A 246,079-nucleotide genomic window follows, 5' to 3' on the forward strand; every position below is an offset into this window, starting at 1 on the left:
GTTGTTAGAATGTATTTAATATTTCTTTCTACTCGAGGATCTTTTTCTACGTAGCTGACGCTGGTAACTGTGCAGGGGCGGATCTAGCAAAGTTTAGCCAGGGGGGCCGATAGGGCATGAACAGGGAAAAGGGGCACAAAGACACACTTTTCTTTCTTATTCTCATTTAAGATGTCTCGCTTTTAATTATTTAATATTTATCTGAATCTTACACCCAAAGTTTTAATCTGATGTAAAATGTATAGAAGTCCATTACTGTATATAGTGACTATTAAGTCTAATATATATACCCTAGTAAGCTATAGTACTTTTTCCTTTGGGAAGGTACCATCTGTGCAGTCTGCAATTTTGTTGAAGAAAGATGTTGAATCTATTTAATATTTCTTGAAAAATAATTGATTTCCGTGCATTTTTTTTCACACTGCATCAAATTAAGGTTGATTACGTCGATTAAGCATCATGAGGTGGAGCGTGAGGGGTGGTTCCCTATTTTTTATTTATTTATTTTTGTTGTTGCTGGGAGTTGGAACCCTGTTAGTTAGGTTGCTTAATATTTATGCTAAGTACTCTTTAAAATACCAGAATAGGGAGGATGGTGTAGGTTTAAGTTTATTAGATTGATCAGTATTGCTGAACTATGAAATATTTTTTTTTGCATACAGGTATAACAGAATAGCTTTAGTGTAGTTGTTGTTTTAAACTTGAGTATGAACTTATACAAAATGCAGCAAGATATTTAAAAAACAGTTTTGTTGATTAAAAAACACTATATCGGATTCATATCGGTATCGGCAGATATCCAAATTTATGATATCGGTATCGGTATCGGACATAAAAAAGTGGTATCGTGCCATCTCTAGTTTGACACAGACACATGAGCTTGTGTCACTCACACTAGCTCCTCACTTCCAGCAGCTCACTGAGATTCATCCATCCATCCATCCATCCATCCATCCATCCATCCATCCATCCATCCATTCTCTATTACTTTTCCATGTTTGAGTCGCAAAGACAGCAGTCTAAGCAGAGAACCCTCTCACCCCAGCCATCTTTTCCAGCTCATCCGTTGAGTGACATTGAGTTGTTCCCAACCCAGTCAAGAGATATAATTGCTCCAGCGAGGTCTTGGTCTGCCCTGAGACAACCTCCCAGTAGGACATGCCCCAAACACCTCGCCTAGGAGGTAAATGGACTGGCATTAGTAAATGTTTTTCCAGTCAGTTTAAGCCCTCAGAGCTGTTTCTTACTAAAAATCTCATTCTGCGTTCACACACACATTCATGTAAGCAAATCTTTTTTTATTGTTACACACTTTTAACCTAACAATCTCACACAGTCTCAGTCCGATGATGTGTTAGGGTCAACTCGGGGTTCAGTATAAGTCCAAGGATACTTTGACATGTGAACTAGGGGAGCTAAGGGATCGGCCTTCGGGTTAGTAGACAAGCCACTCTTCCTCCTGAGCCACAGCCACTTTCTGTTCATACATAAAGTGCACAAAGTATCTGCTTTCTGCTAGGAAGACTGCCTGCTCATCCATGCAGACACAGACAATATGTTACACATAACCTGACACATGCAAAGTTGGGCTAGCCTGCATGCTTTCTGAGCATTCAGCGAAATCAACCTGAATTCAATTCTGAAAAGGATAAGCAGCAGAGACGGGTTGATGGTTTTACCACATTGTTTAGAGACAGAAACTAATCACATATTTTAATAGTAATATTTTACCGTGTAACAGACCCATTGATGCTCATTCCCACATCAAAGGAAACTATAATAATACATGAATACAAAATAATTTAATCACTTTATTGACAAAGCAAGAAGCAGACTCGACAACCTTCCAATTTATTTGGGTTATGGGTACAGTAAATCACTGTAGGAAGCAAACACAGTATATGCGGTAATCAGTCATTAGCAAATAACAACCCAGAGCAACCTCTCTCTGTTTTGCATGTTGGGTATTATTGCTAGAAACCACATAACACATCAAACGAGATGCTTCACGGTGCCCTGAAAATGCTTCTGTAAGTCGGAAAATCAACCAGGAGTCACCACAAAGACCTGGAAGAGTAAAACTGACAGAGATGCTGCTGTCATGTGACCGATATGAGGATTAGAGTCACATGAGTGTTTTGAAAGATGGAAGAAGTTCTCTGCGGATGTGTGCAGATCATTACCGTTTGTTTGCATGATGTGAGATATAGTATGCTATGCTCTGAGGCAGTGAAGATTTTGTTGAAAGAAAGACATCTTCGTTAGGCGTCGCACCGTTTGTCTTTGTGCTAATTTCAGTGGTGGGCCTCTTTGGCTCATTAGCGTTTTCCCTCAAGGCAGACAAACAAGTCGTCAGTCTCTGAGTTGTAAGAACTGTAGCAAAGATGCGTACAGCAGCCAGTATTTTGATGTTACATAAAAAGCATGGATCATCTGCTGTGAAATCTATTAAACTGATGATTACAGGTGGATGGAGAGTTGAATCTACCTGGATAGGAGGTGCAGTGATTAACTCATGGAGTCTAACAGTCTAAAGCTCAGTTTTCCCTGTCAGAGAAACTGTTTTGGACAAGACAGCTTTGCACTTATATCACCGACTATCTCATAAAACTTGAGGAAGAATAGTGCACACGGTCATGCTAATGGCTTCCCAGCTAAGAGGTGAATGGAAACCCTTGTCATGTTCGCATTTCTTTGCTAAAAAACAAAACAAAAGAAAACAAAAGAAAGAAAAAGTGTACTTCACTCAGGTTGCATCCAGACCTTTTCAGGTGGCATAAGAATATGCCGATTTACTCACCGCTGCGTCACGTGCAACATATCATTGAATCCCTTAACATTTAGCGTAGCAACTCATCTCATAAAGAGTCAGTGACAAAACTTTAAAATGGAACAATCCATCGGACAGTTCAGAAAAAAAATAAAGCGAAAACACTGTGAGCTGAAAAATTACAAAGATAGAAACTCTTTTCACGCCTCAAATGTCCTTACACCAGCTGACCTCACCTACTCATAATATATAAATATACAATATATATTGCTTTATTAATAATAGTCCTACAAACATGATGCTAAGCCGCTAACCGGTGGCTTAGGAGTGAAAGAAAATCCTTACAATCAAATTCAGTCTTACAGGAAGACTCGCATCAAGCTGCGGTTACTCAGTTAGGTTATGGCTCAAGGAAAGCATTGAAGAAAAACTGTGATCTGACTTATATGCAAACCCCAACCAGAGTTGTATAAAAGGAAACCATCCGTTAAGTAAAGACTTGTAGTTTCCTTTGAGTCCGCGTGCACGTTTATTACATCACGACTCCTCTTATATATTATAAGGCAGTAGTTGCAGTGTATATGATGGTAAAGTCATAAACGGGCGCCGTTAATGCAAGCCGTAGCATAAAAGGTTGATTTCACCTGCTTGCTTCATGCTGTTTGCTCATTGTTTCACTAGGGGCCACCATATGCATGTGTTTTGATAACAGAGGGTAACAGCCACTGCATCCGTGTGCACTCACAAGGCTAGTTTGGGAATTTGTTAAATGTGTTTTTAAAAAAATGTGAAAGGAAATTCCATCAAAACAATCATCCGGCTCTTCAGTGTAAGACACATCATCAGACACATCATCAGACACATCATCAGACACATCATCAGACACATCAAGAAATCTAATTTTTTTTCCTGAGGTAAAAAAAAAGAAAAAAAGAAAAAAAAGTGAAACAAAACAACACAAGACCCTCAAACACAAATATGCCGAAGAAGGCGTCGTACGTGTGTGTTTTCTGTACACAGCCCACACCTGAGTAAAGTGCACAGTCCAGTGAGTCAGAACTGATTATCACCAGCATGTGGCCTGTTTACACGCAAAGCAGGCCCTGCAAAGGAAAGGCAGCACACCACCCCAATCCATCACTTCTTAAAACATACAGACTGAAGTTTCATGTGGCTGACCGCTCCTCCTTTAGAGACAGGCACTGATAAAATATACTGTGTACCTTAAAGGAATTAAGTTAGTTATTTTCACATTGTATCTCTACCGCTATTTAAAAATGAATGACAAGTTGTGATGCTTTCTTAGTAATGTAGTGATACTATTTTGTCTTTTTCTAATGTTTTTTTAACCTGTTGGCTGAGATTGATGTAGACAAACAAAAGTCTAATGACCTTTAGTACCTTTCAGGACTTCAGATTTGCACGATTCACAGTTCAAAATAATTCTTCTTCATCTTACACTTGCCCTCATCCACTGACTGAAACAAGCTGTTGTAGCTCCTTACCCTTTAAGCCAGCCTTCTTCTGATTGGTTGCCTCTCATAAGCAGAAGGTTTGGACGATAGGTGGGTGGAGCCTGAGAGGACCACATAAGGATATCTCCTCCCTTCATCATGCAGAGGCAGTAGACTGAGCTTTTGCCTTACATACAGTACTTAAGAAATGTATTAGACCACCGCCCAGTGTAAGGTTTATGCCTCAGCTGCCCTAAGCGAACAGTATCTGTAACTAATTTTTTTTTAATGTTTCTGTAATGGTTAATATTCTGTATGCACATTTTTAATGCTAAAATATAATTATTGTCGTCAATTATTACTTTCAAATCAGCTGCTGTAGAAAAAAAAAGGTATAAAAACAATATTAAAGCACATTATATTTTTTTGGTTGAGATGCCAAATTGTATTAATTTACTTGCATTCCTGAACAGAATTTTTGGTGATCTAATAAATTTGCTTAGAACTGTATTTACAACAAAAATAATTAAAAAAAAAGCATAATAGGTCCACTCTAAAACAGCGGTCCCCAACCTTTTTTGCGCCACGGATTTGTGTCCGGTTTATGTCCGACAATATTTTCACAGACCGGCCTTTAAGGTGTCGCGGATAAATACAACAAAATAAAACCTGTACAAAAAAAGACGATTTATTCATAACACACGGGAAAAGACACAGGGAAACCAAGTTAACGATAAAACGATAAAAAAATAATGATAAAAACCGATAACAACCCTGAAAACCGGGTTAGGGTTAGCCTCGACTGTCGCGGCCCTGTACCAAACGACTCTTGGACCTGTACTGGTCTGTGGCCCGGGGGTTGGGAATCGCTGCTCTAAAGTGTATCATGATCTGGTCACTAACCAGAACAGTGAAGGCGGGCTGTGGGAAAACGCTTTGTTGTTAGTTGAAACACTGATTGGCTGCTTTGCACATGGCAACAGTTTGCCTTCAGGCTTTCTGTGATGTGGGTGACATTGTTAAACAGGTGTACTCTGACTCAAACCAGCCTTGTAGCTTTGTTGCCCAAACGTAACCAGGCTGCTGTTAGGGAGTGTTTCTCAAACAGGCATTCTGCTGGTTACAGAGAAGAGTTTAGGGCCAGATTTATTAAAAAGGGCAAAATAGCGTGCTTTACAAAAGTTGCGCTGCTTTTTGAACGGTCAATTTCAGCATCAAGTTAAAAAAAATAAGACCTGCTTTTATTCTGTGTTAAATATCGGCACAATTAAAAGTAAATTGCATTATTAAATTAGTGTGCGTGCTTGATTTAAACATTCTCCTTCTTATATTTTGCACCTTGAGAAGGGAACTCCCAAAATTACATATTTAATATCAACATATCACAGGCAATCTTGTCACTGTGATCTCTTTCTGGATGCTGATAGTACTTTTTACTGTGCCGGGCAACATTTTAGTAACTCTGGCAGTTAGTGCCTGTTGAGTGAGCATGATATTCATTTTAGACACGGCCTTGATGCCAGGTAAAACTGACAGAGATATCTAAAGTCTGCTGTGAAAATGTGATTTGTACCGTGCAGTTATTTAAAGCAAGTTTCCTTAAAAATCGTTGCCTGGACTGATTACTTCTGTTTTTCAGATTACACCGGGGACTTTGATGCATGGCTATGGATTTTTTCCAAAAAGAAGTAAAAAAAACAACCCAAAAAACCCAACAACAACAACAAACTATGTATGTTTCTATTCAAAGTGAGGAATTTCCTGGGGATCAATCGTTTTTTCATGTGCCTACCACCTCAGATATATTCAGCTGTGCCGCACGCAAACACTCAGCCACCTAGGGTGATTTATGAAGGGCCTTTAAAGGTCACAGCTGCCTGGGTAACACAACTACCACAGCAGCTTCTAGTCCACTCTAAATGACTGCTACCACGGTCAAACTCAAACCAAGAAGGGGGGGCTACCATAAAATAAGGCCCCGCAGTATGCAGAGAGTATCTGACAGCAGTGTAAACAATTCCTTCTAGTTTAAAAGACTGACCTAAAGTGACACTTACTGACTTTTGCGAGTTATTTAAGGTTACTTCAAAGTTCATATTTTAAAAAGAGCGTATAGTGAGTGTGATATAATAAAATGGCTAAAACCAGTCTCAGTGTGGATTCAGTCAAGGTGCAGAACAACAGTTATCACCATTAACAGTCTGACAGATGATACAGTGGTTGAAATGCACATGTCACAGTAGTTACTAATCTGCTTGCGTCTCCGCAGCGGGAGGCGCTGCTGCTGAAGACACCAGTCTAGCAGCTTCATCTTGGGGCTCCACTGGCCCTTCCCCACCCCCTGCCCCTTCATCGTCCTCCTCTTCTTCCTTCTCCATGCCCAGTGGAGGCTGTCTTTGTGCCGCACTGTGCCTGGAGCGGGCCCTGTGCCTTCGAGGGTGGAGGAAGAGAGCAGGGTCCGGCATGGCTGTGGGCTCTGCAGGGCCCGTCACTTTCTCTGTCGGCACACACTCTCGGGAACGCTCAACTCTCGAGGAAGCCCTAGCGCTCTTACGTTTTGGTTTAACCACAGGAGAAGAAGGCGAAGCTCCTGAAAGCATCTGTGGAGAAACTGTGGAGTTATACTCAGCACCGTACTGGAGCCCCTGGTTGTTGGCCCTGGAAAGCAGGCCCTGCCTCTGCTGCATCCGCTGCTGGTGCAGTTTCTGCCTCGCAGCGTGCAGCTGGAAGGAGAGGTATGCCGCAGCCTCGGTTTGTTTCTGCAGCTCCGTGTTAAGGACGGTCGAACAGTGGCTGCGGCTTTTCAGCTCCTCCAGAAAATGGCGCTCTTTTTGCTTGAGATTGGCTCTGAGAACTCCCACCAAAGCCCCTTTCTGAGTGAGCTCCTTCCTAAGCTCTCCCAAGACGCACTCCTTTTCTGCCAGGCGGTTTTCAACCTCCAGACTGCGAGCTTCCAAGAGCTCCTCTTCCTCCTGCAATTCTGATGCAGACCAGAAATGCAAATTATAAACATGTAGAGTTTCAGAATAAAGTTTGTTTCACATTTATGGAAACCTCTCTGGTATGCAACATACTCTCCTCTGTTTTACCATCCATCAATCCATCTTCTGTTGTAGCGACACCCAGACCTCCCATGTCCCACCCATCTCAACTGTTGAGGTGCTCCCTCATAACATCATTATCCATTTTTTCCTACCACAGGGCCTCCTCCCAGTTTACCATGCCCAAAATACTTCATTTAGGAGGCGCCAAAACAGCTCCTTTAAATCTGGAGGAGCAGCATTAACTCTGAGCCACTCCTAAGTGACCGAGCTCCTCAGTCAATCTCTAAGGAGCCCAGACACCCTTCAGAGGAATCTCATTTTCTGCCGCTTGCATCAGCAATCGAATTATTTTGGTCACTACCCACAGCTGATGGCCATAACAGCGCAGATCGACCAGTAAATCGTCAGATTTGCTGTGAAGCTCAGCTGCGTCATCACCATGAAGACAGAGCTGAGCTGAGACCGGTACAGCATCCACATTACTGCAGACGCTGCACCGATCCATCTGTCAATCTCCTGCTCTCATTTCCATCCTGGGGTGGGCATCCCACCATTTTTCTTTATGTGATAAAATAATCAGAATGATTTTTTTCTGGAGAAATATAAACATTTTCTCCTGACCTAAAAAATGAAAAGATAAATATTTTCTGATTGATAAATAATCAAAATTCTCGATCAATCACTTTTTTTTGGTCAGTGGATCAAACTAATATTGTCCTCGTTTCCATTCTGATGTTTGATAATGAAGGGTCGTTTTTTGTGAGGCCGTTCGGTCCATATTATGGGAAGATCTGTGTGTTACTGTGATATTTGATATCTTTAATATGTCCTGCCCACTGCAGGCCGACTGATGCTCACATGCCGAATTTGTGGATCAGAGAAAAACAGAAGCTACAGCTTGATTCATGTGTTTCACTTCTTATCACCAAAGCAGAGCTAATGCTGCTCCATAAGCATTTATATTCTGTACAGTATGCAAAGCTTGTCCTCACAACACAGTCCCACATTTAAACAGACTGCACAGACACAGACTTTCATTCAGGCTACTACTAAACGCCTTCTCTGCCAAGGTCGTGTTCAACACAGCAAACTGCTCATTGCTTTTTCTCCTTTTTGCCTCTGTAGACGAGCTTTCATCTCTTTTTATTCCAGTAAAATTCCCCACAGGGATGAGAGGCAGGTATGGGTGAAAAGCCCTGAGTCAGTGCGGTTACCTCAGGGCTTACTGAGCAGGAGAAGCTGCTGGAGGAGCAGGAGGAGCAGGGGATTATAACCACAGAGGCCGGCATTGACCCTTCTGCCCAGAGGGAAACCGACCTGAAAAATCCTAATAAGCTGCTTCATATACTGACAAAAGCTTTGAAATTGGGGGTCCAAACTGTAACATCTTGCAGCTTATGGTATCCCATTCATGTAATTTCTCTGTCCATGACAGGCCTTTTATTGGGTTTCATCTCTGTTACTCATTTATTTCTTTATTTTCTCCATTTTTCTTACAGGATCGATCCTCTGAAGGCCGACCGGCTTCTCTTTCGCCCATCACCACACCCCACCTAAACTCATACGCCTGCTATAGAACTACCTAATGTGAACTTTACGTCCATCCATACGCCTCCATGTCTGCAGCTGACTGCACTCTGCCGCCTTTCCTTTTGCCTTAATTGCCCTCCTCTCTCCCCCTTGTTACTTCTCTCCTTTCTTTTCCTCTCTTGTTTGCTACATCTCCTTCTCTCTCGCTCTCAGCAAAATCTGTAAGTGGACACCCCCACCGGGACCTCGAGGAAAAAAGGAGAGCAGAAGACGAAAAAAAGAGGATGGATCAATTTGCCGGGGTGAGGAGGAGAACACAGGGCTGTGCTGCATGATGTATCGTGAGTGGGGGGATAACCTGCCCTGGATAAAGTAGATGGGATCTAATGGCTGAGTAATGCAGCCAGGCACAACTCCTCCCCCCTGCCTCCCGCACTCTTTACAAGCACACGCACATTTATACAGCCTTTTGACTGCTCTTTCTGGAGTCTGTCTCCAATTCGCTGAGACAAAATGGTGCCTCTTTCTGCACTGAGCCACCTTCACGAGGTACGCTTTAGCCGCTGAGACAGTTTCTTCATCTTACGTGTGAAGCTGTAGCATCTTTTTACACACGTGGCTTTACCAGAGACTCCTCCCTCCTGAAGAGAGAGGCAGCGGTGGCCGACAAAGATCTGTCCCCTGGAGGATGCAAGGGTGGAAGCATGGCGAGAGACAGGGGTCATCTGGGGGTTAAAGCTGAGTATGGGGAGGGTGAGTGAAAACTAGCTCGGGGAGATGTAAACATGTGGCTGTCTTTGTGTCCTCAAAGCCAAAAAAAGATGACAAAAATCCAAGAGGCACGAACACAGTCAGGCACGGCAGAGAGAGGAGAACTAGGAAGAGCCTGTGAAGGGAGCGTATGTGAACTCAAACATACCTATTTGACTCCTGCCCGGAGGCTTCATCTTCAACTCGCTTGTCAACTCTGAAAAATGCAAGAGACACACAAAGACAGCGGGAAGAGAGAGAAATCAAAAAAATCAGAGATTAAACGCAGGCGATCAGAGTCTTATTAAAGCTGTATGCTGACAGTTTGTGTTTGCTGCTGCTGGTGGTTAACATAACAGATGCTCGATGCAGTACATCCTCGGCGAGCTCATGCATAATTTATGAAACAAAATCTGAAACTTTACATCAAAGACTGAGTGCTAGAGACTGCCACAGTCTGGATCTGTAAGGACACATTTGTCATATTAGCATTTTATTTTATTATCCTTATTTTTGGGATATAGGAGTGAAATCAGCATGGTGGAAAAAGCTGCTTTTGACTGCTTTTCTGATGTATATTTTGTTTTACCAGCTATCTCTCTGCAAGTTTGATTTGGCAAATCCAACCCCAAAAGTTTTTCGTGCCACCGCCGGGGATCTTTTGCTTCTTAAACAAACGTGTAAACCACTACACTGTGGAGCCACTCTCAGTGTAATCAGAATATATTTAAATAAAAATGCAATCCCCGTGAGCTGTGCCACATTTAATAAAACATCCGATGAAGCTAAACATCCTGTCGTGCTTTGTACGAGAGAATCATTTCAACTTAAAGCCACAGCTTACAATCATATCATTAAAAGTACCTTTACATTATTTTAATAGTTCTTTTTTCCCCCCCTTGTATAGCACTTGAGTGAAGATGTGCATCTCTCTGTTGTATCTGTGTCTGCTGTATGCTTTGTCTGGCTTTTATGTCTCACATTAGGCGCTCGCCTTTGAGTCCATTTCACTTGAGCCATAAAAGCAAAGCAAGCAGATTAGAGGCACTAGAAACTCAGCAGCTTTTCTGGACAATAAAACGCATCTGATCAAAAGATCAAGCCATTAATGCCTTTTTTAGGGGTATATCAGGCAGGAGCAACAGTCTTAAATAGTGGCAGTGATGTTAAAAGATGCTCAGTGTGATATGCAGCATATTTTTAGATGGATAAAATAAAGCATTTCTGATATGTTAAGATAATGTGTCAGACTGAAGTATTCAGTCGTTCAGTGATTTTTGGACTATATTTCTGCATATAAGTGAGTGCAGAGGGGCAGACTGCTGGTTGTGTCTGTCCTGTCAGTCATCTCGACGGTCATCCACAGCAGCCTGACTGCAGCAGGAAAATCTCCACATTCAGCCTTTTTCTGCACACACCACAACACAGAGAGCGGTGCTTCATTTAATTCCCCCGTGACCAGAAAAACTCTTATTCTCTTGAGATATTCGAGTTTATTTAAGTCAGAAATTATGAGCAGTGAACTTCAGGCTTTTTTTTTGATGGAAGAATTTGCAGTGTATACAGAACAGGCTGTACCATCATGTGCGTGTGGCTTGGTTATCCCTAGCCTTTCTTCTCCTCTTGCTCTCTCTGTCACACCCTCTCTCCTTCCCTCTGCAGTCAGCATACTGTAGCACACCCACCCATGCAGCTGGCATGAAGAGAGAAAGACAGATGGGGGGTGTGAGGGTGGAGGGTTGGGAGTTAAAGAAGGAAGGAAGGTAGGCGTGAAAAAGAAAAGGGGAGCTCCAGAAAGGCACACTCAGTGATTGCACCCAAATGTGAGTGACTTCGAAAGCATCTTATTTTCTAGTTATCACCCTCATTCACAGCTTCCATGAGCCTTGAAACTCCGTGAAATTCATTTAGCAGCGGGGGAGCACAGAATAAGCGTAACTCTAAGAATTATTCCTGACACAATGAAAATCAGTCACTCAGCACATTGCAATATCCAGCGTGTGCAACACTTTGTAGGTCAGTCTTATCTCCTGCAGCCTGACTGAGCGTTCAAGGCTTTTGTTTAGTCGATTCAACCTTGAACATTGGAAAGATATCTGGAAGGACAAATGCAACTCGTTTCTGGGATGCACAAAAAACGCATTAGACCAGACAGGAAGACCTCATTTACAAACAGTGATGCAGCTTGTAGCTCATGAAGAGAGAAGCGCCTTTATGTGCTGATTAGGAAACTCTTGGAGTTGAGAACAGTGAAAAAAAAAGAAAAAAGGCAGAACTAACGTGCACAACAACACTGTCAGCCCAACCTTGCAGTAACCTTCCACGCTTTATTAGTGAGCTGGCAGGGTACACCTCTGAGTCCTGCAAACTGCATTAGCCTATCTGTTCTTCACTGCCTCAAGTTACAAATAAAAACGTTCAGCAAAGAAAACTAACTAATCCGTGACAAGCAAATATTCAAAGACCACGGACAAAAAAAGCGACATCTCTCCTCCTTTCCTTTTCCTCGCTTGTTCAGATACATACGACTGTTTGATCTTTGCCTTAAAAAGACATTTGCATGGAAAACCTTTTAACAGCTTTTCCACTCTGGCCCGACGGCATCGTGAGAAGCTTTAAAGATGTTCAGCAGCAACAGCTGCTGAGTATTGTTTTTAGTGAGTGCAATCCCACAGAAACCTCTGAGGAATGTGGAAATTAAAGGCAACAGCAAACTGGAGTGAGGAGAGCAGGCCGATGCCACCAACTGCTGAGGAAAGATGATTTATTTGTGTACACGTACTTCTGGGGGCAGAAATGCACTGTACTGTCTTTACGCAGGTTTGGCCTCGTTTCCTTGCAGCTGACAGAAATATGACTGAAGCTCCATGTGGACCAAAAAAAAAACAAAACCCACTGCTATAAACAATCTGTAAGAGCCCCACATTACAGTGGGAGAGCCCACAGAAACAAAAGGAAAGGAAGAGGAGGAGATGGCAAAGAGCAGGCCAGCTCTCTCTCTGTTGGTGGTGTCATTGCCACACGCAGCTGCACTGAGCAGATGTGACATGTGTGCGGGAGAAACACAAAATAATGGACCCAGCCCTTCCCCCATCCTCCTCCACCCCCTGCAATCCTCTTCGTATGGATTACTAAAGCTATAGGACCCATGGACTCATTACAAAGCACGTGTATTTCTGTGTCTGTCAATTAACTAATGTGTGTGCTGCTGGTTGTGCACTGGGGACAAAAAACTGTTCACATAACAGGATTCACGTCCCAACCAATGATGATCTATTTTAGGCTTTTAAGCTAGAATTATTATAACAGGGTTGATGGTTAGCCAGAAATAAACAAAAACATCTCCACAAGAAGGCTAATACCAGACTGTGTGTGTGTGTGTGTGTGTGTGTGTGTGTGTGTGTGTGTGTGTGTGTGTGTGTGTGTTTTCATGTGCATCTGGATGCTTGATTAAATGGAAGAAGGCACCATCCATTAGGCACCAAACAGGAAATGATGCAATCTACAGGAATTGTAGCATGACATCATCATGTAAGCATTGTCTGGCACTGAGTGGTGCTGCAGACACACATTAGAAGAACAATGAGGACACACACACACACACACACACACACACACACACACACACACACACACACACACACACACTGGCTTTAGCTCAGTGGATGTGTCTCCTTAAAAAAATTAAATGTTATAATTCAGTGAAATCAGGGAAATGACAGGATCAAAATATCAGAGTGTCTGATGGTTTATTGTGAGGTTAAAACCCCATTCAAAGAAGGCTGTTTTCCAAAATCTCAGTAAATCCTTTCTCTGAGGGTAAAAGGTCAATTAGATTGGTCTTAGCTGATTAATAAAGAGCTGCAGAACACCAGCAATGCCTAAAGAGGATTAGCCAAAAGGATTCTTCAATTAAATATGAACTCATAAGACCGCAAACGATTAAAAATTAAAATGTACATTACAAATGTACCTTCCAGTGTCCACTCGGTACTTTTTTTGGGAGGGGTTTAAAATTTTTTTTAAACACATCTTGGACACTCAGACATTGTGTATCCTCACATCTTATATTCTATAAAGTAACAGAAGTCATTTAAAATAAACATATAGCAGAAACCCAAGAGGAAAACTGATTTAACCTCGTAGGACCTGGCTTCCACATATGTGGTCATCACATTTTGGGTTGTCTAGACCAAAATACTAAATCTTGCTCTACAAGGGCCTGATATCCACTTACGAGGACATTATACTGCCACTGTTCTGTCGAAATTTAAAACAAATGTCCTGATATGTGGATCTCATTTTTCTCAGAAGCAAAAATCATGTAAAAAAAAAAAAAATCAAAAAAAAAAAAAATCTGGTAATTCTTTGTTTTTGCATTCATCAGGTCCCAATCAGTCCAAATAGCAAAGAGAATTTAAAAATGCATGCCATGAAAGAGTTCGGGTCTTAGGAGGTTAAAGAAGCCAGGAAGTACTCCTGCTGATTCTCTAAAGGCCATGTGGTTAAATATATTTTTAGCGTCAGTAGAAGTAGGGGGTCAGGTAGAGTTTTTTAGGGCTTTACTTTCAAAAACAGCAGCAACAGCAGCTGAGAACCCCTCACCTGTGCATCGTTTCTGCAGGGAAAGGATCTCCAGGTGAAGACCATGGAGCATGGAGAGGTGCTCCTTCCTGAGGAACACCATGCTCCTCTCCACACCCTCTATCTGCTGAGACAAACTCCTCTCATCGCCCATGGCTGAGTCTAAAGAGACGAGAGAAGGGGAGAGAATCTGCGTTTACTCCTGCCAGACACTAACTTAGAAATTCAGATTACAACCTAGGAGCTCCAGCGGCTCCACGTAACTTTGTCTTCAGTGGGAAGTGCCCGCTCGGAATTGAGGTCATGCTGGAGCTATAAATAAGGCATTGATAACCAAAAAAAAAAAAATCAAGCCTGACCGATAACCTCGACTTATATTTCATTAGATAATATAAGTGTCCCTGCTTACCTTAAATTGACGTTAAGTACCAAAATGTGAAGAAATGTGATTTGCTAGCGTTATAAATACGTCCTCCGGTCCGAGCATGCTGGCCTCCGGCGTCGGTCCAAATCCTGCGGGCTGCCGCATTCACCCAGACATTTTATCTGGAGCGTTTAAGTGCTTTTCAGCAGCATGTGACGCTGTTTGATCAGAGGAAGAGCAGGAGGAGGAGGCTGGATGGGTGCGTAAAAATGCAAAACGACGCATGGCACCGCGATCCGCCGACACCAAAAACAATCCCTGCTGAAACATCTGCAGGGTCGATCATCAGCAGCAGGAACATGAAGCTGCTTTGAAAACCGACGAGCAAAGTGCGCAGTCCATTTTTTTTCTTAACGTGCGCACCTTTCCTCCGCTCCCACCAACTGAGGCGTCATCGAGCTGCTGGATGAGCAGCGAGTTGAAGACGGTGATGAAAACAAGCCATCGTGACCAGAACACGCGAGAACATCGTACGACGGGGTCAGTCCGCCAGCTGATTGGCTGAGCGGCACATCACCGCTCCGAGTCGACTCTGTGGAGCAGCGGTCCCCAACCCCCGGTCCTCGGACCGGTACCGGTCCGTGAGTCGTTTGGTACCGGGCCGCGAGAGCTGAGGCTCAGGTGTGAAATGTATAGTTTTCAGGGTTTTATCGGTTTTCAGCGTTATTTTGTTATCGTTTACTCGGTTTTCCTGGGTCTTTTCACGTGTGTTATGAATAAATTTTCTTTTTTTCGGTACCGGTACTAGTTTTATTTTGTTGAATTTATCCGCGACACCTTAAACGCCGGTCCATGAAAATATTGTCGGGCATAAACCGGTCCGTGGCGCAAAAAAGGTTGCCCGCTGCTGTGGAGGATCAAGGCGCAGCTCGTGCGTGTGAAGACGCGAAACTTTAAAGCCTCGCGTGCACGAAGCGTGTTTGCTTTGTGCACTTTAATAAAAGGATGCGCGTGATTCCAGCACCGTGGACAGCGAGACACTGCTGCAGTGGTTCTCAACATGAGGCATGACCTTGAACAGATTTTCACCAAAATTAAATCAGCCCCGGTATCTACCGTCACAAAAATTTAACACAAACTCAAAAACTGTGGATGCCAGAGTGCTAACAAAGAGACAGACAAACACATAGATCCAATTACATACTCCCTCCTTCAGGCGAGAGAATAAAAAACAAAAACTCGACTGTCACTCCCCCTCAGCCTCCTGGTAGATGCACATATAGCCTAAATTTGAAAATCGTAGCTGATCATCAGAAAAGTTGATTTTTCTGATTTTGACCTTGAGGACAAGGTCGCTAAAATTCGAACTCGTCCAACATTTTTACTCTTCTCGAGTTCTGGGTAGTGGTTGCACAGCTGGAGCCTATCCCAGCAGCACACCGGGTCAGGTCTCCAGTCCCCTGTAGGACTAAGTGAAGAACATACAACATGAATGTAGGTCTGTGTAAAGTTAGTTTGGGCTATAAAGAAGTAAACGCTGTTTGCATTTCTTTCTAAAACTTGTTAACATATCTAACCTTTAGTGCTTTTCGTAGATTCACTGTGATCTGTACATTTTAATGCACTTATAATAGCAGAAGATGGAGTTTGGACAAAATAATCCCTGTTAAAATAGTTCTGGTTTTTCAAAATAAAAGAAGATAGTTTTAAGAGGTCACCACAGTGATGAGTGTCACATGTTTTATTTGACAGGACGTCCTTCCTGACCCCAAAAGCATTTGTGTCACCTCCGCGGACCTTTTGTTTCTTTAATACGAACAATACCTTTGATTGGTTGGGTCCACCTGAGTCTGGGTCACGTCACCCATGACTAATAGTGAGTCGGACGCCCCAGATCTGGACCTCGAACTGGCTTCTTCTTTTATAACCCCGATGCTAATCCAAAAATCTGCAGAGAAACTAAAACAGAACGCTCATTCCTTTGATTTTATTCACTTATTTTAATCGACACATTAAAACAAATAGCGTTGTTAGATAAACATACATATCACAATTTTAATTACAAAACAATTTTGACAAAACTTGAAAAAATAAAACTGTTATATTTACATGCGACAGTCTGATGACAGGATAATTTTTGCTTTCAGAAAGAAAGAAAAAAGTGAACTTCATGAATGAATAAACAAGGGCACACTGATGGAGTAATTATAATTTGTGGGTTTTGATAAAGTTGGTGGACTTTAGAATGCCTCTTGGCCTAAATATTTTCTCGTTATGCCGACAAGTCACAAATATTGAATCTCAATATTTAATATTTTTGACCTCATAAGATCTGGGGACAGTCGCATTTGGAAATCAAAGCCATACAGGTGATCAGAGCTACTACGAATGCTTTAAAAATAAAATAAAATCATCAGGTCATTAATATGACTTGGCTGCTAAGGCGTGTCACAATTCATTAAAGCACACAGCAACATGATGAACAAATGATGTCATACAAGCACAATTTCAATAACATTACAGTCGTATTCATAACAGGTTCATGAGTAAAAGCTTGTTTGTTAGAAAGAACTTCAATTACCAACAACAAAGCTGCCCTAAAAAAGCAAATTTAACATTCAAAAGAAAATTAATTAAAAACAAAAACAATAACTCAAACTTTTGTCTTCTCCCAAATAGTGTTTTTGTTTTTTGCTGTGCGCTGTGATTGTTACTGGGGCTGGAAGGCCTGCTTTTCACGGCTTGAACATAAACCTATTCAAGCATGCACACTGTGAGGAAACTGCACGTGAAGAAAGGAGGAAAAAAAAAAATTGCTAAAAAAATGCCCTCCCACCCTCTAACAACATGTCTTAACACAATCATGTCAGCGACAGGAAAACTCAGTGAACACTGTGTCACCTTAAACTCGTCTTTTATAGCACAAATAAATTACAAAGATATACAACAAATCAAACACTGATTATACACAAAGGCAAAACATCAAAAATATCAAAAGCAAAAAACTAAATCACATCAATTATATTTCCATGCCATAGAAGAGCTATAATGCTGTGAGCTGAGCTGGAAGGAGAGGCCGTGTGAGGCTGTGTAAATAACGGTCTGCTGTATTCACAGCTCTCAGACCAGTTTGTTCCCGCCCACCTCGGGGTTTTCTCTGCTTTCTGTCGCGCTCATCTGCGACTTTAAAACTAAATGCAGGATGGCAAAGATCTACAAAAGCCCTTCAAAGTAAAAGCATCTCTGGTGGTCTTGGCTGAGCTGAGGTCACTGAGGTGAGGTGTAGGGATGTGCTGATACTTCCTGCCTGTCTGAAAGCTCCTACTGCAGACGCACATGCCACGGCGCACTGTTGAAATATTAATTGCTATTCTAATTATTGAGTTTACTCAACTAATCTACATCATTTAGGTTTTCCTTTCACTTCACAGGGTTCAAGTTTAAAGCGCAGCTGCCCGCTCATGGACAGTGATGCCATCAGTGGAGATTTCGCCTCGTTCCTCTGAGGTTTACCGACGCAAAGATCCCGCCGCGTGAAGGGCACGAGCTGTGTTAAGCATCAGGGTTAAATGTAAAAGGACAAAACAGACACACGTTGTTGCCTCCCAGTTGTCATTATTCTTTCGTTAAGCAAAGATTTGCATTTGCTTGATTTTCTTTATTCAACAAGCAGACATTACTTTTGTTCCTTTTTTTTTTGCTGCCAATCACCGGCAGCATTGCGAGTGTTGGAAAGAGGCAAAGAACTGGTGTGAGCCCTGAGGTAGCAGGCGGTTTTTAGCTGAGGAGATTTGGTGGGAAAGGCATTCACCTCTGACGTCACCCCCACCGAAGAAATAAAACTCACAGCAGCATAACGTGTATATATCCTATGTATAGAGATATATGTCTATATATGAATAAGAGATTATTGTTCCAAAGTAAAGAGAGATATTTTATATTTATGTTTCTGTTTCCGCTGGCTGCATACATGGACGTTTGAGGGGCTCAGTGCATTGTCACTCATCGCGAGCTACATTTTAGGATCGATTGAGCTGAAACGCCGTGTGACAATAAGGCGTTTGGTGTCTCACAAGGCCTCGATTTGTTTATATGAAGCACTGAAATATGGGAGAAAAACTGCAGCTGATTGGTAGATGGGTCTGAGGTGAGGCTGTTTGATTACACTTGGAGTACTTGTACCTGTAATGTAAGGGAGGTGCAGATCTCTCTGTCTTTACAGCTATGAGTATTTAAACGCTTGCAGTACAGACAGTACAGAACCTCAGCCACGGCGTGTTAATGTACAGTAACGTGTGCCCCTCTGAATCCTTCACCTTCCTCCCCCTCCTCTCTACATCTCCTTTTCTTTCTTGGCCTCCCGGGTGCTGCTCTTTAAGAAGTCGCTCCTGAGCAGGCGGCAGAAGAGGACGATGTTCATGGCCGTCATGATGGCCATGCCCACGCTGCCCAGCGTGTAGGCCAGGAGGGGCACCTTGTCCCTGTTGAGCACCAGCCACCGGGTCATCCAGGCCAGCGTGTTGATACGGAACACCACGTACGTGCCCAGGTTGATCATGCTGTTGACGCGGTACAGCGTGCTCGCGGCCATGTTGGCCATGCGCAGGATCTGCCTGATGTGGAGGAACACTGAGTTTATCTCCACCAGCAAGGCAACCACGGCGAAGCCCACGTAGCGGCACGACACCACAGCGAGGCCGAAGCAGGTGATCACCTACAGAAGAAGACAAGGAGAGAAAACGGCACAGAGGAACATTACAGCAGGTGAAAAAACAAAAACAGTATTATCCACTACTACTAGTTCTACCATAACTACCACTAGGATTATAAATATTACTCTCTTCTCGTCTGTGAGTGCATCACTTTTTCATTGTGATGCACTCACCAGCAGATTCATTAGATACTCATCTGCTCTTTAATGCAAACATCTAATCAGCAAATCACGCGGTAGCAACTTAATGCATTTAGACACAATCAAGTGAGGTTCAACGCGAGACTCAGAATGAGCACGAAAATGGGTCTCAGTGAGTTTGAATGTGGCATGGTTGCTGGTGTGAGACGGTCTGGTCTGACTGCTTCAGAAACTGCTGATCTGCTGGGAGTTTCCCACATGACCATCTCCCGGGCTGAAAAAGAGCAAATTCGCAGTGCAGTTCTCTGTGTGTGGTGTCGATCCCACAGGTCAGAGGAGAATGACAGGCTGTCCTGAGCTGATCGGAAGGCAACAGTAACCAGATATACACTTTTTATGCTGGTGTAATGCTGTGGAGAATATTTTTTGTTGTTGGTGCACTTCAAAAACTAGCCAGTGTTCACACATCACACCCATTTTTGCAGGAGATCCTTTAACCAGGGTCTCCTGACTCTCCCACATGTTGATATTAAAACCAGAGGCCATCGTGCTTTTGAGGTTGTGGCACCCTTATTTTGGAACAGCCTTCCTGATGACTCTGTTATTTGTTTTAAATGACTCCTGAAAACACATTTTTATAGGTTAGCTTTCCTTTAATCTTTTATTTGCATGTATGGAAGTGCCAGTGAGTGTAGAGAGCATATACATATCTTAAAAGCTTTTACGCTCGTCATCATTGAATAAGTTTTACAAGATAATGTTTAACCAGACACTATGTGCTTAATGGAGTTTGATAACTGATATGATAAAAGAAAAAAAAAAATCATAGCACTGTAACTTAATCTAAAAACATGGCAGTGAGATTTGAAGCAGTCGCTTTCTCTTATCTTCTCAGCCTATCAGGAGGAGGCGGATGTGTGAACATCTGAACTTCTGCCCTGAAAACGCACCGCCACTTATGTCAGGATTTTACTTAACGACCACGTGAAGCTCCGCCACTCCCACACAGTGCTTATGAAAGTCTGTGATGTAACTGACACGGACGCGCCACAAGGTGGCAGCATCATCATTCAAACAACTCAAACCCTGGAGGAGTCATACTGCAAAAATTATGGGATGTTGTGAAAGAAAGAAAACAAAAAGCTGCTGTGCAACATTTTCCCAGCAGTCTCAGGTATAAAATCTGGATGACAGGAGAGCGTCTATACTCCGTTCGGCCAACTCTCCACAGGAGCCGTGCACATTCATCAGGCTTCATTCACACTCAGTCACTGCACCGCTTAAACTGGCTTGTTTATGCATTAGGAGTGGAAGCTGGAAATAAAGGTGGACTTAAGGAAAAGCAGAAAACAGCTGCTACAGGTCACGGGGTGCTGTGATGTGTGAAGTGACAAAATGACCCTTTCAAACAGGGCTGGCTCTGTTGGAGAAACATGTTGTGTTTCATGTGATGACTGTAATGTAGCAAAATGTCATGTGACGCGTTCCTGTAGATTAGGCAACAAGCCATGTGAGGGTCACACCATCCCCAGAGTTGCACATGTTACAATATAGCGGATCCATTAGTGCCAAGAGGTAAAGTTCGACGTCTTCTTCTTTGCTGGATGTGTTTCATTTCCTCCTAAACTCCTAAAAGCAAGTGCACACTGTGACCGCAGCACAGAGGAGTTACCTCACTAAATTTCATTTTAACTGTAAAAGACTATTTTTGAATTCCACCTCACTCACAACAAAACACACACTCAGAGCACAAATCACACCATTTACCTGCCTTTAGCTCATAATGACAGTAATAACTAGGAACTGCATTTGGCAACCAACCTATGCCTCATAATTTGAAAGGCATACAGCACCAAACATTCACACACAGGTGAGATCACACACCCAGCAGTGGCCCGGTCACCCTTCTCTGACATTCCTCTGTGGCAGCACAGGTGCTGACTCCAAACCCCTCAAAATAACAAGGTGACGTGTCATGTCATGACATTTTGTCACAGGTTGCCAACAACATATGAATGGATTAAGCAACTTAGTAATTAGTAACTTAGTAAGAACAAAAACCCTGTGTTACACTTAAGGACAGTGCGCTCCGTTTCCACCACTGAAAACCAAAAGGATGAATGAAAAGTCCAGACTGTTATCATTTAGACACACAACATGCACCAGAAAACACTCTCACGGGTACCAACAGAGGACCGGACACCTGCGAATCATCACACACACGCTCCAGTTAGCAAACCCACAATCTCACAGTGAATTCAAATCTAAGTGACAATTGTCAACTCAAAAACTGCAGCTTCTCTGGAGGCCACACGAGGTTGGTTACAAAAGCAAGTCAATCCCCATGCCCAACTTTAAAGGCTGCTACAAAAACCTGTTTGGCCTCCAAACAACTGAATGTGAGTGAAAGCCGTTGTTGCTTCCTTCACAAAACAGAGTTTCCATGAATAGCTACCACATCAAACTGAGAGCTCTGAATCAACTCCTCTGGTGCTTTGATGAGGGCACTCACTGCCTTCAGGTTAATTTACTACAGTAAGGACAGCACAGTGGAGGGTCTTTTTTGACTGAAAAACACATCCAAGCTCTATCCCTGTTGCTAAGCGCATCAATAACCCTTAGTGCCCTTCTCTGTCATCTCCCAAGCACTCAAGAAGAAGAGCAGTCTGCTTAACCTGTGTAATCACCCACATATCCACACGCCCCCATAAGCAGCCAGACTACAGTTACAAAATCTAGCAGTGGTCTTTATACAAGCTCATCTGAAGTCTAATCTGATGTGGGTGAATAAACCACGTCAGAACACGGGTCCTTATACAATCCGGTGATAAGGTGACACAGATGGATTTAGTCTTTGTTCATTGTGTCATAAAGGAAAAAAAACAACTACATTTACTACAACAACACCACCCGCCCCTCTCCATGGTTACTTAAAGAGAAAAATCACGTGTGTCCACTTTGGCAGTTCGCTCTTTTATTGGTGTTTGTTCATGTCCTTTCAGCCGTTAACCTAATCTTTATGTGAACGCTGATAGGAGAATGCCACGCAGGGCCAGAAAACATCTTCGGTAATACTTTTCAAGGCTGCTGAGAGTGTCGTTAAACGGTTAACGGTAATGGGTCGTTAAAAAAAGAAAAGAAAAAGAATGTAAGAAAAAAGGGATGTGCACAAAAGTCCTGCTAAAAAAAAGAAGATCTGAATTTATTTATTCCAATGATATAATGGAGTGTGAGCACAGTGCATGTGACGCAGGTGTGCAAACGCTCCACTTTCAGGAGTTTTAACATTGCTGTTTTGCAATAAACAGCTCTAAGAAAATCATTCTTATGGATTGGATTCCTCCAGCTCCCCTTGTGGCCGAGCAGCCACCAGATACCAGAAAGTAGCCAAAGCTGATCCTGGTGTCTCCCATCTGTTTGTCATTTCTAAGCAATGGTGGCCAACCCCGATTATCAGTTCTGTGGTCAGCACTCTGCACTTATAGAGGGACTCCCAGTAATCCCACTCCCCCCTACACCACCGGTCTCTGCGTCTGTTGTGATGGAATTAATTCAGGATTAACTGGATTTGCCACACTGAAGCACATCTTTCACACAGAGGAGCACAGGAACACCACATATGACCCCCATCAGGTAACTGCACAACCCACAGCAAAATGGAATTTAAAAAACAAAACCCCATCATACCACATTTAGCTGTTAGAGTAAGATTTTTTTTTAAACACATTAACATGAAAATATACTGGTTGAAAAGCTTGTTTTATATATGGGAGTGGTTAAAAAGTTAAAGGAAGCTTATCTGAGGAAGATTTTGTGGCATGATTGAGTTTTTTATGTCAAGAATGAACTTTAAGTTTAATTCTTTGGAAAAACATGTTAATGCTTCATCTGCAGGAGATGATTGCAACATATAAAAGAAAAGAAAAAAAAATCTAAAAAGGCTTTAAATTTACCGTGGGGAGCCACTTCACTAAAATCACCAAGCTCAAACATAACCTTGAAATTTTTTAACTTGATTGAAAAATAGTCTCATACAACATGTCTATAATAAGTTAGTAATGAACCTATATTACACACACCTGTATGAAAACAAAGCAGCACGAGTGTTTGTTGCTGCATTCTTTTCCCTGTGGGCTCAATTAGACAGACAGGTGAGGGACCATCACCTCTGCCCTATTTCAGGGGGAAAACACTGGGCGCTGAGATAGTGAAGATGACAGAGGTTGTCACTAATCCCAAGTTTTCCCAAGCTTTAAAGGAAAGGGACCAACCCAAAAGTGGGGCAAAGTTCACGTGATAGATGTGCAAAGACTTATATTTGTGCTGAAAATCGGTCCGTGCAGGCTGAACTGACTAGAAGTACCAGAGCGGATAAACCTGATGAAAGAGGAAGTTATTTCTTCCTTTTTCAGAAATCTTCAATCAAACATTGTTGCAAAGAGAGGTAACACCTGTTAAAAAAAAAAAAGAAAAAAAAAAGGGACGAAAGTTAGTGAAAAGATTCCCGTGACAAACCAGTTCTTTCAGTACTTCGTACTCTGACTCAGTCGGAGAAGAATTTCAGGTTTCGGTGACGTGCCGTTTGCACAAACTGAACGCTGAATAATAACTAAAGAAGGCAGGGAGGTTATTAACAAGGGAGGTGCAACGCTGTGTTTGCAGTTTACGTGTGTGCACATGTGTGGGAGATATATCACAGACATGGGAGACTGAGGAGGTGCTTCATCAATCAAACAAACCCGTCTGAGTACAGCACAGTACAGCTGTGCAACACAGTGTGCCATATAATAATAAGCCTGATAAACGGATGTAGGTGCATGTTCTATTATTGATTATTTACTGCTCTACACATATAATATATAAGCACATAAGATAGTCACAGCTCATAAAAAAAATCTGTTAATGGATAGGCCGAGTGTGTCTAAAGAAGAGGGCAGGAAATGCTTAGCTGATGGAGAGGAAACTACAAAGAAGCTCAATGCATAGGATGCTGGAAAGTTGTTAGTAGGTACAACAGCAGTGGAGCGATGGGGAGATGGGACCATAGCATGCTAACAATCATGTGCACAATCCAAAGTTTGAAGGTTCACGCAGGCCTGTCTACAAGAATGAGGCATGGGGCCCATAACTGTTATCATGAGACCTGTGTTAACTCTGCTCAGCTGACAGCAGCACAACATCTGGTGAGTAACTGCACAAATATTTGTTCGTGCATCTCCGTGATCAGTTTAAATTGTGTGTATGGCTTTCATTTGTAGCCGGGTATGTCTCATTTCAAATACAGGCTATGGAGCAGGGCTCAGTGATTGGTCAGTTTTGGTGAAGCTTGAGCTATTTTCACACGTGCACAGCAGCTCTATGGCGTCCCAGCCTTTTTGACTACTACTTATTTTCCCTTTGCTTCATAGCACAAAGTCTACTGTTCTTTGGATAGTATGCAAAGATAATAAGAGGTAATCCTGTAATAGGTAACTCCTGCACACATTACCCAGGTGGCACCCTTGCCTAAAAATCAGTAAATCACACACATTTCCAGGAGCGACAGCTGGGCTAAAGCAAGCGACCTCATCTTTGGACAACGTTTGGATTATCCCGACATCTCTGACGTTCCTGTGTGAAAACAGCTTTGGTCACTCGAGGTTTTCAGGCACTGGCTGTGCAGAGACAGGTAGTGGTTATTTCCAGTGGACTGCATGCCTCATCAATGACCTAACTTCTGTCCGCAGTGGCCAAGGATTTGAGAAGAGCGCTGATGATAGGATTTGCAGTTGTGCATGTTTTGGTCATCTTTAACCGTAAAATAAGACAGAAGAATCCTTAAAGTACCACAACACGGCTGTATCCATAATCCTCCATTAAAGACAGCGTAGGCTCAACAGACCGTTTTGTTAATAAAGAGAATATAAACCTTTTTGGATGCAAAGATAAACATAGCTTCCAGATCTGACCCACTGACACCTTTATCCTGTAACGCTGTAATCTTAATAACACACATGATAGAAAAGCTGGGACAATGTCTCACAAAGGATTCGTACTCGTATAAGATTTTTAGGGGATGCGCCTATAGTTTTAAGTTGTCTCGTTCTTGAGTTCTTGTGTTCACGCCGCCCACTGGACAGCCATCCGGTGGGTTACAGCAATACTCCAGCTGTCTTTCTTGGCTGTGGGGTAAAAAGACGATGAAGAGGAGCGTGCTTTAGGGTCAGTGCACCTTCAGTTTATCGTGACGGGTGTGCTACCTTACGAGCGTCCATCTGCGTTTCAAAACAACAGTGAAAATGCTCAAATGTGTCACACCTCAGCTGTTTGTCACCATCCTGCAATCTTTGTTATGTGCGTCACTACTGTGTTGCATTGTGTTATATTCATGTTCTTGTCCTGTTCACTGCTTGCAAAGTAAGATCATAAGATTTTAGTTGGTAAAATGCTTTAAAATCTTAACTAGCATGTTAGTTTGGAATATCAGATACAGACCATCACTGTGTTCACCTTAATGATAAATGATTGTTGCCTTTCTTAATGAGAGGTTGAGGCCAAAATTAGCTCTGAGGTTGGAAAGACATTTCTGCCACTCAAGAAACCCACAATTTGTCAAGTTAGAACTATAGTTAGCGCGTGCACTGGTGAAATCCCGATGACTACAGTAGGACAGGTGAGACTAACGACATGGAAATGAAATGGTTAACTGCATTTACTACAAAGGTTAAACATAAGGTTGTTCCTCCGCTGTGCTCTCACATGCTTTCACACCCACCCACACCCAATCACACGCAAGAACCTCTGGTGTTCCCACAGTAACTATCTTTTTTTTTTTTTTTTAATTATTATTAATTTTTTAAGCTTTCGTTTGAGGCTATGAGGTGTGGCACTAGTGGAGAACAAACACACAGTTGTTATGTGCCCCACCTCGCTTTTTCTGACGTGACCTGCAGCTTACCGACATCTACTCCTTCCTTTGTAAACCCACTGATAGATGAATGCCTCTACAAACAGCATTCCTGGTTGTTATGCCAACAAGAACAAGCGCCATTTCGCTTTTTCAAAGCCAGCCTCTTTGGGAAGCATGGCATGTGTGCTCTTTCCTGCTGTAGGCGGAAGCCACTGTAACAGAAAAGCCTCACTGACACTTAAGACTGATGCACCGTGATGGGCTTCACATTGTTCTGGCTGCTGTGCTCGCTATGGTTTTGTCTTAAAAACATTTTAAAATCCAAGAATCAATGATAATATTTTTCCCCCAACTTCTCAGGCACTACAGATGAATCGGTAACTAATTCTTGTAAGAGAAGCATGAGCAAATTTGCCAGTGTTTTTTGTTGTCACTTTACATTAGTAAGCACCAACTATGCAGGCACCCTATGCACCCTAGGTGTAGACTTCAAAGAAATATAACAGGAATGACTATTTGGCCGATGTGCTTCCAGCAATCTGTGACGTTGTCTGCAAGACAGTGTACAAAATAACAAAACTATGTGACCCGGACCCCAGCAGACTTGCAAGCACGTAAGGTATGATCGAGGCATGGAGCCGTACCAGCCTTTACACTCTGTCACTTAACAAGGTCTCCGTCGGATGTTGGGGAACAAGGACATTACCTCCATTTTAGTGACATGTCAGTGTAGGAGCTCAGAGAGTCACAGATTATACACAGGGGATGTTGCAGCAGTTTGAAAAAGCATTAGAAAAATGTCTCTCCACCTACACCAGCGCTGATGTGGAGGTTTTCGTCAGCTCTCCCACTGGTATAAATGGTGCAAAGCTGTGGGAATATCACCAATATGGCGTGCATGAAGGCATTCTTATCCCGAACTGTGAATTATGCAAAGTTACTCTAGTAAGCCCTAAGCAAAACATATGAAACAGGAAATGAGCAGTAAACAAGATAAACAGATAAAAACTAGCCACTATCTGGTGCTGGACCGGTAAAACGTGTGAGACCCGGTGGGATAAGATGCTACTGCAACAGGCATAACAAACAAAGTCAAATGCCTCTACAGCAGGCAAAAAGCTCTGTATAAACAAACAAATACAAAGTCCAAAGCATCTCTGTCATCCAAGACAAGAAGCTGCGGTCACTGAAATTGTTGTTTTATTTTCCTACTTTGTATTTGTTGCATCATGAGTATAAACTGTGCCTGTCTCAAAAACAACGGACAAGGAAGTTCTTCAGACATACCATGAGGGTGGAGAAAAAAGAAAAAACCTCAACAAAAACCAGATATTATACTACCAGTGTGGAGAATCTCATTGGTATGTAGCCATGTGAGTGGGTGGTACAAGCTGCGGAGAGTAGGTGGACGAGTGGGGACGGGGGAGATGTTTGGCAGTCACACAAGGATGGAGGGGTGGAGAACAAGGCAGAGTGTGTGATATATGATGTATGGCTCCAGAACAGAAATGTGTGGAGAACGAGCGCACATTTGCAGAAGCCCACTCAGGAAGTTAGAGGTTTTCTGCTCCATGTTGCTCATGGGAGCCTGAGGTTCATGTGGAGACCAGATGTCTGCCCTCCTGTCTGGATATACACACAATCTGGGGATTTGCGGGGTTCCCCCACCAAAGAAAAAAAAATTGACCAACATACACATGGATAAACCATATTTCATGGCCAAAATAAATATATGCCCACATTCCAGTCTCTGCCATCTCATTGGCCTACTTTACTCTCAGCGTGTTGTCTTTGTATTTCTCAGGCTGAAATACGACTACTAGCAAAGACAAAAACAAAAACACGTCATATGCGCTTAAAAAACAGCTGATGTTAAACTTCCAGTGGCAGAGGAGGTAAAGGCTCAACAAATTTCTGCATGTGCAATCAGGAAATATTTAAGTTCTGCGGTGGAGTCAGGGTTCCTTAGAACGAATACTGGAAGGAGTAGCTGATAAAGCTACAAATGTGCAGGTTAATCAGGTTTCAGTGTCGAATGATGCAGAGGATATGCGGCAGGCAAGGCATTCCAGTAAACATGCGTCCCGACACCAGTAACAGCCAAATAAAATATGTTCAAGCCTCTAAATGTGGCATTCCCCACTGGGTATTTGAGACAGCTGAGCTCTCCTCCCACAAATATCTGTTTTCATTCCTGGTAAACTGACACAAGGTCCATTAATATCTGATGTTTGCACAACATGAAGCAAGAAGGACTGAGACTATCCCAGACTGAATTTGAAAACCTGGCTAAAAGGATTTTTGTGGAACACCGATAGAAATGAAATGGACACAGCAGAAGTTTTATCCAGGATTTGTCAACATCTAGAAGAACAAGAGCAACTATCTAGGTGTAGATTTGTCCAATTCTTTGGTTTATTTACTTCAACATAATCAGGACATTAGTCATTTTAACCAAAGATAAGGCTGATGCAGCTCTCTGACCTATATTTAGGAGTTTACTGAGTCAGTTTTACTCATGAAATCTATTGGAACGGTGTGCTTTAAAGCAAAAGAACCCAACTGCACTTTGTTTACAGCACTATAATAACACAATAATAGTGTTGCAATAATTTAGAACTAGGTAACCATGTAAAACTATTTAATTACATATATCTTACTTTTACATATAAGCTAAAAGTAAGAAACAGCCTAGTATTAACAATGTTTTTAGCCAAGTAATGTATAGGGTTATCATAACAGATTAAACTGAATGTAAGAAACTAACAGTTTAATATATTTTCTGGTTATTACACAAAAGCTAATACAAATGTTTCCAGGTACTAAACTATGGCAGACATGTGCCCTAGTACTAATGACAACAACATAAAATATGTTAAAGCCAATAAACAAAGGACAATTTTTAGGATATAAGGTTGACTTAATTTCAGCATTACACATCGTCATCATTATATCATTATACTAAAAATATTTAGTTCCAAATAGTGCTCAGAAAGTACCTCTTTTGTTTGCGAGTCATTATATTACAATACTACTATTGCCAACTGGTTTTACCTCATAGGTATTGTTACATTAGAATCTACATTATTACCCCTAGTTAGTTTAACATTACCCAGCAGGGTTATTACTTGGTTTTACCTTGTAATTAAATGGTAAAAGCTATTACATAGTTATGTCTTAATCTAATTGTTTCCCCCCAAATTACTGAGTTGTTGTAATAAATTATTGGTGAACCCGTTTTAGAAGTAATGTGACAGATGATTAATAGCTCCATATTTCACTGTATGTGTGATCTGGGCTTTTTATTGCAATATTGGAAATAACAGAGCAGCTGAGAAGTTAATGGCTTCCTCATTAACAATCCTATAATTCTGCATTTGTGTTTAAAACACCAACTTGAGCATTCGAAGTATTACATGGGACTAATGAGAGCATACATGATGAGGAGGAAAAATAGTAGAATCATCATCAGCAATACTATACTTAGATTTGGGTTTTTAAAGGGCTACAGCAGTCAGGAAGCAGTCAGTTAACCTGTGAAGCCCTGATCTGCTTCAGAGAAGTGTCTGCTATGGTACGGCTCACTGAAGATAACTCAATTTTGCCTAATGAGAGAGGGATGACAGACATTTATGAAAGAAAACATGCCGCAAAACATAAAATCCCCTGTGAAGGAGCTGTGAGTTTATCTGTGCTTCTACTGTGTATCATCATTAAAACCTCAAACGAGAACATTCAATATATACTGTTACTCACATGCTTTCAGGCTTCATGGAAAAAAAAAAAAAGTCTGTCCTACTGCGTCTGGCTGGCGTCCTTCTGCTTTTTAATTATGTGCTCACAGTTTCCGAGAGTCATGAATAAATATGGCTGAAACATACTCATCGTAGGGGTGGGTGTTTTCTTTAGGCGATCACTTTGGTACAGTTTAGCTCAAACAAAGGGAAAAAAATTGACATTATTTAACTATGCCCTACTCTAGAAAGCTCTGCACAATATTTTTATCACACATTAAATATACCATTGTAGGTACATATCTTTGACCCTTAGAAGAAGCCACCCGACTCCTGTCAGAGTGATCAGGCCTTCCTGTTTTGCAAAGGAAGCTTGAGTTTACGGCAGACAGGATCTCATCAGGCCCGAGTGAGTGTGGCAGGGCCCACATTTTTCTGAGACCGAAATAAGAAGCTGTATTCTGCATAGCAGTCAATAAGGAGGAGGGGGGAAAAAAACTTTCCATGGAGAGTTTGACTTATTATTTCTCCTGGACCGCGAGAACAGATCAGCAAAACTGCACTGAAGTTAGTGTGCACTTCACATTTACAAGACCTAGCAACAGGTGTGACCACAACTGACATTCAAAATGTATTTTTACACGCGTTTCCACCTGTAAAGTCAACAATATTTAGTCAGAGGGTTTGTTTTGAGCATTTTATTTTATGGCCTACATTAATCAGCAGTCAACATATAAGGATAAACTTTTTTAAACACATGTTCAAAACTTTTCTCTAAAGACACACCCTCCCATATTTTCCAATAACTTGTGGACAATATGGGAGGGTGTGTCTTCCAGTCACACAATTGCTCTACATGCAGCATGGCATATGCACATTTTAGTTTGCATGTGTCACTGCTCAGGCAAAGCCAGATTGTACACTAGGTCTGCAGCAATGGGGAGATGAAATGCAGGGGGAATATGAATCAGCTGGCTGCCCATATGAGCTGAAGATTAACTAGAGAGCAGCCTTCTGTTCTAGGACTGCATGGCCAGCTGGTCTTACTGGGTTCAGGTCTTAGCACACTGGGAAAACTCCTTGGACTTCAGGTGACTGGTATGTGAACACCTGACACAGTAACCTTCTGTATACCATATGCATTTGAAAGAAACAAGGAAAAGAGCAACAAAAGTAGAAAAGAAATGAGTCAAGATGATGTCAATATAGCGAAAGAGTTGAGGGAGGATTGCTTAACGCTGAAATGAAGCGGAGGACGTCACAGAAAAGGATGAATGGTACAATCGGGAAACGAAGGGTGTAAAGAGATTTAGTTTGCTGAGAAGCACAGAGAGCTGTGTGAATGGCCTCCCACGCTCTAATGACAATCCGAAGCCAGCTGGCCTGGCCAAAGCACCCATTCACTAAACCTCCAGGAAGTGAAAGAGGAAAAGACGAGACTTTCAGGAAAAAAGGGAAAACAAATATCTCCTCCCAGTTAGTCCTTTGTCACCTACAGACAAGTGATGCTGGAGCCGTTTCTCACAAATAATCCAAAACATTTGAGAATTTCTAGCAAAGCTCATTTCTAGCTCCATCTTGACACTGTTTTACTCCACAAGAGTATCTTTGCATAATAATCCATCTTTACCTTACACCTGCCCTCTCTATATGACAGCCTTCTTCCGATTGGCTGCCCTTCGGAAACAGCAGCTTTGAACTGCAGGTTGGTGAGGTGGTAAGGACAGTGATGTCTGAGTTGAATAAGAACTAAAAACCAATTTTGCCAAAGTTTTATTAGCAAAATAATGCTGGAAAATAATACTTTTAGTGTTACCCGGCACCTATAAAGCCAGACAAAGACGCACACTGAGAATCCCCAGAAAAATCAATCAATAGCAGCCCTCCATTCCAATATTTCCAATGTTTGTTATCTTAGTTGTATGCAGTGAAGTTCTCTTAAAACTATGTCCACAAACACATTTAGTGAACAGTTTCTGATACCTAAACACCAAATAATGTATTATTTTGCCCCAAATCCTGTTCCAGCAAAACTATTGGATATGAGCACAGCCATAAAGATGGTGTTGCTGGGAACTTTTCTTTTTTAATGCTGTGCAGACTGAGATTGACCAGTGGTTTCTTGTAAACCTTCCAAAGTTTAATTAACTGCAAATTTGCTAGATGCAAGTATTTCTCCAAGTGCAAGTGTTTGCATCATTACTAATAATTCAAAGAACACACATGGTTTGACATTGGCAAGTTAGAAGAAAAAGAGATTAATAAAGTCTTTTTTTTGCATGTTAATCTAGAGCTTTTGAAATTTTAGGAAACACACACACACACACACACACACACACACACACACACACACACACACACACACACAAATTGCACTCTAGCCACTGAGTACAAACAGAATTGCTCCTGCCGGGTCAAGTGCTCAGTGACCACTTTGATAATGACAGTGTCCTTCCAGCAACCCACAAAGAAAATCTCAAATATTTGTTGTATTTTTTGCTTATGCACACTTTCTGTAATTGATCGGACATTCTGGTGCCATTTCAGGGAAAACTTTTGAATCCATCAACTCCTCTGAGCAGGCTTTTGTTGTGGCATCATGTAAAATAACTAATAATTCACAACTAAAGAAGTTTTCTTAAATTTAAAATGAGGGATTGGATTAACTACCGAAGATGGAGAAGAAAAGTTCGACTGAAACGTGAGGTGGAAAATACAATAACAACGCGAACACTACTGACCAGCCGTCAGCTACAGTATCAAGTGATGGGATTGGTTGAAACGGGGCCTTAACATGGCTGTCAAGCTGTGTGGCAGAACAAAGGAAGCGCACTAACAAAGGGGACCATATTTATCTTCATGTGCTCTCAGTGTCGCCTCACACCGGAGACTGTTTTTCCTTTGCTCAGCTTCACTCTCAAAAACCCACCAAAACCAGCATGCTGGCCTGGATGCATGTCGGGCGTTGTCCTAAAACAACACTTGATTCAGGCAGATTCATTGCTCTTTGGCGATTGGTTAAAGGAAAAACAAAAAACCCAAATCCTCACAGAAGAGTGGAGACAATACCAGATCGATGATGCATGTCAGATATCAGAGAAATGACGTGTATAAGGAATTTCCATATACTATCTTGGAATCATTTGCATTAAAAAAAAAAAACATAACGGATGAGCCAAAAACATTCCTGTATCTTTCTAGCGATAGCATTTATTTATAGCATTTCCGAAATACAAAGAGTTGTTTTTTTAACACATACTTTACATCTACAAATATGCAACTGGAAGATCAGTGTGATAATTTCCGGTGACCTGCTTTTTAAAGTCTGCAGAAAAATACTTCCACACAGTTTATTAACACCCAAACAGAGGCTTAAATTGTGACTGCTGCACAGTACAAATCTGCTCCAGCCCTGGCAGCAACCTGCACCTGATAAAAATTTCAACAAAGCTCTTGCCAGTAATACACTTACACTAACAAGAGAAAGAGCTTGGCAACAGAAAGCAATACACAACACCTGCATGGTCCTGGATGTAGGTCATGCAGTCAGAAGCGTGGAGAGAAAATAATCAGTGCTCCTTTCCCTCTTTAGAGCAAAGCCGGAGGAAGGGTCAGATCCTCTGACCTCCACTTCCCCTCAGGAAAATATGCCAGCATGCTAGGGGTCAACATGCCACTAAGATGCCCCGCTTTCACAGGAATGTGATAGAAACAAATGAGTGGTTGAACAGTGAGTGTGAGGGGGGAAGTCAGGAGGACTTCAAAGTTCACAAAAAAGCAGGTTGAAGTGAAGTGGAGGGAGGCTGTCGCACTGGTATGATCATCCCTTTAGTCCTCGCTCTATGTTACTTGACAAGAAAGACCGGTATTTTGTCTTTCTCGCAGGTGCACCAGTACTCTGAGCTGAGATCACTCTGGAAGAGGCCTCTCTTATAATGTGAAACAGCTTTAGCCAAGATACAGTGGGGCAAAAAAGTATTTAGTCAGCCACCGATTGTGCAAGTTCCCCCACTTAAAATGATGACAGAGGTCAGTAATTTGCACCAGAGGTACACTTCAACTGTGAGAGACAGAATGTGAAAAGAAATCCATGAATTCACATGATAGGATTTGTAAAGAATTTATTCGTAAATTAGGGTGGAAAATAAGTATTTGGTCACCTCAAACAAGGAAAATCTCTGGCTCTCACAGACCTGTAACGTCTTCTGTAAGAAGCTTTTCTGTCCCCCACTCGTTACCTGTATGAATGGCACCTGTTTGAACCCATCATCTGTATAAAAGACACCTGTCCACAGCCTCAAACAGTCAGACTCCAAACTCCGCCATGGCCAAGACCAAAGAGCTTTCGAAAGACACCAGGAAAAGTATTGTAGACCTGCACCAGACTGGGAAGAGTGAATCTACAATAGGCAAGCAGCTTGGTGTGAAAAAATCAACTGTGGGAGCAATCATCAGAAAATGGAAGACATACAAGACCACTGATAATCTCCCTCGATCTGGGGCTCCACGCAAGATCTCATCCCGTGGGGTCAAAATGATCATGAGAACGGTGAGCAAAGATCCCAGAACCACACGGGGGGACCTGGTGAATGACCTGCAGAGAGCTGGGACCAAAGTAACAAAGGTCACCATCAGTAACACACTACAACGGCAGGGAATCAAATCCCGCAGTGCCAGACGTGTTCCGCTGCTGAAGCCAGTGCATGTCCAGGCCCGTCTGAAGTTTGCCAGAGAGCACATGGATGATACAGCAGAGGATTGGGAGAATGTCATGTGGTCAGATGAAACCAAAGTAGAACTTTTTGGTATAAAGTCAACTCGTCGTGTTTGGAGGAAGAAGAATACTGAGTTGCATCCCAAGAACACCATACCTACTGTGAAGCATGGGGGTGGAAACATCATGCTATGGGGCTGTTTTTCTGCCAAGGGGACAGGGTGACTGATCCGTGTTAAGGACAGAATGAATGGGGCCATGTATCGTGAGATTTTGAGCCAAAACCTCCTTCCATCAGTGAGAACTTTGAAGATGAAACGAGGCTGGGTCTTCCAACATGACAATGATCCAAAACACACCGCCCGGGCAACAAAGGAGTGGCTCCGTAAGAAGCATTTGAAAGTCCTGGAGTGGCCTAGCCAGTCTCCAGACCTCAACCCCATAGAAAATCTGTGGCGGGAGTTGAAAGTCCGTGTTGCTCGGCAACAGCCCCAAAACATCACTGCTCTCGAGAAGATCTGCATGGAGGAATGGGCCAAAATACCAGCTACTGTGTGTGCAAACCTGGTAAAGACCTATAGTAAACGTTTGACCTCTGTTATTGCCAACAAAGGTTATGTTACAAAGTATTGAGTTGTTTTTTTGTTATTGACCAAATACTTATTTTCCACCCTGATTTACGAATAAATTCTTTACAAATCCTACCATGTGGATTCATGGATTTTTTTTTTTCACATTCTGTCTCTCACAGTTGAAGTGTACCTCTGGTGCAAATTACTGACCTCTGTCATCATTTTAAGTGGGGGAACTTGCACAATCGGTGGCTGACTAAATACTTTTTTGCCCCACTGTATGACATCATTTGTCTTTTATTTTTGAACACGTACCACGATGTGATGAAAGAGCAGCTCCCAGGACTGGCTCAGCTTCTGGCTCCTCAACATGTCAAAGAAGTCATAGATGAAGTAACCTGTGGACACAGAGAGCATTTCGTTAATCACTCGATCAATCAAGCCAAACGCACCAGATTCCTCTGACGACATCAGACTCGAGCTCATCCAAGCGTGTCTGCTTCCGTGACGGCAGCGAAGGCAACCAAGATGCCTCTTAGAGAGAGCCTATTCATATCCTCCACTGCTATGCGCCCCTGGCTGCTATTAGCCGTATCCATGGTGATGGCTTTTTAAAATGCTGAAAACATAATGAAGGCTTGAGGATGGGGACGGATGGGGTGCGAGGGGCATTCATCGAGGCTGGATTTAACTCCATTATGTTGGAAATTTGACACCAGGACCCTTCTGTCAAGCTTGGGTTCCACTCGCCATAAACAAATTAGAGCCCACCACAGATTAAATAATCCATGCAGACTGACATCAAGCTTTTAATTTACGCGTTGCTATTATCTGATCACCAGTGTAGTCTTTTAGACACCAGCTTTTTCAGCTTCAAAGGTTATTTTCAGTCAAAGTCATGACATGCCAACCGGAACACATGACTTGCTGTGTTTTCATAATGATTCATTCAGTATTGTCTGACACACAGGTGTGAAAAAGAGGAGTGACAAAAAAAAAAGAAGAACAAAAACAAAAAAGGAGGGTGTGTGTGTGTTTTTTTTTAAATGATGGGCACATCTCCAGTGTAAAGCTGACACAGAACAATCACCAAAGCTCAGAGAGGCAGAGAAGATGAGTTTCTACTGGATTCTTCCAAATGAGCTTGATTGTCATGCTTACATTAGAGGAGGGGAATTGCTTACTTAAGCAGGGGCAGTCAAACGGTGTGATTTTAGGGCCGATACGTGACTTCAGTGACTTTGTTGAAAGACTTTCATAAGTACGAATCTGAAAACTGCTGTTCACAAACGCTGTCGATCTAATCTGACTGAGCTGGAGCTGTTTTGCAAAGAAGAATGGGCAAAGCTGGTAGAGACATACCCTAAAAGACTGGCAGCTGTAATTGCAGCAAAAGGTGGTTCTACAAAGGATTGACTCAGGGGGCTGAATATTTACGCACACCCCACTTTTCAGTTATTTGTTTGTAAAAAAAATGTTTGGAATCATGTCTGATTTCCGTTCCACTTCTCACGTGTACACCACTTTGTATTGGTCTTTCACGTGGAATTCCAATAAAATTGATTCATGTTTGTGACTGTACTGTGACAAAATGTGGGAAAGTTCAAGGGGGCTGAATACTTTTGCAAGCCACTGTAAATCAGTACAAATGTTGCAGAAGGACCAGAGCTGTCCTGTAAGGAAACCCACCAACATTGAACACTTGAAGTTGTTATAGGCACGGGAATGAGCCGGAGTACTTGAACGGCAAGTATAAAAGATTGACGCAACAATTTCTCCATCTGAAACTCAAATTTTTGGTCATTCTCTCAAAATGCCAACTTACTGACTTCTGAGAAATTAACCCGACATTTGGAGTTATTAACTCAAAGTTACAACTTCGCTCTGTTTTGGGAAAATGTTTTGTTTTTTTTCCAGTGGCAGAAAAACACCTTCATAGATGGGTGAAGCCTTAAACCTACATCCTCTTAACTCCTAACGAGAGAGCTGCATACAGATTTGGGATCATACAGAGGTTTATGGGAAAACTCCACAATATCCTGACCTCTATAAACATTTTCCTGAGCAGTTTATGGGCTCAGGTCAGACCGAATAAAACATCAAGTCCATTTTATAACTTGTGCTCATTTTAAGTGTCTGAGCAGAGGATCATCCAGGCTCATTGGCTAATAACTCGCAAGTGGTTAGCCAGGGAGGATGCAGCACTTACAGTCAGTAAGACCCGCCCCTTATTAGTCATGGTTTCAAAACACCAACATGGCTAACAGAACTTCATGAATGGGTGAAGTCATAGAAGCTACGGCCATCTTTTATACTGTACTTACGCACATGTGCTCACAAACTTTCAAACAACAGGGAATAACAGCATTTTTTAAGTAAAAGTATACACAAAAAATCTCCCAATTTAAACTAGGTTTGACAGGCAGTTGGAAGGAGATGCACAACAGTACTTAAAAAGTAAAATAAAATATATATGGCATGAATCTTATTATGCTTATCACTGTATAATGAGAAAGCAGGATATTGTGTTAAATTTTTTTATCTCAGAGACAGCTTTATGTACTGGATAAAAGTGGGGAACCACTGATGTCATGTTACTGTGAGGTCTGCAGCGTGGTAACACAGCGAGGAACAGCGCACAAATCTGCTGCCCTAAAGTCTCTGAAAACCTGCTGAGGGCCCAGAATCACTCCACATTTCTGCCTTTCTGTGGTATCTGATGTGGACAGCTTGCACACATCAAGTGACTTTCTTTGCACAGTTGCCGTCTTGGTCAAGTCACATGACTGTAACAGGGGTTACACCCAGTGCTTGGGACCGATGATAATGGCCCTCATTGATCTTCAGATCCCAACACTGCTCCTCGTTTTCGTCCCCTCCAAAGCAGCGTTTCCTGAAGGAATGTCAAATATCCCGGGAATCCTCTGTTAGCCCTCGCTGGCCCGGCACAGATCCAATAAATGTGCAGAGTTAAGAGAGCTCACGTGCCAAAGGCTGCTCCAGAATACTCAAAGCATTAATGAGGAAAAAGTAAAAACAGAGCAAAGTTGCTATTTTAAGAAATCGGGGTAGCAAGAGCACCTTGGTTTGAAAGATCTTAATGAAATCAGGGAAAATCGAATTTTTGCAAGTTTCTAATCTGGTTTAGAGAGCTGATGGTAAAATTCAACGTAGCCCACTTGATACACAGTATGTGAACTTCAGCCGAGCTTAATTGATTCAGTCAAACGCAGTTTTAGGTTTAAACACATCCTGGTAGCTGCTACGATGATATTGATTAATTTAACGGTAAAAAAGAAAGCAGGTTAAACCTGTGGTTTAGCTTATTCACTATTTCAAGGCTCTAGGGTGTAAAAATGCTCATTTTAATGTCCACACCATTCTGATTTGGTCCGGTGTGATTCAGATTATCTGATAATATAAACTTTATCTCAAAAACTGAGAAATATCTCAAGTTTACAAATTAACCTAAATAAAGTTGAAAGTATATGTGCAGCAGGTAAACAAACATTACAGAGGAATCCCTCACATGGGGGATAAAAGTGAGAAAAATAAAAATAAAAAGTAAATTTTTTATAAACTCAATAATTGCTGTTGAATATATTTACGAATATATTTTTTTCAGATAAAGTAAAGTGGACTTGCCCTTTTTGAGCAATCTTTGAGTCAAACCATGCACGTTCCACCATGTAAAAGTTGACTTTAAACCTTTTTAATCATTTGCTAACAGAACTGTAGCAATACAAACAATACTATTTGTTTCAGTCACATTTCCAGCATGGACTCTTTACCCTCCTCACCGGTTACCCAGTTCTCACCTATGACCCTCAAAATTCGTGTTTTTTTTGTTTTTTGTTTTTAAAAAAAAGGTGGCTCACGATCTAACAAATCTGTTAGATGACTCAGGTGAATTAACCAGCGTAACAAACAGCAGGGCCGCACAGTGGCTCATCAGCGAGTGTAGGTTTGAAGCTGTCCCAAAGACCTGCTTGTCGGGTTATCTGGTGATTCTGAAGTGGCTGCTGGAGTGGCGGTAAATGGTTATCTGCTTCTCAGTCTGTTAAGAAAAACGGTGACTGGGTGTGCCAGCGAGAGACACGTGTGCAGAGGGTAAAAGTAATAAATCAGCCATGGATGAAGGTTACATGTCTGAACCTATGGGTGATAGTGCTATATAAAAAAAAGGGGGTAAAAAGGTAAACCTGCACAGCTCGTGCAGCAGCTGCACCTGTTACTGGACCTCTGGGGCAACATGTAACATATGTGTGGCATTACAGTTATTTTGTTTGAAGCTCTGAAGAAGTTTGACTTACTCATAACCACAAGCATAAAAAAAAAAATCAGTAGTGGTTTAATTCTGTAGCAAAACAACAGCTGTTTCCTAAGATGGAGATATGGCCAAACTGGAAATTTTTAAAACTCAAGTGGTTCAAACTGATGTCTCCAGAGGTTGAACATGCACATTCTGACACTCCTACCCACATCTGCTGCACTAAGGGAACAATGAAATTAAAAAAAATGCATATAAAGTACATAAAAGAACTGAATTAAATAGATAAAAATCAAGAAAACAAATATCTAAATAATAAAAAATGAAAATGTAACTAAAATATCAAATCATGATTAGTTTTATTTAAAAGAAATAAAGAACAGTAAGCTAAGCTCTGTTAAATCACTTTTTTTTTTCATTTGTTGAGATGAAATTCAGTTAAAAAGGGGCCCAATTGGTTAATCTAATATAGATAACTGCCATATGGCTCGGATTTGCCCGTTAAAATAAAAGGTTTTACATAAACGACGTAAGCCCTTTAGTCTGGAGCTACTTTGGCGCCATCCAGGAATTAGATTTCACACTTCCCCTCAGGATGGTTGCACTCAGTAAAACCGTACACATAGCGTCACAACTACGAGATAACTAAGTAGGAGACTACTCACCGATTGAGAAAGACACCAAGGCGTGAGAAAACACGGAATGAGTCTCTATGAGATCCTCGGCCATCTGCGGGTGCAGGAAAAAGCTGGAAAAACGGATTGACAGCGGTTCAGATAAAGCTTTTCCAAATGCCTGGGTCAGTAAGTGCGCTTCTTTTAACACATGGGGTCATAGGGATAAGCAGAATAAACCATAAGCTATGTAAACAGTGACTAAAGAAGTCAAACAGCATTAAAAATAAAATCAAATACAGCCGTGTTTAAAACCACATTATGGACCCATCCCTGCGCATCCATCTATGCGCACAACCAAACCAAAACCAAATCCCAACATTTTCCTTTCCTCCAAGCAGATCTACACTGAATTAAAAACTTCTTAACGTCTTACCAAAGCACTGCCCACGTCGCGGTGATCATACTGTGCACACACGACGTGGAGATGTTTCTCCATTTCCAAACGTTCCTGCAGGCAGACTCGGGTGCGGGGAGTTTTCCGACCCCGCTGTTCACGAACTTGAAAAATCCCACAGAACCCCCGATCGTCAAAATCACTGACCCCAACTCCATCGCGAAAAGGTTTGGTCCACGAGGTGAAGACTTCAAAAGCCACAAGTGCCTCCCCCCTTAGTCTCCACAAAGTGAGCACTGATATATATAGACGCGACGGTGGTGGTTGTGGCTGTGCTGCTGGCGACCGTGGCCCAGACAAACACACGACAGCGGGCTTACTTGTTTGCGACGACCCAGACAGTCACGTTAACACACTGGAGAGCCCCCGATCAGCTCAGGTCACCAGGCGCTCCGTTAGGGTCGTGAAACGCACGGCTTGGCGCTTATTGTCCACAGAGAGAAGGCGTGGACGCGTCTGGTGAATGATTTCCCGCTGACATGCACTGAACGTGGAGTGATTTCTCTCTTTTTTCTTTCTTCTCCCTCTGCCTATAATAATCCCGTAAAGAACAGGTCCGCGATCACAGGAAGAACCGGTAGGTGTGAATGGAAGCTATCGGAGTGATGCCCTGTTTCCAGTTGTGAAACCACCCTGTTGTAAAACCTCATCCGTGCTTGTGTAACTTTTTGACATCAACACACCAAACAGCAGCTTCTCCCCGCCCTACTATGAAGGGGCGCGGCCAAGCGCGTTTTCACGTGTTGTGTTGAGTTCACGTGCTGTCCGAAAAGCCTCACATAACTTCTCTCGTAACATTTACGGGGTTCATAACGACTATAAACATTATAGGTATGTGTACTTTAGACTTTGCTGCTCTGAGAGGCTCTGCGGGACAGTGTTTCAGTGAATACAACACTGCCTATTTTACGCACTGTTATACTCTCATTTACAATTTATAACTTTATAAAAATAAAGAAATATCTTCTTTATTTGGCTGTTTCCTTTGATGGTTGCCACAGTCAATCATTTGCCTCCATCCTACCCTATCATCATGCACGTTCTCCTTCACTACATCCATGAACTTGCTCCTGTCCATTTTTGACATCCTTTGGTCCACCATTCCTCCAATGCGCATGTCCAACCCATCTCAGTCTTGGGTCTCTACCTTTGTCTCCAAACTGCTCCACCTGAGCTGTCCCTCTGGAGTAATCATTTCTCATCATGTCCATCCTCTTCAATCTTAACACCTTCATCTTGGCCTCTGGTCTTTATCTTCAAACTGTGCATCAGAGCAGGCTTCACTATTGTCTTGGAAACCTTTCCATTCACTCCTGATGTTATCTTTCTGTAACAAATCACCCATGACACTTGTCTCCACCCACTCCACCCTGCCTGATCTATCTTCTCACTTCTCTTGTGCACTCTCTGTTGCTTCGGATGGTTGACTCCAGGTATTTAAACTACCTGTACTCCCTGCAGCTTCACTGCTACACCTGTCCGCATCACACGGATGTATTCTGTCCTCCTTCCACTGACTTTTCCCCCACTCCTCTCCACAGCATGCCTCCACCTTTCCAGACTCTCTTCCAAGCTGATCCTTGATGTAATCCCACCCCCACTTTTAACGCATCGGTCACTCCGACCACACACCTCCCCACTGCCTCACTGCCCTGCACCACCCTCACATACTTCTCTGCCGCTCCAAACCTCCTCATGCAGTCCCACAGCTCCTACCTTGGCACCCTGTCACATGCCCTCTCATATCAACAAAGGCAAAGTGAAGCTCCTTCCGACCTTCTCTACCAACTGTTAAAGACAGCAGTTGAATGTGCAAACAGATATTAATTGCTGGACCATCATGTGCAGTTTTTATAACAGCTTGTTATTGTTGCTTTATTCAAAGAACAACAAAAACAAACAAACAAACAAACAAACAAACAAACAAACAAATCCTCCAGAATTCACTCGAACCTCCCATAAACAAAGTTGTAAATTACAAACAGCCTTTAAAGCATCACCGCCTCTAACGCAAATCATTGGCTCAGAAACCACCGCGGATTCATGGGAGTAGTAGTTTATTTGTATATGTGACTACAGCTCATATAAGGGAAAGCGTGGTGCTTTGATTCTGACATATTTATGATATATGAGTGCAAAATAAATAATAGTGGTATGATCCACTCTTTTCTGAATTTACATGGAAGCCAAATTAATGTTTTGTTTCCCACTCATGTTTTTTTCCCCTGTGGTAGAGACCAAACGAGCGCCGCTTTCATTCACGTCCGGACCTGAACATGCACACAATGATTGCTGTGATCTTTAATGACACAGCGACATCACGCGGCTAAAAGCAAAAACGCACACAACCATAAAGCGTACTGAGCTACAAAGAAGAGCAAAATGATTTGTAGGATGAGTGTTTTATTCCAGTATAACAACCAAAGACTAATGCAGCATAGATTAAAAAACAATACACTTTGGGTTAAAGTAAGATTCAATAAGCTTCTCAGCTGTATAAGAGGTGAATGAGCTCTACCACCTCCTCCATATGGGGTAGCTCAAAAGTGGGACGGCCAATATCAGAAGGTTCTGATTGATAATCAATCTCTGTCTCCCCAGTCCTTGTGTCAAAGTGTCTTTGGGCAGCCAAAGTTATTGCATAAATTCAAGTTGACAGTGTGTGTGTGTGTGTGTGTGTGTGTGTGTGTGTGTGTGTGTGTGTGTGTGTGTGTGTGTGTGTGTGTGTGTGTGTGTGTGTGTGTGTGTGAGAATGTTATATAAATACCATTCCCAGATCAGGGCATTAATATACCCACTTCCATATTCTAAGGGCCAGCTGGAGGGCCAGCTCTGTTCTAGGATGCCCTCTGGTCCCAGTGGAGGTGGTGGGTGAAAGGAGAACGGTGGCTGAGCTGTCATCCTTGTTGGACAACATCTCCCACCCCATGTAGGAGACTCTGACAGCACTGAACAGCTCCTTCAGTGTCAGGCTGCGGCCTGTGGAATGGAGAGATTTCGCAGGTCTTTCCTCCCCACTGTTGTCAGACTCTACAACACACACACACACACACACACACATACACACACACACACACACACACACACACACACACACACACACACACACACACACACACACACACACACACACACACACACACACACACTCTTGCCCTTTCTCCTTGATGTGTAATTTCCCGATATAACAAAGTATTTTATTCTATTTGTATAGTACTTATTCTATTGTATATAGCATTCTTTCTATTTTGTATAGTATGTTATTCTCTTTAACTTATTCTATTCTATTGTTTTTATGCTTTTCTCTTATTTCGCTTAATTTTTTACTGCTCTTATACTTTCTGCTGTGACCAAAAATTTCCCACGTGTGGGACTAATAAAGGTTTATCTTGTCTTATCTACTTTACTTACTATTTAAATAAAAGTTCTTTGAATGCACAAAATACACTTGAATATTTTTGGCCAATATATCTTATTGCATATAATTTCCCCCCATTTAGATCATAATATATTACCATTGGTAAGGTGACTAACACCGACTGGTTTAACCTATTTCGTGTATGTTTGGTCAGAGATTATAAGAGACTGGCTGACAAATGCACCTCACATTCAGGTTACGGCATGTTTATGTTAAAACTATAGACACAAGGGAGATGTTTCTCAGAATTGTGGTTATGGCTCATGGGGTTATAGCAGTGTGTGTCTGTTTCCCAACACAGGAAAGGACCTCTTTGTTTAAAATCCAAACATACAGCCAAAGATAGACTATAAGGGCCACATTTTTTTCACTAAAGCAAAATCCTTCTGAACGTGTTTCTGTGCTATGATACTTTATACTTCTACTACTGTCATGGTCCATGGGAGTGTCTGGGGTTTTTCCACCTGTGGTTGCCAGTCTCCTGTCCATCCCTTTGGGGTGGAGCTTCCTGCGTCTCTCCTGGGCCTTTACAAGTAATCAGCAGGAGGGTTTCTTAAAACAGGGCAACCTGCCACTCCTCACCAGTTCGTTGTGCACTCTTCGGTGGTAACTAGGCAGCTCTTTTTGGAAACTGTTTTACCTGTTTTCCTCGTGTAATGTTGTCTTCCCTGTGTACAGAGGGTGTGGCTTCCTGTGATTGGTCTCACCTGGAGTTGACTTCTCACTCCTCCGTTCTGTAAACATCTGACTCTCCTCCTTGCCTGCTTGGCTGCCCCCGGCCTGACCTGCACCCCTCTCTCGTTCCTACGTTTATCGCTGCAGTCTCCCCCGCCCTATAGTTCCCATCGTGATTGTTCCCGTTGCCATCCCTACCCAGATCCTCACTTCCCTGTAGCCTTCACGGTTCAATAAAGACTCTTGTAAAAAGTTCCCTGGTGTGTTGTGTCGGGATTTGGGTCCATTCCTTGTGCGAACCTTTGGTTCATGGCAACTATACTTTATTTTGGATGCAAATACTGTGTACTCCATGTCATTTATGTTAAAAGGTTCATTTAATTATTATTCATTATTCATGCATCCGAACAGTATTTAGTAACAGAATGGTGGTGTCTTTTCCCCCCGCCTTTCAGCTCTGGCTGTACACTATGCACACTACACTATACATCTATTAATATTACTAATGATAATAAATAAATAAACACTAAAGTAAAAACCTTTTCCCACATAAAAAAATAAATTGGCTAACAAGAGTAGACTATAGAGAGTTTATAGAGCTCGTCTTGGCTAAGTAAATGTTTTTGGCACAACAGTGGATTCATATCATGACAGGGCAGGTTTTCATGTCTTCATATAAGTTGATGGTTTTGCCACAGTAAAGTACATGTCACTGCTCAATCTTGCTGAGTCATGTAACAGGACAAATAAACGGTGCACCATTAAAGGCTTTCAACTGTCTTACAGATTTATTGTCAAAATGTTATCTTTTAGCACCTCTTTATTTGGCCTGAGAAATGAGCTTAACCATTTCTTCTCCCCACAGTAATTCTTAATTCCAAAAAGAACCTTCACACCTAAAATCCCAGGACCAGACCTGTTCCACCTATTCAAGTCCTACTTACTCATTTTTCAAACTTCACTGAGAGTTTTTACTGAGAACAAGAGGTGTAAATACACATCTTAATACTGCAAAAAAAACCATGGAAAGCTCAAAAACGAAAGTCCAAAAGCTGCTACAGGTGTTTTATATTTAATAAGTTTTCTGTGGGTGTGTGCAGCTTCCCTCACTAGTGATTTGCGATACCACTGATTTCCTTTCCGATCCGATACCGAGTAAAATTCACGGTAGTATCGACGATACTGATCCAATACCGATACTCTGTACAAAAACTTAATGTTTCATTGTATTTCATAATACAATATATAATTGTATTATGGTAAATGGCCTCTATTTGTATAGCGCTTTACTTAGTCCCTAAGGACCCCAAAGTGCTTTACAATACATTCAGTCATCCACACATTCACACATAGGTGATGGCAAGCTACATTGTAGCCACAGCTGCCCTGGGGCGCACTGACAGAGGCGAGGTTGCCGGACACTGACCACCACCAGTAGGCAACAGGTAAAGTGTCTTGCCCAAGGCCACAATGGCTGAGACTGTCCGATCTGACCGGCAACCTTCCGATTACAAGACGAACTGCCAACTCTTGAGCCACGATCGCTGTATTATGTACATATTATCTAATTGTAGTTCCTTCCAATTTAGATGATCCGAATGATATAGTTTCTTTCCACGGTGTTCCTGTTAATGAAAAACTACAAATTTACCCCAAAGTACTAAAATATCGATATTTTAATATGAGAATCGATTCTAGAACATAAATTACTGGCATCAGAAGAATCGATATTTCAGTATCGATCCGCACACCACTATCCCTCACAGTTGTACTGACGTGTGGGAAGTGGAAGAGGAGGACAGTAGCATTGAATTTCTCGAAACCTGTCACCCCACCTCGAACACATATGATAGGCTGCTTTTGTCTTTGCAAACAACAGGCACCATTAGAGTGTCCAGCTTCAGAGGGCTAGGAAATAAATGAGTCTGTTTTTTGCTAAATCATCATTGCTGTCGTCTCTGTCCTACCCTTTTCTGATTACATCACAGGAACATTTAGTTTTTGTTGTTTTATTTCCCACAGAGTAGGACTCTAAGTTAGGAGAGAAAGATGCCTTTACAACAACAGCGGTTAGTTTCGAGCTTAGTTTAGTTTAGAAGTCACATGAATCATCAGGCATAAACCACGCTTCTTTTATAAATTTCACAATCAACAGAGATAAGAGAGAAAAGCATCCAGAGGCAAAGCGTCACCGCCTTGGATCCTGATTGTGCATTGCCTGTTATGTTGAGAAGATGAGGGTGAGAAGCTTTAAGGTTTTCATGCATTTATTCAACAGTCTGCACAGGAATATTCATTCTTTCTATTGGACCGAGGTGAGAAACAACCCATACTTATGTCAAGCAGCATCATGATCCAATAAAAGAATGATTCACATAAATCCATGAGTATGGGTTATAGGTAACAGTTTTCAGGGGTTTCACTATCACGCACGCTATGATATGGTACTACATTATTGAAGGTCACATTGCCTCATGATTGGTAATTTGGTGATGGGAATGGTCATTTGAGGGCTTTTAATGATATGTTTGAACTGTTCTCTTTCTAGAGTGGAATGATTGTCCAGTGTACATATTCAATGATTTTGACAAACAGACAATTAAAAAGATAAGACACACTAGCAAAAGATAAGAAGAGAACATGAGCAGATTTCAGTCTCATGTTTTAACTGTATTTTTTCACAGCAAGGCTAATGACATTTGAATGATTGTTTCTTGAGCTCTGATAACCTTGTGTATTGTTGTTAATGAACTCTTCTTCCTTTGGCAGCTTCCTTTAGGGGTTGTATGGCTCCATCCCACCATATCCACACCATCCTTTGTGATCATTTTCATGTGCTAAGAGCTTTGTGTTCATCCATTCAAACCATCCAGCCTCATCTCTCTTAACTTTGTTTCCAAATTCACTCCACCTGAACTGCTCCTCTGATACATTCATTTCTCCTTTCTTATTCTAATCATAAAATATTACAGAGCATTAACATAAATTCCTCAAAACCCCCTAAAACATTGAACAGAAAACTAAAAACCAAGGGTCCAAGACTCAGGGAGCAATTCTTTGCCTCCCTCTCTTCTCTCGTTTTCTGTTAATAATGACACGCCTGAAGTATCATTTGACCTCTAAACGAAGCTGATTATCCACAACAAGTGTGTTCTTAACCACTGTTGTTGTAAAAGCATCTATCTGTTCTGACTGTGAGTCCTACCATGGAGAAAAAAAACCCTATATGTTCCTTATAAAGTGGTCAAAAAGGGTAGGACAGAGACTTCAGCAATGGTGATTTAGCAAAAACCTACTTGTAACTGTCATTGTCATGATGACCCTGAAACCCGACACTCCTAGCACTGCTTATTGTTTGCAAAGACAAAAGCAACCCATTGTATGTGCGAGAGGTGAGGTGATAGGTTTGGACAAATTCAACGCTAGTGTCCTCCTCCTCTCACATGCCTGTACACCTGTGAGGAAAACTTCACGGGCAAGTACGCACACTTTTTCATTTTGTTTGATTTATTTTTTTGCTTTAAATTCAGTTTCAGTTAGTTTCCAGATGCGATTCTCTTATTTCACTTTTGTTTTTAATAGTCTGAAACTGTTTGGTATTATTTTAGTTTTTATTGGTCTTAATCTTTTTAATTATTATTATATGGAGGGAGTAAGTCAGTGGCAATATTTAGGAAAATGTGTACAGGTGTTATAATAAAAAAGCAGTAAACTCCCAGTGGTGTGGACACCCAGAATCTCAAAAAAGTTCTGATAACATTTTTTTTTTTTTTACCAAACTAACATAAACTATATTATAGCTCATTGTTATTTATAGCTAATCTTAGAAAGACTGTTCAGTACAGAAATTAAGCCCAACAATCATGTTTTACAGTCCTGTGGTCTCAGCCTCAGATACTTACCAAATCAAAGCTCATATGAAAACAAACAAATGAACGAAAGATTTCTCCTTCATTTCTGTCAAACGAAGCTGTATGAAACATTTCCAGCGGTTGGTGTCATGGTTGCTAGGCAACCTGGGCAGCATGATGGAGGCCAGACTGTCCCATTTCACAAGCCTCAAACTTCTGGCCTTAGCTTTCTTTGAGTACGCGGCCCTTGTGGACCGTTAAGGCTGCGTACTTTAAGGCTGCAGACCCTGAATTGGGATACAGCCATATAATACTGATGACCAGTGGCGGTTTGGCGCGCACACACACACGCGCGCATACATAAAACATATTAAGGATTGTACATTAACATAAAACTGTTGTCGGAACTAATTAATATTAAAATCTGTAACATAATGTATTGTTTGGAGTTTTGTCTGTTACTGTTACTATTTTTACCATTTCTTTTTGGAGCAACTGTAATCCACATTATTTCCTTAGGGATTAATAAAGTATTCTGATTCTGATTGTTTCAGGTTACATGACCTGCCATTATCCAATGACACATCTGCTTACCTGTATCTTTTGCTCGTTTCTCCTCCTCTTCTTTTCTATTTTTTTCTAAAACTAAGCACCTGATGGCTTTGAACTTTTCTTGTCCACCTTCCATTGGTTTTAATTTTGCACTCCAGTATGAAGATCCCCCATATCGAGGATTGCCACAACATAACCTAATAGACCTACACCTTAGTTCACAGATTCACTTTGTTTAAGGTGTATTTCTGGGATTTCGCACAACCCAGGATTCAAATCATGAATACATAATAGGCTTGGATTTCAAACATTATGAATGAAATGTGCTCTATTTGGAAGCAGCCGGCCTCCCTCCCGTTTCGATGGGTTGTGTGTGAGACTTTAAATCATCAAACTGTAAATTATAAATTTTAAATTGTTATTGATCCCTTTACCCCGAGTCCTAAAGTGTATATTTATTTTCTTACTCTTCTTATATTTATTGTTTGTTTACTTGCACTGCTGTAACTGGAGCCTCGTCGTGTCGTCTCTCTATATACTGGACTGTATGTAGCGGAGATGACAATAAAGTTTACTTCAGCGGCAAACAGGCGCACAGAGGACTCTCGCGCTCACTTTTCGCATATAGAATTTATAGAAAAAACATCGGTGCAAATTATAAGTCTGTATTATAATGTCTGGTGTTTTCGTGTTTGTTGTTTTGTTTTTATTTTGTTTTATTTTGCGAGTTGGTTATTAGATGCCGGCGTTTTAGGCTAATAGTTAGGCTAACAGACTTACCTCTCATCTTTTCTTTCCTCACAAAACCGATAGATCCTCCACTTCTTTTAAGTGTCACCCAGCGCAATTCTTAGCATATTTTGGTTCCTGCAAATGGTCTGTCGGGTTATTGTCTCCCCAGGAACACTTCCCTTGTGCTTTTGGGAATCTGTTCTTTCCTATTTCTGTTTTCGTTTTTCCTATTTGTGTTTTGTTTTTCCTATTTCCATTGTGTTTTGTGCCTTTGCAGTGTTTTTCTTATCGCTGGTGTTTTCTTAAGTTGCAGTCTGTTTGGCCTCTCAGGGCCACCGTATCATCATCATCATCAACTCTCACCACATGACAGCTGTGATTGAACTAAAACTGGGTTATGACTTTTACATTTAAGGAATAGAAACTAATTTTCAAACCTTTATGCTTTGCCTCTTTCCATGTAGCTAATAATAGGGCACATGGCTGTACACAAGCCTGAAAACCATGCACAGAATCAGAATCAGAAACTTTATTGTCATTGTCACAGCATGCTGCAGATCATTTATGATTAAATGCCCTCTCTCCCCCCACCCTGGTGTGCCACCCCACTGACGACAGCCCAGTAACGCCCCTGCTCCTTGCTATTCTACCGAGTAAAACCTGCAAAAGCGGTTCTGCAGGTATCTATCCTCTGGTACACAGGTGTTCGTACTGATCCTTCGTTAGTCAGCGCTAATCTTTTTTTTTCATGGCGTAACTGTACGGTCTGTTCCTCCCGTATACGGACTGTATACGCTATACGTGCTGTGCAGCCCATTGTCAATCCCTTTATTGTTCCTCCTCGGTTACGGTTGGCTGAGGGAGGAGCTCGCGGGACCGGCTGGCTGTCACGCGGGGGGTGTTTATCTGACAGTCTGGCATTCTCCTCCGTGCTGCTCAGCTGCAAGGAAACAAGTGAGTGCAGCCTCACGGGGCTCGCTGTTTGTCTCTTTAAACCAGCTAGCTGTATTTTTATTGTATACGTAGAAATAATGCGTAGTTTCTGCACGCGGAGATTTCGATATCGCTGTAAGCTAGATGTAAATCACAGTCTATAGCGGGGGTGTCAAACATAGGGCACGGGGGCCAAAATCTAACGGCAAAGACTCCGATGTCATACCAAAAAGTGATTTTTGCTATTTACATGTTTGTTATTTGTTTTGTTTTTTCGTTGTTTAAATATTGTTTATACAGCTAAACAGGTATTGTGATATATGAAATAAAGAGGTGGCCAGTTTTTGCAAGCATCATTATGACTCTGCTTTATTGTCCCCACTCCGTGTTTGACATTGTTATCAGCCCAGTCCATTTTATTTCTTAAAATATCTCTAACTTTTATGTTTTGCCGCCAGCTTGTCCAAGTCTCTCTTGAGACTGTTTACCTGGATAAATAAAGATGTATAAAAGTCACAACAGGCAACAACTGATTGCAGCTTCTGAATTTTTGATCTCATTGTGTCTTGACATCATTTATGTTTAACAGATTATCAACAAATCGTATACAAAAGTTTTTTTGTATAAGTTTTACAGCTTTTCCTGCTGATAAAGACTGTTCCCCCTTGGCTGTTCATTATGGCGCCATTAATAAAAATAATACTAATAATAATTATAATGACAAATAATAAGTTAATAAGTGCTAGTTAAACAATTAAATGACAGCAAAATTCCTGTTTTTTTCTCTCTCTCTACAGCAGGATTTCATTGTCATGTAGAAAACCTGAGATGTACTGTTGGAATTGCACTTCTTTTCCTCAATTTATTTCAGGAATTAAACAGGTAGTTAAACTTTGTTACACTAAAAAAAAAAAGGGCGATAAACCCTTAATTCTGATTTATACAGGCTGATAGACTACTTCAGTCATTTTGGCTGTAAAACTAAAAAAAAAAAAATCACTGAGGAGTTACTATAATGTGAAGTGCACATGGTAAAATCTATGCAGCGCTGATTTCACCATGTGCTGATCAGGCAGCAGTGCCTTGCGACTGTCTTGTGTTACAATGACACACCGAATGTCCCCGTAAAGCTCGTCTTTTTTCTGAAATGGTTTGAATTTTGTCTGTAGCATGAAGGGTAATAAGGTTAAAGAGAGCATGTAAAGAAAAGGTTAAGATGTGGGCCATGATGTAAAATTAGTTTGACATCATTGACCTATTGTGTGTGTGAATGTGTGTGTGAATGGGTGGATGACTGGATATGTAAAGCGCTTTGGGGTCCTTAGGGACTAGTAAAGCGCTATATAAATACAGGCCATTTACCATTTACCATTTATTGGTCTTAGTGTTAGCCTAAAGTTTTGGCCTTCTTATATATAAATAATGATGCTTGTTTACTTCATTTGAACCCTTGTTATACTAATAGGCTGCTGTACAGCTCAGTCTGTATATGATCTTCATCGATTCTGCAGAACGAGGCAGAAAGTGTTTTCTGTACCCAACATATTTTTTTTTCTGCATTTGCTCTCTTACCTTCTGTTAATTAGAAACATAGGTGAGCTGTGATTAATGTTTAATATTTAATTACCAAGAAGCGTTTCAGTTGAAATGTAGAAGTATTTGCAATGAAAATGTTTCACAGCAGCTAAATCCATTCATGTGTGGTTATTCTGGCCATATCCTGCATGTTGTCTGTTTTCTACTAAGCTGGTTTGTAGCTGACTTTGGTCTAGACACGCATTATCATAAATCTTGGCAGTCTGCGGGCCCACCCAGTCATTCTAACAGCAAACATGTTTACTTAGGGTGGTTAACGTATTGCAGGATGAATCAGTGCCAAGAAACCGGTCAAACGGAGACCCAGGAGGAGGTGACGGAACTGGTGTGTCAGGAGGCTGATCTCAAAGATGGACAGTAAGTCACAATGCAATTCACCACATCTGCTTGTGATACCTTTGCAAACAGGAAACCAGGTCAAAAGTTCAAAATCAGTGCAGAGGGATCAGAGAAGCAACGGTCATATACGACACAGCGAAAAATCTAAGAAAAACAAACACCGGGAGCAAAGACCTGATCTGTCACCCAGGGAAGCATGGTATCTTATTCCAACGTTTCTTAACGAAACGGTGAATTGAAAGGATATATTTGAACCCAAGATGTTATATTTTCCTAAACCAAACCAAGTGGCCGAAGTAAATGAAATAGTTTAAAGGATAAGAAAGCTCTTTGGTAGAAAGCCCTGAAGCCAGGCCTTTGCTGCTAATCTTAAAAGATGTGCAGATCAACCTTCGGGTGGCACAGTAATTGTGTGATCCATTACTTAGCAAATTAATTAGCGATATGTGATATTTACAAGCTGTTGGGAAAGAGCACAAAGACAGGGAGTTTAAAAAAAACAGAGGGACGTTAGATACAACATCAAAATAAAAGAGGAAAATGGTAAAAAACAAAGGTTTTTATAATGATTTCTTCTTTTGCTCCTTTTGTGTTCATGCAGAATGAAAGAAGTAACTGTGGGGGATCAGAAGGTGCTGCTAGTCCACAGCGAGGGTCAGTACAGCGCTGTTGGAGGCAGGTGCTCTCATTACGGTGCACCTCTGATCAAGGGTAAGGACTTAAGTTACGTCTCGGCTATTTATCTTTCTCGCTTTCTTTCACTTTCTAAGTTGCATGCTCTGTGTTAATTCAGGGACGCTGGTTGGTGACAGAGTGAGATGTCCTTTTCATGGTGCGTGCTTCAATGTCAGGAATGGAGATATTGAGGATTATCCAGGTCTCGACAGTCTGCCCTGCTACAAGGTGAAATGGCACTTATCACAAGTTCATCCAGGGTTTTCTTTGTCATGATTCTGGTTTTCTGCTCAGTCACTTCCTGTATTGTGAAATATTTTCTGTTGGCTTTTTTTTTTCTCTTGAAAGCCCTCCTTCTGCCACACCTGTATTCAAGTCGTCTCTGCAGTGTATATATACAAACACCTCCTGCCTAACACTGCCATGTTGTCAGATATTCTTGGTCAAAGGCTTTAAAGAAGTTTGCGAGTGGTATTGTTTGTTTCATCCCTCACTTTTTGTTTACACCTACCTCAATTCAACAGCTGGATTTTTGGATTTGACCTCTGATTCTGTGGCTTCCTGCATTTGGGTCATTTTCTCCATTGTTTATTACATTTTCTCACAAATTGATGGATTCATTTTGTAGCTCACCTGCCCAAAGAGTCGATCAGCTTATGCCATGGTGAGGTGTCCCTCATTCATCTGTCCCATCTCGCTTCACCAGAATCACTACACCTACAGTTTTGGTCAAAAATTGGATCACTGTGATCACCTAATGCGTCTTCACTCAGATTGTGTTCAAGTTCAAGGTCATACATGTTACTTTTACAGGCAGTAACGTGTGTATTGTGATCGCTCATGAGACGATTTGACTAATATACCGTTGAAGTTCTGGTTCCAGTTTAATGTAATTGTATAAAGAATAAAGATATATTAAAGGAGTTTAAATTAATTAAGGGCTCAGATCATTTTAACAATATTTATATTTATATTTGAGCTTATGAAAAACATTTAGGAGATAGGCTGTGGTTTTTTTTGCATCTGAGCTTCTCAAACAGGGAACGTTTGATCAAAAAAAGGCAAAAATAATGTATGAAAAGGGCTTTTCTTTCTAAACCTATACACGTCTGGTTCTGTTATCCTATCTCATTATGGTTCAGCAAACTTTCTGCCTATTAAAAATGTTTTCAGGGAAACTATTCTGTTCACCTACAGTCAGGCAACAATCATAAATGTGGTTTCATTTAACAGGTCAAAGTTGAAGAAGGCAAGGTGTACGTTTCAATCAACAAAAAAGTAAGGCAGATCAGGTATAAGACGATTAAAATGAACCAAAGTGCACTTTTATGTTGTGTTACAATGCACTGTGTGTTTGTCTCAGTCTCTGACCGCAACCAAACGGGTAAAAGAGATGTGCAGTGTGGTGCCGGACGTCAAACATACTATTCTGCTCATAGGAGGAGGTGAGAACTTTGTAATGAATATGAGATGGAAATATTCATCAGTCCGTTTTAACCGACAGGCAGGTTTAAGGCATGGCAGCTTTTTGTACTATTTAAAGTATTCAGGCAAAAGTGAAGACAGAGACTAGGAGGTATAAAAAAAAAAAAAAATAAATCACAGTCCTGAACATAGAAACTGTAATTTCAGGCCCCGCCTCTCTGGTCTGCGCTGAGACGCTTCGGCAAAATTGCTACCAGGGTCGCATCATCATCATAACTAAGGACTCCGTGCCTCCATTTGATAAACCCAAACTGAGCAAGGTAAGCACCAGGATAAGGGGGTAGATGCCCCATGTGTTTGTATTTCTGTCTTTTGATTTGTGTTTTTCTCTCTGAGTGGTTTTAGTGAGTGGCATTCCTTCTTTCAGGCTCTGAATGTGGAGAGCAGCAGCATCCTTCTCCGGCCAGATGACTTTTATCAACGATACGGGATGGAGATGTGGACAAAGAAAGAGGTTAGAATATATTTTTGATGCACTCTCGCCAAGTTTTGGAAATCAATCTTCTCTTGGGGAATAGTAAGATCTGCGGGCCTTAAGAGGGTCTGCTGTTTGGTAATCGGTGTAGTATTAATAGCAGTTTTATTTATTTAGTATATTTAATTATGCTCAGACTCAACGTGCTTAGCACAGAAGATAAAAACATAAATGCCTGTGTAGGTTTACAATAAAAACAGCAAAATAAAACTAAAATACAAGCGAACATACACATGCACACCCACACACACTTAGTCCAGTTTCTTGGCCTGTGAGAGAAGAAAGGTTTTTAAGTCTGTTTCTGATTGTAGACACAGCTGGAACTGACCTCGGGTCAGTAACTGAAAGTACCCTCAGCACGCTTGGATCTAATTCTGGAGATGGTAAAATGGTAAATGGACAAGTTCTTGTATAGCACTTTTCTACTTGAGCAGGATTTTAAATGTAATTGTGTTTTGAGCTGGGAGCCAGCGAAGTGACTTGACTACAAGGGTATGTTTTTGTGTATGTGTAAGGTTTGTGCGTTGCTTTGCAGGTGGTGTCAGTAAATCCAGCCAAGAAGGAAGTGAAAATGAGTGATGGCACTCTGCAGCGTTACGACCAGCTCCTCATCGCAACAGGCTGCAGGTGAGACCGTCTTTAATGAGCAAAAGCAAACGTACATTGTATGTGTCACAACATGTCACAAGTTGTGGTCCCTTTTTAAAATTTTATTTTTTTTGTTCACAGGGCACGGCCGCTCACCTGTCCTGGTTCAGACCTGGAAGGAGTAAAGTTACTGCAGAGTTACGAAGACGCCAAAGACATTTACAGCTCCAGCCTTGGCCAGAAAGTAGTTGTTACCGGAGCGTCTTTCATAGGTTATTAAATAAGGTTTCTTTTTTTATGTTAAAGAATGAGACATCTTTCATCTTTTTGCCCATCGGGGTTGACGTGACGCTCTTTGCTCATAGATATCTGACAGCTATGGCACACAAATGTGCACGTCGCTGATGTGTTTTTCATTTGCATATTAGGTATGGAGGTGGCGTCCTACTTTTCAGACAAAGCTGCCAGTGTGGCTATGGTTGGCACTACTCAATACCCGTTTGAGCGCACTCTGGGGTCAGAGATCGGCCAGCTGAGTATGCAAGTGCGCGACTATGATGACAACAGTTTTCAGTGCTACTCTTTTGGATTTTTTTTAATTAACATAATTAAAACACAGTTTTTCACTTTCAGATGTTGGAAGAAAAAAATGTGAAGTTCCACATGAACGATCGAGTCACCGAGATCAGAGGAGAGAATGGGAAGGTATCTCTGCCTGCCATTATTTTCATGACGGACGGTTTGGTTAATGATTGTAGAACAGGAATACATGTCACCCGCAGCATTAGTAACAAAGATCAAACATCAACCCTCATGGTATCGCTTGTAAAATAACCCATTATCTCTGAAGTCTAATATATTCTGCTTAAACAGCCATAACTGATGTTTTTTTTTTGGGGGGGGGGGGGGATTTTCAGGTGAAGCAGGTGGTGTTGAAGAGTGGTGTAGTCCTGGAGGCTGATGTTGTGATTGCTGGCATTGGTAGTTATTTTTCTACTTCAGTGTTTAGGTCTGCCTGAAATGCAAATCAAGTTTGGGAGTGTTTGAGTGTGGAGACGTTTGGATGTGTGGTGTTTGCTAACATTGCTTTATGAGTGATGACTGTTTTAAACAAAGTCAGACAGAAACTTCCTGTGTAGTTCCACCAATATCAGAGTCAATTATATGTTTTTCAGGTGTAATCCCCAATTCAGACTTATTGGCAGGAAGCGAGGTGGAAGTGGATTCAAGGAAAGCTGTGATTGTTGACAAGGTAACGCAGCCTGTAGAGGGCACAGCCGAACTTATGCTGATATAACTAAAGCATAAAGCATGGCACCCAGAGGTGTCTACGTTTCTTTAACTGTTACCGTAAGCTTTGATGGTGAGCCAGCATCATCAATATGAGTACACTTTTGCTTTTCCTACGTTAAAATTAAAACTTTTGCTTCAAAAAGGTCTCTTTCTTACATTATCTGCACATCTGATGACCGCTAACCAAAATAAACCTGTCAAATCAAGAGTCTGGTTCATGACCATAGTAATGTTTCCTCAGTTTAAAATAAATAAATAAAACAGCTTCACAGCATCTAACAGAGTTATAAACACTCTCAAGGAGGCGAAAGTGTTATTTTCAAAGTCTACAATCAAGAGACAGCGTCATGAATGTAAATGGAGAGAGTTTACATCAAGGTGCAAACTACTGATTTCACTCAAGGACATGGAAGGCCAGATTAGACGTTGCCTGAAAACATACAGAGGCAAAAACTTAAAAAAAATATAGCCCTAACTGTGTGCCCTGATGAATGGAGGGAATAGCTGCATGTATGTATTTTACACGTCTTATGTTGAGGTTCTTGCTGTAGCCTTTATTCATCTATTCTAACAGTTCATGAGGACGAACGTACCAGATATTTTTGCCGCTGGAGATGTTACCTCTTTCCCTCTGACCATTCGAGGCGACCAGAGGGTCAGCATTGGTCACTGGCAAATGTCACACGCTCACGGTGAGAGGCTAAAGGACTGTGTTTTTCATTCAGTTGAAAACTTATAATGGGTGATTTAATGCCGAGTTAAACCTTATCATTGTCTTTTGTACCAGGAAGAGTAGCAGCTCTGAACATGCTGAAGAAATCCACAAAAATCGAGTCTGTTCCTTTCTTCTGGACTGTTTTGCTTGGGAAGAGTATCCGATACGCCGGTGGAGTGTTGACTTCTAAATGTCACCTTTAAAATGTAATTTTTTTTTTTAAGATGAGGCTGTGTTAAATCGTTGTTCCTCCTCTCATTTCCTCTTTCTAGGCTATGGGGAAGGATACACAGAAATTATATTCAAAGGCAAAATGGAAGAAAGGAAATTTCTGGCTTTCTACATAAAGTGAGTGCAGAGTTAGCCCCGAACAGCTGACCATAAGCTCGTCCTCTGTGTGTAAAGTTTCTCACGTTACCCTTTTTTTTTTTTTTTAACAGGGATGATGTGGTGGTGGCAGCGGCCAGCCTGATGTTCGATCCTGCCGTGGCTTGCATCGCAGAGCTGATGGCTAGAGGCCAAATCTTAACAAAAGCACAGGCTCAGTGAGTGCTGTCCTGCATTTATACAAGTTAGACTGTAAAATATACAAAAATGTTTAGTTCCTCAACTGTAATAGCAGTTACATTTGTTGTTGGTTTCTTCCTGTTAAAAGGGAGTTTTTCCTTCCCACAGTTACCAAGTGCTTGCTTGTCGGGAGTTGTCTGACTGTTGGGGTTTTCTCTGTATGATTGTAGGGTCTTACCAAAAAAAGCACCTTTAGGTGATTGAGATATATATATATATATATATATATATATGCTGTGATTTGGCACCATATAAATAAAATTGAATTGAACCATGCTGCTTTCCAGTTACCTTTAAAATTAACTGTTCGAACATCTAATCTCCCATCTAACTGATGGGAGTGACATTGACTTCTGTATGATCAGAAGCCATATGCATTGCCCCCTGCTGGTCACTAGAAAAACTGCAGCTTCTGCATTGGCGTCACTTTTTAGCCTTGGAAGTTATATCCTTTTCTTTACAGACTAAAGACAAACCCTATGCAGGACATACGGGACAACATTGTCTGTCATTTATGTGTCATGTTGAAATCCACTGGTGCCTCTGTTTGCTTTCCACTAAATTCTCAGAGGAACATCTGGTCCTTCAGATGCTAAATTCTTCAGTATGATTTATAGGTTAGCTGCTTATGGCATCTGTCTGCCACATGGTGCTATGCAGGAAGTGAGAAGTGTATTATTGGAGTGTTTATGCTAAAACAACCTGCAATCTAAAACATGAAAAATACTTAAAGTAAAATTTGATGACAACTATTATTTATAGCAGTTTTAACCACTACTGTATGCTACCGAAACCAACCTTAGTTCATGTTTTAAAAAATAATAAACCAAGCCACTAGCTTATAACGTGAAAGCTGCTCAGTGTTTAATTTTTGTTTTCTCCTCTTCTCTTCTGTTCAGAGCTGAAGACCTGAGCTGGCTGCAGATATAACCAGGATTTACGCCTCTCAGCGATGAGTGATGTCATCTCTTGCTTTGGTTTTCTCTCCTTCTGTCTGACATGACATCAATTAATCCACTTTCTGCCTCAGGCTGCCTGGAAACCAGCCGGCCTCTCTTATCTGCTCTTATTAAAGAGCCATGTTACTATAGTAGCAGTCACAGCTTTATTGAATTCTCTCTTTGTGCACACTGATCTCTTTAATGAGTTTATTTTTATGTTTTTCTGGTTGCTTTACTAAAGGTGTGATGTCTTAGGAAGGTACAGTCTGTAGTTAAGGTTAGCAGGCAACATTAAATTGTGACAAGAAAAATCCCCCACACATCTACTCCACCAGCAGCCTGAATCCCTGGGACAAGACATGAGGGATCTGCGCTTTCATGTTGTTTACGCTAAATTCTGATGTTGAACTTCTACAACTGTGCCATCAGCAGCGTTCTGACGTATGGATTTCTAGTGTGGTTCCCCAGCTGCACCAAGGCCGATCAGCAAGCACTCCAGCGGGTGGTGAAAGAAGCTGGCAGAATTATTGGAACAAGTCTGCCAGAGATCAGTAATATCTTCCCCACTCGCTGTCTGAGGAGGGTGCACAGTATCCTGCGGGACCAACATCACCCTGCGCGCCACCTTTTCCATCTGCTGCCCTCAGGGAGAAGGTACAGGTCTATATAGGCCAGAACATCCAGACTGGCCAACAGCCTGTATCCACAGGCTGTGAGGCTCCTGAACTCTCTGCCCCCCTCTCACGGACAATAACCATATCCAACTTCTTAATAGCAATGAACTGGTCTGCATTGGTGCATCATATCTTTATTCTCTTCCCCCTCCTGCCCCCCCCCTCTTTCTTAAATAGATAACTATCATATCTGATATCATATCTCACAGTACAATAATATTGAATGGGTTGCATTGTTGTATTTTGTCATGTTTCTCAGGTCTTCGTCTGAATTTCTACGAACATTATTGCTAAGGATTGTCTTATTGCATTGGAGTCACACTGGGTTAAATATGTACACTTGGGTTTTAAGGGGTATTCATTATTTTCTTCTTTTTTTGGGTTGTATGGAAGCCCCAAATGCAATTTCATTGTTCTTGACAATGACAATAAATAAATAAATACTAAATACTAAATTCTGACCCATCTAAACCTCGCAACAGAAATCATCAGACCAGGTAACATTTTACATTCTCTTGTCCATTTTTGATGAGCCGTGTAAACTGAAGCTTCAGTTTCCTTTTCTCAGCTGACAGGAGTGCCACCCAGTGTGGTCAGGGCTCTAGACTAACTTTTTGCCATGGGCACAAAAGTTAGGCGCACACAAATTTTATAATAATTTATATAATATAATGTGTTTTTCTGGATACACTGTGCTTTTTCACCAATCAAAGATTAATGACACCGTGTCAGAGCACTGGCTATGAATTTCAGAAGGATCAGGCCTTAACTTAACAGAAAAGTTAGCAATAGTTCTTTTCCTATTACAGCTACATCCACTTCTGTCGTGCCTAGGCTGCTCACTAGGGCTGGGTATCATCACTGATTTCTATAATCCACTCGATTCCGGTTTTCAAAGTCCCGATTCGATTCAACTTAGCCTCAGACAGTCAGAAATATTATAATTCTGATCATTTATCAGTACTGACTTCATCAGAATTGTGAACATCACAGCAGATGCCTTTGTGTGAATGTAACTGAGAATAAAACACAGAAAAACATGAAGGAGATTTTCCTGGTCTGGCTTTTTATAGCAGATAACCTTAAAAATATTCTACAATGTTCTGCATATAAAGTTTAAATTTCTTCAGTATTGAATAACAGAAAAAATAGGCTTTCTTATCCGAGGTCATTTAAGTGAAAAAAGAAAAAGACAGCAGCCAACAGCGCTATAAACAACGGTAGACTGGTGGGTAATAAGCGAATGAATAAAACTGTTCTTGAAGTAAAGAGAGATAGAGAGATAGCCAGCTGTGCATGAAGTGTGATTTTAATAGTCGTGGAAGCAAAACAGCAAAATTCATGACGACATTGATCAAATGTGAAGCGCAGTTTGCTGCTTCTTTTGCTGCTGGCTCGGTGAATTTTGGTTGGAGAGAGACAAAACCTGCAGCTCAGAATCAGCGCAAAAAGACGTAATCACAGCACGGACCGGACGCATCAGGATCGTTAAGCTCCGACAGCGTGTCCGTCTACGGGCCGTCGGGTGAGAAAGCCGAGAAAGACAAAATTGATTCTGATGCGTTGGTCCGTTCTGTGTTTACGTCTTTGTGTGGAATCCGTGTACCTGCTCTCATCTGCTGTATGGTTGTTGTTGAAATGGTTTTGTGAGCTTTAATCTGAGAATCTGGCGTTTCTGGCCAAACACAGTTATATTTAAAAGTCGATTCAGGATTTAATGAATTGATATCGCTTTATTCAAGCTACTCACCTCCCACTTCTACCTGCACTTTCAACTGGACCACGGCCAATCAGAGAGGTCCCGCCCCTGACTATCTCTGATTGGTTTAGTCCACGATAGGGGCATAATGTGTGTCTGTTGTTGACCACAGGGAAGGTTGCAGATTTTTTTTTTTTTTTTGCTACCCGAACAGTTGGTCGCACAGGTGCAACCGAATATTTTTTTTTAGTCGCACCACTGAAAAATTTGGTCGCATAGCCCTGGTGGTCCTCTGCTGCTGTAGCCCATCTGCATCAGGGTTTGAGATACTGTGCTCCCAGAGATGCTTTTCTAGATATCTTGATTGTAACCAATGGTTATTTGTTACCTTCAGCTTCAGATTGAAGCTGTCTGGTCATTCTCTTCCAACATGAACGAGGCATTTTTACGCTGAGTACTCACTGGATATGTTCTCTTTTTTTAGACCGTTCTCTGTAAACCCTCGAGATTTCTATGTGGGAAAATCCCAGCAGATCAGCAGCTTCTGAAATACTCAGACCAGCCAGTTTGGCACCAACAATCTCATCACATTCAAAGTCACTTAAAGCAGCTTTCTTTCACATTCAGACACTAAGTTTGAACATCAAGAGATAACCAGCTGCTGTGATGTGATTGGATGATTCAATATTTGTACAGTTGAGCAGGTGTACCTAACAAAGTGGCCACTGAGTGCATTTGGATGTTTTTATGAGCTGAAAATGTTAAGACTTTATCAACTTTCTCAGTTACTTAAATGTCTTTCATTTCATACTATACACTCAAAACTTCTTAAACACACACGTCACTACACTTCACATGAGAATACAACATTTACATTTACAACATTTACAAAACACTTTAAAATACTGCCCATGAAAGATAAATAAGATAAAAAGTTTGTTTTTGACCTCTTTTTTTATGTGTACTGTAGTGCCTTAATACATTATACAACAGAGTTGTAGCTCATGTATTCCTTATGATATGAGAAAGTGTGCGGCATCTTTAAACATGTTTTAGTTCCTTAAAATAAACAACTCCTTTATGGTGGTAAAGATGTTAAACATGTGCGACACTTTTCTGTTTCAACACCCCTGAATGTTTACATCATTTCGTATTTAACACTGTCAGCCTGTCGGCAGCTGCTCATCATGCATCCACTTCAGTACCTGAATGTTGCTGTTTAAATCCCCTATAATGCAGTCGTTTTATTATGCTGTTGTAAAATTCCATGTCAAATATTAAACACGGGTTATTATGTCATTAAGTATTTCTATTTCCACTTCTGTAAATGTTGTTGTTCACATGGTAATTATGACATCAGCATAAAGAAGCTCAAACTCTGAGTTGATAGTGTTACAGAGAAACATACTTGTTTTCTACAAAAATACATTTTATGTCTAAATATGAAATATGGAGACACGTCACTGGCCACGATCTGTGAGATTATCTACAAGATTCCCCATTAGTTAGTAAAATTATGTCTTTATAAAGCCGAAATTCAAAAATAACATTTCTGTTAAGCCTTCAGATCAGTCACTTGCCTCTTCATTTGCTTGTTTTAGAGCACTGCTTCACGGAGGATCCCAGTTTGTCAGCCAGCAGAAATGGGTTGAGGTGGCAATACTGAGAAGATAAAACTATGTTAATATCATAACTTAAGCACGCTGAAGCGTTAACTCTTTCCCATATCAAAACACCAATTAACGACCTGTACCTTTAATAATGAGTTCTGACATCTCAGTCAATATCACTAAAAACGTGATTTGACGACCGCTCAGCTCAGAAAAGAGCTTCAAGAGTTTTTCTTAGTTCGCTCTCAAGGGGTAAAAAGTTAAAATTTAAAAGCATTTTAGCCACAGTGAACTTGTGGTGTTGGATACCTCTGGCGTTGTCTCCGACTTGGACTCCTGTTTATCCAACATCTGGATTTTAAAGTCGGAGGAGAAACGGGAACTCTGGAGGACTGCTGCCATCTCTCCGTTTACCTGCACTGCTACGTCTTTCTGTGTAAGAGGAAAAGAGTTTAATTGGATATACATGTCGTTTTTCTGAAATTAAAAACCATAACACTTCCAGACTAATTATCACCTGTGTTTTTAGAATAAAAGCAGGTTAATAAATGTCTCTGCGTACATGCTGATAAGAGAAAGGGTGCCTTTTATACCTTGAAGCAGTGGGAGGAATCAAAGTCCAGCTGATCTGGGAATTCTGCCAACGTCCCTTTATAGGTCACAGTAGCGTTTGACATCGCTGGACTTCTGGGCAGCTTAAAGAGCCTGTAAGTGCCTGAAGCATAACTGATGTCGCCTACAAAATGAAGAGCTTGCTCAGTTGTGAAATCAGAGTGAATGCTGTCTGAAAATGTGCCTCTTTGTTACCTGCTTTTGCTTTGAGCTCACTGTTGTAGACCACAATGTGGCTCGCTGAGATGAGGTGTGGAGAGCTGAAACCCATGCTGCGGGCCAATGAGATTAGATCGGGCCAAAACAGAGAGCCGCCCATCCCCTCACCTAAGTCAGAGGAGACGGGGACTGAAGAGTTATCGGTGACGGCAGAGATGGTTGGCTTTGAATTAACTGGATTTAGAAGTAGTGTTTGTTTTACCCCACAGGACTGCGTCTTGCTTCATGTGATCAGGGATGATCTTACTGGCAAACATATCACTGAAGTAAAGCTCACCTCCCTCCTGTATGAAATAAGTGAGTGCACCTTGTATTCCTATATTTCTTTGTGTGTGTGTGACAACATGTTAACATTTATTTGTGTTAATGATGATTCGTCAGGGTAACCTTCAAGACGTTGTAGGCTTGCTGCAGCACCGCTCTTTTATCAGCACATAGACAGATCACACAGTTGGATCTGAAGAGATTACAAAGAGGGGAAAAAACTTTAACAACCAAATTAAAGCTCCTTTTTTTCACCTGACACCCAACACAACTACATCATTTAAACCTACATCACTACATCCATGGAGTCACTCTGAATGCCAGCTTCGTTGAGGTTCTCCATGTAGCCCTGGACAAATGTAACGTTGGGCTCCTTATAGCCAAACTTATCTTGATGATACTGAACATACTGACGAGCTGCTGTGATCTAAAAGAACATGAATTAACTACATCAGGAAGGGGCAGACATCAAAGTGCCATCTGTGCAGAAACCTGTAATTACCAGCTCCTGTGTCATGTCGATCCCAGTCACGTGTCCATTCGGCCCAACCAGTTTACTAAAAGCATAGCAGTCTCTGCCGGAGCCACTGCCGAGATCCAGGACTCTGCAGCCCTCGAGCTTTGCTGGAAATGGAAGACCACAGCCGAAGAACCTGAAGAGAGCCAATAACACCAGTCATTACAGGAAAACCTGTTGTCTCTAATCAGGCAGTACAGAATGATCCCATAAGTGGGAATCTCAAAAATCTGATTGTCTGGGTCTATTCCATGTCAGCTGACCAAATGCTTCCAGCCTGAGCAAAAGTGAAAAGATCAGGATAAGTGGAAGAAAATCTATGGAAAGATGTGGTGTCTGGTAGTAAGATGTCTAAAGTTTGTGATTGTGATGGTGTTTGGCCTTGCTTTTCTTAAATGAAGTTTGGAAAAATTCATATTTGTGTTTTTTTCACTGCTGATATCTGGTAAGAATAAAAACACCTTTAATTGCTTATGATTACAAAGCGAGATTTCACCTTTTGGTCACCTCAGGGTGAACCTCACTCAGAGCTTCGGTAACACTTCTGGGCGCTGGTCTGCAGGACGATCCGCAGGAGGCGGCACCTGTCTGCAGATCACCCGAGGACTCCAGCCGCTTGCCGTAGTATTTCTGCACAGCCACATTAACAGCTGTCCTCATGCACGTTTATTAAGACAACGTACAGCAAAGTTGACACCGCAAACCTTTCTTTTGCAGAATACATAAAATAACCTGAAAAGAAACTTATTAAAATCAAAAGAAATTCCACTGGTTATAAATTAATGGCGCCCGAGCAACTATTCTGCAATGCTCGAATAACTGTGGACAAAATAAAAAAAATGTCCATAAACTGTGAATGAACAGAAAGCTGAGCAGTGTCTGGGCGACACTCAGGACTAGAGTACCTTCACATTTTCCCGCACGTCCTCACTGGTCGCCATTTCTTCCGAGAAGCTGTCAAAATTACAAAAACTAAATTCAAATGGTGTGAAAGACGACAGTGGGGTCACGTCTGGCCGTTCTTCCGGTGTGGTCTTTTCACAATAAAGGCATCATTGTTTGTCTGTCGTGACCGGCTTTTTTTTGGCGGGGGGTGGCGGCAAAGCAATCTACATTTGTCTTGATGCATTCTCAATCATCCAGGAAAGTAAATCTCCAAAAGTTGATTCTGTTCACCTGGACGTAGCGTTTTGTGGGAGAAACGTTTCCTCACTCATTCAAGTGACTTCTTCAGTCTCCAGACTGTCCTCGGGTGAGACTGAAGAAGTCACTTGGATGAGTGAGGAAACGTTTCTCCCACAAAACGCTACGTCCAGGTGAACAGAATCAACTTTTGGAGATTTACATTTGTGTTTGTAGTCCCTAGAGAGGAGTACAAAGGACGAAAGAGAAATGACGAAAGAAATAAATGACTTCAGGTCAGAAATAAAACAAGAAGCAAATAACTAATGAAATATTTGGAATGTGATTAAATAATACAACAAATCAGCAAATCATGCTTTTGTTTAAGCAACAAACTTTACAGGATCGCACTCCAACACTGCAGGGGGCAGTAGTGCGCCGGAAACGGGATCATACGGGTATTCGCAAAAATTGCGCTTGTTTAACTTCTACGCATATTTACTGACGTAAAGCAGATTCTTTACCGGGGGTTGAGAAATATCGGACGTAACCGCCGTCTGTGAATACTACTGAAGCTCGTTCATCGTGTGTCCGCCGTCGTGCGTCTATGCAGTTTTGTGTTAGCGCACATCAACCCAACACTGAGGCGGAAAACACGGAGAATAAGAAAGAAATGTTGTGCTAGCTGACTGTGTGCGGGTTAAGGCTTTATCCAACGATAAGAAACACTGGGAGTGAAGTAAGCGAGGTACGTGTTGTTGAATGCATTCTGTTATTGCTTAGTTTTACCTCTCACCCAATCGTTAGCCACCGTGCTAGCTTTAGCAGTTGGCGAAGTTGCCGCTTCCTCCACGCTTGGCCTAATTAATAACAGGTGCTGCGGCGTGAAGTACAATGTGTTACATGTAACATAATGTAGCCATTTATGAATGATATCCCGAGTTTACGCCGTTTCTGGACGAGCTAACAACAGTTAAACGCGGGCAAAGTTCGCCTTGCTGTTGCAGTTTTGTGCCATCCGGGAGGCCATGTTAGGCTAACCTAGCTAGCTCATCAACTGTGAGCACGAAGATGTTGAAGCTACACAGATGAGTTAATGTGAAATAAATGCATTTTCTACCGAATTAAGAAGCTAGTTTTTATTTTTGAAAGGCGTTTATGTCAAAGGCCATTCTATTTTCTAGACTTTGCAAGGCATTAAGCACACGCGTTCACTTTGTGGCTTCTGTTATTTAATCTGTGGGTTGCAGGAGCCAGACAAGGAATTCATGTGCCAGTGTAATATGTTTCTGATCAGTTTTTTGTTTCAGTTAAATTAAATGTAATTTGGGTTTTTTGACATGTAACGCCTCTCTCCTCAGGGTTTAGATTATATACAGTTATAATCAAAAACCTCACTTATTTTAATACCTTGGTTTTTGTCTTTGTTTTGGATAGTGAGGCACCATGGCAGCTGCCTTTCCTTACAGAGGGGTCCCTGCAGCGATGCCACCCGGTGTGCCACCAGGGGTACCAACTGCTGTACCGCCTGGTGTGCCCCCTCCTGCACCTGTCCCAGACTACATGTCTGAGGAGAAATTACAAGAGAAGGGTATGTTGTTTGTATCCACTAAAGCGGGACTTCCATGTTTTGAGCTTTTAGCAAAGATGTTGTCACAAATGGACAAGATTAACTTTGCGATTATTAAATGTCTTTCAACTCTACAGCAAGAAAATGGCAGCAGTTACAGGCAAAGCGCTACTCAGAAAAGAGAAAGTTTGGCTTTGTGGATGCTCAGAAGGAAGATATGCCACCTGAACATGTCCGCAAGATCATCAGGGACCATGGAGACATGACCAATAGAAAGTTTCGCCATGACAAGAGGGTCTACCTTGGGTAAAGATGACTCCTTTATCCCTTTTTAAAAGTCTTAACAAAAGTCGGTGTTTTTTTTACTTCTTGATAACATCTTCATATGCTTGTTCTGTGTCTGTTTGTTGAACAGTGCCCTCAAGTACATGCCCCATGCAGTGCTGAAGCTGTTGGAAAACATGCCGATGCCTTGGGAACAGATTCGAGATGTGCCCGTGCTTTATCACATCACTGGAGCCATTTCATTTGTCAATGAAATCCCTTGGGTCATTGAGCCAGTCTACATTTCACAGTGGGGGTAAGGGAGAGTTTCTATTGCTGAAAACTTTCAAGCCAACTGTGATCATTTCCATTCAATAAAATGTAAATTTGTCTCTTTCCCGATTTTAATCCCAGCACCATGTGGATCATGATGCGTCGTGAGAAAAGAGATCGTCGGCACTTCAAAAGAATGCGCTTTCCACCCTTTGATGATGAGGAGCCGCCACTGGACTACGCTGACAATATTCTTGATGTGGAACCCTTGGAGGCCATTCAGATGGAGCTTGATCCAGAGGAAGATGCTTCAGTTGTGGACTGGTTCTATGAACATCAGCCCCTCAAGGACACAGCCAAGTAAGCAGCCATGGCTCTCTTCACAGACAGGTTTACATATTCAACTGATAAGTTGCTTAAAACATTAATTGATGATTTATCTTTGTCTTGCTCAGGTTTGTGAATGGAACCACCTATCGTCGTTGGCAGTTCACACTGCCTATGATGTCCACACTGTACCGTCTGGCCAATCAGCTTCTGACAGATCTGGTTGATAGAAACTACTTTTACCTCTTTGACCTGAAGGCTTTCTTCACGTCCAAGGCTTTAAACATGGCCATCCCTGGAGGACCAAAGTTTGAGCCGTTGGTCAGAGACATCAACCTCCAGTATGTTCTTTTGCCCTTTTATAAAATGAATATTCTAAAGACTTATTGTTATTAATGTTAATAAAGTGCAGAATTTAAATGTTTCTTGTAATTGTTTGATATTGCTGTTTGATTCCAAACATAATGTGAAAATAGAAGCTGGCGTTTTTGTGTCCTAACTGGTTCCTCTGTATCCTCTGTAGGGATGAAGACTGGAACGAGTTCAACGACATCAACAAAATCATCATCCGACAGCCCATCAGGACAGAGTACAAAATCGGCTTCCCCTACCTGTACAACAATTTGCCCCACCACGTCCACCTCACCTGGTGAGAACTTGAAATACCGGCTGACTGAAAAATCCTTTTTCATTCAAGACAGGAGAGACATTCATCGCTTATAAACGTCATAGATTTGTTTTATTTTTCATAATGGCTATATAAAAGCAACATTTGTGACGTTTTTGTTTTTTTTTCCTAGGTACCACACACCAAATGTGGTTTTTATCAAAACAGAAGACCCCGATCTTCCTGCATTTTACTTTGACCCACTGATCAACCCCATTTCACACAGACATTCTGTTAAGGTAAGTGTTGCACATTATCTACTTGTCTCCCTTTGGTGAATAACACCCCGCATCAAAGTCCTCTTACAAAGGCGCACTTGCATTGGACTGCTTGCCTGTGCGTAAGAACTGGAGGAATAGTAAAATGAATGGTGACTTGTTATTATTGGCTGCAGCTGCAGATCACCTTTCACCATTCAGATAACTCTTCTAGTTATTTTATAGTCTGTTGAATTCCAGCCCTTCTGCCCTTAAAAGTGATTCATTGTTTTTCCTGTGACCTCTCAGAGTCAGGAGCCTCTGCCAGATGATGATGAGGAGTTTGAGCTTGCTGAGTTTGTGGAACCCTTCCTCAAAGAAACCCCACTCTACACAGACAACACAGCCAATGGCATTGCTCTCCTGTGGGCGCCGAGACCCTTCAACCTCAGATCTGGCCGAACAAGACGTGCCATCGATATCCCCCTGATCAAGAACTGGTGAGCAAACTGTGAAGCTGTTAGGACAGGAGTAAATCTGAAGTACTTTACTGTTTGAAGAGATGTTGGCTGTGTGGAAGATTTTGTTTTGCATTAGGGTTAAAATAAAATAAAAAAAGTCTGATAAGTATTAAACATATGTTGCTAAAATATTTTATAGGTACCGCGAGCATTGCCCTGCTGGACAGCCAGTGAAAGTACGTGTGTCATACCAGAAACTGCTGAAGTACTACGTGCTCAATGCTCTCAAACACAGACCACCCAAGGCCCAGAAGAAGAGGTGTGCATCCTTGGATTTATTTTGATATCCTGCTTTCACGCATTTTTAATTAAACCTTTATTTATTTTGCTCATTATCCAAGTTCATCTGTAAAAGTTATCCCTCTGTTGTCTTGTAGATACCTATTCCGCTCCTTTAAGGCCACAAAGTTCTTCCAGTCCACAAAGCTGGATTGGGTGGAGGTTGGCCTGCAGGTTTGCAGACAGGGCTACAACATGCTCAATCTGCTCATCCATCGTAAGAACCTCAACTACCTGCATCTGGACTACAACTTCAACCTGAAGCCTGTCAAGACACTGACCACAAAGGTACAATCTGCAGAGCAGGATCTAACTTCACATTTTGTTTTTGTTAAGTCTCTGACTGTATTCTAGTATGAAGTGCACTTCGTTTGACCATTGCTGACCTATGACTGTTTTTTGCCTCCTTCAGGAGAGAAAGAAGTCGCGATTCGGCAATGCCTTTCATCTGTGCAGAGAGGTTCTCCGTCTAAGCAAGCTGGTGGTTGACAGCCACGTGCAGTACAGACTGGGAAATGTTGATGCCTTCCAGGTTAGTTGTGAAGTGGAAATTGGCCAAGCTTTGCTTTCATAGGGTAGCGGTAAAAGCGCTCTTTAATGAAAAGCAGTATAAAATGCAAGGATGTATCTTTTGTATTGATAAAGGATTTTGGGAAATCTTTTTCATGTTCATAAGATTTTATTTGAATTTTTTTTTCAGTAGTTATTTTTATGTATTGATTTGCACATGTGACCAAAGGTGTGTTTCTGTGTTGCAGTTGGCTGACGGACTGCAGTACATCTTCGCTCATGTGGGTCAGCTCACAGGCATGTACCGGTACAAGTACAAGCTGATGAGACAAATCCGGATGTGCAAAGACCTGAAGCATCTCATCTACTACCGTTTCAATACCGTGAGTAATTGCCCCATGTTAACAATTTGCACACTTAAGGTGAAGCTGTTTTCTGTATAAATATTTTTCCACAATCACATTTAAGTTTTAATCTTGTCTGTGTTTTCAGGGTCCTGTGGGCAAGGGACCAGGTTGTGGCTTCTGGGCCCCTGGTTGGAGGGTGTGGCTGTTCTTCATGAGGGGCATCACCCCCCTGTTGGAGCGGTGGCTCGGAAATCTGCTGGCCAGACAGTTTGAAGGTCTGAACATACATATTTTACTTGTGTGATTCTCTGACACGGTCAGTTATTCTCTGAGGGAAACCGTAGCAGTTTCAGCAGCAGCGGCGGTTTTGCTTTGATTTCCTCTGCAGGACGTCACTCGAAGGGTGTTGCAAAGACTGTGACCAAACAGCGTGTGGAGTCTCACTTTGACCTGGAGTTGCGTGCGGCTGTGATGCATGACATCTTGGACATGATGCCTGAGGGGATCAAACAGAACAAGGCCAGAACCATCCTGCAGCACCTCAGCGAGTCCTGGAGGTGCTGGAAAGCAAACATCCCATGGAAGGTCAGGTCTCCTCAGGAATCTTTTTGACATTTGAGTGTCTTGTTACGTTTGAATGGATGGCCTGTGGTTTGAAAAATAAGGATTTGTGAAATTCTTGATAACATGAATAAAATATCAGGTAATTGGATAATAAAGGGAACAGTATTGAAAGCACTGATTAGATATTGGAACAACTTCACAAAGATACTACAAACATTGTTAAAAATTAGAATTTAAGTGAGAAGAAAATATCTAATGTTATCTTTTTCTTTCACTTTAGGTACCTGGATTGCCTACTCCTATTGAGAACATGATTCTGCGATACGTGAAGGCCAAAGCTGACTGGTGGACCAACACAGCCCACTACAACCGTGAGCGAATCCGTCGCGGAGCCACTGTGGATAAGACGGTGTGCAAGAAAAACCTGGGCAGACTGACCCGTCTGTACCTGAAAGCTGAACAGGAGAGACAGCACAACTACCTGAAGGTAATACTCTAAGAAGAAATCTTAAAAAAAGAACTCTAGTAAAGTCCCTGCATTGTCAACGCATTTAAGGTGAAATGATGATTGTTGTCCTCCTACAAAGGCGCACTTGCATTGGACTGCCTGCCTGTGCGTAAGAACTGGAGGAATATTAAAGTGAATAGTGGTTCTTTGATTGCTGGTTGCGTTTGCCACTGGCCCTTTACTATTCAGACACTTTTCTGATTATTACATGATGTTATAATATACGAAAACAGGTCTCATTGTATCTCTGTATCAAAGGTAAAAATGGCTGCATCCTTTAGTTTTCTGCCATATAATTGAAAGTGTGTGTATTCTGTTTACAGGATGGTCCCTACATCACTGCAGAAGAGGCCGTGGCCATTTACACCACCACTGTGCACTGGCTGGAGAGTCGGCGCTTCTCACCAATCCCGTTCCCCCCACTGTCTTACAAACATGACACCAAGCTGCTCATCCTGGCGCTGGAGAGGCTCAAAGAAGCATACAGGTAAGCAAGCTGAGAACATTGCCTTTAACTTTAGCGATGCATATCTCACATCAGGCAGCAGAATTGCCAGAGTATGTTTTGCTTATTATTAATTTGTTTCCATGTCCACTCTAAATCCTTCCAGCGTGAAGTCTCGTCTGAACCAGAGTCAGAGGGAGGAGCTCGGGCTCATAGAGCAGGCCTACGACAACCCTCACGAGGCTCTTTCCAGGATCAAGCGTCACCTGCTAACACAGAGAGCCTTCAAAGAGGTCAGGGAGAAGATGTGTGGATACTTTCTAAGAGTTTCATTTAGTTAACAGGGATGTTTCTGGCTTTAAACAGTAGACAAGAACACTAGAAGAAAATGTATTGCTCTAATTTATTTTTTGTTTCACTGGTCAGTTTACAAACATAAGTAACATAAATGTGAGGCAGTATTTCCTAGCTTCTGTGTAGATACATAGTTACTGGGATGTCGTTTTGGGAAACCACCAGAAGAATTGATTTCTGTTACAGCCTTGAGTTTCTCTGTTGTAAAAGTCTTTCTTCTCATCACATCCGTTTGTTAGTTTCTAAGTGACTACTTCTTTTGCAGGTGGGTATCGAGTTCATGGACTTGTACAGCCACCTGGTGCCAGTGTATGATGTGGAGCCCCTGGAGAAGATAACTGATGCCTACCTGGACCAGTACCTGTGGTATGAAGCAGACAAGAGACGCCTGTTCCCACCCTGGATCAAACCTGCTGATACAGAACCACCACCGCTGCTGGTCTACAAGTGGTGCCAAGGTAAGACTCGAATATAGCTGATTGTGTTGTGTAGTATCTCAGAAAGGATCCAGAATACAATATAATCTCAGTTTGAATAACATTGTGGGCAAATGTGATGACATTTTCAGCTTTATTTAAATACTCCTTTATTCTATTCAGGCATCAACAACTTGCAGGACGTGTGGGAGACTGGAGAAGGAGAGTGCAACGTGATGCTCGAGTCCCGCTATGAGAAGATGTACGAGAAGATTGATCTGACATTGCTCAACAGGCTGCTGCGTCTTATCGTTGACCACAACATTGCTGATTACATGACAGCCAAGAACAACGTGGTCATCAACTACAAGGTAAGGGTGCTTATTTCTTTTCATATAGGAGTTTTAAAGATAACTGATTAGATTTATTTATTTTTTGAGTGTTTCTCCACATCTTTATTCCTCTCACATAGGACATGAACCACACCAACTCTTACGGCATCATCAGGGGTCTCCAGTTTGCCTCGTTCATCGTGCAGTACTACGGTCTGGTGATGGACCTCCTGGTTCTCGGCCTGCACCGTGCCAGTGAGATGGCTGGTCCCCCTCAGATGCCCAACGACTTCCTCAGTTTTCAAGACACTGCCACGGAGAGCGCTCACCCAATCCGACTGTACTGCCGCTACATCGACCGCATCCACATCTTCTTCAGGTAGGATTGCACTAAGTGATAAGATGACATTTTCTCACTTGTTTGTTTGTTTTTACACATTTAAGTGATGTCACTGTTTTTGTGGCTCTAGATTCTCTGCTGATGAGGCCAGGGACCTGATTCAGAGGTATCTGACAGAGCACCCGGACCCCAACAACGAGAACATTGTGGGTTACAACAATAAGAAGTGCTGGCCTCGTGATGCCCGGATGAGGCTGATGAAGCATGATGTGAATCTGTGAGTTTTTCTTTCAACCTTTCACTCTTAAGCTTGTAGATTATTGTTATGTAGATCTAATCTTTGTTGAATATTGCACATAACGAAAATTAGACTTTATGAAAAATGGCTTGAACTTGCCAAATAATCTTCCCAGTGGACGCGCAGTGTTCTGGGACATCAAGAATCGCCTGCCCAGGTCTGTGACCACAGTCCAGTGGGAGAACAGCTTTGTGTCCGTGTACAGCAAAGACAACCCCAACCTGCTCTTCAACATGTGTGGGTTTGAGTGCCGCATCCTTCCCAAGTGTCGCACCAGCTATGAGGAGTTCACTCACAAGGATGGTGTCTGGAACCTGCAGAATGAGGTGAAATTTATAATGCTAACAAACCTGCTGCTATAGTGTCTGGAAAACAAATTAAAGAGACTAAAGAGACTTTCCCTTTTTTGATTAAATGGGCTTGAAGTTCACATTTGTATTTATTTGTTCAGGTGACCAAAGAGAGGACAGCACAGTGTTTCCTGCGGGTGGATGATGAGTCAATGCAGCGTTTTCACAACAGAGTGCGTCAGATCCTGATGGCCTCTGGATCCACCACATTCACCAAGGTTAACAGAGATCTTGCTTTTTATAAACTAGAGTATTATTGTTACATTCATTGATCCTTTTATAGCTGCATTTAGATCAAGGAAAACTTACTACTTTCTCTATTTTTAATCTTCAGATTGTGAATAAGTGGAACACAGCTCTGATTGGTCTGATGACCTACTTCCGTGAGGCTGTGGTAAATACACAGGAGCTACTGGACCTGCTGGTGAAGTGTGAGAACAAGATTCAGACACGTATTAAGATTGGTCTCAACTCCAAAATGCCTAGCCGCTTCCCTCCCGTGGTCTTCTACACTCCCAAAGAGTTGGGTGGTCTCGGCATGTTGTCCATGGGCCACGTGCTTATCCCGCAGTCAGACCTGAGGTAGGTCTCCTTGCAGATCTGTGTGAACTTCTAGTCTGTAAATTCATTCAGCTGTGGTGTCTTGACCAATCACACACTCATTTGTCTCACTCTTTAACAGGTGGTCCAAGCAGACAGATGTGGGCATCACCCACTTCAGGTCTGGAATGAGCCACGAAGAAGACCAGCTGATCCCTAACTTGTATCGTTACATTCAGCCATGGGAGAGCGAGTTTATCGACTCTCAGAGGGTCTGGGCTGAGTATGCGCTCAAGAGACAGGAGGCCATTGCCCAGAACAGGTAGAGCAGATTACTCTCTTATCTGATTTGGACTCACTGCAGCTAGTTTAGACACCATAATAACCGGTGTTTCATCTTTATTCCAGGCGTCTAACTCTGGAGGATTTGGAGGACTCCTGGGACAGAGGAATCCCCAGGATCAACACTCTTTTCCAGAAGGACAGACACACACTGGCCTATGACAAAGGCTGGAGAGTCAGAACTGACTTTAAACAGTACCAGGTATGATGGAGACAGCGATGTGCAAAGAGCAGAAGTGTTAAGATTCTACATAAAAACATGAAGTGCCTTTTAATAATTCAGGCATTCTAAGTAAACTCAAGCAGATTAAAAATAGTTGGGACTCTTGGTCTCAGTTGCACTCTGCAGCAGTTGTGTTGACTTTAATGGTTTACCGATCAACAAGACTGTTTACAGTTTTATTTGTAATGCACGTGTCTGTATGCTATTACATGATGTTTATCATTTAGCTATTTCCAGCTATTAATTGTATTTTCTTCCTTGGTTGGTTGCAGGTGCTGAAGCAGAATCCGTTCTGGTGGACACACCAGAGACACGATGGCAAACTGTGGAACCTGAACAACTACCGCACAGACATGATCCAGGCGCTCGGTGGCGTGGAGGGCATTCTGGAGCACACACTCTTCAAAGGCACTTATTTCCCCACCTGGGAGGGTCTCTTCTGGTGAGAGCACTTTAAATGTTTACAGGAATTAATTATATTGCAAGCATCACACAATAGACTTTACACTTGGATCACTTTGTGTGCTTTTCTCGATACACTTGGCGAGTGTATAACTGCCAGGAAACTAATTTGTCATAAATTTAATTAATTGCCTTTAAAAACAGATTCTCTCTCTGTGCGTTTTAGGGAAAAGGCCAGTGGCTTTGAGGAGTCCATGAAATGGAAGAAGCTGACTAATGCCCAGAGATCTGGTCTCAACCAAATCCCCAACCGTCGTTTCACTCTTTGGTGGTCACCCACCATCAACAGAGCCAATGTAAGTACAACCAGGAACCAGAGAGGAAAAGAAACATCTTACAGAACATATGAGTCTTTGTTGTGTAGGAAAACTAAAGATTGTCTGTAGTGGCTTAGTTTGTATGTTTTTATTTCTAGGTGTATGTGGGTTTCCAAGTGCAGCTTGACCTGACAGGAATCTTCATGCACGGCAAGATCCCAACGCTGAAGATCTCCCTCATTCAGATCTTCAGGGCTCACTTGTGGCAGAAGATCCATGAGAGCATTGTCATGGATCTCTGTCAGGTAGGTTCTGTTCATTTACCAAACTTTTTCCTCAGCACAGGAATTATTGTGCAAGTCAGAACGTAAATTTGTATGTTTTTTCTGATTCTGGTTTTCAGGTGTTTGACCAGGAGTTGGATGCTCTGGAAATTGAGACTGTGCAGAAGGAGACCATCCACCCCAGGAAGTCCTACAAGATGAACTCATCTTGTGCTGACATACTTCTCTTTGCATCATACAAGTGGAACGTCTCCCGGCCTTCTCTGCTTGCTGACTCAAAGTATGACTTTTAGCATGATTTTAAGTTTTTTAGGGGATGAAACATTAGTTTATAATAGAATAATGAGGTCCAAAACAGAAAAGTGAAAATCTTGTTTAAATTGAAATGTTCACTTCCTCCTGCAGGGACGTGATGGACAGCACCACCACACAGAAGTACTGGATTGACATTCAGCTCCGATGGGGTGACTATGACTCCCATGACATCGAGCGCTATGCCAGGGCCAAGTTCCTCGACTACACCACAGACAACATGAGCATCTACCCCTCTCCCACTGGGGTGCTCATTGCTATTGATCTGGCCTACAACCTCCACAGGTTAGTATTGTCTAAGGGCCAGGTTTTGAGCACTGTCTTGTTTGAAGATAGGAAACAAGATTCTTATCTTCAATCTTTAAGCATCTACTTAAACCCAGCATTTTATGTGTTCTTGTTTTGTAGTGCGTATGGTAACTGGTTCCCTGGAGGCAAGCCTTTGATCCAGCAGGCCATGGCTAAGATCATGAAGGCCAACCCTGCCCTGTATGTGCTCAGGGAACGCATCCGCAAAGGTCTGCAGCTGTACTCCTCTGAGCCCACTGAGCCGTACCTGTCCTCACAGAACTACGGTGAACTGTTCTCCAACCAGATCATCTGGTTTGTGGATGACACGAATGTCTACAGAGTCACTATCCACAAGGTAAAAGGGTGTTTTTGTAATTCTAGGAAAGTAAAGTGTATTTTGCTTTTGAATAATAATAATAATAATAATAATAATATAAAAAAAAATGCAAAAAATGTAGTCGCATGTATTCTCCACCTATTTCAACAGACCTTTGAGGGTAACTTGACCACGAAGCCCATCAATGGAGCCATTTTCATCTTCAACCCGAGGACCGGTCAGCTCTTCCTCAAAATCATTCACACCTCTGTGTGGGCTGGGCAGAAACGTCTGGGACAGGTACATCCCTTACACTCAGAAATACAGCATAGCTTGTGGCAGAGATATGAAATATAAGGCTTTAGTTAGTAAGTTAATTATTTTTTTTTATTTTTTATTTTTTTATCAAAGGTGTTTAACTTGATTTTTTTTTTTTTTTTTTATCTCTGTAGCTGGCCAAGTGGAAAACAGCTGAGGAAGTGGCTGCTCTGATTCGTTCCCTCCCAGTGGAGGAGCAGCCAAAACAGATCATTGTGACCAGGAAGGGCATGCTCGACCCTCTGGAGGTGAGACTCTTTATGCTAATAAAACTTTAGAAGATTAGCTCAGTGTAATATTTCAAAGGTGAAACCAGACTGCAGCACTTTTCCAGTTTGTGATGCATTGTTCTCCCTGTGCAGGTCCACTTGCTCGACTTCCCCAACATTGTGATCAAAGGCTCGGAGTTGCAGCTGCCCTTCCAGGCCTGTCTGAAAGTGGAGAAGTTTGGAGACCTGATCCTGAAGGCTACAGAACCACAGATGGTGCTGTTCAACCTTTATGATGACTGGCTGAAGACCATCTCGTCCTACACAGTGAGTTTCACACCAGGGTTGTAATTGTTTTACAATGATGGTGGTTTTTTGTTAATTTTTTGTTAAAGCCCCCTTACTCTCTTCCCTGTGTAAGTAGTTTGTGTTTGGTTGTCTGCTCCGTAGGCCTTCTCTCGACTTATCCTGATCCTCAGAGCGCTCCACGTCAACAATGACCGTGCCAAGGTGATCCTTAAACCTGACAAAACAACTATCACCGAGCCCCATCACATTTGGCCCACGCTCACTGATGAGGAGTGGATCAAGGTGGAAGTGCAACTCAAAGATCTAATTTTGGCTGATTATGGCAAAAAGAACAAGTAAGTCTTCAGTTTGAGTTCCCAAGTTTTGCACAAACTAATTGCTGTATGTACCTCAAATAGCTGCTTGTTTTCTGTAACTTGGAGCTAAATATAACCAGTTTTGTGGTCAATACTTCCTGTGTCTCCTTTCAGTGTGAACGTAGCTTCACTGACCCAGTCTGAGATCCGTGACATCATCCTGGGAATGGAGATCTCAGCTCCGTCTCAACAGCGCCAGCAAATTGCTGAGATCGAGAAACAGACCAAAGAACAGTCGCAGCTTACCGCCACACAGACCCGCACGGTCAACAAGCATGGAGACGAGATCATCACCTCCACCACCTCCAACTACGAGACCCAGACGTTCTCATCCAAGACTGAATGGAGAGTCAGGTATGAATGCAGCTTCTGTGGGGTTCAGACTTTGTTTTAAGAGCTCACTCGTGATTGAGTAAAATATGAAGTAGGGCTGCACGATTAATCGCTAGAAAATCGCGATTCATACTTATGTGAGATCTCATTTCCAAATGACAACGATTTAAAAAAAAAAAAAAAAAAAAGACGACGACAACTGTACCGCATTTTGATCCGGGACGTACTCTGTATGAAAACAAGCGCTCACTCTTCCTGCTCAACAAATGACAAGGGCGGAGTCTTATACCACGTGATACAGAAGCTGTGCCATGTGATGCTAAAATTAGCAGGGAAAAAACAGCGGAGAGCACGTCAGGGATGACGAGAAAGTGACAGGAGAAAATCCGTCCCGGTCAACCACCCAAACATCAATAACGGGAACCTTATACAGCGCTTCCCTATACACGTCGAACTCCCGCAGGCACAAAGAAATTACGGAGGCTATTACTTATCACCTGACCAAAGATATGGCTCCCATCAACACTGTGCAAAACGAGGGATTTAGGAAAATGATCAACACCCTAGACAAATGCTACACAGTGCCGTCCCGCAACTATTTTTCTATTGTTGCACTACCTGCTCTATACACGCAGCGTCGAGCAACGGTGGAGACGGAATTTCAAGCAGTACAACATTTTGCGGCAACAACAAAACGTGAGACATTTGTTGTTTTTATGTTTATTTGTTTTTATGTTCAGTCTCAACTGTTACGAAGTTGATGTGCAGTTAATAAGTGCAATAAATATTACACTGGAAAAGAAAATCGTGAGAGAATCGTGATCTCAATTCTAAGCCAAAAAATCGTGATTCTCATTTTATGCAAAATCGTGCAGCCCTAATAGGAAGACCAGTGTGTGAATGTGAGAGTGAATGAATAGTGGTATTGTAAAGCGCTTTGGGTGCCTTGAAAAGCGCTGTATAAATCCAATCCATTATTATTATAAATCATGTTTGTTTGTTGTTGTTTTTTTCCCCCCCATGTCAGGGCCATATCTGCTGCGAACCTTCATCTCCGAACCAACCACATCTACGTCTCATCTGATGACATCAAGGAGACGGGTTACACCTACATCCTGCCCAAAAATGTCCTCAAGAAATTCATCTGCATCTCAGATCTGCGAGCACAGGTATGTATTCATCATATTACACATCACTTCATCAACTGAGCCCATTGTAACAACATGCTCAGGTATATATGCTGACCATATTATTTTGTTCCAGATTGCAGGCTACCTGTATGGCACCAGCCCACCTGACAACCCCCAGGTGAAGGAGATCCGTTGTATTGTCATGGTGCCCCAGTGGGGGACTCACCAGACTGTCCACCTGCCCAACCAGCTGCCTGGTCATGAATACCTGAAAGTAAGTTCTGGTTTATTCTTAGCAATTGATACATGATAGCGTTGCTGGTTGCTTTGTTCCAGCTTTAAAGCTTTATTTTTATTTTCCCTAAACAGGAAATGGAACCCCTTGGCTGGATTCACACGCAGCCCAATGAATCGCCGCAGCTGTCCCCACAGGATGTCACTACCCACGCCAAGATCATGGCTGATAACCCTTCATGGGATGGAGAAAAGACCATCATCATTACTTGCAGGTAGGCTTTATTACTTTGCTATGAAAAGAGTGTAGGAAGGTAAAATCTGTAGCAGTTTAAAAGAAACTAACTTGAATGGAGTTTAAAGTATTGCAAGTTCAATACGCAGTATAGTGATTCTATTGGAAATCCATTTATTTATATTATAATTTTAAAAATGCACCAGACTCTTTAAAAGAAATTGTAGTTATAACTGTATTTTCAGACATAGTTGACTTGTACTTAAGAGTGTCTTGTCTGTGCTTTTCAGCTTCACCCCAGGTTCATGCACGCTCACAGCCTACAAGCTGACACCCAGCGGGTACGAATGGGGTCGCCAGAACACGGACAAGGGCAACAACCCCAAAGGTTACCTACCGTCTCACTATGAAAGAGTGCAGATGCTGCTGTCTGATCGTTTCCTGGGCTTCTTCATGGTACCTGGCCAGTGCTCCTGGAACTACAACTTCATGGGTCAGTATTCAAAGCTCTTGTATTTATATTAGTATTGCTTGCTATATATCTGTTGCCAAATCTGCCCTGAGTGCAACGTTTTGTTTTCTTGTTTTTTTTTATTTTTTTTTTTTGAATGATCAGTAGGATACATTGATGTTTCCACTGCCCCAGTGTCTGTTTCATTGATTTTAGTGTGCAGATTTGCTTCACAATTACTTAGATTCAGGGATGTGAAACTCATTTTGCACTTTAACCTTAAATTGGCTGGACATTTAGGCAAAATGTGAAGACATTTAGCTAAACGTTTAATCCCTGACATATTCTAATGTAAGATATACAACAGTATGCCTTCTTTTTCTACATGATAAATGTGTAAAATGACAAAATTAGTTCTGGTCGCTCGCCTTATGGCACCCCTGCTCTAGTTATTTATATATGCTAATAATAAACCTGTCAATTCCCTTTACCACAGGCGTGCGCCACGATCCAAACATGAAGTACGACCTCCAGCTGGCCAACCCGAAGGAGTTCTACCACGAAGTCCACCGGCCCTCGCACTTCTTAAACTTTGCCTCTCTGCAGGAGGGCGAGATCTACAATGCCGACCGCGAGGACATGTACGCCTGAGGGCAGACGCGCTGCACTTGACCTGTTTCGTTGAAAGCTCTGCCAGAATTATGTGGCGCTCAGATTTCAGAACCTGTAATATTGCTATTGAAAAAGATGTAACTGTGATGATGGAATTCTTGTTTTGTTTTTTAATGTAAAGGCTTTAGGATCCTTTTTGATATTTGATATTACTCTACCCTCCCCTCTATTACAGTAAGGCTACTTCAGTCTTTGTGGCATCTCACATGTGCATTTGTGTAGTTTTCAGTACACAGTAATTTGGTATAATATTTGATCAGACCTCTGTTTAGGAAGGGGAAATGACATGCTTACTGTTCACTCTTTTGAGAATTGAAACTGAAAGTTGTTCTTTCATGCCAGTAACGCCCCATTATTACTGTGTTGTATGTGTACTGTACATCCTGTCACACCATAGCTTGAGTTTAAATAAAGATCTCAATTTTTATGAACAGTGTGGTGTTAATGTCAGGTTTGGGGTTTTTTTGGCCCCCAGAGGGGAAGTAAGGCTGGACAGGGACTTTCTGGCTCACTTCCCCTGTTTTGAGAGGTCAAATTGCTTTCTCTTGAACCACTCATATTGGTTGCGCTTGCCTAAGCATATTGGTATCCCCATAATAAGCCAGGACTTTACTTTCTGTTTTAGTCTTGGTTAATGAAGCTATATTTCCAGGTTTATGTGCAGTTCTGCCGTTATTTTATTTCCCTAGACAGTTCTAGGCCAGCATTTCTGACTGCAGATCTGCAGAGGAAATTAAGTTTACGCTTTGCTGCATGCATCAGTAAGCTCGACCTAGCAGGCATACTTGTGCATGTTTCTCTGTACTCGCACTACATTGGTCAGAAAAGTAGGAGGACCCAGCAGCGAGTACACAGCAGCCTACTGTCCACTGTTGTGCTCGGTGTCTATTTTTTTTTTTTTTTTGGGTAGGCTGATGTAATGTGACCACACATTAAATAAATGAAGTGGCATCGTCGTGAGCGGAGCAGGTCAAGTTTAGACGTGTCGGCAGAGGGTGAGGTTTAAAGTTTGCACGCTGATTTGGTTGACGGTTTGCCGTCACGTCTCCTGTCGGTTTCGATAGTCTGTGAAGAGCATGTGAAGCGAGCTGCTCGGACATGGAGACGCTCTCGGAGACCAAAAACTTGGAGGACTGCTTCGGCAGGACGTTTTCCGCTCTCACCGTCGATGATGTGTACAAGATAGCCAAAGTGATCGGCACCGATGTGGAGAAACTCATCGACGGTTACGGCAAAGAGAGCGCTGAGGGTCTAGTACCGAAGATAGTGAAAGTGCTGGAGCTGCTGGAGAGCTTCGCGTCGAGGAACCACGCTCACAAACTGAGGGAAGAGGAGCTTCTGAAGACCTTCGAGACCATACAGCTGCAACAGCAGAAGAAACGCGGGGGGAAGGAAAACGACGAGGCCAACGATAAAAACGAGATACGGGTGAGAGACGTGGGGGATTTTCAGTCACACCACCATTTTGTAAATAATACAACGGCGCCTGTGCGTGTTACTCACCGAGTGTGCGTCTCTGTGTTATAACAGCAGGTTAATGGAGCTGTTTGACAACGAGTCTGATGTATTTCGAGGTGATTTTGCGCCGTTTGGGTAACCTACATGCTACTGCTCCCAACTGTAGTGAAAACGTAGCTCCATAACTCTTTTTTTCTGTGATACTATGTCACTGTGAAACTAAAATTACTCTTGCATATATATTTGCATGACCTCGCGTGATATAAACCTTATAACTGCCTGTTTGATATCAATCCACCGCCACCTTTAAATACCTGAAGTTCCGCCCCGTGTCGTCAAGGCAACCACGTAGACCGACAGTTATTCTTAGACTCTGTAATTTAACAGTTTTCAGTGAGAATATTTAACATTGGCATAGTTTAACTTTAATTGTTATGTCCCCTGTTATATATTGTAAAATGTATTTTATAAATCACATGATGACACAGCAGTGATTTTAGCTTTAGCACTGGGAGTGTTACCACCCACACTAGAAAGAAGCTAGCTAATTAGCAGTCAGCCACTTAAGTAGCATCTTACCAGTAATCACTTGGTGTAAAGTACCACATTTAAAAGGGACTTTTCGTTAATTATAACTGTAGCTATAGAGTTATAAATGTTGAAGAACCACGTTAATACGTTCATGAGGTCATAGCATCATTTAGGAGCTTCTGCAGTACTGTACACAAGTTTTGTGCCACCTCATTTATTTATATTTTGCTTGGAAAATGCAACGATTTATTGAAACTATGTGCATACATACATGGGAATACAGTTTATAAGGTAAAAACAGAACATGTCAAATTCTAAGGAGCTCCAAAGTCAGTATTTGGATTGGCCACCTTTAGCCAACACCCAAAGCTCTGCTTTGGATCTCACACTGCTTCATGGATGTTGAGGTCCTGTGTTTGTGATCATTGTCATGCTGAAGAGTGAAGCTATGCTGGTATTGCATGATGGATCAAATTCAGATTCAACACTCTATAGGGCCTGTTGCCACTGATTTTCAGCCCAGTTCTTCTTTGTCAGTCTTTTCTCCTGTTTTCCTTCTTTAAGAATGGCCTCTTGGCAGCCACCCTTCCACTGAGAGCATATCTGATGAAGCAGCAGATTGTAGATCAAACGAAGGTTTAGATGCATCTCTCAGGTCCTGTGTCATGTCTTTTGTCAGACTATTTCTCTCTTTATTTAGTGTTTGTGCTGCCATTATATGGAAAAGCTCTGCTGTCGTGGGAAGTCAGACTTTGCTGTTTAGATGTCTCATAGCCATTAGAGAAACATCTGCAATTTATGCTTATGTGTATGGGTCTTGAGATATTTTTTATGTGCAGAGACTGGATCTCTGTGGTGTCTTGTCTAGTGTGGACCTTGAAGGGGGAGAATTCGGGATGGGGGGTTGGAGGGTGTAATGGACATACAATTGTTCTGAAATCAAGATCGACTTTGCTGTTGTCATGATGTCATGTATGTCATGGTTGAAATCAATAAAACAAAGTTGGAAAAGAAAAACATCTGCAATGACTTAACACTACACACCTGCTTGGACGCAACTGGTTAACTTGAATCCAGATTTTGAATGCTTTAGAGATTTTCTACAGCTTACATCAGATCTTTTTCCCCCTTCTAAAAATGCAATACAACCTGCTTTTGAGGTTTTAGTTTCACAGTCTGACTCCTGTCATCTCATCCAGGAACTTCAGCAGAAGGAGCAGCAGTGGAAGACGAGGTGCGAAGAGCTGCAGGTCCAGATACAGCAGCTCCAGGAAGACAGGGAGGTGCTGGAGAGCAGGCTGAGAGGCAGCCATGCACAGGAAGGTATGTATGAGGAATTATTTTTGTTGAAGTGAACTGTAATGTAAGGTATATCATAGGCTTCTAAAATCGGAACTATGTGAAAATCAGTCCCCCCCCCCCCCCATCCAAAAAAAACAAAACAAAACAAAACAAAAAAAATTCAACATGTTATAGAAGTGCAGTAAGTGCGTGCTCTTCAAACAGGTAAATCAACCTCGAGGTCTTGTGGTTATGTTGGTTTTTTTACTTCATTCTAGTCTGTAAATGTGACATCAACCAGTTCCAGTAAATATTTAAAGCAGTGGGTTAACCATCATACTCTCTGAGGCTGAAACCAGTCCAACTGGCCATCGCTGTGTGTATAGTGCAGTTATTTTTGCTGGCTGAAGTTCATAGTTGTGAAAGTGTTCAGAAAAAGCAAACATCAAAATTAAACCCTGACAACAACCTGAACAATTACTCTGTACACTATAAAAATTAAACAGCAGAGAGATACGATCAATAGTCTTTTAAACATAATATACAGTAAGGCTCCAGTTTTTGCGTACTGGCAGATAAACTCATGCCGTCTTAACTTTGTGATTTATTTGACAGGACGCCCTGAGGCAGGTGAACGTGACTATTCATTTCATGTAGTAAAAGTGAAATGGCTGTTTGGCCACTGAGGTTCACCGCAAATATGCTTTCAGTTATTTCAGTTTTGATGAAAGGTCACAGAGTGTAAGGGTTAAAAAGAAATGTTATTATTATCTGCTCATTTTTACTGCTGGGTGAACTACATGAAACTCATTTGCTGAATTGTTGGCATCATTTGAGAGATGCACTTCTCAGAATCTGTTAATGTGAAAGCAAAACTATTTGCAAAGCAAGATAACAGTAGATGCAAGCAAGAGATACTGTCTGTGCTCTGAAATCTCAAGTCTCTGTAGAATGAATCAAGATTACGTGCAGCGTGCTGTCCTCGTGCACATTGACACAAATGGGATCAAGGTATTAAGCTCGTGTAATGTTGAGGTCTTGTGGTAATTACTTATGCTGACTTTTGTCTTTCGATATTATTTAGTGCAGATTTTCTTAGAAAGAGTTTGGGCTCATGAGTTTATTACATTTTAGATGACACGAGTAAGCTATTATGAGCATTAGCAACAATAAAACACAGGTTAAATGTTAAATCCAATTTGAATGAGCGTAAGCTATGAAATTATGAAGACAAAGAGGGACAAAAGTAGTTAAAAAAGTAGCTACACAAAGTTGATACACTTTGTGAATTTGTGTGTGTGTGTGTGTTAGACCGTGTTCAGCGGCAGGAGCGTGAGGTGATGCTAAAGCTGAAGGAGGTGGTGGATAAACAAAGAGATGACCTGAGGGCCAAAAGCCAGGAGATAACTACCATCACCAAAGAGGTGGAGGCGGTAAGGAGACATACGATATAATTCACTCTTAACCTTTTTTCATTCTTTCTTTTTAGGAGGCTGATAGATTAACTTTCTTAGATATTTTCTCGTTTTCGGACCACTCTGTGTAAACTCTATAGAGATGGTTGTGTGGGAAAATCCCAGCGGATCAGCAGTTTCCGAGAAACTCAGTGCAGCCCATCTGGCACCAACAACCATGCCCGTTCAAAGTCACTTAAATAACCTTTCTTTCACATTCTGCCGCTCAGTTTGAACTTCAGTTTTTGCCATGTGATCAGCTGATTCGATCTTTGTTTAAACAAGCAGTGCTTAAAAGGTATACCTTATAAAGTGGCTAGTGTGTCTATCTATTTTTGATAACATTATAAGCTTTGACATTTCTGTTGTGATGTTCCACTTACAAATATTTTAGTGACCTAGAGTAACAAGTTTGACTGCTGCAGAGGCCTTGAGGCAGATGATTCCCATGGTGACAATGGAAACTAATCTAAAGATGGAGCTGGGTCGGGTTAACTCTTCACTGAAGAATAACGACTGAAAACATCTTTAATTTAATCAAAACATTTTATCATTTCTTTTAAAGGGAAAGGAAATAGTAGAAGTATAAATAAACAAACATTAAAATATATTGGCTCGGTCACTTGAGAATTAAGATGAAAACATGTATGAAGTGCAGCCCTTAAATAATAAAAAGTGTTCTTTGTCCATGTGGATCACAAGGTTACACTCAATCAGATTTATGGCTGCAAGTTGTGTTTCCTTACAAACTTTCTGACTTTTCTCATGGAAACAGTAGCATTTTTTTCATTATTCTCAAACCCTGTTTTATGTATTGTGTTATTTCTATATATATCATACATACTCACATACACAGTCGTGGAGTCATGTGTCGCACAGCAACACAAGAGAACTTGCATCATATAAACCGCTCTAACGGAGCCACTGGAAGGCAGAAAGTGTGCTAACTGTCAGGAAAAGAGGGCAGGGATTATCCGCACAGTTACTGCTTGATGATTTAAGCTGCACTTTAGACAAGTCAGGGCACTGTTTTCATCTTGGTACAGCCACAGTGTGGGTGTGTGCTATTGTGTGAGTGTTTGCACGTGGCTGTATGTGTGTCAGGGCATGTATACCACATGATTTAAATAGCGGCCATAACTGGGTGTGTTTGTTAATGCTTGGCGTTTTGCACCCAATCAGCTGACTTTTAAACAGAAAGAAAAACTCACTTCATGGTCAACTGGGGGAAGTAAAAGAGTTGGCTTTGATTTGGTTAACCAAGGAGTATTTTTTATTTTATTTTAAATAATGCCTATTTTTTAATCCTTTATATTAAGGCAGAGTAATCTTATATACCACATTTCCAATTTCCATTTTTGTGGGTCAGCCTTGGTTCATTGATTTAGCCATAAGCTGTGTTTATAACTGTCTGCAGTACTGCTCATGATGCAAATTTGTAAATCATATATATATGTGTATGTTTATGTGTGTGTGTGTGTGTAGCTTCAGGAGCAGCTGGAGCGCTTTATGAAAATGAATGCAGAGTTGCGACACAAGCAGAATGTTTTGCAGGCCCAGCTGAAGAGCACCGTGGAGAGGAAGGCCGACATGGAGGCCGACCTGAAGGAGAAAAACAAAGAAATAGAAAACCTCCAAGCACAGCTCGACAGAACCAACAGCAACACGCCGGTATGCACACCTTTCACACTGGATACGACAGATATGTTTCTTTACTTTCCCGCATATTGAATAAGATGCTTCTTAGAGATACCTTAATATTTACTTAAGGCCTTAAAAGGGAAATCTGTGAACTTTGGACTCCAACGTCACTCTAGAGTGTTTAGAGAGTTTAAGCTTGCACTGTTGATCAAATAACTGCTGCTCTTTGCTGAATCAGCTTTGTGGTTGAATTAATCTGTTGATCACTGTTTGTTGTCCCGTCAGTCCCGACCAAGTCAAACAGCACAGGAGCCAAAGAAAAAGCCAACATCCGATCAGAAGGATCCCGATCAGCCGTGCTTCACCAAGAAGGAGGTGCGCGACATCCTTTTCGAGAGGAACGAGCTAAAAACCAACCTCTTCCTGGTGCAGGAGGAGCTCAGCTACTATCAGAGGTGGGTTTTCTTGTTTGGGTGCGTGTGTTCTTGTTTTAGTTGATGGTCATGGTGCCAGTGAAGTTGTCTACACGCTGAAAGGACTGTATGTGTCTGCAGGGAAATACTGAACGAGGAGAGGTGTCCAGGTTTTCTCTTAGAAGCTGTGCGCTCTGCCATCAAGAAAAAAAGAAAGCTCATTAAAGCCAAGATGCTTGGGATTCCTAACAACGAATGCAGCAGCAGGTATTTCTTACAGACATGATTTCTAGAACAACAATAGGAAACAATGCGCAGATTTAAAAAGATGTTCAGAAAGCGAAAGGGGTTTGAGTGACTCTGTTTTTTCCTCGGCAGTGATGAGGAAGACAGGAGTTCTCTGTTTGGCCAAACAGAAGTGGATGGAACAGTGAAACCGGCTGAGTCACGTATTCGAAACCTGTGAGTACGATGTTGGACAATCACTCCGCACTGGTCAGACTGGAAGCCAGAGTCCTGGTTTGTAAAAAGCAGCAGAACCTGGTGGTGTTTTATATTTATGTTTCGGCTTATATTAGTGCTCTTTTCGTTCCTACATGAGGTCACAGTGCTGATTAAAGCTGTCATTCGTCTCATTTCCACATCTGCTGCACATTTACTGAAACAGAATGCTGGCAAAATGAACCATAAATTAATTTTCAACAGCTTCAGCGCTTTGCACTGTTCCTGTCAATAAACATAGAGCAAATGCAATAAGAAAGTGAACCACTCAGAAAGAAAGAATAAAAGCAGAAACACTGCAGACATCACTCCATCTCCCTCGCTCTGTTAACAATGTCACCCTCCTCAGATTTTGTCAATCCCAGTCTATATTTAGCAGTAATCCCTGACTGCAGATCTGATCTCAGGCCTGTCCCTTCTGCTCTGTCGCCTGCAGCTTTGGCTTCCTGACGAGGTCAAGCAGCGGCCCGGGTCCCACCGACGTGAACAACTCCTCCTGGGAGATCATCAGAGACTCCGAGGCCAATGAGGAGGCGGAGCAGCTGAGGTCTTCCTGAACGCGTTACTGAGCACAGAGATTGAACTGAGAGATTTCTCCAAGTTTGACACTCAGACAACACTTTCTCCTCACCTCAGTCACAACTTCTCTGCGGTTTTTGCTCAGGGCAAAGGTTATGAGGACATTTGAATGCAGACCCAGAGCACCGCTGGAAGATAAAGAAGCGCTTTTAAACAATCCCCTCTTATTTCCTGAAATTAAGTTTCAACCATGATTAGTTCATGTCTGATGCCTTCCCCTTTATCATGGAAGGAGAAAACAAGAGGAACATTGTGTAACTACAGTACGATATAAGAAATACTGCTATGATATTTTGTACAGGAAGACAATCATGATTTTTTTCATTCTTAGAAAAAAAATGTATTTTTGGTAATTCAGTAAAATCAGATTCAGTGTTTATATGTATTTTAAAAAAAACCAAAGACATAGTTTGAGTTTTAAATAGATATAATTATCTACTTTAATAGTACATAAAGCAGTAAATTAAGTTCTGCTCATTTTATAACTCATACAAATATTTTCACAAACAATTACAATCTAACTCATACCTCAGTGAGGGAATTTTAAAGCCATGTGGTTACTCTATGTTTAACCTCCTAGGACCTGGCGTCCACATATGTGGACATCACATTTTGGGTTATTTAGACCAAAATACTCAATTTTGCTCTACAAGGGCCTGATATCCACTCACGAGGACATTATACTGCTACTGTTCTATCAAAATTTTAAATGAATATCCTCATATGTGGCTCTTATTTTTCTTAAAAACAAAAATAAAGAAAAAAAAATCTGGTAATTCTTTGTTTTTACATTCATCGGGCCCCAATATGTCCAAATATCAAAGAGAAACTAAAAATGCATGCCGTGGAAGAGTTCAGGTCTTAGGAGGTTAAATGATCTGAAGCACTTCTATGCACAAGGAAACAGAAAAGTGAGTGCAGTGCAGGTTAGGAGAGTGCATCTTAACCCCATAAGCCTTATTTTAGTGCTCGTAGTGTAAAAATCAATCAATCATGTATCAGTATTCGGGTATTTGATGGTGGTGCCCTAAACGTGTGCTTTCAGCACCACCACTTTAAATGAACCCCTCTGTTCCCTCTAAATGTAGTAGAAACTACTCAGGCAGGCCAGTGGCATGTGTAAAGGGAGAATGAATGAACATTGAGTAAAGCCACCTTCTCCTGACATCCTTTGTGGGCAATTTATTTTTGTAAGCATCTTTGTAATGGAGCATTTTCTTTGTTTGTTTTTATGATGTAAACACATTTAAGGTGTTATTTGCCATCTGAGTGAATTTTATTATAAAACAACTGAAAAATGTGTGACATTGAGATTTCAATAAAAACATCTATTAAACAGAGAATATATTTACAAAAGTGAAACAATCTCAGTTCATTTTTTTTACCCTCATAAGAAAAGGAACAAAGAATGCTGAATAAGCTTTCACTGGATCTCAAATTGATCACATGGGCATCTTTTCACCGACTTTCACGACTTATAAGGAAGACAAAGGCTTCCTTCATCATCTCCTGTAAGACCTACTGCAATAGATTCTGACAAAAGGGTGACCATCAGTACGTGTGTGCTTGTTCGTACGCGCCCCATCGTTGTGTACGGCGAGTTTTGTGTGTTAGTGTTCGACCATCTTTAAAAAGCTCTTGTGTCTGGCTGAATAGAAGGAAGTGGCTCTGACTTCCCCAGGAAATGGGAAGAGGAAACCCGGGGGCTTCGACCTCTCTGGCTATGCTGGAGCCACAAGACGACTCACCGGACAGAAAGAGAGAGGGAAGGGTGGAGGGAAGGGTGGAGGGAGGCTGAGAGATAGGTACTGCCCCTCGTTTTTCTCCCCTCGAGTTGAGACAAAGACAAGTTGGGAGCAGAAATAAAGACGGGAATATATTTGTCCCTGGTTGTGCTTTCAGATTGGAGATGAAGCTTCTCCTCAGAGCTCTCAGTGCTCTGCTCTGCTTCTCGCTGGCCTGCGCTCACACTCTGGATCCTGCTGGGAAGAACGTCTGCCAGAATATAAGGTATATTCCAGCTTTTCCTTCACTCGCACATACTGGCTTTTGAGTCTTAAGTGGCAACAGCGGGTTACCGAATTAACATTTTTGGCGGCCTTCGTCTGGCTTTGAGTTCTTGTGATGAATATTAGTGCCATGAGATTGTACTGTTGGCTTGTGGGTTGTGTGGCCCGTCCTTCTTTAGGATGACATGGCTGAATGCAGGCACTGGAGTGTTTTTTCTACTAAGGTTTCAGATTTATCAAGCTGATTTGATGATGTCTGTAATTCTTAGGGATCCCTCTAACCTGTTCTGTTGCCTTGGATGGCGCCAGGAGGGAAAAGAGTGCACAATACGTAAGTTCTAGTATTCTAATGATTATTATTCCTATGCTGTTACCACTTCTACATTGGCTTTGTTTTCTCTTTGTGTTTGTGTGCAGCTGTATGTGAGGGTGAGCAGGCCTGTTTGAAGGGTGAGATCTGTTTATATCCTGGATTATGTCGCTGCCCACCTGGCTACTATGGTGCTGAGTGCAAAACCAGTGAGTTAAAACGTCCATTCGTTGTAGAAGAAATAAGAAAAATAACAATATAAAAACATTATAGTGTTGATAATTACTATATTTTAGTCTAGTAATAGCTCTTTATGTACTCACTGGTGTGTTGTTTCTAGACTGTCCTCTTGAGTTCTGGGGTCCAGACTGCCGTCAGATATGTAAGTGCTATCCTAACGGGCGCTGTCATCCAGCCACTGGCGAGTGCACCTGCCACCCACTCCGTTGGGGCCCACTATGCAAGCAAACCTGCAGGTGTTCCCGGCACGGGCGCTGCCACCCCATCCACGGAAACTGCACCTGCGACACCAGCTATTCAGGTTCAACCTGTGCCAAACCGTGCCAGTGTGATATCGGTGGGTCTGTAGGCCCCAGCTGTGACCAGCAGACAGGCAAGTGTCAGTGCCACAAGGGGCACTGGGGGATGAGGTGTACAAACCCGTGCGACTGTAACCAGTCCCCGTGTAATCAGCGCAATGGTGTGTGCGAGTGCAAGCCTGGCATGTGGGGAACCAGCTGTGACCTGAGTTGTAAATGTGACCTCAAACACAGCAGCTGTGACGTAATGAGTGGGACGTGTCTGTGCCACCCAGGATACATGGGCCTCTTCTGCAACCAGCCCTGTGAAGCAGGAAAGTATGGCATTGACTGTAAAAGGAGGTAGGTTTCTATGTGTGTGTGTCTGTGTCTCTGTTTGTTTGTGTGTATATCATGTTTACATATCTTTGTGGGGACCAAAAATTGAAAGCTTGCTATACTTGTGGGGACCAACAACCCCTATGAGGACGAAAAACCCGTCCCCATGTGTTCGAAGGCATTTGTGAGACTTAAAATGTGGATTTAGTGTCAGGGTTAGGGGTAGACATTCATTTTTGATGGTTAGGGTAAGTAGCTAGGGAAAGGATCATATCAATTAGATGTCCCCACAAGGATATAAAAACACGACTGTGTGTGTGTGGAAAGAAAGGTGGATACACGTGAATGTGTGTGTTCTCACTGCTGAACTTTATCCCTTGTCTTCAGTTGTGGTCACTGTAAAGACAACCAGCTTTGCTCTCTGATCGATGGCACATGTGCAGCCTGTGAGCCGGGCTGGAACGGTACGCGATGCGACCGCCCATGTTCATCTGGTTTCCATGGTGATGGCTGCAAAGAAGGGTGTCCACGATGCAGGAACAATGAACCCTGTGACCCAAAAACTGGGTTGTGTCAGAGTTGTGATCCCGGATGGACTGGACCCAGGTGCGCGCGCATATTTTGGGGAAACATTAGCAACAATACATAAAAATTTACACTATTTACAACTAACTGCTTTACAAAGTACATTACGAGTCATTATTTTTCACCTTTTTTTGGTGCGTTTTTACACTTTGACATAATCAAAGCAATTAATAGGTAAAAGGAAAGAATTAGCTTTCAAATTAAAACCTTATTTCCAAAAAAGTAGGACGCGTGATGATTTGCAGATCTCATAAACTCACATTTTAGTCACAGTAGAACATAGAAAATGCAATTTAAAGAAAAATATTTACACATTTTTGATTTGATGGTAGCAACACATCTCAAAAATGTTGTGAAAGGGTCATGTTTACGGCTTTGCAGCATCCCTCATGTCTGTTTTTAATGCAGTGCTGTCTGAAGGCTCGAAGATCACGGGTTTTGATTTTTGGTAGTGTCCCTTGCACACAGAGATTTCTCCAGATTCTGTATTGTAGATAAAAAATTAGTCAAAGCTGAAGTTGTTCCACAAGTTAATGGCTCAATTTTTTTGAACCTCTGTCCATCTTTACTTCTGAGTTTTTTGGGAATTGGGGTTCTAAATATACAGAAATGCTAAAATGTAATAACTGGCTACTTAATCACTGTGTTATTTTAAAAAAAAGAATAAAAATGATCAGCGGCCTGCACCTCACTGGTCTTAGGAAGCATCCTGTGATCAGTGTGGTTCATATGCTTTAGCTCAAACTGAAAAATCAATCAATCAGTAAATTGTCTGTCTGTCACAGATTATAGTTATTTTTGTCAGAAGCTCCATTGTCATCCTGTGGTGTGATCTGGGGACTGAAAACACTTCCGTACTTGTGCATACAGCTGTTCGTGGGAGGCTCTGACGTCCGTGAGTTGGCTATCAAAGCGCATTTCACTGACTAGAGACATAATCAGAAAGTCAGACCCAGAAGACAAGAGATGATTTGAGTTTAACAAAAAGAGATGAATCTGCTAAAAAGTCCAAGTTATTCACTGCTTACAACTGTACTGCAGTCTCTTGAACATGACGGATTCAAAGAGTTGCTTGGAAGAGTTAAAACTTATGGATTAAGTTGCCTAAAGATGCAAAATTAATAAAATGATCCATGTGGTAAAACATGAGCACTGCTTATGACACTTAAGCTCAAAAACAGTCTGCTTATAGAGGATGGAAAGTTTGTACCGCCAACAGTGTAAGTGTTAGTAATCTCTGTCCTCGTTTTTCTGTCCTCGTCCAGGTGTCAGGAGCGCTGCCTTAACGGGAGGTTTGGAGACGCCTGCCTCTTGACGTGTAGTCCTTGTTTTCATGGCAACTGCCATCATGTGACAGGAAAATGTGTCTGTGCGCCAGGCTTCCAGGGAGAGAGGTGAGAAAATTAAAGCATTGCTTACTGTTGGATAGACTTACTGTTGCAGATGCAGCTTTTATCAAAGGTTAAGATTTTAAATAGTTAAACTGCACTCCCAGATCAGTTAAAGACTGTGTTTAACTGACAATCCAGCAATTTAGAAACTTACAATTAACCTAATTAGTTGTGGGATGTTCCAAAAGGTGGTAGCATTGCAGAAGTTTTCTAGTCACACCAACCATGGTAAAAAAATGAAACTAACTACCTTCATGACTTGGATGTCCTTTACATTATCCAACCATATATTGCCCACTGGTGTAATCGCAGTCAAGGTTTCAATTAATAAAACTACATTGAACTCTTTTCAAGAAGCCTTCAAATTTAAATTTTTTCTGATTTCACTCTTTCTCTTGCCCTGAGTGTACGATCTGAGGTTAGTAGGTTAAAACATGGAAAACGTGGCCCCTTTAACTTTCTTCTCTGTGATGCTTGTACGTCATCGTTATGTGTTCACCCAGTACTAAAATAAAATCTTGATTTAACTTTCTTACTCACTGTGACTCATGGATGTTTCCAGCTGTAACAACAGCTGCCCTGCCCTCCGGTTTGGCTTCAACTGTTCTTCTGTCTGCGACTGCGGTGAGGGGGTGGCCTGCGACTCTGTGACCGGAGCCTGTCCTAACAGTACGTCCATCCATCCACTCAGTTATCTGTCAGTTTTGTGTATAAATGTGTACATTAGTGTGTCTTGTACTTTCCCTTACATGTTTGTGTTTGTGTGTGTGTTTGAATGACAGGTTACAGAGGTGCTGTGCTTGCGGGTGTGCTGGTTCCTTTGCTCCTGTTGCTTCTTGCTGTAGTTTGCTGCTGCTTGTGTTGTGGAGGACGCCCGGCTGGTGACAGAGACAAAGACAGGTCAGCAGCTACCTTTCTTTTAGGCATTTTATCTTCACTTTGCATAGACGGTAAAACATGGAAAGCAGGCTACGTTTATCATTCTATATACCGGTAACTTTACATGATTTCTTTTGGTCGTAGTACAACTGTTGCTGATGGCGGCTTCTTGGTTCGGATGAAGTATCACGTTTATAGCGTCCTGGCAAACATTGGCGCTGCCCTGCCGTGTATCTCTGCCTGGTCCTCTGGCCTGCCTCGTGTCACCGGTCAGTCTTGCCACTCACAGTGCTCACAGTGTAATGCAACTATTGTATACAAACTTCATAAAAGTACAAAAAAGACTATTTTAATCATCATTAAGATTTGAATTCTTTTAAAATGTCTACTGTGTGCATGAATTATGACCAGAAGCTGTGATATTTAGTTCTATTATTATTATTATTCTTTTTAAATTAATCTGCTTTCTATGTCTCATGTAAACACACACAGTGTCACACCATGACCCTGAGCTGACCTTCAACCACAGCTTCATTGAGCCTCCTTCCTCTGGCTGGGTGACGGAGGGATCGTCCTTCGACAGCGATGAGGAGACGGGAGAGGCTCTTTACTGCGTCCCTCCAATGGAAGGTAGAGGCAAAAATAAAGTTCACCAGTTAACAAAGTTTATAGTGCCCTCTTTTGGTGCAAGGTAGAACTGCCACTTTTAAAAACTCTTTCTGGCACTGGTTGATGTTTTGCTCTGTTTCTGTTAGACATCCCGGCTGTGGCGGGCGGTGAGTTCCAGGAGATGAGCTCAAAGTGTAACATGTTCTTAGACCCATCGGGCTTCAGCAGCGAGGACATCTCCTCACCCTTTAACATCCCTCGCACCTCCAGCATTGCCAAGGCCAAGCGGCCATCCGTCTCATTTGCTGAAGGCACCCGCTTCAGCCCCAAAGAGAGGCGTGGCTCTGCTCAGGACCCTTGTGCTCTCCCTCGCAGCAAACCCAAATCATCCTGGGGGGTTTTGATGCTATCGGCCCTGCAAAGTCAGGGAAGCACAGCTAGAACTGGGGAGGGGAACGGACTTGAGGGCGAGAAGGAGAAAGATGGAGTGGATGTGACCGACAGTCAGGAGTTAAACTGTGAGGAGGCTGACCAGGAAGTAGACAGAACCCCATCAAGGTCCACCCTGCAGGTTCCTGGAGCATCAGGACGGAGACGGACTATGTCTAACACAGCTGCTCATAAAGGGACATCGTCCGCCTCTGATGCTCAAGAAGGGGGCTCTCATAAGGTCACCACTGTGTATGTGACGGTGGGTAAGGCGGGTAAGCCCATCACAAAAACAGAGCCGAGCTCTGAGGGCCCCGTTCAGGCGATGCTGCGAAGACTGGGCAGCCTCCAGAGGCAAAAAGAGCAGGAGTCTGGCAGGCCTAAGCCGAAGGGGAGTGAAGGCATCATCAAACCACCCAGGAAGAAGCTGGGAGCTCGGGCGGCTGTTTGGGAGCAGGGAGGACCGTCTACAAGGGAGGCTGGAGTTTGTAAGCCAATCAGGAGGAAGCACTCCTCCCACAACTGCTCTGATGCAGCTGGATCGAATGGCACACTGCCAACAGAGAGTGGCACTCCAAAACGGCCGCTGTCGTCCATTTTAAAGAGCGTGCCTGAAGTGGCGTCAGCCGACTCGGGGTCTAATCTGCGGGCCGAAGGAGACGAAAGGCAGCACGCTGCCTCGCATCATGAAGAACAAATTGAGAGCTCCTACCGGACTCTGAGACCCGTGGGAGATGGCACAAGCCCCATTGAAATCATCACCAACGAAGGAGCGGCGGTCAGTATGACTGATGAACCCTGGTACGAAAATGTCCAGATCAAAAACTCGTGACCTCTGAGAAAACGGGTCAGCAGGACTGATCGAAAAACAGCCGCATGTTTGTTATCCTGCAGTTATAACTGAACAATGGGGAAAGCTTCTCTGAGAGATTTGTGCAGCTGCAGCTCACATGACTGAAATAACAGAGAAATTGTGATTTTAAAAATAGCAACCGTTAATGCAATTTCAAACAACAGATGGAACAAGAAAATAGGGTGTTTTCTAACAAGAACGCTACACAGTCCGTTGTTGCCTTGGTGTTGTTCCCACACTGTAACCCATGTTTCCCCAGTACCATGACCCTGAACTGACCGATCATGCTGTTATGAATTTTTATCTTTGTAACTTAGTTTTTCTTCAGGCCTTTTCAATACTCACTAAACATATTTTCCCTAAACCTATAACCAAGTGTTTCTGGCTTAACCTAAAAACAACTGCAACTGAAAACTGAAACTACTCTTTTTAGTATTATTTTAATCTAAGCCTAAAAATCTAAATATTTACTTTTACATTAGCACAAACTTACAGTCTTGTGGGTGAAAGTCCTGCATTTAGACTTTCATTAGCCAACAGCTTTAGGAGCAACATCAGCTGGGTCCTGGGTTTGAATCCATTGGCTGTTTTGGGGCCTTTCTGTTCTCTCTGGGTACTCTGAGTCCCTCCTGCAGCCCAAAGACATGTATGTTAGATTAATTAGTGAATCTAAATAGGCTGAAAGTGTGAATGTGTGACGATCGATGGGATTGGCTCCAGCACCCCCATGATGGATGGATGGACAGATGTAATATCTGCACCTATTGTGCTTATATAGTCAGAAAGGATAAATGGAAGTAAAGAGTGGAAGTTTGTGGAAAAAGAAGCAGTGATGAACATCTGGGTGGGTTCCCAGAAGATAATAAAATGAGTGTGATGAACTTTTTGATTGATTTGATTGATTCAGTTAAGTGTGAGGAAAGGATCTGAGTCTGCTGCTCTGTGGATATTTTATTAGTCTTGGATGAAACTCAGGTAAGAACAGGCTGTAACAGATTGTAGTCGCGATTCACTCAGAATCAGTACATGCTTTACACATGAGGGAAAAGCCCGGCAGGGTTGTTTATTCTATCGTATAAATCAGTCAGAGAACTGGAATTGTAAAAATGTTTGTACTTCTGTGACCCGATGTTAAGTCCACAGCGCACGAACACTGCTGTGGGGTTAGAAACACATTGCTGCCCTGCTTGTGACCACTGGTGAATTAAACCTCCCCTGAAGTCTGTGTTAATATTTTATAGTATTATTATTTCACTGTATAAACATGACCGTGATTAATAAAAAGACAATAAACACTTTGGCTTTTGTAGATACATTATTCAAAATACACGATAAGTAATGAATACAGTAATAATTGCAGATTAATTATCATTAACAGAGTTTAGCTTTCAGACGGATAAACGTTGCTGTCTCTGGGTCTCTCTGTTAAATGTGTTTTTCACTTTAGCTGCGTTTAATAAAGCTGACTGAAAGTCAGCCAGCTGAACTTTGGCCCTAAGCTGCATGTGGACTCTCACCGATACACCAATATTTGCTGAAGTCAGCTAGCTGTGTGTTACACTGCGCATGTTCGACACTTTTAACCCCTACCACTGCCTACTGCAGTAAAAACAACAGCTCTATTACACGCTAACTGGGTTACACTGATCAAAATAACAAACTAAAATTCTGGAAACTACTTCTTCTCTGCTCCAGGGGTGTCCGAACAGCCGAGCCAGTACTTGGCGATGGATCTGGGGTACGGAGGAACAGCAGGATCAACTCTCTTAGTCCTGATATCCACTCTGTAGTATTTATCTAGAAAACACAAAAACTCACTCAACACATGCTTACCAGTCACAGTTAGTATTCATATTGTCTGCTTTGTACACATACTATACTATTATTATAGTGTGTGGAGTAGTGGTTAAACATAAACCAGAATGACACTGAATATGACGTAAAGATTACAAACAGAAATGCACTTGGAGTAAAGTATAAAACAGAAACAATGTTAGGCATCTGTTTTTTGCTGTATGAACTATATACAGCATTAAAATGTAATGAAACTAGTGTGTGGTGAGAGAGAGCCGAGCAAGTTAGTTCCTGTTGCCTCCCCCAGCTGTCTGCCGTCTACAGCTGTGACTCAGCTCTTAGTTTATGTGCCAGCAGTGTGAAGACCAAACACACAATATTTGAACAATGATAAAATCATCATTGTTATTTAGTCATTTAACCATTATTGTACTAGCCTTCATAAGCATTGCTGTTAATAACGGCCCTGCTTTTGCTGTGAGCGTGAGATATTCTTTTTCTTTAACATCCTCATCTTCCTTAAAATAGATTTGATTTGATTACAGTTCCCAGGAAACCTTGAAATAAAGACAATAACTCATGGGATATGCCTTTTCTCTTTCCTTCTGCTCTAGCTGACTTTGTAATGATTAATGTACACTCACTGATAACTTCATTAGTTAGGGGTAGAATGGTGAAGAAAGGTGATTTAGGTTCTTTTTGACTGTCGCATGGTTGTTAGTCACCTCAAGGTGCTTTAAATTGTACAGACCCTACAGCAAAACACAGAAAACCCCCAAAATTAGACAGCCCCCAGTGAGGAAGCATTTGGTAACAGTGGGAAGGAAAAACTCAATTTTAACAGGAAGAAACCTCTGGCAGAACCAGGCTCAGGGAGGGGCAGCCCTCTGCCACAAACAGATGGAGTGTTGGAGTGTGGAAGTGGCATTTTCTGTGTGAAATGCTTTGATAATGCCAGCGGAAAGAGGAGAATAGCCAAAGTGCTTCGAGCTGATTGGAAGACAACAGTAACTCAAAAAAGGCACTCTTTACAGCCAAGGTATGCAGAAGAGCATCACTGAACGCTCAGCCCTTTGAAGCAGATGAACTACTGCAGCAGAAAACCGCACTGGATGCCACTTCAGCCAGCTAAAAACAGGAAACTGAGGCTAATAGAAGCTTGGGTAAACGTTGCCTAGTCTGAAACATTCAGATAGCCGGGTCAGAATTTGTTGTAAAAAAAAACATGGATCCATCCTGCCTTTTCCCAGCAGTTCAGGGTGGTGGTGGTGTCTTTGCTTACTTCAGGCCTCTCAAACACCGCCTACCTGAGTATTAATGCTGACCATGTCCATCCCTTTATGGCCACAGCAAACCCATCTTCTGATTGCTGGTTCCAGCAGGATAGCAGACCATGCCACAAAGCTCAGATCATTTCAAACTTGTTCCTTAAATATAACAACGAGTTCACTGCACTCAAATGACCACAGCCACGAGATCTCCAGGAGAACCTTTGGGATGTGGTGGATGTGCAGCCGATAAAACTGCAGCAACTGTGTGATGCTATCATGTCAATATGGACTGAAATCTACAAACTGTTGCTTAATTTAACAAAGAAAATGTTAAACTGTTCTTTTTAAATGCAATGCTTTGCTGCTTTTCTAATTTATATTACTATGAATTACAAAATAACCAATTAACCACATGTTGTAAGGCAGTGGAAATGAATGATTGAATACATTTTCAGAAACATTGTTTGATACGGTGCGTCCCATTCTGAATCTGTTACCTTCTTTGAAGAAGTAGACGGTCTGTATGGGCATCTCCCTTTGGAAGTCGTAGCCGTATCGGTCATCTCTGGAGTCATAGTTGCCTCTGTTGTTCTGGCCATAACGATCTCTCCGTCTGTCCTGGTCCCAGTCTTGATCCCACCGTCTGTCCCAGCCTTGTCCCAGCCTCTCTGCCATTTCCATCCTCCTCTCTGCCAGTCTCATACCCATTTCCATCCCTCTTTCAGCAAATTCCCGCCCCATGTTCATTCCCTGCTCAGCAAAGGAGCCCCAGGAGGGTGAACGATTTTGTCTCCGCCGACCCCACTGCTGGTTCCACTGCTGGTTCCACTGCTGGTCCCACTGCTGGTCTTGCTGGCTGTTGTAGCGGCGTCGCGTCGACCTCCAAGGACTGATGTAGATTCTGCCCGCCATGGCAGCATCCACTGGAGACCTGAGGCCCTTCCAGTCCTTGTTAATAAAGTGGTGCTTACTATGATGCTGAGGCACTGCAGAAGATTAAAAATAAGTTAAACCACACACACGTGTGACTCCTGTCTGCACAAATAGGTCTATAACTGCACAACTCACGGTCAGAGAAGAGCTCGCCGAAGAAACGCTCATAGTTGTTGTAGTACACATCAGTGTAGCGCCTGAAGGGAGTGGACGGAGAGCTCTCAGACATTTTGATGCACTCCTCATGAGACGGCTGGTGCAAAAACTCATACACATAATACTGGTCACCTGCAGAAAGGATGGTATGATGAGCCACTGATGTTCAGTACTACAGGAACAGCTGGAGATGTATGCAAACCAAAACGTCTGGTTGTACCTTTGAAAAAATAGACCTTCTCTTTTCCGTGGTGGCTGTGGGCAGGAAGGGCAAACGCTGCGTCCACATGATCGGGAATCCGGTCAAAGCCAACGTTTATGTATCGGGGATAGTCATCATCCAGCACGCCATTGTCAAACCTCCAGTACTTGTTTCCCTACATGGGTAAACATCAAATTTGTAGTAGATTAGCTTTTTAAAATACTTTTAAACCTAAACTATGACATAATGTTTCCAATATTGGCTTTGCCCTTTATAAGGCAATCATTGAAATACATGGAAATGGAAAATTTGAGTGTTATTGGAGGACATTAAAAAAGCAAACTTTTTTCAAAGTTTTTTTTACTTTTTTATAGTGCAAAGTCACTGAAGTTATCATATATGGTTCCTCACACATTTAGAGCATTTTTTTCTACAAAAGACTATAAGAATAAAATACATATTTAAAGGAGGATTTATTTTTGAACATTTTCCTGGTTTCACACTGTCAATTTTCATAAATATAACACACATATCAGAGTGCAGCCCTGCCAACCCCTGTTAGTTTTAATGCTTTAACCACAAGTGTGGGAGTAGGTACGGGGGAAAAGCCAATTTCCTAAATTCAGGAAGAATTTGATTGGAAGTTTAAAATGTTCCAGGCCTTTAATGATTGGTCAGATGCAATAATGTCACATAAGCTGATCTTTGCTGATTAGCTGGGAGAAATCCATGTGTTTCTACAACCTCCCAGTGAGTCACGAGGAGGCCAATTTTCATGTCCACTTAAGTCACCAAATATGGCTCCTCGCCCAACAGTACTTTATTGTTGTGTTGAATTATCTTTTTTTTTCTATTGTTGAATTATTATTTTTATTCTCTTAGAGCTTTTGATTTCTTTGGAGAGTTGCAAACAATTAAAGTGATCAAAATTATTAAGATAATTGGATTTGATTTGTTTTGGTTCCACCTTAAAGATGTAGGTCTTCCCCTGACAGTTGATGCGGGTGAACGCAGCATCAATGGACCCGCTGATGCCCCACACATCCTTAATGAGCTTTGGATAACCAGGGAGCACTGCCTTCTGGTCAAGTTCAAAGAAGTACTCCCCTGGAAAACAAAGCCAGAGCGATCATGCTGTTTTATTTGTTACTTTCAAACATGAGCGAGACCATGACAGAGCCTGAAAGGTTGTCTTGTAACAGATGAATTCACTCACTGACCTCTGAAAGCATAGATGGAGCCATTTTTGATCTGCATGAAGGCGTCAAAAGGTCTGCCACTGCAGACCTCAGCATCTGGGTCAGGGGCCACGGTGGTGGCTGTTGTGGCAGGAACTGTGGTCACCTCGGTTGCTGCGCTGGTCGTGATGGAGTCCTCCAATGTGTGGGTGTCTGGGTGTGTCGCACGTGTCGGCGGGATGTTAGAGACTCTCAGTCTGGTCGGTCTGGTCATTTCCAGCGTGGTCTCGGGGCGTTCTTGCGCTCTGGGATTGAAGTCCGGCGGTTGTGTAGGCCTCAGCTGGTTGCGTGCTGAACGACGTGTGGGCTGAGGCGTGCTCTCAGATTGCCCATCGTAATAATCGTCTTCAGCAAACTGAAATGTGTCTCCGCGAGCTGAGGGGGGTGTGAGAGAAATGTCAACATCCATTTTTGACCTGTGAGTTCTTAACAGAATGAATGAACCAATGAGCAGGGAGGTTTCTTACTCATCATATTGCAGGTGGATTCAAAGTCAGAGCAGCAGCTTTTGTAGTACTTGCACATGGAGTCACACTGGCACTTCTTCCGGGCGTCAAAGCCATTTTCGCAGCGGTCCAAACATGACTCTGGAGATAAAACAACATGCTTCAGTCATTCCCTCTCTCCGCTGTTTGTACCTCAGAACAAAATTCATTTCCTCCTTTGGATAATAAACGTAAATTTGATTACAGCTCCCATGAGGCTTTGACTGTATGCCAGCGGCACAGACTCATGGGATATCAAAAACTCAATCTTACAGTGAATTAGGCAATATATTAAAAGACAGTTGTAATAATTCAAAATGATTACAGTTTTGTAGATTTAACAAAGTGCTCTAAAGACTTTACTCATTTTTCCACACATTTAACAACATTTTGGAAACAAAATAATTAATTTATTATGAAAATAATCAAATGAATTGTTTTTTATTAGCTGTACTGACAATAATAAATATGTCTACTTGTTAAGCAAATTGTTTGCTAGTGCCTCAAAGTTTATGCATCAGACATTTTAATACAACAGTTAATGAACATAATTCAACTTTTACCACCCAAATTTGTACGCAATAGGTCCCAAATCAGATCTGAAGCAGGGTCCTGAACAGAGCACAAAGCTACTCTATGAAGTCAAAAGTAGATTTTGTTAGACTCACCGTCTGAAGCCAAAGTGTCGGCGAGCAGAGCGAGCAGCAGCACAGCCCACAGGTCCATGTTGCCTCCTCTGTGTCCGAGGACAGACTGAGGAAATAATGAAGGCCTGTGTGCTCCCTATCATTGGAAGCATGTGCCAGTCACCCCACCTCCTCATTCACTTGAACCTTATTTGCAGACTTCTGTCTACTCGGACAAATAAACACAGACTGAGAGGGGGAAAAGATCAATGGGGTGGGTGTGTGGATTACTGTTTGACCTCTGACCAAAGATGTTTGTACATTTTAAGTAGTTTGTGGTCATTTTTACAGATTTCAATTATTGAAATCAACATTGACTCTAAATATTCTAAAGACAGATATTCTACTCTGGCTGATAATAACTTTAAAGGCCTTTTCTGATGAAAAAATGGTGAAAAGCATCTTTCAGGATTCCTTGTAACTTTTAAAAAAAAAATGAAAAATGTATCAATAATCTGGTCTCTTGCTAAATAGGAATTTTTGGCATTATGAACAGCAATATATTAATTAGAGATATTTTCACTGTAAGCAACTATTGTACACTGTGAAATGCACTATACACAGGTACACACACACACAGGTCTTTATCACCAGCTTCCACATTTATTTATAGTTTTCCCAGGTTATGATATGAACACAGTCTGACAGCTGTCGGTCCCAGCTGATTTCCCTCTCCCTCCGCTCCTCTCCATCTCACTATAAAAAGGGAAGGAAACCATTATCAGTCCAAATCGCCATCAGCTGTTCTCACCGGCATTTCCAGCACCGCCCCGTTGAGCCCACTGCACCACTCCTCCCCTGCAGCCGCGCCCGGGACCACACCTCCGCCACATACACATATCATTTTAACACTTTTATACACCACTCTGCATTTGGTTATTAGCTATTATTAATCTCTGGCTCTCATTCACAGTGTGTCTTTTGTCTTGTCTTCCTCCCTTCACCCCCAGCTGGTCATGGCAGATGTTTGCCCCTTCTTGACCCTGGTTCTGCCGGAGGTTTCTTCCTCTTTAAAGGGAGTTTTTCCTTCTCCAAAGTTCTTGTTCATAAGGGGTTGTCTGATTGTTTGGGTTTCTCTGTATTATTGTAGCCCTTACCTTACAATACTGTTGCTGAGATTCGGTGCTAAATAAATAAAATTCAATTGAACTGAAATATTACCTTTAATTGTCAAAAGCTTGTTAGAAACTATAAAACACGTCACAGACTTCTGGATGTTAGAAGACAATTAATAATGCTCATGAATGAGACTAAAGGCAAGGAGGTGTGTTTTATAACTAAACATGTTAACAGCACCTCCACATTTATATCACAGTTTATTATATTGCACGTGTATTTCAGTAATAGGCTGTTTATTTCAGTATAGTGGTGTACACGAATTCAAATTTCCGAGGCCACAGGTGGCCACGTGGGCGTTATCCATAACCATAATCTATGTGATATTTCTAAACTATAATTTATCCAAGTACACATCAGTTAACCAAGTCAGTCGGTTCTTTTGCAATGAAAGACATAAACACTCATATCACCGGTTAGTTACCGCAGTGCCGGCTGTTTAATTCACAGGAGCGTATGCAAGTAACCATGGTAACCACGGACTCTGAGCGGCTGGCTCGACGCAGGTCAGACAACTTTTACATATATGATCTTAAAACAGGACACAGACACTGTAATTGCTGACCTCATATCAAGTGTGTATGTAGACTGAGTTTATGTTTGACGTTTGTTTTTATATCCAATCTTAACTCTCAAACATTTAAACAGCAGCTAGTCTGCTGCTGAGAGAATACAGACTCAAACCGATTGATCATTTCTTTTTAAAGTCATCTGGAAGCGCCACATTTTCACTCAGTCTTTTATTTACAGCACGATTTAAGTGTTTAAAACGGGGGAATGATGGAGGAATGTGTTGTAAATTAGCATGGTGCCTGGCATTGTCACGGGAGCATGCAGGTATTAATTTGGTGATTTATTAAATGTAGCCTATAAATGTTATTATACTTTATTCTAATCTGCTGCTAATTAGCAGTCTTAATTAGCAAGTCTTACGCTGATGGAAATGCAGATACCACAGAACACACAGCGTGAATCTGATCTGCGACAAATTGAAGCCTTCATCTCTTTTACAACAGTGTGGTCTCAGACTGGTATATTTTTATATTCTTTATGCTTTAGATTTTCGAGTCTCTGGAATAGTTGATAGTAATGAGGATAATTTTCTGTAAAAGAATATTGATATGACCTGTGAATTAGAGTCATAGATGACCGTTAGGTTAGTTTGATGCCAACACTTTCATGTCAGCTAGGAAACTCTGGGTTATGACAGTTGTGTACCAGGACCTGAGCTTTGTCGGTGGTATAACAGCTCAAGCGCTTATGAGGGGAACAGGTCTATCACATGCTTTGCTGTGAGTCTGGGCTGGGCAGACATCTCCGAAATCATCGAAGAACTTTTGCAAATAGGCTCTATCATGACAAACCGACCAGATATCTGAAGATTAAACCACTACATTCTCGGCTAAAAAAAATAAATAACAGTGCATTTGGTGAGACAAAAACAGGGTATTTCAAAGTACAGTTTAGTTAGTTTCCATATGCTGGTTGTTGGTGTGGAGAAATGCCCAAAAGAATGGCCACCAGGCCAAAGCAATGGCTTTGACTTGAACAGCGTTAACTCCGCCCCCTGAGTTTGATGGGTGAGGCTGACAGGTAAAACGAATTCATCAAGACAGCCACAGGGTCAGGACTGCCAAAATGAATTAAATAAATACATCATTAAGTAATTAATTAAGCGGTTCAATAATTAATTAAAATAAGAAATAAATAAATAATTCATCAAATTTGTCAAAAATTAATTAATCAAATATACAATTAAGCAATTGTTAATTAATGTGTCATTAATTAAATAAAATTTGAAATAAATAAAAAGTATGTATTTAATGTTTTAAATGAAATGAATGGGCATTTTATTAATTATTTAAATATTTCTTTAATTAATTACTTCAAATTTCAATTAATTATCGACATATTTAATTAATTATTTAATGGCGTATTTAATTCATTCATTTCGCCACTCCTGGCCCTCTATATACAGAGGGCCTGCAGTGTTTACAAACGCCCTTGCCACTATACGCATGCTCTGACCGGCTGTGATGCAGGGAGTTGAGAGATGACGAGGAGCGGTGCTGCTTCTTTCACTGTACATCACTGATAACATATCCGGCGCCGGTGGGCGGTGCGAAGCCTTGAAGATGCAGGCAGCCTGCGGATGCTGACCAAAGGATGTCAGGCGAGGAACTTCCGCAGGGTACGAGCGTTACTTTTGATATTTTTGGAGAAAACAATCCGCGGCAGCGCGCTGGATGCGTTGGAAGGGAAACTATGAGAACTAAAAGTCTCCTTTGTTAGCCAAGCCTCAGTGAATGAATGCGAGCGAGAATACAGACAACAATAGTTTATTGTTATTCTTCTTAGCAAAACGAGCAGGCCGTGCCTCCCAGCGTTTCGGTTCGAGGTCTTGTGCGCTTTAAGGACACTTCTACAAATTGTGCCCACTAACACATCTACTGAGAGAGACAAAGCAGCAACTGTGAAGCGTAAATACCCGCTGATCTGCTCAAGATCTGCTCAGACGTCTTTAATGGCTTACTGGCGCGTATGACACCCAGAGAGAGGTGATGTGCGATTTGGTGAAAGGTGTCACTTTTGATTAATAACCGAGGCCTTGCTTTTTCTGCAGGAGTCGGCTTTGTTTACAGGGCGGCCAGTAGGCTGAACACGGATCACAGGCCTTAAGTGAACACAGCAGTGCTGCTTCTAGCAGTGCGCATCCAGATCGATCACATTGTTTGTGCCGGTAGATGCTTTTCTCCCTGACGCTCTTCTTGTGGAGGCTCTACCGACATTTCTACATCATGTTCAGCTCTGACCGGCTCACAGTCCCGGATTACGTCAGCCGGCTGCAGAGAGGGAGGAGCGGCTCCGCATGCGACCCCAGGGCCATCTCTCCGGGGATCAATGCCGACGTCCAGGCGGTTTTGGACACGTCACTTCCCGCCCTGCGCTCCGCCATCAGTAGGCTGAAGTCATCCAGGGAAACATCGAATTCAGATGAGACCCGCAGAGCTATCGCGGAGATCTTCCAGCTGGTGGAGGAGGCCTGGGTTTTACCTACCGTGGGTCGTCAAGTGGCCGAGGAGATCTGCAACAGGATCCGGCTGCATGGAGGCCTGGAGCTGCTGCTTCAGCTCCAGCAGTCGCCTGCTGTGGAGATAACTTACGAGTCTGCAAAACTGCTGGAGCAGATACTGATCTCAGAGAACAGGTATGGTGTAACGGTGTGATGCGGTGCAGGACCGCAGTAGACTGTACTACATTGCAGTCTGTTTTTGTACTTAGACATAAAGTTTAAACACTGCTGCGGGTAGTGCAGTATTTGTGTTTGTGTGTCTCCATATTTGTCTGAGTATTCTAGTAATCACTTAGTAAATGATTATAAAATGTGATCTTTATTTACTGAATCTTTATTTAATGGGGTTAATGTGACTCTTGAGATTATTACTCTCCTTTCCACAAGCAAGCTGGCCAAGACTGGCAGCAGTACAGTTTCAGAAATGAGTGCTCAGCAAAAATACACAAAATAAGTGTAGTACATTTCCAAGTCATCAATTTAAACGTCAGCGTCTGGGGCCAGAACACAGGGGTGGTCAAATATTTGCAGCATGAAGAAGGTGAAGCTCAACACTTGTAGCATAAAGAACAACTTTACTGCTTGGCATCCACGATCCAGATGATTACTCTCCAGATCCAGATGAAGACTACAAGCCGAAACGCGTCAGTCAAGCGATAAAGTTCATTTTTATAGTACAAGTGTTGCTGGAGCGTCTCCATGCAGTTCGAAAGTAGATGAAGCTGTGCCAGACACCTCTGCTCTGTTTCTACAGCCTGAAGTAACTGATCAGTTATATTCACCTGGAATCGTATGAAGTTTTAGTTGAAGGAACTTCCTTGCAGGCATTATACAAATGCATATAACAACTCTGATATGACGAGGGAGCAACAAGTCTCTTTGTTGCCTCAATATACAGACAGCTGCTGAAAGTGAGGTGTAAAAGAGAGTGAGTCATCTATTATAATTCTTAAGCACTTATACTGAGATACTGATTCACAGCCCAGGACTGCAGTGATACGGTTCAGTGGTTTTGAGTTTGCATTTGAGAAGATCATCAGTTCGGTGTCGTCAGGATTTCAAACATGTTGTGCTGTAATGTACTAGCAGCTGATTGCAGCTGAAGGAGAGGCTGGGTCAGAGTATGTGCAGAGCAGTCCATCCACCTTGTTATCATCATTACAGTGAAAGGGTTCTTTCAACTGAACCCCAGGGCACACTTTTAGTTGCATTAACCAAGTTGTAAGTGATTCCCTTCTACCTGCATGTACTGAGATCTGTCTGCTGAATACTTTTAAAACCATGCAGCGTTTCTTATGTACACCTGTCACAGAAATAACATGTAATGTTGCAGTTTGAAACAACAAATTTTACTTAAACAGACGTCAAAAGCTATAATAGACTGAATTCACACTGACGTACACTACCAGTCAAAAGTTTGGACACAACTTCTCATTTTATTGTTTTTTCTTTGTTTTCATGACTATTTACATTGTAGATTCTCACTGAAGGAATCAAAACAATGAATGAATGAACACATATGGAATTATGTAGTAAACAAAAAAGTGTAAAATAACTGAAATCATGCTTTATAGTCTAGATTCTTCAAAATAGCCACCCTTTGCTTTGATTACTGCTTTGCACACTCTTGGCACTCTATTGATGAGCTTCATGAGGTAGTCACCTGAAATGATTTTCCAACAGTTGTGAAGGAGTTCCCAGAGATGCGGAGGATTTGTTGGCACTTTTGCCTTCTGTCTCATCCCTTTTGCTAGTCCATCTCATCCCAAACCATCTCGATTGGGTTTAGGTCAGGTGACTGTGGAGGCCAGGCCATCACTCTCCTTCTTGGTCAAATAGCCCTTACACAGCTTGGAGGTGTGTTTGAGGTCATTGGTCCAACTAAATGCAAACCGGATTGAATGGCATGTCACTACAGGATGCTGTGGAAGCCATGCTGGTTCGAATCCCCAACAGTGTCACCAGCAAAGCACCCCCACGCCATCACACCTCCTCCTCCTTGCTCCATGGTTTGAACCACGCATGTAGAAACCATCTGTTCACCTTTTCTGTGCCGCACAGAGACATGGCAGGTGGAACCAAAAATCTCAAAATTTGGACTCATCATATCAAAGCACAGATTTCCCCTGGTCTATTGTCCATTCATTGTGTTTCTTGCCTCAAACAAATCTCTTCTGCTTGTTGCTTTCCTTAGTAGTGGTTTCTTAGCAGCTATTTGATCGAAAAGGCCTGATTTCTGGCGGAACAGTTGATGTAGAGATGTGTCTGCTACTGGAACTCTGTCTGGAATTTATCTGGACTCTAATCTGAGGTGCTGTTAACTTTTTGAGGCTGGCGATGATGATGAATTTATCCTCAGCAGCAGAGGTGACTCTTGTTCTTCCTTTCCTTCATGTGAGCCAGTTTCGTTGTAGTGCTTGATGGTTTTTGCGACTGTACTTTGGGACACATTCAAAATTTTAGCAATTTTTCAGACTGGCTGACATTCAGTTCTTTAAACAATGAGAGACTGTCGTTTCTCTTTAGTTAACCGATTGGTTCATGCCATAATATAAATTCTAACAGTTGTCAAATATGGGTGTTAGCTGTGTAAATAAACTCTGATCAATTTTTCTGTTAATTAGTGATAAAGAATGTGGGATGGTGGGTATGAACTTCAATTTCTTGGCTGCTGAAGTGCTGTCACTCAGTCTCCCAGACCGTATGAAGTCTGTATTTAGTGTTTGTTACCATCTTCCAAATTTGTCTACAGGGATTACGTGGCTCGCATAGGTCTGGGGGTCATCCTCAACCTGACTCGTCAGCAGGAAGATGCTCAGCTGGCTCGGAGCGTCTCGGGCATCCTCGAGCACATGTTCAAACACACCGAGGAGACGTCTATCCACCTCATCACCAACGGCGCCCTGGACACCCTCCTCTTCTGGTGCCGAGGTACGGACCCCACTGTTCTGCGTCACTGTGCCGTGGCACTGGCTAACTGTGCGATGTATGGAGGCCACTGCTGCCAGCGCTGGATGATCGAGAAACGGGCAGCTGAGTGGCTCTTCCCACTGGCCTTTTCCAAAGAGGATGAACTCATTCGTTTCTATGCCTGTTTGGCTGTAACTGTGTTAGCTGCAAACAGAGAAATTGAGAAAGAGGTGGTGAAATCAGGGACCTTGGAGCTAGTGGAGCCATTCATCGCATCTCTGGATCCAGAGGACTTTGCCCGCAGTTTACTGGACAGTGCAGACAGCATGCAGGGAAGGACCGCATCTGACCTGCAGCAACTTTTGCCGTTACTGGATGGCACGAGAGTGGAGGGAAAGTGCATTGCAGCCTTTTACCTGTGTGTTGAGGCCAGCATCAAGTCCCGTCAGCGCAACACAAAGGTAAAACTGTCTCTCTTATTTAATGAGTTGGAAAGACATCAGATGCATAAAATAATAAATAATACTTCCAGTGGCTGACACATAGTATTTATTTTTTAGATTAATGAAGTGCATGGATTTTATAGATATTTGAATCAAAACTGATTATAAATTAATAAAATAAATTAACAATTCAACATATTCATTAAAACATTACTTAACAAATATTACTAACATCTAAATCCTCTACAGAGTTATCGTATCAAGGTCCCAAAATGTCTCAGACACAGCACCACTCAAGCCAAAGGGAAGATCCCAGCACTGCTCACCTGGGTGTATTTATAGCCCTCAGAAAAGCTTTAGAACATTTATGCAAGAAGAAACAAGACCTGAAGATCAGGATTAAACAAATGAAAGAGGAAAAATGCAACAAATTACAGAAATGTTGAAAGAAAATGAAGAGCAGAGAAAATGCAAGTTCCAAGACATGGAGAAAAAATGAAGGCCTGAAGTGATGTTCGACGAAGTTCTGAGAAGAAACACACAACTTTTAAGAGAGAAGGAGCAGAAGGAGCTTTTATGGAAGCAGCACATGAAGAGATGCAATCCAAGCTCCAAGCCACAGAGAAAGATAGACAAAGCACTGAGAAGAAATGCACCATTGCTGAACGAGAAGGAACAAAAGGAAGCAGTATACCAACAAATCGTGTGCAAGCTTCAAGTATCGGAGAAAAACAATGAAGATTTGCGTGTAATGTTTGAGGAGGACAAATCTCAGAAAGACATGAAGTCTTTACTTCAAGAACTACAGCAGAGACATGAGGCCTTACAAACAATCCATTAAAAAAAGAAGAACAAAAAAGGACGTGGAAGAGGAAAACAAAGAACTGCGAGAAAAACGTGAACAAAAGCAGGAAACCTTAGAAGAACTGGAGAGAAGGTGTAAGAAGGTGTAAGTGCAGCATGAAGAACTTTTCAGAGAGAAGACAGACCTCATAAAACAGAACAAAGATCTGCAGGAAGTGTGCCTGAAAAAGCAGAGAAAGCAGTTTAGGTTTTTCCACAAGAAGGGCTCTGCTGCTTCTTCAGTTCAGCCTGGACAAGAGTAGCCTCATCTTCCTCCTACAGAGGCAAAACCTGCAAACAAATTCAGTGTGCTTCAGGGTCTTATGCAATTTTAATGTTGTTAAGAAACATTACTGATTGAAATCACCATTTAGCAGTACTTAAGAAAAGCTGAATAACTGAGCTTTATTTAGCATGACTCCTTGTATTTAGCATGAGTCGACAGGTATAAGTTGAATAACAGTTCAAAACAACCTCACCTTAATTGGAAAGTAAAATTTGAGAAAATTCTCACGTTAATTATTTGCCTTTATTTTATGAAGAGATGTATGTTTTAGCGTTGACTGATTCTTTTAAGCCTTGTTGTTGTGGCAGGTGGCTATTTCACTTAAAATTGAAATATATTGTGGCTGATCCCCAATTTCTCCTTCCTTTTCAGATATTTCAAGAGATTGGTGCTGTGCAGAGCCTCAAAAGAATCGTCATGTACTCCAGCAATGCCACAGTCTGTGCCCTCGCTAAGCGGGCGCTGAGCATGATGGGAGAGGAAGTACCGAAACGAATCCTGTCAAGCGTGCCCAACTGGAAAACCTGTGAGGTGCAGACGTGGCTGCAGCAGATCGGCTTCAGCGCTTGCTGTGATCGTTTTCAGGTGAGCGACACATTATTCCTACAGAAAGATGAAATATCTATCCACACGTTCATCTCACAGCTCAGTTTAACAGCTGAACTGACATGGATGTGGTTTGGGTCTTAGGAGTGGTTTAGTGGAGAGAACGTTTTTAGGGTCAGTTTTGCCTTTTGCACCGAAGAATATCATTGGACTGCCAATTAGACTGCCCCCCACCTTGTACATTTTTAAAGTAAGGCTTAAAACTCATTTTCATTTCTTGGCTTTTATCCTAGAGTGAAAATTGTAGGTATTTAGGTACTTTATTGCCTCTAGTATATTTGTGATTCTTCAGATATACTTATTGAGGTGTGTGGGCAATGGTGTGTGCGTGTGGTGTATCTTTTATTATGTTGTGTAACCCTCATTTTCACGTACAGTGTGCTGGCCGACTTTGTTGTTGTAAACATGCTTTATAAATAAAATCAGACTAAACTGGCCTGATGTGTTTGGTGATGTTATTACGTAGGAACTCCAGGTGGATGGAGACCTTCTTCTGAACATCACAGATGAAGATTTGAGCTGTGATTTGAGCATGACTACCAACCTTACTCGCAAGAGGCAAGTGGTGAATAATATTTGAACCCGCGTTTATTTGTCTTGAAAAAAAAACAAACCCTCTAATTTGTCTGATCATCCAGGTTTTTGAGAGACTTGCGTGTGCTGAAGACTTACGCCAATTACTCCACATGTGACCCCAACAACATGGCCGACTGGTTAAGCGAGGTGGACCCCCGTTTTCGTCAGTACACCTACGGCCTAGTCCAGTCAGGCGTGGACCGTCACAACATCCAGAGCCTGACCGATAAGCAGCTCCAGCACGACTGCCACATTGAGAACGGCGTCCACAGAGCAAAGATACTGTCTGCCAGCCGCGGGCCCTTAAAACTGAGCCACACCGATGCACAGCCTTCAGGGCCTGACGTCTTCATCAGCTACAGACGAACCACGGGCTCACAGCTGGCCAGGTTAGAACTGGAGAAGATTTTGTGCAGAAGGTCATTTAGGATGAAGAGTGAGATCAGATAAGGTTAAAATTAAATCCTGCTCATCTTGTTTTGCTCCCAGCCTATTGAAGGTGCACCTGCAGGTTCGAGGATACAGCGTCTTCATAGATGTGGAGAAGCTGGAGGCTGGTAAATTTGAGGACAAACTCATTCAGAGTGTGCAGAGAGCACGTAACTTCATCCTGGTCCTGTCTGCCAGTGCACTCGACAAGTGTATGGGAGACACAGCCATGAAGGACTGGGTGCATAAGGTCAGTTTTCCATTTCCTGCACACGATGGTTGAAATGTCAGGGCTAATTATGTCTAATTTCTGCTGAAAAATGTCAGATCACTGCACCTCGAACTCTTCTCGAGATGTTCCACAGTAGTTCTGTTCATGAGGCAATTGGATTACATCAGATCAGATTTGTGAGCTTGCATTTAAAGTTTGTTCTGTGGAGTCATTTTTGGAGTGTTTTTGTATTTTCAGTGGAACACAACTCTCTTAAAACTCATGAATAGGTTTATAGTTCCATTTACACCCACTTAAATTCATGATGGCGGGTTTTAATAAAATATCATGACTAAAAACTGAATTAACGGAAATCCCACTCTGCCTAATATTATGCCATTAAATACCTCTGATTCAACAGGACATGGGACCCTTGGAGGGGTCCTGTGGTGTCTGCTCCCTGTGATTTGTGGGGTTGGACTTGCTCTAGGACATCCTATCCTTGGTTAGAGGTTAACCAAGCGTACATAGAGGTTCATAATAACATGGTTAGGATGTATGTTATTATGAGAACGCATGATTCTTGTGTCGGGCTCTTTGCCGTGTTGCTCACACTGTTCCTGAGCAGTGTTTGTGTTGTGGTAGGCAGTTTTACCCTTATGAGGGAAGCTGCTGCCATTGGGGAGTGAAATTCAGATAGATTATCTCCAATTCATTTGTTTCATCTTGCAGGAGATCGTCACGGCCCTGGCTGGTAAGAAGAACATAGTTCCTGTCACAGATAACTTTGCATGGCCTGACCCCATGTCCCTGCCAGAAGACATGAGAGCCATTCTCAACTTCAACGGCATCAAGTGAGTCCCTGCATACTGTGCTCCGATTGGACAGTGGACACAGTCCTGTTGTGATGTGCGGGGAAACTGTTTTCCCACCAGGTCTAAACCACAGCTGTTTGTTCCATTTGTACTGCATTTATTACAATCTCCCAATAGCACTCATATTTCTCTCATTAATATTTCAGTCACTTTAGTGCAGATGTGTAAAAATTCCAATTAGAGGGAACTGTTTTCCCTGAATCGACATCATCTAATGCCTGCTGACGTCTCTTCACATAGGTGGTCCCACGAATATCAGGAGGCTACGATCGAGAAGATCCTGCGCTTTCTGAAAGGACCCCAAGACCAAGTCGACCGCTCAGACGGCTCCAAAGAGCAGAAGAAATAAACTGAGATAAACACAGTCCGATTTCAGCTATAATAACTATCCATGATGCCAAAATTCCACATAACCTACAGTGAATAGTCTGGCAGCTTTCCCTGCTCTGACCTAATGCATGTGAAATGAATCCGGATGTTTAGATTACTTGCTGACCGGAATACCTGATATGCACACACTTAATTATTAACAATAAATAGAACTGATAAGGGGATTGTATATAAAAACTCTAAGCCTTTAATGTTAGTCAGTGCTGTATATGTGTAATCAGGTACAGTAAGCGCCTTCTGTATCTCAGGAAAATAACTGTGATAGACCAGCTGACATGGACACCCAGCAACATTATCACTGCTAACACATCAGTGTTCATCAAAGCTCCTCTATATGCAGTCGTCGTTTTTTTTAACCTGTGTACATCAAATGGACCAAAGCAGGTCTCTGACTTTACCAACATTTCTCCCGTTTTCATGTTTGTGTTGTGATAGAAGAAATCTTCCTCGGCAGACTTGATGATTTGTTTAGGATGAGTGACTACTGTGAGTTTAATCTAAGCCCCAAATTTAACCATAAACAAGTGAAATATGTGTAGCGGGAATAACTCCATGTAGCGTTAAACATACTGTTCTGTAATAAAAGTGGGTAAAAAGTACCTCAATATCTGTTCTGTTTTACGGTGTAATTGTGAATTACCACACTGTGTAATCCATTATTACTGCTGACATAAGACTTACTTCACCACAGTCTGTCCAATAGTTATATGTCTGCTTTTGAACTGAAAATGTATCATCCATCCATCTTCTGCTTATCCAGTCAGGGTTTTGGGAGTGGGTGGGCTGTTTCACCCAGCTGTCACAGGGTGAGAGGTACACCCTGGACAGGTGGCCAGGCTATCGCAGGTCTGACACACAGAGACAGATGATCATACCTACAGCCAGTTTAGAATGACCCATTAACCTAACCCCATGCGTGCCTTTGGACTGTGGGAGGAAGCTATAGTACCGGAGGGAATCCCCACAGACATTGGAGAACAGAGAGGCCCCAAACAGCCGGTGGATTCAAACCCAGGACAATCTTGCTGTGAGGCAACAGTGCTAACCACCACACCACTGTACTGCCCCAAAGTGTATCCTTGTTCAGAAAATAAATAAATAATTAAACACAGCAATCTGACACACCTGTCCTGTATTCATGAAGCATAAATGTACACCTGTAAAAACCAACAAAAGCAGTCATCCAGATGTGTTAATCAAGTTTATTAAATAAAATTGTGTAACTCGATTAACAAGATTTTTGGGGTTTGAAATCATTAAATTATCACACTTTATATTATAACAGATCACTCTGTTGACAGAACTGGAAGTGCAAAACCATAATTTAATTGCATTTTGTAATTTTAGAAAAAACATAAAATGTTAAAAGTTAAAACACAAACATCACTTATTTTATCACTTAAAAAATGTACTCTAAAATGTATTCAGATTGCTAAATATTGGAAATTATAGAAGAACAGACAGGTTTCTCAGACAGTTGTAGCACACTGTATGTTTTCTAAGGATGGCTTTGGTCACATGATCACGCGAATCTTGCTAATCAGTTAATGGTAGGTCAGTGGAAACTTCACTCAGCCAAGTAACTTCCCTTTGTGCATTTAAAGCTGATTCGACAGCTCCTGTTCCTTCATTGTGCAACTAGGACGTGACACTGTGTGCACGGCTTCTGCATTACTTCACAGATCAGCGTGTAATGCAGAAGCAGTCATTTAGATAAAAATGATTAACATTCATACAATGGAAAACATTCCTGATTGATTCTACATATGGCTTAAATCAGTGACACCTGGAGATATACAACAATTACATACATTCACGGTTTTAACTAACAGGAGTTAGTTAACAGGAGTGTGTGTGGTCTTCTGCTGCTGTAGCACATCCGCTTCAAGGTTCCACTTATTATGCACGAGGTACCGCCATGTGATCAGCTGATCAGATATTTGTATTAGTGAGCACTTGGACGAAATCAGAAAGCAGCAATTTACAAAATAACTTCTTTGTTTTTGTTGACGCGTTACATAGAATCTGTGACGACACTGCAGTGTCATGATCTCCGGTGCTCTACAATAGCTCATGATATTAAAAAATTACATCAAATTTTAATTATAAAGACACATTTTTGGGTTTGGCAGAACTGTCAGTCAGGATGTCGTTTCTTCATCGCTTACTTATTCTTTCTGGTGTAACAAGATGGAAATATCCCATCCCTGGGTGAGCGAATAAAACTGCAGACACAACGGATGCCTCTGCTCACCTTTCAGACTAACACCAGGATGAACCTGCACTCTCTTTTGTGATCCTGCCCTCCACCTCTCTGCAGGTCAGGACACTGTGGCATCTCTCTGGTCTCTCCTTTGTTCCAAACACTGCAGAGTCCTAGAAATACAGACATGAAGATGGTCAGTAATGACATTTGTCTGGTTGTTTACAGCCCATAAGACTAAAGCCAGTCACACAGGCATGAACAGACTCACCCTATTATCCCAGCTGGGATGAAGAGGATGATAGCAGCAAAGAGGAAAGGGAATCCCTTCATGAAGTGCAGGGTTGCTGGGTAGAGGGAGTTGAAAACGCCACTGCCCACCAGATAACACAAGCTCTCCACACAGGCAACAGATGCAAACAGGGCACCTAAGAAAAAGCACACACACACCCAGTAACACAATTACACATACAACCTGCAGAGCACAAGCTGTCCCGCGTGACAAGGGAACATGTGCTTCAACTGTGCTGCTGATCTAATTAGTTCACTGGCTCCACCACTGCACAGCTGACACACTGAGCTCTCTCTCTCACACAATCCGCACAACTTTGGTTTTAAATGTGTAACACTTGTACACGATCACGGGCTGACCCTGCTCTGACGGCTCCACCAACTTGGACAGCTTGGACCTCAGCACAGGTGTCGATGTCATGAAGAGCAAACACAGACCATAACCTGGGGAGAAAAAAACCCAAAACCAAAACAGATTTTTATGTTTATATGCGTGTAATTGTTTAATATCCATGAAATAATCCAGAGCGGGTGAATAAACTGTGTTAATTATTTCTAGAGGTTACAATCAGAGACAGTTTATTGTAGCCTTGTACTCAGGGCTGACAACCCTGAGTACAAGGCTACAATCAGTGGCCTTTTGTTCACTGACGTGTCATTATGTTTAACATTTGCTTTAAAAATAACAATAACATGGGGTAAAAGGATTTGAAAAGCACAAATACAGGAAGATAATCAAAGTAACAAGCAGACATTCATCCATTCACTTATCCTTGAAAAGGTCTAAAGGGAGGCTGGAGCTTATCCCAACTAACATAGGGCGACATGCAGGGTGCACCCTGGACAGGTTCCCAGCCTAAGATAGGGAGATAGACAGCCATTCACACCTATGGGCAATTTAGATTCACCAATTAACCCAACTGCATGTCTTTGGACTGTGGGAGGAAGCCAGAGCACCGGAGAGTACCCATACAGACACGGGGAGAACATGCAAACTGCAAACTCCACACAGAAAGCCCCCGGCCAGGTAGCCAAGTTGAACTTCTTGCTGTGAAGCAACAGTGCTAACCACTGTGCCACCATGCTGCAGTGACATTTAACTCCAAATTAAATTGACACCAATATATATTGTAAGTCTTAACACAGACAAAACTTTTTCTTGGGCAGAGGCCGCATTCCATTACACATAATAGAAGAGAGAAAACACCTAATCATGGTAAAGTACTACAATAGTAAAAGTCATCTTCACTTAATTTATCCTACCTCACATTTTTCCTCACATAGTACATTCAGATTGACTTTTTACAATCGGTTTATAAACCATCTGGAGGTTATGAATGTGCTCCGACACCTCTCACCTGTAAACATGAGCTGAGTGCTGTTAGCCACAGAAAAGACCACCAGACCAACAATGTTGGAGGCAAGACCCACAAGAGCCACCCAGGAGTCCTCCATGCAGCGCTGCATGATCTTTATCCCCGCCAGACTGCTCAGGTAGCCCAGGTGGTGAGCTGCTGATCCGTAGCCAATAAAGTCTGGGCCCCAGCACAGAGGCGAGCTCAGCTCGTACAACACGTACAGTTCTCTGGAGCCAAAGTGAACAGTCACCACCAGAAAGAAGCACAGCGTGTAAAGCCACAGCTTGCATCTGTGAAATTGTCCTCCAGCCTCACTGCTGCTGCCTCCTGATGAGTAGAGGTGCCAGACAGCTTTATGGTGTCGAGTAGTGAGGAGCTTAGCACTCGGGTCTGGCACCACAGACTCACGGACAAAGAGGAAGGCATACAGAGCTGACACCAAGTTGGTGGCCAGCACGAGCCAGAACGGGTTGATGTAACTAAACAAAGCACAGAAATAGAGAGGTAAAGCTTATATGGTTGATTTAGATATATATTAGAGCAGTGTGAACAAACCTTTTAACACACATTCCTTACCCTTGAGCCCGCCGCCACTGTCCTCCAATGATGCTGGCTAGCATCCCTGACAGGCCCAGACACGCCTCTAGGATTGCCACCCTGAAGGTGCGAGAGCGCCTGTCACTGATATCTGCCACATAGGCAAAGCAGCCTGCCAGGACGGCATTAAAATCACCCGACAGGCCGCTAAGCAGCCGTCCCACTAGAAAGTAGACCACGGGCAGCTTGAGATACATCACCACAAGGTACACGATCGTCTGCAGGGCCAGGCCAAGGTTAGGGAGGATGAGGACTCGTCTGCGACCAGCGAGGTCACTCCAAGAGCCCAGGAGAGGCACAACCAAGAGCCCGACAGAAAAGCCCCCCAGACTGATGTACAGGTTCCAGTGTGCTGTCAAGGTTTCCACCTCCTGAAAAAGACACATTTAACAACAATCAATCTCAGTGATCAGCGAAGAGGTGGAGAAGATTTTTTAATAGATGCTGTGTTTCTACTTTTTGTTTCTTAGCTGCATCCCAGGTGTAACTCTGTCTGTGCACCAGCGTAATTAGACCCATACATCATTGCGTCTGATCTGCCCAAACACTAGTTTTGCTTCACCTTTTTTAGCAGAGCGTGTAGATTGTATTCCTTTTTCCCATTTTCAGCATGTGACTGCTGTTCCTCATTGTTGAACTGCTTGTAGGTTCAAGGCTTACGACTCCTTTTTTCCTTAAATGACTACACATGCAGCCATTCAGGTGCTGATGATCAATTTACTTAGAAAAAAAAGCCTTTAAAACACATCTGCATGTCTTTATGTGTGTATTAGTTTGTGCATTGCTTTTGTTTTCTCCAAATTGTAAGCACTTGACAGGAGGTCTTGCATATCTTTAAAGGGCTTGCGTGATAAAAAATGGCCCTTTTGGTGATGCTTATAACTATATGAGCGTGCTTTACTTGTTAGAACAGGTAAAAAAAATATGATACAGGAATGGCTTATTTTTAGGATTGCTTTGCATGCAGTTTCTTCAATAAGTGTTTTCATTTTGTTGTTTGTTAAGGGTAACTATGTAACCTGAAGAAATCAACAAAGTGGGATGGCCTCTCCTACTGAACCAGTTAGTTTAACTGTAAATCTAGCATGTTAGCATTACTTTGTGTCTCACTTGTGATGAATAATAAATAATGCTGCAGGTTTGCTGGCTGTTCAACAGAATATTGGATTAGTGAGTCATGATATGAGATGAGAGTCAAAGTCAGATTTATTGTCCATTCTGCAATATGTCCCGGGTATACACAGGATTGAAATGCCGTGTTTCCCTGACCCATGGTGTGCAGCGAAATTAAATAAATATAATAAATTAAGTGAGAAGTTTTTCAGCTTTTTTATATACAAGATATTAAGTATAAATGTTTTTTAAAGCCTGCATAAATATTCCAAGTAGCAAAAAAAATGAGGGTAAACAGGGTACCACAGTCCTTCTGTGGACTAAATCACACATTTCTCCGTGGTCTTTGTCAGGTTACTTCGTTAGTGCTTGTAAGCTGTGGTGCTACTTGGGACTAGTCTAAACCTATTGGGGGTGGGCATATTGTTTTATGCATGGCTTCATTAATAAAATCAATCAACAGTGTTATAGTGTCTACAACCCCTTTAAGTTTTCCGCCATTATAGAGCCTGAAGAAAAGGGTTAAAATACATTGAATTTTTAAGGTTATAAACATGTAACGTAATATTAATGAAAGATGTTTTTGTGCTTTTCCTGTTATAAAAATACTTCACAATGTATTAAACTCACGTTGAAAAGCCTTTATTTGTAACGGCATACATGGTTTTTAAATTAAAGGGTAATTCAAATGCTTTTCCCACGCAGAAAAGACGTGGACAGCAGCAGCAGTACATTTCAGGGTGACCGGACTACCTTCTGAAGCGGGTCGGGGGGCGCTGAGCTGTTGCCGCACTCCGACCTCTTGGAGCCGTTGTAGCCGAGGTCTTCGCTTATGCGGTCCCACAGGTACTGGGTCGACAGAGGTGCCTGCAGGGCCAGGGAGAACATGGACAGGAACAACACCGGCTCCACAGACACCGGCAGCGAGCATGTAACAGGCGGTCGTACGACGTCGGTGGACGGTACACCAGGCTCCTCTTTGTTTACGTCGAGCTGTGGTTCCTCCGCTGTGTCACTGAGGACATCTCCGTGTAGGATCGCCGCAGTGTCCTGCTCGTCCATGTTGGATCCACTCAACTGTAAACATTAAGTGTGTTGACTAGTTTAAGCTGCCTGTTAACGGAGTATACAGTGAAAACGAGAGCGTGTGCGGCTGGCTAACAACGGTTACGCTAATGAGAGTGAAGGTAACTTTACTGCAAGCTCAGCCAAAATCAATGAAACAATAACATGAACCGTAAAAGCGCGGGCTTTGCGGCCTCTGCTGGACGAAGAGGTGAACTACATTCCGAAATGATAACTGCGGTGGGTCACGAGTGCCAAAATGAATTAACGAACTATTTCTTTAAATAATTAATTTACCCCCCCCCCCCCCCATAACAAACACAGCTCTCATATTTAGTAGGGGTGCAACGATACACAAAATTCACGTTTCGGTTCGATACTTTGGTGTCACGGTTCGATATTTTTTCGATACAAAAAAATATTCATGCCTTTTTAATTTGTCATTTATTAAAATTATAAATATATATTTTAACTCAAAAGTACAGTTTTTAAATTTAATGTTGCTGAAACAAAAGTAATTAAAAAAATAAATATATCTCAGGGCTCTCAAAATTTCAAAATCCCTGGTAGCCCTTCGGGCAGGGACTCTTCAGTTTTTGGTAGCCCAAAATAAATGTAAGTAGCCCGAATAAAAAAGAGAGCAATTTTTTGATTGATGTTTTGTTTCCTTTACAATATTATACATTAAAGTATAATATTGTAAAGGAAACAAAACATTAATCAAAAAATTGTTGAAAAACAAATTACAACATTGTATAAAAATTACAATCATCAACTCAAATACTTGGTTCTAATTGAACAGAAATTTCTATGAACTTGTAAGAACTGTGTAGGACATGAATCAGTCTGTGTCAGATCCTGAATTTGAAATTTCCACTGAAGTCACGGGTAAGAGGAAAGTGGAACCAAGATCGAGGCCATTTGCTTTTTGAAGTTTGCAAAGACTGCTAAATTTTGCCAGTGGTAGTTCACTCTTTGCAACATAGTACGCTGTTCTAAACAGATTTTTCAAGTTTATTTTTAGTATGTTATTTGCAATTGGTGTTTGTTCTGGGAAAGCTATTGCAGACTGAGCAATAATGCATTTCTTGCATTTCTCATGGGTTCTAATGGGGGCCTTTCTTAAAATGACTGGTCCCAGTAACAAAGGCGCTTGTCGACTCATAAATCGAGAGAAAACCACCAACACACCCGGCAGAACATTATGTTATTTACATGGGTGCACATAAGTGGTCCGCATGTGCGCATTCGCTGTCAAAATAAAAGACGCGCACCAGATAAGAAGTTGCAACGCGCGTTTGTGTCCATATAAAAAGCGCTGTTTTTGTCCGCTAGAGTGGGATTTTCACGGCACATTCCGCACCACATCTCTGTGCGTTCATCATTTGTTTGAAGCCAACTCACCTCCTGCAACCACTTTTCCGAGAATACGTGCTTCTTTTGTGGTTCGGACTCCTTCTGACATTTGTTTGGAGGTGGAGGAACACCAAAGTAATTGCTTAAAGGAGCTTGCTTCTTCGACATCTTTAAGAGTTCTAAACAAATGTCTGTCCTCCTCCAGAAAATCTTATGTATGCAAACACGCGTTGCAACTTCATATCTTGTGCGCGTTTTTTTTGTTTTTATTTTGACAGCGAATGCGCACCTGCGGACCACTTATGTGCAGCCCCGGTTATATAGCTCGTCATATTGCAGCCACAGAAATTCTTTTGTCCATGAAACCATAAAGCTGCACTTTCTTTTTGCCTTATAGTCTGATTTGTCGTAACTTTTCCGTTTTGTGGTAAGCTTTTCTTTGGCTGTCACTTCTTCACCCTGACCTGTCTTATTTGGCTCAGCAGAACTAAAATATATATCCTGCTGCTTTTACACACACACACACATAACGGTCAGCGATTCTCTGCGCGATCAACCTCTCATATGTTTAAGCTTGCTGCGGGAGATTTCACTTGTCATGTTTGCATAGTAAGCTAACGATTGATAAGACGATGTCAGAGGAATTGGTGCGCAAATTATCATCACTCACCAATCAGTACTATCACTCTCTATACACAGTTTGGGCGATTGCAAAGTGAAACCAAAAAACAAGCGCAAATTCAAACGCGATTTCAATATGTCACATATTGACAGTGGCTCACCGATGCCAATGACATAATTACCCAGCTACATTTCCAAAAGAATGCAAAAGCATTGACATATTTTTCCTTCCTACGATAGCCCGACGGGCAGGGCAGAGATAGATTTTGGTAGCCCAACTGGAAAAATCGCTAGCCCAGGGACGTCGGGCTAGCGATTTTTCAAGCCCTTTATCTGATTGAGGAATCACTCATCTTTGGAAAAGAGAGTTTATTACAGAGAAAGGGCTCTTTCCAAAATAAAAGCAATACTATACGCTTCTTCTGGGCTATATTCTCAGCAGCATATTGTAGCGGGTCAGGGCTGTTCGGGGTTCTGTTTGTACAGTTATGTTTTGTTTATGTTGCCATAGTGACGGGTGACACCCACTCGCCGCGACGGTGTGTCCTTCCGGGATCAGAGGGCGCCCTGTGTGTTGTTGTTGCTGTGCGGTTGCCACGCTGAGCAGTTAGCTAGCGGCAGTGTTCTTCTGCAGATGTCAATAAACGGCTGTGCTCCCTGGCTAGTTCACGGGAAGCTAGACCAAACGACACCTCCATCTCCTCCTTGTCTGAGCTCGCCACATTGGTGTCAGAAGTGGGATGATGGTGGCACCCCATGTTCTGACCCGAGTGACTTTTCCCCCGCCGGTCGGGACCGGCCGGTGCACCAAAAGAAGGCACCTGGACATTTGCAGGACTTTGTGTGCGGTAATGGGGTCGTCGGGGACGACTGACCCCTTAGGTGGGGGCTATGTAGCGGGTCAGGGCTGTTCGGGGTTCTGTTTGTACAGTTATGTTTTGTTTATGTTGCCATAGTGACGGGTGACGCCCTCTCGGTGCGACGATGTGTCCTTCCGGGGTCAGAGGGCGCCCGTGTGTTGTTGTTGCTGTGCGGTTGCCGCGCTGAGCAGTTAGCTAGCGGCAGTGTTCTTCTGCAGATGTCAATAAACGGCTGTGCTCCCTGGCTAGCTCACGGGAAGCAAGACCAAACGACACCTCCGTCTCCTCCTTGTCTGAGCTCGCCACAATATTAAACATATCAGGTCCCCATAAGGAGAATCATGTGCTAACGGCTGTCTAAATGACTTGGGTTTGTAGCATGTATGCTTGTTGTTTTTGTCTGCTTCCACTTGTCTTTGCACTAGGATGATGTCGGCGTAAATGTGCAGTCATATTCGTTGTGTTCCCACTAGTGCTGTCAGCGTTAATCTCGTTGAAATGACCTTAACGCCACAACACGGCAAATCTCCGTTAACGAGCTACCCCTGATCACCCCGTGCATGGGGCTAGACGGCTAACACATTAACGAGCTAACTGCGCTAACACACTAGTTCCCACCCATGTAATTGAGCATTGCGTGGCACATCCAACATACTGTTTTACTTTAGTCCATGACTCGCTTACCTTCAGGGTCATATGTCACATGAAAACCAAAATAATTCCAAACGCCAGATCTGAATGAGGGTGGGGGAGGTTCAATTTGCCATGTTGCAAGAGGAGCTTAACTTCTGTCTCGCTAGCTTGCCCTGCGCTCTTCCTTCTGACAATGCTGTCTGTGTTGAACGCTCAGTGGATCTGCGCTCGACAGTGCAGCCTAGATGGAATAGTCGAACGCAGATTCACTGAGCGCTCAACGCAGACAGCATCGTCAGAAGGAAAGTTGATAAAATAAATTACAAATTTTGTATTGTTCGATACATATGCGTACCGAACCGAAAGCCCTGTATCGAACGGTTCAATATCGATACGAGTATCGTTGCACCCCTAATATTTAGATTGTACTCTTACAGCCTTTCTTTCATTTTTTTCATGACAATGATGATGACATAAGAGTTTATTTAAAAAATTAAAATGTTGAAATGATACAAACACGTAAACGAAACATAAGGAAAATATTAACGAAACATTTATTTTTCTTATTATTATTTGTGTGTTTGTATAACTATATATCTAGATATTTACATACACTCACTGGCCACTTCAATACTTACACCTTGCTAGCAGCTGTGTTTTGCAAAAAAAAATATTTATATTATGTGTAAGTATATTTGCCTGAATTGATAAATAGCCTACAGTAAACAGGCATTATGAAGGGGTTATATGTAAAATAAAGAAATGACCTATTTTGGAAGAATTTTTATTCCATGAACTGTGTGGAAGGCAAACTATGGACCCGGATGCAGGACTTGGGAGACACAAAAAGCTTTAATGCTCATAATAATATAAAGAAGTCCAGAACAATCGCAGGACAGACAGAGAATCCAAATATCAGGAATCTTTAGGGAATGACAGGGCAAGACAGTGCATGAATACAATAATAGGGTAAGAACATGGTGATTTTGGTAATTTGATAAGTGTTATTAATATAATTATGAGTAATTCATTCATCTAAACCCCTGGGGCTGATCTGGCTGGTAAATCAAACTAAATGTGGCTGGATTCATGCAGTATAGATAAGTTACACCTAGTTGGTTAACCTTAGTGTGCTTGCTTGTTAACATCATTGCACGAAGTACTTTCTCAGACTCAGAAAAAGTATTGATGCTTACTTGCCTACTTTCTACATAACTTGATTCTGTAATTGTAGTTTTTAAAAAGAGGTCTAAAATTAAGACTCAAACGAGAAGCCAACTTTAGAGCACTTATTTACAGCCTTGCAAAAATACTGCACTATCAGTTGAAAAATCCTTCCTGATTTTAACATGATTCGAGTCATGTGGGCACACATGTTTTTTTCTTCTTTTTCTTCTGCTCAAAGTCAGTATAAAAGGCACAGAGAACATCTGTATTTGCTGGCCTGATGAGATAATCTGCTAAAAAGAGAATAAAACAGAGGAGTCAAGGACAGACATGAAGAGAACATTAAAAGACACTGGCTGTAAAAGTTTGGCACTTCTCTTAGAAATCTACCCTCAAGCAGCAATAAAATAGAACACTAATAATAAAACATTTCCTCACCCCTGAATAACTGAGCATTAATAAATATAAGATCTAAGTTCTTTTAAATAATTGCACGATTAGGCTGCTAAAATGGTTCTGAGTTATTTTGAGACCAAATAAAATCTAATTTCACTTCTGTTTGCTGAATCACAAGCGGCGGTTCAGGTCAGTTGGCAGAAATGGTGACAGAGCAATGCTGAAAATGAAAGCACACATCAGTACTCTGTGATTCTAGGCAGATTTTATTTCATTCAGATGGGTGCTTTCCTTTTTTAAGCTCCACTCCTTCAGGTAGTGATCAACAGCAGCATGCAGATCTTTCTTCTTCACAAGCAAATTTCAGTTTCTTTATGCTGCACAGAGGACATTTAAGATACTTAAAATAATTACACATCTACCAAAATACATTGCTGTCACTATTATTTTTGCCATTGTTAGTTTTAATTGATGGTAAAATTTATATAGCGCTTAATAATGCGCAAACTATAATATGGATTTTTATATTAGCCCTCAGGTTCCTATCAACATCTATCTGACAGTAATTTAAAAGTCACAGTAAGAAAAGCTTGGGGGCTGGAACAACATGCTTTTCTGATTAATTTTAATGTAATTTCTTTTTGTTATTACATACAGTGACAGTAGGTTATTTAAAGTTTCGACCACATGCCAATAAAAACACCTGTAAAATGTTTGCTGGCTTTCATTTCACCCACACACTAATGTGTAGGTGCAATTGGGTGTGGAAAAAACAAAAAGGTGCCGCCCTTGCTGTCGTTTTCTCTGTCATTCAATTGTTTAATTAAAAAACTGACAAGGTTCAGTGGGTGGTTATTAAGGTTGGCAGCCTGTAGCCATGGCACTACAAGAAAGAAAGCAAGAGCTGTTATTTATAGTGTATTCAATACAGAAACTCGCACCAGGTACTTTATTACCAACCACTGGATAACGCAAATATCTAACCAGACAGTCATATAGCAGCAACTCAATGCATTTATGCATGTAGACATGGTCAAGACGACCTGCCAAAGTTGATTCTGAGGATCAGAATGAGGAAAAAAGATAATTTAAGTGAGTTTGAACGTGGCGCGGTTGTTGGTGCCAGAAGGGCTGGTTTGAGTATTTCAGGTATTTTGCCACACAACCTTCTTAAAGGTTTACAGAGAACAGTCTGAAAAAGAGAAAATGTCCAGTGAGCTACCTACCTGAGTATCGTGTCCATCCCTTTATGACCACAGTGTACCATGTTCTGGTGGCTGCTTCCAGAAGGATGTTTTATGTACTCACATGGCCTCCACAGTCATCAGATCTCAATCCAATAGAACACCTTTGGGATGAACGGGTAGAAGAGATTCACATCAAGGATGTGCAGCTGTCAAATCTGCAGCAACTATCCGAGGAATGTTTCCAGCATCTAGTTGAATTTATGCCACAAAGAATTAAAGCAGCTCTGACTATGAAAGGGGCCCAACTCAGTACTTGCAAGGTGTGTCCACTGAAGTCGACAGTGAGTGTACGTAATTGTGTTTTTATCATTTATCTAAAATATATTTCTCATTAATCTGAAATGTAAAGTTTTTTTTTCCGAGTTTGTGTTTGTATCAGGCTTTCTGATTTTCTGACATATGCACAAACTCTCTGTATGCTATTCCTGAGCAATGGCCTTATAGGAATCTCACCACCCATCAGCACAATGCCAGTAAAACCGAAATGTCATCACAACCTAAGATATTATCTCTAAAGCAAAAGTTTACTCACTGATATCCTTTTTTTTTAAAAACTTTGAAAATACCTTTATCTTTGCAGATATCAGAGGCTTTTATTTTTTACACAACTCATGTTTGCCTCAGGCAATAACACTGATCGCTCTTTTCTGCAGAACTGATTTGACTTTATGTACTCACACACGCACACACGCACACACGCACACGCACACGCACACGCACACACACGGGAGAATGCTCTGGATTGTCAACATTTTAATTTCATGAAAGGTTTTACACTGGAATCATAACATTGGTCTTCTTGGTAAGTTACACCCATCGGCGACTAAAACCTGTTTTTACAGATGATCCTGCTGCAGCATTGAGACATAACCAATCTTTCAACTTTTTTAATCAACCACATTCAGGGATTTATTCTTGGGCTATTTTGGGGTTAGGTGGGATGACGTCCAACATTCATGCTGTTACATGAATACCTGCTTACAATGTGGCTGAAAATCAGAACAGTCTACATCTGTATCCAAACTTTGCAACCTAATATATATCAGATTGAGAGGTAATCAAAAAAGACATTTGTCTGGATTTATATTATTGTTCTATGTTGTCTTCTTTGTTATAACATGTTCAGGCCTACATCACTGACCCTTGGCATCGTGTAATCTCTGACCAAACTGACATGTGGGATCATATTCAGGTAATAAAGCATGCATGAAGCAATGTCCTTATTTACCTTCACAGGAGACAAAGTGGTGTTGTGTCAGTTGTGCTGTACTGGGATACAGTGCATACCTTTGCTTGTGAGTACCCCACTGCATGTTATCCTTTTCCCATTGATGGGCATCATGGAATATAGCAGTGCCATATAGCAGGCATGTTTTTAGCTGCTATATATTTAAACTGTTGTAATGTCTGTGTGCATTTATATGTATTTGTCAGAGACTGATAATTGTTTCTCCCGAAATCCTTTTACTGCTCGCCCTTTCTTTGTTATGCCTGCAGTTCATTATACTGGGTTCTGTGGATTGTACTCTGTGGAACTCTGAAAGAACAGAAAGGATTATGAAGGCAACAAGACATACCAAACAATCAACGGAGCGATCAAGGCAAGGCAAGGCAAGGCAAGTTTATTTGTATAGCACAATTCAACAACAAGGTGATTCAAAGTGCTTTACAGAGACATTAGAAACAAGAACAAATAAAAAGCATGATTTAAAATTGAATGAAAGATGAATATAAAAGCATGGAGCATGAGCTTCGCAGAGGGCTGTGCGCTTGTTATAGTCACATTTCTGGTTTTGTCTGAGTTCATACTTGGCTGAAACCACTGTGCTCCTTTTAACAAAGACAAACTCTTGGTACAGTAGTTGTTTATTACACAGCTTTGGATGTGTACCGATCACCAAATAGTGACATCTTGTATCAGTGCGGGCTGTTATTGTATTAACCTGGTAATAATTGCTTCTCTAATCTTTTGGGTTTATTAACACGTTTCTAGGAGCTTTATTTTTAGACCCATTTGCTGAAATAGAATCGTGATTTTTTAATTTAATATAGGAAATTAGGCATATGATGTTCTGTGGCCAGAATAAGACCATCATTGTTGCTCTGCACCGTCTCCACTTTACCCCTGATGCTGTGGGAAGTCCAGAGGTCACCTAATGAGATCAGTATAGTTGTTTATAACAGGTATAAAGTTATTAACACTTTTATGATAAAAAGATGACTGGCACTTTTTCAGGATCAGATTTTGAAGGTATGAAATCTGACACTGAAGGTTTATCGGCTCTATTTTATATGAGTCTTCCTGTTCACTTGAAATGGAACCATCTTTACATTTGTGCTTTCATTTGCAGAGTCACACTGACACGGTCATGATGAAGAAACAAAAGCACAAGTCAGCTTGTTTTAGGAGGATAAGAGGAGGGATGCTAAAGTAAAAAGACTTTTCATACTGTGATTATACATGCAGCACAAAGGAAAGTGTGCTTTTCACTGTTGCGTCACAGTTTAACCTCTGTAACTTCTCTCTTAAAGATAAAAACACAGCTTTTTTACGATTTTATGCTGTTTTCTGTAACAGCCAAAGATACAGTCAGTTACTTTTACCGCCTGTGACAACTCATCTCGCTGATTCAGTGGTTTCTAATTAACTTTATACCAACTCCTTGCAGAGATGTAGCCTGATAGCCTCAAGGTCAAGCCTGTGCAGCAGTTCCTGCTGTGCTGTTCATCAGTCAAACTACTTCAGTGTCAAAGATTAATTTTTCTTCCTTGGTAACTTAAGTTGAGCATGTCTTGCTCCTGCTTATGAGCAACAAGGCCGTGGTGCTCCTCAAAAAGCTGAAACATCAGTGTGTTTTGCACACAGAAGGGTGACATAATGATTAACACACACTTGGTTTAAAAGGTGTGATGCAGACTTTCGGGTGCCAATAGTCCATTAGTCACTTTGGGAAAGTGGAAAAACCTGTTGAAGTACAAACCAAGTTACAACAACACATTAAAGCATTCTTGTGTTTCATCTTTGCGAAATACATTCATTATCTGGAGACAATATAGAGGAAGGCTTTCGGACAGAAAATAAACAGCTATCGAGGTGCTTTTGATGTTATTGTATTTCTTTGTCTCCTTGTTCTTGTCGTGGTTCCACGGAGCATCCTTTATGCTCCGCTGAAGATGATTTGCATTTGCCAGATGTTCAGCAAGACCATATTTTTATAAAGATAATGCAGTCTATTAATATTTGGATGTTGGGATCAAGAAGTCTGAAATTCCACTGTGGATTGAAGAAAGAAGAAAAAGAAAGAGATTAATCGCTTTGGCATTTCTACATTGCTGTGTGTGTGCTGGTGGCCACATTCACTGAACGTTCCAGCAGTGTTGTTTCCACCAAGGTCTTTGTACTAATACTGGCCTTCATGGTGAGACACAACATGACACTAACAAGAACAATAAGAAGAAGAATATCATGAAAACCTTTCAAACAAGCCCACAACATGGTGAATATCACCCTCAGAGGCAGAGATACAAATCTCTTATATCTTTAACCTTTAAATGTATTAAAACTTCAATAAGTTCATCTTGGTTTTGGTCATTTGTGACTTAAAAAAAATGTATTGCAAAACAAAAAGCTTTACAGCCTGGCCATGCACATCATTTGGCTGTGATAGTATTTTAATGTTTGTATAGATTTACATACAAAGCTCTATAAGTGAGCATGTTGATATGCACACAGGGTTTTGGATAAAGATTATATCCAATTTTTTGATAAGCAGCTTATATTAATCCTCATATATCTGATCTTTATTATCTAATTGCATGGCCATAATATCCTGAATATTACCATGGAAACTGATCTCAGGAAGCTTAAGCAGCAAATGCAATGTGAACGTGCCTCCGTGGTTTGATAAATTGCCATCGATCTTATTAGAAAGCTGATGGTGTTAACAAAACATTGCATTGTCTCGGGTCAAGCACTAGACATAATTTGTTTTCTTTGAGCGAAGGCAGCAATCATCCCGCTGGAGTCATAACAGCCATCATAACCACTAACGCGGGGAACATAGCCACGTTTCAGCTGAGTGTATTTCCAAGCTGGGCTAATAGCAGTACTAATTATTTGAAAAACATCTCCTACTTTTGCAGGACTGCAACAACGAGGCTTGCAGCTGTCTTTGTAGTTCTAATAAAAGCTCCTTCATGTGGCCTGATAGCCACTGAGGCCTCTTACTGAGTGACAACACTCAATCAATTTTCAAATTTTCTGTTTTACAACAAGCAGGTTACAAACTTACAAAGTAAATAACAAACAGTTCTTTACTTGTATTTCTGAGCAGAAAAAATAGTTTTAGTTGTGCAGGTATAAAACTGCATTCAGTTTGTTATTTGCCTAACCTGGTAAACATGGTTTTGATATAGTTGATATATATATGAAAATGAAGTAGATTGTTAATTTTAATGTTTTTGATTTTAGATATAGGGGATTTGTATAATCTTTATTACTCATATTATGAACAATCCCCCTTTTTTTGCAATATAGATAATGATTTTAGGGTTAGCCCCAATTTAAGCACGGTGAAATCAGTGAAAAATAGAGAACATGGAGCAAAATGTGGCCCGTAAAATATCTTAATTCACTCAATATTGAAATGCTTTTTGAAATGTTATGTTGGCTGTATTTTAGATTGGCTCTTTCAATGTCCACAACATCGATATGATTTTGCACTTGATTCCCAAGCAGCATCGTTTTAGTTTATTTTGATTTAATGATACTTTATTGACCCTTAATTGGATGAGCAGAACAGAATGAATAGATGGATGGATATTTTATTGTGTTTGCATTTTATACATCTTACATAATGGTTCACATTAGGTCTACTGACAGGATATCTACATAAAAATGGCTTCGTGGGGATTGCTGTTCCTCTGTTCAACCTCAGTACAAATTGTGTTTTTGGTATTAAGCATACATGTGAAACTGCAATTCTGTCAGTATGGTTAGATTGTGCACATGGTAGTGCACAGAAATGTGATAATCAAACTTTTGATTATTTGATCAAAGGTAGAATATTTAACTTACTTAAAGAAAGCACATCTTTACAATAGCGACACTGCAGATCCAAGAGTTGTAGTTACTTTTAAATCTAATGATGGGCTCAAATCTCATTGCCATCTATAGGATTATGACCACTGACCCCTCGGCTGATTTAAGGAGAGCCATGGGAACAGGAGGCAAATCCTTTCAAGGGGTCAAGTGGGAGAAATTCAAAATGATTGAATGTCAGAAAAATCTATTATATGACGCTGATTGAAAACATTTCATTGAACCTCTTGGCAGGGGGCCGTATATCTGCTGTATGTGAAGGCATGGGGCAAAAAGGACTATAAAATGGTGGAAGCAGAAAACTCAAAGGGTCAAAGGAGTAAGCAGGTATGAAGCCCAGAAGATTTTTATTTAATCTACAGACCATGCTCCTGGTAAAGGCTGGACGACAGCATCACACAAAGGAAAATCTATCACTCGCTCTCAGGGATTTGATTCTCACAGTTATGGAGGTTCAAGAAAGTCCAACTGATGTCAGCTATCAGAGGTAAGACTCAACATTTATGCCTTTATATAGGATGTGAGGGGTTATTACACCACTCACATCCCAGTGTTGTGTTTTGTGCCCTGTAATGCTGCAGTACAGCTGGGTTATCCCAAGACTCAAGCTACTGATCATGTAATAATAAGTGAGAAGAGAATCAATATGATGCATAATGATCTGAAATGCAAGTGGAAAGCTTTACTGCTTTAATGCACCTCTGATTTTTAATAACTGGTCATGAAATGGTAATTTCTTTCAAATGGGATACCAAGAACAGTCATTTGGAGAAACAGCTGCACATTTTATTATTCAATATCCCTGGGATACCAACTGTAATTACTGAATTCATTTAAGTGCACACTGAGCCATAAATGTGAAGTACTCTGTGATAAAGCTCGCTGCCTCAGGCACTCTGAATGAATGTTTTCCTGAGTTTTTAAAGGCCATTCATAAATCATTATTTCTAATGTGGAATTTCAGCTCTATTCTCACTTTATCGCACACACCCCTGTGTGCGATAAAGTGCTGTGTACTGTGTACTGACACGTGTGTAGCTTCAAATGCTTAAATTAAACAGGATGGCTAAGCTGTGGATCTGAGGAAGAAAATATAGTCGATGGCCTGGTGTCATAACGTCCACTTTGGGAAGAGCACGTGCAGCCACACCATTAAAGGTCCACCCTATAATAGTCCTGATTTGTTAATGATCACACATATTTCATGCTTACTGTAATAAAGGAGGTCTGCTATCAGGTAAAGTTCTGCTTAGATTTAGCTGTATACATTGTTCTTGTAGCTTTAAGGATTACTCTCAGCACATGTAGATACACTATGGTTTTCACGTTTCAGCCACTTTCCCCCAACATTCCTTATCTCTCTTTATCGTTTGTGAATAAAGAGTCAAATGCCCAATTTGTCAGTTTGAGGCCATGCAAAACAAAACAAATCAATGTTTAATTTAACCAGCTGGTTTAAAAAAAAAGCATGTTTGCCTTCAGGTGATATTTGATTGACAATTTATGTGATCTGATGGCCACAGGAAATCCATCCCTCTTAAAAAGGTTTACATTTTGTCATATGTATACAAAGAAGAGACAAAAAAAAAGAAAAAGAAAAATTGAAAAAGATGGGCCGTCAAACGCTGCATACAGTGTAAATAAAAACAGAATGCAGTGATTGGCAAATCTCAGATGCTCATATTTTATTCACAATAGAACAAACATGTTGAAAATTGATCATTTTAAGAAACATTAACTCATTTTAAATTGGATGACAGGATTATGTCTCACAAAAGAAGGGAGATGACAACAAAATCCTGTAAAAGAACAAAGAAACCATTTTTACCTACTTGTTATATTGGCAACAGGTCAGTAACATGGTTTGGTATTAAAAACAATCTTAGAGAGGCAGAGTTTCTCCCAATTAAAAATGGGCAGAGATTCACCAGTCTGTAGAGACAGTGCCCAATATTATCATAAAATGAAAAGATTCAGTGGAATCGGGAGAAATCTGTGTGCAAGGGATAAAGATGAAGATTACATCTATGTAATTTTCAGGTCCTCGGACCGCACTGAATTAAAAACCGACATGATTCTGTCATGGAAATCACCTGATGGACACATGAACACGTTCAGAAATGACTGTCGATATGTAAACGTGATCCAGAAATGCTGCTGTCTTCTCTGAACCACAGCAGCAAAATATTTTGGGAAAACTTGAAAGCTTTAATACTAAACTGGACAAACTTTTTGAGATGTGTTTTTGCCATTGATTTCAAAATAAATGAGCATTTTTCTTAAAATGATACATTTCCCCAGTGTAAACATTTGATATGAGTAAAATAAGGGTTTATGAGATCAGCCAATCATTGCAACCCCCCCCCCCCCAAAAGAAACCAAACACCCCCCCCCAAAAGAAACCCCCAAACAAACCCCCCCCCCCCCCCCCCCAAAAAAAAAAAAAACAAAAAACAAAAAAAAAACCTGCTTCATTTATTAGCTGGTACCTAGTCTTATTACTCCAGCTTTAAACACCATTAAAATTTTATTGAACGGAAAGGTAGACATATACATGCGTGACTTTTAATCAATAACTAACACAATGAGAGACCCGCTAGTTAACCAGGGTGAATGCCAGTTTTTGCCCATTGAGCGCTAGGATAGGCTCCAGACACTCAGACGACCCTAAACTAGTTAAATTAACATAATGGATGGATAACTGTCGACTGGACTAGTGATGATGGTAGAATTTGTTAGTGATGTTTTGGGTAACAACACATAAAACTAATATCTTTAAAGAACAAGAAAACAACACCAGGTCAAAATTCAAATATTAGCCAACAAATCACAAACATGACGTCTGTTTCACATTGTAAAGTATGTCATGAAGCAGGTACTGCATATGAGTGGTGTGCTAACATATTACAGCACAGCTCTGCTTTGAGCTGAAAAGCAAAGTTAGCAGGCTAATAATGCTAACACGTTTAGCAAATTTCCATTTTTATGTTGATCATTTTGGGGTCTTTTTTTAATTTCCAGGAATGACTTTAGTTTTTGCGGATAAAAGATAAAAAAGAAAGTTTAAAAAAAAAATTATGAGGGAGTAATCCAGCCGACAGCTGCTAAATAAAGATCAGGAAGCAATTTAACAAGTACATGCCCGTCGACAGCGTGTCAGCAGAGATATTTATCTATTTAAGGTACATACCATTTTGCCATATCTGCTATTAGCGAGTCTGTGGTGACATGGAGGGGACGGTCAGAGAAGAAACAGACATGAAAATGTCATCCTTTTAATTTATTGTTTAACCCATTCATTTTCATAATGGCTTACAATGTAGGTTAGAGGCTGATCACTGACCTGATCAAACAACTAAACTGGATGTGCAAGTTAGTGTGCATTTGTTTTTCTGCAGGATTTTTATTTGTATATAGCAGAGAGTAAATTATATGCAAAAGCCCTCAAAGAAAACAACATTCACTCTAAACATTCACTCACCTGTCATGATTTTAGATCTGGCTTACGTGTTATGTAATTCTAAAGATATGTCAAGTTCAAAACCGTACAAACTGTGCTCTGACTTGCTGTCAGAGGCATTGTTTTGTTGCTCCAGCTCTAGAAAACATGATATTGCAACTGAGAACAGCACCAGAGCAATTATTTTCCAGAAGACATTGAGACTTTGACTAAAGAGCCCCCCAGATTCTGTTCCCACATTACTCCCTCCTCAAGATCTTCATCTTTGGCAGAAAAGGCCTTGGGCACCATCTTCACTCTGCAGAGGCCTTGCATTGTAACACAAGAGTTTATTCAGTCTGTAACTAATCCTCAGTCTTTCTCTGTCATTCGGCCTCACCCTCTCATTGAGGACAGGGTTTGTTCAAGGTATAGCTACGAGCTAAGGCTGCTGTTGTTCCTGGTTCATTGGGAGGATAGGATAGGAATCTACCTGTATTGACATACCTTTACTCCCTCTCTCACATTCTTCGGTAAATATCTACCTCAGTTTCTTTTCAAGCTTAACAGCTGATTTTTAAACACTAGTTCCTAAAAATATCAGGGATCTTAAAATGTACGTGGGAGCTGCCTGGTGGTCCTAAGATCAGTTTGACTTCAGATTCTGCAGCCCGTAAGAAACAACTGGTGGATATGTCCACGAGGTATGACATTTACTGTTACTGGTTACATCAGAAACTAACATTTCCAGAATGACTGCTTCTGTTCACTAGCAACAGCAGCAGTGGCGCGTTTGTATTCTTGCAGGCTTCAAATGCACAAACGGTGTTGCCTGCATTCACCTGTGCACATGCTTGTTTGAACACTCAATAGTTAAATGAAAACAGATCATAGTGAAGGCAGCCTTTGCCATGGGCAAGCTCAGAAAGCAGGGCAAGATGCCCGTTCTGTGCTGTGAGCGGTGCTGTATTTTATGTCCCGTACAGACAGCCAAACATTCAGAGAAAAGACTGATGGAAGGAGGAAGAGAGGGCTGCCAGCTGCCAGTGACTGCACCAAGTAGATCTTTCGAAACCTGTTCCAGCAGGTTTTTCTTTCTTATTGCTGGGCTAGCTTGGACGAGTGCCACACACACACACACACACACTCAAAACATGAGGATGATATTCCGAGCTGCCAAAATCTGAAACCAACCCATCAACCATTTCCATACACATTTAAACAGTCAATCTAATCGAAGTACCTCACTATCAGGTATAAGGAAGTGGGAGGTGCACAGGTCCACAGGAGAAATAGACTTAAGCTGTCAACAGAGGTTAGAGGGCTGAGTGAGAGAACCTAACTGGGACAAGAAAGAGCAGCCACTGAATCCAAAAACTAGGTGAGTTGATTTACTAGTTGTTGTATCATTGTAGGATCTTTACCTTACAATATAAAGTGCCTTGAGGAGAGTGTTCTTGTGATTTGGTGCTATGTAAATAAAAGTGAAATGAATAGTTGTGGTAAATTTTTGTAAGCTTTCTTTGATATTTTCTGACATTGTTATTTTTATGCTTACCATGAGTGAGTTAGTTTATTATCCTTCTATTAATGGCAAAGTTGCAGCACTGCAGTATTGCTGCTGGCATGGGTGCAGGAGAGGAATCCTCATTAACCTCTGAACTTTGAGTGGCAACGTTCTCATGCCAACACAACTGTCATCGGTATCATCCAGGCCATTAACAGATCTGCCTGCTCTTTTTTTTTTCCCATAACAACAGACTTCGAAGTGAATTACCCACCTTCACAATCGTGTGCGTAAAACTTAGCTTGTGGGGAGAAACAGTAATAATTTAGCTTTGCTTATTCTGACAGTTGACTGCTGACATATGCATCAAGCTTCCTCATTTTTTGTAGAAAATGTTGGCGTAAGGAGGCATCTATTCCAAACAAATTGCATGATAGCAAGCAGTTAGAAAGAACCCCTATACATTATGTAAGCCTCACAACATCACCCAGAGAGAATTTCAGCCTGCAGCAAGAGAAGCATTCATGAGAAAATGAACAAATTTTACTTGATACCTTATAGTTAGTGACAGCCACCAGATTTGTTTCCATTAAAACAACTGACATGTGATCTAAAGGGTTTAAAGTAGTTGACTAAAATGAAAACAGTAAATAGTCCAGCTGGATGTGGATGTCTTGGAACATTACCTTAATTTGCACACCCCCATGGAATGCAAATACAAATGACACATTATGCAGCAGTCAAATCCCACATGAATTCAGGCCAGATACTGATTCAATACAACAACCATAAATGTACCACCCACTTCCTGCTCACCAGACCACAAACTTTAAAATCATCCGGTCTGTGAAGACGTAACTGAAAAGCAACTCAGCTAGCCAGACAATTGGTATCTCGTCTTCAGCTTACCTGTCATTTAGCTGTTTGCGGTTACTGGCACTGCCTCAGATCATGAGATTTGCATATTAGGATTTCACAATGGGCTGAGAAATATGTGAAGAGTGGAATGGGAGTTCTTGAAATGCTGAATCACTGAGACTGAGTTTAGAGGGAATAATTATTCAACTTGACAAATGAAAATTTATCTGCCTTCTACTAACACAAAAATAAATACTACTGACCTACATACCACATCTTCCACATTAATTTCTGGGCGTGTCCTGTATGATCCTGTGAAACTGGCAGCAGACCCTTTGGATCCTGTGGGTTGAGGGGTGGCACCTGCATGGCTAGTCCTTGTTGTCTACATCATTGGTTATGTGTCAAAGAAGCATCCATATGGATCCCAAAACCTAAGGTTTCCCATCATAGGGTTTTATTGTTAATACAACTGCCCATGTTTTAAATGTGATAGCTGGCCAGTGTAAGTGATTTAAAATAAGTCCATCATCTTCTGAAATTCTTGCCCATTCTTTGCAAAACAGCTCCAGCTCAGTCAGATTAGATGGACAGCGTTTGTGAACAGCAGTTTTCAGATCTTGCCACAGATTCTCGATTGGATTAAGATCTGGACTTTGACTGGGCCATTCTAACACATGGATATGGCTTTATGTTTAGGGTCGTTGTCCTGCTGGAAGGCGAACCTCCGCCCCAGTCTCAAGTCTTTTGCAGACTCCAAGAGGTTTTCTTCCAAGACTGCCCTGTATGTGGCTCCATCCATCTTCCCATCAACTCTGACCAGCTTCCCTGCCCCTGCTTAAGAGAAGCACCCCCAGAGCATGATGCTGCCACCACCATATTTGACAGTGGGGATGGTGTATTCAGAGTGATGTGCAGTGTTAGTTTTCAGCCACACATAGCGTTTTGCATTTTGGCCAAAAAGTTCCATTTTGGTCTCATCTGACCAGAGCACCTTCTTCCACATGTTTGCTGTGTCCCCTTCTAGTTTGTGGCAAACTGCAAACGGGACTTCTTATGGTTTTCTGTTAACAATGGCTTTCTTCTTGCCACTCTTCCATAAAGGACTACTTTGTGCAGTGCACGACTAATAGTTGTCCTATGGACAGATTCCCCCACCTGAGCTGTAGATCTCTGCAGCTTGTCCAGAGTCACCATGGGCCTCTTGGCTGCATTTCTGATCAGTGCTCTCCTTGTTCAGCCTGTGAGTTTAGGTGGACGGCTTCGTCTTGGTAGGTTTACAGTTGTGCCATACTCCTTCCATTTCTGAATGATCGCTTGAACAGTGCTCTGTGGGATGTTCAAGGCTTGGGAAATCTTTTTGTAGCCTAAGCCTGCTTTACATTTCTCAATAACTTTATCCCCGACGTGTCTGGTGTGTTCTTTGGACTTCATGGTGTTGTTGCTCCCAATATTCTCTTAGACAACCTCTGAGGCCGTCACAGGGCAGCTGTATTTGTACTGACATTAGATTACACACAGGTGCACTCTATTTAGTCATTAGCACTCATCAGGCAATGTCTATGGGCAACTGACTGCACTCAGACCAAAGGGGGCTGAATAATTACGCACACCCCACTTTTCAGTTATTTATTTATAAAAAAAAATGTTTGGAATCATGTCTGATTTTCGTTCCACTTCTCACGTGTACACCACTTTGTGTTGGTCTTTCACGTGAAATTCCAATAAAATTGATTCATGTTTGTGGCTGTAATGTGACAAAATGTGGGAAAGTACAAGTGGGCCGAATACTTTTGCAAGCCACTGTAGCTGGAAATGTGCCGCGGGCACATTCATACATTTGAATCAGCTACAGCGTCTTGTCCACAGCTTGTCAGCTTTCACATGCGATTTATTTATTATTCATTCCACTGACAGCCATCGGTGTTGTTTCTGTGACACAATCATTAGAGAAGAATTTGCATATTATAAGCTCAATTTGTCACCATAGGGCAGGGCAGAATCTGACATGTTACTGTTGAAGGTTCTTTAAGTCAAAATGTTTTCATTAGCATTGCATAAAGGTAAGGGTAAAGTTTATTTATTAAGCGCTTTTCATAGACAGGTAGTCACAAAGTGCTGCACACAGATTAAAATAAACAGTACAATAAATAGACAATAAATAGCAAAATGCACAATATACACAATATAGAGTTTAAATGTAAATTAAAAAATCTAAAAATATGAAAAGCATTGGTCAACAGAAAGCTTGTTTAAACAGTAAAGTTTTTAACTGTTTTTTAAAGGATTCCACAGAGTCAACCAAACGTAGTTGTAGAGGCAGACTGTTCCACAGCCTTGGTGCCACAGACTGAAAGGCTCTGTCCCCTTTCATCTTCAGACGTGTTCTGGGAGCAACCAACAAACTCTGAGTCTGTGAGTGGAGACAGCGAGCAGTAGTGTATTTTGTGAGAAGCTTGGATAAATAATCTGGGGCTTGGCCATTTAGTGCTCTGTACGTTAAAACGATAATTTTAAAACGAATTCTAAAATCTATTGGGAGCCAATGTAAAGAACATAAAATAGGAGTGATGTGAGCTCGCTTGTTAGAGCGAGTTAGTAGTCTGGCTGCTGCGTTTTGTATAGCATATATTACTGCAATTAAGTCATTGAGTGTGATTGGAGAAAAATAAGTAAATGACCCGGGACAACAAGGGGCATCTTCATAGGGGGAGGCACTCGAGGAGATTTTGGATCTCAAGTCCATCACCTTATTTACAAAGTAATTGAGGAAAGTGCTACAATCTTCGTCAGAAAGTAACACAGCATGCTGAGTTGGAGGAGAAACAATACTGTTGATAGTATCAAATAGAATTAATAGAATAAAATGGTCACTTTCATTCTTATTGTTTCACAGTACATTAAAAATAATTGCAATTGCAAGACTCATATAATGATAAAGAATAGATGTTAAATGCTCATAAAATTTCATCATCTTTGTCCAGTTCCACTGAAGCACATACAAACCGAACCGCCTGACTGAATTTATCAAATATAACAAAATAATAGCACAACAAAACCCATTTTAATATTCACATTAAAAAGTACACAAATTGAATTTTTTCATGCATAACATCCACCATCCTACATCTACTGCTGCTTGCAGAGGTCAAAAAGTATATTATACAATATTTTCTATATCATGATTAAAACTTATGTGTAGATGCAACCACAGAAATTGTGACACTTTGTGGTAAAATCTACACCCATAAAAAAATAATTTCCAATAATTTAAAACAAGATTATTTAGCTTGAATAATTTACATAACAAATAACCCCGAACTGAAGATCAAAGGGTTGCAGCATTCACTCTTAGCACAAAACTCTGATCTTGTGTTTAATTTGGACTATTCTGCCTCTATGTATTAAACATAAGAAGCCAAGTGGTCATAATCTAACAATAAATGACACAAACTATCTCAGTAGTTAAAAGCCTGGTTTACAGTTAAATGCTAGTTAAAAGAGGCTAACTGTGTAAAATCCAGGAAAGTGTCAAAAATGGAAATGCATACATGCAATACATTATTTGTTCATGTAGAGTATTACAAGTATCACATGCTCTGTTAAGTTTAAAGAATTATTTTCTAAAATAAAATAGAAAACTCACTAGATTGCTGATTGTTAAAAGGGAATGTGAGTTGGAACATTTAGAAAGCATAAGAAATAGAAAGGAATAGAATAAAATAGCAGACATGAGAGTCATGAAGCTCCTTGAAACTATTAGCGCACAATTTTATCCTGACTTGCTGATGAATCCTCACAGCTGACCTATTTACAGATTTAATACTTACACAAGATTAGTCACTTAAATTTCTGTCTCTTGTGCATTAATAGTCATCCAAAAGTACCATAAAAAGCATGGACAAAATAAAAAATCCTTTTCATATATGAGAAAGATTTTTAAGACTGAACAGGTATGCGTTTTTTCATTTTGGGTAAATTTCACATCAAAGTCTTGGTAGTGTCATGTCAAGTGTAGGAGCCTCTCAACCGCCCTAATACATGTATACTTTCATGTTTAAATAAAATGGAAATCATGAACACTGATCTTTGTAACATTACAAAACTTTTTTTGTTTTTTTGTGCAAAATGAGCAAAGAGATAGAGGAACAACCTCTCTTTTTAAGATAGATGCAGTTTTTAAAAACTACACAACTTTTAGGTATTGATTTATGGAAACACAGATAAGCACACATACACACACATTATGGCCACCGCTACAGCTCCTTCTTTTCTTACTAAAAGTGCATCCGTTCTAGCTGGTGACAGTGTCTGTCAAGCAGATGAGAGGATTTGTTGCCACAGTGATGAAAACGTCAATCTCTCAGCTTTCACCTCGACACTTTAGCCTCCTTTGATGTGAACAGAAAGAGCTACGATTGCTACTTCTCTCTTTTCCACACACAAACTTTCTAAGAGAGGCACTTTGTCCGCCTCAGCATTACTTTACTTTACGTGACCCAGCGCCACGGTTTGTTGGCAGTTTTAATGAGCTTGGTTTATGTGGAGGCTGAGGTTACCTTTACTGGAACCAGGGCCACGTGTCTCACACCTCTGATGGGATCACATAACACTTTCAGATAACCCTCCTGACCCACATACGTCCACCAGCACTTTGGAGTTTTAATGCTCTGGTGGTGAAAATGAACTCAGCTGTTCCCACGCCTGCATTCGTGCTGTCAGATTTACAGTAGAGAAATGACTCACACGATATTATCACAAAGGATCAGTGAACAGAAGTGCTTTCCCCAAACATGTCAGAGTTGATTCCTCTTATGTGGCAACAGCAATATGAATCAGATTTCACCACCGTCCACTTGAGTTTTCTTGTCATGTTTTACTCCAGAATGAAGGGAATTGTGTTGGTCTCTAGCAGAGAGTTGAGTGAGTGCAGTAAGCAGCCACTTAGCTTAGCTTAGCTTAGCATGATACTGGACACAGGTAAAACACAAAACCCAATGCAAAACAACAACTTCAAATTACAGTCCTGTGCAAAAGTCTTGAGCCACCCCCTCATTTCTTTAAGCCAGATTTTTTAGTAGTAGTTGAACAATTGGTTTTATCTTTGGACATTGGCTGCTTTTTCACTTAATTTAGCCCTGTCCTTGTACCCGGTCATTTTCAGAGGAATGTTTAGTTTGTTTGTTAAGCCATTTAACAATGTGAATCATTTGAGGTCAAAAGGGGCACCCACCCCAAGGAATAAACCAGTGTTGTGTCAAAACATAACAGACAACTTAGCAAAGAACTGATTTTAAATCGCATGTTTAGGCAATTTGTTACTTATAACCTGTTGTTCCAAGTAGTTGATTGTTGTTGTTTTCAATCTTTAGTTTTATGTATGAGAAATGCCAAAGATAATACAGTTTGACAGACATGAAATGTTATTTTAGCACCATCAAGGTGGATCCAAAAGAGTTATTACAGTAGCTGAAAACTTGGCATTTCTCAGTATAGTGTTCAGTGTGTCTTTAAAAGACTTAGGAAACCGGATCGGTAGGGGGGAAAAGGAGAATTCACAGGCCTAGAAAACTCTATAGCAGATGAACAGTATCAGTATCATGTCATTTAAATGTATGAAAATTTACCAACTACCTCAGACATGTAGTTGGCTCTTCAGTTCTGTTTACTCAAGTGTCATTGGAAATGTTCTCAGTGAAAGGATGGCTGTCGAGAAACAATTCTTAAAAGATGGGAAACAGGGAGAAGAATGGAAAAAGCTGGACAACTGGACTGAAAATCAGTGTCAACAGATATTATTAATTGATGTATACAAATCCATTATGAATGTCAAAAGAGAGGTACACGGTGAGTATCTGTAGAAGTCCAGTCCTTGAGAGCTACTGTCCTGCAGCGTTTAGATGCATCCTTGTTCCAACACATCGGAATCAAATTAATGGCTTGTTACCAATCCTTTGCCAAACTTGATGGCAAGTTGAAGAGGTAATTCAGCTATTTAATTCAGCTGTGTTGGAGTATAGATGGCTGTCTCGATGGAGTTTAATAAATTCAGCCACCTGCTCCTTGCTATGTAAAATATAACAGGACACTGGCGTAAATGCTTGATCATCTCACACTTCTGTTTAATCAGTTTTCTTTTTGACGTTTATTCAGCTGTGTGAAAACTATAACTTTAATCTCAACCAAACCGATTTACTCACGAACTAATAAAACACTGAAAAAAGCCAAACAAAAACATTAAATGCATTTGGACAGCATTTGTCGCGTCGCTGTGACGTAATCGGCCTACAAACGCGGCATCAGGAGGGTGCAGCCTATGAATTTGGACACCCCCTGTATCTTGAGGACTGGAGTTGGAGACCCCTGGTCTACAGCCATCTTTAAAACACAGTGGAACACTATGAGCCTTGGATTGGCCTCCCCAAAGATCAACATTATCGACAGTGTGGACTAATCTTGACAGAGAACAGGACAAAATGCAGCCAAGATCCAAAGAAGAGCTTTAAATGTCTTAAAGACTAATTGAAGAAATTACAAGAAAGCTTGCCTAAGGCTGCGTTAAAGATGCTTTTGCGTTGCACTGCATCAATTTCCTATTTTCCTAGCAAAATATAAACAAATGTGAGCTTTAACTGCACAGCTTTTGCCAATTTTGTCACATCCTAGCAAGCAGTGCAGTCTTTAAGCTGTGCACTGCTAGCTTAAACTAAGATAAGCTAAGCAGCTGCCAGATACAACATCATTATATTTAGCATACAAAAATGACACCAGAGTCAGTCTCGTTGTCTTATTTTGGTCCAGCAGCATTTAAGTTTTTACTAAATTACTTTCACAGCTTTTTTTAACGTTCAATTTGACTAAAGCCCCTGACAACAACCCAAACGTTTCTCATTTAGCTTGTTTTCACAAATGTCTTCACAGCAGCAGGTTTTGGTGCAGGATGTCACAGTCACTGACATTTTCCCCGAGCAGCAAATCTCATCATCAAACATCACCCCCTCAGGTGAGTCTACACACCTGTGAACCCTTTGGAGCCTCACATCAACAGATGGTAGAAACAGAGGCAGCCGCCTCTGGCATTGCTATTTTAACCCAAAATGACCTTCTTTTTTTTTTTTAATGTAACACTGCAAATAAACCAGTTCTGAATCTGCTTTGAGTCACATCTAGCTGCTATCTGCATTTCTGTGTAGTGTTTCTGAATTAAACTGAGTGAGTTTTTCAAAAATAACAAGAACAAAGTATATGAGGGCGGGGATTGTACAGCTACCCACTTGCAGACAGATACAACTTATGCCACTTTAATGCTTATTAAATAGAACTTAAACTACTGTCAGGATAAATAAACCCGTCTTAAATCCTTCAAAAAGACTTCTGACACATTTTATTTTGTGGCCACACTCTAAATAACAATAAAATAAATAAGAATAGTAATAAATAAAGATGGCACACTTCTCTGTTTACCTTAGGGGATTCCCTGGAAAAACTGTTATTGAATTCTTTGTTTAAAATTAAAGTGGAGAGATGGGTGCCACCTGTTTTGCAGCAGTTAGCATATTTGTATTTCCAAGTAAATCCAGCCTGTGTCAAATCACTGTGATGATGGTTTTCACACCACAGACCAAAGAAGGCAGCTGCTTCACCCAGGAAAAGAGCAACACCTTGAGTCTGAGAACTGCAGCAGTGAGCAGGAGGCACAGCGCTGATGGAATGATCAGTTCACGGTCAGGGCGAGGGGACCTGGACGCTGACCGTTTCCACCCGTATCAGCGACAGTTCAGTGACGGAGCAGTGACAGAGTGCCTACAACAGTGCTCTTCTTCCTTTAGCAGTCTGCATGAGGTGTGCAGTCCTGGCAGTCATTCGCACAGCAGCGATATGCCACCATCCTGGGACCAGTACAATGGCAGCATTCAGGTTTCTATCCTTATGATACTCTCATTTTATCCTTCCATATTAATAAAGTTTTGTACAGCCAAAAGCAGCCTGATTGATTTGACACAGGAAGATAGACAGGCCCAAAAAAAAAAAGATCCACCACATCACAGCAAAAAACACTGTCTTGAAAGCTTCTCCAAACATTTTTCCTTCATTTACTTACATTTGCAGAACTCATATCCAGAGCTACCAGGCATACCTGTGGATCCTCCCTGTTTTCTATCTCAGAGCTATCCATCCTACAGCTCAGCAAGTCCTCAACAACAGGTGAGTGTCCTGCTTCAGGCACTCAGAAATGCTTTAGAGGACATGACGTTTAGGACACGAGTAATATCTAATATTTGCATTTATGATATGGTGTGCACATTGGACTATAACACAGTGGTCAGATCATGATTTCTTCTCTGTTCTCAAAAGGTCTCTTCTAGACTGTATCCTAACAAGGACCAGTCCAGCACCTCAAAATATAGTCTCTCCAGCCAGTCACACCAGGACGACACCACACAGTCCATCTTTCCTAAGCCCATTTACTCATACAGGTCTGAAGCTAAATCTTTTGTCTACCTTTTTTTACTTACTAATATTTAATACTGTCCGTGCTATCACAAGCAGGGTAGCTTTTTAAAATATATAATTATAAATAAAATTCTTTATTGTGGCAGCATTTTGATTTTCATGGCTCTGAAGAACAGCAAAACAGGAAGTCTCCCAGTCAGCGAGATCTACAGCTTCATGACTGAACACTTCCCATATTTCAAGGTACCACAACGTTATTATTAAATACTTTACTTAAGCATGTTGGCTCACTGAGACCAAGGTTTCTTTTCAAGAGACATTTGTGTGCTAAAGACATTTTTGTTTTAAGGGTAAACATACAGACACGTGATATAGAAACAAAGCATGTGACATAGTCACTATGACCCAGTGCTTTGAGTTTATTTTTGACTTTTGATTCTCTTTCTTGGATTTAAGTTTTAGCTTTGTATTAGTTAGTCCTGAGTTTTGTATTTTCTAGTGCATCATAGTTTATTATTTCTAGTTCCTGATTCTTGTTTTGTTACATTAGCTCCCTTTCGTGACCAGTCTGTTTCTAATCTCGTCTCTGTGTCTTGTCATCAAGAGCTCCTGTTGTAGTCTGTCTAGTCTCTATGGTTTGTCTCTTCAGTCAGTCATATTTCCATGTTTGTTTATTTCCAGTCCCTGTGTCAAATTCATGTGTCTCAATTTTGGTCTCAGTGTTTGTTACTTCCTGTTTTATTTTGATAAATATATAGTACTTTTTCCTTTGGGAAGGTACCATCTGTGCAGTCTGCAATTTTGTTGAAGAAAGATGTTGAATCTATTTAATATTTCTTGAAAAATAATTGATTTCTGTGCATTTTTTTCACACTGCATCAAATTAAGGTTGATTACGTCGATTAAGCATCATGAGGTGGAGCGTGAGGGGTGGTTCCCTATTTTTTATTTATTTATTTTTGTTGTTGCTGGGAGTTGGAATCCTATTAGTTAGGTTGCTTAATATTTATGCTAAGTACTCTTTAAAAAACCAGAATAGGGAGGATGGTGTAGGTTTAAGTTTATTAGATTGATCAGTATTGCTGAACTATGAAATTTTTTTTTTGCATACAGGTATAACAGAATAGCTTTAGTGTAGTTGTTGTTTTAAACTTGAGTATGAACTTATACAAAATGCAGCAAGATATTAAAAAAAAACAGTTGTTGATTAAAAAACACTATATCGGATTCATATCGGTATCGGCAGATATCCAAATTTATGATATCGTATCGGACATAAAAAAGTAGTATCCTGCCATCTCTAGTCCTTACTCCAGATTAGTCGCTGCTGTGTTCACAGCTGTCTCAACTTCCTGTGTCTGTCCCAGTCTTCCCTTGCTCTTTGTTGTGTTCTTGAGTATACAAGTGTCTCTTGACACTGAACTGACATGTGGGACTTCATTGTAATGGGCTTCCTAAATGTTATTCTGTGTGTTTAATTGAAGTGGAACCATGAGTGTACACTCAAAAAAATCTTTATGCCCAAAATGCTGATTAACGAACTGATTTGGTTTTTCTTTTTGCGAATTTAAAGTGTAAAAGATTCAATATAATAAATTACCATTAAAACTTGATTGATATGTGTGCAGTTTATACCAAGCGTATTTTCCTTAGTGATTAATTAATTAATAGTAGTTTAAATAAACAAACTTTTCAGTACTTCAGAAACGTTTTTTAAGGGCAATTTTGTAACAGCTGTTCCAGGGTAAAGGACAGAAAAATACAATTGTTAACAAACGTAACAGAAAATAGTTGTAAGACAGTAGCTCATATATTTAAATGGAGCATTTTTCATTATTAAGCGATTTTAAGTGTTTTACTGATATTGCAATTTTTTTCTGGGAGCCATGGAAATCACTTCATGGGCTTGGGAACATTTCTGAAAACCCATGCCTCCTTTCCAAAGCTGTTCAGTGGGCTGAATTGGGGACTTTGCTGGCCCATTTCTTATGTTTAACACCCCTGCTATACATCATTTGCTCTCAGTTCTCACGCACGGTATTAATTTACAAATAAAACAGTGATGCACTTTTTTGTTGGAGGGAGGTATACATATCAATGCATTGCATCCTTTTTTTGGTGAGGAGTTCTAAGTAACAGATTAGATTAGATTAGTTACGCTCATAAAATACTCCACATCTAAAGGAGCCAGCTGAGGTGGTTCGGGCATCTGACAAGGATGCCTCCTAGGCGCCTCCTGGGTGAGGTGTTCCGGGCATGTCCCACCGGAAGGAGGCCCCGGGGCAGACCCAGGACACGCTGGAGAGATTATATCTCTCGGCTGGCCTGGGAACGCCTTGGTGTTCCCCCGGATAAGCTGGAGGAAGTGGCTGGGGAGAGGGAGGTCTGGGCTTCTCTGCTTAGGCTGCTGCCCCTGCGACCCGGCCCCGGATAAAGCGGAAGAAAATGGATGGATAAAATACCTTTATACTTTTTTAGTGGATAAAGCCGCATTGTGTCAGAGCTGATGTAAAAACAGAGATATATAAATAATAAATTTTTGTATAGCAGTTGACAGATGTGATCATGTTAAAAATGAATGCCTTTATTCATTAATTTTGATAAATGAGGCAGCTGCAGGGTTGGACTTGAACCCTGCAAACGACAAATATTTTACATTTTCCAGCCATCTATGAATCAGTTCAATAGGTTCAGAGTAACTTCTGGAGGGAGCTGAAAGACTTGCTGCCATTCATATTAAAGATGGCTTATAGATGGCTGTTTTCCAAACAGCTGCCTAAAAAAAAAAAGAATGAAAAAAAAAGTTAAACATATGCTGCAGGGCTCGAATATACATGAGACAGATGAAATGATATTTGAAGAAAAGTTGGGTTCACTTTGTAAAAGCTGTTTCTAGATACGTCTAAATGCTTCAATCAACACATCACTTATGTGCAGTTCAGTGGACACTTGTTATGGCATGCAGATACCATTTACTGGCAGAGCAGATGGTGGCAATATTAATATACTGTGTGTTGTAATATTCCCTGCAGGGTGGACTGAGTACCCTGATTTTATTAGATGGTTCACAATTAATTTATAGTTGCTCTCAAGATATTTTAACAAGAATGTAACACATGCAGCGGAAGACAATCAGGCAAGTGAGGTCGAGTTTCTTTCAAAGTCATACTCAAGATGTGGAAAAAAAAAACTGTGGAAACTATGGAAAAATGTTCTGTTTGGAATTCTGTATAGGGTGTTCCCCGAAACAATGAATCATAATAACATTCATGAGCCAGCAGGAGAATTTGTCCAGTTTGTTTAAAGTAAAATGAGGTGTCCCGGCAGCCAAGTGGTTCACTTTTAACATAAATGTTCTTCATTTATCTTTTTCTTCCTGTGTTCAGACGGCTCCTGATGGATGGAAGAACTCTGTGCGGCACAATCTGTCCCTGAATAAGTGCTTTGAGAAGGTGGAGAACAAGAATGGCAGCACGTCTCGTAAAGGCTGCCTGTGGGCGCTCAATCCAGCCAAGGTGGAGAAAATGCAGGAGGAGCTGCACAAGTGGCGCCGGAAAGACCCCGTTACTATTCGCAGGAGCATGGCAAAGCCAGGTCAGTCCCGTAGGTATCCAACCTGAGAAATTGCAGAGTAGAAATTAAGGTATACAGAAGATTCTTTTCTACTACTTATTTTGCTTGTTTTACTTTTCCTGTAGAAGATCTTGATCGACTACTGGGAGAAAGACCGGAAAGACTCAGGTCTGTGCCACCGAACCCCAAATCAGGCACATTAACCAGAGCGACCCCCGTCTACAACCCCTCCGCTTTTACTTGTACTCCAGCTGAGCTTCGCCCAGCATGCCAGCCCATTTGCCAGTCACTTTATGCTCACCTTCAGCCTCAGCAGCCCTTCTACCTCCCCCCTGCTGTCACACACCCCAGCAACTCATTCGCCCTCTTCTCACCCTGTGGACAGCAGCCTGCAGCCGGTATCCCATCATCCACTGGAAGCCTCAACTCACCGGTAGCTGGGAAGATACCACCTGTTTATAACAATGCTCTCCAGTGTGATTACAGTGTTGAGCCAAGGACCACCATGCAGGAGTTTCTGCTGGAGGGAGACACCACTTATGACATTGACATGCTCAACCCCAGTCTGACTGACCTTCAGCTGCAAGGTATGAAAGACAGGGACAATACGGAGGGAAAATGAGTGCACCAAGATTTGCTTGTGCAAGCTTCAGCAGATATTTATTACTGATACTGACAAACTGGTTTAAAAGCTGATAGGAAAGAAAAGGGAATTTAGGAGCTGTGTCTTAGTTGCATAGTTTGCCCACCAGAGAGCACTGAAGAGTTGAGTTCCTTGCTTGGTAGACAAAGCCCATCATAATCTTTTACACAACTTTAGATCAGTCTGCATTTCTGCAGGCTGCTTTAACTGTAAAAATAACAAAATAGCAAACTGTTGTGTGAGTGTAGCATCCCTGCTAAATAATGATTGGTGTTGCTCTCTAAAATATGACCTGTGGTTCCTTTTTTGCAGGTAACCTGTGGGAGGAGCTGAGAGTCGACAGTCTGGTGGCAGAACCACAAGTTAGCACAAGCTCGTCCGCTACCTTTGTCCCTCAGAACCACCACATCCAGAGCAGCGGCCTGCATGTCGTGCCTCCCATCAGTCAGACATCAGCTGTGGTTGCCAGCGGTCGTTGTGAAGCGGAGTACGAGGACGGGGACGAAGGGCGAAATGTGGAGCAGCATGGCTGTTTTAACGGACTAAATCCCGTATTATATTCAGGAGTGGAAAGCTTGGCTGGGTATCTGACCTCCTGCACTGCATCCGTCTCTTTAATGTAAACCTTCGCTCTATGGATTTGATGTACCATGTGAGTCTGAACGAGGAATATAGTTTCAAGCAGTTTCACACTACAGTGTATGATTGGTGGTAATTTAAGCCCCGTGGCGTGTCCAGCGGGGTGGCCTTGGGGGGCCCCCCCCAAACCAGACTGGCCACCCCGAAGCTAAAACAATAAAATTCAATGAAATATCAAATGTATGATTATGTTTCATAGTGAAGCTCAGATATCCGAGTGTAACTGAATGCAGCTTCTGCACTATGAGCATCATGTTAGCAAAGGTAGGAGAGCCAAGCACGAAAGACGGCACCACAGAAAACAATTTTTCTGCGAAAGATTAGCAGGTTAACATAGCTGGACTGGCCATCGGGCATACCGGGCATTTGCCCAGTGGCTGATGACTTATTTATTTATTTATTTTGTAACGGCATGAACAATGAGAGGTGGTGGATTGGCCAGATGCTGGCCGATGTGTAAAAATAACTCAGTTGTTTGGTGGTGGCTATGGCGGAGCTTCCACAGAGGCAACAGGTGGATGCAGGAGGAGGAGAGACCCGAGGCGGCCGCCAGTCCGAGTGTCAGGTGAACTGAACTTCAGATAAGAAGTTATCACCTGCAGTCTCTCTGGGTCATATATAAACCAAGTTTAGGTGGAGTTTATTTTCGTTGTGCTGACTTTTTACAGTCAGTTACAATAACTCGTACTGCGTGAGCTAGCATGACAGAGTTTCTATACAGCTGTGTGGGTGCTATGATGTTACTGATAGTGAACTTTATTGTATTCATAAGGTCAGTTAGTAGAGTTGCCAACGGCTCCTTAAAAATGGAATGGTCCCTCATTCAGAGAAAATATTATGCGTCTCGTATTGAGCTGAGAAGAGACGCAGTTTGTCCCGTACTTCAGCTAGAATGAAAAAAAGACACAAAGCTGGAGTTATTCTGTGTCTTTGCTGCACAGCTGCCTCTTCTTCTCTCATCCTCTCACCCTCCCTCTCCTGTTTCTACTTCAATCATGAAACTGATCAATGATCAGCTGATCGGCTTTTCTCTCTTGTTTGTTTATCGCCCACTTTGCGCCAGAAAGAGGAAACCAGCGGATGTCGCCCTAAACAACAGCAGCATGTTTAAGCTTGATCAGCTGTTGTTAGAATTTATTTAATATTAATTTCTAGTATCAGCTGATGTTTGCTGGAGCCACAGCTGTAAACCTGCTGGTCATGATATCAGTTTGTATATCTGGTGAGAGGGAAACATGAAGATGAAACCAGGAGATGTCCTTACTGAAGCATCAGAGCTGTGATGGAGAAACAGGTTTACCTTTTAGGTGACATGAATGAGTTGAAGTTATGAACTGTTTCTGAGAGACTAATAACACCAGGCTCCTTTTTTAAGCAGCTGACAGCTGGTAACTGCAGGGGCGGGTCTAGGAAAGTTTTGCCAGGGGGGCCAGGTAGGGCATTAACAGGGAAAGGGGGGCACAAAGAAATATTTTTATTTCTTATTCTCATTTAAAATATCTCGCTTTTATTAAATAATTATCTGAATCTTGCGAACAAAGTTTTTATCTGACGTAAAATGTATAGAAATCATACATATACCAAAAAGACTATACATCACTGTCACAACAGCGTTTGTTTTCATTCAAAGGCTTTATGGCTTTAATTCCTGGTGGGCTGGTCTGTAGTCAAAATGCCCAATTTTTTGTCCCAGTCCAGCCCTGCAGGTTAATACTGGCAGTGTCACCATGCCAGCTGACTGTATTTCATCATCAGCCAGTGTTGTTCTTTATACATCAATATTACCAAAGTTTACCATAAGGCAGCATAGAAAGTATTTACTTGCTTTCAGGTTTTATTCAAATGTTAGTCTTTTCAGTTGTTTCCTCACTTTTTTCCTGTTTCAAAATCAAACACCAGTTTGTGAGAAGATTATCTTCTTTTTTTAATAGGCAGAAAAAGTTTTGCATTGGCTAATTTCCCAATTGTATGTTAAAAATGTTCGTATTTTAATATTCAAAAATATTTTTGCCCAAAACATATGTGCACTATATGTCAGTAAAAATACTATGCAAATATTGCTGTCCTTGAATGCTGAATAAGCACTGACAAAGCACTGATTGTATCTCTTGTACTTTATCAACAGAGTATCTAAAAACTTTGCACCGTAGTGGTTAAAATCTCATTCTAATAAGAGTTAAAAGTGCATTTGGTTATTAGGTTTATAGGGTTACTGAATTATGGTTAACGGTTGGTAGAATTTTTTTTAACATTATCTGCCAATTACATCTGCCACCCTTCTCCAAATCTGTGCCCCTACCTGGCCCCCCAACAAAAATTTTCTAGACACGCCACTGTTGAAGCCATCGCTGCAACAGACTCTGATGAAATTGGTTGTTGAGATTTTCACTGCATGCAGTCACAGTTCAGCTGATAGGACAGAAGAGCTCGTGTATAGTTATTGTCTGAAACATTTTTCCGCCTCCATTTCTTCTTATAGCTCCTGATGAATTAGACTATTCAGTATTAGAGGTTTACAAAGTGCATGGAGGATAAACTCAGATGGATCAAAACCCCAGTAACACCTTAATCAGGTCATCGCAAAGAAAGAGGTTAACAAACCCCCCCCCCCCCCCCCCCCCCCATGAAAACCAGAAATATATCAGTCAAGCGATATTGTTGTTGCTGGAGTTTTTTTGAATCGCTTCATAATTAGCCAAAAAAGTTTGATACACAGAGGATAAAAAGAGAAATGGCTGAATTAAAACTGTAATTAAAGTACTTAATAAGCATAAAGCTCTCTTGCAAAACTATATATATATATTTTTTTGAATGTATCTATTTATTTACACCTCCCAGAGTGTGCTGTCACATTGGTATTTTTGTGTATCCCAGTATTTTTAGGTAGTTTAAGGAATTATCAGTTTTTTTACTGTTTGTAAAATAAATAAATAAATCCAGTACAAAAATAAATGTGAATAAATCAACTGCTCCTGTGTGAATCTGTGCACACTTATGAGCTCTTCTACGTGGTTAATAAAATGAATAAAACAAAATAGCTGTAAACGATCGTGTTAATAACATTTTCTATTATTAGAATTTTTCTCAACCAGCTATGATTATGCAATAACAACTGTAACTAAAATTTGAAGAAAAGCAAAGCAGCTCCTCTCAGGTTTATAAAGCCTGTCTATAAAGAGAGTTTCGCTGAACTGTTAAAGATTTCCTGTTTTGGTTCATTGTTTCTTCCTGCGGCTCACTCCCTGATCAGCAACAAGCAGCAAACAAACACAACAAACCTTCTTCACAGCAGCTGTTTTTGACTTGAACTAGTCAGCAAGATAAGGCAGGTGTTACTAATCACGTTAATGAAGGCTTAGTTTCTAAGCAGAACAGCACCAAGCTTCATTAATGTGATTAGTTACACCTGCTTTTACCTGCTATTAGAAGAAAACAGTTGGAAACCGTTAGAATATTCTGTCGATGATAGATATTTGGATGAAACCAGGTGGTTGGAAATATGACCTTACATGGTTGCTAATTTTGCTCTGAAAGGTTTCCACTGCCTCTGGGTGTCCAAAAAACCCCTTGTTGTTTCATGTTTATACACCATTGACCAGAGTCTGTGTATCATGTACTCACTGGCTCAAACCATGCACAGTATGTGCTGAGAGGGAAAAAAAGAAAGAAAAGATGCTGATGATTGATGAGTGATACAGTGGGAGATGCAATAATAACGGTGCAGTAAGACTGTTGCTACAGAAGATGGCGACAAAAACACGTTTTGCTTGTTGCGTGTTAGGAATAATCTTTGGACATGCTTTACTTTCTGTGTGCATTTGACTGTTTTCTACATCAAATAAGTCAAAGGAAGAAGAATTCCAAGTAAAAGCACACAAACGACCTGCGGATCTTAAAGTGTAGAGGATGTTAAATGGAAAGTCTGCAGTCTAGGGAATTTATAAACCACTGCAGTCCATTTAAAGGTAATCAAGTTCAGTCAATAGTATCGTCTGTACCTCAACTTTAGGTCTTTTTTCTTTTTTAGTGGGTGTATTTGGAGTGAACCTCACTGTTAATGAAAAAAAACCAGCAAATATCAAGGTCCCACAAAAATCCCACATTTATTGCAGTTATGGAATTTTGGTTGTCAAAACTTTTTTACATACTTTTATTTATTTTTTTGCTTAAAACATTTATTGTAATTAAAGTATACACAGTGCTCAGTACTACAGAGATCGTACTGGATATCAAAATTGGTATCTGACTTTGGGCTAGTGTAACTCTCTGACACTTTTTCCAAAATGGCTATTTATTTAAAAAATACTCCTCACGCACTACAGTAGTAGTAGTACTACGGACATGAAAATATATGACAACAAGTGACACATTCACAAAGACAGAGTACACAGTGCCGTCATTCAACTGAACGATGGCAGATCACAGGAGGAGGACCGAATCATTCAGATGTGTGTGCCACTACAAAGACTTTGCTGAACCTCTGCAGTACAAATACAGTGAGACTCCTATACAAACTATATACTGTAAATATACATCTGATTTTTTTTATTCTTACTGCTTTTAGGGCAATTTCATTTCCTCCTTTGTCTCATTCTGTGTTTCCGCCTTGTCTGTTTGACTTCGGTTTCTCTTCCAAAACACACAAAATAAAATAAAAAAGTTTTCCTGATGAGAAACTGGAACCCACATATACAGACAGAAAGCAACACTATGTACAGACACCGCATGTGTTTGCTGCCCACACACTCACTCACGCACGCTGATGCAAACTGAGGATAAAACTTGCAGAATTCAGTGTTTCTGCAAAAAAAAAAAAAAAAAAGAGGCAAAGGGAGAAATCTGATTGGCCGGGCAGCTCAGTACCTGAATGGAAATGCATGGAGCTTAACAGGGAAGGAGACATGAGTATTTAATGCCAGTGATTTGTCCATCAGTTCATCTGTTTCTGGTCCTGAAGTGATAGCTGGATTATCGAAAATGTCTAAAACAGGGAAGGAGAAAGAGAGAAATGGTGGAGGGTTGCAGGATGGAGGCTTTCCTACGGCCCTCCGCTGTAGGAATAATCTGCCTTGTTGTGCATCACCAGCTTGTTGTCCACAAAGTAGAAGCTGTCAGACTGTGTCTCGTAAGGGTGCAGGATCATCTCACGCACTGAGAGAGGGAGAGAGACAGCACACAGCGTTCTAAAACATCAAATCCATCTAAACATGGGGCGGGGGTATTTGTCTCGAGTGCGTCGGAGTGTGTGACACTCACTCATTTCCTCGGACAGCGTGGGGAACTCATAAATGTGCTCGCACGTGTTCTTGCTGCTGGGCATGCAGAAGCCAAACTCGAAATCAAAACTCTTTAGCAGCTGATCGCGGAAGTAGTGTCTCTCAATCATACGGAAGTTGTTGATGGGGGTGTCACCAACCGTGAACTCCACTCTGCAGAGACACAAAGTGGACAAAATACACCCACCAACGAGTAAGGGAATGGAAATACAAACTGCTGTCGCTGCTTTTGACACTTATGATAACAGTTGTAAGAACGCAACAAGGGAAAAGCCTAGTAACAATCAATCTAGATTATCTGCAAACCCAATTCCAAAAGGGTGGCTGCTTAAAACGTGAATAAAACTGAATGCAATTATTTGCAAATCTCAGAAATTCCATATTTTACTCACAGCAGAACACAGAAAACATATCAAGTACTTAACCTGAGAAAATGTAACATCTTAAGAAAAAGCTTGTTTTGAATTTGATGGCAGCAGCACCTCTGGAAAAATTTGGGACAGGGTTTGTGTTCACCACCGTGTAAGATCACCTCTTCTTATAACGGTTTGTAAAATGTAGGAACTGAGGAGAGCAGCTGCTGGACTTTTAGGAGAAGAATATGGTGGTGTTTCTAGATTATGGATGGATATGTCTTTTTTGACTGATTTGTGGAATTCACAACAAACTGTGATCAAAGAAAACGATTTCTGGAAGAGTTCCTGATTCCTGACAGAATCATGTCTGTTTTTAATGCAGCACAGTCTGAGGGCCTGAAGTTCACAGACATCCGATAAGCAGCACCTGGCTGCTACTAAAGCCTCTTAATTCCTATGGAAGCAGAAAGGATGCAAGTCTCCTTTATTAGGTTATGGGAGAGTGTCAGATCTGAACACGCTGAGTAGCCTTTAGTGTTTAATTGCATTGGTTGCTTCAGAGCTCTAACAAGTAGCTTTCACATTAGAAATAAATAGCAGTGAAAAAATAAACACATTAGCTTTATTATTTTTATGCGGTTGTGACGAGCAAATCACTTTACTTACAACACACTGCACTGCTCTCTTGTCTTAATTATTCTTTACTGTTATATTTTTACATTCTGCTTACATCTCCATCACCTGTTCCTCTGATAATGTCTCTGATTGGAGCAGACCATGTGCCATCGATCCCCTTTTTGCTTGGAAGAAGAGCGAAACAACACGTCAAACTTTTATGTGAGCCTGAAGCAGAAAGTCTGAGTTAAATAAGAGAGTCGATAATCATAGTCGTGATACCTGTTATCTCTGACTGAGGTTTCACATTTTGTTAAGCCCGGTAATGCAAAGAAGGCCTGGTTTTGTTTAGCTTGCTCTGGAGCACACCCATAAAGGAGGCTTAAAAAAAACATAGTTTGGTGAATTAAATGTGATTAGAAATGATAAAAAGGATAAATCGAAGTTATAAAATTAAAAAATGAAGACTGTCAGGGGTTTTGAGTTTTGGGGAGTTTTGGGTTTTCTATAATTTTGTATTCTTATCTTGTTTTATGTTTCTATACTCTATAATATTGATATTTAGCTTGCTGTATTTCTTAGTGTTTATGGGACCTTTTTTTCAATCTTGGTTGTTGTTTTCACGACTTTAGTTCTGACCCTTTGTTGCAAAGACCTTTAGGTTTGGTCTGTGTTTTGTGGGTTTATGACTTCCTTTTGGTTTTCAGATAGGAGCTCTCTGTTTATGTTGTTAGTTTTACTTTCCTTGTGTTTATGATTTCTTATCTGTGCCTTTAGTTCCCTGCTTGTTTTAGCTGACGATAGGTTTTTAAATTCCCTTTTGTATTCCAAATTCTGTTCCTTCCATCTTATGTTTTGACCTCTTTTCAATTCAATTTCATTTATATAGAACAGCAATTACAACAGCAGCCACCTCAAGGTGCTTTATATATACCTACAAAAAGACTACCTCCATGAGCAAGTACTTGGCGAAAGTGGGAAGGAAAAACTCCCTTTTAACAGGAAGAAACTTCAGGCTCAGGGAAGGGAAGCCATCTGCTGCGACCAATTGAGGACGAGGGGGAGAAGACAGGACAAAAGGCACATTGTAGGAAACACAGAGATGAATAACTAATGATTAAATGCGGAGTGAAAAAAGGTGAATGAAGAAGAAAAACCCAGTGCATCATGGTCCTAAGTCCCCAGCAGCCTAAGCATATTGCACACTAACAAAGGGATCCAGCCCTAACTATATAATTGTATATTTGAGTCTTGGTCTCAGTGTTAGTTATTTCTTGTCTTATTTTGATAGTCTCCTGTCACTAGTGCTTTGCATTTAATTCTACTTCCCCTGTCGCGCCATCTCTGATTGGTTTCAGCTGTCCTCCCACCTGTTTCCTCTCCGGTGTATATCTATTGTCTCAGTCTTTCCTCCTTGCGTGTTTTCTTAGAAGAGTTGTAGTTTTGGCAAGTTTGTTCTTGACCTGCATTATTTTGTATTTTAGTAAAAACACAGCATTAAAGCTGATTTTGAGTTTACTTTCCATTTTCTCAGGCCTACATTTTGGGTCCATCCATCCAGCTGTCAAATGCACTAAAACCATTTACTCTACAGGTTAACACACACATAATCCAAATAATAATAATAATGATGATGATAATACTACTACCAATAATAATGATACAAATTTAGGGCTAATCCCAGTTTAGATTAGTCAGTTGATGTGTTGGTTTGAAATCTGCACTCAGTCTCATGATGAGCAGTTTTGGCTACTTGGTGCCCGACTCAGCAGATGGGCTGGGCCACTCTGTTCACACTCATCGCTGTCAGCCTGCTGCCTGTGACACCAGAGCCTACACATATCCTACTTCCGGTACGTTCCCTCAGTCGGAGCAGCAGGGTTGACCGGATATTACACCACATGGGGACTTACGTGGCTCCAACCTGCCGCAGCTGTAGGAAAGCCGGGGTGAACTGGTATCGGACAAAACGGCCGGCATTGGGGTCACACTGCTTTTTACCACCAGCTGAAGACAAGATGAATAAAAACAACAAAAAGCAGTCAGCTTTTTGAGTTCCAGCCCTTGCTCGGCTTATTTGAGCTATGCACATATGCGTGCAGGTTTTTCCTATTAAACTGATGAACCAATAAACCATCTGACATACTGGAAGGTTTTTGGACCTGCCATATAATGTGTTATCTAGTTTCTGCACGTTGGAGCTCACCTGGTGTCGGAGGTTTGGTGATCTCAAAGAGGACAGTCCCCGTTTCCATGTCACGGATCTTAAATCTGGTGAAGTCGATCATGTGGACGTTTTCTTCTGGAGAGCAGAGGTAATCTGAAGACAGAAAAAAAGAAAAAAATGTGTCTTAGGTTCTTCTGTTGTTTTGTACATGATACAAAACCAACTGTCAGTTAACCACAGACTTCTGTTACACTCCAAGAAACAGTCATATCTGTTGTTACAGGCAGGCCCGAACCGGTCTCACATTCATAAAAGCCAGCTCTGCGCTGAAGAATAGTCACCGGTGTAACATCACAGCGGTGCCAGGAAAGCCATTTTTGCACGTTTTTATCTTCCTCTGCGCCGAGAGAAGTCACAATACAAAACTCCCTACTTCAGCTACTTCAGTGAAAGCCAAGACAGACGTTCAGGTCACGCTGAGCTCAGGGAATTGTCTGAGTCGCTCAAAAGGATAGACACACAAAGCAGAAGCTAAACACGTTACTCAAAGTTTCTAACTTTCAAAGCAACTCACTAATCTCTCATATGTTTGTACTTATGTGCACCGGAAGATACGCCCAGAGTCAGGTTTGACAGCGGCAGTTATGTAGTCTCATTTCTGGCGAGTGATTGAATTGTTTTTGTGATTGGTTTGAGTATGCATATACTTACCTTCAGATAAAGAAATCTTACAAAACAATACAGAAAACAATATGGTGATCCTATTATTGTATGCATGAGTTGTATGTTAGGGTTGTTTAGAAATAGCTTTTCTTTATTTAACTTTTAACTAAAGTTGAAGTTTAATGGCTTAAACATAGTTTTGCTCTGGTTCTATGCAGAGCCTACAGACAGCTTTGCAGATCAACTTCTACATGCATTTATATAGAGAAGCAAAGGTGCTTTGTGTTGTAAGATAAGGATCCTACAATCACCTGGGAGCGGTGTTACAAACAAAAATAATTTCCCACAGTCACCCAATTCAGTTCAATTTAATTAATTTCAGTTGTATTTAGTTTTCATATTGGCAGCTAACAATAACAGTTGCTTCAGGTTTTATACCTTGAAAGCCCCAAACAATCTGACAGTCCCCTATGAGCAGCACAGACAATGTCGCCTAATCATTCAAGCCTTTGTATGTGAAGAGAAGGATTCAATTCTGGATTACACTGGGAAATAATAAAGAGAAGCGCATATATGAGAAATATGATCTCGCTTTCTCTCTCTAGTTGTTCCTCTCTAGACTTTTCAGGGGCCTTTTAGAGCCAACCAAAGGTTTTCTCTTTCATGGGGAACACATCTGCCTTCCACTTTCCTGCTCTGGACTGCACTTTTCAACTATTCTGTATTTGACCTATGCAGGGCATCATCAACAACAAAGCTACATGTTATTGTTTGGAGAACTGCATCAGTTGCATACCTGCTTAGGATCTACAACCGGACACCAAAGCAGCACTGTAAATCTTGCCTCGTTGTGGCTGTTTTTGAAGCTTATGGATGGCTCTGGACCACAACTTGGTTTTTCCTGCTGTAAATTCAGGCTGGTGGGAGACCTCCCATGGTGCAAAAAGCAATTCTCCTCTCTTCCTGTGCCTTTATATGCCACATTACATTAACATGTCTTCAGTTTCTCCTTTTTGTTGTGTGTTGTTGATTTTTATTTTATTGTTATTTTTTTTAAAGAAACATTGTATTGGGTCAAAGCAAACATTCTCATTCTCATATAATTTCGGATGCTGTTACCTCTCATTTGCTGCTCTCATGTGCTGAAAATCTAAATTACGATAAAGAATTTTTGTCCACTTTTAAAACACGTCTTAACCCCAATTTTATCCTTTGATTTTCAGCCTCAGCGAGACTTAGCTTTTCTTGTAATTAAATTAGCTACTAACTAATTCATTAATTACTTTGCTTTTTGCTTTCATTTGTTTTTTTATTAATGTATTATATAATTTTATTATTTTGTTCCAATGTTCAGCACTTTGCATCACCTGTGGTTGTTTTAGAATGCTTAATGAATAAAGATGATGATGATGATGATGATGACTTTTTTACTGTCCTGTAATATTGTTGACCAAACAGGTTGCTTTCCGACAATAACAATAAATGTTTTTTTTTTATCACTTTTCTCTTTCAGGATTTTGATGGCATTAAACCAAAGAACTGTCAGATTTGGCCACGTTGGCGCTATGTGTGCACGTATGTGTGCACGTATGTGTGCGTGGCATGTGTGAGACACTGCCTTCCCAACGGGGCAGGATTAGATCTAAGAGGCTTATTGTGTTTTACCATCACATGGACTGACTGTTTGAGAAGCGCAGACACAAATGCACACACTGTATCTCATTAGGGTATGGTAAGGGCAAGTATTATTAGCTGTTTACGTTGCGTAAGTGTTGAAGGGTCTTTCTCTCTGAGCCTTTCATATGATACATTAAGAAAGACAAACATAAGTTACACTAAATGCGTTATCACCTGACTTGAACGGATCTATGTATTTGTACACACACACACACACACACACACACACACACACACACACACACACACACACACACACACACACACACACACACACACACACCTGCACAGTTACATCTTTGACTCCTTCCTTCTGAGGGTTAAGGAGCAGATGGGCCACACAGGCTTTAGCCACCTGCTCTGAGGTATTTATAGACTTCTTCATAAAGGTTAACACACAACACTTAATGTGAAATTTACTGAACACCAATAATAATCATAATCAATCAATCAATTTATTGATAAAGTAATAATAATCTTAAAAAAGAAGAAATCTGAATGCTGTTATGCCGGAGTTAAAGAAAATCCCTTATTTTGCACGGTTTTAATGGAGATTTACACAGGTGGTGAAGTGAGACCCATTACTTAACAGACCTTATTATTTTTTCTAAGGACAGTCTCTTTGGTTCTTTAGAGTTTCTTTCACACTCCAACCAATGCTAACATCTGACATGTATTTTAACTCACAATTTGCATAGAGTTAAAAACTTTATGAGCTTTGATATTTAGGTGAATGAGATCGTGTCATCTTTCTACGGTGGCCCTGTGAAGTCAAACAAACTGCAACACCACAAAAAGCAGACAAAACAAAACGGAAGTGTTTTTGGGAGACAATTATGTGACGGACCAGCTTCAGACGTGAACTGCACTGTAAAAAAAGAAAAGAAAAAAAAACTTAGAAGAAGAAGACAGCTGTAAAAACTTGATGCTGGGAACCCAGTTGTGTATTCTGTAAATCATCATTTGTTTTTCGGTTGGGAATCTGTGCAAGCTTTCTGGAATGTCATGCGGAGTTAGCTACAGTCCAGGGGGATTCAGTTACCACATTAAACATTAAGTGTAATTCAATTTGGGATATTTGATCATTAAAAAAATGAATTTGCTATTAATAGATTAATGTGGATACTTTGACACTAAACCATGAACAGAATGGCTGAATGAACGCAACCCCCTGGTTTAGTCACTAAAACAGTTACCGTTAGCTTGTCACTTCCGCAGCTGGTCCGTCATGGTAATGCTTCCCCTTTCTATGAGGTTTTTTTTTCTATGTCTGTTGTTCTTTTGTGTGTTTTTGCAGCATTTTTATATTGCTTGTGTTTTCTGAAACTGGAGTGACTTTCCATTTTCATAGTGAATAACGGCGTGATCAAGAGATTTTTGCCTTTAAAAAAATTTTTTTTTCGGTTACTTTCTGAAACAGTGAGAGTATAGATAGCGTGTGTTTATTTGCAGCGCCCTCTAGTGCTGTGGTTTTTTAATGTGAGGGGCTTATATGCACTGGGAACATTACTATAAGCCTAATGTTACTGCTGCAAATGCAACTTTCACATAGGATTTAAAGAGTGCCTGCATGCTATGTGGCCTAGACGCGATTAGCATGGAGTCGTTTTGAAATAAACCCAAGAACTGAAATCGTCGTCTTGGCTGAAAGCTGAATCAAATACTGTTATCTAACACAGTGCAAAACTACGCTCTTCATGCTGCAGAGATTAGATGCTTGTTTGGGTTACTCACACTAATAACATAAGTATCTACAACCTCTCTCACCTCCCCCAAACCATTCACAGCTCATGTTTAATATGACAGCATGTCAGGGTCCTGAGCTAAATGACTGTTTCAGGGATGCAGCAGAGTCAGAGAGGAAAGTGTTTACACTCAGGATCCAAAGCTTAAAATAGCTACTGTAATTGCAGCTTTGACATTATTTTCAAAGTGAAGGATGTATTGGGTATGTTACACTGAAGTCCATCGGTGTGTTACCCTGCTCCCACGGTTAAACCATCAACTTAAAAAGGAAACTCTCGCATGCGTACTGCACTATTCAAAAGTCTTGAGCTACCTTTGATTTCTTTATATTCTGCTATGAAAACAGGAAATAGGTGTAATGACTTATTGAAACATCAGCATACATATATGGAAATACTGCATATAAGGCACAGATAGTTACCATGCTAATAGGCCTGAATGTCAGTATTTGGTAAGGCCGCCTTTATTCTTTAGCACAGTCTGAACTCTCCTGTTAAACTTTCTTGTAATTTCTTTAAGGAATAGTTCTCCAGGCTTCCTAAAGGATATTCAAAGCTCTTCTCTGGATGTTGTCTGCCTTTTGTTCTGTTCTTTGTCAAGATGATCTCATACTACTTCAATAATGTTCAGGTCTGGGCTCTGGGGAGGCCAATCCATGACTGATAGTGTTCATCTATGTGTTATTCTGACAGGTATGCTTTTACTGCACTGGCAGTGTGTTTAGGATGTTTGTGATGCTGAATAATTAAGCTATTGGCCATCAGATGATTTCCAAATGATACTGGACCGTGGATCAAAATTTGATGATACTTTTCTGCTTTTATAGTCACATCGATATTTACAAGATCTCTAACACCACTGGCTGAAATGCAGCTCCAAACCATAACAGCCTTTACCGTGTTTTACAGATGGCCTCTCTCCTTCCTTGATTTGAACCAAAACTTTTCATAAGACATTCTTCTGAAAATGGTCAGGTACAAGGACTGGACTGAAATTATGTGAAAAAGCAGCCAATGTCCAAAGAAACGCTGAAAGGACTTCAGAAAACCTGGAGAACTATATCTCGCTCCTCGGAAGCAAAATATATAAGAAATGACGGGTGGTTCAAAACGTTTGCACAGTACTGTACATACAAAATCAAAGATTAGGTCAGAACTATTCCCACAGTTTACTCACAGTATATTATAACATTGCTAGAACGCCTTTGGCTGTTTTGATCGAACGAACATTGACTGAAAACTCAAAGTCAGTGCTCTTTCCCTCTGTCCAGTAAGAATCTTTTATGTTACAACCTCAAGGAAAACTGAACTCATCATTTTTGGTGAAATAGCCCTTCCTTTTCTCACAATCTGTCTGACGAGTGCTCTAAGTCTATTTTCTGTAACAGCTACTAAACTTGCTGTCTTTGTGGACAGATGACTGATAGATGTACTTGGTGAATCAGAGACGGCTTCTTGCCAAACCTGATGAAAAAGACAGATGGAGCGTTTCATCTGATAGCAAAGCCAATGAAATCACTTTCATCCAGTGCAGTGCAAGAATTTGCACACTTCTGTGTGCTCCTGCGGTCGCATGAAGCCCAGACTACACACTACAAAACACACTTTGATTTCACAGCCTCTGCACATGGAGCAGCTTGACTGATGATGGGTGACTGCCTTTCAGAGATTTGTAGTAGTCATAAAATATACCCCTTTCACATGCTCGGTGTTTAGAGAACACAAAATTTGGTGTGAGGGGAAAAACACACAAACTGAAGGAAAAATGTCATTTTCAGTTTGTGAAACATATTTAGAACACCAAAAAAGAAAGAAAGAAAAAGAAAGAAAAAAAGACAGAGAAGTACAGTATAAACAAATAGGTCTCAGACTGGTTTCTGAAAACATGTAGCTGGGGCAAATCTACCTACTATAGCACATTTGGAATTATTTATATATCGTCTGTGAAAGCAATTAAGTTAGGAGTTAACTCTGCTCTAGATGGTTTTCATCCTGCTCGGGGGCTACTCCACCAGTTGTATCTTTGGAAGATATTTAAGGGTGTGTGGGAGTTTACCCAACCAGTCTAAAGGCATTGGACTGCTTTCTTTAAGGTGTCCTGTGAGGGGTGTTTCAGGAGTCTGTTGTAAGTTACGTAACTGCTGATTAATGGGAAGAAAAATACTACTGCTGAAGCCAGCATCTTAACATATTCCAGCCATGAAGATTACCCCTGCACATTTAAAAAATTATGCTCTGTGTCAATGTGACACAGAGGTCTAGAGCAAGCATCCATATGTGAGGATTGGGAAGTGACCGTCGTCTAACTATTGTTTCAATCAGCGCATCACAAATACACAGTGCTAAAGGGCACTGTATGTACCTCTAAGTGACTTTCAGAAAACAGCATTATTTAACACCTGGGGAATAAGAATAAGCTTAAAATAGAACATTTTAGGCTTTACACACAGTAAGTTTTGTCCAGAGAGTAAAACTTGTTGAACGCGTAGCTTCACTGGTGCTGTAAAAAGGAAACCTGTACACAGCATCTCACTAACAAGGAAAAAAGTACAAGAAAATAACCGTCCATCATTGTAAAGACAGGACATCCATAAAAATGTGGTTAAAATGATGGTTCTATTCGTCAGTTTGCTCTTCTTTCCTTTTTGCACACACACACACACACACACACACACACACACACACACACACACACACACACACACACACACACACACACACACACACACACACACAAAGTGCTGCACTTCACTTCCTTCAACACTGTCACCTAGCAACGCTCCTTGTGATAGAGCACTAGCTCGATTAGCCAGTCTTTTTCCTTCTCCTGTTCCACCTGCCTGCTCCACAACAACAAGGTGCAGCAGCAAATCAAAGGAAAGCATCTCGGATTTGACATCAGTCGTATGCAAACGAAATGCACCACGTCTGGGATCCAATGGAGGTATGCCTGAGGCCTCCTCCTATGGAGGTTTGTGCAGGATGTGCCTGAAGTGCAGGAGAAATTAGACATCCTGTGGCAGTGAAAACAGTGACTCCACTTGTGACATGAGATCTTACTGTACTTGTCATTTTGCTGAAACATGTCATTATCTTCCAGCTCAGGTAGGCTGCCTTTAATTCTGCCTTTGCCTTTTGGATCTTACTCTAACCTCGACACATCTAATTTCTTGGATAACAATCAGACTCATGCTATTAGACTAACATCAGGCTTTTGTTAAATACATGAATTTTCAGTTGTCAACAGAGTCCTGAAAAGAGGCAGCAGCACCTCTACAGAGAGTAAAATTAGCACCAAGTCAAGAGTCATGCTGTGCTCCTGCGTTCAGACTCCCAGAGCCTGTCTGACGGGTGCCACTTATAGCTCCCTAATCCCTGAGATTAGCCCGGAGTTACAGACTTTCAGCCACAGGGATTGACTCCACATGGCTCATTCTTTGACTGCGTGGCCTTTGATTAGTTTTAAGACCTTGTTTTGAATAAATCTAAGAACACAAGTAAGGAAAATGCAAAACATGTTTGCATGTTTTCACCTTAAATCCATAGCCTTTGGCTGCTTGTGGCATTAGCATTACACGTTGGAGTTCACGTAATGATGTATGGTGCACCTGAGTGCGGCGGGTTGTTTCATGTCTCTCAGTTAACAGAACCTGCAGGCAAACTGACAAATGGTGAGGTTCATGGAGAGGTTGCATTCTGAGCAGCTGAATGCAGATGAGATTTTTCTCCTCTTATTTTTCTCCAACCAGAAAAAAGAGGGGGGAAAAGATCCGGGGCTTCCTGTATCTTATGATCAGTGCTGGTGGTAATTCTTTACATTCGTCTGCAATGCACTATGGTTCCTAAATTAAGTAATCACATTAGTTACTAATCAAATATTTATGTCAATTTTGTTACGCAAGTTCTTTAATTACCTGCATAATTTTTGCTTGTGCACTAATCACTTGACTTTGGTTCACGTGGCGGATTTGGATAAAAATAGCAGAGTCGTCTGTAGCTTCTCAGGGGTGGATATAACAAATAATCTTGTGGACATTTGTTTTCATATCTTAGTGAGGACAAACAATTGACATAATGCCTTCCCTAGCCACTTGCCCTAACCATCAGAAATGAATGCCTAACTCTAACCTAACCATAAACTAGTTGTAACCCTGACACAAAACCCACATTTTGAGTCTCAAAAATACCTTTAAACTCGTGGGGACGGGCATTTTGCCCCCACAAATATATTAGCATTCCAGTTTTTGGCATATTGAAAAATGGCACTTTATGTATGTTGATTGCACTTTATGTACGCACACACACACACACACACACACACACACACACACACACACACACACACACACACACACACACACACACACATAAAAGCACACAAGGCAATGAAAATTTGAGAATTTTTTTCCCTTTGTTTTCTTTTTAAGATGTTGGAGTGAAAACAGATGATAGCATTCACCTAGCTTACTACAAGGAGTGATTGTTGTTACCTCTGCCAGCTGTTTTCCTTTTCCACCCTTTATGCCTAGCTATGGTGCAGTGGTTAAAAATTTGCTTGGCAATTGCAAGCATGCTGGTTTGGTTCCAGCTGGAGGCACAAATCCCTTCTGGGGTTGCCTCAGGAAGGGAATCTGGCATAAAACTCTGCCAATGCAGAGCAAACATGCGGTGCTACCCAATGGAACGACCCCTTGTGGTAACAGAACAGCTGAGAGTAGCTTTTATGCCTAAACTAGCCTTCAGAGAATAAAAAAGTAAAATCCCTACAAAAACTGCAAATGCTGAAATTAAACATATTATTTCTCTTTTTTGCTAGCAAGGCAAGTTTATTTATATAGCACAATTCAACAACAAGGTGATTCAAAGTGCTTTACAGAGACATTAAAAAATCAAAAACAAATAAAAAGCATGATTTAAAATTGATTTAAAAAAACAGTAGATAAAATCTGTAGTTAAAATGTAAGTTTTGAAATTTAAGCTTAAAAGTGTGGATTTGATGCTTTATTCAAATGCAGCTAAGAATAGGTGAGTCTTCAACCTGCATTTAAATAAACTGAGTGTTTCAGCTGATAGCAGGCAAAGATCCTCAAAGATCAGCAGGTTTGATTTGTAGGGTAGTGCACACATGTATACTGAATGTAGGTCATCTGTTCTTCAGGTGGAACCACTTCAGTATGGAGTATGATATAACCTCTGCCTGGTAGTAAACACACACACTCCACCTCTCTTCATGGACATCATCCATTTTAAAAAGTGCATAAAATAGCTCAAATTAAACTGCAGAACAAAACAGCTCAAAATATAAAAACATATTTAAAAAAACTACTGATGTTTTTATTGTAACTTGTAAAACTGCACCTTGCAAATAGATAGAGACTGCTTAAAGCAGCAGATTCAGCAGCACACTGATATGAATATTTGAACTCTTATAGTATGGGCCTCCAACCTGTGGCTTTGGATCCATATGTGGCCCTTCCACCTGTCTCCAGTGGCCCCCTTTGGCTCTGATAAGAAAACTAGATTAAGAAAATGATCCTCTTAAATTCTCTAGACCTCCGTATCAGTGGCTAGCATGGATGCACATCTATACACGTCCTGTTTTAGTGTCCTTAGCTATGAACTGAAAATAAAAGTGTCATAAGAAACTTAACAGTGATGGTCAGATTTGTTTGCTTTAATCTCCGATGCTGCTGGTATACTTTACCTGTGGCTGGACTTCTGTCAGAATTAATTTGAAATGTGTCTTTTACTATTTTCCTATATTTCAGCAAATACTTTTATCTGTTTCTCAAACTTATTATCATTACTTATAATTTAATTCCTTAGCACAAGCATGGGAAGAACTCATAATGGCTCAACTCTGTTTTAAAGTGGGTCTATACGGTTTGTTTTTCTTTAAAATTGTTCTGTTTTGTTGATAATAAAACATAAGCAAACTAAACGCTTTTAGTTATTTTAGGTCTCGAATTTCATGAATGCAACAAAATCTTGGTAACACTGAAAGAGAAATGCAACGTCAGAGTACCAAATAATCACTATAACTAGTCTACTGCAGAGTAATTACATGTGGTGAAAGATTTTAACTATTTAAACCTGTTAGCAATGTTACTGTAGGTTAATTTATATGTAACAAGCCGTGTCCCTCCGTTAAGATAACATTAGAAAAAATTTATTTATTTATTTTTTATCTCAAAGCTGGGAAATTCTTTCGTTATAATAGGTAAAAAGTGAAGTTCAGCACAGCAAACATCTAACAAATAGCCTGCATAAGTCAACACTGTGGGGCTCTAGTTTCTCCCAATATACACAGCGTGTAAATTTAACACTACTTTAATGTAAATACTTTTATTTTTCCTTTAGTTGAAGAAGATTTACAAGATGGTAGTGAGGCCTGCTGCAAATGAAACCAGATATTTACATACACTTAAAAAAACACAAAAACATTTTCTTTACCCTCAAAGATGAAATCGGGTCTTGTTTTAGATCAATAAATATTAACGTATTTGTTGTATTTATGAAATGTCTGAATGAAGAAAGAGAAAATTGTTATGTATTTTTTTTATTACTTTCATCAAAGTCAGAAGTATACATATACTTCCTTTGTGTTTGGTTTGCCCTGAAACTGTTTCACTTGGTCAAACGTTTTTGGTATCCTTCCACAAGCTTTCTACAATAGCTTGCTGGAATCTCGTCCCACTCCTCTTGACAGAACTGGTGTAACTGGTACAGGTTTGTAGGCCTTCTTGCTCGCACTCGCCTTTTCAGTGCCACCCACAAATTTTCAATGGGATTGAGCTTTATGATGGCCACTCCAATACCTTGACTTTGTTGTCCTTAAGGCACTTTGTAACTAATTTGGAGGTAGTGCTTGGGGTCATTGTCCATTTGGAAGACCCAAGCTCTAAATTCCTGGCTGATGTCTTCAGATGTTGCTTTAATATGTCCACATAATTTTCTTTTCTCATGATGCCCTCTATTTTGTGAAGTGCACCAGTCCCTTCTGCAGCAAAACAGCCCCACAACATGATGCTGCCACCTCCATACTTCACAGTTGGGATGGTGTTTTGAGGCTTCGAAGCTTCCCCCTTTTTCATCATTACGGCCGAACAGTTCAATTTTGATTCGTCAGACCAGAGGACATGTCTCAAGAAATTAAGATTTTTGTCCCCATGTGCAGTTACAAACTGTAGTCTGGCTTTTTTAATGGTGGTTTTGAAGTAATGGCTTTTATCCTCCCAGAGTAACCGTTCAGCTTTTGGTATTACGGGACTTGTTTTGTTATGGATAGTGACACTGACGTATCAGTTTCAGCCAGCATCTTCACAAGGTCTTTTGCTGTTGTCCTGGGGGTGATTCGCACATTTCGCATCAAAGAAACATTCCTCTCTTGGACTCAGAATCCGTCTCCCTCCAGATGATTGGTTGTACGTTCCCATGCTTTTTATATATCTTAACAGATGAACGTTGGACCTTCAGGCATCTGGAAATTGCACCTAAAGATGAGCCACACTTGTGGACCTGTTTTCCCATGATGTCAAAGAAAGGCTCTGTGATTGGGGTATGCCTTTATATGCATCCACAGATGTGCCACCAACTCAAATGGACTCAATTAACCTATCAGGAACTTCTCAAGCTCAGAATGGAATCATCTGGAGTTTTCATTTTCTTTAAAGACACAATAAACTTAGTGTATGTATACTTCTGGCTTTAAAGAAAGTAAAAAATACATAACAATTTTCTCTCTTTTTATTTTGACGTTTCACAAATACAGGAAATATGTTAATATTTATTGATCTAAAACAAAAAAGTTTACTCTCATTCGATTGTTGATGGTAAAGAAAAAAATGTTTTTGTGTTTTTTTCTGAAGTGTATGTGAATATCTGGTTTGAGCTGTGTGTTGTTGTATGGTTTGGAGATGGAGGCACTGACAACAAGACAGGAGGCTGAGCTGAAGATGTGAAGATTTTCATTGGGATCAACCAGGATGGATAAAATTAGAAATGAGTGTATCAAAAGGACAGTAACTTCTTCAGTTTAAAAGTTAAAAGCTCTTGTTGTTGATATTAATGTGATTGTGTTGAAAGTAGTGCAGTGTCCTATTTTAGTGATGGTGTAAAAAGAAGAAAACGCCCATTTTTTTTACTAGTATTGGACAACGAATGTTAAAGATGGAGGAGAAAAAAAGGAAGACCACAGAAGAAGTTTGTGGATGAAGGAGGACACGCACCTCTGTGGCGAGCCCTAAAGGGAACAGATGAAAGAAGGTTTCATCTGTAAAGGACGTCCAGCTCAGCAGAAAAGCAAAGAGTAAAGTTGACTACATCCTGTTTAGGATCACCCATTTTTAATCTGATGTAGCTCTTTCAGAAAATTCTTCCTATCAGGAGGAGAAAATGAGCAGAGATCCAGCATGAATGGCTACAAGCATATGTTTAGTCTCTTGAAGCCACAGTAAATTTTCTAGACTGCTGATTGCAATTTGTAAGGGGCATGAAAAAATATTAATGTTACTGAATAAGCAGAATATTTTCCAATTACTTATTCAGATGCTCCACTGATGATTGTCATTTAGCTTAGCTATGCTGGGGAGTCTAAATTCATCTTCAAGTAAAACTAAAGGTTTATTACACTACGAGGGTTCTGGTGGCATCTTCGCATACACAACTGAACTAAAATTATTCAGCACCAAACCCTGACCTGTGGTAATTTTTCTATTTCAGCTCTCACGGTTTGTCATCCACAAGCAATCAGAATTGATTATATGACTTAACACAAATACCAGCACCAGCCAGTAAGCACAGAGTCATAGGTTATTGATCAGTAACCATGTTAGACCCGATACAGGGTGATGGCCGTCTCACAAGTGCACGTTTACCATAATCCAATTGCTTAAGCAAAAATTAGGCCTAAACTCATGTGAGGGACACCTCACGAGACCGTGCCGGTGACTGATGTGGATTCAAAAGCCATCTCTCTGCGCTTCAGATCGCTCCGAAAGAATAACCTTGCGACAGCTGTGCATGGGAGATTAAGAACCGGCTGCACCAATCAATTTTAATTAAAACTGTATCCATTGTGCTGGCACACATCACAGAGTGGAAATCCCGCCCGATGTAGATAAAGCGCTGCTCTGTGTCCCAGACTTATTAAGGCCAAATAATTGATTGCCCATTAATGTAAAAGGAGCAAGATCGCTTTGAGTAAATCATCTGGATAATTCAAAATTACACACAAGTGATCCTTTGAGTAAAAAGACCCACAGTCTAAGAAAGCATCTAGTGTGGTCATGCTCCTCTCTTCCCACGAAGGTGTCATTTTTTACACTGAAGATAACTTTTTTTTAAACCTGGCTGTATTTTGGAAAAAAGGAAGTGTCAGGTTCCAAACTTTACATCCATCCTTCACGAGACCATTACAACAGGTACAGCTGGATGAAAGCTCTCTAAGGGTGTTTTCAAACCTATAGTTTGCTTACTTTGGTCCAAAGCTACTTGTAAACTTGTAGCAAACTAACCACGTGAGAATGTTCATTCCGCTCATTGGCCAGATGTGTCTGGGGCGGGAACTACAAAAGTAAATACAGGAAGAAGGTTCTGTATTCTGGACCTGTGCTCATCTATAGTACACAGTAGTAGTATCAGGGTGGGATCATGTTCACACCATAAACAAACCGCTCTGGAGACTGAGACTCTTTGGAGGAGGTGGTCTTGGTGCGGTTGTTTTGGTCTGCAACCGAGTGCGATTACCATGTTCAAACCTGCACAGACGAACTGATTTAAACTGACCAATCTCCTTTTTCAGGCTAATTAGGACATGAATGAAACAACATCGAAAGCAAAAAAGTCAACACAAACTAAACTTCTACTGCGTGCATGTGTGCTTTTGTCTCAACTAAAGATAGCTGTCACCTTGAAAAGTGGTAAAATCTAGTGGTCATTCTATTCATAATGGACATTGTGGTTTTAAGAGCAGCATGGTGATTAGTACTGTTACCTCACAGCCAAAAAGGGCTTGGGTTCAGATCTGGGCTGAGGCATTTTTGAATTGCATAAGCAGTCTGGACAGTTTCACATTACCAGGTAACATGATGAATGTAAGTACCCAGCAAAAATTGTGTTAAATGATCGCTGTTTTATCATATTTAAGAAACAGTTCTAAAAGTTGTGCTGTTACTGTATCTGGTTGTCTGCTTCAGCTGTTTTGTGGATGTCATGGTTGTTAAGAAGAATTTTGGTACATTATGATTTCTCTATGAAAACAAAACAGAAACTTAAGCACCATAAAATGTGATCGAAGTCATGGCTTTGATAGCTAACCTGCCAACACAACATGGACTCTAAAAGCTTGTGTTAGAAGGGTCTGACTGGACCGTCTCTGGTCTCTGAAAAATAAAGCCAGCATGTAAGTGGCTAAATCTTCACTTCCTCTGTGTGCTGCTCAAGACTGACTCCAACAGGTTACAAAGTCTAAAAGCTTACAGCAATGCAATAATGTAATGCAATACTGTACTAAATTCAGTAATTACACTAGCTGCAATTGTGTCATTACAAAAGGTCTTCATTTATCTGCGTGCCGCTTGGATAAAGTTTTTAAAGTTCATGTGTAGCAGGAGGAAAATAGCAGCGCAGTCTACAGCAGACATTACTTTTATTTTTAGTTCCCAGAAGGGCAAGAGAGAGAAGGTAAAGTGCAAACTGCATCCAAGACAGAAACAAATGCATTATACTGCTTCACAAGCACCTGCAGAGACAACATGCTAATGCAAAGCTACACAGCAAAATCTCCAGTGTTAAATTAACACTGGAGAGTGTCTATATGGGTCCACACCTCTGAGTGTTAAATACAACACTGTTGAGTGTTAAATTAACACTTTTGACAGTGTTATATGTTTAAAAGTAACCTAGTCAGTTTTGAAGATTAACAATGGCTAACACTGAGCAGTGCTGATTTTCTAACACTGGAAAATAACTCAAAATGTTAGAAATATTCCAGTGTTAGAAAATCAGCACTGCTCAGTGTTAGCCATTGTTAATCTTCAAAACTGACTAGGTTACTTTTAAACATATAACACTGTCAAAAGTGTTAATTTAACACTGGAGATTTTGCTGTGTAGTAAAGAACCCAGGATGATGTTAAATCTGAATGTTTGCTGACCCCAGCCCAGTACCCAAAGCCTGATCTTCAACAGGTAATGAAAGCAGTGATGGACAATCAGGTTTGAAGCCTTTGTTTCTACCATTTTATGTTTCTAATTTAAAATCACTGTGGTGATAGCTTTGAAGTCTCTTTGGCCTGGTTTTCAGCTTTATGGTTGTACCTAAAAACTAAGAGAAAATAATACGTATTTATTCTCATTAAGGTACAAATAGGGTAGAGCTGTGGAGACCTGGCTTGTCTGGTCTTGTTCTGTTAAAGCCAAATAAAGATCTGTTAGTCTGTTTAACTGACTGGCCTCCAAGTTGTCCGGCAAACCTCCACACCACATGCCCGCTGGACCTGCTAGCCGCTCCTTCCTCGCCAGACCACCTACAGCCTCATCTAGCATCGAACAGTCATTAGACTGAACCTCTTTACTGTATTTGTGTCTTTTGGAGCATTTATGTTGGATTTGTTTGGTTGCTCTGTCATCCAAGCAAATCCATGAAGCAAATCCATGAAGTGTATCCATCATTATGTTCATTCATTCAAATTAGCACTAATTAGCCTGTATGGGTGTCTTTGCATTGTAGCTGTCAGTTTATGATTGCAGCTAACTGCGCTAACTAGCATTAGCTAATAAATTAGCACTCCATTCTTTCATCCATATCAGGTACAGTGCAACAACAGGCTGAAGAACAAAACCAGTAAGCCCATCTTTGATCATGACCTCAGTGTTTGAAAGTTTGGCTATGTATATTGGTTGTATCAACAGCAGAATATAACAGTGAATGCATCCACTGCTGCACACTGATATCATAAACCAAACACACCCACAGTCACAACCCTTCCCATAGCGTTCCAACAAAGGGTCATTTCTGTCTGAATCCACCTGCTAACAGCAGTATTTCAGGGATCTGGATCTCTCAGGTAGCTGTAATCTCACTGTGGACTGTATGTTTTAAATTGTCAGCTGGAAATTTAAATGCATTTTCAGCAAGAGGCACAATTTTCCTGAAATCCTGACTGCCTTTCTGCGGCACTCAAGTGCACTTACATGGAGACATAGTTAGACATGGTGGATGACAGGAAAGTGGCTACAATAGAGAATTAAATAAACATAGAATGTTTCCAGAAATGTCTGTAACAGGATCAAATATTTTAAATTTAAGTCTCCCGTTTTTTCAGAAATCTGTGTTTGATTATAACCAAGAATAACATATTTCACACCGCTCTTGTCCATCAGTAATTCTTGATATGAGGTTACAGAATTGCAAGCGCAACATTAATTTAGTGTCAGCAGTAAGCCTGCTTACAGTATGTCCGTCTGCAGCCATATCATAAATCATCTGTAATGCAAACAGTGAACTGATTATGTGCCATTTTTCATGTCACAGCACTGTTTCTCATCTGCCTGGATTATATTGCTTCTCCGTTCTGCCTGTGTGACAATGAGGCGCTGTGCCTTGCTTATCAGCACTGAACCACCATGACAGACTGGAGATGGGCTGCCCCAAAATGGTGGCATTTGCTTCCCAAAAGCACAAAAGGAGAAGTCATTTACACAGCAGGCTGCGGTATTTTCTGCAGACGCCTTTTCTCTAAAAGATTTTCTTTCCCTTGCAGCAGAAAACAATAGCCAAAATTATATGAAACTGTGCTTATCTGTGGGATATGTGTGTGTGTGTGTTTTTTGTTAAATGGTGAGGACTTGGAACCACTTTTGGACACCTCGGTGTGAAATAGGGCTTGACGACAGGTTGAAAAAGTCATCTTTCACCATCGAGGATTACAGCCACACCGCGTGTCTATAACAGGGTGCAGCTCAATAAATGAATGAGTGGCAAGCACATTTGTAAGCTTATTCCTAGTCTCCAGGGTCATTAATTACCTGAGGTGTATGGCTCCACTGCAGAATGCTGTTACAGCCATTCTGACATAATCCAGATTACATGTCAGTGGAGAGCGGAGATTACCGCACCATCACGAGTGATTTAGGAATTATCAGGCTGATGCAGGCCGAGCACTGCCTCTCCTCTTCTGAGGGGTTACTGGATGAAAATCCATGTGACTGTTTGAGAAAAGAATGAGAGCGTGACTTAAACCGAACTGAATAAATAAAAATAAAGGCAAAAAAATTGGATTTGTTTGCCTTTTCACTTTGTCGAAAGATCAGTCACTTGTTGAAATCCCTTCTTGTTGCATGATAATAGTTGGGAAATCTTAACTCTAATGTTTAGATTAGCATCTTTTTTTCTCATTGAGTTGGGGTGTGATTTAGTGCTTCATCACACAGTCTTTTAATACTGCATATGGATATTCCAGTCATTAGTAACAGTTTGGTCACATTTGCTCCTAAAGTTGTTAAGATGAGGCTCAAAAAAACTAAAGTAAAATCAGCTAATCACATTTCTTTGCTCACACTAACTGTCGCAGGCCTCGAGTAGTGTTACTATACTGTAAGTTTTCACACAAGCCACCTCCACAAATTGTACAGTTTCATAATAGTGCATCCTTGATCACCACAGAGATGCAATAGATGGACTAAAAGCACCTGCGTGAAACATCCTTGTGAGAAGAAGACACGTGAGAGAGGCTTTCACTGTTCCCCTTCTCCAGCACAAGTTTATTAAAGTGTTGGGAAAGCAGGCCTGGTGCTGGGGAGAGCCTCTGTGGCCTCCCTGCTTCCATTACATAATGTGGAAAGTGTCAGTTATATATGACAAACAACAAGTTAATGGTATCACTGTCTTGTTTTTGTTCCAACTGTCTGAGAGGAGCTATAATCAGTGGATCACCTCTCCGGCCACCTGTTACCTCAGAGCCACAGGTATCTTGAGGTGAGGGAGTAGTAAGCATCACTCAGGCCCCCCTCCCCTGCAGTGGGAGTTGAGAGGCGCACATTAGAAGCACCTACACTCACCTGCTGTCTCTTTCAGTGCCTACACAGTCAAACACAGAGGTACAAAAACAAAACAAAACAACTGGAAGCATTCACACACACACACACACACACACACACACACACACACACACACACACACACACACACACACACTGATGCATTAGTAGTACCAGTCAAACTTTGCACGGCAAATACATCTGCAATTGGACGAGACATCTAATCTACAACTGCACACTGACTGAAACGCACGCTGATTACAAGTGGTTAATCTTTTTTTTTTAAGCTATAACACTCGGAGGTTATGTCAGAGTCGCTGTCCATGGTATCTGTCAACAAGGAAAGCACATTTACAAAAAAAGACACCGCGAACAAGGAAGGAGCACATGGGTCTGCACTAATCCCATCTAACAGTAAGGCTGAACTCATCCCCCCGTATCGTGCGAGTTGCGGCGGGTTACTCACTCTTGGTGATCTTCTGTAGCCCGAGCACATCCTCGGGCGTTATTACGGTGTGTTTGCGCAATTCTTCTTCGGTTGTAACCGGGATGCCCATGTCTGATGAGTTGCAGCCTTGCTGCACTTTCATGTCCGGCAGGAGAGGGTTGTTCGGAACGCGACCTGGCAGGAACTGAGGCTTTCTGATGTTCTCGGCGTCGTCGCCGCAGGAGCCGATTTACTTGCGCCTTTAGTTACGCGATGGCTAATACGCCGTACAGCAAATAGGCTCTACTCTGTTACAAGAATAACTCATTCTCCGAGCCTCCTCCCCTTCTCGATCCGGTAAAAGATAAAAATCAGCCCTCGGCTCCCTCCCTCCTTCCCTCCTCCTCCAAGCCTCATCGGCTCTCTCGCAGCTATTTAATCCAAATCCTGCGGCTTTAAAGCGACCGGCGATGCGTGGCTGTCCGTCTGCGCGCCTCGTCATGCGCTGCCGGTGCGTGCGCGGTTGGCTTTTTGCTCAATAACAGTTTCGCACCTCCGAGATGAGCTCTGGCACCTCCCGCGTGGAAGTTAGTGGGGGTCAGGAATAACCGCTGGAAATCGTATTGTGGATGGTGCGTTCACTGCACTGCTGTGTGGAAAGAGACAGAGGTGCTAAAGTGCACGGCGGAGCTCGAATGTGCAAGCTACACAACGCAAGGCTGTCTGTTTTTGTTTTGTTTTTTAGGGCAGTTATTTAGCCTCCGAAATATAATCGGTGCTGAGGCTTGGAACTGCACAGCTGAAGAGAGTCATCAAGATAGAAATGCAGAGCGACCGGCAAACCAAACAATGTCACGGTATAGTCACAGAACTATTTAGACCATATGGTCTAGATTGTGCTTTGACACTGTCTGCTTTGAAGATCCACGTGTTCACATCTGTCTGAAGCTTGTGTGTCAGCAGGTAGGGTCCAGTGAATGTGTTGAGAGTGAACCAGAAACAAAAAACTTGAGTTCCAGGCTGGAAAATCAAAAGAGCGAGCTGAATGACAAAGCAAGGCACTTCAGACTGCTGTTTCATAGCCAGTCTGAGCAGCATCGAACATCAGCAACATCTGAAGAAAAAAAAAAACAACAAGAGGGAAAAGAAAGTAGGCCCAGTGAGACTTGCTTTCAGGTACAGTTCTTTTATTTTTCCATTGGAAAGTTGCTTTCCAGATGCCAGCATCCCTGAGAGCATTTAAAATGCAAACCTTCTGGACAGCCCCATCAGTGAGGTGAAACAGGCCAGCCAAAAGATATTCACATCAGCAAACCCACAGCTCTGCACTGCTCTTTTTTCTTCTTCTTCCTTTTAAGTCTATTTTAATGATTAACCAGCATTGCCGTCCAGGCTCTGAGTCTGTTGCTTTGCGATGAGGATATGGTGCCTCCCTCTGCCTGGAGAAATAACTGCAGGCCATGTGTTGGGTTGAGAGCTGTCCATGGTAGTACTTTGTAAGCAGATATGATATGTGTACCTTTATTCTAGACTAGACTATGGATCCCAGGAGAAGGAGAGCTCCGTGATGAACAGGCTTAGTGACATCATTTCAGCTTGAAATACATCATCGAGTAAATAAAAATAAAATCAAAGAGTTGCAGGTATGATTGGAAAAATAGCATTGAAACAAACTAATAAACACAAACCATTAAATCCACTAATCCCCTTTAATCCCCTGTTCAGATAAATCATATAATCTTTCCATGAGGTCTGTAGACAGAGAGCTTTGCTACGTTTTTTTTTTTTTTAAACCTGTGTTACAGTTACTCTGAGAGTCTGTGACAATAAGAAATTTTCATCCCATTCAGAATCGTTCACCCCGCCACATACTTCCAAATCCTACCAGGAAACAATATTAAAACGCTGTTAGCTGGTGTGGCCATGTGGCTGCTGAAGGATCTCCAGGGGATGTTTTTAGCAGCATGACTTCACCCTTGCTATTCCCTCCTTTTTAGTCAACTGGACTCCTCTATGCGGTCATTTCGAAGCAGCCCCTGCGGTGCGTCTGCATGTCTCTCACGCGGCGGATGGACTGGATCTGGGGGTGGTGGGCTCCCCACTCATTCCAGTGCTTGAAAGGACCCATTTCAAGCATATATTGGTAGCCACGGTAGCCAGGGTACTGGTAACCCACCCAGCTATGTGAAGAAGACAGAAACAGAGGTTAACTACAATGCTTTAGCTTTCAGTTTTCAGCTACGTTGCTATACAAATGACAAAGGTATTTTCTGTATAAGACAACACCTCCCAGTGCTTCGTATTTTACATCTGTTTTCATATTTATTTGTTCTGTCTTTTCTTATTGCACTGTGGATTTCCATGTTGTAATTTTAAGTATTTGATGGGCTATACAGGTGTACACTGTCTGATGGTGTGTTATATTTCTTGGTTATTATTTTTGTCCGATCTGTGAGACTACAGATGAAAAGGAGCCTTTTGACTAATTCTGGAATCTTTGAATCTGAAGAGCCCAAATACACTAAAGCTATAAATCATCCATGTTATCTGACAGAGGCATTTTGGATTCCGGCCTTCAGTGAGGTCATCAAGTCTACCAGTTATGGCCCAATCCCCCTCCAGTCAGGGTGAACAGTACCCCTCGATCACCCCAAAAAACATGCCCTAAACAGAGAGCTCAAACCAAGTGGGGAGTTGCCACTGAGCCTGAGTCGAATTAGCCAAAAAAGATAACTAGAAATGGCTTACGTTCCACCGGTGACCTGAATGCTGGCAACACGATCCTGGAAGCCGTAAGACCACAAACTTGGAATATCCTCGTCGCACACTTCCATCTTACGACCCTCAAAATTTGCACATTCATACAGGCAGATCTTGTGGTCCTGCGGGTCCTGTTGGAGAAATACATTGTTTGTCGCAGATTGTGTAAATGTTCATATTTCTATTCTAGATTAACAAACAAAACAAAACAAAACAAAAACAAACAAAAAAAAACATAACCAAAGCATTATTATGATTACTGAGGATAAATGATGTATGCATAAATACACAATGGTTGTGTAATATAAATGTTTTAGAAGATAAAATCAAATCCTTGAAAAACAACAGTGAATACTTTTTGTTGTTTGGGGGTTTTTTATAGTTGAAAATGAAACAGCTGCAAAAAAAAAGACATCTAATGAATCCTTTCATCCAAAAATGGAAGAAGACTATAAATACACGTGTGAACCCCTCCCCTCACACAAAAAAAAAATAAATTCCTTTGAGCCAGCAAAAGACAAAAGAAAGAATAGATGGACACGAGCTGCAACGTGAGGCGGACACCAGAGACTAAACCAAAAATTGACAGGCTGAAAAATGTCCACCACAACTTACCATCCGGAGAGGTCTGATTGACATGATGCGGTCGCACCTGTAGCTGTTGGACCAGGTGTCCCAGCGGGGGTACTCTCCTTTCTCCAGTATGAACATCTCACCGGTCATGTTCTGCTGCTCATACCCGACCCAGCTGGAGAGGCGGACAAACAGATAAGGAAAAGGGGCAACCTAAAGTGTGCTGTCACTCACAGTGTGTCTAACACGGGGTCAGTGACTTACGGTCCGATCTCTACCCGGATGGAGCCGATTCTCTCCATGCCCTTCTCGCACAGGTTACGGGACTCTCCAAACAGGTCCATTCTACGTCCCTGGAAGTTCTCGTATTCATAGAGGTATATCTGGAAAGCAAAAACACACTGAAAGCATTAGTTTCTCAAGTACAGTACTTTAGATACATAATTACTTGTTTTCATGTTTTTTTTAGGGCTCTTGGTGTTAAAAAGAAAACCGTAGTAGTACCTTGTGATTGCGCAGCCCAATGGCAGAGTGGCTGCCTATGCTGCCTTGAGCACCTGAGTGAGACATGATCAGCTCTAGAGGGAAGAAGCATGAAGTCAGTCAGCTGTTTTTAGAGATCCTGAAGAGGATAATTACTTCCACTCGACTGCTGGAACATGGCATAAACTCCAGCACGGCAATTAAATTAAAATAGTGGTCATTTAAAATCAAAGATTACTATTCTTTTCTTTTTCTAAAGATTCGCTGGATAGATCCTTGATGCTTATTCATTTAAAAGTAGGTTTTTCTCAGAGTTATCCAATGGCTGTTTTCAGATATAGCTTGTTTTACTTTTGCAGTCTATAAAACGAGTCAACACAAAGCACACTGAAACACATAATTTGAAGTCAGTTTTTCTTCTGGCACATCCAGCAGTGACATCACAGTTGGGATCAAGGTGGGAACTTCAGCCACACCAGTTCAACAACAAAAACAGGGTTTAAGTAGAGTCAAGCTGCTCATTAAGGATAAAAAAAAAATCCGTTCTGAAAATGATTGAGCTCATTATAAAATAAAAAAATAAACTATGGGTGTCTTTATATTCAAGCATTTTGGACACATCGTTATTATGTGAACATAAATCTAAGGCTGATCAGTTTTTAATGCTTAACTTAGTTATAATAACTCACTTTATCAGATTTTGACCTTAAAGTTGTATTTACTGTGTAAATATTCCAGGACTGCAAGAACATTCAATGATCATCCATAAATCTGTCAATAGTGGCCCCTGAGCGGCTTTTTAAGGACAAAAGCACTGGGCGCAGTCTCTTATCTTTCTCATTCATGTTAACTTCAGGGTGACAAATGAACACGTAAACTGCATTCTGTGTCAATATTCCTCCTGTTCAGGCCAGAGTTAAGGTTTAAGAGAAGAGGCAGTCCCTAGTTGGTTCTTTGAGTCCAAGGTGTCAGTAGACAGGAAAACAAACACAACATTTCCAAATAACAAGTCTAGCAGTTCTTTAAAAGTTAGAAAGAGGAAAAACTTACAGTTACAATTGAAGAAATGGCCGACCTTTAGAGAAAGTGATGGACGCCGACCTTATGAGAGGGGATATATATATACATTCACATCCAAACCAAGTCTACAGAGGCAGGATTCCGGCTTCTCATTGGCTGTGAGCTGGCTCACAATGTGGGGTCAAAGGGCACGCTGCTAATCCGTGGACAAGTCATGATGACTCAGCTGCTCCTTTTGTTGTCCTGGACCATTGTGGGGGACCAGGGACAGTCACTGCCATCAGCAGAAAGTCTGCACACACACACACACACACACACACACACACACACACACACACACACACACACACACACACACACACACACACACACTTAGGTGTTTGTCCTGTGTGTGTGAAGCTGTCACTTCTCTTCATGACTTTCTTTTAAAAAGCTTTTTCTTTTCCTCATGTTTTTTCTTTTCTGTCTTTCATTTCATTTTCACTTCTTGCTCTGTGATATATATTTTTTTGGCTTTCACTTTCATTTTTTCTCTTTTTTTTGATGCTTCGTGCATGCAGTCTAAGCTTTTGAGCCCCACGTCTCTAATATGCTGACTGCAGTAGCTTTTGTATAGGCAGGCAAACGGACACTCTTTGGAACATTTGGGTGGTCGACAGGCTATAGTCATGCAGATAGACATGCATCCATGATTGTATCATACAGACGCTTTATTTTCTACATGCACAGCAGCAGACTTGCAGAGTGGCAGCTTCTTGACATGACTTGTGAAATGACCAAAAGACCAGAAACATTAAATGTATTTTTGTTTGCTATATTAAAATAAAAACACGGTGTCATTTTCTTTTACAGTCATGGTAAAAGCAAGTGCACTCTCTCTTTCAATTTTAAGGTTTTATGTATCTGGACACAATGAAAACATAATTCTAGTCCTTAGCAGTGTCACGGCGAATGGGATGAGCCGTGTGGAGAAAATAAAGGAGGATCCAAGCACAGGCACTTGTGGAGGTGCGAAGGAGGTTTGTTGTAAAAATAAAACACAAGGTGAAAAATGGCAGAACGGAACTAAAGATAACCTAAAGTGTAAGAAACTAAAGTATCAAACATGAACACAAACATGACAAAGGGTGAGCAGAGGCATATCAAGGTGGACAGCAGGGTGAACACACGGTGGATACACAGACAGACCAGCAACTGGTACACGAGTAGACACAACTTAAATACACGCAGAAGAACACAGGGAGATTACAAACAGGTGGGGAACACAGCTGGGAGTAATTGACAAGACGAGACAGGGGAAGCAAAACTGAATACACTGACATCAGACATGAACCTTCAAAGTGGAACATGGAAACATACACTGACAAAACTCAGACCTGATACTGGCTGTTTTCTCAGGCTTATATTATATTATATTATTTTTGTGTGTGTATGTGATGTGTTGGTTGTCTGTTTGTTTGTATGGACATACTGCAAATCAATTTCGCTGTAGTGAACAACTACAGCAAGTGTGAGCAACTCTATAAAAGTGGGACTTTTAGCAGTTTGGTGGTCTGTAGTATTCAGGTGTGTGCTAACACAATGCCAAGGAGGAAATACATCAACAATGATCTTAAAGCAATTGTTGCTGCCCATAAATGTGAAATTAAGGCTATTTTCAAAGAATTAGAAATGAGTCATTCTGCAGTAAGGAAAAAAAGAAGGAAAGAAAAACGACTCAAATGAAGAAAACATTCAAGATTGTTGCAAATCTCCCAAGAAATAGACGTCCTGCCAAATTTGCACTAGACTGTGCAATGCTCAGAGTAACTGTGAAAAATCCACGAGTTAAATCTCAGACACTAAAGGCCTCAGTTAGCATGTTAAATGTTAAAGTTCATGACAGTACTATCAGAAAAGGACTGAACCAGTATGGCTACCAGGAGAAAACAAACCACAAAACCTCTGGATCAATTTCCTTTCAACAGAGACCAAAATGAAGAAGTTTGGCCGTAATGCTCAGCACCATGTTTGGAGACAATCCCCCACACCTTATCAGCACAAACACTTCATACCAACTGTCCAGCACTGTGGTGGATGAGCGATGATTTGGGGTTGTTTTGCCCTCACAGGACCTGAGCATCTTGCAGTCACTGAGTCAACCATGAACTCATCTGTATATCAAAGTGATCTAGAGTCAAATGTGAGACAGATAAAACTTCTCTGAAGCTTGGTCATTCAACAGGACAGTGATCCCAAGCCTTTTCTGTATTGGTGACATATTTCTTTCCATTTAGTTTGGGTTACACTGATTTCAACACTGTACTTGTATCTTTTTGACATTTGAGAAAGTAATTTCACAATGGTTTACCTCTTCAGCCTTGAATGTTAGATCAGCACAACAGCTTCACTTAAAATAAAAAGAATTCACAGTGTCCATGTTTAATCAAGTGGTTAATTATTCAAATGCTAAACCAAAAGTTTCTTAGATAAAACTCCAACAGGTTTTCTGCTTCAAAGCATTAGTTTTTCCTCACTGACCCACAATATGCAGGATGTGAAGCTTTAATCTTCACAAAAAGAGTGTAATTGATGCCGCCTGTATGAATATCTTTGCAGGAAATTAAGTCAGAAATTATTATTTATTTTTTCTGCCTTAAAGACAAAATTATATTAGTGTGCATAATAATAACATGTGAAATGCCACCTATTCACAGACAGCCTTTGACTTTTTAGTGCAAAGCAATTTTTGGCTCCTTTTCATTATCATTATTATTATTATTATTATTATTATTATTATTATTATTATTATTATTATTAACAGTAGTAATAGCAATATGCAAGGAGAAGATGAGTGTACACTGGAAGGTCAGCTGTTCCCGTGTAAATGGTTTTCTCTCTGTGTGTCCTTTGTAAGCTCTGCATGCATGTGTGAGTGCATGAATGAAGCCATTGCATGTCTGTCTCTGTCCATGACAGTCTGCCTGCATGACTGAGCATGCGTGCACATTGATTTGAGAGGGGAGAGGTGAAAGGATCGGAGACGTGGGGTCAGTAGAAGCGGACATGATGTACAAATCTGAGACAGAGCACACCGCATTCTGGAAAGACCTTGTGAGTAAACAAGAGACAAGTTATCTTTTGTATTAGACAAATTTTTATGTCCCCCTAGATTTTGAAAAACCTTTACTGATGAAAAGTCTAAGCTTGCCTATCTTTTTTCAATTTTTTTGCTTTCTAACTTAATTCTACTTGTGGTGCTTTTCCTATTTGCAGGGCAGTCTCTGCCAGGACTGTGAACATCTGTTATCTGTTATCAGACTAGGCCGTGCCAGGACTTGGTCCGGCCCACCGGTCATGGACCATTTAGAACTTGTGCTTATCTGCACTGGGCACCGTGCCCTCCATCCAGTCCTACTGCAGCTAAAGCCCAGCAGCTCAGCGCCGAACAATGCACGGAGCAGCAATGTGCTGACTCCTGCCCCGACCCACAGGCCCAGCTGCTTTTCAGCACCAACATGTATAAATAGGTCCGTTTACTCTGAGGTCAGGACATCGTTTTTGTGGAGCCCCCTGTGAGCACTGAACAGCTATTCTTTGGGGCCGGTCAGGTAAGCCCTCTATCTCAGTCCATTCAGCCTATACAACCTTGTGCAGACTATTGTCGCTTACATTTTTGCATTTTTTTTTTCCTCTTTGTGGATTTCGCTGAGTCACATGAATGTAAAGACAGAGAGCAGACATGCATATGCAAAGGTGTACTGACGACACACAGGGAGGACATGTATGCACTGTGTCTACATCTGAACGTGGTTTCATCAAGTGTGGAGAATTTCCCATAGTTAGCTGTTTCAAGCCCAAACATGTATGACAAAGGCAGTATTGTTATATATGTCAAAAACATTCTAATTAATGAACTTTGTAAATTTTGTTATAAAATTTGGTCAAATTCAAAAAAAGACACACCAACATGACACATAAAATGATGACAGTCTGTAAGATCCTCTTATATTTTGCATAAAAACTGCAGAAACGCTCGTTATTGTTTTAAGTGGTGTGAATGATAAGCTGTATGTTTAATAAATGCAACACTCCCTGCTCTTCATTCTGAAGGTATATCAAGTCGGAAACACAAAGTAGCATGGCTCTAAACAACCCTAACCCACTGGGACCATGGAAAGTGAGTCTGACGCCCTTGTCATGGATCAACAACAAAAGCAGATAATGCTTTTAAATATCAAGCCTGGCCTGATAAATGTGTGACGTGTGCATCTGTGCACACATCAGTGTGTGCGTGCAACATGTGCATGCTACATGTATGCATTTGTGTCCGCTCCAGATCACAGTTTATGACCAGGAGAACTTCCAGGGGAAGCGTCTGGAGTTTACCTCAGCCTGCCAGAACATCATGGAGTGTGGCGTTGACAACATTCGATCCTTGAAGGTGGAGTGTGGCGCGTAAGTCACCCACAGAGAAAAGAAAATCTCGAAACCAGAGTGTGACCTAAAACACATTTATCATTTATTAGAAAGATACTGAAAGATCTGTTAGTATTTAAACTCAAAACATAACATCTGAAATTACTTATAGCCCTCACTTATAACTATTTAAAGTTCACTATAAGCTTTTTTAAAATATACAAAACATTTGCCTGATGTCTTCTAATTGGTCTGTGTTCCTGTGATCCAGCGATGCATTCATGTGTCTCTCTGTTTGTTCGTGGCAGCTGGGCAGGATATGAGCACTCCAGCTTCTGTGGCCAGCAGTTTGTTTTGGAGAGGGGAGAGTACCCTTACTGGGAGTCATGGAGCGGCAGCAACGCCTACCACATTGAGAGGATGATGTCTTTCCGCCCCATCTGCTCTGCTGTGAGTTTCTGTCCTAAATCAGCAGCTTCTGCTTTTTCTCCATCTATACAAAATGTAAAAAAAAAAAAAAGTATTTGTCTCATGAAATGGTCTCATGTGTGTGTAAAGCTCAATAGAGTGACTAATAAAGGCGCTGAGTGCAGCCTAAAATAGAATGGAGTGCACTTGCAACTTGTAAATTATTAGATTTTGGGCCCAATTCACACAATTTTAATGATTATTATGCAACTCTTTTATGCCTGGAAGGTTGCTACCTCATTACTACACCTATCACCAACATCATGTGTTCTTTTGCCTGTTTTCTCTGGCTGACTCATGCTCGCACAGAATCACAAGGAGTCCAAGATGGTGCTATTTGAGAAGGAGAACTTCATGGGGCGCCAGTGGGAGATAAACGATGACTATCCTTCCCTGCAGGCTATGGGCTGGGGCAACAACGAGATCGGATCTATGCAAGTTCAGAGCGGCGCGTAAGTCTCGACATCGGAACTCGTATTACTCTTTACAGGCTTCACACATGTTAAAATTGGAACAAGTGAAGAAAACTGTAGCTGATAGTGGCTTCCAGGCTTATCCACTGGCATACAACTGTTGTCTTTTCCTCCTGTAGCTTCACGTATATTTTTCTAAATGCATTTCATTTCACTTGCTGTCTAAACCACAAATTCCCCTCTCCTCCTCCTCCACCACCAGCTGGGTGTGCTACCAGTTTCCAGGTTACCGTGGTTACCAGTACATCATGGAGTGTGACCATCACGGTGGCGAGTACAAACATTACAGAGAGTGGGGCTCCCACGCTCAGTCCTTCCAGGTGCAGTCGCTGCGTCGAATCCAGCAATGAGACCCCGCGGCCTCCTCTCCCAGCCTCTCGCTCTTTACCTCCTCCAGATCTTCCCTCCTGCTCCTCCTCTTCCACCCTTAACCCAATCATTCCAGCACCTTCTGGTGCTTTATCATCGAGATGTTTACGACACTTTTCTTGTCTGTTGCCAAATGAAAATAAAGAGAAAACATGAGAAGAATAAAAGAAAGTTAAAAACAGGCCACTGTAGAGAAGCTCCTGACTGATGCCCCGCTGAGGAAAGAAAAGGAGGATGCTAAAAACAGGCCTCAAGGCAGCAGCAGGGTGGTGATGTCACTCAGAGTCATTGCTCCTCATATTTGTGGATAACTGTGGTGCTGCCAGTGTTCAATAAAGACAGAAGAAGGCAACTTAAATAAAGAGTCTGCTGCTAACCTCTGGTGTGCTCAGTTGTGATTTATTTTAAAACAGCGAGCTTTGCTTTAGGCTTCTCTGTTTAACTGTGACTATTTGCAGTGAAAAGAAGCTGGGAGCACATAAGGGATAGTAGGTATATTGGTAGTCATGTTTTGTTTTACGCCTTAATAGAAGCAAAATTGACTTATACTTACATAACACCTTTCTACTCCATTTGAGCACTCACAAGTGCTTTCTAGTACAAGTCACCCAATCACATACCCTGGTACCCTGGTTCTTCCATATTTTACATATTGTGTGGAAGTGTGGGGAAACACATATAAAAATACAACTAATCCATTAGTCACAGTACAGAAACGAGAACTGCGTATTATTCACAAGGCTGGTTATCTAGATCATACTCACAAACTCTTCCTTCAGGCAAAGTTACTTAAATTCCAGGATCTGGTTAATTACAATACATCTATAATCTTATACAAAGCCTTTAATAAACTTCTACCTACAAATTTACAAATTATATTTGAAATTCGAGAAAGGGTTTATAATGTGAGAGGCTTCGGAGAATTCAAATTACCCAGAACTCGAACAACCTGTAAAGGTTTTTGTGTGTCTGTATGTGGTGTGAAAATCTGGAACAGTCTGAGTTTACAACTGAAACAATGCAAAAATATTCATAGATTTAAATTCCTCTACAAACAGTTGGTCTGGTCACAGTATACTCAATGATGGTTTTGTTGTGCTCTGTAATGTCTGTTCTCTTAACATTGCTGGTATGGATTAAAAAAAAAAAAAAAAGTGTGTGCGTATGATTGTACATATATGTACATGTGTGTGTAGATATATATGTATGTATGTATATGTATGTGTGTTTGTCACTATGTAATTATTATTGCCTGTTACCTGTGGTAACGCAATTTATAATTAATATATATTCTGTATTCAGTTATGAAGGTTCTATTTGTTGTTTGCGAGCTGCCGTTGAGATGCTTGCATGTGCCCGGGGCTGTTGATGGTTTGTTTGGTTGCAACGATGGGCGTAGCTGCGGGAAGCTTATTGTTTTTTGTTGATGAGTGAGTATAGGGGTGGGATTTAATAAGTTTTCTTCGTCCCACTCCTTTTCAGGTAATTTTTGTTTTTGTTTTGTGCACTTTATGTTCAATATATGTATTCTTGTTGTGCCTGAAATGAACAAATAAATGAATGAATGAATGAATGAATGAATGAACATGCACTCACACTCGGATCAGGGGCAACTCAAGGTTTAGTATTTTGCCTAAGGAGTGTCATTAGCCAGTACTAAAGCTGGTTAATTATTGGAAAGCACGAGCATCTTCTTGAATCTTTTAATGTGGAAATATAAATTCAGCTTTTAAAATCAGGACACATTGGGACTTCCTTATAATGACTAACAGCAGGAAGCAACAGCACAGATAAGTAAACCACACATTGAAATTCTTAGATCCCTTATGCTAAACCTATTAGATCTAGTTTAGTTTGCCGCTGCAGCTTTAACCTCTGCAGTTATAGTTTAGCCAGAGCTGTCTGAAGTTAAACACCTCGGGGGTTTCAAAGACTTTGACAACTTGCTACCAGCTCAGGGAAAACAAAGCACTTTGAAAGCATTTTGAAGTGTCCTCAGAACCTTTGAAAGGTGAAAAATACATGTATTGAAAGATTTCCAGGCTGCATGTACATCCTAGCCTGGAAAATGTGAGGAGAGTTTGTGTTTTTGAAATCTGAAGGCTCTGAGAGATGCTTTGGATTGCAATTTTCCAGAATTTGCTAATATTGGTAGCATCCATTCTTTCCCATTAGTGGTGGTCATACAACCCCACAGGAGGATATTCCTACCCCCCCCCATGCTTAACAGCTGACAAATTGGGATAATTTTGTTCTCCAGACACTAAAGCGTTGATTTCTATGCTCTAAACATTGGTTTTGTGAAGAGATTGCAGATAAAGTGTTCATATGGACAACAGACCTCCCTTTCTTTTAGCAGTTCCTTCTTGTCTAGTCGAGGCCCATAATGGCCACATAATAAATTAAAAACCATATGTAATAATATAAAAATAAAAAAGACAATTCAATGTATGAAATAATATACTTAAGAGATCAAAATACCATATGAATTTAAAATGCTTTAAAACTGTACAAAATAGACGGTATTCTGTTTTATATCAGTCCCCCATTCCAGTAAAATTAACCCTTTTAAAGCCAAATGTAGTATATTTGATGAGTTGTTGAGTGCTTTTGGGACTTATACAGAATTTTCTTCTACATTTTTAGCATTTTTATTTTAATAAATGACCAAAAAAGACGGATGTACCAAGTACGATACAAATTAAAGCTAATATATATAAATTGTTATTCAATATTTTTTTTAATGGCCAGGTTCAATAAACACCGTTTTCAACAAATAGATTTTTCTGGCAATTATTTCGGGCTTTAAAGGATCAAAGGCGGAACTACTCCGGCCCACCTTAAAATCTGACGTCACCACGAAGCTCCGACCCTGTGAGGTGAACGGAAGTAGATGGAAACAGGCAGGCCAGAACAACTGTGGCAGCGGAAAGACGTCCGTCCGTGCGGAGCCAAATACCAAAATATCTGAGTGTAGTGTTTGTTGTTCAGTTAGCAGTTCCGGATGGTGTAGAAGTAGAAGACAGGTCAACATGGTGGCTAACTGGGAACATGTCTCGATGACGCTGAAACTACGGGTGTCACTTTTCGCCTTTCTTTTCCTTTTTGTCGTGTCTCTTGGCGACGACAGACTGCTCGGCACAAGAAGCGCCCGAGCCTCTACGGAGGAAGCGGTAGAAACTTACGACATATACTACAATTATAATGAACTAACAAAACGTTTACAGTCGTTAGCCCAGAAATACCCTCACATAGCTAACCTGTCGACTGTAGGGCAGTCCGTGGAGGGCAGGCAGCTGTGGGTGATGCGGATCACCAGGGACCCCGACAGGAAGTCACTGGGGAAACCTAAATTTAAATACGTTGGGAACATGCACGGCGACGAAACCGTATCCAGACAGGTGCTGGTTTACCTAGTGGAGTACCTGCTAACCAAATACGGGGAGGAAGAGCGCATCACTGAACTGGTGAACAGCACGGATATTTACATCATGCCCAGCATGAATCCCGACGGCTTTGAGAAGTCCACAGAGGGGGACTGCAGTGGTGATCACGGCGGTCGAAATAACGCCAAAAATAAGGACCTAAACAGAAGCTTTCCTGACCAGTTCGACAAAGCCACCGTGGATCCAGCTAATATCCCCGAGGTGATGGCAGTGATGAGATGGATCCAGGAGAAAAAGTCAGTATTTTTGGCGTTATTTGTTTTAAACACGCAGATACCAGATGTTTTTGTCCAGCTATTTGAGGTTTTGACTCGTGTGGCTTTGATACTTTAGCTAATCTGTTTCCAGTTATTGTCTAGCTAGTTGTGGAGATCAAAGAGCAACTCCATCATTCACAAGGAAGTGCAAGGTTCACAGAGTAAAAGTTGTCACACTAGCTTCACAGCTCTTTGCAAAGGGGGGATGCACCTCAGGTCATCCTACATTATAGGCATTTCTCTCATCATCACTTTTTTATACAGAAAGGTTCACAGTTTCATCCTAATTTAATGTACATGTCCATATGTTGAGCCTTTCTAGCGTTAAAGCTGGGGTTGGTTAAAGTCCTTATTCTTTATAGTTGTTCATGATATTCAGCCAAGAATAATTTGATGTGTCAGCAGTCAAACATGATCAAGTCAATTGTTCATAACTCAGGCTGACAGTCTTTTTAGTGTTAGATTCTTTCTTTACTTCATGGCAAGTAGAGACATGAATGTTATGGTAACAAAGAGTTTGGAGCACTGTGAATTTTATGCTTTAAAGCTAGTGATATAAATCTGTCTTTATCTCCTTAGATTTGTGCTGTCAGGGAACCTGCATGGTGGCACTGTGGTTGCCAGTTACCCTTTTGATGACTCAGCCTCCCACGATCAAGAAGGTCACTACAGCCCGTCGGCGGACGATGGTCTGTTTCGCCACCTGGCCCTGGTGTATTCCCAGAATCACCCTGTAATGAAGACCGGTAAGCCTCACTGTCCTGATATGCCAGAAGAAACATTTAAAGATGGCATTACTAATGGAGCGGCGTGGTACGACGTGCCAGGTAAGACAGCCAAGTTTCTTTGCTCTTATTGATCTGTGCGGGGCAGAACGCCCTCAATAATCTATCAGGGTAAATGAGGTTATCTCACTGGATTCAGCTGAATAAACTGAGCTTCGTTAATCATATAATATTTGTTTCTGCTAGAACTAAACGTATGATGTCCTTGTTTGTTTTTGGACAAGGACATAACAGTCCAAACTGAGACACTTTGTGTGTGTGAAGGCATGGAGATCAGTGGAACCGGTATGTTGTTTCTTTGAATGAAAGCTGATTGTTGTGTAAGATGGTTATTTAGTCATTGTTCTGGAAAGTCTACTTTGCCAAGCAGGTGAGTGTGGTTGCAAGCTGAATGTTTTCTGTTACAGCTGCATTGTTTGCATTGTATGTAGGCTGCAAGCTGTTTGAAGGGTCTGGCTTAGAGATTATTTCAGTTTTCTTCACACATGCACTGCAGGCAAGCAATCTTCTAGAGATGTGAAGGATGGTGCAGATATAGAGTATCCAGGCAGCACCATCACTTAAAACAGATAAACAAACTATTTATGTTGTGAAGTTTAAAGATTTTTTTAAAGATTCTTCCATGATAGATTGCATGCAAAATATCTGCATTTGCATCAGAGAAAACATTATGCCACATTCCAGAAATGGCACGTAGTAAACCTTCTTTAAGGCTCTTTATTTCTTCATTAAATATAAGCTTGGTTAAAACAGAGCCGTTATAATAGCGGGACATGGCATTCCAAAATCCATGCAACAATTCATGCAAAGATGGCGGTTGAAAAATAATTTTCAGTGGGGGGGTAAGCTTTTTTTTTCTTCTTTTTTTGTTCTTTTTCTTTTTTTTCTTTGTTCTTCTTCCTTTTTTTTTTTTTGTCCCAGTGATCATTGAGTTTAAAATTAATTTAGATAAAACTTCACAATAACTGCCTCCAAAAGTTCCCACAGTTGTTTCCTGATTTCTAGTAGCAAGACGTCTTTGTAAAACACATTATAACGCAGTGTTCATCTAGGGTTCATTTATTTCGCTGCATTGTTTAACACATGATAGCCAGTTCACAGCCTCTTTAATACATGTACATATAACAGAATAGAGGTCTTATGCTTAGTGCTTTTGAAACACAAAGAGCTTAAGTGCTTACAGTGCTTCGGGATTTTGACCCTACTCCAAAACCAGAAGTGCACTGCTCATCGTGTTTGTGTCTGCCAAAGCCTGTAATTATGCAACATTTTAGAGCTGGAGGCCTCTTATGGCTCTGTGGGCTGACTCTTTTCAGTTGTCAATACACTGCATGTATCAGTTTCTTACATGAACCAAACTAAAAGCAGTTTGTTTTGTTTCCTTGACTTCAGTGTAATTTAGGCTGAAAACAAGCTCTTCTCTGAACCTGAGGGCCAGAAACTCAGTCAGCATGCTCCTCTCAACCTTTGTTTTGTTGGCTTGTCTGAGGGGTTGGGAGTTGGTGATGTGTCTGGAGCGTCGGGTTACCAAACTGCTCTTCCTCTGTATTGCGCTGTAGTAGATGTCAGGTTAGCGGTGGATTTGCCTCAACCAGATTAACTGCTTTGATTAAACTCAAGCTTTGTGTAACTAGCGTGTCGTTTACTCTTTTTACTTGGGTGGCTGTAGGTAGAGCCAGGTCATCTACTAATCAGAAGGTTATGTTTATAAAAGTGTCTGTCAGCCAGCTATTTGAGCAAAAATACTTAAGATACATCTGACTGAATGCACCTGTATTTTCCCAGCTGATTTTATAGTCTATGCAGTGAAACTCTGAATATAAAGATGGCTTAAAAGTAAGCACTATTTGTTCTTGTTTCAGTTTGTCATTAAATGGAACAATATTTGTTTACCACTTAGAGAAAAGGAAACACTAAATCATCACCTTAAAGGCTTAAATAGCAGGCAGTATATCCTCGTACTTATCAGAAACACAGTGAAAGAAAAATTAATGTTCAGGTTAAATATTATGGATCCTTGACTGAAACATCCACTATTTACTCTGTGGAGGTTCACATTGTTAGTATGAGACACTTATTGAACCTCTTAGCAGCGATAGTATTCATATCTCACTGATGAAGGAGGTGCCAAGAACAACCTTTGAATTGACAATGGGTTCATCTGTCTGCCATGCCACAGTGGATGAAATGTCACGACTAAAACCGGACTAATGGCAGATGATGGAAGCAGTCAGGCCATTGTGTGACGTAATTAGTCATCCAGGCAAAGCTCCAGGAATCAGGTACAAGGGATTTGTTGTTTGGGAGTCAGAGCTTGAAATAATAATTGTGCATAACATGTAATCATGACCTATAATCGTTTGACACGGTCTATTGTTCGCGTGCTCTTACTTTTGAACTGTGTTTTGTTCATGTAACCAGATCTGGTGTTATTGATGATGTGCGTTGCTGTCTCCAGGGTCTTATCTGTTTGAAATATTTTTGGCTCATTTAGTTGCTGTCTGTGCTGAAAGAAACGCGTCGCTGCATAGACACTTACAAGAGAACAAGGTCCTGAATCTAATTTTACTGCATGAAAATACCGCTCCACAGCCACGATTATCTGACTGCTCTGCCAGTGTCTGAGTTCACTCACGCCTCTTATAACCACACTTTTAAAAAACCCAGTCACCTGACATTTATACTCTATGCCCTGGGTTGCTATCTTAAATGTTTGACTCAGCTTCTTAAATCAGCACTCTGAGTTCAGGGTGTGTCACTGGATCCGGTACAGACAGGACATGTAAGGTTGGGGCTGCTCTAGGCCTTTTTGTGTGTTTATCCAACTCCTGCATATGCAGGATGTTTGCTTTAAGTGATTTGCCTGAAAGACAGCGAGACTTGGCTAACATCTTATGACCAAAGACAAGCTTCTTATTTTTGTCATGTTGTTGTAGGCAGTTGGATTTAGACATAGTTGAAACAGGGGAATGCCACTTACTGCAATTATTCTACTTTAACAGGTGAGCGATTTTAAGACCTGTTTGCTGCTTGGTTGACAATGCCCCTACTCTCTCTGTTGTGAACACAGTGATTAAAGCATTACCCTGACACGTCTAAATACACCACCCATATTCCAAATAAGCCCAGAGGCCATGCTTCCTATTAAAAAGTCAAATCTGGCTGGTAGCTTTAAAAGTCACAGTTTCAGATAGTTTACTTGTTTAGCTGCAGCAAGAAGGAAGCTTTGTATTAAAGACTAGCTTTGGAGTCTTTGGAATTCTTTATTTAGACTGTTGAACCCCCTTTACAAAATAAACTTTTGTGTTTATACCATGTAAACACACAAATGATGACTATATTTTGACCCTCATCTTATGCAATGACTGTGTATTAGAAAGGGAATCTTTCAGTGGTTGGTACGAACATAAGGTTATAGAGCCGTAAAAATGCATTTGTTTTGGTATAGGAAGAGTTCATCACTTTGCTTGTAATGTCCCTTTTCAGCTTCCATTGAGTGAACTGGCAGACACTCTGAGTTTCGGGCAGCCAAACAGCTGTCGCTTCACGAGGGATGACTCAGAATAACTTGTATTTTTCCAAGGCTGCTCTCTGAGTTGAGTGTACCATATCACCATCTGTCTTTAGGGTGGAAGAGATTCATTGAGATTTTCATTACTGTGTTTTTTTTGTAACATAGTAAAGCCAATAATACAACAGACAAGCAGACCAGGTTTATAAAATGGTCAGCAGTAGGGCTATTTGGAAGATACTCAGTGGGTTATACAAGCAAGTAGTATTTTTAAGAAAATGATTGCAAGTAGTGTAGACTAAAGTGGTGGTGAGTATTGTGACAAGGTAGGGGCTTTCCATACGCTTTTTTTTTTGTACATTTTCCTTCTCAGATTTACTTGCATGTGGCTTTGTTGTGCATCACAAATTTTGTGTGCCAGCATTTTCTGTTGTCTTGTGGTTTGCATCTTCCTCACTGAGGCTGGTGTAAGCTGGTTTATAGAAATTTTGACAGACCCCCTGGCTCAACTGTGTAGGATGAGGGCAGAGGGGGAAAAAGAGAAACGAAGCCCATATAGAAACAATGAAATGTGTAACAACAAACCAACAACTCTCGGCACTTGGTAGGGCAAGCAGCCGCACATCATTGGCATACAGGATTGGGGCCAGAAGTGTCTGTTGCATTTGGTTCCCGGGGCCACCAAGCCAGGAGTCATGGAAACCTTGCAGCCAGGAAGCATCTGACTGCCTGCTCATGTTCCACAGGGATGAACAGCCTGCCCTTCTGTGTGTGTTTCTGTTTGCATTACTGGACTGCAAGGTGCCTTGCAAACCCCAGATGTCGGGGCTTGTTGCCACACTAACTCCCTCTGTAAACTTTGGCACTGAGGGGGACAAAGACAGACTTGAACTTTTACAGACAGATCCTCTTGTATAATAAACAGTTCTGGCACTGCTGGATTACCGTTCAGGGTAGCATAGTATGTAGAATATGTAATTTTTGCATCATTTGCATGCATCTTTTTAAATGTGACTTTAATATCGATTTAGCTGTTTCTAACTTGTGCTTTTATGTACATGTTTTTTATGTTCTTTTTCTTTTATCCAGGAGGGATGCAGGACTACAACTACATTCATGGAAACTGTCTGGAAATCACCATGGAGCTGAGCTGTTGCAAATACCCTTTTGCTTCTGAGCTCCAAAGGGAATGGGATCTAAACAAGGAATCCCTGCTAGCCTACATAGAACAGGTACATAAGAAATAAATTGTCCATAAGATGTGTCTTTTGTTTGTTTATATAAAAGAATAATAGCACAATCAACATCTCTGTCATGCAGTTTCTCCACTTAAGCCAAGTGTAAGGTTCTTTAACTTTTGTTGAAAATCATAATGGTCATTTAAGAAAATGCATACAATTTAAAAAAAAAAAAAAAAAAAAAAAAAAAAATTAGCCTAAAGCCACAAAGATGGTATTTTCAGTGAATTAAAAAAAATCACGTTATTACAAGTGTTTTATAGATTAATACCAACTTCAGTCAAACCAGTGACTTTATAACCACTGAGGGTTTCTTTGCACTCATATTACTGCTGTCTTCCAGGTGCACATCGGTGTTCGTGGCTATGTGAAAGATGCAGTTAGTGGTGCTGTCCCTAGCAATGTCAGCATTGTGGTAGCAGGCGTTCGCCACAACCTGACGACAGGGGAATATGGGGACTACTACCGCCTTCTGTTACCAGGAACATACAACATAACAGCTGTGGCTCCAGGGTGAGTGCACATAACAGGTTTTTTACAAACAGAGGTTATTCATTAGTGGAAACACTTAATGCTGGGCCAGATCTCTAGTTTCAGTTCAGTGACCAGTGACGGCCCAGAGGTTGCAGATTGCTCCCTGCTGATTGCTACCAAGGGTTTTTTTTTTGATAGAGTTTAGACTCGTTTGTTGGGTTAGACCAGTGGTTCCCAAACTTTTTTTGCTAGGGCCACCTTTGTTTTACAAGAAAAATGTCCCCCACGTGCGCACGCACGCGCACAAACACATCCTCCAACCATACACACCCATATTTTGCTCTATTGCAGTTTATTTCACACCTCAAACATTTAGTAAACAATTAAGCAAATACAAGTAAACTGCAATAAATTACAGGTAGTAATAAAATAAACTACTAACTCTGTTACGCTACGTCCACACCTACACGGGTATTTTTGAAAACGCAGCTGTTTCTATGCGTTTGGAGCTTTCGTCCACATGTAAACGGCGTTTCGAATCACTGAAAATGGAGATTTTTTTTAAAACTTCTTTTTTGTGTTAATGTGTGGATGAGGAATACGTGATTTAGACAGGGGAAACAAATCGTGGCAGGATCAGCCTGATGTTATTTGTATCCCGCTGTAACTTTACTGTATAAAGACCTAACATCTCCAAAATGACAGGAGTAGTTAATCATTATGAGAAGTGTTTGTGAACTAAAAATGAAGAATGTGGGATACTGTTTGTCCGTGATTTGAAGAGCCCAGCGCTGCTCCTGACGCAGGGAAAAGCAATTCTGCAGGGGAGACCTACCTCGGCACTTGTGCAGGTGAAACCAAAGGGCAGATATGCTTCACCATATTTTCTAGTCTTTGGCTTAGAATGAAATTGGTTTGGAAACATATTCAGCTATGCTTCATCCCCTGCTTTGCGCTTGTGTGGGCGCCCCCTGCTAGCAGTGTCCAAGCGGTTTTTTTGGCGGTTTTTTCTCCCCCTTTTCATACCGCGCCCCCCCTGCAATGGCTCTGCGCCCCCCACACTTTGGGAAGGTCTGGGTTAGACCAACCTTGATTTTGCTTACTGTATTTTCCGCACTATAAGGCGCACTTAAAATCCTTTAGTTTTCTTAAAAATCGACAGTGTGCCTTATAAGCCGGTGTGCCTTATATATGAATTCTGGTTGTGCCTACTGACCTCGAACTGATTTTTAAATTTTACAAGGCACTCAAAAATCAGTCAAAAAATGTTTTACTGCGACTTTGGTAAGCTACGAAGCCGCACTGTTTGATGGATTGTCTGAGCATTACGGCTGCCATAGTCAGGAGCCTCGCGGAGTAATCTGGGTCATCCGCTTCAGGTTCCAAAGTCAAACGAACACTGCGGCATCACTGAGAGCTAAAAACTGTCCAAATTCATTCATCTGCAATAAAATGATCAGTGTTGCTGCTTTACCAGGTGTAACAATTAAGTTTAACATCCAGGCATCCATGAAAACAGAATTTATAAAATTTAACAGAGTTGGAAGTTGGAAGCAGCAATTTAGCTCGCTAGTTTCCACCTACACATGATATAGCATGTTCTGACTGAAAGATTTCTGAAAAAAGTAAAACGTACAGGCCTGCTATCACTTCCAACATAAATGAAGACAGAAAACTAAACAGCAGTGACATTTGTAGGGTTACTGAAGTTGGGTTAGCTGATATATCATGATGTGCTACGTGATCGCTAGCAAAGCTATGTTAGCATAAAATAAACAGTGAAGCTGGAGGCCGAATGCTGTTGCTTGTTTCGCTTAATGCGCCTTACAATCTGGGGCCTGTTCTTCGTACCGCGCTAAGTGAGTTAGCTGGATGAGATTGTTGACGATTTCGCGTGATCCTGGATCGTTCGGTTCCCCGAAGCCCATCCGGGACTTGCTGTCATAGCAACAGAGCCGTAAGCGTAAACCTGCTGGGGAGCAGGTTTACTTTATGTAAACAGGATTAGATCGCGGCCACGCAGGTATGTCCGCGTCATTCATACGAAAGCAACAGCGATATCCCACCACTGTTTCACCATAAATAAATAACATCAATGTAACTAAAGATAATGCAGCACTTGATCCTTTTATTGATTTCACACAGATACATACAGGTCATTCCCTAAAAAAGGGAAATGTACTATTAACATTCTATTACATGTATGTGATTATTACAGATGTAATTCATATTTCAGAGTAGTAATTGTAAATTACTTCGTGTAATCAAGATGAGAGACCACGGCTATAAAAGCGAAGGTGGATTTGGGAAGTCTGTCGCAGCCATGTCCTGTCCGTTTACGCGAGCAACCCATTGCGGAAGGTGCAAGATTGATAAGGAGAGTCCTCAGAATTCAGCGTATATTGCGGGACAGACAGGATCCTTTAGCTCAGCGCGACAGTGTGCTCATAGAGAGATATCGATTTTCCCGTGAGGGTATTATTCACTTAACCAACTTGTTGACGAGGGGGTGCAGGACCACCACCTGTCTTTTTTTTTGCTCTGCCCTTTTCTTGGTTGCTGTTATGAACAAACAAACAGAGTATTCCAGGGTCTCTTTCCAAGAGACGACAAGCAATATAAGTGATAAATATTACCATTCTGTAGAATATTCTTATATTTCACTTTTACTTGTTCCCATGTTCTAGTGGGTCCTGTTGTGGCTCTAATGTGAAAGGGGATATAATATAACATATTATAATATAATATAATGTAATATAATATTGGATAATATGGTGTGATATGATAAATCTACCCTACCGCCTACTGGTGTTGGCCAGAGGGGCCGATGGCGCGATATGGCAGCCTGGCTTCTGTCAGTCTGCCCCAGGGCAGCTGTGGCTACAACCGTAGCTGCCTCCACCAGTGTGTGAATGTGAGAGTGAATGAATAGTGGCATTGTAAAGCGCTTTGGGTGCCTTGAAAAGCGCTATATAAATCCACTCCATTATTATTGTTATTATTGAATTACTTACGAGTTTGATTTGTCAGAAACTTTCTGCCAGCCCTCTCTCCTTGCTTTTGCAGCCTTTGCAGTGTTCCCTTGCGTTTTAATTAAACTCTGAAACTCCTGAAATCCCTCACTCAAGAGTTCTTGCTCTGCTGCCGAAAAATACCGAGCGCGCTCCTTCGACATTTTCGCCGACCAATCAAAGGGTTGCCGATCAATGTTTCTACTATCGATGCGTAGCCCCTGTTGGGCCACCCAGTGATCTCACATTACTTCATCCAGCTATACTAATCGTCAACAACAGGTGTGTTCGGGGAACCGGAATAGCGAGCTCAGAGTTAGCGCGATGATTTGGTCTTGGATGTTTCATTTGATCTTGGATGTAGTAAGCGACGTACGAAGCACAGGGCCCTGGTGCGCCTTATGAATGAAAACAGACCAGTTTATCAACAGTGCACCGTATGGGCCGAAAAATACGGTATATATAAGAGTAATGCAAGTTAGACTAATGTGAAGTTAAAACCCCGCAAAACAAAACGATTTCTTAATCTCGGGCTAACTGACACCCAGTATTGTGTAGTAAGTTACGTGTGTCTTTTTATGTTGCCTCAGGTCAACTTTTATTCACTAAAACAGAGGCATCTACCGACCATACCCTATATGGACAAAAGTATTTTTGAATTCAGCTTTTTTTAATGAGTTAGTCTAAGGAGTTGACTGAATGATAGTGTGCTATCTAGACAGAATTTGTTCTTCTGTTTTAAATCCACCCTGTATATATGATGCTGGTAGCTGCAAACCCCACTGAAACCCTACCCCTACGCCTTTAGTGTACCTGCCTGGAAATGTAACTACACCTCTTGTCGATGAAGCTCACAGCTATTGTGATTGGCTTATTGCTCTTGAATAGTCTTATGCATTTCTAGCTGCTATTTTGCTGCAGTTTTTTGAGAGAATCACATCACTTCAATATAAGGAAAGTTAATCATATCCTCAATATAAGGGCTCATATGAGGCAAAAACAATCTGGTACCGCATATAAAAGCCCAGACGTGACTACAGGATAACATGTAAAACATCACGCAAAAGTATGAATGCTGGTAGTGGTTTTGGTCACTAACACAGGTTATGTTGTACGTTCTAAAAAACAGCTTCTAAGCCAGCCACAATTGGATACAACTGTTGCAACAAACCAGTTAGTGAAATTTATTTCCTCTTGAATAATTGAAGTGGTATTATTACTTTAAGACTTTATTACTATTATTATTATTATTATTTATTACTTAAGACTTTAGGGATAAAAAGTTACATAATAGGGTCACTGAGTGACTGAATCGTAAAATTAAGTCTCCAACCTTCTGTTAACTTCCTGCGTCATTAACATCAGCACAAAACTGTGTGCCAGGGACTTGCATGCGTTTCTATTGCCAAGGAGGCCGTGTAGGTGTAACATGTAGGCGGGCCAGAACTTTTGTCCCGATAGTGTGTATCTTAAACATTCTTAAACATAACATTTTACTGTCTCTAATATTTTCCTGTGATTGTCTTTAATACAAGAACAAATACTAAATATAATCTATGTTTACACACGTTGCCTGCATAGCAAGCTACATGACTCCTAAAAAAACATACCTGACGTACATAATTGGATCGAAACTTGGTTAAAAGAAATGGTTTTCTTTTGGTACACTCAGTGGAAAGTTGTGTTGTATAACAGATTAAATCTCTTCAACATGTGCTTCTTTCACTGTACAGGTACATATCAGTGACAGTCAGCAGTGTCGAGGTCTCTGAGGGCAAGGCAAAAGAGCTTAACTTTACCTTGACACCTGTGGTCAGTGAGGCAGCAGGTAGCAGCACCACTGTGGCTACAACCTCAGTGCAGTCCATCAGCCATCCAGACAGTTCCACTACCAGCTCTTCTGGCTCCACCCAGACTCCGGTGGTTACTTCTGTTTCTCCAACTTCACACCAACTGGCCAACCAGCCACAGGAATTCCGTCATCACAACTATGCAGACATGGAGCTGTTTCTACGGAAGTACAGCAGCGAGTTTCCTTCTATTACCCATCTTTACTCTATTGGACAGTCTGTAGAAAAGCGTGAGCTGTATGTGATGGTCATCTCAGACAACCCTGTCACTCATGAGCATGGTATGTGATGATATTTGATTTAATGTTTTATTTTTTATACCAGTAAATCTTGAAAAACATCAAATGCAAACCAGAGAGCATCATTCTGTCTGTTACACTCTCCCAGGTGAGCCAGAATTTAAATATGTGGCCAACATGCACGGCAATGAAGTGGTGGGTCGCGAGTTAATGCTCAACCTCATAGAGTACCTGTGTCGTAACTATGGTACTGACCCAGAGGTCACCGAGTTGGTCAACAACACCCGCATTCACATCATGCCTTCGATGAATCCCGATGGCTACGAGGTAGCTGAGGAAGGTAAGTAAAAGGGTCATGTGCATATTCTGTAGAGCTCTTTACAGGCTTTACTTATGGCTTTTTGATACGTAAGGTGTAACCTTACAGGCCTTAAACAGTAATTTGACTAAGCGTTCCTTGAGTCTGTGGCAACTATTAAATTACTGCCTTTGCTAATGAAACTGCATTACAAACTGACCACACCACATTGGTGTATACTTGATATCTTTAGTGGTCACAAAGAAAGAAGCAATTGACCCTGGAGAGAGACATATGAGGAGTAGCTGTTCTTCTCGGCAGAATTATATTATCTCCTTCCATGCTATGCCGTCTGTGTTAAAATAGCTTTCATTTCCCTTTGTGAGCACGTAAGTGTCCACAAAAGGAAGTGTATGAAGTCATACATAAGTGTCTGACTTAAGGGAAAGTTTGACAGGGCATATCCTGTGTTTGCTAACAGCTACTGTTGTTTGCCTATGTAAGGGAGTGTTGTGGAGGAGGAGCCGAGGATGTGCATATGCTGTGGTTATGGATGCATGTAGATGGCTGCTCACCGGTGTTTGTTTCCTGACAGGTGATACAAATGGCTACAAAGGGCGTAACAACACCAACAATTTTGACCTGAACCGCAACTTTCCCGATCAGTTCGCCAACATCACAGAACCCAGACAGCCAGAGACTAAAGCTGCGATGAAATGGCTGAAGAGCATCCCTTTCGTCCTCTCAGCCAACCTCCACGGAGGCACGTACTGTACAGTGGTGTTTCAGTGTCGCGGCCAGCTTTTGAATGTGGTGATCTGCTAAGTGTTGTTAAAATTTGTAAATATTTTCTATATTTTATGGTTATGATAATTAGTGTTTTTAGTAACAAAAAATAATTTTATGTTCACAGACTACATTTTCTTTCCTAACCACACATTCAGATATTATTATTTGTGTGTATGTGTGTGTTTTACGCTGTATTATTTTTGTTGTGCAATTCAGGGTCCTTGGTGGTCAACTACCCCTTTGATGATGACAAAGATGGGAATAGTTACTACAGCAAGTCGCCTGATGACGAGGTCTTTCAGCAGGTCTCTAGAGCCTACTCACAGGTAACTGGACACCGTTGCTGTGGGAGCTGTTTGAGCCTGATGCTTATAGTTTCAACTTTTAGTACTAATGGAAGCTCATTGAAATCTGTGGAATGACTGTTTGAAAACTTGACAACAACAGTGATCATTGTTTGGTTTTACTTGTATGCAGGAAAATCCTCTGATGCACCAAGGACACCCTTGTGAGGACCTGTACCCTAATGACTATTTTAAGGATGGCATAACCAATGGTGCCCAGTGGTATAGTGTTCCTGGTATGCTTACACCTTTCATTAATTTTGGCATACTCCATGTTTTTAAAAATTCACGCAACCCTTTTATATAAGAGGTTAGCCTTAATTAAGATCTACTTGAATTCTTCCTGGCAAAGAAAGAAAGGAAAGAAAGAAAGGCATTAATGATGCCTTCACAGATATACCCCATGTTATGTGCACTTCTGCTGCTATACTGTCACGTATGCCGCCCTTAAGATGTGCGCTGATACCAAGCTGGGTGGTCTTTCTCCTTCTTAGCCTGGGGTACTCAGCTTTCAGTTTTTACAGAGAAGATTTCAGTTTTTTGTTGGTAAGACCGGAGGGATAGTTTTCTACTTTGCCCTCAGTATGTCTTTAGTAACAGAGTGGTCAGCTATTTGCATGAGAGAGTGTTGGCACTGCATCAGTAGTAGTTAAACTATGTTTTCTGGCAAGAAGGCAGGGAAAAAAGTGTTCCTGAGACAACGCAGTGCAGCCTAAAGGCACTATGGTGACTTGTAGTTCTAAAGTAGGTTTTGGGCTCTTCACCGGAATAAAAGAAAATGTGATTTTTATTCTATCAATGTGTAAATTGTATATTTTTAATGTAGAAAAGAATTCCCTAATTTTTATATTTTTCACAATAACTTTTTTTAAATTATTTTTTTATGTTCTGTTATGAAATTGTCAGATTATTTACCCACACAGTTTCTTGATATGACTCTAAAAAGGAGTGCATGTTTTTTCCAGGTGGCATGCAAGACTGGAACTACATAAACACAAACTGTTTCGAGGTGACAATTGAGCTGAGTTGTGTCAAATATCCTCTGGCCAAGGACCTCCCAAAATACTGGGATCAAAACCGGCGATCCTTGCTTCAGTTTATACACCAGGTAGTAAACATAGATCTCAACATTATCCTGAACCTTCAGCGTAGTTTTGCATTCACTCATGTTTTTGTGGGCATTTCCGTCTTTAGGTTCACACTGGGGTGAAGGGCACAGTTTCAGATATGTGGGATGGTAGGAGAATTCCCAATGCCACCATTAGTGTCGAGAAGATAAACCACAAGATTACTACAGCTCAGACTGGAGATTACTGGAGATTGCTGGTCCCTGGGACTTACGCTATCACTGCCTCTGCTCATGGGTAACAGCTTTATTCAGAAGGAAAACATAGTAGCCACATGAAATCTAGTTTCAGTATGTTTTTGTCTTATTGCGACCTTTATTTCTGTTATTCTGTTATGTTGTCTAGTTATAAGCCTGTGACGATCTACGCCACAGTCTCAAAGGATCGAGTGGAGGTGGTGGACTTCAGACTGACATCTGTGCGGTCAGAGGGTAACCGTCATTCTTCCAGTGGCCCCCGACCCACACAGAACCCATCTGAGAAGGAGTTTCAGAGCTTAATCAAGGAGCTCTCTGTAGGCCAGGGTTTAGATGAGTTGGTGAAAAACACAGCCACCGAGAGCAACTTCCGCTACCGACCCTCCAAAGAGATGTCGGCTTTCTTGAGAGGCCTCACGCTTAACTTTCCCCACATTACATATTTACACAGGTAAGAAGATTTTATTTTCCCCTAAACTGTGAGTCTGAACCAGTCTTTATTTTACTGCAGTGACCTATATTGTTTCTTTTTTTTCTTTTCTATGTCCAGCCTGGGCCAGAGTGTGGAGTATAGGACCATATGGGCTTTGGAAATCTCTAACAAACCAGGAGAATCTGAACCGTCCAAGCCAAATATTCGCTTTGTAGCAGGGATCCATGGTAATGCCCCAGTGGGGACAGAGCTGCTGCTGGAGTTTGCTGCCTTCTTGTGCATCAACTATGGCAAAAACCCAGCCATCACCAAGGTGTGCCTTAAGACCTCTTTATTATTATAACAACAGCATTTTTATCAGCTCGTTTTGGCTTTAAGGGAGCCAAAGCTTGATTTATTTCTCAATGAACATTTAGTACCTGTGAATATATGACTGTAATTGTTCCTTATCCTTCTCCAGCTGATCAACGAGACTCGCATATTCATTGTTCCTTCTGTAAACCCTGACGGACGAGAACAGGCTGTTGAGAAGCAGTGCAAATCTACCCAGGGCTTGACCAACGCTCATGGCAAGGACCTGGACACAGACTTCTTTGGTCAGTTGTCTTAATTTCTGCATGTGTGAAGCTGAAATGAAAAACAGATTTAAAAGATCAGCTCTTCAAGTCAAGATTTCTTTTGAATGTAAAAAAGAAATGGTTGACGTTTACATGTACCATTTACAAAAGAAAAAAAGAAAAAAAAAGATATTCTGTCTGTCCTCTTTAACAGGCAACGCATCACAGCGTTTGGTGGATCCCCAACCTGAGACCAGAGCGATGATGAACTTCATTCAAAGCCACCGCTTCACTCTGTCTGTAGCCCTTGATGGAGGCGCCCTTGTTGCCACTTATCCTTATGACAAGCCTGTCCAGACTGGTAATACCACTATGACAAGAAACAAAAGTATATTGTGTATAAAAATCTGAGAACACCAGGATAGCTCTTTGCTGATGCTGCATGAGTGCAACGTGACACTGGGCACCACTTTTTCACACATATGAGATTCAGGAAACATTAAAATAAAATTGTTTGAGTTTGGAGAAAGTGACATGTGAATGAGACAAACATCCCTTGTGGGCCTTTTCAGAAACCCAACAACGCTTGCTGTAGCTCATCTGTGGGCAAGATTTACTAAACAGGGAAAAATAGCATGTGACCCAATATCCAAATAGCGCTCATAGGTGTTGTTAGTTTTATGGGTGATTTACAAAAGATGCACTGTTTTCCAAACACGGGGGTGGTCAGTGCCTTTCAGTATCAGTCACAAAAAAACAAGCACGTCAGTGTATGTGGGCCTATGTATAGGTTGAATGCTGACTGGTTGAAAACTAGGCTGGAAAAATGAAAGTGGTCAAGACACCTTGGAGACTAAGATATCAAAGTTTAAAAAAAATACAGAAGGTGAAGCACAGATTGTTGCTGCAGTGGACACTTTTCATTGTTTTATCACTCTGTTTCACTTCAGCTCTTTGTTATCTCATAACTTTGCTCCTCTCTGTCGCTGGCAGGACCAGCAAGCGCACAAGTGAGAGCAGCCCACAGACCAGTTGTTTGTGACACTGCCCCCTGGTGATAGTAAAGATGTAACTGATGGTCTGTAGAGCTGATGGCAGAACCATGTTTTCCCCATTGCAGGCAGATAAATAAATCATTTGAAAACAGTTTCCTTAAAATCGCTGGTTTCACTGTTTAATTATTGAATCAGTTATTTTGTTTTTCAGTTGACAATGAAGGCACCTTGAAGTATTTGGCAACTGTCTATGCCAGCAATCACCCCAAAATGCACCTTGGGAACACTGAATGTTCAAATAATGGGCAGAGTAAGTCATACGACTGCTACATATGCTTGTCATGTCGGTCATGCAAATAAGTGGTTAATGGCCAAGTTTTGCTTTACTCATTAGGCAACATCCCAGATGGAGTTATGAGAGCAGCGGAGAGACAAAGTCATCTGGGAAGCATGAAGGTAAGTGTGTGTCTGTGCTGTCATTTTCTGTAATTAAGTTGGCATCCATCATGTCATTGTGTACAATCTAAAAACAAAAGGCACTACTTCATATTTAATTGGAAATGGAGTCAAGAGTGTTTGTTTTGAAAACTTCCTTGACAATTCTGAGAATCTTGAAGTTCTTTTGGAGTTATTGATCAAGTGAAAATGAGAAGTAAAGCATAGGAAATGCATCAGCTTATGTCCACATCTCCTTTCCAGGACTTCAATATGGACTTTGGCCATTGTCCAGAAATCACAGTGTACACTGGCTGCTGTCTGTTTCCTCCCGCTGAGCAGCTGGCCACACTCTGGACTGAGAACAAGAAGTCTCTGCTAAGCATGTTGGTAGAGGTATGATGCATGATTTTATTAGGCAACTGCAGCGACATTGACATTTATTTATTTTACAAGTTATGGCTGCTGTAATACATAGTTTGTATTTTAATGAACTGTCATACAGCCACGCATTTCTCTTTGTTTCTGCTCCTTCCAGATCCATAAAGGTGTGCGAGGCATAGTGAGAGACAAGAGTGGAAAACCAATTGTTGGGGCGATCGTTATACTGAACGGAGGAGTGAGACTGTTTACTGTGGAAGGTGGCTACTTCCATGCCCTGCTAGCTCCTGGCACTCACAATATTGAAGCAGTTGCTGAAGGCTACCAACGCCAGCGTCAGAAGGTACTGTCTTCAACAGAATGTACTCGCTCGCAGGAAGAATAATATAATAGTTTACTGCTGTACACACAGACGCACACACGGTAATTATTTGTTGTTCAGAGGTTTATCATGAGGAGCTTCATTTAAAACATTTGAAGCTTTTAGTCAAAAACATTAGAAATATGATTATTACAATCATCCCACGCAAGGGTTGCAGATGAACAAAATGAAGCAACATAAAGACACATAAATAAGAATAACTCTACTACAGGTCTCATTTATGGTCTATATCTATGCAAGGTGTGGGACGTAGTAGACAAAATCTCTCCATCACCTCCACCTTTCCTTTTGGATGCTCTGCCATTTGAAGCATGGGGTAGGCCAGCTCTCTAAACAGATTTTCCTTGATGGTGTGTCCAAGATCCAGACTGTAGGCTGCGAGCTTCCCGCATGGCTTAAAGAGCAAGGGATCCACCACCGAGTGATAAATCTGCTGGTAGTCTCGCACTGTGAAACCGTGGATCATGAGCTCGTCACTGGAGTTTCCCTCTTCAGTAGTGACAACTCTGTTGCTCCGTGGCAGGTCTAAAAGATCTGGAAGAGCGGCGGCATTCCTTATATATCTGTCATCCAAGGGTTTTTTGTGGTCCGTTTCTTTTTGCTCCCACACAAGGTGCAAATCGTAAGCTGGAGCCAGCAAATATTTTCTCTCCTTAATCGTCTCGCCATATTTCTTAGGACACCGAATACTCTGCCTTAGACCATAGGGACGCATCTCATACCTCTGCAAAGAAGAGTGGTGTCAGTTTTGGTTGTGCCCCTTCAGGTTCTTTTGTGTGTTTATCATATATATTGCAACAAAAATATACGGTTACTGGGGGGGGAAGAAACCATTAAGGTACTTACTCCTTGGTGTATTTTCAGTCAACATCACTAAAAAAGGTCTGAAAATGTGGTTTTAATCCTTAATTCCTAACTAAGTACAGCTTTCCCATTTTTCTTTACACTGGATCATGAAATCGCTTCTTTGCTGCTGAAAACAATCAAGCAGGTTGCAAAAAGTAAGTCCTGAGATTCTTGTAATTTACCTCTGGGGTGAGTAAATTGAGATTTTTAGCACTTTTTCAGACATCAGACACAACCTGCACCAGATTATACAAAGCAGGCGCACCTGCGAGTAGCTCTTGCTGATTAGATAGTTAACAAGCCCAACTTCCAAGGAGCTTCAGCAGAGTGCTTAAAAACACTTTACCTCTCTGACAAAACAGCTCGATGTTTTCTTTTTGTTGCAAGTTTTAAGTCCTTTAATAAAAGCAACAAAAAAAACCCTAATGAAACTTTGAGGTCCAAATGCTTCAAATATCTTTTGAGTTGTTTGTGAAATCCTGGAAATCTGTTTGAAGAGCCTTGATTGACATGACCATCGACTTTTTTAAGAAGCCTCTGATGACTACAGGAGAGAAGTGATTCTTATGTTTGACAACTTTCTGCTATCTAACTTTTAAATATTTCTTCTATCTTTTAGGTCGTGGTATCTTCCTTTGAAGCTGCTACTTCCATCATCATAGAGTTTGACATGGACAACAACATCTTTGGCCTTCCCAGAGAGTTTGTTGTAGCCAGTGCAGGTAAGCATGTCTTATAATGCAGCTTTTTCAAATTAAGTCTTAATGGTGGTAAAATCCACTGGCAGTTACTGTAGATCTCAGCTCTTTTGAGAAAGAGTGTAATTTTATTAAATTAAGAACAAAGTATACATAATGCCAAGTCATGCATGAATATTCTGTTCCTCCCCACAGCCGCCACCATGACAGCACTGGTGGTGACAGCGTGCATCATCTGGTGCGTGTGTGCCGCTAAGTCTAATCGCCAAAAAGATGGCTTCCACCGTTTGCGCCAACACAGAGACGATTATGACGACGAGGTCCGGCTCACCTCTATGGGCTCCAAAAAGTCCCTGCTTGCCCACGAGTTTCAGGACGAAAGCGAAAGCGACGAGGAGACGTTGTATGCCAACAAAATCTGAGGAACACAGCAAAAGTTTTTGTTTGCTAAGTGTTTTATTTGAAGCTCAGCCCCCTCCTCGCTGTCTCCCAAAGATCAAACACCTGACCCACGAGGACCACCATGAACTTGACCTCCATCTCTTTTTATGGCCAGTATGAAGGGGATGGAGACTATCTCTGTTACACCAGTATATTCTGAGGACCCTCTCCCTGTCATCCTGTCAGTGTCTGGACTGCAGGGGCTGCTTTTCTTCTTTTTCCTTGCAGATTTCTCTAATCAACTTGTTCAACATATGGAGCAAGGAAGAAATTAACAAAAGGAGGGTGGAAAAAGTGGTTCACTCCACCTTTGTCGTCATCCAGCCCTTACAGCAGCTTGCTTCTTTGTTTTGTTTTGTGTTTTTTGTTGTTGTTGTTGTTGTTGTTGTTATCCGAGCCAACCAAGAATCCTGTAAGACGACCACACATCCTGCCCGGCTGAGACATCAAGCCGAAATGTCCAAATAACTTTAGATAAAAGTGCGTTATTTTCCTTGTTTCTCTTCACTAATGTCTGTGAGCACCATGTATTTATTTTTATAACGGCTTTGAATTAGAAAGTAGGTTATTTCTCTGTGTCCAAGCCTTTGGGAGACTGAATCCAGTTCTGTGCCTTGGCTTCCATAAAGTTTACAGTCTCAGTCAGGCTGTAATGTGTGGCTGAAAGTAACATACTGGAAATATAATACCATAATACTGGAATTTGATCCATCTTATACTCAGGTGGAGTGAAAGAGAAACTTTTTTTTTTTTTTTCTTGCCTCCTTCTTCTGCCACCCCCTCCCTTCCAAAGATGAGTGGAACCATCAGGGAGAATGTTACAAGGCTTGAATGAAATGTTTACCAGAAAGTGGAGTGTGGACTTGATATATGTACGGTGGGGGGTGATGTGGGTTGGAGGGACTTGCACAAATTGGAAAGAATCACCCTTAATTTTTGGCCACAAAAAACAATGAATCTTTAAATCTGTAATCATAAAAAGAATGTATTTTTATTTCCTTGTTGTTTTAACAATAAGTTTGTTTGCAAGATAATTTCTGTATATGGAAACTTACTACTTTTGTGTCCATCACCTTTTGATCACAGATCACTATGTGTAATCTTTATGATTTGAGTTTTTATCTGAATATATTTGGCTTTTTTGCCTTTTTTTGTACTAAATATTTTGATCACAGAATGAAAACCAGGTTTGACCATTCATGACTGTCTAAAACACCCATACCACACCATATAAAGGTTTTATAATCTTATATCTTTCCTGACTTATTTTAAATTGCAGTGATTGAGATAATTATGAGTTTGAAGTTTTTTGTGTTGGTAGTCCATCAGAGACCCTTTTGTCACTGTGTGAGGAACAGTGACAGCTGGAACAGGCTCCAGTCCCCAGCAGCACCATTTCAAATCACTGCGCTGGATCCTTGATCTGTTAAGTATCTCCTGGGTTGGAAATTCACGCTGTGATTTCTTTACATGGCAGTAGTTTGAAGCAATACAGGTGTGTTCTCTAAAGAATGTGCCCTGATTTTCAGTTTGAGAAGAGATTTCTTGACATCTGTGTAGGGAGACACTTTTGTACATTATTTTTCTTAAACTGTGTGTGTGAGAGAGAGTGGCACCTTTGAAGTTAAGTGCGTGCCACAGTCGGGCAGTTTTGTGTGAACATTTTATATGAACTGGAATCAACTGTAAATAATGTTGGTAATTGTAAAATGTTAACCATGAAACTACATGCAACAAAACATTTAAAATCCTCTTTGTGATGTGCACAAAAACTCACAGAACACAATCAAATAAAACTTCTCACAACACGTTGCTTTTGTGTTTACTTGTATGATAGAGAAATGAGAGTAACTTAATCATGAGGCAGTTTTTTTTTGTTTGTTTTTTTTGCTGCACTAAATTAGTAGGAAACTGGGGATTTTTCACTTGTCAAATTCCCTTGTCGAGGAAAACTGAGCCAAAAAGGAATGAGGGAATTTATTTCCCAGATACCTGCACGTGGTGGTAGCTTGTACCGATGGAACGCATGGGCGGGGGGTTACTGGGCTTAAGCCTGGGTAATTTTTTCAGAACCCCTTTTGGAGTATAATTTGTTTCATAGTTAGATGCCTGACTGACAACTGTATAAAACAAAAGCTACAGACCGTATTGGTTAGCACTGTTGCTGCACAGCAAGAAGGTTCTGAGTTCAATTCCACCATCAGGCCGGGCCTTTCTGTATGGAGTTTGCATGTTCTCCCCGTGTTTGTGTGGGTCCTCCCTGGGTACTCTGGCTTCCTCCCACAGTCCAAACACATGCAGTTAGTGGGGATAGGTTAATTGATTAATCTAAATTGCCCATAGGTGTGAATGTGAGAGTGAATGGTTGTCTGTGTCTCTGTGTTAGCCCTTCGCCAGACTGGCAACCTGTCTAAGGTGTACTATTGACTCCAAATCTCCCGACCACTATGTCGATCTGAGACACCAAGACCAAGACCGGTCTCAAGACATCCAACTCTACCAGTTACTAAAGCAAATCATTCGTACTGTACAAATAATGTAAATATGACTGTGTATCACAAAAGATTGATATCAAACTGATCACTTGACCCATATTATGTTACTTGCTCCTCAAGTGAAACAACAAATTGCGAAGTGAAAAGCCGAACAACAATGCCGTTTTTTTTTAGAAAGTCTTAGCTTACATGTGTGTTTATTTGATATTTTCAGTTGTTACCTTCCACGGCTTAATAAAGCACTCTAAATTGGTTTCAGTTATGTACTGTACTGTCAATCTGCCCCAGGGCAGCTGTGGCTACAACTGTAGCTTGCCTCCACCAGTGTGTGAATGTGTGTGTGAATGGGTCGATGACTGGGTGTGTAAAGCGCTTTGGGGTGCCTAGGGGGGACTAGTAAAAGCACCATACAAATACAGGCCATTTACCATTTACTGATGAACTTAACATTTACCTGAGTTTTTTCTTTGAAAGAAGCCCCTTATTTCTATTGTTATTTTATATACAGTAGTATGTTGTTCAGTATATCTGTATGCAAAACAAGAGGAATTTCAACACACAGCAGTATATTCACAGTTGAAACCAGAAATTTACATACACTTTATGGAAAAAACAAGAAGATTTTTTTTTTACTGTTAAACATCAATTTAGAGTAAACGTTTTTGTTTTAGATAAATAAATATTGAAATATCTTGAATTAGTTAAATGTCAGAATAAAGAGAGAGAGCTATTTTTTTTTATCACTTTTATCAAATTTAGGAGTACATGTACACTAAGTTTATTGTTAATTAATAAGAAAACTGCAGACGATTCTATTCTGAGCTGAAGAAGCTTCTGATAGGTTAGTAGAGTCCATGTGAGTAAATTGGTGGCACACCTGTGGATGCGAATAAGGCAAAACACAGAGCCTGTTTCTTTGACATGGGAAAATCAAGAGATGTCAACCAAAACACCAGGAAAAGAATTGTGGAGCTCCATAAGTGTGGCTCAATTTTGAATACAATTTGGTGCCATTTGCAATTAAGGAATACAGACAATTTCTCTCTTTACTCTTAAAGTTAACAAATATGTTTTTTATATTTATCCATCTAAAAAAATAAACATTTAGTCTGATTTGATGTTACAATTAAAAAAGTATTTGTGTTTTTATCTGAAGAGTTTGTAAATATCTGGTTTCAACTGCATATTTGATGATGTTGGTGTTTGGCTTGATTGTCAGCACAAAGAGGGAGAGAGAGGGAGGAAGAGAGAGAGGAGCAGAGAGAGAGAGAGAGGAGCAGAGAGAGAGAGAGGGAGAGAGAGAGGGAGAGAGAGAATGAGGACAGAACAGAGATGGAACAAGAGCAGGTGAGACAGACATGTTAGTCACATGGTTGTTTACCAAAACTCAACAGAACGTGTATCTCGTACCTAGTGTTTCTTTTTAGGTTTGTTATTTTTCAAATTCTATATTTATTAATTTATGCAGGCTTGTTTGCACAACAAGGCTAAATAATTATATAAACTTCTCAATCAAAATAGTGTTCTTTGGTAGAATTAAAAAATAAGTGTAGTGCAGGTCTATGATGATTTTCACAGTTTTGATTCTGGTTCTGTTTTGGTTACGTCCTAAAGTAGTCCTGAGTTTGAACTGTTGTAGTCCTGTTTTAATTCCCGATCAGTTCTGGATCTGGTTGAATTGGGGTTTAGTCCTCGTGTCTTGATTTGTTCCGCCTTGCTGCTTGATTAACAAACTAGTTTAAGGTGTCCTGCATATGTGATTTTTTTTTCCCTATATGAAGTCATTCTTTTTTGAACAAAACTCAAAACACAGCCAAATAAATCTTTCAGTCATTTCTAACACCCCCCCCATCTCACATGCATACTACCTTTTAGGGCTAAGCCCCGGGTGTATAAAATGTCTGGCTCCGCCTCTGCTTGAAAATAACTTAAAAGTTTATTTTGTGACCCAGAAAGAGTAATATTTAAAAGTTTTTAGCTGTGCTCCTCCAATCCAATATCTGACAAGCACACCAACCACAGAAGCAGCAGCAGTGATGAGAGCATGGGAGATGCAGCAGATTGATCCAAAACTTATGCAGAGTTCATTCCCGCCACAATAAAGGGATTTCCGGAAGTGGGGTCAGATGTTACCTTGGTTACACAGGCCTAATGTAGAGTAGGTTTTTTTTGAAAACTTTATACAATCAGGCAATCTGAGAACAAAGCATGATGTATAGACCAGCAAAGTCATGCTACATGTAATTAGCAACCACTTTATTAGGTACATCTGTTCCACTATTCATTGCAGTAATCCACAAATCTAATCATCCTTTTGCAGCAACTCAAAGCACTTAGACATGCAAACATCCTCAAGACAGCCTGCTGAAACCAAACAGAGGAAGAATGATGAATAAATGTGGCATGGCTGTTGTTGTCAGATGGCCTGGTGTGAATATTTCATAGGAGTGGGTTAAAAAAAAAAAGATTTTCCAGTTCAAATCAATTATAGCTTAAATAATGCGATATTGATTCATTAAATCCTGAATCGATTTTTGAATAAATATGTATTTTGTAAGAATCGCCAGAATCTCAGGTTAAAGCTATTTCAACAACCACCAAACAGCTAAAACAGCAAATGAGAGCAGGCAAACAGATTCCACACAAACATGTAAACACAAAGTGCGGGCCCCAACACATCAAAATCTGTGAGTTGTCGGCTTTCTCGCCCAACATGCCGCTGTGGCTGAAAGCCAACATCTCACAAATTCTGAAGCTGCAGGTTTTGTCACTCTTCAACCAAAACTGACTGAACAAGCAGCAAAAGAAGATCAAAATTACACTTCACATTTAATAAATACCATCATGAATTCCCTCTTACTTTCGCTGTTTTGCTTCCACCACAATAAAAATCGCACTTCCTGCACAACCCTCTCTCTATCTGTGTACTTCAAGAACAGTTTTCCATTCAAATCTCTGTTTTGTGCATGATTCACTTGCAGTGTTGGGGAGTAACGGAATACATGTAGGCCTACCGCCGTTACGTATTTAAAATACAAAATATGAGTAACTGTATTCCGTTACAGTTACCGTTTAAAAAGGTGGTATTCAGAATACAGTTACTTTGTTGAAATAAATGGATTACACTGCGGTACTTTCCTGTTTGATATTGTCGCGGGTCAGGACTGTTTGGGTTTTGTTTGACAGCTACGTTCTGTTGTTCCAGGCGGCAGCGTTACGGTTGCCATGGTTACAGGGCGACGCTCTCTCTCTCTCTGCGACTGTGTGTTTCCTGGGTGAGAGAGCGCCTTTTTGTTGTTGTTGTTGTTGTGCTAAGCTAACAGGCAGAATGCTACAAGCATAGCTCTAAAGAATGTAGCCTCATGGGCAGTGTAGTCCGTGCTGCAGGGAGAATGGACTGCCATACACGTTATGTGTCTGTGAGCGCGAGGAGGGAGAAAAAGGGGAGTGGAAAGGTACGAGTTGTCATCGAGGAAAAACGGGAGCTGGAAGCATGTAAATATAATAATAACCACTGCAGCCAAGAAGAGAGCCTGACGAGCCCAGTTGTAAGTAAGCTATTAAGACTCGACTGTACACCGTGTTCGTGTTTTCCTCCGAAACAATAAGTTCCGTTGGAGCAGCCTTTCAACGCCTCTCTCTGTCTCTCGCAAGAAAAGTTGACCCACACAACAAAGTAAAGCTATTTTTCGGCTACCAGCCGACAGGGACCCCGCCGTATTAGTCAGAGGTCCCTTTACTACAGTTCGAAGTCGCTGACCTTCAGTAACAGTAATAAATCACACAGCAATAGTACATTCACGTTGTTGTAAAAAGCATGATAATATATTAAGTAATCCAAAGTATTCAGAATACGTTACTGTCATTGAGTAACGTAACGGAATACGTTACAGAATACATTTTGGGGCATGTATTCTGTAATGGAATACATTTTAAAAGTAACCTTCCCAACACTGTTCACTTGGTTATGCTTTTCTTCTCTGAGCACTCAAAGTGCTTTATACAACTAATTCATTCACTCAATCTCACCCATTCACACAAGCACTTTTCCCAAGCTGTTAGTGCATTCATGAATGCACCAACGTAATGTAATGTAAAAGGTTTATATCTTGCCCAAGGATATTTGGCAAGTAGACTAGCGGAAAGCCATGAATCAAGCCACCAACCTTCCGATCAGTAGATGACCTGCTCTACCTGCCTGAGCTACAGCCAGGTGTGCCACAAGGGTCCTGTTTGGGTCCTTTATTGTTGTTGTTGTAATTGCTTTCTCTTCAGCACCTTCTGAGCACTCTTAAGAAGAATTTCTTATCACTACTATACAGATGATATTCAGTTATATATCTCCTTTAAGCCCCAAGATGTTTCCAAACTACTTTGCATAGGCGCATAGACTCCATTAGAGGTTGGATGGCTGATAACTTTCTTCAACTTAATGAGGAGAAAACCAAAGTCCTTCTTTGTGCTTCCGATAAATTTGTGCCCAAGGTTATGGAAAATGTAGGTCCTCTTGCTACATTTGCCAAATCCTCTACTAGGGATCTTGGAGTAAACTTTGACTCAGCTCTGACTTTGGATGCTCATGTTAAATCTCTGGTTTGCTCCTGTTATTATATTTTAAGAAACATTGCAAAGCTGAATCCATTGTGTCATGCTCAGAACTCGAAATTGTCATACACGCATTTCCTTCATCTCGTTCGGACTATTGTAATTCTTTGTTCACTTGTTTATGTAATGCCTCCTGGGAACGTCTGCAGGGTGTTCAGAATGCTGCTGCAAGGCTTCTGACCTTGTCTTCCAAGTACTCTCATGTCACACACCTGTTGATCCAGCTGCACTGGCTCCCCATTAAATTCAGAGTCCACTTTAAGAATATGACTTTAACATTAAGGGCTCTGGATGAACAGGCACCGACATATATCAGAGATCTTTAATATCCATACATCGCCAGCAGGTCCCTGAGATCATGTGATCAGGGCTTGCTGGTTGTAAATTTCAAAACTCAACCCCATCAATTAATTTGTTTTTGATTGAAATTGAATATTACTTAAACTCTCTTAAATTAACTTCCAATAAAAAAGGTTTATCATTGATTGGAGTTCATTCAGAAATGTTTAAGGTATGAGCTGTCACAACTTTCAAGTACAAAGTTGTTATGAAGTCTGTCACATCCCCCCCCCCTTTTTTGTCTTTTTTTATCCTTTATTTATTTATCCTTCTTATTTCATTGTACTGTATATTGTTACTCTTATTTGCCTTGTATATCTACCAGAGGTGTGGACTCGAGTCACATGACTTGGACTCGAGTCAGACTCGAGTCGTTAATTTTATGACTTTAGACTTGACTTGAAAAAATGTTCTAAGACTTGTGACTTGACTTGGACTTTTACACCAATGACTTGGGACTTGAATTGGACTTGAACCGGTTTACTTGAAAAGACTTGATATTTTACCCCAAATATAAAATTTAACATGCATATTATATAGAGATTGAAAATGTGACGTCATTCACGGGTAGAACCGCAAAGGATTCTGGGAACTCGTGGCAAGCGGTACTAGCGCACGCAGGCTTTCAATTAAAATCAGTTACACAGCGATAAAAAGAAACACAAAAATGTCAAGAAGCCGTTGTATTATTAACTGCAATAGCCGGTCGCATGACAGCCACGAGAAGCCGACGGGTAAAGAGATCGGTTGTTATCGGATTACGTCGTTGAAGAGAAATTGTTCAAGCCATGTTTCCGAAGTAACAAAGACGCGACGGGTGGCCTGGATTGCAGCCATTCAAAGATCAAATATAACGTCCCAGAACACTCCAGCTCACAGGTTAGTCTGCTCCAAGCATTTACACGAAGGTCAGTGTTTTTTAGTAGTTAATACGTCATTTTCATAACATAATTAGTGATATAGGTTACAAGCAAGTCTGGCGCTGAACAGAAATTGTCGCGCTATGCTCCTTTATTTATTGTGCATAAATAGTGAATTGTCCTGACACAATATTGCGTTTCGCTTCTGTTATTATGGTACATTGACAAAAACATATACTTTTATTCACAGGATAAAACAGTTGTTTTGTATCACTAATTGCCCAGTACGATTACAGCATACAGTATTATTGTCACTGCTACATTTCTGTGATGGGTACCAGAAATTATTTCCACTACTAATTAATTACCGTTGAGCTCAAAGGTCCTATTAATAAACGGTTAAGGAATGTGTATTTATGACGACGATTTGTGAGACTGGTAAACTTATGATACGTACGATGGTCTTTCGTTCTACACGGTGCATTTCAAGGTCCTGTACCCATCCGTCGGTAAACTGTACCTGGGCTTGTTGCAGTGACCTGAAGTTACTAAACTTCATGAGTGTATGCACTCACTCCAAGAACCGTATGATTATAAATATGCATATAAATATGCTACGATGAGATAGCTGACTTCATCTAACTAGCAAATGTTGTCCAGGCTACGTTGGTGATACAGTTTTTTTTAATGTGTATGATATTTTTGTCATGCGATTTTAAAGCTGGTCCTACAACCGCATCCAAGAATAACATGCAGCTTATCTCAGAACTGTCGGTGAAAATTATTCTTGGAGCTAGGTTTAATTGAGCTGCATTTTAAAGAGGTGCAATTTCACAATTTGTGTATATTTTCTAAGTTCACTATTTTGTCATGTGTTGAGAAAAACACAGATTTTAAAATTACATGGTCTAATATTTACATTTAGCATAACTGCAACATTATTTTTTCTTTCTTTTTTTTAAAGACTCGAAAGGACTTGAAATTCAAAGTTTCAGACTTGTGACTTGACTCGGACTTTTACACCAGTGACTTGAGACTCGACTCTGACTTGCCTGACATTACTTGAGACTTGACTTGAGACTTGAGGATAAAGACTTGAGACTTACTTGAGACTTGCAAAACAATGACTTGGTCCCACCTCTGATATCTACTGTACAAACTGAACTGGAATGACTGACTGTTCGCTTTATAAGTTCAATAAAGTTTGGAAAAAAAACCCTCTTCGGCCGCTCCCTTCTGCCGTATTTTGCGGCAAAATTATCCACACCCACCGCCGCGCTATGAATTGTTGGATATATGGGACCACGAAGCGTGCACCGGACCACGCTTGATATTTGGGGAAATCGACGGCGCATTTGGAGTATGCATTTGAAGTACACTTCGAATTGGGACAGCCGTCGTCGCGTGGCGGTGACGTAACCGCACTTGAAATGCGTACTTCAAGCGTGCAGACCCTGAATTGGGGCACAGCCTTACTCTGCCCAGGCTGCTACTGGTCTCTAGGTGACGCTGTGTTGTAGCTGATTGGCTGACGCGGTCGTGCGGTACGTCCTGTACGTTTTCTGCTGACACGTGACAGTACCCGGATTTTGGTGACGTCGCAGAACAACAAAGATGGCAGGAATAGGAACCAGCACGTACTGGGAAGGTAAGGCAACACTCGAGCCTGTTTACAGCAAGTAGTATTATAACAGCACTTTTTTTTTTTTTTACCGTTTTCATAATATCAGCAATCAATTTGCCCCTGTCACTCCACCTCTGGCTGTAAGAAACATGGTTTAAAAACATACATGCCACTACAATACCAAGTTAGCTCCCAACAAGCTAGCGAACTAGACGCCGTGTAAGTTCATTTAACTCTGTTCCTTCGGCGGTTTAAGCCGTGTCGTTGATCTAAACAGCTTATCAGCCTGGCACATCGAGTGTGTCAGCTGCTTCGTTAATTGTCGGCAGTGAGCAGATAGCGTTTTCATATTTTCCCCCCCTTGGTTAATGTAGTGTTAAAACAATGAGCTTTGTTGCTATAACGGTCTTGTTGCTTTAGCTTTCGGTAGCACAGGAGGTTTTTTTGTTGATGTTTAATGCAGAAAACAAAATGGCATATTTTTTAAAATTGTATCAGTTGTCACTGGATTAGAGGCGGGGTACTCCCTGAACAAGTCACAACTAAAACAACTAAATTGCTCATGGGACATTTCACCTTCGTAGTACCATGTTGGACCCGACTTTGGTCAGAGACTTTGGTCTATATTCGCATGAAAACATCACACAGTTGGCGCCAATTTGTGAATCTCCTGTACCACTACATCCCAAAAATGCTCTATTGAGATCTGAAGCCAGTGGTAGCCATTTGAGCACAGTAAAGTCATTATCATGTTCAGGAAACCAGTTTAAGGTGATTTGAGGTTTGTGGAATGGTGTATTATCCTGCTGGAAACAGCCATCAAAACTGTGGTTATAAAGGGATGGATATGATCAGCAACAAGACTCTGGTAGGCTGCTGCATTTAATTAATAATAATAATAATAAATTTTATTTATGAGCGCCTTTCAAGTCACCCAAGGACACTTTACAATAGGATAAAACACTTAGTAATTGATGCTCATTTGGAGATAAGGGACCTGGTAATAGCCAGCAGACCATTATAACACCACTATGAGCTTGAGCTATTGATTCAAGGCCAAATGGAGCCATGTTTTCCTGTTTTTTTTAGGATCCTGCTATTTTAATGTTGCAGCAGAAATTAAGACACATGTACCAGGCAACGTTTTTCCAATCCTCTACTGTCCATCTTTGGTGAACCTGTGAACTGTAATCTTACTACCCTGTTTTGTCCTTAGCTGTCAGAAATGACACCCAGTGTGCTGTAGGTAGGTTATCTGCTTTAAGGTTTGATGTATAGTGCATTCAGTGATGTTCTTCTCCATACTTTGGTTCTTACAATTGTTTTTGTTTTCTATTTAAGTAGTTCTTGTTGCCTTCCTGTCAACTTGAAGCAGTCTGCCCATTCTCCTCTGTCTTCAACAAGGCATTGTCTGCCAGGGAATTGTTGCTCACTTGATATTTTATGTTGATATTTTATGTTTTTGGACCATTTTTTTGTAACCCCTAGAAATGGTCATGTGGAAAAATCCTGAGTCTGAGTTTGTGAAATACTCAGACCACCCTATCTGCCATCAACAACCATGCCACATTCAAGTCACACAAATAACCTTCCTTGACAATTTGAACTTCAACAGGTTGTCTTGACTATGTCTTGACTTGACTATGCCTAAATGCATTGAATTGAAGCAAAAATTTCCCCGTTGTGGGATCAATGAAGTCTTATCTTATCTTATCTTATCTTATCTTATCTTATCTTATCTAATTGATTGTCTGAGAGTGTCACCATCTACCGGAACCGTGTTTGCACATATACTTGGCCAATAAACACGATTCTGATTCTTCTTATTATGATATTTGCTTTAATGAGTATTTGGATGTGTGTATTAAACAAATTGGCTAGAAAGTGTTTAATAGTGCAGGGCAATATGGCCAAAAATATTTATCACGATATATATTTTGAAATTTGCAATAACGATATAACTGACGGTAAGCACAACCAGAATTCATACATACGGCGCACTTCAATTTTTCAGAAAATCAAAGGATTGATTTTAAGAGCGACTTATTTTCCAAAAAACACGGTAATAACGACAGCCCGCTAGCATGCTCTACCAAAAATAGTGCTTTGGTGTGTATCTGACGGACGAAAGCTAAACCAGTTCCACACCACTGAACCATTTTTACAAACCAATTCTGGTTCATCTGTTTCATTCAACGATCTGCTTTCGCCCTTCTCATTCTCTGTCGCCGCCATGCTTTTTCTGCCAGGTGCGTATGAAAACAAAGGCACTGCACATGCACGCTTTACCCATATTCTATCGCGATATTTCATTTTCTTATCATTGCCCAACATTATACCGGTATTACCGTGAACGGTATGATAGGGGCCCAGCCCTAGTGTTTAACATAAATTATTCCTCTGTATAGGTTTCAGTGTTACATTTTTTGGATATCTGATATAAAATATTTTTAATAGAAGATGCACAAAAAGATTTTCAGTTTTGAAAATCTTGTCATGGTGAAATTTTGTTCTACATAGCTCTCATACTCTACTATACACTCTCTGCACAGTCAGCAACAGACAAAATAGACATCACAGCTGAGCAGTAGAGTCAAGTTGTCTTCATGTTGAGTTGCTAATTAAGAAAATAGCATTACAAAAAAGTTGAATGGACCATCTATCTATCTCTCTCTATCTATCAATCAATCATCTACTCTGGGGCAATACTTAATTGATGGTGTTTTAGTTATTTTTAAGTATTTTATTGGGTTGATTGCTTCTGTTACAGATCTGCGAAAGCAGGCCAGACAGTTGGAGAACGAACTTGACCTGAAGTTGGTCTCTTTCAGTAAATTATGCACCAGCTACAGCAGCTCCAGAGATGGACGTCGAGGAGACACGTAAGATTTAGGCTTCTCACTCAACCGCAGAGTTAATAACTACTAAAAAGCTGAAATAATTAATATTCTTTTAGCAATAAATCTTTACCAAATGTAAAGATGTATTTATTGTATTTTATTGTTGTCATATTTAATCACATATTTAATATTATTCTTAAAAACAACGATATAGTAAAAAGATATAAAGATATAATGAAAGCAAAGATTGGTTCCAAAGCTTAAACTTAATGTTTTTTATTTTATTTTATTGGAGTTGAAAATGGGTTACTAGTCAAAATGTTATTATTTTTAATTATATTCATCATTCAGAGTTTTCATATCTAGCCTGAATTGTAATTGTTAAAATGCATATTTGTTAATCAGCTAATCTACAGCCACCCCTAAAGTAGCTTGAATGGAATATTCTAACACAAAAACTACATGTTTCTTTATTGCAGACCTTAAGGATTTTGAGACCAAGTAGGCTTTTGAAACATTACCAATCAAGAAAAAAAAACTTGATTACTTACTTCTGTTTGATTACAGTTATTTATTTTTTACTAACAGCTTTAAATTCTTTATTTGATGAATGTGTAATTTCTGCTATGAAATAAAGCACATTTCTTATCCATTAAACACAAGAAAACAGTACAAGATTTTTTTTAATGTGAGTTAAAAACCAATTACAAATAAGCTGCTTTAAATAAAAATTCTTAATATTCTTCCATCTTATTTTTCCTTTCAGGTCAGACACCACACCTCTGCTAAACAACTCTACCCAGGACAGGATGTTTGACACCATGTCAGTGGAGATTGAACAGTTGCTAGCCAAAGTAAGTAAATTGTCTCAGGTCAGTGGAAAAGGACGGCAAAAAGAATATAATAAGAACAGAAATGGAAATATGCCTCGTCCTTCGTGTCTATCCATCCGTCCACTCTGTTTCCTTCTCTCTCTCAGCTGACTGCAGTGAATGACAAGATGGCGGAGTACACCAACTCTCCGGGCGCAGCTGCTCTCAACGCTGCTCTCATGCACACGCTCCAGAGGCACAGGGACATCCTACAGGTTTGCTGTCTTGTTCCTTTTTTCCTGTCGCTCATCTGTTTTCTATAGTTTTTTTTAACATTTTTATTTAATTGAAATCATTTTCTTTCATAGCGACTTCTTCTCAGTTATAGTTACTGAACTCAATGAAGAGCCCAAGAACTACTTTCTAAAGCACATACTGAGTCTTAGGCTACGTTCACGCTGCAGGCGAAAGCACATCAAATCTGACTTTTTTGACCCTATGCGACCCATATCCAATCATGGTGTGACAGTGTGAACGGCACAAATCCGATATTTTCAAATCCGATCTGGGTCACTTTCGTATGTGGTGCTGAATCCGATACATATCTGATGTTTTAGAAAGGGACTGCTGCTTGAATGGTCAGGTCGCATTAAATCCGTCTTCTAGGTCACTGACACAAGACAGACACCAATTATCAGTGCCGGAGAAGCGCCCGATAAGACATCGCGAACGCTTCCTGGCCGTCCATTGCAGATGTTAGTGAAACTGTTGGGAAGACAACGTTGGAGAAACGTGAACATTTTATTTGTACTGCATAATCTGCAGATTCTGACAGAAATCTACAACTATCCTTTGAAGCACCGCTCCTCTAAAACAGCAATAAGGATAATTATTAGGCCATATGTAAATAACAAAATAACTTTATAACTTAAAGCAAAATTGAGAAACGTGAAGTCTGAAACAAGTCTTTATATTAACGGCCATCAGTCAAACAATACTGTTTGGTCTGGGTCTAAACAGAGCGCGTTGTGTGTGACGTCTTCTTTTGTGCATGCAGGCCGCTTTGAGGGTTCACACTAAAGCGCGTTTGCTGTCACATTTTATTTGTAGTATGAAGAAGTAGACAAAAAAATCGGATTTGATCAAAAAATTGGAATTGAGTAATAAGACCTGCAGTGTGAACCTAGCCTTAGTGGTTCAGTTTTGTCCTGTTTACCACTTGTTTGTTTGTCTGTCTTTCCTGTATTCCTTTTTTTAAAAACAAAACAAAAAAACCTTTATTTTCCTCGAAGGACTACACACATGAATTCCACAAAACCAAAGGCAACTTTTTGGCCATCCGGGAAAGGGAAGACCTTCTAGGGTCTGTCAGGAAAGACATTGAGTGAGTACTCAGCCACAGCACCTTCTAATTTCATTTAGCTTTTATAGCAGTGTGGGAATGTTTTAATTAATTAATTAATTATTATTTTTATTAATGTCGTTGTTGTTGTTGTTGTTTATTATATTATAGTAAATGATAAGATCCTACACACGCATGCTTTCTTGTGTTTTGATCTGAAAGGGTGCTGAGCAATAAAAACGGTCAAGCACTGCTCTTATGTCGTAGACCTTATTCCTGAGAGGAATACGGTAATTGAAACTTCACTTCCATTTGGCATGTTCTTGAACAAATAGAAGATTCGTGCTCACTTTGGCCTTGCATTGAGGAAGTGCATCCTCTCTTCAGATTTGCACAGTTTGAGGGAATTTATTGAAACGAAGGTCTCCCTAGACCATGAGTCTTCTTTTTGCAGTGGCTTATTGATCTGTGAAGGCACTGATGATGGCAAACAGTGAGCACTGCAGGATTCTTATTGATCCTTCCCTGTCCATCTAGAGTACAAAGAGAAGAGTTCTCATGCAGAGGCGTCTTGCAGGCAGGCATACATGTTCAATAGGAATACACTCACTTAACTATGTATAAATATACAAATGTAGTATTCATTAAGTAATTTATAAAGCTCTTAAGGAGCTTACTATAAATTAAAATAGTTTACATTTTTCCAGAATGACCTGAGTGTGAAAAAACAACAGATTAAACAGCATTGGGTGCAGTTTTTCATTTAAATTATGAAACTAAGGATAGGGTACAGGATACTAAGCAGACTTTTGTGTAATACCAATTTGTGTCACGAGATGTTGTATCAAGTCATTGGACCCTCGAGTGTGTCTTGAGTCCAGCACAAGAAGAAGGTAAAATACCGATGAAATGACAGATATTGTGGTGAATCAGACACTGCTAGAAAATGATGCCTTAACCACCAGCAGCAGTAAAGGAGCAGTCAAATGCATGATTTTATTCTTTCTGTTTTAACAGAGGACGGGAGAGGTTATCAAATATAGTGTGAATCTTTACTTAATAAAGTATTAATCAGGATTTTCATTACATTTGAAATCACTGAAAGTAATATTTTTTTTAAGGACGCAAATGTATCTCTTTATTTTAGGAGCCACTTCATTACATAGGACATCGGTGGAGCTTTTTTTTTTTTTTTTGGCCAATTGTTTTTATTTTGGGTTTTTTTCCACTTTAATGTTTTTTCTGCTTTTTCACCACTTTAAAAGCACCTTTGTCTGATCTTTTAAGTGCAAAAGATGCATTTTCATACAGTTTTCTAGCATGATGTGGCAACTTATTGCCTAGCAACCGGAAAATGACTTTTAATTAAAGAGACCACCCCTTATCTGAATGATCCTAAGTATCAATACTGGCAAATAATAGACAGAAAGCAATAAGATGTGACTTGAAAATATATGACAAAATTCTGTTGTCGAAAACAGCAAAAACAATTTCCTGATCACAGAATTCTGGACTTTGTGTTTTTACATTGTCTTCTTGGCAGCACAGTTTAAGCCTTGGCCTATCTGAACACTAACGTAGTTACAAGATGCTTTTATAAAATACAATTTTGGGGTCAGTACAGAAATGTGTAAAATATCATGACATTAATACAGTGATGGAATATCTGGTGCAGCTAAGCATTTTCTCTTTTGTCAGGCAGAGGGCAGTAGAGCTCTTGGCTGTGAAGTAAATGGACCAGCACACGTTTCAGAATATGTTTTCCATGTGGTAACAAGAAGGAGTCCAAACTATCTAATTGATACAAGCACTCAAATGAAACAGTGAGGCATATATCAAACACCATATCAATAACTTGCATTGTGCTTACAGACTACTGAAGCACACACACACCACATTCATAGTAATAGCATGCTGCAGAGCTGAGCTGAGATGTAACAACCCTTCTTCTCCTGCTTTGATTTTTAAATGTCAGCAACAAAAATGACAGTTTTCTATGATTTACATTGGTGCCCTTTTAAAAAGCCTCGCCGGAGTGATGAATCGGTCTGTCAGTACAAAGAATTCTGGTCCCACAGAAGCATCAGCCCAGTTGCTAGGGTGGTCAGATTGGGCTCAAGGCAGTCACTCTGGGGTGTACTATATGTGCTCATAGCCTTCCTCCTCCCCTGCTCGACGAGAGGGTGGGGCAGTGTTAAATGACCAGAAACGAAGAAGGCATGGGAGTCAGCAGTTCAGGGCTGCTGATAGCTAGAGATTCATCAAACAGAAAAGAATGGGTTTGCTGTGTTTACTTTGTGAGTGGTGCAACGCCCATTCATCACTTCTGACTGCTCAGTAGAGGAGAGCACGGTTCTTTTTCTGTTTCTTCATTAACCATAAAAAAAATCTCTTTTTCTCCTTTTTTTTTTCTCTAGGAAAACAGTTCTTTGAATTTTGCTTTGTTCACTGCAGCAGCTTTAATTCAAAAGATCTGACAAAAATGACACATTTAAGGAATCATTATTTTTAAATGTCCCTGCAGTTTCTCAGACTCAGACCTACTTGGGCAGTTGGCCAATCATGGCTTATAGTTTTATGGAAACGCAATATTTAGTCTGAAGAATTATTATTATTGCAAAGGGTGGCATCCTTGGTGTGAAAATACAAAAAGGAAATTAGATATTTGATGCAGTGTTAAAAAAAAGAATGGGTTAGAAACACAAAAAGAGCCATGAAAGACAATCAAGTCGTTAAAAAAAAAGTTTAAAATGCTTACCTTCTCTGTCTGGCTTTTCTGATTAATTAATCATTACATAATCACTGTATGCAATAGCCATATATGCTACAAATATTAGCAGTTTGTGTGAATTAGTAAAGCGCTACCATACCAGTAAAGCGATTAACACCTTTAACGCTGTTATCACATTGCTAATGTGCAGTTTAAGGAACAAGGCCTTTACATTTTTATATTCCTTGTATATGCTGTGTGTTTTAGTGGTCCTTGCAAAGAAGAGTGAGATCTGCAGGATAAAACGCAGATTGTCACCTCACTTTGAAAGTTAGCCAGCCTTTGGTACCCTGTGGCAATCTGCTTGTGAAAATTACATTGGCAGCCTTACAGATTGCTCCTTTTTGATTGACTTCTGATTCTGATGTATGCAAAGTTACAGAGACAAGAATTGGGATCAAGGCTGTCGCCTGTTAACTTGGGCTGTCATTTTAGATTTATTTCTTATCTACACTTTGAAAACTTGATTTTGACACACAAGTAAATCTGACATTGCCTAAATGTTGAAAATTACCATTCATTTAAAAAAAAAAAAAAAAGTATTATTCACGAGTGTATCTGCCTGCCTTTTTAGGACATACAAGAGCGGTTCTGGGGTCAACAACAGAAGAACAGAGCTGTTCCTAAAGGAGCATGAGCATCTGAGAAAGTAAGTTCCCAAAGCATTTGTATTATTTAACCATAGCAGTTAAAAGTAGAATAAGGTTGCCATCCTAAATGTGAAATAGTCCGATATTTTTTTTTAGGAAAGCAAGCTGGAATAACCTTGATGGCGCAGGCCCACGATTTGGGAAAAACAAATAAAAATGTCTTTTTCTGACACATTCATTTGTTCTCTTCATGCGTTTACTTCATAGCAGATGTGAAGTTCTTCTGTTAATTCATAACTTAAGGTCTTATATGAGCATGCATGACAGAGAAGATCAAATCCTGATCTCTAGCAACCTTAGTATCCCACAATCTTTTGGCTGACTCTCAACCCCTGCAGAACAGCATGTGGTTCTTTTTTTATGCGTTTCCCTGTGTTTGTGCCAGAGGTGTTAGATGCACACTGCATGGAAAGTAAAATTGGATAGCAGCAGGGCACACACACACACACACACACACACACACACACACACACACACACACAAAGAAACGAAACACAAATTTACCACAGAGCTATTTACATGGCCAATACATAGCAGTGTGACTGATTAGTATTTGCATTTGTTTCCCATATCAAGTTCTCAAAGGAATAATGCTGCAATTATTCCCTCTCAAAGACCTCTCCATTCATTTTCTAACAGGCTTTACCTGCTCCCACAATGCATGGCTAATATTTATATACTGAAATTGATGTTTATGTAATGACCCTTTAAAATACAGTGTGGTCTAGTTAAATAACTTTAATCGCATAGCATTTTATGGATTTTTTTATGTCTTTGAAATAAAGCAGTTACACTTTTTTACTATATGTTCAGTTAAATATAAATTTGCATTTAAATTAGTAACTAACACGAAGCAACTAGCACGAAGGTCAGTAACGCTCCTGTTTCAACAACAACATTAAATTGTATTTAACAGGTATCTTAAATGTTAATCTAGCCACCTCCTCCAGCTTGTTTGAGGAAACACCAAGAGATTCCCAGGGCAGCCGAGAGCTATTATCTGTCCAACGTGTCCTGGATATGAATATGATCCAGAACCTTATTCTTTTGGTCACTACCCAAGGCTCTTTACAATAGTTGAGGGTAGGGACGTTGGACGACCAGTAAATCGAGACCTTTGCTTTTTCGCTTTGAGTCAATCTCCCACTCCCCTTGCCCATCACTCCTAAACAAGACCTTGAAATATTTAAACTCTTCCGTGGGACAATAACGCATCCCTGACCCGGAGTGGGCACTCCATCTTTTTCTAGCTGACGACCATGGCGTAAAACTTGGAGGTGCTGATTCTCATTCCGTCGCTTCATACTCGGCTGCAAACTGCTCCAGAAAAAATGAACAGAATCTGTGACAAAGGGCAGCACTAGCAAAGTCCAAAACCCACTGGGAACGAGTCTGACTTATTGCTGGCTATGCGGACAAAGCAACAGTTTCTGTGGGATCGAATGGGTCTTGGCAACGGGTCCGACCACGCATACTCCCGAAGCATTTCACACAGAATACTCAGAGGGTATGGCTTCTGCAAGTCCGCAAAACACATGTAGATTGCTTGGGCTACCTCCCATGAACCCTCAATCATTCTCAAGAGTATAAAGAGCTGGTCCAGTGTTCCGTGACCAGGGCAGTTATTTGGGACAAAAACCACATTGTTCCTCCTGTATCCCGATACTCTACTTTCCAGCACCCTGACATAGCTTTTGGGAGGCTGAGGAGTGTGATCACCCTATAGTTGGAGCACAACCTCTGGTCCCCCTTTTTAAAGATGGGAACAACCACCCCAGTTTGCCAATCAGACCTTTGGATTGTCAAAGATCTTTTACCGTCCAACAAAATTCTTAGTTAAAGTCAGCAGTGCTCCACCCACACTATACACAGTGCAGGTAGACCACCACTTTCCCCTCCTGAGTCAACTGATTGTTTTCCAGAAACCATTTGAGGCAGTCAAAAAGTATTTTTCCATGGCCTCTCCAAACTCCTCCCACAGCCCAGTTTTTGCTTCAGGCACTGCCCGAGATGTGTTCTGCTTGGCCTGTTGGTAACTATCGGCTGCCTCCAAAGTCCCACAGGCTAACCAAGCTAGGTTAGGACTCCCTCTTTAGTTCGATTACGCTCTTCACCTTCAGTGTCGACCATTTGGTTCAGGGGTTACACCCATGCCAGACACCAACTACCTTGCAGCCACAGCTCTGTGTAGCAGGTTCAGCAATGACTCAATGTCCCTAGTCTACCAATGGAATGTTGTCGAAGCTCTGCTGGGAGTGGAAGTGGCCTAGGGTGTACCATATGTCTCTGTGTTTTTTGTTTATTTGTTTGTTTGTTTGTTTTTTGACGGTATGTCTTTATAGCACCTATTTAATGGTACTGATAAACAGTATCAGTAAATTTAATACTGCAGTGAAAGTGTCCATGGCTCCTTCATCTCTGTATTCTGTAGGTCTGTAGTCAGTTTTATTTAATACAGTGCCAAATTACAACAACAGTCACCTCAAGGCGCTTTATGTTGTAAGCTATACCCTACAATAATACAACAAAGAAAACCCCAACAATCATATGACCCCTATGATCAAGCGGTTTGGCGACAGTGAGAAGGACAAACTCCCTTTTAACAGGAAGAAACCTCCAGCAGAACCAGGCTCAGAGAAGACGACCATCTGCCATGAGTGGTTGGTGTGCTGTGTCTATTTTTCTCTTTGTCGTCCCCCATTTCTTTTGTGTTGTCCAGAAGGAAATGGAATGCGGTGCTACAAATGCTGTGACTCTTCTATACTGACCTATAGGTGGCAGCAACATGCCAAGATATATAGCAATGTGCAAATAAAGATGAAGAAGAAGAGGACTGCAGGCCAAAAGAAATGGATGTAAATAATTGAGAGGAAGGAAATGGATTCAACACATTTGTTAGAGCTCAAGGATATAATCAAAGGTATTGCTGAGTTAAACAGAATAAAAAATGAGCAGAGGTATTCTAGCGTTCACAAAACACTCAATATTTGATGGTTAATTGGAGTACAATTCAGCCTGTGTAAGTTCAGTGGTTTTCAAGAATCACATAGGTACTGCTGACTGCTGAACTGTATAACATGACATTTCATTACCATGAATTGTTCAGGTGGGAAACATTTGGTCCTAGCATTCATATGGATGCTACTCTAACGCATTACTGCCCATGTTATTGGACACCGAGCAACCCCCTGATGGGGTTGGCGTCCCACAGAGAACAGTGTATCTTACCACACCACAGAAACTGCTCAGTGGATGTATCATACAACCCATATAACACAATGGATGCTTTAACAGCATCCCAGTACCAGACAGTACTCCTGTGACATAATAGCTGGAGATGGCTTCTATTTCGTGGCTGATAAATGAATATTTAGGTGTGCTCATTTTAGCACATGAGGGAGACAAGTTAATGCTTCAAGTGCTTGAGTGGGTCGAAGAATATTTTGGCTCCAAACATCTTAACTGAATATGTAATATAAATTATTTTAAAATGAAGATTATTTAAAAACACACACACAGCTAAACATTACCATTTGAGATGCTTTCTCAGCAGTCAGGCTGTTTTGCTTGTCATTTGCATTTGATCAGGATATTGTTAATTAAATTTTGTTATTAAACCACAGCCCATACTATCTATAGGGCTTCCCCTTACCATTGGCATAGATGGGAGGGAAAGTGGATACTGGAGATGAGGATTGAGTTACACTTGATTGATCCTATTAAAGCCATAAAACAGGAAAGGGAAAAGAGAGAAAAGGGATGTAATGTGTTGGTGAGTATCACTGTTATCCACAGATACCCGATAAATATGAGAGATTTGAGTGAAAATCTTACTTTCCTGGCGCAGTCTGTGATGATCTCTTGTCAAAGGTGACTTTTATGGAAAAGTAGCATGAATAATGAGGTTTCTTTTATGTAAAGCTGCATGATCTGTTTTAATTTATTGAACTTTTTTTGCTTCATCATGCTGCCCCAATAATTTAGCGTGGAAAATGTAAGTAGGAGGCCTTGTGTAATGACTGTGTTTGAACCATTTATAAATTGGCAAATGATGGCTTGAGGCTTCCAAACTGGTCAGCTAAGACTAATCAATTTGCAGCCTATAAAACAGCTCTCTTGCAGTTAATCTACAAGCTACTGCAGTGAGTGAAATGCTTGCAAATCTCTATTGATTCTTAAGAGAACCCACTGAAACAAATATCAGTGAGCAACTTTTATTTATTTCATGACTGCACCTTCAGATATGAAGATTCATACCTATGTTTTATCATCTGAGAAGGGGTCCGCTTTACCATAGGAGTGAAAATATAAAGAAAGGAGACAATGTGGCAAGCATCTACAAAAAAAAATCATCCTCTTCCTCCTCACCTCAAGATTCATCACCTGAGCTGAAGTCAAGCCTCTAACACATGAAAATGTGTATAAACATGTTTATGTGTTCTAGATATTGTTGCAATTACTCATTTTCAGCAGCTACGAATGAGCCGGCTTTAACAACAGTAGCTGGTTGTAAGCTATTATGCCAGCTAACGTTAGGCTTCAGTGTCTTAAAAATCACATTTTCTCACTGACAGTTTGACACTCTGCGAATTAACTCTCGTATTTGTTCTCATGTGAGAATATAATTTGAGTCCAGTTAAAAAAAACAAGTTTCATTAATGCTCGGTAACAGTGGATAACAATAGCTAACAGCGGTGCTAACCGACAGAAAAGTTCATTGTATCCTCAACATCTCACCTCAGTATTGCTGTCCTCAGGAAGAAGTGAGCTTCTCTGACTCCATGACTTGTATCGGATTCTTTTCACAAAGATTTACAGCCTCCTGTAAATGGTTACATAAGCTTGTCATCTGGCATATAAACAGTGGACTGGTTAGATTTTCTTAACCAAATCCAGTTGTTAAGTGATGATGTATAAACCCTGCTTCCAGGTCCAAACTACTCTGCGTTTATTAAGTGATCACTGTTGGCCTCTCTCGGCAGCACATTTTAAAGATTGGTTTTTAAAACCTTACAGTATAACTACAGACCAGCAAATACAACAACATATTAATTAGGGGTGGGGGGGGGAAATCGATACTGTGTAGTATCGTGATATTTTGTTTGCTAATAATGTATCGATACAGGGACAGCAGAAATCGATATTTTGTTACAAAAAAAGTTTTTGTGGACTGGAACATGCTCTGACTTCAGAGCATGTTGATCAGCTCCTTTTTCTGAGCAAGAATCCTGACATTCCTTCACTGTCCAAATGTGTTTAACTTTTTTTTTTTTTTTTGGCAGCGATAAACTAAATTTAAGACATGTTTTATTTTAATTAAGTTTAAAACTTTTTTATTTAATGTAAAATTATATTTTGTTTTAATTTACTTTCAAATTCTTCAGTTGCTGAATGGGCTGCATAGTTTTCATAAATTGCATAGTTCAGAATAGCTATAATTGTACCAGATGGTTGCATTCAGTTAAGTTGGACTAGACTGTAATACAAACCGTTCAGTTTGTCAACAATAAAACTGACTGAAATGAGAGAAAGACTGAGTGTGAGACTTTGATATTAGATAAAATGAATATTGATAAAGCTTACCTTTATGTACAGAATCTGAATATCGCAAAATATTTTAAAAAAAATTGCAATAATATCGTATCGTGCGTTAAGTATTGTGATAATATCGTATCGTGGGATGTATGGTGATTCCCACCTCTAATATTAATCACTAACCTTGTATTGTGGATGGATTATCTCAGTTGTTCTCCTGACTGAAGTTTGGCCCGTTTACAGCATCCTGCCATGCAATTACATTTGTCCCTAACCATTGGAAACCCTCACATTAACTTGAATCAAGTGGAAAAAAGTTAGCGTTCATCCTCCAGCTTTACCGTGTTTACAGTATATTATGCTAACCATAACTGTGTAGCTAGCCACCACTTACCACATCATTATATACCAGCTTGCTCAACTTAAGTAACCCTACAAACGTCACTGCTGTTTAGTTTTTTGTCTTTGTTTATGTCAGAAGTGATAGCAGAGCGGTATGTATTAATTTTTTCTGAAATCCCTCAGTCAGAACATGCTATATTATCTTTAGATGGAAACTAGCGAGCCAACTCCCTGCTAACTTCAAACTCCGTTAAACTTCATAAATTCTGTTTTCGTGGATGCCTGGATGTTAAATTTAATTGTTACACCTGGTAGAGCAGCCACACTCATCATTTTATTAAAGATGAAAGAATTTAGACCATTTTTAACTCTCAGTGATGCCACGTTGTCCGTTTGACTGTGGGACCTGAAGCGGAGTTTGGACCCGGAAATGGATAATGACGTCAGACTTAAAGACAGGATGGCAAACCAAATAGTGAAAGACTATTTTTTTGTTTGTTTGTTTATTTGCTTGTTTGTTTGTTTGTTTTTTTTAACACACAAACAGTAGTAGAAACACACCGATTGGCCACAACTATTACTGGGTACAGTCTAAATTTAATGTTTTCGATCTCTCTTGGTTGACTAAAGCTGCAACTATAGCTAGGATTATGTACTTAAATTGGAAGGTGTAAGAAAAAAAACTTGAATGAAGTTGAATCCAGTCTATAATCTACTGACATCTAGTGGTGAGGTTTTATACACTGTAACTTTAAGATAGCTTTCATCAGTTTTCAGTATGTGGTTCTACAGCAGTCAGATGTTTCTACATATTAGAGCTGAAAGCTGTTTTCAGTTTTGTCACTGATACTCATTGCTTTAGCTTTAGTTTATAATAGTCTTTGGCAAGTGTAACTTGATGCCATTTAGTAATTAAAGCTACTATAAATGCTGCTGATCTGTTATTTCGCCTCATCATTGGTTCTTTCTCCATCCTTGTAGATCTGTTTTTCCATTTCTCTTTGCCATAGAGGTTAGCCTTCATAAATAAACAAGAGATAGGGAGGGAGGGAGGGGTAAGTCCATTAAAAGTTCATGGTGCAACAGCTTTAATGGTAGTGGTCACATAAGGACTTCTAGTTCAAACTCACAAGGAAATCCAATGATGATTCTCTGGATGCTTTTCTTTTCACTCACAAAGTTGAGTTATTAAGCTTTAAGATATGCTCTGAGTCTTTATTTCAGTAAATACTGTCACAACTCATCATTTTGTGTCCATTTAGGCTCTATAGTCTGCCTGTTTCTAAATGTGTAAGCTCTGTTTGCCAGGCTCATGAGAATTGCATGTGATGCTTTGCTTCAAGTGAAAAAGCATCTAAATATCATCTACATATCAAACAAGACATATTCAAATTGTGCATTTTTATAACAAATAAAAAATTAAAAAGTTAGTGCAGCATAACGAACAAGGGCATCAAATCGCACGATCCATGAGCCACATCCAACAGCTGCAAAGAACCTGCAATTTGTGAATGTTTCTGTTTGCTAATCATTAAGGCCAGCATGGTTGCTGAATAATTGTGTACTTTGCTAAGTTACTTAGGTAATTTAGCAAAGTACACAATAGTAATTTGGTGAGAGTTAGGTATTTTACAACTACAGTGCTTAGGCTGTGTGGGTTAGTTATCTTCACAGTTGTCCAGTTAATCTGTTTTCTTTTAACAAGGACAGTTAATTGCCCATTTTAATAATGAAAATACTCAAATAGCCAGGGCTGGTACTTCTAAAACTGTAGTGGCCAGTATATCATGCCAATATCTCTTTTATAATTTTTTTGCAAGGTCTTGATCATGGTGAACTCTTCAGGTTTTCCACCTAGCATTTTAAACAGGTGTTCAAAGTCTCTCTGTCACTCTGTTGTCTTCAAGATGCCTGCATTTAGTCTGTCTAGCCTGTTGCCGATTTTTAAGTTTGCACCATGGATACACGGTGAAGTGCTTTCTCGTATTTTTTCTATCACATTACAACTTACCACAGAACTAGTTCAGGACGTTTAGAGATTTAATTATAGATTTACCCAACAAAAGTGTTTGTGGACCAATTTGTGTCAGTTAATTTATGTTTTTTCACACTTTTGTAATGATATGAGGACAATACCACAGCTTATTTTAAATCTATCATCCATATCAACCATATTCACTGACTAGCTCACACAAAACAGTCCATTATGATCTATTTCATATCCATTTCCTTGTGAAAGCAATTTAAACATCAAGATTGTTTACGGTTTGGGAGAGAAGACTAATTTCAGTGAGTTGAAAGTGTTTAGCTGCTTACTGGCATGTTCTGATTTTCCTCTCAGTACTTAATGTTGGTAATGTTTTAGTGGGACTTCTCAGTAGCAAAACGTGTACCATAGCTTCATTGACAAATGATTCTCCTACCAGAAACGCTACATCCAGATGAACAGAATGAACTTTCTGGGATTTCCTTACCAGGATGACTGAGCATGCAGTTTATGTTATCTGTTGGCCCTTCAACTAAACTTTGATGTAAACTTTGGAGGTCATTCAAAGCCCTTCTTTGGATATTGGCTGCCTTTTCTTCTTTTCTCTGTCAGGACGATCCCACGCTGCATCAATTATGTTGTGGTACAGGCTCTGGGGAGGCACACCATGCTGACATAGGCCAGGTTTTTGGCTAAGAGCTCTTTGGGAATCATCGTGTTGATGCAAAATACAATGTTGTGTGTATCAAACTTTGTTATCTTTGGCATTTTTCATAGACTGAGCTGAACAAATGATGTGTATTTGCAACAAGCTGCTAGAAACAAAGTGGTTTGCTAAGTCGACTGTTATGTGTATACACAATACTGATTCATATTAGGTTAGTTAGGTGCTTTTTTCAGTTGAGTGGCTTAAAAGACAAAAAAAAAACCTTCCTCTGAAAAGGGTGAGGTACAAGGATTTGACTGAAGATGAGTGAAAAAGCAGCCAAACAGAAACTATGAAAGACATTCAGAAAGCCTAAAGGACTATTGGCTTGAGACAACTTTAACCCTTGTATGGTGTTCGGGTCTGTGAGACCCGTGTTCAGTTTTTTTCAAAAGAAAAATTAAACAATTAATTATTTTTTCACGTGTAAATGTGTTGTGTCTTTCCACTCACTCCACTTGATTATAACTGATTTATTTATAACATTTTATATAAAAGAAAAACGAGAAGCACATTAATTCATAAATGTGATCTAACAAAGGTAAAGGGAAAAAATTAACCATGTTTGCTGTTCATATGTCTTGTAATTGGGATGAAGTAAACATCTGTTGAGTAATTTAACATAAAATTGTTTGATAGTGTTAATTTGGAAAGCCAAAACTCTAGCGGGTCCACCAGACCCATGAACACTGGCTGAGTAACAAAAATACGAACACCACACAAGGGTTAAAGGACTTGTGGGCAGTACTGTTTTAATCCTTGTAGCCATGATTTTGCAATGCATGTAGTATTTTTTTTTTTAACATACTGTTCAGATGAAACCAAAGTGTACATAATTGTCAATAAGCATTCTGTCTGTGTGATCATTTGTTTGTAAATCGCAGCGGATCATATGGACAGTATGGGTTGATTCATCAAAATGGAAAGGGCAATTAGCTGGAAGCTAATGAGTGACTTAATGACGGCAGGAAAACAACTGACCAAGGGAAACAGAAAGAACCCCACTCAAAGCTGAAACCACAGAAATTCTAATATACATAAATGGCACAATCAAGCTCACCACTATAGCTGCAAAATGATTATGGAGGATATAAAGCATAAATCTTTTGCCACATCTCATCTCTGCACATAAAAACTCCATAAATCAAGGCGGATCCCGAGCTTTCTCTTTTTCCTCTTCAGCTCATTATTTATCAGCAGAACACTGTCAGGAGAAGGACAGTTAAAGGCTTCGTTTTTTTGTCGCACCTCCTTCCATCTTTTAAGCAGTCTCTGTCCATATTGCATTCTTAAGTTCTTCTTCTTTTTTGGCCTCTTTCAGACATACAGTGTTTATTCGCACCAATTAATTTAATATTTTATTAACCAAAAACTTATTTCAAGTTTTTATATGTTTTAAAATCTCAGATCCTAGAATATAATTTCTGGTCTTTTTCTAATGCTATAAAGTCTTATTCCTACTGCATAATTGCCTAATTGCAGTCTTCTTCAGTCCACCCACCAGCTCCCATAATACATTTATTAAGTGAAATGGTAACTGGCATCTAACTCATAATGAAGTTAGATGCCAGTTATCATTTCACCTCCTGTAACTGATTTCATTCAGTCAGACAAATGCAGTTACGATCTTACAAACTACTGCCAAAAAAAGCAGGTTGGTGCCAGTGTGGGCAGCCGTGATCCAAGAACAGAAGGATGCACAGCCCACATTGTGAATATGCATTATAGTCCAATTGGTCCTGCCCACTCGCTGCCTAGAAGACAAAAAGTTAAATAAGACATATTACCTTTCAATACCACAGATAGTAGGGAGCTCTAGTGAAAAAAGGTCCCTTGTTATGCCTGGGCTTGGCTTTCTTTACCACCTTTCCTGTAAACACTCACTGCAAAGCAAAATAAAAGTCAGCTGGAGCAGAAAATAGTTCTATCAAGTCACAGATGAAGAAATGGACTGCTAATTGGTACCCAGTAATAGTTTATCAAAACTGAAGCACAGATATCTGAGACTGACTTGACCTCGCAGCAAACCATAATATTATTCAAATAAAAGCGCTCTAAAAGTTTATGATGCAGATGCATGCGTGCACACACACACAAACACAAACTGTGCATTTTCCTTTTTATTCTGAGTAAACTGATATGTTTCGTAGGTCATTATTTTGATTTGCTGTGGTACAAGACAACAGAGTGATATTCACAGGTGGGCAGACTTGAGCAAGTGAGGTACTGGAACCTAGAACGGGAGGTTTGCCCACAGGGAGCATAAATAAAAGTTATAAGATAACTGACTATCCACTAGTCAAAGAAAAATTGGCAGATTAGTCAGCTACCAAAATAGTCTTTAGTTGCCCTAATTGCTAGTAACCTAGACTACAGTTTTTGCCACATTTTCCAGCTCTTGGTGGTTTCCTCTCATGTTTGCCCATCAACAGAGAGAATGACAGAATCACAAAAACTGTGATGCAATCAGGAAGATCTCGCATCTTGCAAGTGAGGTATAAATCTTTTAGCGCCTTCTCTTACTTCATCTCAACATTGTTAAGAGCTTAACGGAAACCGCACATTGAGGTGGAGGATGTGGAGCTGCTGAATGGAAGATGAATGACTGTTGAACTATGAAATACAATCCCTGCAGTTTTGTTTGTTTGGTTGACTTTAGTTCTCTGGAACATTATCCAAATTGATTCCAATTAGAAGATAAACCGCTGAAAGCTTTTTTGCTTATGAGCAACCTGAGACACAAAACAAGTGTTACAGCATAAGAGGTTTGTGTGGGATTAGGAGTGTAGCAGTGCCTTCCACTTTCCCCTCTTTTATGCAGTGATGCAGAACGTTAACCTCCGGGCATCTGAGTTGGTTTATCCATGAGGGGAAAATGAACAAAACAAATAAAAAAGAGAAAAAAAAAAGACTAATGCCTTTTTGGTGCAACTCAGTCACTGCTATATGGGCCAAATATAATGGTGTTGTCGCCCTTGCAAACATCAACGGATCCGTTGCAGTTGGCGCATGAGTGTACAATTTGCTGGCGTTTGCTCCCATTTTAATGATAAATCAGTACAGAAGCTCAGAGACTCACAGATTGTACAGGAGGAGATCTTAAAAGACACTCAAAACTGTGCAAGTTTTGTTCTGTTTTTTAATTTAACAGAATCTACCACAACTCTTTCTTTTTTTTTTTTTTTGTGAAAAAGTATATCAGTCTTCCAACAGCTTGACCAGACCAAACCATACTGTAGCATGGCCTTTGGTTTTGTGTCAGGAAGTATACAAATTCTGCCAAATCAAGCATGCAGATTCCTTGTTTATTCTGCAGTGCTTGTATCAATATCTAACCAGTGCCCTTCCCTTGCGTTTTTCTCTCCTTCTCACTGTCTATAGCTCAGATCGACTGATGGATGACACAATAAGGTAAGCCCTTCTTTCCCTTATTCATCTGTGTCTGGTTCTTACAAAGATTTCTTCTTGTTTGTTGTTGCTAAGTATGTGCTCACAGAGCATTGTTGCTTTGCATTGATTTCCCCTTTATAATGTGGCTGGCTCTTTTCAATATAATTTAAAGTCTCTTAAGATGAGTATTGTTCTGGTTTCTGGCTATAGTTAAAAAATGGGTTTAAAAATTACAGTTCTCTCAGGTGTGACAGATAACACGTTATCTTCTTAAATATAATGAACTGTAGTTTACAGGCTATCCTTTTAAAAAGTTTTGTAGATGTAGTTAGTTTAATCTTAATGACCTCAGTCCAAGGAGAAGAGGCACTGTTTGCTGCACATATTGCATTAAGAGGCACTATCATAATTTGTGATCTGGGGTTTTATTCAACAGTTTGCTGGACAGTTTAACATTCCTCGTTTAGGTCACCAAAAAACAAAAACTGACTGATCAGAGTGCACTTCTGTCCTCCAGCTCTGATTCTCATGAGCCGGTTAACACTGACTAGTCGAGGTTGCTGGTATCAGCAAAGTGATTCTTCCTGACTGAGGAGAACATGATCCCCAAAACACAGCTCCAGGCCAAGACTGCAGATTGTCCCCTCAGCAACCTCCAAACCACAGGAGATGCTAAGACCCCACCCACCCGTACTCACACATCACACGCACAACACGTTCAGACGAACACAGTGGTCATAGTCTCTCAGTAATCAGTCGAAACACACACACACACACACACACACACACACACACACACACACACACACACACACAGCTCATCATGTTTACCAGCCAAAAGAGTAAACAACTGGTGATTTCATTTACTTTGTTTTCACCGGCATCCTCTGGGGACCTTTTACTCTGAGATGGGAGGAATTGGTCCCCTATGACTAGTTCTGTTTGTCACCAGTCTGAATACTAGCATAATCCTACATGTAGTGAAAATTTAGAATAATTGAACATTTTTTGCTCGAATCAAAAATTTTCCTTTCTATAATATGACATATGTTCAAATAGTATATTATTCATTGTGTCGTATATAAGGGGCGTTAAACGGGTCTAAAAGCTTTTATAATTGGCTGATGTCACATCATCTTTAAACCGATTAAATGATGCTTCTCAGCATGTCATGTCTTTTTAAAGTAACTTCTCTCCTTGCATAAGCAAACCAGTACCACTCGCAGCCACTGCTGCTGGCATCTAGCCATTAGTTATTGTTTATAGAACCTGTTTGTGGATCTTTTTTGGTACAGCTGTGGAGAGGTTACTGTAAGAGAAATAAATGATTATTAGGGATTAGTTCTTACAACTAAAAGTTGAACAAAGTGCTTGAAGGTGGGCTCTGAAGCTTGTATTGATTATTTTGTGTAACATAGAGCCTGAAACTTTTCCTGCCAACTGCTCAGCTGCACTTTGCTGCTCTGAAGATTCCTGAGGCCCAAGTTTTAGAACAAGAAGCACAATACCACAGCACATCTGTACTGCCCTTATAGGTGCCTAACCATCTCATAAAGATACTGCATGTAGGAGGGAGGAATAGTGTTTGAATGAGCAGGAATGATCACAATTTTAGGTTTTACCCTTTAAATCCTTTTCTGTAGTTTTGGTTTACAAAAAAAAGGTTTAGAAACAGTACTGAATGACACAGGGGATTTACAGCACCACGATGTTTGGTGGAGACAACCAAAGTAAAAAAAGAAAAGATAAAAATTACATTTTCTAACTCGCCTACAGTCAGAGGTACTTTTCCATTACTAATAAAGAGCAAAGACATGAAGGATTGTCACTTTTCTCTACTCATCTGTTTTGCTACATCTTTCTTTTTCTTCAGCATTGCTATGGCGACCAAGGAGAACGTAACCTTCCAAAGGGGCATGCTGAAATCCATACAGAGCAAGGTCAATACTCTGGCCAGTATCCTTTATGTTGCACATGTGCAGTGTTGTATGCGGGGAACCAAATGACCTCCTTTAAAGTTATCTTTAAAGGATTTCTAGACTGAAATCAGTATAGGACATTCAAAAATTAGCGCTCACATATTTGATAGAAAATGGTCTTTCTTATTAGGATTTATAGAAATGTAGCCAG

General features: G+C 40.9%; 16 protein-coding genes and 1 long non-coding RNA gene across 27 annotated transcripts in view; 9 read left to right on the forward strand and 8 right to left on the reverse strand.

The window, feature by feature from the left end:
• Positions 1-5,913: 5,913 nt before the first annotated feature.
• On the reverse strand, positions 5,914-14,989 carry ccdc92ba (coiled-coil domain containing 92Ba). The gene is made up of 4 exons (XM_026192778.1): positions 14,542-14,989; positions 14,154-14,294; positions 9,718-9,765; positions 5,914-7,204 (listed from the first exon to the last, which is right to left on the reverse strand). Exons 2-4 carry the CDS (start codon positions 14,284-14,286, stop codon positions 6,471-6,473), a joined length of 915 nt encoding a protein of 304 aa, XP_026048563.1. The 5' UTR covers positions 14,287-14,294; positions 14,542-14,989; the 3' UTR covers positions 5,914-6,470.
• A 1,487-nt stretch (positions 14,990-16,476) lies between these two features.
• tlcd2 (TLC domain containing 2) lies at positions 16,477-41,294 on the reverse strand. The gene is made up of 4 exons (XM_026192550.1): positions 40,578-41,294; positions 40,193-40,275; positions 35,573-35,655; positions 16,477-19,210 (listed from the first exon to the last, which is right to left on the reverse strand). Exons 1-4 carry the CDS (start codon positions 40,754-40,756, stop codon positions 18,830-18,832), a joined length of 726 nt encoding a protein of 241 aa, XP_026048335.1. The 5' UTR covers positions 40,757-41,294; the 3' UTR covers positions 16,477-18,829.
• A 9,165-nt stretch (positions 41,295-50,459) lies between these two features.
• aifm4 (apoptosis inducing factor mitochondria associated 4) lies at positions 50,460-59,854 on the forward strand. 5 transcript variants are annotated; one of them, XM_026193402.1, is made up of 20 exons: positions 50,460-50,780; positions 51,557-51,641; positions 52,604-52,712; positions 53,296-53,405; positions 53,488-53,597; positions 54,603-54,647; positions 54,733-54,814; positions 55,002-55,114; positions 55,222-55,308; positions 55,865-55,956; positions 56,059-56,189; positions 56,346-56,461; positions 56,551-56,622; positions 56,835-56,898; positions 57,093-57,169; positions 57,785-57,902; positions 57,998-58,096; positions 58,198-58,273; positions 58,366-58,470; positions 59,392-59,854. In XM_026193402.1, exons 3-20 carry the CDS (start codon positions 52,624-52,626, stop codon positions 59,420-59,422), a joined length of 1,617 nt encoding a protein of 538 aa, XP_026049187.1. In that variant the 5' UTR covers positions 50,460-50,780; positions 51,557-51,641; positions 52,604-52,623; the 3' UTR covers positions 59,423-59,854. The 5 variants fall into 5 exon arrangements, with proteins under 5 accessions (XP_026049187.1, XP_026049189.1, XP_026049188.1 ...); XM_026193404.1 differs by having other exon boundaries at positions 52,623-52,712; XM_026193403.1 differs by lacking the exon at positions 51,557-51,641 and having other exon boundaries at positions 52,623-52,712.
• Positions 59,855-62,714: 2,860 nt separating this feature from the next.
• On the reverse strand, positions 62,715-66,115 carry LOC113036976 (arsenite methyltransferase). The gene is made up of 10 exons (XM_026193633.1): positions 65,934-66,115; positions 65,525-65,658; positions 65,014-65,164; positions 64,802-64,938; positions 64,635-64,704; positions 64,450-64,531; positions 64,224-64,355; positions 64,010-64,152; positions 63,726-63,848; positions 62,715-63,468 (listed from the first exon to the last, which is right to left on the reverse strand). The coding sequence occupies exons 1-10, from the start codon at positions 65,967-65,969 to the stop codon at positions 63,391-63,393; spliced, it is 1,086 nt and encodes a 361-aa protein (XP_026049418.1). The 5' UTR covers positions 65,970-66,115; the 3' UTR covers positions 62,715-63,390.
• Positions 66,116-66,596: 481 nt separating this feature from the next.
• On the forward strand, positions 66,597-82,417 carry prpf8 (pre-mRNA processing factor 8). Its single transcript, XM_026191462.1, has 43 exons — positions 66,597-66,898; positions 67,588-67,741; positions 67,858-68,026; positions 68,136-68,300; positions 68,399-68,617; positions 68,713-68,925; positions 69,108-69,233; positions 69,385-69,490; positions 69,758-69,948; positions 70,109-70,228; positions 70,347-70,536; positions 70,661-70,780; positions 71,007-71,141; positions 71,251-71,380; positions 71,494-71,690; positions 71,950-72,156; positions 72,501-72,664; positions 72,789-72,915; positions 73,242-73,434; positions 73,576-73,763; positions 73,865-74,103; positions 74,195-74,341; positions 74,478-74,688; positions 74,814-74,930; positions 75,047-75,294; positions 75,395-75,574; positions 75,661-75,796; positions 76,090-76,259; positions 76,446-76,575; positions 76,695-76,841; positions 76,940-77,100; positions 77,226-77,417; positions 77,541-77,778; positions 77,911-78,039; positions 78,192-78,305; positions 78,420-78,593; positions 78,717-78,910; positions 79,046-79,285; positions 80,292-80,433; positions 80,528-80,668; positions 80,764-80,903; positions 81,154-81,356; positions 81,811-82,417. The coding sequence occupies exons 2-43, from the start codon at positions 67,597-67,599 to the stop codon at positions 81,963-81,965; spliced, it is 7,053 nt and encodes a 2,350-aa protein (XP_026047247.1). The 5' UTR covers positions 66,597-66,898; positions 67,588-67,596; the 3' UTR covers positions 81,966-82,417.
• Positions 82,418-82,817: 400 nt separating this feature from the next.
• rilp (Rab interacting lysosomal protein) lies at positions 82,818-90,200 on the forward strand. Its single transcript, XM_026191463.1, has 8 exons — positions 82,818-83,414; positions 85,175-85,298; positions 86,568-86,689; positions 88,196-88,381; positions 88,637-88,806; positions 88,906-89,031; positions 89,143-89,226; positions 89,702-90,200. The coding sequence occupies exons 1-8, from the start codon at positions 83,085-83,087 to the stop codon at positions 89,820-89,822; spliced, it is 1,263 nt and encodes a 420-aa protein (XP_026047248.1). The 5' UTR covers positions 82,818-83,084; the 3' UTR covers positions 89,823-90,200.
• A 1,004-nt stretch (positions 90,201-91,204) lies between these two features.
• Positions 91,205-99,061, forward strand: scarf1 (scavenger receptor class F, member 1). Its single transcript, XM_026192169.1, has 11 exons — positions 91,205-91,854; positions 92,123-92,184; positions 92,271-92,372; positions 92,504-93,044; positions 93,408-93,626; positions 94,871-94,999; positions 95,559-95,665; positions 95,779-95,896; positions 96,020-96,144; positions 96,368-96,505; positions 96,631-99,061. Exons 1-11 carry the CDS (start codon positions 91,754-91,756, stop codon positions 97,743-97,745), a joined length of 2,757 nt encoding a protein of 918 aa, XP_026047954.1. The 5' UTR covers positions 91,205-91,753; the 3' UTR covers positions 97,746-99,061.
• Positions 95,625-96,066, reverse strand: LOC113036099 (uncharacterized). The gene is made up of 3 exons (XR_003274422.1): positions 96,000-96,066; positions 95,784-95,874; positions 95,625-95,691 (listed from the first exon to the last, which is right to left on the reverse strand). It is a non-coding gene; the product is annotated as an uncharacterized LOC113036099 (long non-coding RNA).
• vtna (vitronectin a) lies at positions 98,705-104,660 on the reverse strand. The gene is made up of 8 exons (XM_026192170.1): positions 104,514-104,660; positions 103,828-103,947; positions 103,343-103,735; positions 103,090-103,229; positions 102,141-102,297; positions 101,900-102,052; positions 101,329-101,817; positions 98,705-99,563 (listed from the first exon to the last, which is right to left on the reverse strand). The coding sequence occupies exons 1-8, from the start codon at positions 104,569-104,571 to the stop codon at positions 99,442-99,444; spliced, it is 1,632 nt and encodes a 543-aa protein (XP_026047955.1). The 5' UTR covers positions 104,572-104,660; the 3' UTR covers positions 98,705-99,441.
• A 1,424-nt stretch (positions 104,661-106,084) lies between these two features.
• Positions 106,085-117,409, forward strand: sarm1 (sterile alpha and TIR motif containing 1). 3 transcript variants are annotated; one of them, XM_026191999.1, is made up of 9 exons: positions 106,085-106,153; positions 108,271-108,855; positions 111,473-112,091; positions 113,575-113,787; positions 114,275-114,366; positions 114,447-114,773; positions 114,874-115,063; positions 115,757-115,878; positions 116,140-117,409. In XM_026191999.1, the coding sequence occupies exons 2-9, from the start codon at positions 108,392-108,394 to the stop codon at positions 116,246-116,248; spliced, it is 2,136 nt and encodes a 711-aa protein (XP_026047784.1). In that variant the 5' UTR covers positions 106,085-106,153; positions 108,271-108,391; the 3' UTR covers positions 116,249-117,409. The 3 variants fall into 3 exon arrangements, with proteins under 3 accessions (XP_026047784.1, XP_026047785.1, XP_026047783.1); XM_026192000.1 differs by lacking the exon at positions 106,085-106,153 and adding an exon at positions 106,370-106,484; XM_026191998.1 differs by lacking the exon at positions 106,085-106,153 and adding an exon at positions 107,681-107,838.
• A 67-nt stretch (positions 117,410-117,476) lies between these two features.
• Positions 117,477-123,214, reverse strand: slc46a1 (solute carrier family 46 member 1). Its single transcript, XM_026192005.1, has 6 exons — positions 122,605-123,214; positions 120,718-121,109; positions 120,142-120,620; positions 119,144-119,227; positions 118,764-118,920; positions 117,477-118,665 (listed from the first exon to the last, which is right to left on the reverse strand). The coding sequence occupies exons 1-6, from the start codon at positions 122,911-122,913 to the stop codon at positions 118,611-118,613; spliced, it is 1,476 nt and encodes a 491-aa protein (XP_026047790.1). The 5' UTR covers positions 122,914-123,214; the 3' UTR covers positions 117,477-118,610.
• On the forward strand, positions 123,095-153,546 carry foxn1 (forkhead box N1). Of its 4 annotated transcripts, XM_026192001.1 has the most exons (11): positions 123,095-123,156; positions 130,323-130,388; positions 134,532-134,784; positions 147,023-147,104; positions 147,722-148,018; positions 148,211-148,306; positions 148,457-148,578; positions 148,702-148,798; positions 151,942-152,149; positions 152,254-152,715; positions 153,084-153,546. In XM_026192001.1, exons 3-11 carry the CDS (start codon positions 134,627-134,629, stop codon positions 153,392-153,394), a joined length of 1,833 nt encoding a protein of 610 aa, XP_026047786.1. In that variant the 5' UTR covers positions 123,095-123,156; positions 130,323-130,388; positions 134,532-134,626; the 3' UTR covers positions 153,395-153,546. The 4 variants fall into 4 exon arrangements, with proteins under 4 accessions (XP_026047786.1, XP_026047787.1, XP_026047788.1 ...); XM_026192002.1 differs by lacking the exons at positions 123,095-123,156; positions 130,323-130,388; positions 134,532-134,784 and adding an exon at positions 138,862-139,117 and having other exon boundaries at positions 151,942-152,158; XM_026192003.1 differs by lacking the exons at positions 123,095-123,156; positions 130,323-130,388; positions 134,532-134,784 and adding an exon at positions 138,862-139,117 and having other exon boundaries at positions 147,026-147,104; positions 151,942-152,158.
• A 3,942-nt stretch (positions 153,547-157,488) lies between these two features.
• unc119a1 (unc-119 lipid binding chaperone a1) lies at positions 157,489-180,813 on the reverse strand. Of its 2 annotated transcripts, none has more exons than XM_026192734.1 (5): positions 180,414-180,813; positions 161,864-161,977; positions 161,571-161,664; positions 158,667-158,839; positions 157,489-158,561 (listed from the first exon to the last, which is right to left on the reverse strand). In XM_026192734.1, the coding sequence occupies exons 1-5, from the start codon at positions 180,535-180,537 to the stop codon at positions 158,449-158,451; spliced, it is 618 nt and encodes a 205-aa protein (XP_026048519.1). In that variant the 5' UTR covers positions 180,538-180,813; the 3' UTR covers positions 157,489-158,448. The 2 variants fall into 2 exon arrangements, with proteins under 2 accessions (XP_026048519.1, XP_026048520.1); XM_026192735.1 differs by lacking the exon at positions 180,414-180,813 and adding an exon at positions 165,361-165,513.
• Positions 180,814-181,544: 731 nt separating this feature from the next.
• crybb1l3 (crystallin, beta B1, like 3) lies at positions 181,545-185,449 on the reverse strand. Its single transcript, XM_026192733.1, has 6 exons — positions 185,241-185,449; positions 184,212-184,285; positions 183,972-184,090; positions 183,750-183,882; positions 183,123-183,265; positions 181,545-182,554 (listed from the first exon to the last, which is right to left on the reverse strand). The coding sequence occupies exons 2-6, from the start codon at positions 184,275-184,277 to the stop codon at positions 182,386-182,388; spliced, it is 630 nt and encodes a 209-aa protein (XP_026048518.1). The 5' UTR covers positions 184,278-184,285; positions 185,241-185,449; the 3' UTR covers positions 181,545-182,385.
• A 3,271-nt stretch (positions 185,450-188,720) lies between these two features.
• On the forward strand, positions 188,721-191,295 carry cryba1a (crystallin, beta A1a). The gene is made up of 6 exons (XM_026191321.1): positions 188,721-188,800; positions 189,303-189,369; positions 189,529-189,647; positions 189,917-190,058; positions 190,386-190,528; positions 190,752-191,295. Exons 2-6 carry the CDS (start codon positions 189,331-189,333, stop codon positions 190,897-190,899), a joined length of 591 nt encoding a protein of 196 aa, XP_026047106.1. The 5' UTR covers positions 188,721-188,800; positions 189,303-189,330; the 3' UTR covers positions 190,900-191,295.
• A 2,507-nt stretch (positions 191,296-193,802) lies between these two features.
• Positions 193,803-215,460, forward strand: cpda (carboxypeptidase D, a). The gene is made up of 21 exons (XM_026191320.1): positions 193,803-194,600; positions 195,201-195,448; positions 200,007-200,149; positions 200,499-200,668; positions 205,374-205,771; positions 205,878-206,069; positions 206,623-206,790; positions 207,033-207,142; positions 207,294-207,396; positions 208,126-208,268; positions 208,355-208,524; positions 208,633-208,935; positions 209,035-209,230; positions 209,378-209,513; positions 209,689-209,835; positions 210,681-210,779; positions 210,864-210,925; positions 211,169-211,300; positions 211,443-211,628; positions 213,133-213,235; positions 213,407-215,460. The coding sequence occupies exons 1-21, from the start codon at positions 193,951-193,953 to the stop codon at positions 213,631-213,633; spliced, it is 4,086 nt and encodes a 1,361-aa protein (XP_026047105.1). The 5' UTR covers positions 193,803-193,950; the 3' UTR covers positions 213,634-215,460.
• Positions 215,461-223,431: 7,971 nt separating this feature from the next.
• Positions 223,432-246,079, forward strand: part of gosr1 (golgi SNAP receptor complex member 1) — a 24,000-nt gene continuing 1,352 nt past the window's right edge. The window contains exons 1-8 of the mRNA XM_026192055.1: positions 223,432-223,599; positions 226,346-226,457; positions 227,182-227,269; positions 227,395-227,502; positions 228,520-228,611; positions 231,914-231,988; positions 243,941-243,970; positions 245,823-245,905. Coding sequence (XP_026047840.1) covers positions 223,566-223,599; positions 226,346-226,457; positions 227,182-227,269; positions 227,395-227,502; positions 228,520-228,611; positions 231,914-231,988; positions 243,941-243,970; positions 245,823-245,905 — 622 coding nt within the window. The 5' untranslated portion in view covers positions 223,432-223,565. The remainder of the gene's footprint in view (positions 223,600-226,345; positions 226,458-227,181; positions 227,270-227,394; positions 227,503-228,519; positions 228,612-231,913; positions 231,989-243,940; positions 243,971-245,822; positions 245,906-246,079) is intronic.

Source organism: Astatotilapia calliptera, chromosome 14 (genome assembly GCF_900246225.1).
Source record: "Astatotilapia calliptera chromosome 14, fAstCal1.2, whole genome shotgun sequence".
Classification (NCBI taxonomy): domain Eukaryota; kingdom Metazoa; phylum Chordata; class Actinopteri; order Cichliformes; family Cichlidae; genus Astatotilapia; species Astatotilapia calliptera.

What these genes read in the sequence shown, in the direction of transcription:
- prpf8 (XM_026191462.1), top strand. Translation starts at nt 67,597, where the DNA reads ATGGCAGCTGCCTTTCCTTACAGAGGGGTCCCTGCAGCGATGCCACCC. An exon ending in ACGTGGTCATCAACTACAAG is followed by an intron (nt 73,764 to 73,864) that starts GTAAGGGTGCTT and finishes CCTCTCACATAG; the next exon opens with GACATGAACCACACCAACTC. An exon ending in ACCATCATCATTACTTGCAG is followed by an intron (nt 80,904 to 81,153) that starts GTAGGCTTTATT and finishes TGTGCTTTTCAG; the next exon opens with CTTCACCCCAGGTTCATGCA.
- unc119a1 (XM_026192734.1), bottom strand. Translation starts at nt 180,537, where the DNA reads ATGAAAGTGCAGCAAGGCTGCAACTCATCAGACATGGGCATCCCGGTT. An exon ending in CACCAAACCTCCGACACCAG is followed by an intron (nt 161,665 to 161,863) that starts GTGAGCTCCAAC and finishes TCTTGTCTTCAG; the next exon opens with CTGGTGGTAAAAAGCAGTGT. An exon ending in CACGCTGTCCGAGGAAATGA is followed by an intron (nt 158,562 to 158,666) that starts GTGAGTGTCACA and finishes TCCCTCTCTCAG; the next exon opens with TGCGTGAGATGATCCTGCAC.
- ccdc92ba (XM_026192778.1), bottom strand. Translation starts at nt 14,286, where the DNA reads ATGGGCGATGAGAGGAGTTTGTCTCAGCAGATAGAGGGTGTGGAGAGG. An exon ending in CCTGCAGAAACGATGCACAG is followed by an intron (nt 9,766 to 14,153) that starts GTGAGGGGTTCT and finishes TGCATTTTTCAG; the next exon opens with AGTTGACAAGCGAGTTGAAG. An exon ending in TCCGGGCAGGAGTCAAATAG is followed by an intron (nt 7,205 to 9,717) that starts GTATGTTTGAGT and finishes GGTCTGCATCAG; the next exon opens with AATTGCAGGAGGAAGAGGAG.
- aifm4 (XM_026193402.1), top strand. Translation starts at nt 52,624, where the DNA reads ATGAATCAGTGCCAAGAAACCGGTCAAACGGAGACCCAGGAGGAGGTG. An exon ending in ACGTTTCAATCAACAAAAAA is followed by an intron (nt 54,648 to 54,732) that starts GTAAGGCAGATC and finishes TGTTTGTCTCAG; the next exon opens with TCTCTGACCGCAACCAAACG. An exon ending in CTCATCGCAACAGGCTGCAG is followed by an intron (nt 55,957 to 56,058) that starts GTGAGACCGTCT and finishes TTTTGTTCACAG; the next exon opens with GGCACGGCCGCTCACCTGTC.
- cpda (XM_026191320.1), top strand. Translation starts at nt 193,951, where the DNA reads ATGGTGGCTAACTGGGAACATGTCTCGATGACGCTGAAACTACGGGTG. An exon ending in AGATGGATCCAGGAGAAAAA is followed by an intron (nt 194,601 to 195,200) that starts GTCAGTATTTTT and finishes TTATCTCCTTAG; the next exon opens with ATTTGTGCTGTCAGGGAACC. An exon ending in GTTTGTTGTAGCCAGTGCAG is followed by an intron (nt 213,236 to 213,406) that starts GTAAGCATGTCT and finishes TCCTCCCCACAG; the next exon opens with CCGCCACCATGACAGCACTG.
- LOC113036976 (XM_026193633.1), bottom strand. Translation starts at nt 65,969, where the DNA reads ATGGCGACCAGTGAGGACGTGCGGGAAAATGTGAAG. An exon ending in ACGTGCGGGAAAATGTGAAG is followed by an intron (nt 65,659 to 65,933) that starts GTACTCTAGTCC and finishes GTGGCTGTGCAG; the next exon opens with AAATACTACGGCAAGCGGCT. An exon ending in AGTCGGAGACAACGCCAGAG is followed by an intron (nt 63,469 to 63,725) that starts GTATCCAACACC and finishes TTATCTTCTCAG; the next exon opens with TATTGCCACCTCAACCCATT.
- cryba1a (XM_026191321.1), top strand. Translation starts at nt 189,331, where the DNA reads ATGGCTCTAAACAACCCTAACCCACTGGGACCATGGAAA. An exon ending in ACCCACTGGGACCATGGAAA is followed by an intron (nt 189,370 to 189,528) that starts GTGAGTCTGACG and finishes TGTCCGCTCCAG; the next exon opens with ATCACAGTTTATGACCAGGA. An exon ending in TCCGCCCCATCTGCTCTGCT is followed by an intron (nt 190,059 to 190,385) that starts GTGAGTTTCTGT and finishes ATGCTCGCACAG; the next exon opens with AATCACAAGGAGTCCAAGAT.
- vtna (XM_026192170.1), bottom strand. Translation starts at nt 104,571, where the DNA reads ATGGACCTGTGGGCTGTGCTGCTGCTCGCTCTGCTCGCCGACACTTTG. An exon ending in CTCCATCTATGCTTTCAGAG is followed by an intron (nt 103,230 to 103,342) that starts GTCAGTGAGTGA and finishes TTTGTTTTCCAG; the next exon opens with GGGAGTACTTCTTTGAACTT. An exon ending in GAAGGTCTATTTTTTCAAAG is followed by an intron (nt 102,053 to 102,140) that starts GTACAACCAGAC and finishes TCCTTTCTGCAG; the next exon opens with GTGACCAGTATTATGTGTAT.
- foxn1 (XM_026192001.1), top strand. Translation starts at nt 134,627, where the DNA reads ATGAAGCCCAGAAGATTTTTATTTAATCTACAGACCATGCTCCTGGTA. An exon ending in ATCAAACATCACCCCCTCAG is followed by an intron (nt 147,105 to 147,721) that starts GTGAGTCTACAC and finishes TTCACACCACAG; the next exon opens with ACCAAAGAAGGCAGCTGCTT. An exon ending in CAGGAGCATGGCAAAGCCAG is followed by an intron (nt 152,150 to 152,253) that starts GTCAGTCCCGTA and finishes CTTTTCCTGTAG; the next exon opens with AAGATCTTGATCGACTACTG.
- crybb1l3 (XM_026192733.1), bottom strand. Translation starts at nt 184,277, where the DNA reads ATGTCTCACTCAGGTGCTCAAGGCAGCATAGGCAGCCACTCTGCCATT. An exon ending in TTGGGCTGCGCAATCACAAG is followed by an intron (nt 184,091 to 184,211) that starts GTACTACTACGG and finishes TTTGCTTTCCAG; the next exon opens with ATATACCTCTATGAATACGA. An exon ending in ATCCGGGTAGAGATCGGACC is followed by an intron (nt 183,883 to 183,971) that starts GTAAGTCACTGA and finishes CCGCCTCTCCAG; the next exon opens with CTGGGTCGGGTATGAGCAGC.
- tlcd2 (XM_026192550.1), bottom strand. Translation starts at nt 40,756, where the DNA reads ATGGAGTTGGGGTCAGTGATTTTGACGATCGGGGGTTCTGTGGGATTT. An exon ending in GCGACGTGGGCAGTGCTTTG is followed by an intron (nt 40,276 to 40,577) that starts GTAAGACGTTAA and finishes CCGTTTTTCCAG; the next exon opens with CTTTTTCCTGCACCCGCAGA. An exon ending in TGCTCTTTCATCACATCGTG is followed by an intron (nt 19,211 to 35,572) that starts GTACGTGTTCAA and finishes CTTCTTCTGTAG; the next exon opens with GTGATCACCTGCTTCGGCCT.
- scarf1 (XM_026192169.1), top strand. Translation starts at nt 91,754, where the DNA reads ATGAAGCTTCTCCTCAGAGCTCTCAGTGCTCTGCTCTGCTTCTCGCTG. An exon ending in GGGAAAAGAGTGCACAATAC is followed by an intron (nt 92,185 to 92,270) that starts GTAAGTTCTAGT and finishes GTTTGTGTGCAG; the next exon opens with CTGTATGTGAGGGTGAGCAG. An exon ending in CTGCGTCCCTCCAATGGAAG is followed by an intron (nt 96,506 to 96,630) that starts GTAGAGGCAAAA and finishes TGTTTCTGTTAG; the next exon opens with ACATCCCGGCTGTGGCGGGC.
- sarm1 (XM_026191999.1), top strand. Translation starts at nt 108,392, where the DNA reads ATGCTTTTCTCCCTGACGCTCTTCTTGTGGAGGCTCTACCGACATTTC. An exon ending in ACGGGCTCACAGCTGGCCAG is followed by an intron (nt 114,774 to 114,873) that starts GTTAGAACTGGA and finishes TTTTGCTCCCAG; the next exon opens with CCTATTGAAGGTGCACCTGC. An exon ending in CTCAACTTCAACGGCATCAA is followed by an intron (nt 115,879 to 116,139) that starts GTGAGTCCCTGC and finishes CTCTTCACATAG; the next exon opens with GTGGTCCCACGAATATCAGG.
- slc46a1 (XM_026192005.1), bottom strand. Translation starts at nt 122,913, where the DNA reads ATGGACGAGCAGGACACTGCGGCGATCCTACACGGAGATGTCCTCAGT. An exon ending in CCCCCGACCCGCTTCAGAAG is followed by an intron (nt 121,110 to 122,604) that starts GTAGTCCGGTCA and finishes TGTCTTTTTCAG; the next exon opens with GAGGTGGAAACCTTGACAGC. An exon ending in CAGTGGCGGCGGGCTCAAGG is followed by an intron (nt 120,621 to 120,717) that starts GTAAGGAATGTG and finishes TGCTTTGTTTAG; the next exon opens with TTACATCAACCCGTTCTGGC.
- rilp (XM_026191463.1), top strand. Translation starts at nt 83,085, where the DNA reads ATGGAGACGCTCTCGGAGACCAAAAACTTGGAGGACTGCTTCGGCAGG. An exon ending in TCACCAAAGAGGTGGAGGCG is followed by an intron (nt 86,690 to 88,195) that starts GTAAGGAGACAT and finishes GTGTGTGTGTAG; the next exon opens with CTTCAGGAGCAGCTGGAGCG. An exon ending in GAACCAACAGCAACACGCCG is followed by an intron (nt 88,382 to 88,636) that starts GTATGCACACCT and finishes TTGTCCCGTCAG; the next exon opens with TCCCGACCAAGTCAAACAGC.